The 288,358-nt window shown below is 37.2% G+C and overlaps 8 protein-coding genes across 10 annotated transcripts; 5 read left to right on the top strand and 3 right to left on the bottom strand.

Moving 5' to 3' along the window:
- Positions 1-52,052: 52,052 nt before the first annotated feature.
- Positions 52,053-110,002, top strand: sorcs3b (sortilin related VPS10 domain containing receptor 3b). The gene is made up of 27 exons (XM_030155532.1): positions 52,053-53,233; positions 72,111-72,178; positions 78,970-79,069; positions 79,243-79,401; positions 80,188-80,261; positions 81,105-81,169; positions 85,781-85,899; positions 87,563-87,652; positions 87,937-88,116; positions 89,584-89,730; positions 90,620-90,722; positions 91,079-91,155; positions 91,273-91,364; positions 92,148-92,255; positions 93,720-93,837; positions 94,015-94,148; positions 94,700-94,813; positions 95,363-95,534; positions 98,634-98,820; positions 99,124-99,257; positions 99,603-99,726; positions 100,032-100,144; positions 101,153-101,287; positions 101,490-101,589; positions 102,473-102,578; positions 102,695-102,855; positions 108,500-110,002. Exons 1-27 carry the CDS (start codon positions 52,559-52,561, stop codon positions 108,562-108,564), a joined length of 3,720 nt encoding a protein of 1,239 aa, XP_030011392.1. The 5' UTR covers positions 52,053-52,558; the 3' UTR covers positions 108,565-110,002.
- Positions 110,003-111,345: 1,343 nt separating this feature from the next.
- On the bottom strand, positions 111,346-176,093 carry LOC115433943 (VPS10 domain-containing receptor SorCS1-like). The gene is made up of 27 exons (XM_030155531.1): positions 175,149-176,093; positions 148,010-148,077; positions 147,295-147,394; positions 146,816-146,974; positions 145,370-145,443; positions 141,386-141,450; positions 140,643-140,761; positions 140,216-140,305; positions 139,121-139,300; positions 136,859-137,005; positions 136,157-136,259; positions 135,836-135,912; positions 135,031-135,122; positions 134,770-134,877; positions 130,184-130,301; positions 129,887-130,020; positions 129,298-129,411; positions 128,821-128,992; positions 128,342-128,528; positions 126,795-126,928; positions 126,567-126,690; positions 124,333-124,445; positions 123,312-123,446; positions 118,608-118,707; positions 118,210-118,318; positions 114,861-115,015; positions 111,346-113,416 (listed from the first exon to the last, which is right to left on the bottom strand). The coding sequence occupies exons 1-27, from the start codon at positions 175,863-175,865 to the stop codon at positions 113,358-113,360; spliced, it is 3,753 nt and encodes a 1,250-aa protein (XP_030011391.1). The 5' UTR covers positions 175,866-176,093; the 3' UTR covers positions 111,346-113,357.
- A 23,820-nt stretch (positions 176,094-199,913) lies between these two features.
- On the top strand, positions 199,914-233,648 carry LOC115434693 (gamma-adducin-like). Of its 3 annotated transcripts, XM_030156775.1 has the most exons (16): positions 199,914-200,093; positions 210,991-211,062; positions 211,829-212,069; positions 213,735-213,879; positions 214,528-214,679; positions 215,413-215,493; positions 219,374-219,523; positions 219,825-219,968; positions 221,773-221,871; positions 223,645-223,818; positions 225,690-225,950; positions 226,145-226,261; positions 227,922-228,011; positions 228,651-228,774; positions 231,669-231,764; positions 231,935-233,648. In XM_030156775.1, exons 3-16 carry the CDS (start codon positions 211,869-211,871, stop codon positions 232,201-232,203), a joined length of 2,103 nt encoding a protein of 700 aa, XP_030012635.1. In that variant the 5' UTR covers positions 199,914-200,093; positions 210,991-211,062; positions 211,829-211,868; the 3' UTR covers positions 232,204-233,648. The 3 variants fall into 3 exon arrangements, with proteins under 3 accessions (XP_030012635.1, XP_030012634.1, XP_030012633.1); XM_030156774.1 differs by lacking the exon at positions 210,991-211,062; XM_030156773.1 differs by lacking the exon at positions 199,914-200,093 and having other exon boundaries at positions 210,820-211,062.
- Positions 233,649-238,791: 5,143 nt separating this feature from the next.
- Positions 238,792-247,150, top strand: LOC115433864 (max-interacting protein 1-like). Its single transcript, XM_030155419.1, has 6 exons — positions 238,792-239,154; positions 240,278-240,380; positions 240,646-240,675; positions 242,084-242,198; positions 244,873-245,044; positions 245,217-247,150. The coding sequence occupies exons 1-6, from the start codon at positions 238,926-238,928 to the stop codon at positions 245,378-245,380; spliced, it is 813 nt and encodes a 270-aa protein (XP_030011279.1). The 5' UTR covers positions 238,792-238,925; the 3' UTR covers positions 245,381-247,150.
- Positions 247,151-247,286: 136 nt separating this feature from the next.
- smndc1 (survival motor neuron domain containing 1) lies at positions 247,287-251,613 on the bottom strand. The gene is made up of 6 exons (XM_030155420.1): positions 251,477-251,613; positions 250,982-251,101; positions 249,560-249,702; positions 248,971-249,129; positions 248,252-248,405; positions 247,287-248,057 (listed from the first exon to the last, which is right to left on the bottom strand). Exons 2-6 carry the CDS (start codon positions 251,099-251,101, stop codon positions 247,920-247,922), a joined length of 714 nt encoding a protein of 237 aa, XP_030011280.1. The 5' UTR covers positions 251,477-251,613; the 3' UTR covers positions 247,287-247,919.
- Positions 251,614-252,799: 1,186 nt separating this feature from the next.
- Positions 252,800-255,971, top strand: LOC115434254 (alpha-2A adrenergic receptor-like). The gene has a single exon (XM_030156098.1). It carries the CDS (start codon positions 253,242-253,244, stop codon positions 254,418-254,420), a length of 1,179 nt encoding a protein of 392 aa, XP_030011958.1. The 5' UTR covers positions 252,800-253,241; the 3' UTR covers positions 254,421-255,971.
- A 13,746-nt stretch (positions 255,972-269,717) lies between these two features.
- On the top strand, positions 269,718-273,137 carry bnip4 (BCL2 interacting protein 4). Its single transcript, XM_030155293.1, has 6 exons — positions 269,718-269,883; positions 270,222-270,393; positions 270,505-270,565; positions 271,238-271,344; positions 271,690-271,839; positions 272,531-273,137. The coding sequence occupies exons 1-6, from the start codon at positions 269,841-269,843 to the stop codon at positions 272,571-272,573; spliced, it is 576 nt and encodes a 191-aa protein (XP_030011153.1). The 5' UTR covers positions 269,718-269,840; the 3' UTR covers positions 272,574-273,137.
- Positions 273,138-273,195: 58 nt separating this feature from the next.
- LOC115433788 (protein phosphatase 2, regulatory subunit B, delta) lies at positions 273,196-278,151 on the bottom strand. Its single transcript, XM_030155292.1, has 10 exons — positions 277,974-278,151; positions 277,705-277,779; positions 277,111-277,208; positions 276,808-276,973; positions 276,591-276,703; positions 276,303-276,480; positions 275,996-276,160; positions 275,522-275,691; positions 275,190-275,281; positions 273,196-274,865 (listed from the first exon to the last, which is right to left on the bottom strand). Exons 1-10 carry the CDS (start codon positions 277,978-277,980, stop codon positions 274,586-274,588), a joined length of 1,344 nt encoding a protein of 447 aa, XP_030011152.1. The 5' UTR covers positions 277,981-278,151; the 3' UTR covers positions 273,196-274,585.
- Between the last annotated feature and the right edge of the window lie 10,207 nt (positions 278,152-288,358).

Genomic DNA, 288,358 nt, shown 5'->3' with positions numbered 1-288,358 from the left:
GGTCCCAAGGCTAATTTTATGTTTCAGGAAAAATCATTTGATCCCTAGATTTATGTTTATCTCTTGAAAGCAGCCTTAAAGACGTAAAGTTGGTAGAAATAACAGAGCAGAATGAAACCTGAAAGACCTGCTCAGTCTGTCACCACATAGACTTAGACTAACTTTGAGACACTATATTCCCTCGAGGCTGTACAAGTTTTGACAATGTTGGATCCTGTTTTCTTTTTATCACATAAAGGAAATAACCCTTGGATAAGGTCACGCAGGAGGGCAGATCTTGATCTCAAACTTGAATCTCAAGTACAGATGGAGACAAAAACATTTTCCTCCTCTCTTATGGTAAATCTAAAGTAAATAAAAGCTCTATCTACATAATGTTGCCACACAATACAGATTTATTTCTTAAGAAAACACGTTGTCATTAGTTTAACACAGTGGATAGTAAAGTCACCACCTGTGTTTGTATACCTGTGTTGGAGATTTTCATAGTGTGCATCTTCATGGGAAAAAGACTGAACAAGACTTTAACCTTCTTTTCAACACAAAAATCCTGAAACTAAAGGTATTTACATTTGCACTTGTATAATTAGTAGAGAAATCATCTGCATATAATGAAATTTTACGCTCTCTCTCTAATAAGATTTGATGGAGCATCAGTGCTCTGGGTGCACAGCGATGTAATTAGTACCAATTTCCTTGGTAGATAGAAAATTTGTTATTATATCACCTCAGAATTATATCAAAGCCCATGTTTAAGCAAGAAACAAACATAACAAGAAGAAACAGAAGAAAAATGAAACAAATAAATTAGCTGTTGTAGTGTTAGAGAAATGTTACTGCACCATTTAGTTATGGGGTATTTAATTACTATCCTGCTGTCAGTAACTTAAATTTACAGGGAAAAAAACTTGTCACAAATGTAAGAATTAGATTTTTTAAGGACTTCATTTTCAGCCTATGCAGGGCAGGTTGCACCCAAGGTGTCAAAAAATTTGCAATAATGATTTCATAAGTGTGTAAAGTGTTTTTAAAGGTCCAGTGTGTTATGTTTACTGACATCCAATGTTGAAGTTGCAGCCAACTAAATCCTTCTTTTTAAAAGCAAAGATGATATTAACTGTGGTCCAAACACAGTAGATGATAGTAATGCACTTAAAAGCAGCTGTATGTAGTATTTATACTTTGAAATAATCAAATATACCCTGAAAGTACCCAGAGGTGTCAAGTAATGAAGTATAAATACTTACCTTACCTTACTTAAGTATAAATTTGGGTCATCTATACATTACTGGAGTAATTAATAAATTTGGGTCATCTATACATTACTGGAGTAATTATTTTTCAGACAGCTTTTTACTTCTACTCTTTACATTTTGAAAAAATAGCCTCGTTACTCCTATTTCATTTCGGCTTGTTTTCCTTCTGACTTGTCATCATTCAAAAAAAAAAAAACTATCCAGATAAATCACTCCATCCAGATAGAGTGAATTTGTTTGTGATTGGATAAGGACAAACTTATACCATTCTGACACCCTATTGGTTTGTACACGAGCCATCGCGCCTGACTTTTTGCATCATTCCAATATTTATATTCAACCAGTCGTCATATCTTTGGCTCCATGAAACACATGTTAATGCTCGGTAGTGCACATATATGGGTCTTTAATACATCATTTTCAATGGGTATATATGTGGCTGAAACAGGTCGACTAGTGCATCCCAAATTTTTCTACATTAACATATTAATATAACATTATAGTCATTATGACCTTTAGAAAAATGTTTTTTGGGGAGGTGGGGTAGTGCACTATAGGCCCATCTGCCTAAACTTTTATCCTAATGGCATTTTTTTCTCCTTACATTTAATTTTGTACTTTAAGTCAGGGACGTCAAACTCATTTTAGTTCAGGGGCCACATACGGCCTAATATGATATGAAGTGGGCCGGACCAATAAAATAATATAAATAATAGGATAAGAACTTATAAATAATGTCAACTCCATGTTTTTGAGTGGAAAAAAAAAAAGTCAAATTCCGTAATGTAATGTAATTGTACTTGAACATAACATGAACAAATATGAACAACCCGAAAATTCTTAAGAAAAATAAACACAATTTTAACAATATTACGCCTTAGTTTATCATTTATACATGTTCATTACAAGTTACAGATCACAGTGTATCTACAAATACAAAAAACATTTTGTAACAGGCAAGAATATTGTTAAAATTCCACATACTTCTCTTTCAGGTTCATATTTGTTCAGGTTATTCACATTTTTTGTAAAAGGCTGTAGTCTGTAAATGTGAAAATTTTTGTGTAATTTAACTTTTTTACACTAAAACAAAGAGGAAAATTTGCATTTTCCTTATTCATAGGTTATTATGATGGTATTTTACTGGTCTGATCCACTTTAGATTGAATTGACCTAAAATGATTTTAACATCCTTGATTGTTAATATCTTCTGTGTAATTTTTGCATTTCACAAATTTATCCCACGGGCCAGATTGGAGTCTTTGGCAGGCCGGTTTTGGCCTCCGGGCTGTATGTTTGACACCTGTGCTTTAAGTAGTTTTGAAACTAGTACTTTTATACTTTTACTGGAGAAAAAAGCTTGAGCTGATACTTCAACTTCTAAAGAAGTCTTTTTAAACCCTAGTATCTATACTTCTACCTGAGTAATGAATGTAAACACTTTTGACACCTCTGAAAGTGTCATTACAGTGATCAGATTAAAGAGTCCTGAAGTTATGCCAAAGATGCAAATGTATAGGATTGTAGATATATGAACTCTACAAACAAAATATTCATAATGACAGACCATCACATTCACATTCGTGTTCAGTGTTGTTGTTTGGACCACTGGACACAGCTCTTAATGAAAAGAATGGAGTATGATGATGAAATCACAGCTTTTCTTCTACGTGTGAGTTTCATTATGAGGCTTATGAAGGTATATATACTGTAGGTTATTATGTGATGTTCTTATTTTTGCATTCCACACATACCTTTAGTGCAGCTATTGACAACACACACTATATGGAACACTGAGGGGATTTGAGTTCAATTAACAGAACTATAATGTAAACTATCAGCCAATGCAGTAACCTACCTGAAAATCATATGACACAGTCTTATAATGACTGATTATCAAAATAACTAGTTTATGAGTTTTTGTTTGAAGAGGAAAACTTGATACTATATTACAGATGTGTGTAAACAATGAGCTTTATACTTAATTCAGTGAGTGACACAGTCTGTGGATGCTTGGTGGTTATTTGTTAGTGGTTTTAGTCGTCAGAAGTGTGTTCTGATATGTGACTTCACCCTGATGTTGACAATTGAGAACAGGGGTGTCAAACTCATTTTAGTTCAGGGGCCACATTCAGCCCAATTTAATCTCAAGTGGGCCGGACCAGTAAAATAATAATAGTGAAAAAAGTAAAATTATATTATGATCAGGTTAAAATCTAAATAACATGAACAACTTGAATTGTCATAAGAAAAACAAGTGAAATTTTAACATTTTAACAATATTCTGCCTCGGTTTATCAGTTTGTCATTTACACATGTGCGTTATGATCGCACAAAACATTTAGTAACAGGCAGAATATTGGTAAAATTGCATTTACTTCTCTTAAGACATTTCTGTTTGTTCATATTTGTTCAGATTATTCACATTTTTTGTAAAAGTATAGTTTGGTAATGTAAACATTTTCATGTTATTTGACTTTTTTTACATCAAAAAATCAAAGAAAATTTGGGGTTGTCATTATTTATAGGTTATTATGATAATATTTTACTGGTCTGACCCACTTGAAATCTAATTGGACTGTATTTGTCTGTATGTACAACCTGAATTAAAATGATTTTAACATCATTGATTGTTAATATCTTCAGTGCAATTTTTACATTTCACAAATTCATCCCGCGGGTCGGATTGGACCCTTTGGCGGGCCAGATTTGGCCCCCGGGCCGCATGTTTGACACCTGTGATTTAGAATATCAATGCTACTATCAAAACGTTTAATTCTGGATGTCACCTACAAGTAAAAAGCCAGAAACAGAAGAGCTGACACTGCAGTTAGATCATCCTAAATTCCCCCCCAAACTTTTTTATTCAACGTTGCACATTGTCTATCAATGCATTAAATGTACACTATATAGTTCACCTAATGTTATTGTATAGTTTCCACCTGATACCATTGAATGATTTAGAAAATTCTACACTGTGTTCACCATAACAATATCCCCAGTGGAATCTGAAAGCAAATTACAGTCTGTATTTTAATTTGCGCGTAGCTGTAAAGTGCTTATAAAGTGATGGATCCAATGCAATATAGTTTAAGTCTTAACAATTACCATCTGAAAAAGGATAAAAAAATTTATAGAGTGCAAGTTGAAATAAGTGTCTTTTGCATCTTTGTGTGTGGGCAGGCTTTAGCAGGGTTACAAATGTCACACACACACTGTTTTCGATCATTTACTCCACAAACATGTACAGTACATTGTGCAACGACGTAATGCACTCTTAACATTAATGCATAATATAAATTAGTCTATACCGAAGCCATAACTAACCTTTACCCACATAGTATTTTAAAGCGTGGGTATTAGTGACTTATTTTACTGACAGCTTAAATAGTTTCAGTACTCAGATGACATATGCAGAGGACACAAATTGCAACACTGCAATCTTTCCACTCCGGCATAAATCACAGTAGAGACAGAGCGAGGGGAGGGAGCCATGAAGGAGAGGCTAATGGAGCAAGTAGCACAACCATGTCATTCCCCAGACAGGTTTACAAAGAATTTAGTATACAAACTTTAGACTTTTTTCCACACACTTTCTGGAACTTGCTGGCAACAAACCTGGACAATGAACTGGAAAGTAACTTTATGAGTTCAGAACATTTATTGCTGTCATCGAGGATATACACTGAAAATGGAAACGCATTTGCCGTTCTGGTCTAGAAAATACATCAACATCCCACTGGTGTGTCCTCAAATGTATCCCTCTTAAAAGTGAAGAGGGCATTCTAAAGGATGATATCACACATTAATGTACAAGATCATTAACTGCTAACACTTGCATGTCAGAGGAATGTTATTGTTTTTTTTTTTTTTTGTTTTTTTTTTTTTTAAATCTCTGAGGTCTTGAACAGATTACAACATGTAACTCATACTGAACTAAACAGCCAAAATCAGAAACCCCTCATTATGAGCAGCAACAAAAGTTATAAAACGAAACGCCATTAACACCCACAAATTAAATAACACCACTGACTGTTTACCACTAAGATATAAGAAAGACGAATGCTTTGTATAACTCAGAATTATTACTCTTTTCCTCACGTTCATGCTTTTCTTTTCAAAGTCAGTGTGTAAGATAAATGATGCTTCACTCCAGAGTATTGATTCCTCCGTGTCGCAAACAGATGCTCTGTCACTGGCTGCGACTCACAATCATATTAGGCTGACAACAAGGTGAAGGCCATGTTATAACTGAGTGTCAGCTCTGATCTCCTAGATACAAATGAGTTTACATTTCTTTAGCCCACCCCACCCCCCCCATTCCTTTAGCTCACGTCTCATTAATACATACCCTCACTCGCCTTGGAGCTTCATGTTAATATCGGCTGTTTCAAATCATTTCAGTGTTGCTTAATATTATAAGATGTATTAAGGAAGCTTATTTATATTGCATGATATGTTGATTTTAATTCTATAAGTCTTGTGTTTGCATAAACATAATTTTCCACTGCTGTGTCTATTATTGGTTATTATTTCGGGCTGCATGACAATGTGCAGACTGTCTGGTCCAGATTTCCACTCTTGTTCCGCCTGTTGTTTCTGTTCTCTCCAAACAGATGCTCCATCAAATCTCTTTATACTTGGCTGAGCAATGGGAGTTACGCACTGTCACTCCATGGCCCCCATTCAAAGACACCCAATGTATAAGCTGTCATTCAACATGATAGCTTTCATGGGTGTGTGTAGCGTGCATGTGTTTCTGTCTGCTTGCTTTTTGACATATGCAATGTGCTTTCTTTTGTATGTCCATGGTGCAAATCTCTCTTTGGAAATTCATTGTAAATTTGCTGTAGCTTAGCCTGCCAGTAAACCTGAAATGTTTATTCATGTCTGGTCATTGTCCAAAAATGACGGTACTGCAAAACATTAACAACATAGGAAGCCTCATGAGACCCTAGTACCATTTTTCACATTTCTATCTTATCTAGTTAGTGTTATACTGCTTCACTTCAGCTGCTCATTAAGGTTTTGGGTGGGCTTTGAAGATCAATGCACGCCTCTATGACAAAAAACTGGGTGGAATATGAACTTGTGTGCGTTGGTTGACTTCGGATTTAACTAATAGAGCTTTTAAATATTACAACGCAGATGAAAGTCATTCTCAACATTGTAATAACATGATGGGTTCAAACAAACATAAAAATGAATGAACTGCTGTCGTGGGAAGGTCATGACCTGACTAAACCTGAAATCTGTACTTGCGTAAAATAGAGTTAAAGGACCAAATGTTACTCTGAATTTCAGAGTAATAGCTACCAATGTTAGTGTGTAAGCATCAGTCAAGTCATCAGAGTAAAATAATTTAATTACATATTTCTGCAAACCACCAATATACTGTATATAAACCCATGATTTGTCAATGAAGAATCATTACATCTGTCCTAATAGGAGGCAGTAGATAGAGGATACACATGCAACATTCAGGACACTAGAGTAGAATTCACATCCTGAACACAATCACTGAGGTTACAAAGATGGTGGTTTGATTTTGAGTCGATTTGTCACATCTTTGACTTTTTCTGTATTAAATCAAGTCTTGATACCGTGCACCAAGTCGAATCAACTGCTGCTAGAGCTCAAAACCTAACTGGAGAAGACACACTCAATCTAGTACCTAAAAAACTTTAAAACACAGCAGTTGAAATAAAAAATAGAGAATACTGACATGAAATGTATTTTGCTTCAGAAATGCTAGGATTTGCTTTCTGCAATAAATATACTGTTGCTCACATAGTTAGAATAATTTTGTTTTCATACATATTCTTCTGTTTATTCCTATTTCTACACATCAGTAAACACCTTTGATCAGGTGCAATGATTACATACTGAGACCCAGTTGTACTTTATTTATCAAGAATAAAACATTGTCGCAATCATTTCATGAGAAGAGGTAAAGATATTTCATTCCCACTTTATGGTCAACACTGTATTTATTCTGGTGAATTTTTTGTATTACATTAACACTGAACACATTTTTTTAATTTTATTTTATTTTTTCTATTCTTTATTTGGGAAGCAGATCATACAAAACTTGCCTTTTGGGTACAATTCAATGTCCACGCCTTAAATGTGAACGAAGATACTAATTCAAGTTTTTTAGTAGAAAACAGAACAAATAAAACAAGTGGGAGGGAGGAGAGGGCTTGTTCCACTTCTTCATCACCAAGATAAGACACATTAAGGTGTGTATGTTTACATTAACCTAAACAGAAATGTATATCATGTAAATGATTTCACATAACCGATTTATTCAATATTCAATTCACATCAATAACAGGTTTGACATAGTTTGTCCATTTTGACTAAACAGTGAAAAAAGGATTAACACATTTTAACATTTTTATTGCTGCAAATAACTATACATCGGACTTTATTTGTAAATTATCTGAATTCACATGGTACATTATAACCTGAAGCAGAAATACAGATGCAACATATGCATTTGTAAGAACATTATGGATGTTGACTTTCAGTATTTTAACATGATGTATTTTTTGAAGCTGCTTCAGTTTAGCTGTTAAGTAGTTCATATAAGAGGTACATTTTGCCTGAAATGCACAGGAGTGGAAGTACATATTCAGTGTCATAAAATGGAAATGTGAAGTGACACATAGCACTTATACAGTATTATACTCATGTAAAGGTAACAGCTCTACTGGGATAGACTCCTTTTTTAGCAACAGCATTTGGTTAAATGTACAAGTTCTAATGTAAACATAAAGCTGCAGAATAAGAACTGCAGATGTTCTGGGTTTTGAAGACAATAGTGCTGTGACTCATAGAACAATGTCTTGAAAAAATTGCTGAAATATCCAAAATTCAAATATATTTCACAATAAAAAAAAAATCAAATCAGACTGAATATGTTTTTGTGCAGAGGAGAATGTTTCCCTTGACTACGTCCGTATTCATGACCGTGGCTGTCTTCAGCACATCTGTCTTCACTCACAGTGTAATGCTGACATCATCTCCACACATGCAAACTGAGCACACACCCCCCTCCCCCCAGCACAGGCCCTCCAGACACTTCAAGAGCATACTGGTGGAGGAGGGGGGTAAATAAATCAAAATCAACAACAGGCATCTGTTTGAAACAACTGACAGGATCCAGGATGCAGCCCCAAAGCAGGAATACTGTCCAGTGAAGGTCATAGTAAAATAGGAAACATGATATTGTCTCTGTCTTTTAGCTGCAAGAAAGAAGGGCCAGTTTATCTGTGTTTTTATCTTGTGCCACATAAATCACACTCATAAGAGTAAGGCTTAATCACCAAGGATACAGATAAGGAAGTGGCTGAGGTGTCCTACTCTGTTGTCAAGGAAACTGCTCAGAATTGGTCTGGTGGCCTTGGAAACTCTCAGTAAACTGCTGACCATAACCATCACACTCACACACACACTCACTATGTGAGAACCCTTCAGAAAAGAAAAATCCCCTCTTTAGTTTGTTTCCTGGTTTTAAATTTGTTTGTATACTCCATATTAGTGATTTCAAGGCTACAGGTAGTTCACGATGAACCAGCCCACATCAGATATACTTCTTTTAAATGTATTAAAACACTGCCAAGATGCATGACAGATCTATTTCATATAAAGGCATTATCTTTCTTTAAAACATAAACAAGTTTGTCGACATATAGTAATCCCAAACCAAGAATAAATGATTTTGCAGCATCAGTAACAGATTTACCTGAATATTGGATGATTATCAGACAACTGGATATGCCATAAACTGCAATCCTGCAGCAGTGAAACTAAAAATTATGTCCATGTGTACTTGCATTAAAGTATTGACTCAAGGATAAATATTTTTTATAGGACTGAAACTGCCACGGTCATGATAGTGCTCACATTAAACAGTCACTTTAGTGATAATATATTACGCTGCAGCTATAGAATAATTCATGATTTGTGCGTGAGGACCCACACATGTGAGACACTATGACACATAATGATATGGAATTATTCAATTTCTCAAGATTGCATTATAATTCCTAAAATCAGAAAATAATGTGAAAGAGTTAAAGCTTTTAGGTGGATTTTAATATGAAAATTTGTTCTGCCAATTAATGAATCACCACTCCCTATGGAAGACAATTAAACAATGGACCCTGTGTTCCCTGCCTTGCCAATATTCTGACAGTTCTGCTCTATCAACACACAACTATCTAATACCAATTAGTTTCTGTCTTTTCAAATACATGCAAATTAAAGTTGCCGCAAATTAACTGGCTTTCCAGCTTATCCCAGGCACTGAAGTGTGGACCCACTGCGGTATATCTTTTAGTTTGTCATTATTTCATTCTGCAGTCAAAGTCAATTCAATCTCAAGGGGAATATGATGGGGAAGGGGATTAACCTGACACAACTGCTAATATCTGATTTTACAGGTAACACTGATGTAGCTGTTTTTTCTATTATGTGTGAGTCATAAAAATTACACATCTTGGGAGGAGGAGAGAATAAGCAGCTCTAGATATATAGTCAAAGTCATGAAGCAGATCTAAGGTGTACTCAAGTGTATATGACCAGCTTTCCTAATAATATTCTGGCTGCATTTAACTTGCTCCCAATGATCTAGCCCCCTCTAGTGTGTAAAGAAATGATCATATTCCTACCTCAGAGGTCCTCTTAAGACATAGCCCTCATGCATCATACATGTAACACAGTGTTGCTGTGTATTATTCAAATATTGCAGCATTTTTAAAGACTGCAGAGAGTTGCTCGTCGTCTGAATGAAATCATATTTGAATGTCAGGTTGTATCTCAGTAGCATGTTTTCCTCACACCCCCCTATGTGTTTCATCTGTTTTTTTCTTTTTCTTTTTTTTTTTTAGCTCTCAGTAGGAACCTGAATGGTGGTTTTTGTTCTCTTGTTGCATAAATTTCCTCTTCTGATCAGCACACGTTTATAACATCACAGGGACAAACTTGTTTGAACCACTAGGGGGCACTATGAAACAACCCAGCCATTAGCAAATTAGCAGGGGTCTCATAAGGGGTGGTTATTTCTCATGGAATAGCTGTTTGTTGCTGTGTTACTGCAAATGATATTCAAAACAAACAGGTCTGTTTGGTACATTTTCCCCTCCTTCTCCCCTGTTATTCCTCTAATTCACCCCCGTACCACTTTTTTTCTCCCTCTTCCTCGCTCTCCTTTCCAACCAACTGGTGGTTATGTTGTCTGGAATATGCTAATCTTCAATGCACCGGCAACTCCCTGGGTGAAGATCACTTATTAAAAGCATAGTTGGGAGGGTTTATGCAAATTGAGTCAAATCAAAGCAAGCTTTCCCTTGGTTGGTTACCCCTTTTGCATACATTGTGAATTTGAGACCAATATTTTATTCCTGATACTCCTTTTTTTGTGCATGTTGTGCCACTTTCCCATCATCTCTGAGTCCTCTGTTTTGCGTATTCATTGTCGAAGTCATGTTGTTCTGCTTTTGCATTTTTTTTTCCATCTGTGTGGTGCTGCAGACAAACAGTTTGCCTGTCTGCAAAAAGAGAAGTTTCATTTCCCGTAGAGTGGATTGACAGATTTGTTAGAAGGAAAAGATGGATAATATCCGCTGTGGCCAAAGGCTGCCGTGAAGTAGTCTGACACCGACACTGATTAAGCCTCTTGAGATCTGAAGGGATTGTGGGTCTTAGTTGAGAGAGAAAAGAGAAACAAAAAAAAAAAAAAATGAGGACTGAGCAGGCTAAAGAACAAAACTGCAAATTGGATCGAATGAGATGCAAGTGTCCTGTGGGTGTGCTGGCTTTTGTGTTAGACGCTGTTCAGGTTAGACCAACAATCAGTTGTGCTTTCTTAACTCCAGACCATTACGTGTAGGAGAGAAGGGATAAGCAGGTCTCAGATCACCAAGGGAAAACACAATTTGGCATAATGTGGTTCATTGTTTGTCAGCATTGTTGACTTCAGATTGCTGGGTGTTACTTAGGAAAAAAAAAAAAAACTTCCTCAATCAGTTGTCCCCATTTTACATACAGCTGCCTATTGTAATGAAGTATTTAATTGGACCTCTTGACATGCGTGTGGGTTTATGTTTATACCACCGTAATGCAAACATATCTGACTTCTAAAATCACCCCTGCCCTTAAACTCACCTCTGGCTGCGGTAATTTAGAGTGTAAGGGTGAGACATCTATGTTCCATATTTATATTTTGACAGTAAATTAAGTAAAAAAGAGCAGAGGTCAATGCCTGCTCTTCAGGCAGATTGCAGACTCTGCAGTCTTGTGTTGGGTACTAAGTATCTCCAAGTTGTCCCTGTTCCCTGTTGCAGCAAAGTAGGAATTTTCAGCCTTAAGCGGCAAACAAAAGGTTATTAACTCTTTAAAACCTGGTGTGTCATCGCTGAGACACCTTGCGAATATGCAGTTTGGATGGCTTTAAGTCTTTCACTGTTTGTGCAATTAGAAAAATTCCAACAGTTTCTGAAACCTGAGATGTTGCTCTTTAAAGGCTTTATTTGGACATTACAGTAACTTCACTCATGCCTGTACTAGAAGCTGAGAAAAGAAGCTGTTTTAGCAGAATTATAACATGCAGTAAATTGTAAATGATAGCTAGATTTTGAAAGATCTGGAAAGAAAAAAAGTGTTCTGGAAAAATCAGCTAACAGACTCATTCACAGCATATTTTCTAACCTTTTTATAGTCTAAATGAGAAAAAAAAAAGTCCAGGCAGATCAATTTAGGGTCAGGGTTTAAAGGGTTAAGAACAGCAACATCAATGATTACTCAACCATTCACTTCAGCCAAACATACTGATTAAAGAGATTAAATTGTTCATGCTATAAGAGGCAGAACAGCTCACCTATAGCTATGCTTTCTGAATGGCTTCAGGCCAAGATACCAAACAGTTGGTGGGAAAACATTCGCCTACTTTGTCCTGTCAACATGAATATACAACTTATGAATACCAAACACATAAAAGCTATAAATCTCTGGAGAGTTTTGTTGTCCTGTATATGTGTGGATATGTGATCATGACTACAATGAACTGCAAAAGATGAAACATACTCCCAGGAGAACTGCTGATATATAGACATGGAAATCAGCTTACAATGCAGCAGAAATCAGAAATACAGCAACGGAACACTTGCAGTTCCATTGTACTATAGAAGTAAATACCTCTTTAATCGGTTTGGTGGCTGCTGTCACTACACAAACACAGTATAGACAGCTTTACTGCATGTGTGTGATGTCTTCACAAGTAGCCTTTGTCTAGACATATTCATTTAGACAGTTGCCTCTCTCTGTGTCTTTGTGGGTCAATTCAGTAAGGTTTGGACTATAAGGGAATCACTTGAGCACATTGCAGCGTTTAACCCGAGCATAAACCCCATCAGCACAGCAGAGGCAGCTGTGGATGATTCCTTAATCCAACCAGACACTGAGAGGGGGATTCATAAAAGCAGAAAGGCTTCCAGCAGCAACCTTCCTACTGCAGACCAGCAGGGATAAAACTTCCTAATGTGAATGCAGAAGCGTTTTCCGATTGCAAAGCCTAATTGCAATATTAATCAATTACGGAGAATAAAAAGCTCATTTTTATGCCTACCAAGGGTGGATGGCGTGCTGGTTTCTTGTAGTCTTTATTCTGTGGATCGTATGAGGTTCGTGCTCTGTTGTAAGAAAATGTTATTAACCTATTTAACTTATTTGTATTTTTGTTAAAAAAACAATGAGGTTCTTTTGCAGTAATAAAGTAGCTAATTCATACTACTATACCATATTGAATGTTGGCTGTACTCCTCTTGATATAGTTACACAGAATCAGCCTTGCATTAATGGTGAACGCAGTTCAATAATGTCTCAGCCTGGATGAAAGCAGCCCCCCATAAAAACCATCAGAGGGCAATCGATGTGCTTTCATCCCCAGGACGGAAATTGCACTCATATGGCTCAGACTCTATGAAGGTCCCCCATCCAAAGCCAAATCATTAACATCAAACTTGCAGGAAAGAAATCAAAATGTCAGTCTGTGCTGCAATCTCTGAGCAGATGAGCATTGCATCTATTTTTTATACAATTTCATTCTCCTCATCTTTCAAGTGTAGCCTACTGTAGGCCTGTCTCCTCCAAGTTGATTGACAGTACTGAATATAGATAGTTAAAAAATATTGCGCATGTTGGAGAACTTTCTGAAGGTTTAGAAACACACAAAAAAGAAATCTTTTCATAGGCATGGACAAAAAGAAAGTTAAATCTATTAATTAGAAATGTAACCTTAATTCTGTATCCATGTCCTAAATGGAATAAAATCATGATAAAATGCAGCAATATGATTATTAAAAGTTTCTATCATTTAAAACATTTTTTTTAATCTATAAAAATAATTCACACTGGAAAAACATGTCCCTGTGAAATAACCAGAATAAGAGCGACGGCAGTGTGGAAATAGAATCTAATTTTTGTAATACAAATAACAAATGAAAGTGCAGCACTAGTGTGGAGGCAGAAATCACGCCGAAAAATGTTCAGAAGCTTGTCAAATATACCCACAAACTCAGCCTGTTTAAAGAGGCAAAAAAAACCCAAAACAAATGATAGTCATGGATCAAACATCCTGCCTGGCTTACCTCAAATCCAGTGTTATTATCACAAGAGTTACTTGCATCTCTAGTGCATGAAAATGTTGGACAATCTGAGCAAAGTTTATCTGTATCAAATGCATCACAATATGTTGTCAACACAAATATTTAATGTGGGCTGGATGATGCTTTCTCAGTGTAAAATATGACTTGAGGGTTGAGTTTGATGTTTTATTTTGGGTAAATTAAACCTAAAGTACAGAGGGAGAAGCAGCATTACACAAAGCTACCAGCTGTATCTGTCTCATAATGTTGTGGACAGAGCAACCCACAAGATGTTTCCTCACATGTTGAGTCTGAATCTTTGTCATAGTTACGATAAAACATCATATCCCATTTGTGTGTTCAGTCTCTGCTCATGTAAACCGTGGGGCTAACACACAGGATGTTAATTATGAGAAAAGCTGTAAATGTTCAAACGGTGTGTTAAACCTCAGTATCATTCACTTGAAGATTCATCCTTTTGATCATCTGGCACCATGTTAAGTTCAATGTATGCCAAGGCCTCCTGCAATTCATCCAAACACAAAAATAAACAAAAAACAAACCCTCTCTCCCACTCTACTCCTTTCTTTCTGTCCTTCTCGTTCTCTCATTTCGCAGACATCAGGATGGCTTCAAACCCCTGACGCCTCTTTCATTTGGTTCTTGTGGATTGAAAAGCTCCTTGTGTGTGAAAGACAGCTGGAGTTATGTTACAAAAGCAATTAGCAAGCTCAAAATAACCCTACAAACTGCAAAATATAAAAAATCCCCTCCAAAAAACCATACATCCATGTATAATTGTTATAATTACACTAGAATGACAACCAGTGTAATCACAGTATAACTATCTTACAGTCTGATATAACCAAGTGTTTGTGTCTCCAGTCTGAGTTTTTTCTCAACATGCCAAACTCGAAGCTTATTCTTGAGCCACTTCCCTTTACATAGAGTGTAAGACATCTTCATCCTCTGTGATGCGTCTCCAGTTGTTTCACATTTCTTGTTTGAATATTTAACTTTCTCTGTTTGTTTGGATGTTTGAAAACCGTCATTCGTATTGATTCAAACACATTACAGTGAAATCTTATCATCCCCTCTCAAACATGGCTTTGTCACAGTTTCAATTGTTGTGCCATCTCAGTTTTGAGAAGTGTAATTCTTAGAAATTCAATTTCCTCAGTTTAAATTTAGCCCACACACTTCCATCCGGACTGACGTAATCTGTTCCTGACTACTGGAAATCACTTCAGGAAAAGAAATGTAGTGTGTTTTACTCAAACAAACATAATTTTAAATTGGGGAAAAGGCTCATTTTAACTTTTCACTTTTTCATCTCATGTTCAGCACCATCTCACACATAAAAAAAAAGTTCTCCAAGGGGTTTTGATTGAAATACATTTAATATCATACACACCATTGCCAATAAAGTTGGATTTTTTTTTTTTTACCTCTTTTCATGAAATGGTTTTAACAATGTGATTTATTCTTCATAGATAAAGTGTAACTAGGACTCAGTGTGTTATCGTTATACCTGGTCAAAGTTGATTACTGATGTGTATAAATAGGAATAAAAAGAGGAATGTGTCTGAAAACTAAATTATTCTAACTTTATGGGCAACAGTGTGGATCAGTGTTTTTCAACCTTGGGATCGAGACCCCACCTGGGCTCACCTAGAATTCAAATGGGGTCACCTGAAATGTCTAGTAATTGATAAAAAATAAATAAATAGAAATGATTAATAAAAAACATATGGTGAGTTGACAGAGACAATCATAATACATAAAAGACATGACAAACTGTGGAGCTGAAACTGCAGCACTGTGGTACTGTTTATCTTTCAAATATTCATTGTGGTCGGTTTAAGATGCTGCAGCTCTTTCATAATTCATAGTTTGAGTTATTGTTTGTTCAGTATTAATTGTCAGCCTAATAAATCCAAGCTGGACTGACTGTACATATCCTGACCAAGGAAAATAAAATTCTCACTTTGTGCAGTAATCTACACCTGGCTTTTCTGCCTCCATCCATATGTACGTTATATAGACTAAATGTCATCTAAAATTAACATTTATTTGCAACATAGTGTAGCAAACTATTACATGATCAAAAACAAATTAATGTTAGCAAAAAAAAAAAAAAAAGTCTCTTTTGAATGTCTGGGGCCGCCAGAAATGTGTGATGTTAAAATGGGACCATGAGCCAAAAAAGGCTGTGAACCACTGGTGTAGATCACTGCATTGTATCTATTACATTATAAAGTAGAAGGTAAAATTTTAGGGATTGAGCTGATGTTAAATATACAGCTTCTGATGATGATATTTATACAAATAAGTGTGACATTATAAAATGTACTGAAACAAACTTTGGTCCAAAAGATGGGATTGGTGGTTTTTGTAGTGTTAAACCAGTGGTTAAGAGACAATTGAACATAGCTCACTGTTTTAACACACACATACACACTCATAATGGGACTGGGATACAATCATTCTTTGACATAAATCGATGTTGACATGTTCTTATTTCCAGAGATGAAGGTTATTTTTTTTTCTTTCCCAAACTCTGAGATGAACAGAATGGAAACTCTGTGTCATCGGCTGCAGCGAGCGACACAGCTGCCTCGGTCAATAGGCCAGAGCTGCTCATGGACTCTGCGGCAAAAGCACAGGAGCAGACGGCAGAGCCAACAGAGCCGGATCAAACAGCTTGATCTGTAAAGGCCCTGACTCAAGACACAAATTGACTGGGGGTGCAAGCGAGCGCACCTCTTCCCCAGTCAGATAACTTTCACAGTTCATAGACAGAGAGAGGGACACGTTTTGGGATCCAAGCCAGAGTCATTAAATCCAGGCTATTTCTGTATTCTGCGCACACATAGGCTCAAGATCTGTCACCGTGGTTCTGATAACATGGGGGGCAGAATCACCTTTGCCACCCTTCCCCCCACCACCATCGCCATCCCACTGCCTCTCTCCCATGTCAGAGATGGAAGAAGTTATGCTATTAGACACCACAGGAAAGGATTTCACTCTTGTTACACTCCTGACTGCTGATTGAACACCCTAGCACTATCTGTTACCATGAGAGTGGTCTGCTGCCAGAGGCGCTTCTTGTAGTCGTAGATTATTTTCTTCCACTCAGATGGATGTACTTTACATGACATTAAACAGAAGCAATATGGGATCTGCCTGGTACTATCCCATCTCTGCTCCTCCTCTCCTTTGAAGAGTGTGGGAGAGTTTCACGCCCGATTAATCTCGTAAATCTAACATCTTATAATCAGTGGTTTTTATTTTAGGGGGATATGATGTGGAATTAATAGTCATATGCACTTAAAAAACAAACAAACATAATGTTGTTTACACATGTATCCTCAAATTGGCAATCACATAATTTGAAATGAAAATTGGACCTTGTTAGGCAGGCACTCTGGACCGCAAAGTGTTTCTAATGTCTTGAGAGCAAGTAAATAAAGAGCTAAATGTGGTCTAGTGCATACATCTAAATAAGAGTTGTCGAGAGAACATAATCTTCTCTTCACATGATGTCTTGTATATTGTGGTGCCTTATCTTGTTTGTTTTGTGTTCAAGGGGCTGCTTTGAAAGCTAAATGATAGTGATATTTTCTCGTCAAACGTAATGATGTACCATTTGGAAATCTTAAAAGTCTGCAACTGAGGGATAGTGTGCATGCAGATAAGTTTCAGGCCTGGAGAGAAATAGATTAAAAAATATATATATATGCTCATTACATCAGCTTTTTATACACCATCAACGATAAAGAAAAGATTATTGATAACTTCACCCATTGTTTATAATATATGAGGTAAATTAGAAGATACAGCACATATCCATTATGCTGTCATTTAATAATTAAAGCGCAATTTATCATATTTAGGCTAAACTGCTTAAGGTGCAGCATACTTTGTTTTCACAGATGACTTTACTAATTACAGGTGCAACTATTCTATCTGAGTTTGTGGAAGCAGCTCAGGAGGTTTGTCAAGTCTGTGTAGAACAGGGGTCTCAAAGTCAACTTACCTGGGGGCCGCTGGAGGAAGAGTCTGGGTCAGGCTGGGCCACATTAAGTATTCCACAAAAAAAAGGTTCCTTTACTTTACTCGCAGCTAGTAACATGCACTTTTTAATGAACTCACCTTCTTTGAATGGCTTTCCGGCCCTACCAGTCATCTCACTCACCACGTAGCTAGCTTCGACTACTGCTTCATTCTCTTTGCTTTCTTGAATAAATCTTGTTGCCTCAATAGACACTTGGCGACCCGGTTCTTTGTCTCATCTCCCTGGTATTTTGTATACTCCTCAGCATGTCTAGTCTTTCTCGGTGCTTATGAGACACATAGGGGTGCCCCTGTGCTCGACAAAAAAAATATGCCGTCTCCCACTTTTCCTGAAATTGCCTGTGCTCATTGACAACCTTTCTCTTCATGGCACGTTTTGAGAGAGACATGACTGGAACTGGGTGATGGCATATATTTTCTGTCCACTTGGTATCACTCCGAAATATGTTTCAACTAAGCGACTAACGTTCATACTTCCCCAGGTACTTTGCGGTTGGCTAGCTTGATGACTGTTGACAACAAATGCCACCAGAAGCTGCCACTAGACTATCTATGGTAGCCCATAAGTGATAAGAAAAAAAACTAAATAAATTAAAGCGTGGCAAGACTCAGTAAAAAGGTGCGTTTAAGGACTATGCGGGCTAACACTAAACTTTGATGTCAAGAAGGGGGTCACAAAATATCATCCTGCGGGCCTCAATTGGCCCCCGGGCCACGAGTTTGAGACCCCTGGTGTAGAATATGTGGTACTGTACTGAGCCTAGCAGCTGAATATTTGCAAGGAGACCATCTTGAGATGACTACAACCTTATCTACAGACACTGCAAAATTTTTTATCGTGGATGGCATTATTGTCAGCTTCACCCCATTTGCATTTTTGTGTTTTCTACAAGTTTATCCCAAAACACTTTTGGGCATCATTATGCAGGTAAAGGAATCTCTGTGTCATATGAAATACAGTTGAGGAGTATATTGCATCTGCATTTCACACTACAAGTTTAATACTGTATTTACAGTGCTGCTACACCTTGTAAATGTTAGTGTTATGTACTGCCAGCAGCAAAACAAATAAGCACAATGGCAAGACTGTTAAATCAACATAACAGTAAAACACTTCTTTGTTTGCTCAGAGTTCAATAAAATTAATGAAATAAAGTAGTTATTTTTTAGTGGTAGTGCATTTTCTTACACATTTGAATCAATAGAAATCCAATTATTCCAGGTTTAAAGGATCAGAATATAAGCAGACCTTACAAATTATGACCATGGAACAATTCTTTTTCCATTTTCTATTTTCTAAACAATGAATAGCCCTCATGATGTTGGTCTCAACCATCATCTATTGTAAGGTCAGTGCGTAGCGGAGTAAGAAAAATCATCCCAGAGCTCTCAGTGAAGCTGTAATGCAGACAGTTATAAATGATGGTAAACACTGTCTAAAAGGTTTGTGTTGAAAACAGTGCAGTTTGTAAGTCTCCCACATAATTAAAAGTCGGCAACAGCGGTCAGCACCATGGGGGGAATATTTTTATAAAAGCTAGTGTCGGTTAGTTATGATAATTATTATGTTCACTGGTCATGTTCTTTCTCAGACCGCCTTGGCATGTGAATGAAACCAGGTTTGGCACAGCTATTTGGATCAAAGAAAGAATTCATTAATTTAATTGGTAAAGCAATTATGAAATATGTATGTGGAACACATTGCATCAGTGTGATGAAAGTCTGTCATTGTCCTGACTGCTGGTTTTAGCATTGACATTTTAATTGGTGATTTTCAGCTCTCATTCTGCACCAAAATACACTGACGGCAGAGAAAGTTTCTAGGACATTTCAGAAAGAATGTTAGCTTCTAAGCTGGTCACATACACAATCATACACACACGCAAACACACTCTCACACACAGTAGAGTCATTGAAATTGAGTAGTCTGACTGAGCCTTGTGTGGGCTCAGTGACAGCGTTGATTAAACATTAAGGAAGAGATATAATGCCATTTTACCATTGTGAGTTATCCAACCCCTTTGTACTATCATTTCATCTTTGCCCTTGAACTCAAACACATTGCCAAGTGACAGGATAGAAAGAATAATGATAATGAATTATGCATAAATGAGAACTTGAATTCATCTTTATCCAACTTCGGAAAGTTGGTGCGTTTGAGGACCCCTGAGTGTTATTTGTCATGCAGCTGACAGGAAACACTGCGGTTGGTACTTGTAAAAATGGGCTGGGTGCCTGTGCAAACTAGAACAATTTCACCATGCATTGTGTACCGTCATACAGATCGACTTCTTATAATAGAAAAAATAAATACACTCTTACCTCAATTATCCTCCTTTTATGTGATGTTGAGATAGATTTGCAAGAAAGCCCCACTGTCTCTATGAAATAATTATACCCTATGTATTACAAAGTGTCTGGTCTGTTGATATTTTCACGCACTGTAAGAAAGATAAACTAGAAATTCAAGAAATACAAAAGAAAATGTGTCTTTTTTATATTACAGTCTGGGTGTCAATAGCCAGCTATCTGATCCTCTTATATGGAGTCTTGGTTATATTGTCATTCCTGCAGAACAATAAAGTCTGTGATACTAGATGAAGTGTCTACAGAGATCCAGGCATTAACAGAAAGGATGGGATTGCCCTTCCACTCCTATGAAGTCTCCGTTTTATCATCTGATTGTTTGACCGATCACATGTATACCTTATGCAGCAGAAGAGGTCAGAAATGTCTTTCTCTGTCCACACCAATAATGCCTAAACCATAGCTTTGCAACCACCTGGACAATCAGAAAAAATGCACCCTAACACACTGATATATTCATAGCTTTATTTCCACCCAGGTTACACACTTATCACTTTCATTTTGGTCAAGATATTGCTGTTGGGATATGTGTAATTTTCTCTGCAGGCCTTCGAATTTCCTGGATGTCTTATCATCAGCCAGTGCCCTTTGATATTATGAACTTTTGAGCATGATATGAAAGGTGGTTTTGTGTACTTCCACCAGAGGTATGCAGCGTAATTCACAGAGTTTTGTGTATTATTTTCTGGGGATGTGTCATTCCAAATTGTTTCAAGAAATTATTTGTGCAACTTTTTCTACTAGATGCATGCATGTAGAACACACAAATGAACTATTTACTCTATTCAGTTGCTATTTCATCCTCTTCGTGCTGCGGTGTAAAAGATTACCTCAGGCAGCAGTGGAGTGATCTGCCAAACTCTATAATTTACCAGAGACATTACAGTTTGGCTGCAAAAATTTAGATCTGGAACAACATGAATCATCATGCCATAAACCAAACAGTCCTTTTGCCCTGCCCACCAAAGGGGAGGGATTGTTTTTTGTTCAATTTGTTTGTTTGTTTACACTCTAGCAGCAAAGTTATTGGTTGAATTCATACCAAATTGGGTTTATAGATTGCCAGTGACCCAGAATAGATCTCTTTACATTTTTGGAAAAGTAGGTCAAAGTCTGAATTTTTTATAAATTTTTAAAATGTTATTTTCCTCATTTACTTATAATGGGTGAAATTTCAAATGTCTGAAGCAGCAAAAATATTGGTTGAATTCATACCAAATTTGATTTCTAGATTGCCAGTGACCTAGTAAGTAAGTAAGTAAGTAAATTTTATTTATAGTGCACTTTTCACAGACAGGGTTGCAAAGTGCTTTATCAAATCAAATCAAGTTTACAGAAAACCAACAGAATCCTCTAGGAGCAAACACTTGTGATTGGTGACAGTGGCGAGGAAAAACTTCCATTTAACAGCAGAAACCTCGAGCAGACCCAGACTCCTGAAGGATGGCCATCTGCCTTGACCAGTTGGGGTTAAAGAGCGAGAATAAAGGTGGAGAAAAGAGAGAGCGATAGAGATAGAGAGAGACTGGGGGAGAGGGGGGAGGTAGGGGGAGACACATGGAGTACATGTGACACTGTAAAGTAGCAACTTTACATTGCGAAAAACCAATAAAACAGTATAAGTAGAATACAATAAGAATACTCCTAAAACCCAATAAAGTACCATTAAGACAGTTTAAAATATGATGAATACATAAAGTGTAATCAGTTTGTGGTGGCCCTGAGTCAGGTGGGAAACTAAAAAGCCTGTTTGAACAGGAGGGTTTTGAGGTGTTTTTTAAAACTCTACAGAGTCCATGGACCGTAGGTGTAGAGGCAGGTCACTCCATAGACGTGGTGCCACAGCTTTAAAGGACCTGTCACCGCGTGTGCTAAAACAGGTGTGTGGAACCATGAGCAGGTGCTGTTCTGAAGACTTTCAGGCTACGAGTCGAGCTGTAGGGCTGAATCAGGGAAGCAATATATGCAGGGGCCTGGCCATGTAGAGCCCGGAAAGTTAGCACCAGAATTTTGAAATGAAAACGATATAAAACAGGGAGCCAGTGGAGTGATTTAAGAATGGGAGTGATGTGGACTCTCCTGTTTGTGCGGTTCAGAAGCCTTGCAGCAGAGTTCTGGACAAATTGTAGACGGGCCAGCAGACCTGGAATAGATGTGCGTACATTTCAGGAAAAGTAGGTCAAAGTTCAGATTTTTAATGAATTTTTAAAAGCTTTTTTCATCTCCTATGTACTTATCATGGGCAAAATGTTAAATTTTGTTTCAATTTACTTCAAACTTGGCACATATCAGTGGTGTACTGGTCCCTGGAGAAGTGGGTATAATCTAAATTTTTGTCTTTTTTTTTTTTTTTTTAAGTAGTCCATAAAAATGTGGTTTTAGAAACAGTGACATGTCAGACTACTGTATTTAGTTTACCCAAAAAGCCATCAGTAGTATTTGCTCACTATTATAAGATTATCATGACTTGATCTGGAGCAGTTTGTAGGTATTACTGGTCACACAAGCAGCTGCATGAATGAAAATGTATTCACCATGAGGCAAAGATAGGATAACGTTAGCTGTTCATAACGTTAGCCTTTCATGACGTTAGCCTACTCACACACTTTAACTATTGGGACAAAATCTCTTCTCCTCTAAATGTTTAGTCATATGGCCAGTAGTTTAAAACAGTGATTCATTTGGAAACCACCTTAAAACTCACCACAGAATTATGTATTCCATGAAAGTAGGTTCTCTCAATACGTGCCCCTCACTTGGAATATGTATATTCCGCCTTGCTTGTTTGCATTTCCAGTAATCACACATCTTTCAACAAGACGTGCAGTGACCTGTCAATCAACTGGGGTGGCACTGGCACCTGAGGTGTCCAATCAGGTTCCAGAGGTGGCCAGCGCTAGTTAGCAATACTTTCTTCGGCATGATCCGCCCTACTCTGCTTCTGATTGGCTCATCAGTCCTCATGCCTAAAGTTAACCAATCTAATCAGTGAAGGCACCAAGTACTAGCCAATTAGAGGCAGAGTAGGATGGGTGATGGCTTCACTATCCTAGGGGGAAAAAAATGGGCAATTTGGCACAGATACTACTGAATGGTGCACGAGGGGATTTAGAAGTGGGTGTACCCAATGCTGACTAAAAAATAAGTGGGTATACTCTGTATACTGCCGTATACCCTGGACTACACTACTGGCACATATATAGAAGCAATTGATATACTGACATCAGCACATGCATAGACATGATGACATCAGCTGGATCGATCCAAAATAAGGTACAATACATGCAAGGGGTGGGGTTTGTTGGGCCTGGTACCACTTGTTGTTGGATGCAAATGATACGATGATGATCTACATTTATATGTGTACGTGCATGTTGCCTTTTTACCTTATATCTTGTACTATATGTATATACCATTTAGAGCTGCTGGAGCCTGAATCAGTTTAAAAAAAAAAACACACAAGAAATTAAGAACACAAACCTCTTTTTCTGCAGCTCTCTCCATTCTGTCCAAACCAGAAGACTACATACGAATGATTTCCATGGTTCCATATTGTGCCACAGAGTACAGCAGTTAAATTCTGGCTGACTGGAGCCACTCAGTGATTAGTAATTACAACTCTCTACTTTGTATTTAACCCTCCTACCTGCCTGAAAACACTTGTAATCATCCAAAATCCTCGAAAGCAGCTAGAATTCTTGTTCCTTGTCTTTTTTTATTTACAAAACGCTGAAAGGTAATTATGAAATTTTTGCTCAAGTTACTATCAAGCAATGCAGCTTTTAGAGGAAAATACGATTGTTAACAGGTTGTATTTTTACAAAGAAAACAGAAACAGCTTCTCAAATCCGCCAGAGTATACAAATGAATCTGAAATGAAAAGAAAAGCTGTGTATTCTTTAATAGCAATATAATTATTTCTGTTGATGAGAGCTTTCACTTTGACCTTCATAAAGTGCAAATATGCAGAAATTCCTGCCATTTGTTTTTTGCAGGGCAGCACTGTTGTTACGATACTTGACCTTCCTCTACTGTTTAACATTTACAGTTGGAAAGGCTACACAGCCATTAAGGCAAACGTCCTGTGAAATTTACTTGTTTTTTCTAATAGTTAGAGAACCACCTGATGTATAAAGTTTGGTAGAATTTAATAAAAATGCCCCCTCCTAACCTTGGGAGTGATTATTCTCAGGCATAAGGCTGCAGTGCATGACAACTTTGCATATACAGGTTTTTTAATTTATTTGTGCAAAGGGAGGTCCTCCGAAGGAAGGCTGTGTTTGATGAAGGTGCTATCACCCTCAATGAGAGGAATAATTATCACAACAACACATACATAAGGCCTCTATTAGATTAAGGCCCACTTTAATAGACTCCCAGCAAGAGTGGGAGTGGTGGCTTAATGTAATTGGTTACAAGACGACACGCAGAGGAAAGCTTTACAAAAAATGAAGCAGATTTACAAGACTTGCGTTATCTCGTTCCCCCCCTCTCTCTCTTGCCCCTCCCCTGCTGAAGCTTTATTTGACCGTTCTAATCGCTGCTGTCCTGTGATCTCACAAGTGTGTCATATAAATGGCTGGCGCATTCTGTTTATTTTTCCCATCCATAATACATAGGGTATCTAAATCCTGCTGGCGTGTGCAGGAAACAGAGAGGGTGAGAAAAAAAAAAAGGCAGTGAGAGAGGTGGCTCGGTAATGGTGTGAGGCATAAAGGCTCAGAACAAAGTGGCAGAAATACATACACATAAGCCAACAAGAGCTGGAGAGGCCACGCACTGTGGTCTACTGGTTGAGGAGGGGGTGATTTGAGAGTTTGAAGCTTAGAAAGGCTTTAGGCAGAGTTTGATCTGCCCCTGCTCAACAGTATTTAAAATCAGCTGCCTAAGTATTGCCTCACACTCACCTGACTGCAAGGTCACCGAAACCACATTTTAATTCAGTTCTCTGGAAAGCACAAACTGCTCTCCAGTGTAACCTTTATCTTATTTCATCCAGCTGCATCAGAACAGTCTTTGTCCTGAGGAATTCTACAGAAAGCACTGTCTTTGAATTTAAGATTCATTTGTACTGCAGTTTCTTGTCCTGGAAACAAGTTGTCGTGTTGCTAATGCGGCACTCACGATAAGAATATACAAGCGATTGAATATGTTTCTCCTCTGGTTAAACAATATTGAAAGCTCCTGTTATCTGTATTAAAGGTTCAGTGTGTGAGATTAAGAGGGATTTAGGAGGATGTAATTGGAGAAATTGAATGTAATATTTATGATTATGTTTTCATTGGTGTATAATCAAATAAAAATGAAAAATTAGTACTTTGTTTTTATTATTTACCTAAGAATGAGCTGTTTATATTTACTACAGGACCTGCTCAGGGTATGTGTGCCATGTTTTGTGTAGAAGCTCCAAACACACTCTACATTTTTTATAATTTGAGACATCCAGTGTTAAACATTTCATAATATATTTCATTGAGCATAGAGCATAGAGCAGACTGAATATCCCCTTAACAAAAAAAACAAAACTACATTTTTTACAGCCACTGTAAGAGTGTGGAGGTTATTCATTTGACCACTGAACCTTTAACAGAGATATTTTGATGTGACTCATTCTTCTATGCATTATGTGATTCATAACAATAAAAAAAAAATCCTGCGCTGCCGTGTTCACTGATCTCTGAAAATCATTTGAGACAGTCGATCATGAAAACCTACAAACTACTGTCAATAGGTTGAGATGGAGCCATGGTTAATTGGTTCCACTCTAACCTCATAGAGGAGCCTTTTTGTGAATGAATTCCTCAGTATTATTGGAATCTTGGTTCAATTAAATACAGCAGCCCACATTCCTTCCATTTTTGAGCAGAAACACTCTAACCAAGGATGTGTTCTCAGTGGAGGGCATTGCAGAATATACAGTAAATCAAAAGTTGTTAATATAGTCATACAATACCCATGCATTTTTATGAATTCCAGTAATTCTTCTTGAGTTTTTTTTTTTTTTTTTTTTTTTTTTTAAAGCTTGTATATGATTTGCTCTTGTGTTTGAGTGAAATCTTGAAATCTTGGCCAACTTTTTGACATGGTCAGCATATAACATACAGCTTACTTGTACCCTTTCTTCCTAACTTTTCTCAAAACTCAGTAGACAACACATTCTTTTTTCCACCAGTTTCTCAGACATAATCATTATTGTTGCCTTCTCCACCCTCTCTACAATGTGATACAGCCACAACAGTTTGATCCTAAGGTCAAATAAAAACCTACTATATTTTCAGTCAAGCTGAAAACCAGCTTTCTAGGCACTGAACCAATGAATTTTTGGTTGAAATACTCCAAACGTTTGTGAAACTCAATGGAATGTTGGTAGAAAAAGTTATATGAGACTATTGTTGGTGATATGAAGCCTAACCATCCAGAATGTGGTGCCTCATGGGTCTGTCCTTGGTCCAGTGCTGTTTGTATTCTACATAAATAACATAACTCTCTCTCCTCCCCAATGTCTAGTTTTTCTTACTGATTCCTTTTTACTATTTTAAATATTCCGTGCAGGTTTCACATCAGCCTAAGCCTTGGCTCATCATTTAGTCTGCCTCTGCTCAAGCTAACCTACTAGAAAAGCCCAACATTCTCCACTTCCACCTGTGACTTAGAGAATATCTGCATCAAAGACTATATCTCACAGCCACTTTGAATCATATACAGCTCTGGAAAAAGTTAAGAGACCACTGCAATTTCCTGTGAAATCAGCATGTCTGCATGTATCAAGGCCATTCCATTCCTGTGTCTGTTGAATTCCAACGCAAGCACACCTTATTCTACTTAATAAGCACCTGATCCATGTCTTATTTAAGGTTTAAGTTTATTCAGTCATCTTCCATAATTCAGAACATAAAATCAATTAGGTTGATTTTAAGTCAACCAACTGTGAATTCTGTGGAGACTGAACGGGCTTAGGCAGAAGCTAAATGCTTATATACACCTCACCTACATTCAAATCAATATCAGTTTTAGGATACCACTCAATATGTAAGCAATCAATAGATCAAAAATCTTTCTTTGTTATATCCCTCTAAAATATCTTTACAAACCAATGTTTTGAAAAACATTAATGAATTACACATCTATATATACATACATATATACAGGGTGGGGAAGCAAAATTTACAATACAATATTTTGAGGCAGGGATTGAAAGACAGTGTATGACCAATTAGTTTATTGAAAGTCATGAGAATTTATTTGCCACAAGAAAATTTACATAATAGAAAATGTTTTTATTCTATGTGTCCTCCTTCTTTCTCAATAACTGCCTTCACACGCTTCCTGAAACTTGCACTAGTGTTCCTCAAATATTCGGGTGACAACTTCTCCCATTCTTCTTTAATAGTATCTTCCAGACTTTCTCGTAATAGTTTTGCTCATAGTCATTCTCTTCTTTCCATTATAAACAGTCTTTATGGACACTCCAACTATTTTTGAAATCTCCTTTGGTGTGACGAGTGCATTCAGCAAATCACACACTCTTTGACGTTTGCTTTCCTGATTACTCATATGGGCAAAAGTTTTTGAAAAGGTATGGATAATAGTGTTAGGTATGATTATGACATCAACATATGTTTGGTTTCAAAACAATTGACGTAGTGCCTGCTGAGAAAAAACAACTAAATGTTCATTGTAAATTTTGCTTCCCCACCCTGTATATTTCATAATTTAACTCCAATAACAGAAATACATCTTGTTTTTAAACATTTAACAGCTTTTTTGTACCATAAACATACAAACATCTCTGAAATCATACCTGCTTTCCCGTATCAAAAAGAATTTTCTTTAAGAAGAAGTATAAACACCACTACTGTGTCCATCACTATATTTTTTGCAATAGGACTAGCTAGGTGGGAAAAACAGTGCTATTTGTACCACAAAAGTAATTGGAATCCAAAAATAACTACTGAAAGCTACTGGACTTCTGCTCTGACGATGTTCCCAAACTCTGAGGACTGGTTTTTCTATCAGGACAATGCTCCTGGCTTCAGCTAGGTCAATAAAGGTGTGGATGACGGACCACCAGATGAAGACCCTGTCATAGCCAGCCCAATCTCCAGACCTCATTTTGAAAACTTCTGGAGGAAGATGGATGGTCACAAGACATGGAAGTCATCCAACAGCAATGGTAGAGAGCCAAGAAAACGTGAAAGCTGTCGTCATTGAAAATCAGGGTTATTCCACCAAATACTGATGTCTGAACTTTTCCCAAGTTAAAACATTAGTATTGTGTTGTTTAGAAATGAATATGAACTGGTTTTCTTTGCATTATTTGAGGTCTGAAAACACCTGCATTTTTTTGTGATTTTTACCATGTGTCGTGCTCTGCAAATACATGCTCTAAATAACAATGTTTTTTATTTGGAATTTGGGAGAAATGTTGTCCGTAGTTTAGAGAATAAAACAAAAATGTTCATTTTGCTCAAACACATACCTATAAATGGTAAAATCAGAAAAAGTGATAATTTTGCAGTGGTCTGTTATGTTTTTTTCCAGAGCTGTAAATACAAAGCCATAAAGCTTGATAGTTGACATTTCAGCTAAAATTAATATTCAACATTTGGCTGAAAAATAAAAAATCAAGCTGGGCTCCTTGTGTAGAATTAAACATTAAAACTTAACCTTGAAAACACTCTTTAGTACTCTACATGTGCTCTGTATCCCACAGTTGGACAGAGTTCCTTACTGTTCTGTCCTTACAAATCCTAGCACTAAATGATCTTGGACCAAAATATACACAGGATTTATTAGTTCCCCTAAAGCATCCAGGCCCCTCAGGTCACCTGGGACATGTCTGTGTGTTCCCAGATATAGAACCAAACAAAGTGAAGCAGCATTCACTTCCTACACTCACCTGTGGAACAACCTTCCTGAATATCTGACACTGTCTCAGACGGTCAGCTCATTGAAATCAGGACTGAAAGCACTACTGTTTATTGCAGCGTTGTCATAAATTCTCATAAAGTCATCCTTGTTTTCTTAATGCACTTTTATTCATTGCATACTTTGTTCTGTTTCTATGATTTTAACCCATAAAAACCCAGGGCTACTTTTGTTGAAGTTGCCAAATTAATTTTTCTCTAGATTTAACCTTTCTTAAGTGATTTATCACCAATAATTATTATATTATCTTCTGTATTTTGTGTTTGTTTTATTTTTTCCAGTAAAAATTATGTATTTTCCTATATTTAATTCACTGACCATGTAGATGTTCGTAAAAATTCAAATTAAAGTTGAGGTTTATTTTATCAGAGACAAACAAAACTGAAGAAAAAGTGACTTTTTCAGCAAAGATATTATTAACTAAACATAAAAACAAGTGTCTCCATCCACTGTCTTTGATCCAACTCTATGGGTTTTACTGGTGAATCAATGTTGTAGAAGATGACAGTGTTTCCACAGTAACACCGGAGCCTCTGAACTTCCAAATGGGTCATATCTGATGACCATGAAAAGACGACAAACTGCATTTTACACCAATTATTTTCATGTATTGATAGGATTAGTGGATCAACAGGTAATTAACAGTTTAGATCAGTAGATGATTTTGGTCTGTGGTGGATGTTTGGGTCTTTATGGGTTAATGTAATTTTTCTTGACTTAACTGTATTTCTATGCCTTTGAGCTGCCTTGTGTATGAATGGTGCTATACAAATAAACTTCCGTTGCCTTACAATTATGAAATATCCATCTAATGTTATTCATCTGTAATGGTCTTGTGTTGATGCTTCGAAACTCCTTGACATCTCTTCTTTTATTTAAATTTAGTAACTGCAGTGCATGATTCAGTAATTACATAACCTTAGGTGTCCCCCATGTACACACTGATGCTGGTAGATCTGATTTTAGGTACCAAACTACCTCTGTAAACTGCTGTTAAATGAGAACTCTATATCCCTTTTGAGATATTAGAGCTTTATCATCTGAGGATTTATTTATTTATTTTTTAATACTCTTAACTGTTTTATTAATTGCTTGTTATTTATGCAGTGTTGTTTGTTGTTTCTGAAGCCACTTGTTCTTAGGGCTGACTTTCAAATCTCAGTGTAACTGACTAAATAAAGATTAAAATAAAAAAAATCTTTTTGTGTTCCTTGTTTTTTTGCTGTTGAATCTCATCATTTTCTAAGTATTTTGTGGTCCAAGTGCAGGCTGGTTTGAAACCAGCCTGCACTCATTCCACACACTGGCTTCAAGCCTTCCTGGTGAACTACCCCGTGGTTGACTATTTAGCTCTTTTCACTCATCTGCACTCATATATATGCAACACCCTATGAATATTTCAGCCTTTTTACCCTGAGCTAGACAATATCAGTGGAACATGAATGTCATCTGTTTCAGTGAGATTATTAAAAGAAATAATAAAAAAAAATGCCTTGTGTCTTCAAAATGTCTCATTGCAAACACAAAATCCTATTCTTTTGTTTGTTGGATGTTTTGGGGGAAAGGAAATTCTAATTTTTGGTTATAAATTTGTGACTAGCAGCACAGCTTTATGCATAAGCTGCTGTTTAGAGAAAGTTTTTCTCCTCCTGGTATTGCACAGCAAAGCCAGGATAAACAGGTGCCCGTTTCAAGATTATTCACTGCAAGTGAACCATTTGGAACCAAACTGCAGACTCTCTCAGTTCATGGAAAGTATAAAATCTGTGTGTTTGTCAAGCGTATCGAGTTAAATGCTGTTCAATGGTACAAACCAAAAGAAAACAAAAACACAGTGGTTTTGTTTTGCCTTTCATATCTCCAGCTGATCCTAGATTTGTCTAAAGGCATTAACTTTGGTTTGATGAAGCTGTCAAAAATCACATGAAAGCATGTTTAGAGATGATGCTTGATCAAAGCAGCCTTTCTAATATATGTCAGTAAGAACGAGCATTCAGGAGCTTTTTGATACACCAGGAAGTTTTCTTTAAAGAATTGAGCAATTATATCTCCCATGTGTTACTTAAAAGACGTAATGATTCTCACCACATTCAGCACCTAAAACCCCCCAATCTAGGCTGCTTGAATGACAGCACTGCAAAAACTGTGGAAAAAGGAAAAATGAGAGTGACTGAACTGGAATAGAAGTGTCGTAGAAAGAAGATGGATTCCTGTGCTCTCAGTGGAAAGCTGTCATAACAGTCCTCAGCAGCTGTTCTGGGAGCAGCTAGGAGTCGCTGGAAATATGTCACACATACCTCCACTCCTCTGTACAGGCCCAGGCAGGAGTCCCACCTAACTGTGTCACATTTCCATCTCATTGTGGTGAAAGCCATCCAACAGAGAGGTGGAGGAGCACAGAGGAGTCGGGGCACAGGAGGAAGATCCTTTAATTTAGTCTCACAGGAAAGCGTTAAGCCTCGATCCTACCAGAGAGGGAGAGCACAGCATGAAGCTCTGCAGCCTTACATTGCCCTCTCACATCATTCACTCCCATCACAGCACTTCAATCATGTCTGCTGCGATGAGAAATGGTGTGTAATGGCTATGAACATATACCCTTTTTGTGGTATCCATGTTCTGTAACTATTGTACGGCTTAACTGGTGCCTTTTCCTCTGAATAGAGAGTAAAAATTGTACAGCATTAGAGCTAACAACAGTGAGTTGTCAGGGAATCCACAGAGTAAAAGTCGTGTCATCCCTGATAAGAGTCAGCCTCTGGCCCTACAGGAGGCAGTTTAAACTTTGGAAATTATAAATGCCCACCAGACTTTTACACCATGTTTGTATCCTCAGCCTGAAAATCTTCACTAAGAATTCTTTTTGCTCTAGTAGCTCGCAGTGACAGCGTTGGCACTTTGGTAAAACACCAAATTGAATACGACCCTTTTATTTATTCAGAAGCCCTTTTTTCTATCTCCATGCTTGAGACATGTTTTAAATTCAACACAAGCATGTAAAAGATGTGCATCCGAGTAGATTTCTAATTAAACTGTCTTGGAAACTTCAGGCAAATAAACCGCGGGCAAAAAGTGTGTAAGATGTGATTGTCTCAGATATGTACGTGTATAATGAGATATGAATTATTTAAAGGCATAACACTAGTAAGAATTGTGACTTGTGCATGGTGTAAATACAGAATGACAGCCTTCTCTTCTCTCTAACAGTGCCTTCTTAGCAATAGCGAGCAGGGCATCATAAAGTGGGCTGTCACTAATCTAGTCTTGTTGTGACTATATGTTTCTTTGACATGCTCTCTGGGAAGCTACAGTGCACAATCTGAACGCTGTATGCACAAATACATTATGGACAATTATATTTACATACAAGTACTTGATTTTTTTTGCATGTAGTATGCTGACAACTGGATTTTATTGTTGATATAATTCAGCCGTATGAAGGTTCATTTTGTGTAATGTGAAGACCTGGAACTATGTGGTTCCTTTATGTTTAACATTTTCTTTGCCAATTACTGCATTTTTCAGTACAAAGCAGGCATTTTCCTATATTTAATTTATCGATCGTGTATGTGTTCATAAAAAAGGTTATATCAGAACAGAAAAAAATGAAAAAAAGAAGTGATATCATTTACCTGGATCCACTGACATTCATTTAATTACTACTGCTGCAGAAGACAACGATGTTCCCAGATTCAGTACAGAGCCTCTGAACGTCCAAATTAGACATATCCGATAGTTCAAAAGCTATTAAACATTTTAGATCGGTACATGTTTTTGGTCACTGGAAACTGTTGAGGTGTTTGAGGGTTAAAATGTATTTGTACATATTGTAAGAGTTGTGTCGTCCTTACACTGAGCTGGTTCAAAGTTAACAGATTTTTGCAGACAGAAGAGAGCACAGAGTAAGGACTTAATAGGGCACATTCACCCTGGTCTGAACCGTACTCCACCCACTGCGTGATTTGGAAAAATGATAAAAACTTGCCAAGGGGCTGATGTGGGGTGAGGGTGAGGAGGCAATAGATGTGTGGGACAGGAATTATTCAGACAATGGAGACTCAGATGGGACCACAACCATCATACGAGCATCTGAAAAGGTTACTGTTATTTGTACTGCTATGAATAGAGCAGTACTAAATTGCAACCACCTAATAAAAATAAATCTCATTTTGAATCTATCTTCTATTTACTCTACGTTGCTTAGAGTCCTGAGTTCTTTCTGACAGGGAACTGAATCCTTGAAGAAGTATTTTTAATACACTAGATTCCCCTCATAAAATGGAAGTTTTACCTCACAGAACTACTGCCTCGATTAATTTGTATAATTTTGTTTGTGTGCTATGTGATTTAGTACTTTGAATCCAAACTAACTAACTGAGCAGTTGTTCAATGAGGTAAAAATCCCATTTTCATCATGAGAGTCTGGCTTTGGAGGGAGGCATATAATAGCTTGGTTTGTTTTCATAGTCTTCCACTGAGGGGCAGTTGGGCCACACATGATATTTACCAACCATTACTATTCATCTTCTTAATATCTTCTGTAAACTCTGTAAATTCACATTTTTACAATCTCCAAGCTAATTGTAAATCAAGCAAACTATTTCAGACTTATATGGGGAACTACCAAAGAGTCCTTTATTCATGTATCTAGGATGTATAGCACTGTGCAAAATAGAGTGATAAAATATCGATATGGTGAACAATCGTGATATTTAATTTTACAATGGATTATCGATGCGCTCTCGCCATGTATAATTTTTTTAAAATTATTACCTCTGCCAAGGAGGTTATGTTTTTGCCAGCATTGGTTTGTCTGTCTGTCTGTCTGTCTGGCTGTGTGCAAGATAACTCAAAAAGTTGTGGACGGATTTGGATGAAAATTTCAGGAAATGTTGATACTGGCACAAGGAAGAAATGATTAAATTTTGGTGGTGATCGGGGGTGGGGGGATGGGGGGGCCACAGGGGCCCACTGATCTGCCTTGGCGGAGGTCTGCGCTCTCTTTTCTAGAAAAGCAGTCGGAGAGCGCAGACCTCCGCCAAGGCAGATCAGTGGGCCCCCATGCTCCCCCCCCAATGACCACCAAAATTTAATCATTTGTTCCTTGTGCCAGTATCAGCATTTCCTGAAATGTTCATCCAAATCCGTCCATAACTTTTTGAGTTATCTTGCACACGGATAGACAGACAGACAAACAAACAGACAGACAAACATTGTGGGGGGGGGCATAATAACTAGTGCTTCTACTTATTATTAAAATATAGCTGCTATAAATGTCTTTCACTGTTCCTCCTTAGTGAGTCAAGTTACCGTTGTACATGTCATCCAGGGGGCGCTCCTCATGTGAGTGGCTGAAAATAGGGCCGAACTCACAGAAGAAGAAAAAACAAACAAACGCACTAATATGGTTGACTCGAGTGGTGAAGTTAAACTGAAACATGCACTAGCATCGTTTAAATCCAAAGTGTGGACTCACTTTGGCTTTTATAGTGTGGATGGCACAAAGCTGGATAAGGACTTTGCAGAATGTACAAACTGTCTTACAAAAATATGATACACGAGCAGCACGACAAACATACACCACTTGAGAGACATAAGATGTCATGTTTTCTGAATGGGTTTAAAATGAGACTGATCTCATGAAACGGTGTTGTATGTCACGCCAGTTCTTATGGCATTTGTCGTGCTATTTGTACACATTCTAGACCTTTTGTGTGTTATTCAACACCATTTCACAGCGTGTCAATGTACACCAAGATCTCCAGTTCACATAAACCTAACCCCGAACCCTGCATGGTATTCGACGCAGCGATTCAGGTTGGACAGGGATAATAACAGTGTGAACATACACACAGAAAGCTTATAATGTGTAAAAATACACGCCACTTTTAACTGGCCTGTTATCTGTACATAACATAATATCACGTTGTTTAAAGTAGTGTCACTGTTTGTCAGACACCTAAAAAAAATCCTGTTTACAGTTATATTGCACCGAAACAGTGTCATTGTTTTTGCACTATTGCTGTTTGTACTCTGGTTAAATTATGCTGCAAAATACCCCTATAAACACACAGATAAATCACAGGTTATTAAAAGCAATATATCGATAATCACAGTATCGCCATATCAAGATATTATTGTTATAGTGAGCATGTATCGCGTATCATATCATATTGTATCGTATAATATCATATCGTGAAGTACCCTGAGATTCCCAGCCCTGGTGCAAAAGTATAGTCTTATTTCAGTCTTATCAGTCTTGCCTTAAAAGACACACAAAATGGGTTCTAAAGGTCAAAGTGACTATTGTGTGACCCCTGACCTTATGACAAGAAACAACACAAACATCTAACATGTTGAATGAAAGCTGGTATAAAACATCAGAAAATTAATGCAGTAAATTATCTGAACAAAGAGTGTAAGAGCCAAAATATGATGATAAGCAAGAATTAATATTTACAAGTTTGTTTTGAATAGCAATAGGAATGCGTTATTTGCGTCAAGTTTAACTTTATGCTAGACAGTAAATTTGAAGTGGATTTGTGTATACTTACAATTTGTAAGTTTATTGAGTAACAATATAGAAAATCCGGCTTTTGTAAGTTACAAAAGCCTGATTTTCTGTATTGTTACTGAATGCACGTTCATAGAGAATGTGGCATGTGACTGCTCAGCACAGCACAGAGGGGAGAGATTACTGAGCTTGTGAGCATATTGTTTTTCTAATGTGTGACTTGATGTAAATTAAGTTTTTGTTTTATTAAAAGTTTTGAACTGGATTACATCTCCTGTCATTTGCATCAGAGTTTCCATGCCCACAGCTCAAACATGCTTTTTAGATACATAGAAGGAAGACCATTACAAAAGGGTTAAAGATGAATTAAATGCAAAAGGCAGTCACACTAAAAATAATCACTTTGGTTTATAGAAGCTGTTTGCTTCTCTGAAACTTTTATTTTTTAAAGCTGTACATATTTCTCATATATCACGATTGTATCTTAATGCAGAGACTGAGATATGCATATGTGTGGTCATCACAACTTTACTATAGTAACAAATGTAATGTTGACCTAAGATGTATGAACAGTACTGTATATAAACAGCATCTAGTATAGAGGAATAAAATAAAATCAGTGAGGAAAAAAGATAATTGAGTTTGGTGATGTATGGATGAGAACACATTGGTATCCAGTCAGTACACTGAATGGGTAATTGTCATTTGTATAATAATTAAAATCATGTATTTGAATAATAAGCAGGATAAATTATGCTTAGATTAATTTAGTCCATTAACCCTGTAAAGCCTGAACCATTAAATCACTGACAGAAAATTCCAGTTCTTTAAAACTGGAGCCTGTATTTGTCCTTCTGAACAACCAAACAATTTTTTTTTTCAAATATCAATTTCCATGTATGAGTTTCAATTTTGTATCATATTTGATACATCAGGTCTCAATGCTCAATTATTATTATTTTTAAACAAACAAAACATAATGTAACAAACATGTCTAACAAATTGGTAATTCCTTTTCAAAACTGGCAAAGTTCTGCCTCCTTCATTAATGACAACCTTGTAGCATCACTGGAAAGGCCTCTGGTGAACAAATTCCTCCCCCCCGGTTGATCATCTGTGTATTGCATGTATCTAATTGTATGCATCAGGTTTTGCAAGAGAAAAAATATCACACTGATCATGCAGAGGGCTTCAAAACTCATGTATCAAATATGATGTGTTTGGCATTATAGGGGTAAAGTCAGCTGTCAGTTCTACAAATTATAGGTAACTAATTCATGTCAGATAGATTACTTAAGTCAGCGTACTGGAAATTTGTCTCGTAAAAAATATCTAACCTTCCACACAGATGGCTCTGAACTGAAAGTCTCACACCCAAACACAAGTTTTTCGGTTAAAATGAACCTCACCTGCAGTGATGCTGTGAAAAGAATCCGTCTCTTATGGCATCCGAATTCAGGGGCTTGCTTCTTTTGAAGGACATGGCCCACTAAGCTATGTCCTTCAAAAGACCCGAAGGCTAGACTGAAGCAGCAAACTCCTTCCCAAATTAGACGGTTTTACTGCACAGAGACTGAAACTAATGGTGCATTTGGATACTCCTCATCAAAATGATCAAATCAGAAGTATACTGAAAGCAAGCTGCCCTTGAATGACTGAAAAACTGAAAATAAGACTAGTAGTGAACTTGAAGAAGTCCTGTAAGGTCTGCTTCTAATACTATTTGTGACCTTCAACATCAGCAATGATGGACAACTGGCAAATAATACTCAGGTTAATGGGAAATGTAACAATATAACAGATTTATTTGTAATGCTTTGTAGTCAACAACATGTGAGGGTTTCTAGTGGCTTTTTCACGAAGATAAACTGAACACAAACACACAGTCGTGATAATGGAGAAGCCAAACACCACCTGATCACACTGTACAATTGTATGTCAGTGTGATATGAGGTACTAGTGATGGTCAAAGCTGCTCTGTCTGTTAACTGAGCATCTATGGCATTTGTCTGTCAACAAATCTACCCTTAAATTGTATGTCAGAATCAAAATGCGTTTGATTAAGATTAAAACAACTGGATTAACCATTTTACAGCATGCATTTTTATTTATTTAAAGTAAAAAATAACATTTGAAGCTACATCTTGTCATTTTTAATTGGTTTGTTCACGAATTATGCAAAAAGCAAGATTAAGCAACATAAATATCTATCTATCTATCTATCTATCTATCTATCTATCTATCTATCTATCTATCTGTCTGTCTGTCTGTCTGTCTGTCTGTCTGTCTGTCTGTCTGTCTGTCTGTCTGTCTGTCTGTCTGTCTGTCTGTCTGTCTGTCTGTCTGTCTGTCTGTCTGTCTGTCTGTCTGTCTGTCTGTCTGTCTATATTAGTCTGATATTTGTAGATTCTTGCTTGGGAAAGATCCACAACATTTGGCTCCGTTTTTTTTTTTTTTAGTTCTAAGTACTAAAATAATGTAATATATTCTATATTTGGTATAATTATGTGTATTTACTAGATGCACTTTGTAACTATCTATCACTCTCTCCAAAGCAAAGTAAACTGAATATTTAATAAATACATTTCTTTCCAACAAAAAAAGGGACATCTGTTCCTTTAATATAGTACATTAAGCATGCTAAGATGCATTAAATCCATACATAATCCCCTAATAATTAAATGTTTTGTGACATAAAGAACATTTACCAAAGAAAAGCTACTTATTTCTCAGTGTCTTACATAAAATCTGTATTTATGTGCGGTAATATCTTGGCGTTGGAAAAAAAAAATGTGTAACAGATTTTGATAAACCAGAATGTTACTGTCTGTGAAATTGCACGCATGCTTATCCATCTGCAGCATGACTCATTCTATCCACAGCAAACTTCCAGGCTTTTACATCCTCTTGTCCTTTTATTTGTCTCTAAATTAACCCTTTTTTTTTTCTTTTCTTTTTTTTTTTCACAATTATTGGCTTGATCCATTCTGGTCTGTTATATCTTGTACGCACTTGCAGCATGGAAAATGCAGTCAGAATCCAACCGTAACACAGCCATCTTAGTCATCTATATCTGCATGTTTTATGTGTTTTTGTGAGATTTACTGTGGAGATGTAAAATGTGACAGCTTGGTTTTCCAACAGAAAAAAAACTCAGTGACTGTTATGTGAGTCTCATAACAAGTAATTCAATGACACCGATGTAGTCATCTGCATGATTATGAAAAGTACAGTAGAGGCAGTTGATGGGATAATGATGAAGATTCAACAGGTAGAAATGATGCCTATATGAATACTGACACTATGAATTATATAGCATTCATTTTCCACACTGTCCACACACTGAGCAGTGGAATGAAGTAACAATCTCTAGACTGATAATGATGATGCATACATCTTATTATTATTCATCATTTTCGTTTGTACAACAAATTTGAACAGATTATATAAAAGCATACATTGTGATTAAATACTGCTTGGTGAGTAATGCAACATTCTTTGTACAGGATAGTAATTTATTACAGTACTTCAACTCTCATTTCCTTCACTGGAAGTGACCATTTATGGCCATGTCAAAAAATAGTGAAGAGGAAAAGAGAGTCACAGTTCTGTACTTTCCAGTTGTGTCCTGGTTCTTACTTCTGAATAAAGAGTACAGGGTGTCCACAAAGTCTCTTTACAATTTAAAAAATGTAGTACAAAAGCAATTGATGAGATGTGTTAATCAGATTTGTTCTATGTACTCAGTAGTTCAAAGTTGTGGGATCATGTGCAATCGAATCATTGATCCATTTTTCTTCAATAAGAGGTCAATTACTACAAATGTTTACCCTGACCTTTGCACTGAATATGTGGTACCACAACTTGACCTTCAACCAACCATCATTTTCCAGGTGGTGCACCACCACACTGGGGACTGCATGTTGGTGGGTTCCTAAGTCAAACATTTCCAGACCATTGACACCATTGATGAGGCTATGCTACAGCCAATATGGCAAGAAATCCAGTACCATCTTGATGTGCTTCATGTAACTAATGGTACCCATATGGTAGAGGTGTATTAACCCTTTCATGCATGACTTATGAGAACCTTAGTCAAGATTTTTTTTTTTTCATGAGTGTTTTTATTCCTCTTTAGGCATGAAAAAAATAATGTGAATGAAATGTTTTTAATAAACCTGTTTTTCATAGAGTTACAAAAATGACCTCAGCTGGATGCCATGTGTTTAATTTTTGAGGCAAATAAACATGTATTAAAACACAATATCAAAAAGTGATATACTGTGTGAAAACTATGAAATAAAAACTTTTTTATACAGCTCATCTGACGTTTTCTATCATTTTATCATACTCTAATACTAGTTATTACTCACTTCATGGAGATAATATGAGGGAAAAAAAAAAACAAACACGTTAGTGCAGATCAGGTTTATCAAGAACATAAACTTACAGTAATGGTATGAATTACAGTGTATGGGATGGTACATAAGCGTCCACTGTGTTGACTGATATGCAACTAAAACAACAAAACCCATGAATATACAAGAGAACAGCTGTAGAATAGCTGCATAGTGGTCAACTGTAGTGACCACTACGCATGAGAGGGTTAATTGAGGCAAAAAAAAACCCTTCAATATCTACTTTTCATTTTGTGATAATTTCCACACATTTGTCCATTAATTTGCTTTAATAATAAATTTGTTAAATTGTAATGAGACTGGGTGGTGCAGTGGATAGCACTGTCGCCTCACAGCAAGAAGGTCCTGGGTTCAATTCCAACCAGGGACCGTTCTGTGTGGAGTTTGCATGTTCTCCTCATGTTTGTGTGGGTTCCCTCCAGGTACTCCCACCATCCAAAGACATGCACTGATAGGTTAATTGGTCAACCTAAAATTGCCCATAGGTGTTGGTGATTGGTGGTTTGTCTCTATATGTCAGCCCTGTGATGAACTGGCGACTCGTCCAGGGTGTACCCCGCCTTCGCCCATAAGCTCCAGCACCCCCCCTCGACCCTAGTGAGCATAAAGTGGGTTCAGAAGATGAATGAATGAATGTAAAGAGACTTTATTTGTATTTGCTTGTATTTCAATCACTGATGAAAGACAAGTTTGTTTGTTTTTTAACCTGTTTGGTTATGCCATTATGCCTCATATGAGGCTTATCAACATAAAAGGTAATTTTAGAAGTCAAGAAAATTAATGAATAATGAAGATTAACACCTCTAAGTCAAAGGCCATGGGTCTGAGTTGGAAAAGGCTTTAGTGCCCCCTTCGTGTTGGAGAATGAGCTGCTACCCCACGTGGAAGAATTTAAGTATCTTAGAGTCTTGTTCATGAGTGAGAGAAAGGCGGAGCACAAGACTGACGAGCTGATCAGGTCAGGGTCAGCAGGGGTGCAGTCACTGTTCAAGGTTGTTGTGGTGAAAAGCAAGCTGAAACAAAAAGTAAAGTTCTCAATTTAGCTGTCGATTTGTGTTCCTACTGACACCTGTGGTCACAAACTGTGGGGAATGACCGGAAGAATGAGATCATGGATACAAGTGGTGGAAATGAATTTCCTCTGCTGGGTGGGTCTCCCTTAGAGGTAGAGTGAGGGGTTTGGCCCCTGGGAGAGGGTCAGAGCAGAGCCACTGCTCCTCCACACTAAGAGGAGCCAGTTGAAGTGGTTTGAGCATCTGCATCCTTGACTCGTTTCAGGCACATCCAACCTGGAGGACACCTTGGGACAGACCCAGGACACACTGGAAAGATTATATCTTTTGGCTGGCCGGTGAAATGCCTCTATGTCCACCTGGAGAAGTTTATCAAAGGTGGCTGGGGAGGCAGAAGTCTGGGCTTATTCACTTTGGCTGCTGCCTCTGCCACCTAGACCTGGATAAGTGGAAGAAGATGGATAAATGGATAGAAAATCCCAAAAACAGTTTGTGGTGAAACTGTTGACATAACAGGCTGTGAAAATACATAACCACAAAGTGTGCACAACCAAAAGTTGTGGAGGTGACGTCGTTGTATCTCTGAGTCTCTTTCCACAATCTGTTCAGAATCAGTGAAGATGCCTCTGCAGCTTCAACATGACCAGACTCTAGTTATTTTCACCTCTTTTAATACTTTTTTCATCTTGTTCTCAACAACAAGAAATGTCTGTCACGAACTGTGGTTTTCTTGGCTCATAAAATTATCCACAAATATCAAATGTCTAAATGGTAGCACAAGTCCAACAGGATCAAAACATTATTTGTCTCTCATTGTTGACCACGCTCATATTTTTTCCTATTTTTATATTATTAATTGTTATTTTTTTGTGTATCTTTTTGTACTATTATGGCTCACATGGTTAGAAAATAAGGATGCATCTACAAAAATCTAAGATGTGAATAGACACTGCTCTGTCTGCTTCAGATAAAATGTTCCAAATCATACATGCTTGGGTGTGAAGAACTCAAAAACAGTTGGCAAAAGCACTGGCTGGCCAATGTTTAAAGAGTATATGATGAGGTGTTATTGTATATAAATACATAGTTTTATGTACATTTGTATAACAGATTTATACACCAGAAGGAATCTGTAAAGTGAATTAGTTCTAGTCTACAGACAGCGTTCTGAAATAGAACATTCTGTTTAAGCAGAACCCATTGTCTCATTAATTCAGAGAATTTCACATTTTGACCCAAAACTGTACACATCTTAAAAACTACAGAAAACTAGCACTTCTGACTTAATTTCTCTTCATTAGTGACCCAAATTTGGTAAAGTTTCTCCACTTTTATTCTGGAAGCATTTTGTTTGCAGACCAGTGCAACCAGTGGGAATTAGAAATGAAGACATGTTTAAAAATAGTGAAGCTGTTTGAGAAGGTGAGGCAAATAAAGGTGAAATATTTGAGAATCTACACTAGTTCTTCATATGTCAAGGAATCATTAAGTGTGACAGTGATGGGTGGATGTGTGGAGGGATGGGACTTGTATAAATGTGTGTTATTTGACAGTAAAATATAATTTCAACTCTTCAATTCAAGCTACAGAAGTTTCACAGCGAAATTCCTTGCAGCCTACAATATACCCAGTTTAAAATACAAATACACAGTTTAAATACTGTCCATTTATTTCTACCCAATAATAAAGTGTAAACCAGTAAAGCATTTTTTTAATATTGCCTGATTACAGGAACATAATCCTCCACTTTTTCTACTTTTTCCAAGAAACAAAAAAAGTCTCTAGGTTTTGATAACTTATGGGAATACTATCCCTACATATAAACCTACAGTGGCTTTAAAAATGAAATGCTGGGAGTGAACGCTGCAAAACCGTCCTATTGAACATAATCCAGGGTTTGCTGAATCATATTACCGTATATCTGTGAAGCAGTGAGTTGCACTGAGCCAGTGAAGATACACTAGCTTGAGCACGGGTATTTATGTTCGCAGTTTCATTTGTCCCCTCTTGCATATTTTTTTTCGACTGTATATCTTGTATAGTCCCAGTGACTTTCCATTTTTTTTCTAATTCTTCCCACTATGTACATCTACCATATATCTTCATATCTGCCCGTGCATGTAGCGTATTGTATCTTTGACAGATTGAAACCAAAATCATTTCTCACATCACGCCATGTTGGGTAGTGTAGATTTTTGATTAACAGCTGTAATCGAACTTGAGCCCCTCTTTCTGAGCCATTTCCCCATGGCTGTCCAAAAAAAAAAAAAAAAAAAAAAAACATGCAGGATTTTGAGCTGTCTCTGACTTCAAAAGAGGCAAGATGGGAAAGAAGTGAGGAAGTGCAAGTGCAGACACATAGACACAGAGAGGGTGGGGTGGTGTTTGGGGGTGGGGGGTGGGAATGTACTTGAAAGGGAGACAGAAAGACCAAGAAAGAGCAGGAGACAAAAAGGAGTTGGTGCGTGTATGTGTGTCTGGCTGTGGGAGGAAAACGGCTGTTGGTGGTAAGCAATTGCCTGCCAATACACCCAGAGAGTGAGGGAGCACAGTGAACACATCACCTCTGGCCGACTCCTAAAGTGCTCATTTAAAAAATCTCAGAAAAGTTGCCGAGGGTTTTAAGCAGTATTGACTTTCCTTTCGGTCTGAGAGGAAAGCCTAAAGGAAACCCGCTGAAGGTCCGAGTTTGCACACAGCGTATGTGTAAATGTGGGACAAAATCCATAATGGGGAAGACATTTCTTTCCTCTGGCTTCTCTCCTGTCAGCATAAAATATAACACGACAGTAAACTGATACAACCATTACTTGTTTATGATGTTGAGGCTGGGAGATGGAAGAGATGGGCTTTTTTTCTTCTTCTTTTTTTTTTAATCAGTTATCATTCCCAACACGTACTGGTTCCTTTTAATTTGCCATGTTATACTGCTATAAATCTGCCCCAACATCATACTAATTCTAACAAGGAGAGAAGGGATTTGGATGAACTTGGTGTCATGCGGGTTTTATCATTTCTCTGATCTAATCTATTCCTGTTGTTGTCTGCCATCTGATCCTACTAGAACTAACTTGAATATCAATAACACTGCGTTTTTAAAGCTGTACATGCATATGTACCCCCAACAATATGGTCTGACATTCTATACGGTATATTTTCAATTAACTATATCCTCACAGTATAGGTCATGTAATCCCGTTTTATCAGCTGTACTTTAGTAGAAAACCAGCAAATAAGGTTGATTGTGCAAAAAGATAATTATGCTTCAAATGTACAACAGTCACTGGAAGTAAATGTTTCCTTTGTTTATCAATAACATCAACATTTCATTTAATTTCAGTGTGGTGGTCTTATGTTTACATATGACTATTTTACAGTTTTTTGATGTTCTTTTTTTATTTTATATGCATTGATCAATGGGCATGGACCTCAGCTCCAAAATGAAGCCACTGCAGAAGTATTCTAAGGTTGTAAGATCAACACAGCTGCTGGGATTTTCATTGAATTTCTCTCTAAAAATATTAATTCTACAAGAGTTCCTGTTTATTTAATAACAATTTTTTTTCTCCCAGCAGCTTTTCTGTAATTGTGGTTAATAGGATCCACTGACCATAGACTGACTTCATTACTTAAGCTAGCATTTAACATTAGCTCATTCAGCCTTTATTGTCCAAATATGGTCACTTCCAGCTCCAGAAAACATGGCAACACCCACATAACAAACTAGTGGCTTCTAAGTAGCAGTTAAGCAACAAATATCCTGATCATGGTCCCTTCATCACACATTATATACAGTCTGTGGAATAGACACGTGGTTACCTTTAGTTACAATGAACATGGACTGTAGAATGTTTATTTTAGTAGCTACAGTACATCTGCAGTACCTGAACCATGTGAAGTTGAGTTGCGGATACTACAAGATGTCTTTTTGAATAAGTTATCACCCATATGGTAGAACAAAGAAATAAATGGCAGCAAGGTTATCAAGAGTTAGAGAGATGGAGTCAGAGTAAACGGTTCTTGAGTAAGCTCATCTTTCATTTTTACCATTTGTTTTATCCATTCTGTTGTTTCAGCCTATATTGTCATGAAACGCACAGTAACTAAGATACACTGGCAGTAAGCTAACCATTGTTAGTACAGTGGGTAAGGAAAGTATTCAGACCGCCTTAAATTTTGTACTCTTTGTTATATTGCAGCCATTTGCTAAAATCATTTAAATTCATTTTTTCCTGATTAATGAACACCCGGCACCCTATTTTGACAGAAAAAAACAAAATTGTAGACATTTTTGCAGATTTATTAAGAAAGAAAAACTGAAATATCACATGGCCACAAGTATTGAGACCCTTTCCTGTGACACTCGTATATTTCACTCAGGTGCTATCCATATCCTCTGATCATCCTTCAGATGGCTCTACACCTTCAATGGAGTCCAGCTGTGTTTAATTAAATTGATAGGACTTGATTATGAAAGGCACACACCTGTCTATAGAAGACCTTACAGCTCCCAGTGCATGTCAGAGCAAATGAGAATCATGAGGTCAAAGGAACTGCCCCAAGAGCTCAGAGGCAGAATTGTGACAAAACACAGATCTGGCCAAGGTTACAAAAGAATTTCTGCTGCACTTAAGGTTCCTAAGAGCACAGTGACCTCCATAATCCTTAACTGAATGATGTCTGGGATGACCAGAACTTTTCCTAGAGCTGGCCGTCCGGCCAAACTGAGCAATCAGGGGAGAAGAGCCTTGGTTAGAGAGGTAAAGAAGAACCCAAAGATCACTGTGACTGAGCTTTAGAGATGCAGTGGGAAGATGGGAGGAAGTGGTAGAAAGTCAACCATCACTGCAGCCTTCCACCAAATGGATCTTTATGGCAGAGTGGCCTGACAGAAGCCTCTTCTCAGTGCAAGACACATGAAAGCCTGCGTAGAGTTGGACCAAAAACATATGAAGGACAGGACGACTGGTTGCAATCAAAGGAAAGATGAATGCAGCGAAGTACAGAGATATCCTGGACAAAAACCTTTTGCAGAGTGCTCTGAACCTCAGACTGGGCTGAAGGTTCATCTTCCAACAAGGTAATGACCCTAAGCACACAACTAAAATAACCAAGGAGTGGCTTCGGTACAACTCTGACTCTTGCTGAATGGTCCAGCCAGAGCCTTGGCTTAAACCCAATTGAGCATCCCTGGAGAGACCTGAAAATGACTGTCCACCAACATTCACCATCCTACCTGACAGAACTGGAGCTTGGACCTGCAAGGAGGAATGGAAGAGGATCCCCAAATCCAGGTGCAAAAAACTTGTTGCATCATTCCCAAGAAGAGTCATGGCTGCATTAGCTTAAACAATTTCCTCTGCTCAATACTGAACAAAGGGTCTGAAAACTTGTGACCATGTGATATTTCAGTTTTTCTTTTTTAATAAATCTGCAAAAATATCTATAATTCAGTTTTTTTCTGTCAAAATGGGGGTACTGTGTGTCCATTAATGAGGAAAAATGAACTTAAATGATTTTAGCAAATGGCTGCAATATAACAGAGTGAAAAATTTAAGGGTCTGAATACTTCCGTACCCACTGTGTATTGGTAGCATTTTATGACCCATTTCATTGTTAATTTTTATACACCTCATAAATAAAATATACATAAATAGAACACTAGTCTGTTTAGATTTTGCATTATAACAGAGAGCACAACTTCCACACTGTTTCCACACCTGGTGTAGACTTTCTGGCTTATTGTAATGTAATGAAATCTGGTTGTTGTTTTACATGTTATGTGGTCAATGACGCCTGGGGAATTTGGGCTATGGAACAACAACAGAGTTTGGTTTAATACAGAAAGAGTCGGCAGTGATGTGATAAAGTGCCTCACAATCATTTATCAACATTCAAATCAACCTGAAGTCTTTTCCTTTCTATCAAACAAGCTATTATTAGCCAAAAATCTTACAGGAGTCTGCATATGAGCTCTACGGTGACGACACAGTAAATGTGGTTGAGTGTTTGAAGTGTTTATTCTTGATGACAGGCTTTGTAATCTGAGAAATGTAGGCTACTTATTTTAGTATTTTAGTGATGTTAAAAATTTTGTGCAACCAAATTTTACTTACTTTTAATTTGATCTCCTGATAATGGTATCATATCCCCTTAAATGATATATCCATTTCACTAACTGTGGTTAGTTCATTGTAATGGAATAAGATAATGTGAATATATGTCACTAAATGTTTTATGAATAAACGGTACAATTTACAACATGCAATGACAGATTTTAATCTGCTGAGGTAGTGAAAACAACATCTCCCACTATTCCACTCAACTTCACAGCATTACCGACTGGTATGTCTTTTATCATCACTTTGCCTGATTAACCTATATTGGCAGAAATGACATATTAAGTGTTGAATTAAGTCTCTTCCCAGTAAAACAGAGCTCCCTTATACTTTTTTGTATTCATTTACTTAGCTTTATTTCATTTTGTCATAGTATATACTTATACAATATTAGACCTATATAGACAGTACTAACTGTTGAAGAGAATACTGAAAGAGTTGTGCACCACAAGTACTCTGTAAGTAAAAAATGATCCTGAGCAAATGTGCTCTAACTGAGAATCATGTCTAGTAGTCCGGATGAAAATGTGTAAAATGGCAAACATTTGTCAGACATTCCACCTTTGTAAGTCTCCAGCACCTATTCACTGCAACCGGAACTGTCACTGATCAACCGAGACCAGGTCAACCGGTCAGTCTGAGGTATGGGAAGCCATGCCTCAGATCCACACTTACACAGAGTATATATTAAAGTAGTGCTTTACCTGCTTTTTGTATAATCAAAGGAAATTTTTTTTTTTTTAAATACGGCTTCATTTTCTTACACCCTCTCTTTATAATCTATTAACACAATGTATTTTCCTCCATGGTTTCCCAGCTTTCTGTCCAATGACTATTCAAAATACAATAGGTAAATTCCCACAGTGTAGTAACATGCAGAGTGTGGGATTACACATCTGAACTGCAGATGAGTTCATTTTGCCTCTTTTTCTAACAGGAGAGAGTGAAAATAAGTTACATAAGTGAATCCATTGCATGTGTGTTTGTAAATGCCAATCTTGTATATCTCCAGTGGAGAGGAAAAATTGTTACCCTGTTGCCCTGCAGTCTATAATAATAGTACGAAAGTTGAATATTATCAGTGATGTTCTTCAGTGCAAGTCAAACTGCCCCAGTGCATCAAATTACTGGATCCTCCCTTTAAGAGACAGATTTGGTATTTTCAAAGTGGGTCAAATAATTCCTGTCTGATAACAGATGGCTTTCACTCTCCGGTGGCAATAAACAAACATACTCTTGATGACTGAACGTGCCAGCTTTATAATTGTGGTTCTATTTCTAATAGTAGTGATTACTAGTGTGTAGTTGCACAATCACACAAAAAAAAAAATATTCAAGGGTATTATTTGGAGCCACAAAAGTTCACACACATTTTCTCTCAGAAGTAGTTTACTAGTGGAAGCAAGTCATTCATTAGTTTTTTTATTTATTTTTTTTTTTACCTCTTATTAACCTTATACAGGAACTCCGAGTACTGTTGCCTTTCCAGGATAGATTTGGCTCAAGACAAAACAGCCTGTGAAAGTTGCCAGTCCTTCACATGGCTGACAGTCACACACGTCACAGATATGCCAATTTTAAGTCTACATTTCACTCAACTGGCATTAGGAAGGAGCACTGAAAGAACATGCAAACTCAGCTACTGTAAAGAAATACATACAATCCAGCAGCAAATGCATCACGACTATGTAAAACTCCATCCCTGTATTAAAGGGTAATTCAATAAGCAAAAAATATTTTTCAGTGTTGGACATATATTTGCAATAACGTTATTGCACTCACAAAGTTCATGGCTTAGAGAGGAGATTCAAAAAGTGACAGAAAAAATCTAACAAGGCAGGATTCACAAGTAGTCGGGTGGTTCGTAGGTTTTATTCACACTCACAGATTGAAATTTGACCTGATGCACTTGTAAGAAACAAAGAGTTTTCTGATGCACTGCGAGAGCAAGACATCAGAACACATTTATGTTTTTCCTCAAAATAAATTGGATTAAATATCGAGAAAGTGGTTCATTTGTTTGGGTTGTTAGCCTCCTCGTGACTGATGATACAAAGCTGCAAAAACAAGTTGCTATTTAAGAAACGATCATTTCAGCTCTAAGGAGTATTAATGAATATAGGCGCAGAAAGTGAATGATCCAGCACACCATGGGAACAAATACATTACAGCTGAGGGAAATCAAGTACGTTTTATGGACATTTTGACAGCTGTATTCCTCTGTTCATCCAAGTACCGGAAATACTAGAGAACAAAGACTTCAAAGACATAATGGTAATACAGTGATTCACCAATGAGGACAGTTGTATTTTGTGTGACAAGGCCAGTTTATTGCAGTGGCAAACTGTCCTAAACTACTCCTCCCACTGTGATTTTAAAATGCCTTCTCTTTCATCTAGACGACGAAGGAGGTACAAAATAAGTGTTTTGCCATCTGCAATAAAAGAAAGTTTCTCTTTTTAATGGCATGGGTATAGCCGAGTGGGGAGTGCACCTTGCTGTTCATCTCCTGCATGTGAGTGTGAGCTGTCTGGGTGATGGCCATTATAGTTCCTGCTACTGCCTGTGCGTCCTCTCCGCCGGGATCACTGAAGTGTTGGAACTAACAAGCTTGGGATGCAGACAGCGGATGCACAAATGGGATTTTGTCCTGAAAGCTTTAGAGTTTGCTCCCTGTCTTCAGTAGAAGTAGGCGAGAGTATATGGCGGTGTTTGTGGGGACCGTCTGAGCTATATGCCACCAAAATGAGATGATTACATCTGATAATCTTGCTAATGATCTACACTAGGGAGGAGAGCACATAAAATTGAATGAGCTACACCGATGTATACAGTTTTCTGTCTCTTTCTTTCATCTCTCGTTTTCTCTTATTCTCTTTCAATGGGACTCAGATTTATGCAGAATCTGAGATGTTCTCCACCCAGGAAGATATGCAATATTCCTTGTCATAATTTAAGCTAATACAAAATGTGGGACACCAACGCACACATAGGCAGGAAAACGCACACAGACACATTAAGTCTCTTGCTTACAGCTATCCAAAAATCCCTTTCTGATATATTGTCCCACATTAAACAGACATCTCTTTCTCCTTCTGTCTTGTTTTCTGTGTCTCACCCACGCTTATATACATACGTGTGGTGGCACAAAAGCACAAGCACAGAATGTGCACCGTGCTCTCCCAGCCCAAGGTTAGTACAGATTAAAAGATGTGTCATTGATGGAGGAGGCTCTTGCTTTCTCCGTGGCCTGTCAGAGTGTGTTTGGGAGCTACCCACTTCATTTTAGCAGCATAATGGGTAAACAGAGTGTGATCAGTCCAATTACCCCCTCATTGCAGAGGCGTTCTTGTGGGAATGGCCTGTAGAGAGAGGGAGCTGTCTGGCGTGCGGCGAAGTCGCAACTGTAGCACCTGCTGCCCTGAGCTCTCACTTGTATGAATCTCCATTTGTTTGTACAGCCGTGCCAGAAAACAGTGACCAAAAAGTAAACCCTCTGAGGAGGAATCACCAGTTAGTCATCATCTGTTTTCATACAGATATATGCAAGATCAGTCTGTGATCCTCTTAGCAATGATATCACAGCACTTCATTTAATACCCCCTAAATTTTGTGAATTGCTTTATGCTTGTTTCTTGCTGTTCTTGCTGTTACACAATGTTAACAACTCAAGAGACGTTCAATTTTCCAGTTGACACTACATCTAAGCTACAGTAAAAAGCCCAAGTCCTAAATGTGTATTCATTTCATTTCACCTCCTGAAAATCGGTTATAGTGTCCGCTATCAAATGAGGAGTAAGAAGAAGATGGCACTGTTGGCAGCAAAGTAATATTCTTCCCTCACTTTTACAGTTTTGCTCATAACTAAATGCCAGAGCTGTTTGACATGTTCAGGAAGTGTGGAAAGTAGAGCTGAGTGTCTGCAGTACCTGGATTGTTCTGACTTTGAATATATTTATATATTTTGTCTTAGACTATGTTACAGTTACATATCACAAGAAAATATCGGGTAAAATTCTTTGGCTTCTTGTCCTTGAAATAAATGAAAATGCTTGTGTTTGTAACTCCCCCTTGGGCAGCTGTCTGACTTCTGATGCAAATGCTGCTATTGTGCTTAGTTTTTTATCATCACGCATCATAATCACCTTCCCTGGTCCAAAAAATAATTCTTTTTTTTTTAAACAAGACTGACATACAATTTCTGCAGCAACTGACAGAGAGCTCTGTCAGCAGGAAATAGGAATTGCCTTTCAGGATTCATTTGGCTCCACTAATTGAAACTAATACCTTTCAAATAGCATATTGATTTGGGAAAGGCTCGATTTTTCAAATGCACACTGTAAAAATGAATGAACAGTGTGAAAATACTGAGATTAAAACAGAGCTGGTGGGGGTTTGTTCCCTGTGTGGTATCAGAAGTCATTAAAATGACAGCACACATGCCAAACTATGACTTCAAACCCCCTTTTATTTACCAGGGTTGTTATGTTCTACAAGGCCTTAGGCTGATTGTATGTGTGACATGATTAAAAAAAAAAAAAGTCACCAGTGTTACCAGACCTACTGGAAGAAATTCTGGTCTTCTGCTCGACAGATCTGCACATGAAAACGACAGCAGTATCAGATCTGTATCAGGAAGTCCAGCAAAATTCACAGAGATGCATCCCTTCACGAGCGCACGCACACGCACATCTGACAGGTGAATCCGATGTTGATGGATGCGAGCAAATGATGTTCTTTTCTGTCGTTTCAGGGGGAGAATTGTTGTCACAGCGTGAACACAGCACTGTTCAGCAAATAATAAATTACTTTTGCTGTCACCACCGAGTCAATCAAGGAAAGGTTTGTGTAAGTTTCAGAGGTTTGCATAACTGAGAAGTCTGTCATAAAAGAAAGGCAAATGTTACCATACGCGACAAACAAAAATCGTGGAGAAATTCCATCACGATTTCGAGTGAATCCCCCGGTTTAAAGCTGTTTTTTCCAAACAGACGTTTGAACAATGAGCTCTAACCTGCAGTCACTCTCCGTCGGCGCGTTTGGCTGATGCGCAGCGCCTCCCCAACTGGTCTCTCACTTTGACAAATTCCTGGACGTGAGCGGATCTGCTGAATGGGTTCTAGCTCTCTTAAAGATGACACCTTGAATATTTTAGAAGTTGAACTCAACTGCAAAACTGTTTTTCCACGGTTAGACTATTTATTCCAAAGGGCACAATGTTGGGACTGTGGTCATTCTGCGCTTTTTCTCCTCTGGTTTTCGTGTTGCTGAACCCCTTTCACTCCAAGTTTGTGGCACAAGCGGAAATAACTACTTCTAGATCCAACCACAGGTTTAATCGTCTGGATGTATCACCGCTGGAAAATCGCTCAAAATTAACGGGTGTTAAAGTCTCAGTAAAAGTCGACAACAGCACAAAAGTTTTCAGTGAAACAGAATCTCCTGATTTTGGTAACAATGGGAATCAAATGGGGAATGGCACAGTGAGTGGACTGAATGACGCACCGACCGACATCAAACCGGCTCCAAACTATAACAATGATCTTAAAATAGCGCGTAAAAACTATAAAAACACCGATCTGCGACCTACAGATATAATACTGGAGGACGCAGATCCGCAACAAAAACCGAGGAAATCACGGAGCGTGGCTTCTGCGCACACGGACAATTTGGAAAGGAGTACAACTGGAGAAGCGCAGTCAAGAGACAGGTTTGTGGAGGCTGTCCAGGGTGGCTCCAGCTCCAGAGCTGAGCACCGGCGCACTGGAGAGGACGCCAGAGGGTCTAACCCCAGGCAAAGTGAGCCGCACCTGGACACTTCTACTTTTGCTCTGTCGGGAGACTCGGCACACAACCAGGCGATGGTGCATTGGTCCGGACACAACAGCAGCGTAAGTTTCAGTTTTGCACAAACATTATTCATAAAAGAATAAAGATGTTATCCATGCCACGTAGAATTCATGACATAAATTGATTTTTTTTTTTTTTTTTTTTGGTCAGATATGCCAGCATTTTTTTTTTAAAGGAACCATCAATGTGATATTACGCACAAATCTTTCAATGCGCGCACAGAGATTCCGTTACTGAACAATGTTCCATTCCACATATATATCAATGTATCATAGGCGCACATCTGACATATCCTGTCGCTGCATAATGTGTGTATTCTTTTTCATTATTTATTTATTGATTTATTTATTTATTTATTTATTTTATTAATTTAGTTGTCTTTTTTGTTTGGCCATAGAGTAAAGCTGCCTGTATGCGCATTGTGCGCCTGTGTGTGTGTGTGTGTGTGTGTGTGTGTGTGTGTGTGTGTGTGTGCCTGATGGATATGACAGTGCACCTGCAGGATTCCCTCTCGCATTAAATCTTAAGGAGACTAATTCATTTCAGCTAACTGTGTGCTATTTCAACTTTAAAAGTTAACCCCACAAGTTCATTTAGGCTATGTGACACTGAGCCACGGGAAGGTGTGGCAGCAATCAAAACACATCAATTATGTAGGGAATAATCAAGTAACATCCTTCATCTAAGTGCAGTAGCTGTAGTTAAAGAGGACTGTATCCAGACTAAGCCTTAATGTGACACAGATACAACACTGGCAGAAGTATGCATCTGTCATTAACACCTGACCCCCACTGTCAAGACTTGCACTTCATATTAAGTCACTGGGTTCGTGGGTTGGCTGTTTATAACTTAAATAATGATAAGACTGTGCAGTATCTACAAATGCACCCCCACTCACACATACACATTCACACAACACGCTGTTTGCGCATGCACGATGCGATTATACACAATTTTACCATGAGACACAAAACCATGTTGATTTTATCTCTACCTTTACATATGCAGCGTGCAAAACTATGTTTATCAGACACTAAGATCTTAAAAGTACAAACAGCCTCAGACACAAGAGAGGAGCTGCTCTCCTTTTTTATTCACTTCAGGTAATTCAGATCACTTCAGATTTCTGGCCACAAGGATGCTTTCACTAACATGGAGAAAAAAACTCAAGTTTTTGTGCTAATTGCCTTTTTTTTTTTTTAATTAATGAGTGTATCCTTCAACCAGATTTTTCCTTCTGTTTTCTTTGTGGAATCACTGGTTGAAATGTTTGTGTCACCTAGGATCATTGCTTCATTGTGGCTATAGTGTCGACCATAAATAAACCAGAAATTCACCTGTGAATTTATTGTATGTGTTGTGAATTATATTTTAAGATGTCTTTTTCAAAGATGGCCTTTTGTGCTGTATGACACTGTTCAGTGGATCATCACTGATGGGGTTGTCACTGTGGCCCGCCAGTCAACAGATTGGAGATTTATATAGTCTGAACCCTCTTCTCTGCGGTCCCAAATGTACGACTGAAACTGCAGAGTTTAAATTGATGGCATTTTATGGCTAGATGTTAGAGCTCAGGCTATATTAGATGTAAATGACTGATAATAAATCCAATCTAAAAGGGACATTTGAAGGAAAATTACTTCATTCCTGTGGTCTAGGGTAGTTTTATCAAATATTCACTTCAAGACTTAGCGTGTGATCTGAGCAAGATGTAAAATCCCATAGGGAATGGAATGAGAAAGATGTAGAAGGTGATGGTGAAAATGCTGGCAGGGATCTTCAGAGTTCAGATACGATCAAGAATGGTATCGTATATAACCCCAAATCTGTCCACAAATCAGTCTCTGCTATTATTTGATTTCTGTGATTGTCTGAGACATCAAAGCCTCGAGTCATAGCTTTCTGGACTCAGACTTTAAGGCAGATAACAATGATTGAACTCAACCTTGGGAATAAAACATAAACCCGATTAAAAAATATGCCTTTTAACCACATGTAGTATTGATTGGCTTCACCTTTTCTACCGATTAAATGTGCCTTAAATGTGGATAGGGATGGAACTGTGGATTCATGATGTATAATGATGTGTACCATCGTAGATAAAATAGAAATTAAAATAAATCCAACAAATATAAATAAATGGCAGCTGGCTTTGGATGTCCTGTATGGCTTATCAATATTTCAGTTTTTTTTCTCTCACATGGGTATTCAAGCTGTGATATGAGTATGTTGGTTATCTTTTTAAACTCTACATGCAGCACATCTTTCACTCAAGGGATGCAGATCCCCCCCACCCCTCAAAGGCAAAAGACTTTTAGTGTGTAAGCCAGCTGACTGTTTGGAAATTAGGGACTTTCTGGCAGCCAAATGATTTTAGGCTTGTGATTGACCATTTTTGCAAGTGCCTCACTGATGGCTGACCAAACTAGGACACTGTTTTGAATCTGAGCACAGCTAATGAGAGTCTTTATTGATATTACATCCCATGAGCTCCTGCTGCAGAAATGATATGATGTTTGTTAGTGAAAATATTGTCCACACACCTCAGGGATAAGGGTCTTGTTATCCCCAGACCAGATTCTTCTTCTTCTTCTTCTTTTTTTTTTTTTTTTTTTTTTAAGTAACTGCTCTAGGTCACAAATGTGGGAGGGTTTGAACATTGGATGAGGCCAGCTGCTCTTCTTGGCTGTGGAGTCAATGTTTTTGGTATTTGTCATGCTTCTTCTGAGGTGGAGAGAGTCAAACCAATCTGTCAGCTCTGTAACATTGTCTTTTTTTTCGGCGCGGCTGATTGGGAATCAGACAGGCCTCCTGGGCCGCATTGTCCGCATACTTAATCAGAATGAGGCAGTTATTGTTGCACATAATCTCATTGGTATAAATAGACAATAAAAAAAAGAGGAAATGACACAGCCCTGGGGGACACCTGTGTTTAAAACCGGTTCATTAGATAGACAGCTATTCCATTTAACGTGCCAGAGCTGGTTGCATAGAAACTCCTTGATCCATAAAATCAAATGGAATGGGTTCCCAATTCACAGAAGCGTTTGACCAGAGTTTGTGGGTGTTACAGGATGATGAAAAGTGTATTAAAAATGTGGATAAACCTCCATGCATCAGAGGTGTGAGTCTCGATGTCTTTTGGTGTTTTGGATTTTCCATATTCCTCTTTTATCCTTCACACAAAGAGCTGCGTTTGCTTCATTTTGCTGTAATTAATTGGGGTAAAATCTCCTTGATACTTTAAAAGTCATAGGATGTTGACTGATATGTGACCTTGTAAAAAATCTTTTATTCGAGCACTTTTCATCATCCCTTTCCTCCCCCCTGGTTGCTACGCAGTTTTGATCCAAACAACATGTGATCAATCCTGGTTTGTATTTATTATTTTAGTACAAATGGTTTCCCTCCAGTGGTGCAGATTTTGGACTATTTGTAACCAGATAATGATGTAGCTCTCAGCATTTAAAACAAACGTCCACATCAGCCTTTTCCAGAGTTGTGTGAATATTATTATTTAATCATCTAAACTATCTGCCATTATCAAATGCTTAAAATGTTATTTTTAAAACCTTAACAGATTCGATTTTAAGTTACAGTAATTGCTGAAACAGAATGGATTTTTCTCTCACTTCACCAGCCATTTTTGTCCTCCACCTGCCTGTCCTTCAGGGTGTCAACACCATACGTCTGTTCATTAATCCAGCCCGTCTCCAGTCTTTAGGTGTGCATGTCCACTGATGTGATTCTAAGATGCTGAAAGAAACTGTAGCAATGCTGCGTATGCTGTGTGAGAGGTGGACTGATTGTTGGTGAGCACGGACAGGCAGTTCTTAAATATCTGCTCAGAAAATGCAGTGCTTCCATCGTTTTTTTGTCTCAGTTTTATTTCACAGCGCACATAAATTTCACCCTCTCTGAAGTAATAATTCAGTGAAATCCCAGTTTTTACTCCTCAAATGACATTCATGTGTGCCCTTTTTTCATGAATCATTTGTGCTTGGGGACGATAATGCATCACATCAACATGAGCTTTCAGCACTTCCTCAGCACTTAGACTGTAGTTTTGCCTCCAACACTGTCTTTTAGGCACCAAATAAAAGCCTGCCATCAGTTGCATTCAAGTACTCTTATTTTTTAACTTTCTGCCTCTCCATCTACCTATCTACCCATCCTTATTCTCTTTGTCTGTCTTTCTTTTGCCAACAGCATACACACACTTTAGTATTTCAATTTTAATCAAAGTGACAAAGCGGGTGCAGGATCATATTTGACAGGTTTGCATGTGATTAATTAGTTTAATAACTGTTGCAGAGTGGCAGACACATATTATATTCGTGATGAGGTTATGAAAACAAATTTATGCATTTTCTGATTGAGAAAATCACCAAATTGAAATTCAAATAGGGAGACAACTTCTTTACTAATTATCAGGGAGACAGTGTTACAACAAACAATGCCACTTTGTGCTAGAGGTTTCTACTAGTTCTACTCAAATGTCAGGACAGATTTTTTTTCTCTTTAATTTTAATACTGTAAACATGAGGTAAAGTGAGTACCCAGGTATGGGGACATTATACACTGAGACTGCCTGGGCCTTGAAGAAGCATATTGCCTCAAGCAACACAGCAGCTACTATCATGTTTAAAGATGACTGGTGTTGCTCAGGTGGCAGTCAGCCTAAATAATGGTTTAAGTTGGCAGTTTACAGTGACAGGAATGTATTAGTGGCAGAAGAAATGGCTTTTTCTCATCTAGTGAGACACAAAAGACCCAACCTAAAGCACCACACACTGTGCAATCAATGGAGATGATGAGAACCTTCCAAATACAAATGGCACATTTAGGAAATGGAAAACTCACTCAATGGGTATCCTGGAACAATTCCTTTAAAAATGACTTTGTCTAAAAATAAGACAGTTGGGTCTTTTCACTTGACAGAAACTGCACATGATCTACATGAATTATAGAGCAACTGTTAACTGACAATAATAGCAACTTGTATGACTATACATAATTTTAATAGCGAAAGCATCAAATGCGAAATGACACAAAATGGTGCTACAGCTGCTTGACGGTTCCATCAAATAGTCTTTAAAGGAAAATTGTGTTCCTGCTGAAAAGCAAAGAGTTTTCATTATAATGAATTATGAATCTGGATAGGGCAGATGGTGAACTTGTCTAAAAGACCAGAAAGAGGCAAAACTGCTAGTCTAACTCTGGCAAAAGTTGAATATTTTATTCCTCTGTGAACATGTACAAGTCATGTATATGTATATGTATATGTATATGTATATGTATATGTATATGTATATGTATATATACAGGGTGGGGAAGCAAAATTTACAATATTTTGAGGCAGGGATTGAAAGACAGTGTATGACCAATTAGTTTATTGAAAGTCATGAGAATTTATTTGCCACAAGAAAATGTACATAATAGAAAATGTTTTTATTCTATGTGTCCTCCTTCTTTCTCAATAACTGCCTTCACACGCTTCCTGAAACTTGCGCAAGTGTTCCTCAAATATTCGGGTGACAACTTCTCCCATTCTTCTTTAATAGTATCTTCCAGACTTTCTCGTAATAGTTTTGCTCATAGTCATTCTCTTCTTTACATTATAAACAGTCTTTATGGACACTCCAACTATTTTTGAAATCTCCTTTGGTGTGACGAGTGCATTCAGCAAATCACACACTCTTTGACGTTTGCTTTCCTGATTACTCATATGGGCAAAAGTTTCTGAAAAGGTATGGATAATAGTGTTAGGTATGATTATGACATCAATATATGTTTGGTTTCAAAACAACTGACGTAGTGCCTGCGGAGAAAAAACAACTAAATGTTCATTGTAAATTTTGCTTCCCCACCCTGTATGTGTATATGTATGTGTGTATGTATATGTATATGTATATGTGTATCATATATCAGGCCTGACCACGGCCGCAGCATGTGGTATCAGCCATAGACAGTCTTAAATCTCTTAGTCTCTCTATAACTTACAAAATCCAACTAAATTTATGTTACAAATATAATATGACCCATGGGGATTCATGGGTCAAATTAATACAGATATCCAGGGACTGAAGTTAGTAAATGCGTGGTTCCTGTTTTTAACTTTATTTCCCATCATGCACCGTGGTAGCCTACTGTGCTTTCCGTCAACCGTCATGGATGTAGCAATGTGATTGTAAGGCCATTGTATTCCAAAATTATTAATATCTCCCAAAATATTGGTCCTGTCAACTTGCTGAGATATTTAATGTGGAGATGGGACTATTCTTCAACTGTAGGTACCAAATTGGCCAGTGAAAAATGACTCAGTTTCTCAGAACTGTGCAGATACACACACACACACACACACACACAGATGCTCTGAGACCTTCCAGTATTATGATACCATCTGAATCTTCAATACGCAGGTTGGGTCGGAACTATAGATGAGTGATCTGACCAAAAGATACAGTATGACAGTCATCTGAAGTTAAATCATGATCTGTAATCTGAATCCTGATTTTCTCGTCTCTTATAAAACGTCCAGTGAAACTATAACCAAAGACCTCTAGTTTTTTCTGCTTTCTAGAGTCTTAGAAACTCTCAATTTTCGCATAATTTTGGACCAATGTTATTACAGTAGAAAATTAATAGATGAAATCAGCTGTAGTTGATATTTTCCTATACATACAGGTACAGTGTTTCCATTAATTCCCTACGTTGTTGACAATTCGACCTGCATGACTTTTATAATGAACCAAAAACATGTATCCATTCTAACACAACTGTTAAGTATTTGTGTAAGACAGACTGACTACATGTCAGAGTTCAGAAGCCTGACCTGCAGCTCATGGGCAATTCTGTTTCAGTAGCAACTAAACAACACATTACACACTCTGCATGTTAATACGGACAAAATCTGAACACTTTACTGCAAACAGATGCTAAAGCATTGCTAAAAATGGACTTAAAGAGTCTCATTACCATAGTGACCTGTACCAGTGACAATAATGTCAGTGGCAACACTGTCTGTAAAATGTTGTAATTATACATGAACTGAATTGAAAAGTTTTAACAGTGCTTTTTTTTTTTTAATCTATTTTTAATGACACAACCTGGATGATCCCTCTGGAAAGTAAATCATATGACAAATTAACATCGATCAAGATTTTAAATGAGATTTCTTAGAATTACAGACCTTTATAATCAAGAGCAGAGTAGGTTTTAATAAACAAAAAACACTTTGTTTATAAATAGGTTGGTTTTAGCATAAAGCATTACTTGATTTTTTTTCTTTCTTCGTATCTGGACCAGACTTTTCTGCATAAACCAGACTTCAAGTTCTGCCAGCGCCTGAAGCTAACCATAAAAAGTTTAATAATACTGTCATAAAAACAGCAGCTATAAAAGTTGGTGAATATTTTGTCAGAAAGCAAACAAAATCCATGGTGAACAAATTACTTTTGTATTTATGATACATTTTTTAGTCACTCGGAAAAAAAAAAACATTAATGAATAATAAATATTTTGTTGAAACTTTCATTTCATTTCATTTACAGACTCAACATCATGTTCATGACAGTCACTGGATATACATTTTTAATACATATGAATGTTATTTCCAAGAGGCATGAATTGTGTAAAGGAATAAAATAAATAACAGTGATCTTTAGAGGCGCTGTTAGGGTGAGTTTGTTCCTTTTTGGACATAGGTTAGCTGTTTGGAGTGTTGATGCTAATATTTGTGTTAGGCTGTGATCCTCCTCTTGGCTTTGGCAGGTAGTAGCACCTCAGAGCCACTCTGTCGGCACCTGAAAGACGCCTTATCAACCAGGGCAGGACCACATTTTGTGGTTTACTTTTGTAACAGGTCAGCAACCTTGAGCATGTTTTAGGGGCATCTGAACATCTTTGCTTAACTTTCTTTCTTTGTTTCTTTTTTTTTTTTTTTTTTTTTTTTTTTTTGCTTTTTTCATGTACTTACTTCTGCCAAGGATGTTATAATTGCACAATTTGAAATAAAGCTAAGCAAAAATACACTCTTCACTAATGATCTGTGTTATTTTTGCATAGGGGAAATTCTGCTGTTAAATAAAACTATCCTTTATTATCATAGGAGGAGCAGTGGGGAGGTCACAGTTAAGATCTAAGCCAGTGCCTTGCTCAAGGGCACTTGACAGGATGATTAACAAAACCTTTATGATTTTCACAGTGAAGGAAAATTATACAAGGTGGAGAACAAACGGCTGATAGGGTCATTGAGCACATATAGGTTTAGCAGTACAGAAGTTATTACCTCCGCCAACGAGGTTATGTTTTTGCTGGCATTGGTATGTTTGTCTGTCTGTCTGTCTGTCTGTGTGTTTGTCTGTCTGTCCATGTGCAAGATAACTCAAAAAGTTGTGGACGGATTTGGATGAAAATTTCAGGAAATGTTGATACTGGCACAAGGAAAAAATGATAAACAATTTTGGTGGCGATCGGGGGGGGGGGGGGGGCGGGGGGGGACACTGATCTGCCTTGGCGGAGGTCTGCGCTCTCCGAGTGCTTTTCTAGTTTATTTATTTATTTATTTATCTAACTTTGTTGGTTTTACTGTGTATCTTTCCATCTTTGTTTCCCACACCTTTATGAGCACCAGCAGAGTGATAATGAACACAGACATAGTTAATTTAATTTGTGTACTGGATAAGATTACCTTATATTTTATTGACTATATTTAGACTTAACTTTTTCCTATTTACTTTTAATTCCGTTGCTGTTACATGTCAATGCCACTAGGAGGACCCCTGTCTCCTCGGTAGGGTATAAGCTAATATCTCGTGACCGTGTGCTAGCTTCAAAATTTAACTATGGATGATTTATTAGAGCTATTTTAACATGTCACAAACTGACACATCAGCAGGAAATGTAATTAACAAGTGTTTAATTCTGATGATGATTTCATGCTATAGAGCTCTTACAGTTTACCCAAAGTGCAAAGCATATATCTGAGTTAGCTTTGGTCATATCTAGCCATGCATTTAGTTTTATTTGTCCAGAGTTTGAGATATCCATCACTTTAGATTTCTGCTGCCAGCCCAGTACAATGATGATAAATGGAACTTTGCCTGTGGTGCTCACAGGATTGAAAAATGACATTTAAAAAATCAACAGCAATGTGTCCTTCTAGAAACTGTGCCCCCTTCCATCTATTGATAGCCCACAGAACTCATTATTTCTTCAATGCAAACTACTGAGGGTCCATAGTAACTGAGGTAGATGAAGAGTTCACTGTTGAAGCCCCTTGAGGAACTTTTCAAAGCGTAGAGCTGCACAAACATGTCACTTCCATGGTGGGACTGCAGCTGTCATGATGCTATGATACAAATAGGGATAAAATGATGATGTGTGGCGGCTGTGGATGTGAAATGATGCTTTTCAGAGTTAAGGTCAGTGGTTTTCCAGGACTAACAGGAGTCAAAGCACACATACTATTAACCTGAGCATGCTAAATGTGAATCTGAGAACAAAATGACTGTTTAGCTTCACATTTTAAACGAAAACCACATATATAAAGCTGTATGAAAATGCTAGTACTTGTGTCCCCCAGATTCTTTTATTTTGACTCATTTCCACAATATAAAAACACAAGAAATTGATGCACAGTGTTATTTAGTTGCTTTAAAGTTGTAAAAACTTTCTTACAGTGTGTAAACTTGATCTTCTTCCTGGGGAATATAATAATATAATATTAATATTATAATCTGTATCTGTAGATGCCTAATGCCATTGTCATTTTACAAGAAATTTTTATAATCTTTTATAATTTGATAATCTATAAATTAATGTAAAATTACACTACACGGTCATTTGATTTCCACTTCAACCGATATCATCTGTCATTACTCACCAAATTAATATAAATGGTACAAATAGAAGAGTTTCACAGAAGTATTTTTTTAATCAACAGGTATCATTAAAGTTTATCTACTTAGCAGATTTGACTTTAAAATGAGTTCTAATTCCACCTTCCATTATGTTTGATTTATTCACATTTGTTGATTTGTTTTCTTAAGAAAAGCCAGAAGTTACTATATTCACTGCCTAAAATGGTCAAATGGGTCAAATGTACCCCCACACACCCATCATTTAAACAAAGTGTCCTTTCTTATTTTGTTATAAGCCTTTTCATTAAAGAACATCTCAGTTCATAATATGAGTTTGTGTTTTGGTGTAGTTTCATAGTTAAAGTATCTTAAAATCTATGAATCACTTTGCACAGACATCAGTACAAACCAGAAAATATTTTTGCATATGGTTTGGTTCATAAATCTTTGTCTCTTTTCTATTGTAAACTCTCACAAATGACTTGTCTCACAGACAAATGCTAAAATACTTAATAACAAGTGATGCCAGGCCCAACAAACCCCGCTCCTTGCCCGTATTGTAGCTTATTTTGGCATCAATCCAGCTGATGTCATCCTGTCTATGCGTGTGTTGATGTCAGTATATCAGTTTCCTCTATATATGTGCCAAGTTTGAAGTACATTGAAACAAAATTGATGTTTTTATAGACATTTGAAATTTCACCCATTAAAAATAAATGGGAGACTTGGAAAAAAAAAAAATCATAAAAAAATTTGAAATTTAACCTACTGTTCCCAAAATGTAATCAGATCTACTTTGGGTCAGTGGCAATCTATAAACCAAATTTGGTGTGAATTCAACCAATGCTTTTGCTGCTACAGATATGTGAAATTTCATCCATTATAAGAAAATGAAGAGAAAAAAAAAGATTTCAAAAAATTCATTAAAAAAATTTGAACTTTGACCTACTTTCCTCAAAACGTAATGACATCTATTCTGGGTCACTGACAATCTAAAAACCAAATTTGGTATGAATTGAGCCAATAGTTTTGCTGCTACAGATGTTTGAAATTTCGCCTGTTATATGTAAGTGGGAAAAAAAAGCTTTTAAAAATTCATAAAAAATGTGAACTTTGACCTATTTTTCCCAAAATGTAATCAGATTTATTCTGGGTCACTGGCAGTCTATAAGCCCAATTTGGTATGAATTCATCCAACAGGTTTGCTGTTAGAGTGTTAACAAACAAACAAACAAACCGAACCAAAAACAATACCCCTTGCCTCCCCTTGGGGGGTGGGGTAAAATAATTGTGTGAAAATCTATACGCTTCTCTAAGGGTAAATTTGACCCAGTGGCTGTTATAGGTTTAAATGTTCATATTTTTAATCGAGATTTATCTTGAATGGGAATATAACAAGACGGTTTTAGGAAATGAATAAAGTGTCAACATTTTATTGAAACAGATGTGTGTGCCATTAAAAATCAGCTGGTGGTAAATTTAATCCATTATTAGTGTGAAATGTTAAGCAAAAAACATTTATTTATCTATTGACTCACTGATTCACTCTAAATGCACTTTTTTCTGTTTATGTAAAAAAAAAAAAAAAAACTGAAAGACTGAATGTATCTGCAAAACACATGAAATTAAAAACATACAGGACAAGGATTTATAAATTTAAGTCTGATATTTCTGGCTAAATGATCAATTTAGATTAAACAAAATCTGAATTTCTGTTGGTCCAAGCTTTGACCTCAGCTCAGATTTGAAGAGGTTTAGTTATTAAAGGTCCAAATTGTAACAAAAAAAAAAAAAAAAAAGAAAGAAAAACAGAGACAGGAACAAACAACAGAAGCCATGAAAATGTCATGAAAATCTCTGTATGTGGTCCATTAAGCAAAACACAAAGACTTTCTTCCTTATGTTTTCTTTAAATAGATAAAGTAGACTTACACAAACCAATCACAATCTTTTTTATGTCAAATGGGAGAGAAAATATATGGTGTATTGTTATTAGCAGCAGAGAGATACAACATGCCCACGATATCTTCCCACAATAGAGCCGTGTTTGAAGTGAGGCCCTTTTACGTTTAGTCCATTTCATTAATTTACCCCCATAATGGACTGAATTGATTGCCGTACCCTCTCAAGCTTAAAGCATCAGCGCTATGTGACCAAAGCTCAGGAGTCCAGAGGATAAGCAAACATACTGAAAGCAGACTAATGCACAAGGGACATTTCACTGGGGTTTACTTGATGAAAGCACCATCCCCAGAGTATGTTTTCACCCACAAAAGTACAAACAATCAATTTAGCCCACAGATAAGATGAGGACAGAGTAAGGCCATTCTTCGACCGCAGCATTTTCTCCTAAAAGACGTTTGTCGTTTCTGCAAAACTCTATACTTTAGAGACGTCCTCTTAGAGCCACAATCAAGATGTTGTGTTTTTATCCCTCCACCCACTTGCTGTGCAACTCGATTTTCCTCTCAAGCCTTAGAGACATTTATTCAAATTTTCATCCAATACTGTACGTATTTCTTTTCTCCGCAGGTGTTTGCATCAGATAATTTCTAATAGATGCATGAATATATTAATCATTAATCACATGAGTTTAAAAAAACATAAGAATTAATGTCTTCAGATCTGGATTCCCTGTGACACTTCAGTTTTAATAAATGAGCTGCTTTTATCAATCTGACTACTATTATATTTGCTCCATCTGAGCTGATTTTTTATGAAACCTTATCTGAGACCATGCAAAACTAACATAGTCCTTGTTGTTGCTTTGCCGGCGACCTTTTTCCTTCAAATAAAATTAAAACTGGCTCTTTCTCCATACCTGAGCTATTTTCTGTGCTGCAGATCTGGGACATTAATTGGCTAGTTGACTAAAAGAAAACCATATTTGTCAAATTAATCAGTTGACTCCTTCTTGCCCTTGGCTTCTCCCTGCTTCTCTTAATGAAGTTGAGATTGTAATGAGCTCAAAAACAAATTAAATGTTTTTTTTTTTTTTTTTTTTTTTTATGTTTTTTTTAGCTTTATATTTGTTTTCCTCAGGATTGTATCTGCATGAGCAGACCAGTGTGATTCAGTGCAGTGAGATGAACAATGGAGTCCCCACCTCCCCTCACACCGATGTGCCAGCTTTTGGCGTGTGATAATAGCCAGTGATCCATTAAAGGCCTCCGTGGATGCATTATTTGGCAGACTTTCTCTTTTCTCTGTGTTTTATGTTTGTCACTCTGCTTCACCTTCCAGAGCGTGTCCTTTGCATCTTGTTCAAAGCAGTAATAATGTAGAGGCAATTCTGAGCACTACACCCTTTGACGTGTGAAAATGAAGTTAATCCTGTTTGTCACCCATGATCTTAAGTGGGAATACACAGCTACTAAATTAATCAAGTGAGATTCTTAAGTCATAAACTACTTTGATCAGTTACAGCTATGATATTAACATTTCAGCCTTAAGATCCTAGCTACTACATCATATATTTTGATAATTATGGCCTTTCAATAGATTTATGCATCAATGGTCAAATATGTAATTTTATTCAATGACTAGAAATATGACCACATTTTTTCTCCACGCTGATCAATATATATAACAATATATTATGTGATTATACTGCCAACAGGAAGCATTAACTGATAATGCCTGAAGACTGAAGAGAGAAGTTTCCCAAGGAAGTATTTTCGTACCGTCAGTAGCCAGTAATCTTACTGGTTTTAAACAAAGCTCATGGCCTTGTCTAAAGTAAAGAGTGTCTTGCTTTACAAAGTGAACTTGAATGTAACATTATTTCTATTTATAGTTGGTGCTCATTCTTTTTGTCGTTTAAATGGACATTTCAGGTTCAAGTAATACACCATGTGTCGTCTGTTCCTGTGTGCGGGTCAAATTTGGGCAAAAACATCAGCAGAAACAAAAACAAAACATATGTATATGAGATTAAAACACAGAGCAGACGTTGCAGACTGCATGACTACTTTGGTACAAACATCAGTGGTTAGCTCTGTCACCTCACATGAGGAAAAAGACTTGGGTTTGGTGGGGTCTTTCTGTGTGGAGTTTGTATCCCTGTATATGTATCCCTTGTATATGTTCCCTTGTATCTGCATGGGTTCTCTCCAGGTAAATCCTCCCACCGTCCAAAGACATGCACCTTAACCCTTTCATGCATGAATTATGAGAACCTTAGTCAATTTTTTTTTTTTTCTTGAGTGTTTTTATTCCTTGTTAGGCATGAAAAAAACAATGCAACTGAAATTTTTTATGACCCTATTTTTCATTTCGCAAAAATGTCCACTCAGCTGGACACCATGCATTTGATTTTTGAAGCAAAGAAACATGTATTTAAAACGCATCATCAGAAAGTGATAAACTGTGTGAAAACCATGAAATAAAAACATTTTTAAAGCCACTAATGTAATTTTATCACACTCTAATAATAGTTGTCACTCAATTCATGGAGATAATATGCAAAAAAAAAAAAAACTTTTTGATTAAGAAAACTGTTAATTACAGTCTAATAACAATTAGCAATTGATTTACACTAAAACATATTACCGCAGATCAGGTTTATCAAGAACAGCAAAGTTATTTTTTTCCATTTTATTTATTTATTTAGACAAGGACAATGCACAATATACATTAACCTTAAAAAGGAGAGATGTAGTGTACCAGGTTGTAGCACTAGTGCTAATTTCCACCTGTAGTTCCTGAACAGGCTGATGTTCTCATTAAAAAAACAGACAATAAAAACTAAAACATTAAAAAACAGTAAAAAATGCATTTCTATAACTCCATCTATATAAAATATTCATTCACATCCAACCATTCACTCTTATTTGTCCCACTGCAGTCCGTCACACACATTAATGGTATGAATTACAGTGGATGGGATGGTACATAAGCGTCCACTGTGTTGGCTGATATGGAACTAAAACAACAAAACCCATGAATATACAAGAAAACAGATGTAAAATAACTGTCCACTGTAGTTACCAGTATGCATGAAAGGGTTAATAGTTGAATTGGTTGATCTAAATCATCTGTAGGTGTGAATGTGAGAGTTAATGGTTGTAAGTCTGCATATGTTACCCTTGTTGGGAGTCAGGATAGACTCCAGCACCCCCCCCTGAGGATTAAGTGAGTGAGAAAATGAAATCAATTGTATGGTTGTAGACCACACAAGACATATGAAGATGTCATCTTGGATTTTGGGTAACACTCATCAGCATTACTCACCATTTTAGGACACTTCCCATAACAAACGTCTAATCACTTAATTGAGAGAATAATTAACAGAACAATTGCCAAACAAACTGTTAGTTGCAGCTGTACAACTATAATATAGAGCATCCTCACAGATTGATTCTCTTATTCTAATATAAAACTCAGAAATATTTGCACTTCAAAAATGCATAAATGAATAAAGACTGACACATGAATCTGTCCTTGTTCAAGGGCCAGTATAAATGAATAAACATCTGCACTCAAGGCTTTTTGGATTATCTCTAATTCAATCACTTGGTGGATTTAAAGCAACACCTCACAGGTCAGGAAAACTAACCTCCAGTCAGCTGACAGTGATATGGAGAATTTTTTACTGCAGAGATTATGATAAGCGTAAGTTAAAATAAAAAAAAAGACCATTGTGAAAGGGATATTCCAGTGCAGTGTAAAGCATGGAAAATGTTATTATTTTTATTGAAATGATGCTCTGTGTGGATTTGTTTACAGTACAATTCAAAAGCTTATGTGTATTCATGAGAATGGAAATGCGTGTGATTTTAGAGGTGAACTTTCCCCAGGATGTTAAAGGTAAATAAAATAAAGCTGCATGTCGGAGCGTTCCTGAACATGTGAGCCGTTTGCCATGTTATTTCAAAACCCTGACATCATTCACTGTTATCAACTTGGGGGTCCCTTGGAAATTAATTTAGATCCTTCAGTTGTCCCCTCCGGTTAGGTTCAAAAACACAGGCAGATCTACATGAAATGGCTGCTTTTCTTACATTTCTCCCGACTGTTCTCGTGGTGTGTAATTCCTGAGCAGAAAAGAAAGAAGAAACATCTGGAGGTGTGCTGTTTAGTGTAAGGGGCCCCTGTTCTTTTTTTTCCCTTAAGACTGCCCAATTAGGCAGAAAGAATATTTGATGGTTAGAATCTTAATGATGCTTTACTTAGAGCTGAATTGGCAACAAGCAGTAAGAACATCTACTCAATTTGATTAATAGTGAATATGAGTAATGTGAGGTTCGACACAGAAAATGATTCATTCCAAAATCAAGAGCTGTGTCGAAAAACTTCTGCCCACTATGATGGCGTTGCAATGCCTCTCACGTCCCACTGAAGTACTCAAAAATGCAAGCGTTTATTCTTAAAATAAAAAAAATAGATTGATAGGGAATTGGAAAATATGTCCGTCGGCCTTTGTGTCTGTGTAGGTACGCTGCATGTATGAACACTTGTGTAAATTGACTGTGTAGGCTTGGGTGTGGAGGAGATATTTTTGTTGAGCTGATACAATGGTATTATGCTTGTATCACCTTTGTTGCCATGGAGGCTGTCTATGCAGCCATCCGAAAGCATCGAAATCTTTGCATGGCCAAACAGCAGCTGACTGTGATGTGCATTTAATGGTTTTTTATCATCTTATATGTGCTGGGGTCCTCATGAAATAAACTGGATGCAGAAAGAAAGAAAGAAAGAAAGAAAGAAAGACAGAAAGAAAGAAAGACAGAAAGAAAGAAAGAAAGAAAGAAAGAAAGAAAGAAAGAAAGAAAGAAAGAAAGAAAGAGGGACATCGACAAGAATAGCATGTTAGGATATAAGGATGACTAAACCCAAGTCCTTGGAGGGTGAGAGCCAATCTGAAAAATGATTGGTTGACTTTCCCGGGGCAAAGCTCTCTTTGCTCACATCAATAAAACATAAACATGAATAAATGCACTGCTTTTGGCCTTCCAGGGTCCTTACTTAATTTCATGTATGCAAGTGAGCAATGATATGCATGGAAAATTGTATTTACCTTGAAGGCTCAAAATACTTCTTAGACCCATTTTTGTTTGTTTCCATTATTTACATAAATGCAAGGCTGCACCACAAAACCCTGAGATTTTTGCGTTACAGTTCCAGCAGCTTCATTTCTTCTCATTCATGCGGTGTAAGTCACACATCTGGTGTGCAAGCCGTGTGCTCTCCCCATCGGCCTGGGCATTTGCATGTATAGCAGTTGCTCCCTATTGACTGGAGCCACAGATGCACAGCTTATCAATAATGTTGAAGACGTGGGAACACAACGTCTTCGGTGATGTACTCTTGATGTATCCACTTAGGGACAAATCATCTAAATAGTCATCTGCTTCAGTAGTCTGCTGGTCCCTGAGGTAGATCTTTCACTGACCCAACTCATTGGGTCAGCTTTTGTTAATGAGCCGATGGCACAAACACACTAGCAGTTAAGGCACAACTCCTAATGGCAATTATTGCATGAGTACCGAGAGGCTCTTGGTTATCATGTTTTGTCATCTCAGGCTATTTTTAGAGGTTGTTTTACATCCTCAACTAAATTCACGAACATTTGATTAAATTGGATCCTCGTATCTAATTGTGCAAGTGATTGAAACCCATAAAACTGAACATTCACATGTTGTTCACTCAATTAATTTGCAGCACTGGATATTTCAATCCCTTTGGTTTGGAGTTAACCGCTCTAGTCTGACACTGATAAAATCAATTCTGGATTTAATTTACCTCATAGTATTTATAATGTCCCATGACACTGAGTCATTGTTGTGAGCAAAGGAGAATTGACGATCAACAGTTTGGCTGAGTTTTTCCCTCCTATCTATTTTTCAAAGCAGGCAATTAGGCCTAACATCACAGCCATTTAACTAAGTCTGTACTCCAAATTGATTCAGACTCTAGCGTTGGACCTTGCAGACATGGTGCATTTAGTTATGCAAATGCTTATCTCACTGTGTGATTGGTTAATTAACCTGTAATGCAGATAGTCCCAGTCATGCACAGTGGCCGTTTGATGGCTAAATTGTGGGTCAATTGGGTTTTTAACATTTTCAAAGCAGACTTAGAGGCATGTCTTTGTTCCTCTGAGTCTTGTGTGGCTTTTTTCCGTTTAATGACTCGTTCCATGGGTCCCATAAGGTTAATGTGTTTAAACTCACTGTAATTGAGCTTTTGACCTATCTTTCAGGATGAAAAAATTTTGTCATATTAAGCCATGTTTCTGCACCCTGATTGTTATTATCCACTATTCCCGCTCCTTCCCCTCTATCCCCAGCCCCAAAGTGTCCACACTACCCCCCTTCTTTCTATTCTGAATTATGAGCATCCCCATGGGAAGTCATTTATAATGCCATTGGAGTGACAATAATGTGTTTGCACACCATTTCACTCTGCCCTCTGCGCCTTTCCAGGCTTTTATGGGCCACATTTTTGTTTCCCCCAGAAACACATTGTCCAACCATCCTCAGAGAATGCACAAAAGCTGCAAAAAAAAAACCCTGGATGCCATCCAATAAGTAAAATGAGTGACATAACATAGCATAACTTTGATGATGAGGACGTCTGTTGTGTGTGTTTTATTTTTTTTTACCTAAATTACCGCACTATTTTGAAGGTAAAAGCAAGACAGATGTAAAAAAAAAAAAAAAAAAAAAAAGCAAAGTGAGAGGGTAGTGCGGTGCAGCCAGTCTCTGCATTTCCTTTCATTGTTCACTGAACAATTATGCTCAGATTTTGCTGTCATGTAGTTATCATTCCACATGAGATACAGACACAACTCTTGACAACTCATGCATTTTTTTTTTCTGATCCTGCCACCAGCTGACTGACATCTTTTGACAATGTGAGGATCACTTGTCATTGTGATAACATGTATCTGATATTTATTAGTGCAAAAGTGTAGCAGACATGTTGTATTCATTCCACACCATTACATGTTGACAGGTAATGTATGCTAGTGAGGCACTTATGCAAAAGCTTTTAAATTTGTAGCACTTACATTGTCATGTAATTAAAGGTGTCTGTTCGTTTTATGTTTTAGGTAATCCTGATCTTGACTAAGCTGTATGACTTTAATCTCGGGGCTGTTACTGAGAGTTCTCTCTGGAGGTAAGCTTTTTTGTCTCATGTAATATCTTTTCCATCTAAATTGTAAGGTTATGCCTTTGTAAAAATGTTATAAAAATGCAAAAGCACACCCCTAAAAACAATAAGAATAATATATGCATAGGGGATGCATCATACAGTAAAGTATGATTTATGGCATTCTCCTCTGCTCGGATATGAACAATCAACTTATACTGGAAGCCAATATGAAGTATATTTTAATAAAGCGATCCGAAATAGTTCACAATGAAGCATCTTTCTCTTTACTTCCTGCACTATTATAAACACAACTGCTGAGACCCCACCTATTTTGTGTCCATCATCTGCAAAGAAACTTTTATGATGAAGATAAACCTGAAGATTTTTTTTTGTTTGGATCTGTCTCTCCATTTCCCCTGACCTAGAAACTTCCTGATGGGCTTTTTGATTGATTGCCATTCCTAACCTTTTGTTTCAGAGGCAATTGACATGCAATTGCCACTGTATAGCCATAGTAATTCCATTCAGTATGTATTGAGGGGTGAGTTACAGTGCCCTGTCAGGTCATAAATAAGAATGGAATTCATTAAGGATTATACCATAGAGCCCAATCTACCCTCTGATATGCCTTTTTTTTTCTCCACCTCTTCCATAGCCTGCAGAGAACTCATTTCATTTTGAAATACACGTGAAAAAGAGACCATCAGCTCACCAAGCATAGAGTTTCAAATTAATATCTGTTTCACCAGAGGCGCCACTAAGATTTACACCCGACTTGACACGTTTTGAAATCCCATATTGTGTACAGGAGGTCTTCCATCTTCAAGGTGTCTGCTTAACAATGGCACCACAAGTAAATTAGAGTGTACCTCAGGGGGTGCATGAAGGCTCTTAGTACGGGTATTAGAAGTGCTCAGATTTGAATGTTATGAAAAGAAACAGGAGTAAATGATTTCTCTGATAACACAATAAATGATTTATGACTACAGCTTCAGGCCACTGTTGGTGGCAAAATACAATGTGAGATCAATGGGTAAGTTACTGAAGCTATCTAAACATCAACTTCCTTTGTGTTTGGGAAAGCCTTTTGTGCCAAGGAAACTTCACAATGTAATAATATCATTTTAGAGGCTTTCTTCCAGAGATGTAATCAACGACAGATCTGTCAACTGAAAAGAGAACTTAAGCACAAATACAAACGTGTTTAGGGGTAAGTCTTTGAAAACAATGTCAACAGTAAATGGAACGATTCAGATTAAAACCCAGACAATGATAGCAACCACTGGGTATCTATCCAATTATGCACTGAAATTACATTTGGAGCCACTCAGGTAGAACTGAGACTGCGGATTGGCTGTTTGTAGCGAGGAAAAATATGAAGATCGGGATGGCAAACACATGCAACCTTGTCATAGGATGCATGGACTTTTAAGGGACAAGGAGTTATGTGAAGAGAAAATACAGAAATATGTTCACACTGGCCATGAGGTTTCATTTTCTTACATATAGTGGCATTTTAATGGATCGGGATCAGGATCTGGTGCTTATTCATGTTTTGTCTGGATGTAGCTCATTTCACCTTCAACCTATAGGTGGCATTTCCTTTTTCACTTCTATTTTTAATGTATCGCGCTATAGCAACAGGCAGCTGCACTTATGATTGCTCAAAAGAAAACAGAACGGGCCTCTTTTGCGTGATATTACATGCATAGACGTTCTCTCTGAAATGGAATTGGCATCTTTACTGACTTTGCAACAACACTACAAAAACACTTGTAAGAGCATCTACTAAAATGAATGGAGGGCAATTATAGCTTGCAATGTGCTCATCTGAAGAGCATTCTTTGTGGAATGTTTGACTCCTTAAAGAAGAAATTGCCTGTTTTTTACACTAACGCTACTGCTGACCATTCTGAGCAGCCGTTTATGTCAGAATAGCAGCTTGCAGAGATATCCAGAAACCTGCTTGACATGGTAAAAAAAAAATGATGCTTTTGTGGCATAATGTGTTTGTCACAATGTTGTAGTTGCAAGCAGTGCTTAAAGGAAGCTGCCAATCTAAACCAACCTCTTTAGTGTGAGCGGATTTTAAAGCACAGCATGCCATATCTGCTACTATAAAGTCCCGCACTCAAAAGAATATTAAAAGACACATTAGTAGATGTTTTTGAAGTAGGGTATGATCATGGGAGGTAATGTTTTCACCACCACTGTCGATGAAAATCTGACATGACAGAAAAAAAAAAAAAAATCTTGAATTTTTATTCACAATAAGTTTGGTGACATTTATTAATGTTATGTCATTTCATTCTAATGACAAAGCAGCAAGTAATTATAATAATGATATAGTGGAACTGACAGGAATGCAAACAAAAAGGGCTGTTACATCAAAAAGAAAAATAGATTTCTTTGAATTTGAGCAGTGATGTAAAGCATTTGCTATAACTTAAGTAAATAAGACAGCAAAAACTTTAATTTGTCCTTTAAGATACGTATTTAAAGGTTCAGTGTGTAAGATTTAAGAGGGTCAGGGGGATCTAATATCTAATATATGTTGTATATTATAAAGATGGACCAAGTATGCAGTTTGGCAGCATATCCATCCATCCATTACATAGATTTTTTTTTTACAGTTTGATGTTCAGCAATCCAGATGTAAGTATTTATTAGGTTGAGTTATAGTCTGGTGCACTGCAAAGTCAGAGATAATTAATTTCATCACTGAGGAGAATATCAGCCAGTCAGCAGTCATCATTTCAGCATATCACCTGAAAATAAGAGCTTGTATTTTTGATAACTTACAATCAGGTGTAATAGCTACAGAAGGAGCCAAACTACTCCATGGGGTTTGTCATGTCGCCGTGCCATTTTCTATTACGTTGCTTCAATAGGCTCCTCTCAATTCTCTGCTTTTCACGTCAATGTCTCCTTGACTCCTCAAGAGCCACTTTTTCACAGAGATCTCGGGGAAAAATGGTGAGATGGTGATCCCACCTTTTTTCCACCATTGACTGATTTCCATAGCCAAGCCAAAGGAGGAACAGAAGTGAGACAGGCTGGACTTTTACACAACGGACCTGCATTCCGGAATCAAAGGGGCGGTGACGCAGCATATAATGTGACGTATCACTTCTGCGTTGGAAATACCCCAAGCATAGCAGTGTTGCTAACCTCTCCAGAGTCTTTCACTGTTCCACAAATGTTAGCATGGATAGAGTCCTCCACCCAAAGTGACAACAGCTCATGGATCTCAGTGTCTCCCCAGTTTGACATCTTTCTGGTCATGTTGATATGTTTGTTTACTGTACACGGCCCACGTTCATTTTTAAATCCCCCCAGCGCGGGGTCATCAAAACGTCACACCTTGGTTGCGGAACAACAGGTGTTCCTTTTACATAGCATTCCAGAATCATGATTCCACCTTTATCATGGCTCTGTTACTACCTCCATAGGCATCACAAAGCCGTGATAAACGTCGGACCAAACGATCTTACCATTTCATTTACACAGACGTCGTTCAAATAAAGGTGAAATATTCCCTTAACAGAAGTGCTGTTTAAAAAGGAGCTAATGTTTGATTATGATCTGGAAATCAGTCTTGGTGTGTCATCTTAAAAGATGTCTCAATGTACTAAAATGTACACTGAGGACTGGAGATGATAGCTCGAAGACAGAGGATTGGATAAGTCTTTTTGGCAATTGGACTCTGTGTCACAGACAAGACGCAAGACACATCTAGACTATTCAACCCACACCAGGAGCAAGACTAAAAATTAAACTTTTCTTCAGTATAATGTGATATCAGTTACAGTTCTTTAAAAATATCAAATGTATGATTAAACTTGCATGTGTTATATTTTAAAAATATGTGACATCCCCCACATTACCTACCGACACATTAAGCCATAAGTTAATGACAGGTTCATATAAGCACCTTTTTGTCATAAAATAAAGCAGTACATTGTTACTAAATGACAGACTGTTACACATGTGCACATGCATATTTAACAGACATCCATTTAGCGTGATGGCTCTGAGATGAAGATGTTTCATTTTAAATGTTTCTTAATTTGGTTCCTCTCCCTTGGGTCGAGAGAATCAAGGAACTACAATTTGAGAATGAAGAAAAGGGGTATATTTCTTCTTCTTCATTACTGTCACCTAGTATTAGGGATGTACCAATACCACTTTTTTCCAGACCGAATACGAGTACGAGTACTTACATTTGTGTTCTTGCTGATACCGAGTACCGAAATGAGTACTTAGTAATCCCATTCCAGTTCGTAGTTCCTTTTGTAAATGAGCTTTATTGTCGTTGTCATTAGTCTGACTGGAACAGGTGCTGCTACTGACATTTAATGTATTGGAATGAGCGTTTCTCAATTAATCCACCAGGGGGCGCTGCTCTTAATTAACCATACTGGACAAATACCACGAAGAAGAGTAACGTTTTTTTTTGAGAAGAAGAAAGTAATAACAAACATGGAGACGACAGAGGCAACACTAATGTGGATACTAATGTTGCAGCGTTTTTGCTGGTAAGGTTTAAAAGTGAATCTTCAGCAGGTAGAGAAAAGAGAAATGAGTGATAAGTTTCATTTTCACTTCCGCTGGCGGCGGTCTGCACCACTCTGTACCCCTGGCCCAGCCCTGGGTAGCTGTCATAAATCTGTCAGTAGTTTTTCTGTAACTCACACAGTGGCTCTTTGAACAGATCCTCTACCTCCACAGTTCCGCTGGTATTCTCCCTCTGGGTACACATCTGCCAGCACCTGGAAAACAGATGGAATGTACGCAGAGGACAGACAGAACGCTGTGTCCGTATCTGTCTGTGTCTTTAACGTTACTTGCAGTCAGCGTTACTTTTATCACCGTCATTCATTTAGAAAAATCTCCCCACTCTTCACACTCCCCACACATTATTCCACCGCCGCGTACCTGCTGCACTGAACTGTGAATGTCACACAGCCGTAAGTGGTATCGGTGCATCTGTATCGGATTACTTTTATGAGTACGAATACGAGTACACACACTGAGTATCGGAGCCGATGCCCGATACTGGTATCGGTGCATCCCTACCTAGTATGTTTGAGTGTGCACCAGACCTTGGGCCGGATCTACTAAAGGTCTATGTGTTTAAAAACATGTGCAAAGTCATTGCACATGCAAAAAAATGCACAGACTGATTTACTAACAGTGTGCACTAAGGGCTGCGTCTTTCAAAGGTGCAAAATAGTGCGTCTGCATCCAGTTAGTACATTTGCCACAATGAATATGCAATATGGGGCGTTTACAGGCAATCGTGCGTGTGCTGGAAGGACAAAATGTAAATATATTAATTTAGCACACGCAAAGTGATTCATCAAACCTGAAAGCAATTTTACTCTTAGAAACTGCGTCTGTATTTAACACATCTCAAAGGGAGGTGCAAACAGTTTGCGTGATTGCGCACACATGGCTGCGGTTGTTGTTGTAAAGAAGGAGACATCAAAACGATGAAACGAGGCAGACAATGCATTTTTCACCCTCGTGTGAACATTTTTGGAATGAATGAAGAAACACTCATTCAAACATATGGCCTATCCAGCCTTGTCATTTTGGAGCTGTTGGAGGAAGTCAAAGCAGATTTGGAGCCAAACATGAGAAGGAGTCACACAAAACCTGCAATGACAAAACTCCTGGCAAGTTAACATTTTTTTGCACCTGGGTCCTTCCAGCATACAATAGCTGTTACAACTGGGATCTGCCAATCCTGTTTTTCAGATGTGCTGTCTTAAGTCCTAAATGCCATGTCGCACCACATGGCCAGGTTTATTAGGTTTCCACACACTTGGGACTCCTTGAATGAGACCAAACAAGACTTCTTTGCTGTAGCTCATTTAAGTGTTTATTTGCTTCATCTATCAACACCTCTAATTCTATAAGGTCAAATTGAGCTTTGCGCTTTTGTCTCCCCAAACTCACCATGCTGCAAACCAACAAAAAACACACAAAATCCTTAAATAGACATGTCTCCAACACATTTGCACCTGTTGACATTTACGCAGTCACTCTTAGTAAATCATTCGCAAACTATAGTTCAACCCCATATTCAAAATTCTAGATTGTGCATGCAAATTTGTACACGCAAATTGGTATTTTAGTAGATCCGGCCCCAAATATTGCACTAAAACCCCCAGAATGACCAAACCAAATATGGATTTCAGTGAGGTCTTTTCACATTCTATTGTTTTTTTTTTTCCTTTCAATTTTTCCTTTTTTTTTAGGGGCCACCATTAGGGAGGGTGAACTGGTTCCAATTTATAACCCCACCACTATTTATTACACAGTGAACTTTTTATGCAGAAACATTACATATTGTACTTCCAATATTCATATCACCCTCCATGTCTTGACTTCAATGTCATTGTTATTTTCCCACATTTTTCTTCTTTATTATTATATGACCATCTATTTCAGTTTCCATCTGTGTATATACAGGAGTAGCAGAGCCCATACTACACACAATGGAGGGATTTGCCCATTAAATCATCAAGATATCAATGCAGAAGCTCCAAAGAAACCTTGAACAGTGATAGGTTTAATCAATGACTTTGTGTATTTACATTTCAGTCCACTGATGCTATGTACACGGCTACTGAATGGGGGAAAAAATCAATAATAAAGATATATGAAGGGGTTTAGAAATACAGTTGGGTATTGAATTATTGATTTGCAGTTAATGGGTTAAAGCCTACTGAATGGCTGTCATGAGATCAAAAATAATCATCATTTGCAGTTTTTTTGATTTGTACTTTGTGCTTGTTTTTGTCCAGATCCACTGATTATGGAAGCACCTACACAAAACTCAATGACAAAGTGGGTTCAAGGACAGTTTTAAGTTACCTGTATGTGTGCCCCACCAACAAACAGAAGGTCAGCAATTTCCTATTTTCACATTTTGTTCTGTTTCTGACCTCTTACAAGCCTCTCAAACCTTGACATCAAATTATAGTTTTTTCTTTTAGAAATCTGTGCCAAATGACAGTAACTGTGGCACTCTCTCCATCTGTAACACTGTATCCCTTGTTTGGCCCTCTGTACTTTAGATAATGATGCTTAGCGACCCAGAGGTAGAGAGCGCTGTACTCATCAGTTCAGATGAAGGGGCAAGCTTTGAGAAATACCCCATTAACTTCAACATCCTGAGCCTGCTCTTCCACCCTGCACAGGAGAACTGGATCCTGGCTTACAGTCATGACAGCAAGGTAGAGTCAAAATCAAGCCAGAATCAAGTGTTAACATGTGACTAATGATGTATATCTTGTTATTTTGCTTTTATTAGTTGTACCGTGGGCATGATAGTGGTTCTTATTAATACTATCTGCCTGTCAGAGTCACTGTAACTGCCACAGTTTCATTATTTCTTGTCATATTATAGTTTGAAGCTTAATTACTAGAATTTACTGTATGACATTAAATATACAGTGCTGCCTATAAAGTTGGAATAATTCCATTTTCACACACATTCCTCTTTTTATTCCTATTTATGCACATCAATAATCACCTTCGACCTGATGCAATGACTACACCCTGCGTCCTAGTAACAGTTTATGTATAAAGAATAAATCAAATTGTCACAATACTTTCATGAGAAGAGGTAAAAATATTAATTCCAACTTTATGGGCAACAGTGTAGTTTACAAAACCAAGGTTCCATATTAAATACGTTTTACTTGAGTTATTTTCAAAATTCATGCTATTTAGTGGTATTTTAGCTGCAATTGCTTTCTATTTTAGTTTGTGATGCAATGATAATGTGATATTTTATTTTATTTCACTTTAAATATTATCACTTCACTGGTATTTTTAGGTTTGGTATTGTTTTTAACACCAAATATGTGATACAATAATGCTGGTTATTAATATGAATGCTGAAATTCACTATATCTGATTTCATTTGACTTGTTTTTATTGCTTCAATATTGGATGTGATTGTGGTTCTCATTAATAATATCTACTGTAGTGCAGACTGGCCTGATTTTATCTTGCAGCTGTACAGCTCAATGGACTTCGGGAAGAGATGGCAGCTCGTTCATGAAAACGTGATGCCGGGACGATTCTACTGGTACGATTGTGTGGATTCTATATCTGAGAGTGATTGATAGTAATTTGCATAATCATAGTATTCATGACCTTATGCTGTCAGAAGGATCCAGTGACCTTTTGTCAAAAACAAATCGCCCCCATGGCAGTGAACCATAAAACACCCGAGACTTATTACATCCTTGTCACGTAGGCCCCGGATGAATACTGTGCTTCTTTTTCTACAGCACAAACATGACATGCTGTTTTTGTTGTCACTGTCATTTAGTAATCTCAACTGCATGGGCAGAAGGCAGTGAATATTGATGTGAGCCAGTTTATCCATGTTCGTCATGGTATGTGTCAAAGCCAAGTGTATTTTTTAAATGGTAAGGAAAGGACGTTGTTTGGAGGACACACTTTCCACATGCATGAACAAGGAGACGTTTGATAAATAAGAACTTTGTAGCTGGTATAGCGGCACCTGAAACAATGCATTATTTGCGCTCTTCAGAACCAATTCTTCACTCACATTTCATCAAACAGGTATTTTTCAAAATGCTATTGCAGCCACCTGCAATTTCATAACATCATTTTGCTATGGTAGATATTTATGGGAATTGCTGATGCTGTTAGCCCTCCCCTTGTTTATTTCCTGTGCTTTGGTGAATTGAGATTAATTGCCGCAGGTGGAGCAGATCCTTCACTCACAGGAGATCAAAACATATTGTTATGGGTTTAACAGAATTGAGTTGTCCATCTGCAGCTGTGATGCTCAACCTAACTTCAACCTTTCTTGCTTTTCTCATTTTCCCTCTTCTTCTTTCCTCCTCCTCTATGTTTTTTCTGCTTTTCTCTATCTTCAACCACCTCCCACTCTTTCAAGGGCGGTAATGGGGCTGGACAGAGAATCAGATGTGGTCCACATCGAGACGCGCATCGCAAAAAGCCGTGAGTGCTGCACTTCAGTTTGCTGCGAGTAGCAAGACCCACAGGACCCCTTGGCTCTCATTTAGAGCGAGGTCACTACCAAGATGAGACCTGTTCTGGTCTTCAGATTGGTCCCTGAAGTCTAGTAAAACAGAATAGGTGTCTCCTGACAAAAATGGAGAGTTTTAGTGGGGTGATGGATGTTTCTTCTTCTTAATCTATCCCTTGTGCCTCATAGACAAACCTCAACTCCCCCTTCTAAACAGGATAGTAATTCTGTCAGCCCAATTACAGGGTTTTCCTCCTTAAAAAAAAAAAAAAAAACCTCATATTCCTCTTGTGCTGAGAAAATCTGAATTAGCATACAAATTCATCTTTTCTAACAAAACAACATCCTGATCTATGCCTTTTTCGCAGTGCAACAAATATTTTACCTCATCTTCAAAAACACACTGCAAAAAAGATCTGTCTAGAATTAGATGTTCTTTATAGCATTAGAACAGGCGCCCAATCGCACATGTATCAAAGCAGTGAACCTTAAAGATTCAGTGATACTTCAGGGTCTGGAAGTACTGAAAATGATCAGTGAGTCTGCTTTAACAGCAGGTGTTATGAGCAGCAGCAGACATCTGTCTGTGCAGTAAGTCTGGATCCTAGAAGGGACACTGTCTAGGGAGTCCCACTTTATGTAAACACAAGCTATGGACATTAGTGAACCTGTTGCATGCGTTTTATCATCTGAAGTTCTATGTTCTGTCCTCTGTGTTAATCAATTAAAGCTGCAAGAGCTGGAATCATTGGGGGAAACATGCCAGGATTTCAAAATACACCTCCCGTGCAGCTCTCTCCTCTTGGTCCAAATCACAAAACTAAATGGGTGCTGGTCCCTAAAAACAGAACATGGGGGCTGAAAATTCAAACCAGACACAGACTAATGTCATGAAGCAAGTCTGGAAGCGCTTTGGGTCTATTTTAAAAATAAATACTTACTCAGATAAAAGAGAAACTATTTCTCAGATAAAACTCATTTTAATATTATTTTACGTCATATTTAATACAAAAATCTGTATGTAACATGGTCAAAAGGACACAAAAATTACACGCTACTATTTTTTTGAATATCTCGTTATTCTCTCACAGGTACATTTTGGGAATTGAACTAATTATGCAAGGCAGAGTGTTTCACAAAAATGACTGCTGGTGCAAAATAATTCACGATTTATTTGCGTTTAACTGTGCAGGTTCTGCATGTAACGCAAGTGGACATGATGGGTTACATACAAAACCTAGAATGAGACTGAGGTTCATAAAAAACCCACGTGTCTGGATTAGAAAAACCACAAGGATCATCAAATTTAACACACTGTCTTTATTTATAGTGGTATATAAGGCCATTTCCAGCCATGTTATCCAGATCAAATGCACACCTAGGTAGCTTTTCATGTCCCAGTTCTGGTCCTATATTTGGCCCCAATATTTTACTAAAAATTCATTAATTTGGAGATGGTGCAGAGCAAGAGTATAATTTTTTGTATTTATCTGAGGTCATCATTAGGTACATCCTGGGGGGAAATCCTACTATAGTGGACATTCTGTGTCCAGCGTGTGTCCAGTCGATGTCCTGATGTTGCAGCACGGGAGGGTGTACAGGTGCAATGTTGCTGTTGCACCACGGGGAGGGTGCTGTTGTACAATGGCACCACGGGTACAATGCCGCTAGTATGTCTAAATTTACCTTTTTATTATTGGGTCTAAAAAGCTGGCAAAGTGCCAGGTACCAAAATGTACCCAGTTTCATAGAAGCACTCAAATGTAACTGTAGATGATCTGGTGTCATTTCATGTCATCATGAAAAAGTGATGAAAAAGTCAGTCTTCCAAGCTTCTGTGTTAAAACATAGAAAAGAGCTGTGAAGTCCAGTTCACACTTGACTGAATCTGATCAGAAATCCCCACTTAGCTGTCTGAAAACATCTGTGAATAGACAAAATATCATTAATCGCAGTCATTTTCAACACGGGCTACATTTTCTACAGCCTCTAAACACAGGCGTGGAGCAGATGCAGAAGTCTCATTTCAGTTCAGACCACTTGAATCTCAATATCCTGAGAGGTAATTATAGAACTTTTGCCCAGCGATACAAAAAACAATCAACCTTTAAGTGTTATTTACCTATATGTTGAATTAGCAAGACTGTGACTGCGGTGACTACAGTGCTCCTGGGTTGAAAACTCCTTCACAAATGATCAAAGATATGGTGTGAATAGATGCTCTACATATGAATTAAAGCTGTGTAGAAAGGCATGAGAGCTGTTTTGATTTGTTCTGTGAAAGGTAAGTCATTTCCTGATTCACTTTATCATGAAACTATAGTGGGTACAAAAGTAAAAGTACTAAATGTTATTTGCTAAATATCCTGTAACTTAAATGTCACACAGAAATACCTTAACTTAACCCAATATTTTAAAAATGGAGTAAGTTAAGATCAACAAATATCTGGCTCCCAAACACAAACTTCACTGTAAGCCCGGATGTCAAATACTTAAGAAAATTAATTAGAATGCACTTAAAATATAAGTTTGATGACATTACTAGAAAATATTAAGTAGCTATAGTTAACTCATTTGTAGATATACAAAGACCGGATAGTTGAATTTACTCAAAAAATCTCAGGTAACTCATTGCCTTAAAAAATTTAAGTAATGAGTAACGAAAACTTGAGTGTATTTAAACTTAAATGCTTGATTTGAATGGAATTGCTATTTTAAGTACAACACACTAAATGCCAAGTTAATTTAACTTAAAATTTGTTGCAATGTAAATTACTTTATATAATCATTAGAGTTAATATCAGTTCATTGTACTCAATTCCATGTTGATTTAAATTAAAATCTTTTGCAATTTAAAGTGCTTTATTTGATTATTCAACTTAAGATATTGTAGTGTGGATTGAAGTTATTGAAGTTAACACAATATCATTTGTCAGTACAGGAAGTGCTTTTAATTTGGCATAGCTTTAAGATTTTCTTTGACCAAGGCTTATGGTATATGAACAGTAAATCCATAGTTCTTCCTATGTCTCTGACTAATGGTGCAGCTCTACAAAAAATACAAAAACAAACACAAAAAGGCCAGTAAACACTGATATAACACATTAAGTCAAAATTAACACTAACACCACAACCCCACTGAACCCCTGCACATAAAAATACCACATTTTCGACAACATGCCCAATACCCACAGTGCAATGCTCAGATAAAAAGGTGTGGTCATGACTAAAACTTAGTGATTTAAATCCATTCTGCTTAAACTTTTTCGTACTTTCGACTATGTCTACAAATTAGTAGAATATACTGAACATTTTATAGTAATATCATTAAACCTCAATAATTTACATTGTAATTGAAGCATTTTAGTAAATACAACCTCCGGGCTTACAGTGTAGTCGAATGTGTGAATAAATTTAAGTTAAATGGATTTAAATTATTAAGTTTTAGTTATGACCACACCTCTTTTTCTTTTGTCTGGACATGCCAGTCTCAGTGCTTTTGGTCAAAGAGTAGCTGTTGTAGGAATTTTGATGCTAATACAAGATACAAATCAAAAAGTTTTAAGCATCTGTTGGCTATCGACGATTGTTTGTTTTAACCGTGAGACGAGTGTTTTATTGTATTGTCCAAAATGTTGATTTGTGTTATTATCAACCTGTTCCAAGGACATTTTGTCTTAGCTAGGTGTCCACTAGCTGACTTGCTACTTTTCTCAGTGGGGGAGACTGTAAGCCCGGATAAGTTGCGTTTACTTAAAATTGTGAAAAGTCATCATAACTTAAAATCCTACTTAAATGTAAGTTAAATGTACTTAAAAAGTTCATCAATCATTAATTAATTTTGTAACCCTTTCATGCATAGTGGTCACTACAGTGGACAACTATTCAAAGCTGTTCTCTTGTATATTCATGGTTTGTATTGTTTTAGTTCCATATTGGCCAACAAGGTGCATCATCCCATTCACTGACATTCAGACCATTACTGTAACTTTGCTGTTCTTGATAAACCTGAACTGCTCCAACATGTTTGAGTGTGAATCAGTTGCTTGTTATTGTGATTAGACTGTAATTAACAGTTTTTTCTTAAACAAAAAGTTTTTTATTTTATTTTTTTGCATATTATCTCCAGTATATTAAAATGTGTCATAACTTTAGATTAGCAGCATTAAAAAAAAAAAAATCATAGTTTTCACCTGGTACTTCAGTAAATACATGTTTTTTTGCTTTAAAGATTAAACCCATGGTGTCCAGCTGAGTGGACATTTTTACAACTCCATGAAAAATAGGTTCATAAAAATTTTTTCAACCGCATTGTTTTTTTCATGCCTAAAGAGGAATAAAAATACTTAAAAAAAAAAAAAAAAATCTTGATTAAGGTTCTCACAGTTCATGCATGAACAGGTTAAAGGCAACCACTTTTCACAATTTTTTTTAAAGTAAACTCAGCTTATCCGGGCTTACAGTGTTTTACACGAGTCTTATATACCGCATCTTTAATAATATTAAGCCATTTAAATAACGCAGGTTCATCTCAAAGTTGCTTGTCATTTACTGCTAACTGGTTTACTTTTGCTTCTTTGCAGGTGCCCAGTATGTGAAGTGCAGAGCCCAGAGATGCTCAGAGGTCAACAGACAATATCTGTTCAATGGACATGTAGACACCAACTCACTGGTTGTGCAGGATGAATATGTCTTTACACAGGTTTGCATATAGTGCATTACTTTATTGAATCAGATCTCTTGTCTTCATTCCCTTAGAAAAAAGGCTGCTGTCTTGGTTAACTTAGTTGTTCTTTTTTCCTCCTTTCTTCTGTACCTTTTTTTTTGTACATCCCGTTTGTGCTTTTCCATCAAAACCCACATAATGATTCTCTCCAACACACCTGTTCCCCACTGGCCCAATGTGTTTTTTGATTATGTTTTGCTTCATGCTCACGTCAGAGCACACTCCTAGTTTCTGTGCAGACATAGTTCATGGTTGAATAATGTGTTTGCTAGCCGAGAGCAGACGACAAAGGAAGCGGCCGGTGTCCTTATTACCATTCACACTGACTTTGACTCCCATTAGACAGAGTCACTCAGGGTCATTATTAGAAATTTAATTTTCAAATGCCCTCCGCTGTCATTGATTTCCATCTACAGCTGAGTAATTTTTTCACTGCTGGTCAGCCTTGACACATTTGGTCATTTCTGCTAAACCCCCCCCCCCCCCCCTAATTTTTAATCAAACGATAGTAGTTTCTGTGGCTCAGAGTTGGTCGTGAATAATACTGTGCTCCTTTATTTTGCAGAGATGCCCCCAAATGTTTGCTGTTTGTTTTTAATGTATTTATCCACAGATTTAATCATTTGATATGATGTTGCAGCAGCAATACTTTACTGACCCAGTTTCATAGACACACACTTAATCCAGAGACTTGATTGGAATGGCTGCGATGTAAGAATGAAAATATGGGGAGGGGGGGGTGTTCACAGCGTGAGACCAAAGTTGTGAATAAAAAGCCAAATTGCATCTCGATGACATTGACCGTCAAAGCAGAAGCAGACATGAGGAGGATGCCGGTGAAAATAACTGGACACGAGGTGTCTGCAGAACACCGTGGTGGCACAGATGACTTTCTTGTGACTTTCATTGCTTGGGGCAGTTGGATTTAACTTGACAAAGAGTAATGAGGTTATCGATTGGGTTACAACGAAATAAGCAGTCTTCAACACCTCCAAAGTCTCTTGGGAAAGAAGGAACAGCCAAGTGCAACATCCTCAAAAATGTGGCCTGGGAAAATGCAGGCCATTGATTTTCGATAGATTATTCCATTAGAGCCCTAATGTAGTGCGTTGGGGGACAAACACCATCCTTCTAGTTGATTAGAAAATAAGCAATCAAGCTGTGTTGCCCTGCCTGTAAGTGGATAGGAAAGTGTTAGTGCATTAAGATCTTCAAGAGACACTGTAGATAAAGGCAGCACAATTTTCAGACCCTCTCAGCTTTGGACTAATTGAGATAATGATAATTTTTGTTGTGGTTGTAATTTTAGGTTGCTTTCTACACTTTGGAAAGCAGGGAGATATTACAAGCATTTTCAATCAATCAGTCAGATTTCCTCCAGGAGACATATTTCCCCCATCTTTTTAATTTTACAGCATTTTTGTTTGTTGCCGAATTCAAAAATATGTCTTATTTTAAAACCTTCCATCTCATTATTTTTCCTCATTTTGTAGAATCAAATAAATAAATACAAAGGGGTCTGTTCGATTAAGGAAAATCAAGTTGTTTTTCTTGTTCTGTATTACGCCATGAAGCTCTAAAGTGGAGTGCAGTACAATTGAGTGACATGTTTTTTCCTTCTTTTTTTTTTAATGAAAAGGTAACCAAGTCTGGTCGAGCTAGCTACTTTGTGTCCTACATGAGAGAGTCCTTCAAGAGAATGAAATTACCTAAATATTGTCTACCAAAGGTAAGCATCAAAGAGACAAAATAGCTGTCAAATTATGATAGATGCATTATCATAGAGGTACTTGATTCTCCTCTTCTTTTTCTGAATCACTTTTGTTTCCTTTTTGTTGAAGTCTTGTGGTACAACACAGTTTCTTTGTGCAGAAATGTCACAATTTCTTATCTAGCGCCTCTGCAATAAATGGCCTCTCTTTTAAGTCTCCCTCTGTCTCTTTTGTGTTTGCTTGCTTGCACCTGTCATTCTCTCTTTTTCTTCCTCCATCTCTCACCAACACTTCCCAACAGGACATGCATATTATCAGCACAGATGAGAAGCAAGTATTTGCTGCAGTCCAGGAGTGGAATCAGAACAACACTTACAGCCTCTATATCTCCGACTCCCCTGGGGTCTACTTTACCCTTTCATTAGAGAATCTGAGAACCAGCAGAGGACCCGCCGGTAACCTGCTGGTCGACTTTTATAAGGTGCACATTTAGTGTTCTTCGTTGGCTTGTGCTGTCACTGAACCATTAATTTCCCTCCCACTTAACATAACACGAAATAGCCACTATCCTAAGCTGTATAAATACACAGTCCTTTGGAAAAGAGGTACTTAAAAAAGGGTTTTGTAGCTTTTTAAATATGCATGATTTGCAAAACCAATCGTGGTATATGGGGAAAAAACAGGCCCTAATTATTAATTCATGAATCATTAATAATTAGTTATCATTAAGTCTGAATGGAGGGCTATAAAGACAATTAAAAGTTAACTGAAAACACAATTTCCAATGTGGTTGAAACATTATGTAACAATTAGGTCTTAAATACCTGTGAGTCAACATACCGAACGCCTCATAAATTAGTCATTTATGATTAACTTTCTCGGAGTCGTTGACTGGCATACTGATACCTTCTCATTTATTTTTAATCATTAATAATTACTTCTTACGTTTGTGTCTTCTTAATTAAACCAGTCTGTCACAGAAAACTTATCTTTCATCACTACTTCATTTTCTCACCCTTGTCTTTTCATGTAAAGTAAAACACCCTCCCACCAAAAATAAGAGCTAACAGCTAACGTTGTAATCGGAATTTAGCAGCTCAAATATGGTCTTAGAAGATAACAGTCTTAAGTTTTTTCTTAACCCGTAAAGACCCAAACAGCCACTGGCGACCAAAAGCATTGACTGATCTAAACTGTTTAATAACTGTTGATCCACTAATCCTATCAATACATGTAAAGAATTGGTGTAAAATGCAGTTTGTTGTCTTTTCATGGTCATTAGATATGACCCTTTTGGATGTTCAGAAGATCTGTAGTGAATGTGGAAACACCGTCATCTTCTACAACATTGATTCACCAGTAAATGATCAATGTCAATGATCAATGACAGTGGATGGACAGACTTGGTTTATGTTCAGCTGATGGTAGATTTGACTGAAAAAGTGACGTTTTCTTGAATTTTCTCTGTTTCTAATATTATGACAATCAGTTTTAATCCGAGCTTTTATGAACATCTACATGATCAATGAATTAAGTATGGGAAAATACAGGATTTTCATTGAAAAAATGCAAAATGCAGAGGATAATATTGCAATAAATGGTGATAAATAACTTAAGAGAGGTTAAATAGAGAGAAAAATTTATTTGGGAACGCCGCAAAAGTAACAATGGGTCTTTATGGGTTAAGCGCTACATGCATACAAAGTATCTTACGAAAATATTACATTCAGAGCAGGATTCTGTTGTTAGTTATAATATTCTGAGCACATATACACCCACTGTGAAGCAAGCAATCATTGTCTACCTCTATCAATCAGTGTTCATCAGAGGCTTGTTACTAGCAATTATTCAGGTATCATTAGTTGTTAAAATCTTAAAATATAATATTGAGTGTTCCTTATGGTGGAGTGGTACTGATTTATGCATTTATGTGTGTTTTCCTCTGTAGGTTGAAGGGATAAATGGCATGTATCTAGCCAACAAATTGGTAGATAATCAAGTGAAGACGTTTCTAACCTACAATAAGGGACAAACATGGGCCCTGCTTCCAGCGCCCGCCACTGATGTCGCCGGCAATAACCTTCACTGCATCCTGGTAAGTTGGACCTTTGGGCAGGAATGAATCTTCTTATTCAGGGGAAATGAAGCGGATGACATGTATCATTCATCAATTATTTCAACCTCATCAACTGTGCTTTGGATATTTTTTGATTTAGAGCCATATTTGCACAAGGCCATGTGCCAGCTTCAGCATCAGTGTTCCTTTTTAGCTTCCTAAGTGGCTGAGGAGATGCTTGGCTGGAATTTTCTTCTTATCTGTGTGCAGCGCAGAGTGTGATCACGGTTAGTTTCAGGGGTCCAGACTTTCCATTAACCCCAGTGATTTCAATTTACTACCTGTAGTCACACTGGACTAATGAATGTTAGATTACACTGAATTACATTATGTGGGCCGTGTTGTTATTCATCAGGTATGATATTCACCTAATCCAGAGAGTATGTTCTTAAGAGTGTTTGAAATAATTTACATTGTTCACTTAATAGCAGGTTACGAGTCGCAGTGTCTACAAATGCCCGTCATGCTCTTTTCTGCTTTCTGACCCTGCTCCAACCTCGGCTGGTTGAAAAGCTGTATTGATGTTTTTCACTGTGCTTTAGTCTGAGAGATGAGTCAAAATGATTTGAATCAATTTCGCCAGTTTTATCAGTGCATCTTGGGGAATTTTAATTACATGCCTTGTTTGCTTTAGAATGAAACAATTCAAATGCCCTCTGTGTCCTCTCAGCCATTTTCATTTTTCTGGCAGAGGAGATGAGAAGAACAAAGTATCTTTGTTTTATAAATGGTCTCTGAAAATGTTAGCAGTTCTCACTCAAGGAGTGAAAAGTCTGAAGGCAAAGCCAATTATAACTGCCTCTGTTAAGATGGATCTGATACATATTGTCTCAACCTATGCTATATTGGATTCTGCTTTTTTTGACAGCCATTTTGTTCCCTTCATCTTCATCTGGAGATGTCAGAGAACCCCTACACATCTGGACCCATCACCAGCAAAAAGTCTGTACCAGGAATCATTGTGGCTACAGGTACAATCACCTAAAGGATACGCATTTTAGTTTTACATTAAAATGATCAGATTGGACCTGACAGAGGTGGTTTGCTTCACTTTTCAACATAACTTGAAGTTTGTCAGATAAAGTTAATCACACAGTGGCCGCTTTCTGTCATTGAAATTAGATATGTAGCTGAAACTTCCAAATCTTGTATTTTGGGTGAGTTGATTACATTGGAGTAAGTCATATAAACGTGTCCTCCAGTGGAAATTGAGGACACACTCACATTCATAAATTAAGTCTGACGATTTTATCAGTTTATATAGGCGTGTTATGGCTTTGCTATGTAAATACACACTGAATGGAATTATTCACGTTTTTGTACTCAGGGAATATCGGAACAGAGTTGTCCTCCACCAACCTTGGAATGTTTATAACATCAGATGCAGGAAATAGCTGGAGACAGGTGAGAGCATTTACACCAAGTATTGGGTTTCTTTCAACTTAAAGCTGTCACTTGTATTCATAAAGAAAGTGCAATTTCATTAATTGAGCAAATATGTGTAAATGTAAATCGATGCAGATTTTTGACGAAGAGCACAACATCTGGTTTCTTGACAACGGAGGGGCTCTTCTGGCGGTCCTGCACGCAGCCCAGCCGATCCGACACTTATGGTGGGTGTAGCCGCTGTGCCGCACTGGCTTCATAATTACTGTAGATGCAGAGCGTTGGAGTTGCAGTGGGAAATCACCTGGGTGCAATTCCATTTGATGCAGCATATGATTACATTTAATGTTTTGAAATGCTGATAGGCTGAGTTTGCATGAGTACTGTATCTACACTACAGCTTGAAAACTGTCAGAATCATTTTGAACAGAAAAGAGGTCTGTTACAGCTTTGTACTCTTAGTTGGATTTGATGGTTTGAGTGCTTTTATGTAAATGAGAAGCAGAACAGGGTAGAAATATGAGACTGAGAATGCCCTCATAAGTCCCTCATATTGTGGGAGTCGTAACACCATCTGCTTTGATGTCCCTGTTCACTGTAGCCCTGTCAGAGTGATTATGTCCAGCGAGAGGTGATTTGAAACCCCCCAAATCTATTTCCGATGGTACAACCTGAGTCATATCTTTCTTTTTCTGCTGTTTTTGTCACCTTCAAAAATTTATTCCATTGTTTAGCGTTCTGTCTGGATAATTTTTCACATTGAGCAGAATACAAGCTACTTCATTTTTCAAGCGTGACAAAGGCTGACTGACCTGAAATTTTTAGTGTGTTTCTTTGTACTTTGTTTTTCATTGCTTAACTTTTGAGCTTGTGATGTTTGGAGTTGCACAGAGTCACCACAGAGAGATAAACATAGAGGGGTAGATATGTAGATGGACAGACAGGGTGATAGATGTTGATGCATTGACAGCTGCTGTTTTTTTTTTTTTTTGTTTTTTTGTTTTGTCCAGGATCAGTGTAGACGAAGGAAAGAAATGGGACCGTCACAGTTTCTCCTTGGCACCTCTGTATGTGGATGGAGTTTTAATGGAGCCAGAATCTGAAAACCACATTATCACGTAAGCAGAGGAACAAAGAACAGTCCAGGAGGAATAGCAACAAATATCAAGCTTTGGAAATTATCTCTTTTGCTGGTGTAAACAAAGAGGCTTTACTTCTTTGTCTGTACTGGTAGTCATGAAACCTTTTTTCAAGATAGTTTATAATATTAGAGTAGAATTTCGCAGGCCCTCAAACGCTGTGCAGTACATGTAATAATGCAATAAAACATCCAAATAAGTGTAATTATGATCTGTTACACCTACTGAGAAAAAAATATGTTCTTAAATGACAGTTACCAGTCGAAATTGTGATGATTACTGAGAGACTGCAATTTGGTAAAAAGCTTTGTATACAAAAGGGAAATGCTCAAAACTAAAGAAACACATGTAAGTTAATGTAGCTGCAACCATTTTGCTTAAAATCTGCATCACAATTTTTACGTAAGTGTCAGTTATTCTGAAAAACTGTGATGAATTCAGATAATACATTTACCTACATTAAAACTTTTGGCTGAAACTTAAAAAAATTAACATTGTTTACTATTATTTGACTGGTGCTTTCTAATGACATTATAACCTTGCATCTCATTTTTCTTCTGCTATGAGTTCAATGGAGAAATAGCACCACAGTCATTTATTTGGATATTATACCTTGGTTGAATATTTCAGTAATGGTCTTTGTCTGTTCAATTACTCTCATACCTGCCATGACTGATTTTTATTAATAAAAGGTAAACAGAAATATGACTGGTTTAATACACGTGTTTTGTGCGCTGAAATTCTTCATAAGGTTATATATGTATAATTAAACTATACTTAGATTTATACTACAGCATAAAGGTAAAAAAACAAATGATTATGTCAGTAATCACAAGTATTTGTGTGACAATTAATCATCAGCTGAAGTTTCAATATTGCGACAGCTCTATCTGCATCCAGTAGGCAATTTATTTAATCTTCTTTTATGATACACTAAGGAATACCCTTACTGCAGAGTTTGATGTTTGCAATCTATAAACTGTGATTTAATTTGGTGATTGTGCTTTAAAATCTAAATATTGCAGATCTAATTTAAGTTTAACAGTACTCAGTTTTACCATCTTCTTTAACAGCAAAAATCTTAATCTTAATTTTTTTTTGCTTAATTCAAGATTTTTTGCTTAATTCTAACAAAAAAAATCTGCCAATGGAACAAGTAAAAATTATCTTGGTAAGATTTTTTGAAATAAGATTTTCAAGATCTATTGTCTAAAAATAAGTTCTTATATCTCACTGAAAAGTTACTCTGGAGATGATTATGTCTTATTTTATGGGATGAGATATTTTGACTAGAAATGAGAAAAATACACTTGGTAAGATTTGGATTTTAGGTCTTTTTCAGCTGTATTGTGTATGTTAAAACATTTCCTAGAAAAGTAAAAAGCAATCAAAGTGTGATAATTGGTGTTAAGTGATGATCGTATCTTCTTTCATGTCCTGTAGGTTCTTCGGACACTTTAGCTATCGATCAGAATGGCAGCTGATCAAGATTGACTACAAGGGCATCTTCAGTCGGAGATGTATGGATGGAGATTATCAGACATGGCACCTGCACAACAAGGTGAGAGGAATATTGAACATTATTGATTTATTGTCAACATAAAGAGACGCATGTTGTCACTGTAAACACCTGACGTTCATATAATACAGAAACAGGGTTCAACAGAATTCTGCCTTTTTTTTTCTAAATGTCCTTTTCAGTTATGTGAAAAAAAAAAAATTTCTCCTTGTTCGATAGGGAGAAATGTGTGTGATGGGCGAGAAACAGGTCTATATGAAGCGCAGACCAGGCAACCGTTGCATGCTGGCCCAGGACTATTCCAGGATCTATTCCTCTGAGCCATGTGTCTGTACAGCCTATGACTTTGAATGGTAATGTCTTATCCGAGCTCTCCAGTAGAAAAAACAACTCAAACTTTTATCTGCAGTGATACTTAATTTTCCTCCATTACATCTTTTTCAAACAGCGTGTCTTCTATGAACATCTAATTCGATTGTATTGCTTGTGGACGCTTGCAATTAACAACATAAGTATTACCTTGCAGAATTCATATGCCTTAATATTCATTTTAAATTGCATCTTACTAGATAACCACTGGATCTAATTATAGTTTGGAAATTGTAGACGAGACTTGGGAACTTTTCATCCTGATGCTGTAATTTGCATAATGTTAAGTGACTTTTTAGAATTCAATTAATAATGAATCCCTAAATTAATTTTAAATATCTTTTATCCATCTGTCTAAAATTCTGTTTGATGTTGGTTGTCTGACAATCATTTCTCTAGTTACGATCTTAAAATATGCCGTAAAGCTTCTACTGTGAAATATTTGCCCCCCCCCCCCTCTTCTGCAAGAGCATGTAGAGCTAGATTATCTGAGCAGCAGTGTTTATAATTTTATGAAGTGTCGTGTTTTTGGCAGTGATTATGGGTGGGAACGCCAGACGGATGGAAAGTGCTCCCCTGCTTTTTGGTTTAATCCAAATGGCGCTGCTAAAAGCTGTAGCAACAGCCAAAGCTTCCTTAACAGCACTGGGTAAGTGGCCCCCAATGCTCAATCCATCATGAAACAATATTATTTAATTTTAGCTTGTTTGTCATCTCGCTAGAACATAAACACAATATTTGTTGCCCAGGTTTAAGTACAGCTGAACAAAGTAACTCAGACAGTGTTTCATTTTTTGTCACACATGATAAAAAATTCAGCGTGGGGTCTTGAGTGCATGTGGTCATGTTGGAAAAGTAAAGAAGAAAAAATACATCTAAAAAAATTAGACTTGTGACTGTGGAACGTTATGGTGGTTGACCCTAAAAATGTAGAAGATGCTTCCGGTTTGGAAAAAAAACTAAATAATGCAAGGTGGTTACATTATAGAAGGCCGGTTCTAACCAAGAAATAAATAAATGCATGAAAACTTAGCGTAGTAGAAAATTGGAGCGCTCATGGAAAGACAAATTTTTGACTCACTAAATTCAGATGAGATTCCAGGAGTTAATAGTCTCTTTGTTGTTCTCTATCTGCAACAGCTGTGTGTTATGAAAATTATCATCCTGAAATGAAATTGTTCCGGCTTGTGCTTTAAAGGTATCGCAAAGTTTTATCAAATAACTGTAAGGAGGGAGGGAGGAATGTGTACTCGCCCAGGAGGCAGGCATGTCGTCCCAGACCTCCTCGCGGCCTGCGACTGTCCACCAGCCAAGGAGAGCTGAGCGCTGCCGTTGGAAGCAATGTTACCTTCATGGTCTACCTTGAAGATGTGAGTCCCCTCACTTTGTCACTGTAGTCTTAACAGAAGAAGTAGCTGTAATTCATAGCTTTCACAAGACATCAAATCCTTATCAGAGAACCCACCTGGAGGGTAAAACAAGCCAAAATGCCACACAGCTCATGTTCAGTCCTTTGCCGGCCGTATATTCACATGCACGATAATTCTCAATACATCTGACTGTTTCGGTATTACTGCACATGGCTGCTTTTACAGTTAATGCACGCAGACAGGTAAAACGAACTCCTTTTTACTTGTAAAGTCTTTTATAAAATCAGACTACAGCAGTACCAGTATCTGTGTGTGACCCACCTCAGTATGTATACATTACAAGAACAAAACCACCTAATCCTCTGCAGTACATTATAAATAGAGGTGTGAATCATCACTGGCTTCATGGTTCAATTATGATGTCTGATTCGCAGAAATTTCCACACCTCTAACATTATACACAAAGACATTTCTCCTAAATCTGGATATATAAGTGCAGCGAACAAGTCACAACAATTCCTCGTCCACATCAACCCAGGCTGTCAGTGGTGGTTTTTTTTTTTTTTTTTTTTTTTTAAGTGTATGAATAGTTTACTTGATGGAAAAAAGGCTAGATGGGATGTTTTGTCTAAGGGTTATATGTGGCATTGACATTCCAAACTCGCAACAGCAGGGGGAAGTTGCGTACAAGAATACATTTAGAAGTACCAAAACCACCAACAAATCACCCACTGCATAAAGTATAAAGCTCATCGTTAACCCACATCTGTATTATGGTATCATCAAGTTTTCTCCTTCAAAGAAAAACTCGCAGCTGGTTAATTTGACCGTTATAGTCAAAATAACACTGTGTCTGGTGATCTTCAGATAAGTCACTGGTTTGGCCGATATTATATTATAGCTCTGTTAGCTTAGCTCTGTTTTCAGACAGAAAACAGCCACAGAAAAACTATGAATCACCTCTGTTTTCTGTATAGTTTGTGTTGTCTGTAGCGGCACTCGAGATCTGTATTGTCAAAACAAGGTCAAAACTGTCACATTTTAGTCTGAACCGTGGTAACCAAGCAAAGATACTAACATCACATGGTAACTTTATACCAGCATCAAAGTCAAACACACCTATGTAGGAGACACTCTGAGATTTTAGCATCAAATTTCTTTTAATTTATAGCTGTGTCCAATGTTAACAACAAAACAAAAAACAACAACAGTGCTTCTAATTTTTTATCACTTTGTTTCTTTATTTGATTTTAACCCTTTCATGCATAGTGGTCACTCCAGTGGACAGTTATTCTCCAGCTGTTCTCGTGTATGTTCATGGGTTTTGTTGTTTTAGTTCCATATCAGCCAACACAGTGGACACTTATGCACCATCCCATACACTGTAATTCATACTATTACTGTAACTTTCCTGTTCTTTATAAACCTGATCTGCAGTACTATATTTGAGTATAAATCAATTGCTAATTATTAGACTGTAATTAACAGTTTTTTTTTTTTGTTTTTTTTTTAAACAAAAACATGTTTTTTTTGCATATTATCTGAGTGTGTAATAGCTAGTATTATAGTATGTTAAAATGCGAGAAAATATCAGACTAGCAGCATTAAAAATGTTTTTATTTCATAGTTTTCACACAGTATGTTGCTTTAAAAATGAAACACATGGTGTCCAGCTGAGTGGACATTTTTGTAACTTCATGAAAAATAAGTTCATAAAAAAATTAACATCATATTGTTTTGGTTTTTTTTTTTTCATGCCTAAAGAGGAATAAAAATAATCAGAAAAAAATCTCATAATTCATGCATGAAAGGGTTAAATACATTTATCTTTCCTTCAAAAATTAAATGCATGGTGTCCAGCTGAGTGGACATTTCACTCCATGAAAAACAGGGTCGTAAAAAAAAAAATCAGCTGAATTGTTTTTTTTTTTCATGCCTAGAGAGGGGGAAAAAAATCACTCAAGAGTAAAATATTGACTAAGGTTCTCATAATTGATGCATGAAAGGGTTAAAAGTTGTTTCTTAGCTGTTCTTATCTCATCTGGTCACTTTCAGATGCTTTAGCTAAAGACCTCCTGTTGCTAGTTTTCTCAACATAAAAAACCAGCAGAGGGACTCACTACCCCCTCTAGTGGTCGCATAAACCTGACAGTCAGTTTGGATAAATATATTCATTTCATATCTGAGCGATCCAATATATTGGCATCTTTTTCAGAAATTCAGAGCTCTTTATTCTAAACGCTTTTTAATATTTGAAAGTAGAAATACTACATACATCTCCATTAATGCTACTTTAGCTTTTATTGCCTTGAATGCTGCACCACTAAGGCCACTACCGCCCAAGTAGCTCATTAGTTTTAGCCTGAAGGGAACAAACCGTGGACCAACGTTTGTTATGTAGCTAATGTTAGTGGTCACTTATTGATTTGTCCTTCACCACTGCGATGGCAGAATTACTGACCAATCCAGGTCCAAAGTACGTGTAACTGTCTCTGTTTTTGTACACTTCAATCCTGGCAGCTGTATAAGAGAAGGATTCTCCAAGAGATGCACTGTATGTAAACATCGCCAAAGTGGAGCTCTGGCAGTGATGAAGCTGCTTTTAGTTACTGAAATACTGCAGCAGATGCTCTATATGAATTGCAGATTCCTAAGACTTGCAGTTTGTTCACAACATATCTTTGTTTTTCTGCTTTTGAGAGATGATCTAAATATTCGGGGCTCAAAACAGATAAAAAATTGACAGGTTTGTGCTACAGTTCTATGTGTTTGCCATAGCTCTGGAACTATGTTTTACCCTCTAGGGCCGCATGCCAGTCACATGACTGAAAACTATGAATATTAGAAATGATAGTGCCAGACAAACTTCTCCATCTTAGCTCAGGATGTGTATTTCTTTGACAAATGCAGCTGTCCATTTACTTTTCTCAGAAGAGTTTCTGTCTGCTTCTGCTCATGTACACCTAAAAACTATTTGTGACATGGTTTACAAGGACAACTCAGCCCAAGCATTTTAGTGGACTTGGTTTGTGTACATGGTGTTAGAGAAGCCTCTATACCTAAGCTGTCATGACAGATGCCATGTCTTACTGTCTGCAGGGAGACTCACTCAGGACCAGTATCCAGCTAGACTTCGGGGACGGCATCAGGATCACATACTCTAACCTGAGCAGGACTAATGACGGCATCAAACACATCTATAGAACAACTGGGATTTACCGAGTGACAGCTTATGCTGAAAACAGCCAGGGATCTGACAGCAGCACACTGTTTTTACACATCACCAGTATGTGAATAAGAAACATCATTACTTGTGCTGTGGAACTGCACATCTCATGAAGCTCTTCTCTTTCATGGATAGTCACGTTCCCACTCTGCTGAATATCATTTTGGTCATGGTTTCATTACTTTTATGTGTTTTAGCCTCTGAAAAAATGCAAAAGCACATATATAGAGCCAAAGGTGCATCAACTGTGATCTTGATGATATTCAGTGTTTGCTGTATTTCATCTCTGTTCCTTGGATGTTTTTTTTTTTTTCCCGCATATGTGTTGATGCCTATCTGCTGGTGTCCATACTTCTGCCTTAGGTCCAGTGGAGCGTATATATCTCTCCGCTCCTATTGTAACCACCAAGGGGAAGGAGGCTAATCTGACAGTCGTGGTTTGGCCGAGCCATACAAGAACATTGACCTTCTTTTGGTGGTTCGACAACAGTTCAGAGGTGAGATACTTCTCCTCCCCCTCCTCTTGTCATTTTCTTTCCCAGTATTATTTACACACTTCTATTTACTGCTTTACTGCGCTTGTGACATTGTTTACAGTCTCAAAGCGTACAGAATTCTCACACAAATCGTGCAAAGTGTGACAATATGTGACCGCCCTCTGTCTATTTTGTTGGATGCAGCGAGGATGGCTAGCCGCATTTATTTATCACGTTGATTGTGTTCAATGCGGCACATTCTCATTATACAGCATGTCAAGGGCTGCTTGCGTGTAGTAGTCTATATTTGGCTGAGAGGAATGCGGCTTCTCTGAGAAATTCTTGTGTTTTTCCTTTTGAATCCAGCCCATTATAACCTTGGAGGGAAGCATCTCATACACGTTCCAGAAGGAGGGAAAAAACAAGGTCACGGTCCAGGTTGCCTCTGGGAACACTGTAATGCAGGACTCAAAAGTTATAACTGTTAAAGGTGAGTGGGAGAGACTGTCTTCAAAGCACTTTAATTGGTAAGATGCAAAAACATGAATATGCAATATGCTATCTCTGGGAAAGTACATTGCCTCCTGGTCCACTCTTCACATGGTGCCATGTTGTCAGTGTGGACTTATTTAATGAATAAAATGTCACGGTACACGAACACGAAATCTTGAGCAGCAATTAACTTCAAGGTTCATGTAACCAAATGAAAAAAGACAAAACTGCACATCAGATTAATCAAGAACAAAACTGGAAGTAGCATTCATATTCTAACACACGTCACTTCACCTTCCTCAGAGTTCTTCAGGTCGCTGCTGTTATCGTTTTCACCAGCGCTTGATGAGCACAATCCTGACATCCCTGAATGGAGGGAGGACATAGGCCGTGTGGTGCGGACAGCTCTGTCACAGGTACATCAAGTCTCTATCAGTCTGAGCCCTTTCCTGGAGCTTACATGAGCCACCAGTGGCTTTCAGGGCCATTACTATTTTATACCATGGCCTGTCTGCAGCATTAATGCAAAATTTATGACGTTTTATGGTTCATATGCCAAACCTTTAGCTTTTTTTAGTTTACCTATGGTGACAGTAAATGGACACAGTGGAATATAGTAAATTTAAGTGGAACCTGAGGCGTACATATTTCCCAGGGGATGGAGACACATTAGAAATTTGGACCTTTTTTTAAATAAACTTCAACCTTTAAATACATAGTACTTAATTTCTGCTGCTTATTCATAATTAACATGATATCTTATGCTACAAAATGTACAAGAAGCTAATTATATGTTTCTATGATCAACATACTTATACACTGTTGCCCCATAAAGTTGGAATAATTTTGTTTTCAGACACATTCCTGTTTCTGTTCCTCAGTAATCACCTCTGACCAGATGCAGTGATGACATATTAAGTTCCATTTACACTTTATCTACACTTTTTTATGCAGGAATGGCTTATTTTATGATCACTGCATATTTTCACGCACTACCTGTTTACATGCATGTGTGTAGTGTGGGTGTGTTGTATGAATGGAATATAATTTATTCTTTAGTATTCATTGTTCTTATACTTTTCATGGGTCCTGTTTTTACCTTGTGCTTTAAAATTTTGTGTATTTATTTACAATGACAATAAATGGCATCTAACATCAATAATAAATCACATTGCCACAATCATGTCATGAGAATTGGTACAAATATTTTATTCCAACTTTATGGGCCACAGTAGGTTGTATTAGGATAACAGGTGAACAAATGATATTTACAATGAAATGCTGACATAATAAGAACCACGCACATCACTAAGTAATTCATATAATATACGCCTGGTCATTTTTAAATATATAATTATAGCTTCAACCATTGTGGAATAACAAAATTACAGAGGTGTGTTCTCTTGTTTTGGGTGCATTTTAAGGTGTCTGGAGTTCCTGGAGATCAGCTTCTTGTCTCACTGTATCCTGGTCTACCTACGACAGCAGAGCTTTTCATCCTGCCCGATGAGCATATACCAGCTGAGCACAAGAGAAGAAATGACGAGGCGCTAGAAACGGTAAAATCCATCCAGTTTAGAAACACTTGATTGACTATTATGTAACCAAATACCAGTTTCATCTCCACTGATATCATAGAAGATGAATTGACTCCTGTCCTGCATTGAGTACATTTGTAATATAAGCTGCTACTGTGTTCATTTGTAGAGAAATGCACCCTAATATTCTTTCCTTTTTAAAAATATTTTTGTGAAAAACCAGATATCACATATTTTTGTCACTGCCCTGAACCAAGGCTTAATCCAGTTTGAACTGAAAGCTGATATCCGCATCATTGTTTACATCACTCAGCAAACTCTGGGTAAGTTTTCTTACTCTATCATTACCCTAATATCTTTTTTTTCATTACTACAGTGTAACTGATACATGTAAGAATCTAAATAAATCTATTTGTCACATCCCACATGCATTTTGCTATGTATTAGCTTGCATTTTTGATGTAAGATAAGGCACCTATCTTCCTTGAGATGGAAAATTAAGTTTTATCAGAGAGTTAAAAAATAAAACAGGGACTGCAGTAATCCCCAATAAGGACTTTTGATGCTATAAGATATCACACTATACTGTATATCTTCCAGCGTGCATACATTTTGAAGGCTGTAACCTCCGACTGTGAGACTGTACATGTCTTTTAAATTGGCCAATCAATGACATGATTGACAAAGGAGGTATTTGGTATGCACTGAGGAAATCGGCAGGGTCACCGGGTTATTAGCATATCGCAAAAACGTGTCGATCATCCCTGCGTGGCTTTACCCTTTTCATCCACTAACTGATCTGTCTTCATTTGTGTCTGCATACAAAGGTCTGGGTTGCCTTTAAAATGATCCGGAAAGGTCATATGCTTCATAGGCTTCTATCTGAAAGAGAGAAAGCCAGGCAGTGAAGGGGAAATACTTTGAATATTGCATCTCAGCATTTAAAAAGCCATGACTATGCATAAGCTACCTGTGTGAAGATCCCCACGGAGAGACATGGACCTCCTAAAGGTTCCTTTTAATACCCTGAGGGGATAACAGACAGGGAGCGGCTCTTCAAAATATACCTACCATTGTTACCTGATATGGGGTAATGAAAGTGATTTCTTTGTTTTGTTTAAATCAGACATGGCTGAGGGAGCGAAAGGCTTTAAAATATTTGATCTAAGATATTTGCTTATTTTGTGTGTCTGTCTTACCTGTCAGCACCCCTTGTGGATTCCAACTCCATCCACAGTGGCTCGGCCATGTTGATGCTGCTCAGTGTGGTGATTGTTGGTTTAGCAGCGTTCTTCATCTACAAATTCAAAAGGTGTGTTCAGTAAAATTACACCACCATTTTTTTTTTTTTTTTTTGCACTTATAAATTTGTTTTCTCTTAATCCTTTTCAGTTGAATACTTTCTCATGCCTTTCTCTGTGACATTAGGAAAATCCCTTGGATCCACGTCCAGACTGAAGACAGCCACGAGAAGGAACCAGAGGTGATCAGTACAGTCAGTCCCAATGACAACATGTCCAAGGTCAAGCTCAGTGAGTTTCCCACTCAGAAGGAACTGATGGAAAAGGAGCTGGAGGCCAGAAGCAGAGGTACATTCACTACACATTTTACTATTTAATACCCTTCACAATTCTTACATAGCTTTTACTATGCAGCCGAAGAATTCCAGGGGTAGTTCATATCAGGTCAAAAAAATAAAATACAAATGGGACTGTTTTGTTTGACAAGAGTACATGGGATACAGATTATTTATAACTGTGTGCTACACGAAGACATTAATACAGGATTTAAAGCTTGACTGTCGCTGAAAGAAACTGATACTGATTAACATTTTATTGCCCTAAAAACACATCACTGAGCAACTGTTCTGAATAGCGTCCTTACTATCTTGGTGAGAGTGGAGTCGTTCCAGTTTGAGTTGTGCATAACATTGACCTTGTCCAGTATTATGGAAATTAGTTAAACTCTGTATTAAGGTCCACACATTCACATTCATTCATTAGTTGCTTATAGGGGTATATATAAGTATTCTATTGAGTGTTTTTTTTTAAATTTGTTATTAAGTACAAATATTATTCTAAATGATCAACTGCTCCATCATCAAAGTTGCCATGCTTGAGGATTTTTTTTTGCATCGTTAAGTAAAAATTCCACAATTACATTTTACCGTATTATGATGTGATCTTGCAGGAAACAAGATTTCTATCCCTTTATCAGGTGGCTGTTTTCAGGATTTGGCCAATCATAGGTGTTTGGACAGAGGCAGGGCTGAGTGACAGTTGACCAACGCAGTCACTGTTAACACAAGGCTCTGCTGCTGTAGTCTGCGGGTCGACACAGACACGTGGAAAAGCTGTTTGTCTTTGCTATAGTGATGTGAAATGGTGTCAGGTCATCTATATTTATATTTAGTCTTTTGATTCAGGTCGAGCGTTTTTTTTTGTTTGTTTGTTTGTTTTTTACGAAATTCTGGCATTTTTCAGTTCCTACAGCTTTTACAAACAGTTTCATTGCTTATTGATAGTGTGCTAAGAGGTTGCATATAAACTGTGATGGTCTGGTGTTACAACCTTCTAAAGCCCACACTGAAAAAAAAAAAAATTAACCCATAAAGACCCAGGGCTATTTTTTTTGCCAGTTCCCAAGTGCTTTTTTCACTGTTTTGAAATGATCACCATTTATTCAAATATTATGCTCATTATTTTGCATTCTGAACTGCAAATCAGGTATTTTCCTATATTTAATTCACTGATCATGTAGATGTTTATAAAAGCTCAGATTAAAGTTGAGAGTTATTACATCAAAAACAGAGAAAATGGAAGAAAAAATGACTTTTTCAGTAAAATATATTATTAACTGAACACAAACTAGGTGTGTCCATCCACTGTCATTGATCCAACTCCATTGGTTTTACTGGTGAAGCAATGTTGTAGAAGATGACGGTGTTTCCATGGGAACTGCGGAGTCTCTGAACGTCCAAATGGGTCATATCTAATGACCATGAAAAGATGACAAACTGTATTTTACACTAATTATTTACATGTATTGATAGGATTAGTGGCTCTAAAGTTATTATACATTTTAGATTAGCAGATGCTTTTGGTCACTGGTGTATATTTGGGTCTTTATGAGTTAAGATTGAAAAGTACATTTTCTTTACTTTTTTTGTTATCATTAAAGGGGCTACATGTGGTATTTATTCTTGGCCTAAAATTATAAAGTAGAGAATAAAGTGCTTAGAGTAAAGATAGGAAAATGTGGACTAAATTTATTCACACCATTGGGGAGGGATTTATGTGTCTCTGCCAGTCTCCCAGGGTGTTGAAAAGTAACCCCAAGAGGTCTTTGACAAAACTCTAAGAATATGATGAGTTCAGATGAGAATTAGTTGAAACAAGTTTTAGAGTAAAACGAGTGCCAAAGTGATTAAAAAAAAAAAAAAAAAAGCACCACTATTGTTGTTTGGACCCAGCTCTGGAGAAAAAGGATGACGTTTGATGCTGTTATCCTGGCATTTCTTCTTCATTGGTGAGAATTAATTATGAAGCTCCTGGAGGTATAATGTTACGTTATTATATTTGCTAAGTTCACCATTTGTTGATTCACGATTCAGACTAAACTGTGACAGTTCTAATTTTGTTTGGACAATTCCATACAGATCTTTAGTGCAGCTATTGACAACATAAACTGTACAGAAAATAAAGGTGATTTGTGGTTTTACTTTAGATGTTTCTGCCTAAAAATGGAGGTAAGCTAACAGAGCTGTAATGTAAACTATCAGCTGATGTAGCACATGAAGATAAGATAAGATAAGATAAGATGAGATGAGATGAGATGAACAAACAAGTGCCCCTCACATGTATTGTATCTTATTTTAACATCAATCCAGCTGATGTCATCATGTCAGTGTGTGTGCTGATGTCAGCATATCAATTACCTCTATATATGTGCCAAGTTTGAAGTAAATTGAAACAAAATTGGTGTTTTATAGACATTTGAAATTTTTCCCATTAGAAGTAAATGGAAAAAAAAAAAAATTAAATTCATAAGAAATTTGAACTTTGACCTACTGTTCCCACAATGTAATGACATCTATTCTGGGTCACCTGCAATCCATAAACCCAACCTGGTATGAATTCAACCAATAGTTTTGCTGCTAGAGTGTTAACAACCAAAAACTAGAACTAGCTCAGTCCTCCGCTAAGGCAGATCACAACCCCCACCCCGCCACCCCCGATCACCACCAAAATTGAGTCATCTTGCTAAAAGACAAACAAACAAACCCTGATGAAAACATAACCTCCTTGGCGAAGGTAACGGTACCCCTTGCCTCCCCTTCAGGGGGTGGGTTAATAAAGAGTCCCCACCTGGATTTAACTCATCAAATAGCACAAATCCTTCCACTGGATAATTACTGCAGATATTAATACATTTCATGTTCTTTAAACCTAACTGATGCAGTGAGTAGCTTCTTATTTCTGAAACAACTATCAGTTTAATAGAGAGCATAAGGATTGTACTGTGTTTCAGTGGAAAAAAGGTCATGTGGTCTAATGAGTCCAGACTGACCCTGTTTCAGGATAATAGGTGCGCCAAGGTAAGAAAAGAGGCAGATGAAGTATTTACCCATCATGCCTAGTGCCTCCAGTATAAGCCTGTGGGGTTAGGGTTGCTTCAGTTGGTCAGGACTGGGTTCAGCAATGTTGTTTGTCCGAAATATGATGGGAATAAATACTGTGACAGTGCATAAGGTTATTGAAACAATGCCATAACATAGCATGTGTGTTATAATCAAAGTTAAGGGTAGGCCAACAAAATATTAGCAATACTAGACTGAGGGAGTTTTATTTGCTCATCCTCTATGGGATAGATTCTTAGGTGTTTCTGGGAGCTGAGTGTGTTGTAGAATGCAACGTCTACTTGCTGGTAATAGTTAAGAATATCAATACTCTACATAACCCCTATAAGCAGTAGTAATGAGCTCTTTGTTAATGTCCTTGAATACGGTCATTATTAGGTGCTTTATAATCACTCATTAAGTTGCTGCTGTATATGGTGATGAGCATCTGGTTGATGGTGAATATGTGGACCTTGGACCTTAAGCACCACGACAATAACGCAGTTCTTCTTTACCTACTCTCAATAAACTAAAAGAAATTAAACTGTTATTGTTTGTGCTTATTGTTGCAGAATGAGACATTCATATGTTAATTTGAATGAATAATAAAGAGCAAATATGATACTGATATTTATACTAAGCAGCCAGTTCATGGTGAATGTGTGGACCTTAATATAAAGTGTTAATAATAAAAATAAAAAATAAAAAAAACGCTATCAGTGAAATGGCCAAATTCACCCGGCACTACTCTTTTCATTTTGGCTAAGATAGTGAGAATGTTATTCAGACCGGTGGTTCAGTGATATTTTTAGGGAAATAAAATGTTGATCAGCAGTGATAAATACGTGTACTGTAATATAAAGTGTTACTGAGGATCTTTTATGGCTGAGATTACTATATGCTAGTCAGCCACAGACTGAGCAGAGCGGGTATATCACTGCAATGTGTCCGATTTTTGCAAATTACATTCCAGAAGCACAACTGCAGCATCTGCACCTTAGCCAGATATCAGGATGACAAGTTAACTTTTTGATTGCTGTGGCTGACATCCACTGTGATGCGTTTTAGATGAAAACTATTCGGTCCCCGGGAGAAAGTAGACCGTTTGACAAAAGTAGCATTGCAGTGCTCCTGACACAGACATGTGGGCTGCAGACCCTTTTTCTGGACACTCAGCACTTTGGCTATTCTTCATTTCTCAGCTCTTTCCACCTTTCCGAGTCCTTGCTGATCTGAAACAAATTAACGGCTTTTAGGTTGCTTTCAAAGGTGTTTATTTACAAAGGGCAGAGCAGCATGAGACCTTTGATTTGGGCCCCGCTAGATTAAATGAATTTACAACCTGCTGTTTAAAGATTCCATTAATACTCTGAGGCGTGGTGTGATTGTAGTGTAGCCTAAGGCAGGGATTCAAATGCTCCATCAAAGCACATTATCCAACTTCAATCCCTTTTACAAGTATTTTACTTGTAAAAAATATTGTATAAATATTTCAAGATCTCTGTCTGCTAACATCTACTATCATCTGCTATGGAGTGTTTCAGTTACTGTTTAACTTGACAGATTATTGCTGATGATTCATCTGTTTTACATCCTAAGTAATCAGAAATGTTTTTAATACAGACTTTATTTATGTGATAAAAAGGAATATGCTGATCAAACATGTTTTCAGAAATCTAATATTTCTAGCTTTTATTCTACCAAATAAAAGCGCTCACATCATAACGTCTGCTATTTTGTACATTCTCATTATGGTCTAATTGGTTTTGCAGAAAGACTCCACTATGTATTGATTTGAACAGTGCTGCCAGACAAAGTAAAATTAGCTAAATATCTGTAAATAAATAAGATCTGAAAAAATCTTTTGCCAAACTATTAAAATCAAGATGTGAATGTCGGGTAAACTGAAATACTTAGATAAAGATGTTAATATGATAGATGTTTTTACCAACTGGTTCCAAATGATTAGCACGAGGACTCTCATGGGCTCATGTTTCATAATCGGAAGAAATTTACAGTTCAGTAGAAATATGAATTAATTAAGTTGTAAAACAGATTCAGAATTCTTCTTTATAAAACTGTAAATCACACGCTGCTCTGGTCTTTAAAATTCATTAGCCTGGTAATCAACTCCACGTTTCGACAAGATGAATGCCACAGTTCTCTGATTAGCATGATGAGTGTCTTACCAAACCATCCTCCACGTACATGCACGAAGACGGTGAACTTGAACAGAGGAAGGTGTTACATTAGGTTATTTCTTCTAGGAGATGGCTTTTTCTCTCCTTGTCACACTTTTCTTCAGGTCCATCCTGTTCTGACCAGCTTAGTGTGATAATGATGAAGCTTTAACTTTGACTTGGTGTGGTTTGTGACACCAGATTGTACACTTAAAAGAATACACATTTCTATCTCACAAATCCTGTACTTTTTTGACACATGTTGAGTTTTTTTCCTAATAAATGTGAATAAAATGAATCTGAATTAAACTGCAGAAGAACAATATTACACTAAAGATGTGCTAAATTGAACTTATGCATGCAAATGAAGTGATGACAGTTAAATATATATTATGTGTATTGAGTTCATTTTATTGTTTCTTTGCACGTTTTCAGGAGGAATTGGAAGAAATGTGGAAAGAATTGTAACGAGGGAGTTTCCAAACTGTACCAATGTCTAAGGCATTCACGCTGTTACTGAGTAAAGATTGTTGTGTTTTACTTGTGAATGACTTTGTTTGCTTTGTTGGCATTACTTTTTATCCTCCACGCTGCTATTGTTCAGTCAAGTTTTTAACTCACATGAATAGACTATATATAAATATATATATAAATAATTTATAATATTGTGCGAAGGCTGAGAGTTGGGCTCTTTGACCTCTAGTCTGAGGCTTGTGATTTGTAGAAAACTGGCTTAATTATAAAGTTTAAAGGCAGATTTTCCACACAGGTGATAACAATATTTCTCATTAGCTTCTAGAGTTACAAGAATTGTTATGTTTCTATTTTTATTGCATTGCTATTGGTGTTTATTAATACTTACGGCGCTGACCATGTGCATTTTTTTTTTTATTAATATCTATTCTGCCTGTAACATCAGCCAGTGAAGGTGCAATACCTTATAAGCTACAGTCTAATGCACAAATCGTACAGACAAACATTTAATGGAAAATGTAATATAAATGATAATTCCCTCTTTTCTTTGTATCCTGAATATGAAATATAGCAGAAAATAGATTGCTGTTAAAGCTACTAAAGGTTAATAAGAGTGAACATTACTCATGCTGAACACATTCTGCATCTCATCCTACCTTAATAAAAAAGAAATGTAATTAATAAGAAATTTTAGGGTTAATTATCATTTTATATGCTGAAGGAAATGGGATTTGTTAAATAGACCACTTTAACTTTTGAACCAACAGTTAGCCCTGCTGATAAACATTCACGTTCACTGCCCCACAACTAGAGGCCATTGCAGCAGAAATACAATGAATAAACGGTGTTAATATCTCCAGATGTGACTGCTGATAATGAAGAAATACATCATTGGTTTCACCGTAAGATAACATGGTGCTTTCAACCACTGTTTCTCAGATGATGGTACAAAGGGAAAATGGGACTTTGGACGACATATGGACACAAAGTTGTGGAAACATGGAAACCTTGTACATAGAATAACATGGAATGTACATCTATACAGTAGCTTCATCCTATTTTATTGTAAAGTAAACCCACTGAACAGGCAGTAGTATGTTTCCATGACTTACTGTCTCACAATACAACTTGTATGTCCTCTTCTTTCACTCATTTGTTTAGTTTTCTACACTGGCATGCCCTAATTATCTGTGATGAAGGATTTTAGTCTCTATTAGGGTGAGCAGGACCTGTATATATCATGGTGATTTCAAAGTTTACAAAACACATTGAACAAATTATTAAATTAACACCTTGTCTAATAGTCTAGTTGTGCAATTGCCAAAAGTTGTGCATGATCTATGATATTGTTCTTTTTTTTTTTTGTTGATGATATAAACATCTTCTTGTTCTGAATCATGTTTCTTACTGTGAAGAAATTGCCATTTTGAAATTGTTCAAAATAAATGTATTTTTATATGGAAATATGCTTTCTTTTTATGCATGTATGTACAATCAATGACTGGAGGGAATGCAATGTGTTTATGCCATTTCCAGTTTTTGTTAATAGAAGAATACCAGCCAGGAACAGCTTTTGGCTTGTAGTACTGGCTGTCAGTGAATGGGAACGGGAAGACAAAAAACTGGAAACAAATTGGTTGAAGTAGCTTTGTTTTTACAACACTGACAATAGTCACATGAGAGTGGGATGGTTATCTTTTTGCACCCAGCGTAACTAGCTAGGTATACTACCTTTAATGATCCCACAGTAGCTCTGAAGTCAAATTTAATAGGTAGAGGTGTGATAACACTCGTGAAGACTCCCACCTGACATTTACACTGGGCCTCATTTTACCTCTGTCGCTGTATCACTTGCCAGTTACAGGTGGGTTTAATGGGAACAATTACTGAGGCTACTACAGGATGAGCAGAAACAGACAATTTTGCAAAATACTAGCACCAGTATGTATTTTTCCTTTGTTGTTAGATCCTTAAAGAAAGTAAAATGGCGAAGAGAGAACGAGGTTCAAGGGCTGAACTGTGCAGCTGATTGGCTGAAATAACTATTCAGCCACAACATTGCATCAACAAGACTACTGTTCCTCTGTTTTGCATTTTGTTTGCCACTTCAACAGCTTCATATCACACACCAATCTTCATCACTCCAACAGCCATCAACACCCCGAGAGTCTTATTCTCGCTCCTGCTCTCAGTCTGAATTAACACCAAGGCCTTTCTCTAACTGCCCTGGGATGTTCTGCAGCGCACAATCAAATTGAACGGTGACAATCACTAATGGATGATTCGCTGCAGCCAGACACTATAATGTAGCACTCAATGAAAGGAAACATGCTCATCAATTTCACAGTGTGGCTAACACAATATTGCTGTGGGTTATTGTTGTGGGATATTTTTCATTCAAGGTGCTATACCCACTCTGGGAAAATCTTCCTTGATTGTGTGAGTGTGTGTGTATGTGTGTCGATTTCCTGGAGAGGGGATAATTAATTTGTTGCACAGTGGGAGAGCCAAGGAACTAGCCCATTAGAATCACTCCAGGCTACTTGGTGCTTTTCATTGTCCCCCCCGATCGGTCCCATTGTACCATGAAAATGGCTGCAGTGAAACTTCGGGCATGCTAAGCAAGACTTGTTAGAGACTGAGCAGAAAAAGTAACCAATTTAACAGAATGAAAGCGCCTGTCACTCAAAACTCCTGATTTCTCTGGGACTACAGTAACTGGCAGTCAGATGAGGTGACTTCTATATTTTATACGTTATGTGTTGATTGACTGCTTTAAAGGTCAAACACAACTAAAAGCTTTAGTCAACTTGGTAGATTTTAATTCATCAAAGACTGCAGAAATAAGTTGCTTTCAGAAATGCCTGTTGAACAACCAGACGTAGAGCATAATGTCGTGTTTTTGCTTTATTCTGCAATCATGGTTACTTATGCGAGATAAAACAAAAAACACACTAACAACCCACTGAATAATCACATCACTTGTAATGAATGAGCTGTCTAGCCTCTGAGAAACAGAAAATACAGCAGTTCACATTTCTACATATTTCATTATCTCCTAATTAAGACTTACTTTAAGTTTCTTGAAAGGAAAAAGAAACACCATGCAGATATGTTCACAGTCTTTTTCACAGGTCGATTATTGGGACTTTCCAAAAATTCTTATATAAATAACAAGCACAAAATAAAAATCTCCCGATATTGATGTTGAGAAAGTGTTCATCTGATGAAGAGAACCAGTTTATTTATGCTTCAGGCTCAATCGGTGGATTGGAGGAAAGAAGTATGGAGCAGCCTCTAGTCAATTTATCTTACTGACACATGATGCTGACAACACTTAAAAAGAAAAGTTTGATGAAGAAAAACTCCAGTACTTATCCCAAAGAGACAGCAGCTGACCAAAGCTCTGTGCGTAGGCTGAGCCTTGTTGACAGCAGATATGTCTTCTCTATCTCTGTGTCCCTTGCAGCAAAGGAGATGAACAAATCCACAGCCTTTTGTCCGTTGAGTCCTTGGGGGCAAAACTAGAACAGACCGTAGGCTCCTGTGCATTACTGTAAACTGAGGAAATGCCTTGTTTAGATGCTGGTATCGTTGCGGTACATAAACAGAGAACAAAGACTGGTATTTGGACTCAATTATAGTTGAGTTGGCCACTGTAGATTTTTAGGAACCTTCACAGTGAGATCAATCATGGAAAACCAATAAAAACATGAGCAGTAACTGTCTCTTTACCTTAGTGTTGAAATGCTAAATGAAATCACTGCGCAAGACAAATGGCCAACTATTCTTTACATAACTAATATAAATGAACCTCTATGGAGTTTTCCACTGCAGCTGCAACTGTAGCGTCTTTGTTGTACAGCCAGTAATTAAATTCAGAAAATTTACATTTGGTTCGTTTTACACAAACCCGAATGTACAATGAATGCTCCTGGCAACAAGAAGAGTTAAAAAGTCAGATCAACTCTTAGACAGAGACTTCTGCTACAAAATTATTCCGATATGTTATTTACTTCAGACCGAAAAAATGTCTTTTTTTGGCTCAACATTAATCATGTTTGAATTCATTCCAGCACCACAAAGGGACTAATTTGGATGCAGGTATTGCTTAGATGCTCATGTACTACTGTATACTTATTGAGTATATCTTCTATCATCTTCATCTACTTCACTCATCTGTTCTTATTTTTGTTATGACACATATAACATTTTGAGCTGCGAGAGACGGGCCTGATGGAATACACAGATCTGGGACTACGAGCCCTCCTTCATCTCCTGGATATTGCAAGCTTTCATTTGATGAGAATCTCATGATAAGATTTACTGATTGTACAAAGCTTAATGAATCTGGTTCCCTCACTGTCTTACTCAGATAAGCTATTTCCACATAGTTAAACAAAGTAAACTTCACAAACACAAGCCCAAAGAACAGAAACAGAAGCATATTTTGAGATATTACTATACATCACCGCTGTTCCACTGTTTGATATTTTCATATTTGAGGAGACACAGCTGTAACCAGCTGAGACAAATAACTTTGAGTTCTTCCATTATGGATGTACATTATTTACATAAAAAGATCAATGTCCTTGCAAAAATACAAGTATTTTCAGTCAAAAAGTGTCCCTTTTCAAGAAGCGAGTATAAATCTGTACAGTCTCCTCAGAGGGATTAGGCAGCACAGTGTGAACTGGTCCATCCATGCATGGGTAGCAAAACACTCGAGACCATTCATTGTGACCGTGGTTTCATAGCTTGCTGGAAGTAACTGCCAAAGAAGATGTATTGCTTTCGAGTCGGTCATAGACTCTCAACATTAAAACACATGGGGCGCTTCATCAGAGAGCTTGATGTCTGTGTGAGATGGCAGGTAGCCTGGCAAGGGAGAAGAAAAGAGAGAGAGAGAGAAGAGGAATTTTATGTAGCTATTTGCATAAGGGTGTATTTTTGCAAGCAAACACATTTATCTTAGATGGGTCGATTGTTTAGCTGCCGGTGGAGGTAAATCAACTGGAACTCCATAGATATTTCCTGATGAAAATGCTTTCACCACACTGCTTCTTTCCTGATGCACTAATTATTTTATTGGGTCAAATAATTCACCAAGACATTCCCCTTGCCTTGCATTTGATTGCACCTCACTTACCGTTGAATACTAATACCATGTTATCACAGACTCAGGCTGACAAGTATTGAAATATACAGAGTGCAACAGCATCACAGTGACGTATATAACAATACACAGCACAGATAAAGGCATAAACCCCTGGATGAATGATGTGAAGTATCCTTTCTCTTCCAGTGACCTTTTTCAACATCCTGTCATGACTTGTGTGGTAAATTTCTCTGCCACATTAAGTGGTTCGTCCCAATTAAAAAAAAAAAAAGGACTGTCTTACCTCCAATCACACATAATTGTTCACATAGTTTTGGTTTTATGTGCAGAGGTTTTGAGCTGTTGGTCTAACACTTCTGCCTCATTGTGAACAGATTTAATTGGAACTACTTTCTGCACATGAAATAGTCCCTATGAAAATGTCTGACAGTGTGTCAGCATGTGAAGCATTCAGAATAACATGAACACTGTTTCTGGGAAGAGACACCATTGTTTTACAGAAGTCTCATTCACCTCCATCGTTACTGGATACAGATATAATCAGTCCTGGGCAAATAAAACTAAACTTATCCACTACCTTTTCTGTTCTCTAACACGTCTAGCAATTAGCTTGTATTCAGTCTAGTGGATCTGGAAACCTGATGAACGTAATTTAACACTCCTCTAGTTGTGTTGTGTTGCTGCTCCCGAGGATAGTGTTTTACCTACCCTGAGCTGCTAAACGCTTTTAACAGACCAGTTCTTTATGTTTTCTCAGGGACTTGGGGGGCTTTTTCCCTTTAAACAATCTGCCTCTGGAAACAAGACCGATAAGAGGAGAGGTGGAACTGAACTACAAAATGAAGCCGTGTACTTCAAAAACAACAACAATTGCCGTCTCTGTAGAGTTAGATGGGTGATAATTCTCTTTTGGTTTGTCACTTGAAGCGACCACTTTTCTGTTACATGTTGTCATTGCTTGTTATAATTGAAAAATGGACTCTGTTTTTGTTTGAAAATCTCCCACATATCTTCTGGCAGTTAGATCTCTTTTGATACAGGCAAAAAAAAAAAAAAAAAGACTGAACAACATATCAGAATACAACACTGCATGGTTTTTATGAAATTAAATTTAATTGTACATGAGCTGAAAACACATGAGAACACCATGTGGAATTCTGGGGGATTTATCCAGCCTTGAGGAAAAAATAGACTTCGGAGTACCTCTGCTTTTTGCGTCTAACTGTACATCGACATGGTCCAGCGAGGTCAGGTTGTCCCCCTCAGGGTTTGGGACTGCTATGGAGGTCACAGTTGGGATGACCTCTTGTTCTTTGTCAGGCTGTTCCACTGTGTATGTGTTGATGCCTGGGATCTTCCTATAGGGCATACAGAGGAAAAAAACAGTTTGAAAAAGCCAAGCAAATGGAGACCTGCCATCAGGTCTGTTTCACTAATGCTCTCACTAAACATAATGTGCAACTCACTATTTTTAACTGTTAAAGATGGCCAAGGAGCACTTTAAAACTGGAAAGTAGGGCATTTTGTATTCCACTGGGCATTGCACTCTCCCTTTCATATTGTTCACCTCACTTTTCAATCAATTTTTCATCCCCTCAGATGCACCCTCAATTCTACTTAAAACTAACATCTTGCATTTCTAATTTCAGATTCACCCCAGTGGTTTAGTTCTGCAGCTGCTTCTGTGACATTTGAGACAGATTTTCAATTGCTAAATGTGGTTAATTCAAAATTAAAAAATATGCTACGAGTAAAAGTTAGGTTGTACTTCATAATGAGTCAAACGTTATAAACTAACGTGGGAGAACGCCAATTCCCAGTGATTGGCGTGGGATTAACTGCAGCAGAGGATGCTATTTACTGTATGTCCCTCACTGTATAATATATGTTGTCTCAGGACTTATCTCCTCAACCTTTCCTGCCATTCTGCAGTGTATGCCTCACCTTGAATGGCTGTGTTTAGCATTTCCGAAAGGTCAACCCTCACATTGTCAGTTAGATGAATATTGATAACTGCAGGACTCTGACACCCATTCAGCTCTCTGGGAGAATTGATTAGACTGTCATACCCTGTAATATTCTGCAGATTGAGACAGAGGGGAATTGTCTTATTCCTCCAGCTATTATTGTGTCGCCCATGTCCATAACTCATATATATATGAAGTCTAAATACTTGTGGAAAGTTTTAGCTTCAGCAGTGGGGTACTTACTTGCAGGTAATGAGGCCGACTCTGAGTAAAGCCATTATGCAAACACAAAAAAACAATAAGAAAATAAAGCAATAACTATCTTTAGCTATTTGTAATGGTGCAACTATGGAAATAGGGAAGTCAGTTGTGCACTTACTGGTCTTCCATATGTGTGTATATGTGTTACACGTGACACTAACTATCAGTTCATAAATATTCTATATCATAATATGATTATTTTAATTATCAAATCACTGCAGTTGTAGTCAGTATTTGTGTTAACCCATAAAGACTCAAACAACCACTGGTGACCAAAGTCATCTACCAATACAAAATATTTAATAACTTCTAATCCACTATTCCTGTTAATCCATGTAAATAATTGGTGAAAAATGTAGGTTGTCATCGTTTCATGGTCATCAGATATGACCCATATGGACATTCAGAGGCTTCGTAGTTACCGTGGAAACACCATCATCTTCTACAACATTGATTCACCAGTAAAACCCATGGAGTCTGATCAATGACAGTGGATGAAAACACTGGGTTTATGTTCAGTTAATGATAGATTTTGTTGAAAAAGTCACATTTTCTTAATTTTTCTCTGTTTCTGATATTATGACAATTAACTTTAATCTGATCTTTTATGAACATCTACATCAGAGGTGTCAAACTCATTTTAGCTCAGGGGTCACATTAAGCCCAAATGGATTTCCAGTGGGCTGAACCAGTGAAATAACAGCAAAACTTGTAAATAATGACGACTCCAAATTTTTCTCTTTGTTTTAGTGCAATCAAAATTAAATTATGAAAATATGTACATTTACAAACTATCCAAACAAAAATGATGTGCATAACCTGAAAAAACTGAGATTTGTTGAGAAAAATAAGTGCAATTTTAACAATATTACACCTCAACTTACCATTTATACATGCATATTATGGATTGGATCTGCAAAGGCACAACATATTTAATAACAGGAAGTATAATGTTAAAATTGTACTAACAAAGTTTCAGGTTTTTCACATTTTATTGTTAAAGGATAGTTTGTAAATGTTAATATTTTCATAATTTAATGCAAGGTTTTACACTAAAACAAAGAGAAAAATATGGAGTTGTCATTATTTATACAGGGTGGGGAAGCAAAATTTACAATGAACATTTAGTTATTTTTTCTCAGCAGGCACTACGTCAATTGTTTTGAAACCAAACATATATTGATGTCATAATCATACCTAACACTATTATCCATACCTTTTCAGAAACTTTTGCCCATATGAGTAATCAGGAAAGCAAACGTCAAAGAATGTGTGATTTGCTGAATGCACTCGTCACACCAAAGGAGATTTCAAAAATAGTTGGAGTGTCCATAAAGACTGTTTATAATGTAAAGAAGAGAATGACTATGAGCAAAACTATTACGAGAAAGTCTGGAAGATACTATTAAAGAAGAATGGGAGAAGTTGTCACCCGAATATTTGAGGAACACTTGCGCAAGTTTCAGGAAGCGTGTGAAGGCAGTTATTGAAAAAGAAGGAGGACACATAGAATAAAAACATTTTCTATTATGTCAATTTTCTTGTGGCAAATAAATTCTCATGACTTTCAATAAACTAATTGGTCATACACTGTCTTTCAATCCCTGCCTCAAAATATTGTAAATTTTGCTTCCCCACCCTGTAGGTGTAATGTAATATTATGTTTTTCACATTAAACTAAGAAAATCTGGAGTCATTATTTATAGGTTATTATGCCACTATTTTAGTTGAGATCACATTGTCCTGTATGTGGAACCCGAACTAAAATGAGTTCGACTTGATTCTTAACATCTGAAGCAAAATTTTTGCAAATTCATCCCACGGGCTGGACTGGAACGTTTGGTGGGCCGGATTAGGCCCCCGGGCCACATGTTTGACACCTGTGATCTACATGATCCGTCAAATAAATTAGGGAAAATACCTTATTTTTATTGAAGAAACACAAAATACAAAGGATAATATTATAATGAATGGTGATAAATTGCTTAAAAAAGGTTAAATTTAGAGAAAAAAATCATTTGGGAACTGCCGGAAAAGTAACACTGGGTCTTTATGGGTTAAAGAACCATTGTGAGTTAACGAGCACTTTTTTTTGCACATTAGCATAAATGTTGTGAAACTGGCACCACAATGCAACAAATAAATGTATACTTTTTCTCTTTTATGAGTGTTTTTTTCCTTCTCACTTACACAAACATCAAAATGCATCATGTCAATAATCATCTTGCATATATCAAATGTTGCAGAATAATTGTGTCGTCTGAGATGTTCTGACTCCCACCCATAATATGGATGTACATGATTATATACCCACAGTACTGTACCTTTTAAATTTATATATTACAAAGATGGCCAAGCCCATCAGTACGACAGACACCAGCATGATGATGGCGGTGCCACTGTGGCCAGTGTCGCTGCTGTCCACCAGAGGAGCTATGACAGAGCAAATATCAGACAAAACTCATTTTTTATATAATACATAGTCAAAATACTGCATATCAGACTCCCACCACTGGGGCATTAAAGCTGTTTTATTTTGGAGACATGACACAAGAATATATCTGGAGAGTGTTCATGGAAAATACAAAGTGGAAGAACTGCACATTATCTGGGTCTAATATGAAGCAGAACAAAGGAACACACCCAAAATGTAGCCTATTTCCAAAAATGGACAGGACGACCATCTGCTCAGGTAGGTGTAAAGCAGAGGCAGCCGACTCACCTGGAGACAGGCGCGTGGCGTAGACGTTCACCTGCACCCCCGGTTTGAGTGTGAACTGGATGAGGTCCTGGTTCAGAGCACTTAGCAAAACTTGAGAAAGCTATGAGGGAGAGTGACAGAGCAAAGAAGGCTCAGTTAGTGGCGACTGCTCAGCAATATTCCACCGTCATCAATATTTCAGACACAGTCATTTTACCCAACAGCTTGAATTATGAATTGGAATTTTGCTTCCATCTAAAGAGGAGCAAATGTTGATGCTGACACGTAAAGCCAAACCTGCTGCACTCAAAACCCAACAGGTTTTAAAGACGATGGGGGGACACTAGCAGGTAAAAAGGCCCAGCTGATGCAGCATTGCATTTAAAAAAAAAAAAAAAAAATCTGCTTTTTCTAGTCCACTGGCGACTTTGAATCCTGGAATTTAACCCCCTTCTCTCCCAAAAAAAAAAAAAAAAAAAAAAAAAAAAAATTCAGTGAGGCAAGACTACTGGAAATCAAAGTATGTTCTAATATCATAAAATTGCTGTTTTAATTTTTCTCCCCAAAGTACTTCAAGTTCTGTTTTTCACACCTAGATGAAGCAGTCATTTAACATGAGACCAAAATGCCTTCCCAGAGCCCATTTGAGTCCTTAGCCATGCCTCACTAATTCCATCTCGCTCTTTTAAAATCTTTCCACTGGTTAAAATTAGACTGCTCTACACAGTATGAATAATTACTTTTTGTTCTAGTGGCATATCAGGGTCAGTAAATCTATTACACATTTTAATAAGCTGCTCTACACATACACTTGTATTCATGCACATGTGTGTCAGTGTGTATGTGTGTGTCTATATGTGTGTGTGAGGGAGGGAGGGGGGGTGGTGGGGGGGGGGTGCACACGCTCATTCAATGCATCCACATTGCACACCAACTCATTCACTGGAGATGAGAACAGTGAACTGAAGATTTATTGCCCTATTATCTGTGTGATTCTGCCAGGTAATCAGACAGGCTTTAGATAAATACATCTCTTTAATTCCCAATCCAGGCCGCCTGCCCCAGTTTGTCTCCTTTCTTCGTGGTGCCAATTATATGATGCATCAATGTAATTAAATACCTATTAACTTATTTCAAGACTGACTGTGAGCCAGCAAAATTATGTTTACATCTGAGACATTGTGGTCCTTTCTGTTATGATGAATAAATTAGCTTTTTTTTTGCATTTTTAAAGCACCGATTATTATTTTGTTTGCATATTTTTAAAACATTGAAATGTGACGTGTGACCGCATACCACATACTGGAATATGTGTAAAGATAACAAAGATAAATCATAATTATAAGCATTATGTCACTGATTTTCTTTTCCTAAAGGTGAAAGTGGTTTTCGATATGCTTCAAAAACTATTTCAGACCCAGACATTTGATGGACGCTGGTTCAATGCAATTACACAGGTAGAGAGTGCCCTCTAGTGTTTGTATGATTTATTGCATCTTAAAAACCATCCAAATTCTAGTGTAGCTGCAGGAGCATTAAATCTGAGAACTTAAGCAATAAAAGTACTACTGTGGTCCAGTAAGAGTAATTACAGTAAAAATGTTTTTTCTCTGGATGTCAAATACAAAGCTAAATTATTAACTTATATTAAAATCAAAGGATTTAAACATCATAATCCACTAAACACACTAAAATTCCACCCTGACAATGGATCAATCTGAAAACTAAATGAGGAGAAATAATGAAAGTGTAAGTGAGTTAACAACTATGCGACACCATAATTGGATTCCTCTGGGTCTGTCTCAGTTAACACCAGACTTTCCCCATATTTTAGCCCAATTACCACAAAACATCCACACCCTCCATCACAGCTGACCTTTTCAAAGACATACCACAGTTTTCTCCTCCCTAGAATGCAGCCAGTAGTTTCCATTTATTTCACTATGCAATAAAAGTACATTTTCTGAGACCTTAAAACCCCCCTGACTTCGGTAATCCATCACAATGAGCATCATGTCCGCATTCATTTTTGTCAAAGGGAGCCCTATTGTTACATGGCGATGGAGTGCAAGACTTCTCACGTCGAGCTGCACTTAAAATTGTGTTTGCATGCAACAATAACTGAACTTTGACTGAGATAAATGCTGACGTGATGCTTCATTGTGATGCATTACTTTAGCGAAGGAAGCTATTATTAATATTATACTGGAATGACTAGCTGCCATATGACTCCCAACAAGTACACTGAAATTCTTCCATATCCATAGACTCATAGGATAATTGCCTAAGTCATGGGTCGGCAACCTTTGCTATCTAAAGAGCCATTTTAGGACAGAATTAGATTTAAAAAAAAAAAAAAAAAAACGTCTGGAGGCAGAAAATATCCTTCTATGTTTTACCTCAAAGTGGTGCCTGTTTAAGAAGCTCTTAAGCAGTACTTTGTACGCAAGATGTTGGGAGTAAATGCAGTTTCTGTGCATTTATAGAACTACAAAGAAATGACAGAACTACACTGAACACTAAACAAAAGGCTGACACTTGTCATTATTGTGTTGTGAGCAAAAACTGACTGGAATGTGAAGGCTTTCCAAGCAATGGAGAACACAGACCTTCAGTGTCATCAAATAAAAAGTAGACTACTTTTAATACTACTACTACTACTACTACTACTACTACTACTACTGCTTTTACTACTATTACTACTACTACTACTGCTGCTGCTTTTACTACTATGACTACTACTACTACTGCTTCTACTTCTACCACTTTTACTACTACTACTACTACTACTACTACTACTACTACTATTACTGCTACTATTACTACTAATTTTACTACTACTACTACTTCTACTTCTACTTCTACCTGCTTTTACTACTACTCTTATACTATTACTACTACTACTACTACTACTACTACTACTTTTACTACTTTTACTACTACTATTAGTACTACTACTCCTGCTGCTACTATTACTACTACTTCTACTACTACTACTACTACTACTACTACTACTACTATTACTGCTACTATTACTACTAATTTTACTATTACAACTACTACTACTACTACTCCTACTGCTATTACTGGTACTATTACTACTACTACTACTACTACTACTACTACTTCTACCTACTTTTACTACTACTCTTATACTACTACTACTACTCCTACTACTACTGCTACTAATACTACTACTTCTACTATTACTACTGCTACTACTACTTCTACTTCTACTTCTACTACTTTTACTACTACTGCTACTACTGCTACTATTACTACTACTTCTTCTACTACTACTACTACTACTACTACTACTACTACTACTGCTATTACTGGTACTATTACTACTACTACTACTACTACTTCTACCTACTTTTACTACTACTCTTATACTACTACTACTACTCCTACTACTACTTTTACTACTCCTACTACTACTGCTACTATTACTACTACTTCTACTACTACTACTGCTACTACTACTTCTACTACTTTTACTACTACTGCTACTACTGCTACTATTACTACTACTTCTACTACTACTACTACTACTACTACTACTACTACTTTTACTACTACTATTAGTACTACTACTACTGCTGCTGCTACTATTACTACTACTTCTACTACTACTACTACTACGACTACTACTACTACTACTACTCCTACTACTATTACTGGTACTATTACTACTACTCCTACTACTTTTACTACTACTCTTATACTACTACTACTACTACTCCTACTACTACTGCTACTACTGCTACTATTACTACTACTTCTACTACTACTACTGCTACTTCTACTTCTACTACTTTTACTACTACTCTTATTACTACTACTACTACTACTACTATTACCACTACTACTGCTATTACTACTACTACTACTACTACTACTATTTTAAGATACATTTAAAGTGTAGTCTAAGTTTTTACAAATGCATAACATCAGAAAGACTTTATGGTTACAACAATAATAGCAAAATGTGTAAAAAAAAAAAAAAAAAGTGTTATTCATTTGCATAGATTTTTTGACAAACCCACGTTGAACCACTTGAAAAGGGCCCCCAATAGCTAATTGCGGCCCCAGAGCCACAGGTTGCCTACCCCTGGCCTAAGTCATACTTTTGGCCTAAATGTGATACCTGCATCACTTTACTCTAACAGCGCTGCTTCATTTTATGCAGATATCACAATTTGGCCAAAAACATAACTGAGGCAATTACACTATAGATGACGATGAACCATATGATGCAAATGTTTGATCCCATATAAAGACAGCTGTTTGGTATTTTGGGGATGCAAGGTAGGTTAAGTAAAAGAACTTCATCCTGCCGCTTTTCAAATGTGTTTTTTTTTTTTTTTTTTTTTTCTGTTTTTCCTTGTTGTTTTTGGTTTTTAACATTGATATTCGAAATAAAAACAAACATGATAGTGAGACAGTGGAATAAGCTGCAATGGAGCGACATGTATGATATTATAACAGATGTAACCTTCCAGTCAAACAAATGTCCACGAGTGTGTTTTGTTTTAATACAATAAGAACCATTAACTGACAATGAAACCATGTGGGATAACACACTTGAAAAAGGACAGAAAATGCTCTCCAGGGATGTTTTCTCCAGAGATTCTTCACACTTCATCTTATGTCTGTGCAGCTTTAATTATTACAACGCACCACATAGCAGTGAGTATCTGCTTGGACTTGACAATGCGGTACCTGATCTAAGTTCGCCCACTTTTCTTCCACTGCTGCACCTCTTGACCTCTTCTCAGGCACAATGAAAATCTCTGCCGTAGTTGGCAAACCTGCAGGCACCGTGACCAGAAGCTGATCCTCGCTGATTCCTGTGACCTTTAATTAAAACCACAAAACATCTCTGAAATTTTAATTGACAGTGTTTGGAATAGTGTTCAAGGCTTTTGTCCTGAAATGAAATTCTTGCCGTGTGAATAAATTAAAGACTAAATGGTGTTGGCTTTGTGCTTCATATATCATTTGCTTAAGCACCAGTCACTGTCGAGATATAATGCACGGATCAGCTGGAATATACAAGTTTAGTTTGACAGACTGTGGTAAAGGCCAGGGCTTTTAGTGCATTTCTTCTATAACCAGAGGTCTCTTGTCAGTTTTCTGGTGTAAACTATGGTAATATCTGACAAGACAGAAGGTCAAAGTGAATGTTTCATACTGAGGGCTACTGTAGGATATATATAGAGCTGGGTATCCAGGTCTTTTACATAACCTGCTGCTTTTTTGACATCTCCACAGCCCCAGAAAGGAAAAACCAGACACTTAACCACAGTTCAACTCCTTTTTACTTGAGGTTTTGGTGTTCTCTGGAGGTTTCTCGTTCAGTTTCACAATTATTTTCTTTACAGAGCAAACGGCAACTGTCACAGCAGTGATTTTACCCCCTTTGAGTGTTTTGACGAGTTTAATTAAAAGCATGTAGTTTTTTGCGTAAGTATGCGCGGGTTAACAACAAACTCTACAGCAACAGAGGTTAAAGGCATTGAAAACAGTGTAGAGCGATGCTTGACACAAGACCGCACACCTTCATTACCAATGCAGTACAAACAGACTAGAAATATTAACTCACTTGAGCCTTGAATATTTCACTCGAGGCAAAGGGGAAGGCTGTTAATTGCCAAGTTTGAGTGAGGTCTTCTGAACTTGACTTCATCCTTTTCCATTAGACTTTCTTTATATAATATTAGCTAGGAGCTGCAGAACTGACCTGGACCATGGAGTTTTTCACCACTCTGCTGATATCCTCTCTCCACTCTGACACCCCAGGGTTCAGCTCATCCAAATTAGAGGAGAAGGCTAAAACATGTGACCGAAAGTAGTCTGAAATACACACAAATATCATTCAGATCAGATGTTCTTTGTTTTCTTTCAGTGTCAAAGTTGTACAGTGATTCTTCATGGTACGGTCATTTTGGCAGGCATTGAAAACACATCACACTAATTTTCATGGACGTTTTGTGATGTATATTGCATTCGGCTGTATTCATTAAGTCTGGACACAATAGTCGGAGTTGTCAAACCAGTGTATTTCACCCTTCAATGATTCTGTGGTTATGAAAAGTAAAAAGCATGGGTTAGAAATTCAGAACTGGGTAACTCTCACAGAAACAGATTAGTCTGTGGATGATAGGCAGCATCAAATAGGGGTCGGTGTCAAAATTTAGTTGTATTTTTTCTCCAAAAGATTTAATTCATTCCAAATAACCTATTACTGCTCATGTCTTTGGACAATGGGAGGACCCACAAAGACACAGGAAGGACACCCATCCTGCAAATAAAAAGGACCTTCTTGTGAGGAGATAGTACAAACCACTGCCCTTGAAAAAAATAAATATATTTTCAAATCTTCAGGTTGATGCATTTTCATTGACTGAAACAGGTTTACATCAGCGACACTTATAACTTAGAAATTTTGTTGTATATTCGAAATAAACAGAACTGAACTAAATAAGACAAATCAAATTAACTATATGAGATGCATCTGTTTAACTGAGATATTTTAATGAGTGCCTGAGCAGAACGGACCAAAATAATTCATCCGCAATAATTGTAAAGCAGCACCTTAACCGTGTATTTGAATAAATGATGTATAACATTCATTTCCAAGGTCTAGTTATTCTTTGGGATGATTTCCTGGTGATCTGGTCAGTCATATGTGACAGTAGACCCAATACCTTTGGGATTTTTAAAAGGCTACTCTACCTTCAGCTCAAGGACATTTTGCTTTGCTGTTTTTCAGCTTCATATAACATCTAATGTGACTCATTACTGTCGTCATTCAAATGCATTTGAAGGCTAACGGATAAAGAAGACAAATAAATGTACGGCTTTAACATGATTCACTCTTGAACATGTTTTGCTACATTTACAACATTAGAATTAGTGATTCCAGTTAAAAAACACCGCAGTGAATGATTTAAATGTATGTTTTACATGTTTTATTATTTTTTCATTTGTTTTGTTTAATGGATGTGATAATGTTATGTTATGTACATTTATTGTAGATGCAGTGATGTTCAAAAATGTCTTGTCTTATTGATATAATGTAAAGAGTCTAGTCTAGTACTTTCTTTTGTGTGTATCATATTTTATTCATATTCAACATGATATCTGGTGTATGAGTGTGTGTGTAAATGCGTGACTGTGAGGCTTTGTAAAGTGCTTTGGGCACCATGAAGGTGTAGAAAATGTGCTATATAAGTGGAGTCCATTTACCATTTATAAAATGTCCAAGAAGCCAATAATATATATTTGACTATGACCCACATACACTGTTGTCCATAAAGTTGGAGTAATTTTGTTTTCAGACACATTTCTCTTTTCATTCCTATTTATACACATCATTAATCACCTCTGACCAGATGCAATAACCAGTTACACTTTATCTATCAAGAATAAATCACAGTGTCACAATAATTTCATGAAAAGAGGTAAAAAATAAATAAATAAATAATTTTATTCTAGAGTAATGGGCAACAGTGTAATACTTACCCACATTCTGATTCATGGCTTTAAAAGTATATACATGCATAAGCTTAAAATGTCTAACAAAATAATTTATAACATTATAGAAGTTCAGCTCTTTATTCGTGTTGATTTTTATAATCATGTCTTCAGTCGTGCGTGAGAGTAAAACTTTAATTAATGTGATGCTACTTTGAGTTTCAACTATTTTGTTAGATTTTATAGATGAAAAACTTTTTTATCCTAATAATTGATGGTTGCAGCTCTGTTCAACTGCACTGATCATACTCTTTTAATTTTAGTTAAACGGCACTTTAAATGCAAGACTTTTACTTATAATACAATCATTTTACTGACTGTACTATGAAGTGTGTATCTTTTCCTGCACTGGACACTGAAATGACCATATTACTCCACTGTATGGTATGAACATGTATGATATGAAATAATAATAGTAAAACTCCATATATAATTCACCGTAGACTGCCACAGTCATCTGATCTTGAAGGACGGTGTTGCCAACCGAAGCCTGCACTGTGACGGTGTAACTTCCCTCTTTAGAGAACGTAAAGGACATCCCTCCATCTAAGGTGACCACCGGCTAAAAGGCAAAGACAGGTACAGACAAAGAGATGCTGACTGTAAATCTATCATGTCACCCTGTAAATGGAGCACAGCAGCAATAGATGAGAAAGGGAGGATTACCTCGGTTTTATTATCAAACCACCAGTAATAGGTGACTGTTCCCACGTTGCTGGGTCGTAGCAGCGTCATGAGGTTTACAGCTTTGTGCTTGACAACCACAGACGGAGCGAGGAGTTGGACCTGTTCAAGTTGACCTTTTGAACAAGGGAAAGACAAAATACATGTCATAGTTCATCACAGTCTCAGCAGAGGGATTCGTTTGGGCGTACTGCGGTTATACAGAGTGTATGTGCTAATAGTACAGAAGTTAAATTAGACTGAAGGAGGAGTTCAGAGAGTCAGATGACACAGTTTATCATGAAAATGAAGTGAGTGCACTGACTGAAGCTGCTCCTTTATGTACATGACATGATAACAAACAGCCCCTGTTATATTAGAGCATAGACATTACAAGTACAGAACTCTTTTTTTATTGTTAGTTTATATATAGTTGTGATCAAATTCAGAAATAAAGCTTTAAATGCTGTCAAGTGGTGAAGATTATTCCCTAAAACTATGTACATTACATATTATATAGTAATATGTTATACTGGTTTAATAGTTCATAGTGTTGGAGTAATGTCATTGTAATTACTAAAGCACTAACCAGCTGTTGTGTTATTAAGAATAGAGAAATATGAGTAACTTTAGACTTAAGTGTATGTAATGGGGTAATAATGAGGCAAAAACAAAGGGTATTAATGGTGAAATAAGTTTTTAGATACTAAATGTAAAATGCATCTGTTTAGCATTTAATACTATCTTCACTGCTAACAATAAAATGCTTACATCAGTGAAATGTTTGGATTAAATATGGTAATATGGTGAATGCGGTGTAAGAGCCTGAAAATAATGAGGCGATGAGGTAAGTGTTTTCCCATTTTCACCTTTTCATACGCTATTATTAGTGCAACATCCTCAAATTACATGCAAAGTCAAAATTGGTTATTACCATAAATTCCTGAAATAAAAAGTACCAAGTCAGAATGTGAATATATGAATTAAATAAATAAGTACATTGATAAATTAACCATAAGCATTGTTGTAAATGTCTGTTACTTTAAAATTTTGCTCCCAGTCATCCCTATTGATAAGAAAAGTCTGGCTTTGTACAAGTTTTTCTCCATTTATACACAGTAATAATAACTACAGAAGTATTTGTAAACGTATTTTTCTGGAGCATACTTTATAAAATGGCAAATCATCCCAAGTCAATTCCCAAGGGGCTTCATTTATTTATAATGAAGAGAACAGCCAAATTATAAATGAACTTTTTTTTTTGGTCATTTCTGTATCACCATATATACAATAAGTTCATCTACAAATGAGTGTTATCTTTATTATCTTGATCAAAACACTTTATGAACCCTCATAAATGCATATCGGAGGAGGTAATATGCTGCTTGTCTTATCCTGACTTTTGTTGAAAGCTTTGTGAAATTCTTGAAATTGTAATTTACTTCATGACCCAAACAAAACCCCCTGTGCATGATGAGCCAGCCTTGGGGATGAATGAACTGCAGTATGAGCTCATCAAACAGGAGCTGTACTTTCATATTTAGACTCACAGGACACATGGAGGTAGAGCACTGCCCTGTCAAATCCCAGAGCGTTGCTCGCTGTGGCGGAAACTTGGTAGATGCCAACTTTATAGTAGATGTGCTTGACCCCGTCATCAATGGAGCTGATATTAACATATGATATAGAAGTCCCATCGCCGAAGTCCACTGTAATGCTTGTTGTGGAGCTGAGACCCTTCAGAGAGAAAAAAAAGCACTGTCACTCAGACTGCGCCCTCAGTGTCCTCAATGACACCTCACAAAGTGGCTTTTCCATGATATCAACCAGAATGAGGTCAAGTGGTAAATCTTGTCACTGCATATTTATTTTATATTCTACTGCTTTGGCCTCTGCGCCGCTTTTCTGACAGCATTTCAATACACAGGTAACCCACTAAGCAGAAATGAAAATGAAAAAAACAAAAAAAACACTGCTTGTAGCCTGTAATACACACTAACTGTTGCTTTGTTGAAATAAAACTCAGCACCTCTTCCAGGAAAACCAAGAAGGTGACATTCTTCTCCAGAGTTGCCACTAGTGTTCCCTCACTGGTGAAAAGCTGGAGGCCTCTGGGGGCCTGGCTGGGACACTTCTGCCGCCTGGGGCTATACTTCAACAGAGTTACTTCAGTGCAGTTGTTAGATAAAGCCTTGCGATACCTGAAATTAAAAAAAAAAAAAAAAAAAAAGACAGGGATGAGCTCTGCAGGTGTGTAAAAGCTGGCTTGCACACGATCATGGTTAAAAAAAAGCAACAGTGTATTTTTTCAGACAGTAAAACAGTACATCTCTATTATCATAGTTACACCATTAAACTCTAGGCATTCATAGTGATTTAAAACTCAACAGAATTGTGTTTGTTTAGCAGGGGCCAACCTGGATGTTTACTGTCTTTTTTTTCATCATATATATATATATATATATATATATTTTTTTTTTTTTTTTTTTTTTTTTTTTTTTTGTACCCTGTTGTGTTGAGGAAGCTATCTCCAGTGATGCAGTCTCTAGATGTGGCTGAAGGAATGAACCAGAACGATGGAGTGCAGCTCCCATCAAGCTGTCTCTCAAAACCGTAGTCACTGTTTCAGTTTGCACACAAATACAGCAAAGATACACAGCGTTAAACAAGCCATCATATACTAAAAAAAGAATGTTTTCACTCCCTGCCAAAGTAACATCTAATGAAGTGATTTGTGTCATTACTGTCATTAATTAAATTCATTTGTGTTCTGCTTGAATGTTAGAAGATGAAGACATGCACTGAATAACCAAAATTTTATACACATTAATTCTGCTCCTAATCATCTTCTTTTAATCATCTTTATTTCACACTTTAACAATGAGTTCAAACAGCTCAAACATACATGCAAAGTGACCTACTTAGATTACACGAATGAAAAAAAACAATAAAAACAAGAATTTTCTCTGATTTTGGACTTAAAACTTCTTTCTGTGCCTTAGGTTTTCTTCTAAACTTTGCCTCCGGAGATTGATAAAGTGTTGTGCATTGGATTTAATGAAGTGAAAAGAGTAGCTGCAGAGCAGGAAACTCACCACTCAAAATCTGCCTCTGTGCATGGGCAAGAGTCTGATATCTGGGAAATGTACTGATCTCTGGCCTTGACACATCGGGCGTTTGCTTTCAGTTTTTGGAAGATTCTTTTCATTCCCATGATGCACACTTCCCCCTGTAATGAATAATCGATCACAAACATTTCAAAGGTTCCCTTTCTTCTTTACTATCTTTACCATTTTTTATTGTGTAAATGAATCTGAGAGGCTTACTTGAGGTTAATCAGCCTTTCAGTATTCATGCTTTAAAAAAGTCATAGAGCAGAAAGACCTCCTTACTTCATTGTGCAACTGCCAGGTCAGATAATCTTCAGAAGTGCACCGATGTTGGAAGATGGACCGAAAATCAATTTTGACAAGCTGCCACTCAGACCGATGACTGAAATGACCGAAGATTCTGCACAAACAAGGGAAAAACAACAGAGAAATATGCAGCACTGGGGTAGAAAAAAGCTATTGTGTGAACATCATAGTGTGTGTTACTACACATCTGGTAGTTTTTTTGCATGAACTTTAATCAATTGGCTCTGTAGGCTGAGAAAATCCTTCATATCTTCAGCTCATTAACTCCTCTAATACCCAAATTGCATAAACTCAAAAGAACCTTTTTATTAATTTATATTAAGCTAGGCAAATACTTCTTAAAGGCTGATTTTTTTTTCTTAACATGCAACAACAACCTTATAAAACCCTTTTTTAAAATTTCTTCATGAAAGCTTATTTCAAATAATTGTGTGCATTAATAACCTGCTAAAACTAACTATAAAACAGTGACTTGCATTTACCTTTACTGTTAAGCCTCAGATCCATTTAGTTTTATTTATGTATTTATTTATTTCATTTATACATACTACACCAATAGTACCATTTAAACTCCATCAATATATGCTAACACATTCATTCATTTGATTTTAAATGAACCCTTTCATGCATGAATTATGAGAGCCTTAATCAAGATTTTTTTCCTGAGTGTTTTTATTCCTCTTTAGGCATGAAAAAAACGATGTGATTGAAATTTTTTTTAATGAACCTATTCTTCACGGAGTTACAAAAATGTCCACTTAGCTGGATACCATGTGTTTAATTTTTGAAGCAAAGAAACATGCATTTACTGTCATACTGTGTGAAAACTATGAAATAAATGTTTTTTTATGTTGCTAATCTGATGTTTTCTCACATTTTAACATACTATAATAGTAGTTATTACTCACTCAAATAATATGCAAAAAACAACAAAACACAACAACTTCTTGTTTAAAAAAAAAAAACACCAAAATGTTAATTACAGTCTAATAACAATTAGCAATTGATTTACACTCAAATATGTTGCTACAGATCAGGCTTCTCAAGAACTGCAAAGTTACAGTAACGGTATGAATTGCAGTGTATTATGGGATGGTGCATATGTATCCACTGTGTTGGTTGATATGCAACTAAAACAACAAAATCCATGAATATACAAGAGAACAGCTGTAGAATAACTGTCCTCTGCAGCGACTGCTATGCATGAAAGGGTTAATAAGTGTATGAAAACATATCATTCAGTTCTGTGTAAGTGGAGTAACTGAATAATAGACTAGTATTTTCTTCCTGAATCTCCAGTGATTTTTGTGTTTGCTGGACCGTATGCTTCCCTGATAATGAGAGCACATCGTTTAAGTTATTTCATAAAGAGGAAAGCTTGTACCAATTAGCATAGCGGCACTTAATGCACTGGCTAAAATAAGCTTAATTGAGCCTTCAGCCAAAAATACTTGGTGTCATCTATGATAAAGACCTATGTTTCGATTCAAAGCTGGACAGTCACGTTTTTATTAGTTACTGAACTGAGCCAAAGTCAAGTCTTGTATTCTAGCAGCAGACCTGGAGAAACATGTTCATGCCTTAATTTCATCTTGTCTTGACTAACTCCCTTTGGACTTTTCTAAGGCAAAAGTCAATTCACCCCCTACAGTCAGTATAAAAAAGTCTGGTTCATAACTCAAACCAGAAAATATGCTGTGATCACCCCGATTCCCAGAATCCTAACACTTATCTGTTCATGTCAGAGTTTATTTTAACATTCTTTTACTCTTACAGTCAGGGTTGGACTGGTCCCTCCTTATATTTATTAACTTTTACACTTGCACTATCAGTTCTCTGTTTCATTTCTCCTCTGAAGTCACCTTTTTTTGATGAATTCTTTATTGTGTTCATCTTCATTTTAGTGTCTGTTGTAAATTTTTACTGTATATTGTATGTTTTTCAACACTACTGCCCATAAAGGTGGAATAATTTTGTTTTTAAACATATTCCTCTTTTCATTCCTATTTCTACACATCAGTAATCACCTTTGAGCAGGTGCAATGATTACAGTCCCAGTCCCAGAGTCTCAGTTCCACTTTATCTATCAAAAATAAATCACATTGTCACAATCATTTCATGAGAAGAGATACAAATATTTTATTCCAACTTTATGGGCAACAGTATATATTATTCACATGGTCTGTTGGGAAGCAGTTACACGCTATACCAGGCTAAACTTAACCAATAAACATTGTACTTGCATTATTATTATGATTTGATATGATATTATAATTATCTTAGTTTTTTTATAAATTGAAATTCTCTGATGCTGCTAAATTGGAATGATTTTTCATGCATTGTCAACTCATGGATCTCAGACAGTATTTAGTGCTAAGAGAGTATTTAACATAATATGGATATTTAGCGCATCATACTGAGTTAGATGAGTGATGTGGTCATTTGTGCTAGCGAGAGTGCTTTATAACTCTAATCTAAACATATGAGCTCTACTCTCATATATCATGAAGACTGCTTTATGGATGTTTGTACTGATGTCACATGCATCTGTTGGTATCTAAAGTGTAAGACGTTAGCTCATGAATAAACAGTGACAGAGGCCTAGTTTACACTTTACATTTTCCCTTTTGCAAATCATAATAGTATTAGTAAAAACCAAAAAGCCAATAGGGAAAGAGGAATCAATTCTTTAGCAACCATCTCATTTAGGACAACTTAAAATATAAGCTAAGCAAGTGGCAACATGTGAGAGGAAACAGTCTGAATCAATGTATGTAAACTGTTAGAATTTCTTTATAATTGTTCATAAACCAATAAAGACCCAAAACATCCACTGGTGAACAAAATTATCTACTGATCTAAACTGTTTAATACCTGTTGATCCACTAATCCTATCAATACATGTAAATAATTGGTATAAAATACAGTTTGTCATCTTTTCATGGTCATCAGATATGACCCATTTGGACATTCAGAGGCTCCGTGGTGAACATGGAAACACCGTCATCTTCTACAGCATTGATTCGAAAGTAAAACCCATGCAGTTGGATAAATGACAGTCGTTGGAAATGCTTGTTTTTGCATTCAGTTAATGATATATTTGCTAAAAGAATTAACATTTCTTCAGTTTTCTGTTTTGACATAACCTTTTAATTTTAATGATTTTTTTTTTTTTAACATCTAAATTAACCCATAAAGACCCAGTGCTACTTTAGTGGCAGTTCCCAAATTAATTTTTCTCTCTATATAACCCTTCTTAAGTGATTTATCACCATTTATTCTAACATTATCCTCTTTATTTTGTGTTCTTTCAGTAAAAATCTGGTATTTTCCTCTATTTAACTTAATGATCATGTACAGGGTGGGGAAGCAAAATTTACAATGAACATTTAGTTGTTTTTTCTCAGCAGGCACTATGTCAATTGTTTTGAGACCAAACATACATTGATGTCATAATCATACCTAACACTATTATCCATACATTTTCAGAAACTTTTGCCCATATGAGTAATCAGGAAAGCAAACGTCAAAGAGTGTGTGATTTGCTGAATGCACTCGTCACACCAAAGGAGATTTCAAAAATAGTTGGAGTGTCCATAAAGACTGTTTATAATGTAAAGAAGAGAATGACTATGAGCAAAACTATTACGAGAAAGTCTGAAAGATACTATTAAAGAAGAATGGGAGAAGTTGTCACCCAAATATTTGAGGAACACTAGCGCAAGTTTCAGGAAGCGTGTGAAGGCAGTTATTGAGAAAGAAGGAGGACACATAGAATAAAAACATTTTCTATTATGTAAATTTTCTTGTGGCAAATAAATTCTCATGACTTTCAATAAACTAATTGGTCATACACTGTCTTTCAATCCCTGCCTCAAAATACCATGATTGTAAATTTTGCTTCCCCACCCTGTAGATGTTCATAAAAGCTAAAATTACGGTTGAGAGTTATTATATCAGAAACAAAGAGAACTGAAGAAAAAGTGACTTTTTCAGCAACAATATCAATAACTGAACATAAAAACAAGTGTCTTCATCCACTGTCATTGATCCAACTCCATGGATTTTACTAGTGAATAATAGTGAATGTTGTAGAAGACGACTGTGTTTCCACGTTTACTACGAAGCCTCTGAACGTCCAAATGGGTCATATCTGATGACCATGAAAAAATGACAAACTCTATTTTACAACAATTATTTACATGTATTGATAGGATTAGGGGATCAGCAGGTATTAAACAGTCTAGATCAGTAGATAATTTTGGTCGATGGTGGATGTTTGAGTCTTTATGGGTTAGGTAAAAAATTAAATATAGGGAAATAAATAATTTACAGTGGAAAATACAAAACACATAGGGTAACATTATAATAAATGATGATAAATCTCTTAAGCGAGGGTTAAATAGAAAGAAAAAGTACTTTGGGAACTGCCACAAAAGTAGCTCTGGGTCTTTATGGGTTAATTATTTATTTATTGTTTACATCTTAACTAATAACCTTTAATAAGGGTGTCACTGCTCAATAATAACTCATTGACTAAAAATCCTTTCTTCATATCTTACGTCATTATCAGGGTGTCCTCTCCAGGCTCCCCCAGCACCCCATCAACATAGAGCGGAGAGGAGGTGAAGCTATATTTGTCCCAGTTTCTGCCCTCATCAAAACTCAGCCTGAGGGAGAGAACAATAGTTGGATCACACAAAAACCTGCCACAAATAGAGTCGAGTTCAGTAAGAGGAGCCTCAGCAGAAAAGCAAGTCTGACTTTTTGTTCCGAAGATTGAATATCTTGCAAAAATGTAGCGCCTCCTTGGAGAGTCTTACCAAATGTGTCTAATTGGCAGAGGTGTGTGTCGGATTGCCACCAGAGATCCTCCTTGATTCAGGAAAAACACACTGTATTCTTCCTGAAAAACCTGCAGACACAAGTTTATTTTGTCACACGCTAACATCAATACACGCAGAGCACGCATAAAATATTCACAGGTTATAAATTAAAGACAAATCCACTCATTCTCTTATGCACATTATGAGTATAACCTTCACCCAATACTTGATTTACAGATTTATTTTTCATACACAACTGCCTCAGCTGTGTACACAAGGTAAAGTGTCAAGCACAGTTTTAACGCATCCATCCTCCGAGTCTTGCTTTTCTTGTTGATTTCTGGAATCTAAAGCCGATGGCAAAAATCTCTGCCTCCTTTGTTTGATTTTTACCTATGAGGATGCACGTGTCTCGCACATAGCTCAGTGTCAGTACTTTTTTTTTTTTTTTTAACACCAGCCACAGTGTGCTCGCAGCAGCAAGAAACCTGAGAAACACAAATTGGCGCTGAATGCTGGGTTATATTTTTACTCTTACAGCTCTTCATATTGATTTATGAATTTACAGCATCGTTGTCTGTGGAAAAGAAACAGTAATCAGAGCAATTATCAGTCAAGTTGTATAAAAAAAAAAAAAAAAAAAAATCCTTTAAAATCAATTGTCCAACGATAAAGCAGGTTCAGATAACGAATGAACGAATGAATTAATTATCCAAAAACTAGACAACTATTTTGCTCCACATGCTAAAAACACATATGCAGTGTACGGCATCACAACAGGCCATTATATGTTGTACTGTACCTCTCTCCAGCTGTTTCCAGCGTCTGATGTGATGAAAATGCTGACATTTGTGCTGGTTAACTCGGGTCCGACCACACCTGAGTACAAAAATAGAACTGCTGTTTTTAGCCATAACTATTTCAAGCATCTCTAATATCAGTTTCCTTTTCACCTGCAGATAATGTTAACTGAGAAAAACATTGTTTGATTTGTGCAGACAACAAAACCAATGTAGGGATTTGCCTGGGAGAGCTGAGGGATAGAATCGAGACTCTTCGGTAACCGGCATTAACACAGAGAGTAAACAACAGTATTGATGTGCAAATCAAATAATCTTTTCACCTGATGCTATTATAATTCCTGGAGCTGAATCTTTGCTGACAATGTTTCCCGAGGTGTAAGGATTCTCCGACACGTGAAGGTGCAGATGTAAGGAACAGTACGGCTGAGAATCAATGACACAGGAGAGATTAGGACGTGTGAATGAAATGTCTGCACAGACCTGGTTCACATGAATACAGTGTGGGTGTATTGTTATGTATTTGATGCTATTCGTCATTAGATAAAACATCTTTGAGCTGTCTCAAGGTTTTCAGAGGGGTTAAGAAATACCACAAATATGTTTGTGAAAAAGAATCAGATGCTTATTGTTATTTCTATGTAGCGTTTGGGTTCTTTTCTTCAATATTAAACAAACTACAGTGCTGCAAGAAAAGCACAGTCATCATCAACAATACACACACAATACAAGTACAATGTCACATTTTATGTTTTATTATGAGAACGTTCATTATTCCTTAATTTTGTACTAAATCACTAAAATATCAATCATACTTACCGCTCATCCAGCCTCATTATAAGACAATTTGCTTGTACCAGGAGATTTAGACCAAAGCGATTATAACAATACTGATGAGATGAGGCTCTCCAATCTGATACTTAAGATTCACTGTGTCAATTGTTTGCACTCCTTGCATTTGGCATTGTGATCAGATAAAGCAGCTCCAAATAACCAATAGTTTCCTCTGTCAGTGGCCCACTTACCTGTTCACAATAGATCTTGTTTCCCTGGAGATCGGTTGTTGGAGCCTGAAGAAGGCGCCAGTCTCTCCCCTTGTTGTATGTGATATAAGTTTTTACTTGGTTCTCAACAACTTTATTTGACAGGAACACCCCTTTAATCCCTGCTACCTGCAAACATGAGACACACAGAGCGGTATGGGGGAAAAACAACAAAAAGAGTGGGAAAAAAAATAACCCTAAATTATTCAAACTTAAGTAAAGCTGAAGGCCTAGTTCGGAGAGAAGAGATGTCTGAAAGTGATAGTTTTTTTGACAGGGAGCACTATTTTGGACCATCTGTAGGACTCTGCAGAATCAAAACAACATATGGTGCAGCCCTGAGACATTTCTATTTCTTTGTATTTATGTGCACTGAGATGGAGACGCTCACGTGCAGTGCAGCCATCAGTTGAGTTCACATTGCTTTTTCCTTTTACAGAGTACAAGCGTTCGTAAAAGGCAGAATATAATTATTTCATCTTGAGCTGGTCAGCTGTCACAGAAGAATATTTCAGTGTATAAAATGAGAGTGCGGGCCGGTCAGAGTGCAGTAAAAGAAACCACCACTGATGGCTATCTGCGGTGTACGTTTGCAACAATTGAAGCTTTTACTTCTGGCTGCGGATGAAGATAATCCAGAGTGATGCATACATGTGCAGTCACTGCTACCTCATAGCACATCTGTCAACACGCATATAACATGTTTAGGCTGCTGTTTTGTCCGCCGTGTGACCAGGTGCACCAAGTGACAAAATAGTGTTTCCTAATGTTGTGTACAGATGGCAGAATGCATCAGGACTATCCATATTGAATGTCACACCATGAAAAGCTTAATAAGGACAGACAGGAAGGGGAGAACAGAGACTCCCAGAAGCTGCAGAATAAAATGCAGTGTCCCAACATCTGTTCCTTTATCGTGAGGACATTACAACAGTGCACCATTAGAGAGGAACTTTTTTTTTTCTTGCGTTGGAGTCTGTTTTAGTGGCCAAACATGCTGCAAAAGAGGGAGTGTAACAGTGCATGGTGCTCGCAGATAACCACAGCATGTGTTAGCACAAGAAGGTCCAAAACCTGAACCAGAAGCTCAGTCCTTCTTTGTGATTTGTATCTGTTTCAGGCATTTGCCCAAGAGTGTGCTTCAGTTTGCTCTGGTTTGACAAAAGTATGCATTTTTGATTGGTGACACATAACAGTATGTGAGATTGACAAATTTAATTTCATTTATAGACTTTTTACCCAGCAATTCACCTTAAGTGTTCCATTTATATTGAGTAGTGTTAGGAAGGCCACTTTTCAAGTGCAATGAATTACATATTACAAGTTTCTAAAGAAAAAGTCAAGTATTAGTTACTGAAAACTATATGCAAACATTATCAGAAGCTCTGACATTGATTATTACTTTTTGATTGCTTTTCTGAACTGAGGAATACAGCTCACAAGTCTCTAAAAATATAACTGTATTATTTTCTAAATGTGCTTTTTTCCATAAGTGAACAAATATGTTAGAGCCATTTTCTGATTTCATATGCTCTTATCCACTCTCTTGGCGTGACTGGCTGGTTGCCAGCAGTAACTGGTTTGATTGGCACGCAAGAGGTGGTCGAAAATTGACCACATATGTCTAATAAATGGAGCCTGTCTGGACATAGACAGGTCTTTGTCTCTATGTCTTCCCTTGATGGTGTTGCTCTAAAAGTCCCCTCAGTGGGTTTGCTGACCCACATTTAATGGAATACTCCATGAGACATTAGAAGGAATGTTATGAATGAATGTTACACTTTGCATGTAAGAGAATAGATTGGGATGCAACCCCTTTTTAACACATTTTAGCAAGAAACTGTAATTTAACTCCTGTTTTTGTCAGTAAAACTACAAAGACTACAATGGCATTTATTTATTGTTGCATATAATTACTTCTAAAGAGCAAATCTTCACATTTTGAAACCAGGGAAAAGCAAATTGAGCACTGAACAATAACGAGTGTATAGATAAAAATAAACATACAATACTGCATTGTAGAAAATATTTTGCAGTAATTGCATAGATGTGTTACTGGTACTTGAGTAATACTAGAAAGAATTCTGATCATATTCTCTTCATAACATGACACACGGTTCCTCAAATGCAGCTTTTTCAAAAACCAGGTCAGTGATTTGATTTGGTCAAGCTCAGCATGCATAACTAACGTGATAACATGCAAAAAAAACAATATGACAGCCGCAGACCCACAGCACTGCCTACCTCATAGAGGTCTATCATTATGTTGCCCTCTGGTCCTCCACTGCTCACAACGTTTTCCAGCATCAGAGTGAAGAACAGCCCCCTGGACTCAGACATGTACAGGTTGTACGAGTCATTCTGGTGCCAGTCCTGAATCGCCGCCACCACCTGATTATCATCTGTGCTGATTATCTGCAAGTCCTAAACATATGACATTTGTAGACATTTGCATTGTAGCTTTTCCAAGAACAAATTCAGTAAAAGTAAAGCAGTCAGTTGTCAAATATTTATTTGAAGTGCTATCAACAAAGTGTAAATTTAAGCATGGACACAGAAGCCAGAGCAAGTGCAGCATCTAGTGATTTGTCACTTCTTGACATTATTCAGTCAGGATCAGCAGCAATTAGACCGCAGGCGTTTCATGCCTTGCACTAAAAATAAAGACTCAATTTAATTTTACTGAATCTCTCATCCAGCATGACAGGAGGATGTGTGTCCTTCACAAGGAAATTCTGACAGTATACATGGATGGATGGTTGAACGGATGGATGCAGAAAATTGATCGACTCAACACTGCAGGCTCTAAATCTCTCTTGTTGTTATGACATGGACTCTGAGACCACTAAGACACCCTGCTGTGCTTTTAGCAGATGGGGTTCACTGTTTAGAGTGAATGCAAATGCACTTTTCTGCTACATAAAATTTCTCTGTGAGTTGTGAGGTATACTGACTTTACAGAACTCAGTGCACAGATGGGAGAGGAGCTGATTAAAAACTTTGCTTAGGTCTTAAATGAACATGAAATCATTAGATATCATTTTGCATATCTAAATCGCTTTTCAGGAGGATAATAATGTGGCGAAAACAATTTAATGGGTTTGCCTACAAACATTATGACTAATAGATGACTAAGAAACTAGTGCTGGGAACAACCCCACTTAAAATCCTTTGTAAAATCATCGACAGTAAGTCATCATGACACCAGAATATCCTGAAGGAATGAATTATAAAACAGTATTTCACTGGAAAGTTAATGCTGCACTTCAGTTCAGTTCGTACATGTTCGTCTGCATGTGCTCAACCCACCATGTGCTGTATCCTCTCCAGCTATTTTACCTTTGGCAGCGTGTACTTGGGAAGCTTCATCGGGTAGAAAGCATTTCTTTTATAGGACACGTAATGGACAGACTGGACCCCTACTGGCACCTAGAAAAGCAATAAAGTGTAATTTGTGGTTTATCACTTCACAGATAAACATTTATAAACTTGACCGTGTACTCGGATTGCTAGATTGCTTGCCATAAGTATCAAAGGGTTTAAGCCACTATCAAAACTCTGTGTTTGCAACTAATTAGGATTTTGTGCTTTGTGGGAAAGTGAAGTTGTCGTAATACACGATGCTGTAATTTCAATTTTATGTCATCCCTTCCAAAGATAATGGACCCTTTTAGTTAATGAAAAACATGACTGTACATTAAGATGCAGTGGTTTTACAGCTTTTAATTGTCTTTTAATGAAGCCAGACCTTGCAATAAAAACCCACCTGGATGAAAACGTATTCATCCTGAACCACCAGAGAATTGGGGATGATAAATCCAGGGAAGGGTTTGCCCTTGTTTCCATCAGAGCAATTCTGAAGTTTACAAGTTATGTATTGTGACCCTGTGGGTAAGCAAGAAATGAGTGCTAAAAATACAGTGAAGAGAGAAAACAAACAACCATCTGCAATCTACAATCAAGGTTTAGCATTGCTTTATGCTGATGGTATTAAGGGAGCCATAGAGGCAAATTTTTGGAGGCCAATTCTGATTCTCACTAATAGAAAAAGTAAGGAGAGCTGTCCCAGTGTGTTAACGTCAGCCAAATGAGCCAGTCCCCAAGGGAAAGGGCATTAACACAGGAGGCCTGGAAGAGCCCCTCTCTCTTTGCACTGAGGCCAAGAAAAGAGCCAAGTCGCAGACTGGCCCTTGAAAAATGAATTAGCTTAATCGTATGAAAAGTCTCTGTGCAGCCAGTTCAGAAGGGGATTAAAGGTTCTGTAAGTACAGCAAAAAAACTGCAACCTTTCACTCATTTGTTAAGATTAAAGTCTAGGAATTACAACAAAGTTTGGCAAAAGCAAACAAATGTCATTTGATGTGATGTCTGCAAAGTGATTTGATTTTCTGTTCAGTAGAAAATCACATTATACAACAAATTACACCAAAGGATTCTGACATTATACGATAAATAATATGGAACATCTGTTTTTTGGTGTCATCGTGGAAATGTTATTTCATTACTTACGTCCATCTGAGACACTGATCTCCAGGTGAATCATTCCTTGCTCCTTATCTAAACCTAGTCTGGACCTGCAACATCAACACATACATCTGAGCAATGTTAGATTTTGACTTAAAGCCATACTGCACGCCTCTCTGTGCATTATTGATGACATTCTACACCTACATTAAGGTTATAAAACATGCAGCATGCAGAGGTGTCAGCTGAGGAGCATTTTTCTTGTAATGTTGTATAATTTAAATGTTCTTGGTTACAGTGAATATCAGGTGGCTTAATGAGGCATTAATGCAGCAGGTTTTTTTTTTTTTTTTTTATCAAATTGCCCCTGCTTTTCCAAGGCATATTTGATAAAATGATGCTGTGTCATTAATTATAAAAAAAAAAATTAAAGAAAACTGAAAAAAAAAAGTCTCAACCATGAGTGCATCTAGCTCAAAGTGCCTCTATGTTCAACTATTTGCAAAGTATTAAAAGCATAGGAAATTGCATCACTAATTTTAAATTACATTCAGAGACCATGGGAAATAAGCAGTGGAGCTGTGATCTCTTAATAGTCCTCCAAGGAGCAATAATACAACAACCTTTCCCATAAACACTGCCTGTTGGACATTTGACCTGGACTGCACCTCACAGCTAACGTGTACTCAGCCATTTCATTCACTTTCAATAGAGATTCTTCATGATAGTGGTTAAGTGCAGAGCGACAGGAGTGACCACTTGTTGTATTAATATCTTCTGTTGTGACAGAAGATGGGTTTCTTCTCATTTTCCATCCCGTGTCTGAACTATAATATAAAAAGCCCCCATCCTGCTTCCCTCAGCACTCTGTAATTGCCTCACAGCTCCATCTCTTTTAATGGACTTTCTGTCAAATACTTCATCCAATTCTATCAGTGAACAGCAGCCCTTGCTCTTAAATAAACCCCTGCAACGTTACACAATGTTCTCCTATAAGTAACACATATCACCAGGGCTGCTTATGGAGGCTGCCTGTTAACACGGTTGGGTAAATCGCGTTTATTTTAGAAGACAAGCAAAGCAACATCTTGGCTTCTGATTGATTAAAATCTGTTAACAAATTGAATGAATATGTTTTCTAAAAGATAGTGGTATTGTAAAACTACAGAATCACAAAGACCAGTTAATGAGGGTTTACGTCTGGACGATGTTTTCATTTTAATGAGGTTGAACAGCTCGAGCCTTTCTTTTTTTTATTTATGCTGCAGATGTAAAAACCTGACAGCAAACTGCGGTGCAGTTAACATAAGGTTTACCACAGTTGAATAACTTCAGAAAAATAAATTAGCCACCAATGGAACAAATTGTAGTTTAACCTAGACACAAGAAATGACTTTCATACAGCACTGCTCACCTTTCTATTGAGGATAAAAATATCGGCCTCATTAAACAGGAGTTCAACACTGATCTAATATCGAGTTAGTCATCATATCTTATCTCCGCCACGGTGATTGTTATTTACTGCAATACTGTGGAGTTTTGCAAGACTAATGCAAAAGGCTCATCAGAAACATTTTCATCATTATGGATCAGTCCAGCCCTCTCGATTAATACGTGTTTTTTTCCTCTTATAGAAAAAGTGTGAAAGGATTTTGAAGCCAACTGCTATAAAAACCATTATAAATTAAACATTTATCTTCTGCCATATTCCCAGTATCCTCAGTAGACATCTAATATCGCTAAAACACTTGAAAAGACACCCAAGAGCTTTCCACCAAACTGACACCACATCACCAGGCCTGATCCTTCAAGCAGGTATCGTAACACATAAAGTAAAGACTGGATGAATTGCATTTGGATATGATTAGATTTGTATTAAACTGTGGTTTCTAGACAGTAACCCAACAATACCTCATGAGTAGAACGCATTCCACAAATCAAATATTAATCAGTATCTGTAAACTAGACGCTTAGAACGGTAGGTTAAAAAAAAAGAAAAAAAAAACATAAATTATTTATCGACACAAGATCTGCCTCGCCAGTAAACTAGCAATGAACTTAAAATAGATCTTTTCAGTTGGATTGAGTGATGACCCTTTTATCTAGGTTTCATGATTAATTAAAGTAAACTTGAAAGATTTCATTAAATTGACAAACCCTCATCACACCAACAAAAAAAAAAACAGAAAATGTTTAACTTCTTTCTTCTACAAAAATATGATTTATCTAATAGATAGAATCTGAAAGAACATAATTATTTTATGAAGTTACAGTTGATTTACATATGGTGTAAACGTGAGGAAATCTTCATCTTCTGCTTCTGTGTCATCCAAATGTCTGACGAATGATGGTGTGTGATTCTTAAAATTACAACTGATGAATATAATCTCTGTAAATATTTCCATCTATTGAGACATAGGGAGATTCTGGTGCTTGTGATTGGCATTTTTAACCCATTAAGACCCAAACATCCCCCAGCGACCAAAATCCTCTACTAGTCCAAAATGTTTAAAACCTGTTGATCCACTAATTCTATCAATACATGTAAAAAAAAAAATTCTTTTTTTTTTGGAAAATACAGTTTCTCCTTTTTTCACGGTCATCAGATATGACCCATTTGGACATTCAGAGGCTTCATAGTTACCATGGAAACACCAGCCTCTTCTGCAACATTGATTCACCAGTAAAACCCATAGAGTTTGATAAATGATAGTGGATGGAGACGCTTATTTTATGTGCAGTTAATGATATATTTTACTGAAAGAGTCACTTTTTCTTCAGTTTAATCTGTTTTTGATACAATTACCCTCAACTTTAATCTGAATTTTTATGAACATCTATATGATCAGTACATTAAATATTGAAAAATACCTGATTTTCACTGGAAAAATGCAAATTATTACCTCCGCCAAGGAGGTTATGTTTTTGCCAGGGTTTGTCTGTCTGTTTGTCTGTCCGTTAGTGTGCAACATAACTCAAAAAGTTATGGACAGATTTTGATGAAATTTTCAGGGTTTGTTGGAAATGGGATAAGGAAGAAATGATTAAATTTTGGTGGTGATCGGGGGTGGGGGGGCCCACGGGGGGGGCGCAGACCAGAAAACTTCATCAAAATCTGTCCATAACTTTTTGAGTTATGTTGCACACTAACGGACAGACAAACAGACAGACAGACAAACCCTGGCAAAAACATAACCTCCTTGGCGTGGGGGGGCCCATGGGGGGGGCCACTGATCAGCCTTGGCGGAGGTCTGCGCTCTCCAAGTGCTTCTAATTTTATAATAAATGGTATTAAAGCACAAATGAAGACAGAAGGAGAAAACAGTGATATGAGGACATTAGAAAAAAAAAGATTAAAAAAGTATTGAAATTATGCAAGATATGACAGAGTTATACCTTGGAGGTCTCCAAGTTGGTGCAATTAGGGTTAATATAATCTTTAAAAAGTTATTGTTTTGCCAACCTGTTCATTAGTGGAAAAGCTGTTCATCCAAAAACTTATTACAGCATGATCCATAAAATTTGAGGAAACAAATTACCTCCCGTGTTCTTCATCAAGCCACCCTGACTATGAAGGTCAAAACAATGTTGTTGCATTTCTGAAAAGTTGCATCACTAGTTTGCAAACTTCTGCTTTTTTCCCTTTGTCTGCTGCTTTTATTCTGCACCTGCACACGATGCGCCTTCTATGCTACGAATGTATTCATCAGAGACATGTAAATAAGCTGCGAACTTTCGAGCAAAGGCAACATGACTGTAGGATCAGTTTCATGTTTGTCCCATATTAGCATGCAGAATCTACAATCCTGTCAGCGTACCCAGCAGAAATAAACAGAAACAGTAAAAAATAAAATAAAATCCTTTGTGCTACTGGAGCACCCTACATGTTAAAAAAAAATGGAACTTCATTTATTAATGTGTAATTGTTCTGTGCTTTTCAATTATTCACAATATTTTCAGGCCATGTCCAAATACTGCAGCTTTTTTTGCAAATAAAAATATCTGCAGATGATTGATCGTTGACCTCACCAGTAGAATCTGTTGGGGACCACGTTGTCATGCACAAGCTGCCATCTTCTCCCAAATTCTACGGAGACATAGAGCTGAAAAATGAGAGGTGGAGCACATTAACCAAATGATTTGCAGCAGAAAAAAATCATTTGCCAAAAAGCACATCCAAGCGAAGTACTTCCTGATTTATAGCCAAGTATCTGATCAAAAAAACTGTAGTCAATATGCGGATGTTGTTTTGCACACGTATTTCATGTAAATATGCTTCCCTAATGAGAGAATGCATCAGATGCTGTATACGTACAGCGACACTTTGACACTGAGGACTTTTTTATATAAAAAAAATAGAGATGAAAAATGCACAAAAAAAAATCCTTTCTGATGTCTTAGAAGAGAAAAGAGGAGCATAACGCAGCATGAATCCGCCCTAATTGACATTATAAAATCACTCCCTTAACAGTAATTGTAATCTTCTTTCATAAAGCTGTTAGAAAGCTTTTTATTGTTAACTTGGACTTTCATCAAAACATTCTCAAGGCCTGTCATCTTCCCATAATGATCGAGGACTGCGCATCTTAAACTCTGAGCTTTACACGGATTAGCAGTATCAATTTGACTTATCTAAGAGCTTATAACTTTTAGGAGACATGACAGACAATCAATAGGTGGAAAATGAAAATAAACTATGAATTTAATTAAATAAAGCAGCGATAACCAGGGGAAAAAAAAAGAACACTGATGAAATTTTGTTTTATAGAAGGACCTGAATAGAAACATCCCTGGAGCATCTTCATTTTTGACCCATTGATGGCTCTCAACTGCTTTCATCTTCCTCCCTGAACCATTTATCTCACTTCTGAGACCTTGACTGTTTTTCTCTCTGAAAATCAAGTCTTCCAATAGCAGACTGAGGAGGCCGAGTTTGATGTCTTGGGTGTTGAGTAAAACAGACAGCAGGGTTACCACTGCAAGTAATGAAGGCTGTGCGCTACACTCACAATCGTGCATCTGTGTATAGGTGTGTGTGTGGGCTGGTGAAACGTCGGGGTGTGTCTCATTTGTTAACTTTCTCCTGCTCTGTCTAGGACACATCTATTCAAACTCAGAGTTTGCAGCCAGATCTTATGACTTATTTAGGGGAGCAGGTGATTGGCTGCCTATGTCCCTGCAAATGCAACCTTATTTTAAGTGGCAGATGTGTTTGCCTGTGACGATGCCATAAAGCTAGCAGCTGGCATTACCAAAATAGATGCTTCGGTGACAACAACCTATGTTTTGTATCATTTTATATGGCGGTTCACGTCGCTGTCCTTGACTCGGCTGGTGATTTACAGTCAGACAAAACAACAACCTGGAAAAACATTGCTAACAAGAGCATGATAAGCAACAAGTAAACATTTTCAGTTTTTATTTTTTGTTATTTTTATTTTTTTTGCTTCATTCCGTCTGACAACCGCACATTACCTTTTGGTCATGACTGTAAGCCAGGATCCAGTCCTCCTGCTCGGGGTGAAAAAGCAGGCTGAGGATATCAAAGGCTAAGCTGTGTTTCTGATAGGACGCCCCCTCGTCGAGGCTAATGAGCAGGCTGCTCTCCACCTCCGGGTCGGTCAGTAACATGATCTGAGACAAGGCAAGAAAAGAGACGGGGGAATCAGCGGCCCACCTTGACAGCATCCATTCCACAGGGCTTAAGTGTGCTCGTGCAATGTACTGCTGAGGAATCAACGCACAGAATTGGCTCCTGCAGGGATGCTGTAGTGAAAACAAGTGCCTTTGCTACAGCTATAGAACTGACATGCAAGAAATTGTGCCAGCTACTGAAACGCTTTGACATTGAAATTTTTCATAGCTCTTCACGACACCCATTCCACATGTTCTTGCAGCACTACTTGCAGATAATTTCTGTAACACTCACAGCAAACACGCAACATGAAACCTACCTTTCTCTTGTTATTAGGGCTCACATACAAGTAGCTCAGTATGGTTTTCAGCCCAACTTTTTCATTAAGTTTCTCATATGTGGTCCCATAATCAGTTGACCTAAAATTCAATTAAAGGATAGAGTAAATAGGTTGTGGTGGAGAAACAACAGGAGAAGGAGAACAACACCTACTAGTTAAGATGCTGATGGTATCATTAAGCATAGCAGGCAAGCATAAAATTGCAACAGCAGAAGTCATGAAGTAATTTGCTAGATGAATGGAGATTTTTTTAATTATCAGAATAAACAGGTATATTGTGCATGGGGATGTTTGGTGTGATGGATATTATTAGTATTATTCTTTGGGGTGAATATGTGTAATGTTTGTGAATTTCAAGTTTTGTAACTTCAGTAGAGGAACAAAAATAACAAGACACCGAGAAATGGATAATTGTCCTCTCATTAATTGTCATTAAAAAGATGGTGGTTTGTTTTGCATGTCAGAGATAGGGCTGTTTCCTTCACAAATCACTTTACAATGTTTGTATTTGAAACCCCTGATATTTATCACGGCGTATTTTGCTTGCAATTTGCTAAAGAACATTTGGGGAATATGTTGTCACTTGTCATTATTTCAGCCATTACTTTACCTATTTGTTCTTCTTTGACTCTCACATCACCGTACACATGAAATAATAGCAGCCATTCTCCATCAGAGCGGCACAGGATCTTACCTCCATAAAGAACTCTCTGTTACTCTGGCAGAGTTGAAGTCGTAGTATTTTGTCAACATGAGGATCACCTATGAAAAACAGATCAAACAGGTTTGGCTTAGTGCATCTTCAGTTTAACACAGAGCAGCAATAAAGCGTCACATGGTGGAACAAACAGAACCACCATCTGCGTTGATGTCTTTTAAACTCCCAGACAGATACTGATTTATTAAAAACCCCACAAAACTCTGATGACACGTCAAAACAGCGGCCTGTTTGTTTGTTGTAAAGCTAAGCCTTGTGCATATTTTTTTTTGGGTTGGAGTGAAGCTGAGCACTATGTACAACAGGCTTCAAAGCCTATAACGCCAGCAAATGCTACGCGGCAAAACAAATAAACAAGTCAACCGTCTATCATTCATTCCAAGCACAGAAAGGCTGGCATCATAAATATCATGGACATCCTTTTTGAAGAGGTTCATAAAAAACCCATATGTGCCTCACAGAATAAAGTACTTCACTTAATACGTGCAAAGCTATAGATTCCAGCGTGTCTTGTAAATTATTCCAGATATTAATGAATGTTTCACTAAAGACATATCTCTTTCCCCCTGTTAAATTTGAAGAGAAACGATTTTCCTTTTGCAAACATCTGAGCCTAAATCAAAGCCTCGGTGCTTGCATATAGATGCACAGTAATCATTAATTCATAGACTCATGTTTACATGCGTTTAACTTGTACTTTATATACTCAATGAGAAAATGCTACAATTTTTACTTTCCTAATTTAACTTTTTTCATTTACATAATGATACTGAAACTCTTTAAAACATTCGTCTGTCTGCATGAGTCACAACGATAAATTGTCAACATCATGCCCTTCACCCTTTGCACAAATTAATTGTTGAGGCAATGCCCTGCCAGCGCTCTGCAATCATAAAATTTGCAGCTCAAATATCTCTCCTGGGAAGCTTCTCAAAGCATCATGTTCAGCTTTTCACGCCTGTCTTCTAATTATCAAGTGTTATTGGTGTTTGGGGTAAAATTCTCTGTAACAAGAGCTCAGTCATGTAAACAAGAAGACTTTCTAAGACTTATTTTGGACAGTGAATAGAAAATCTAAACTCTGATCAACTTCCAGGCTTTTGATCAAAATCACCTACTTTTTTCTTCCGGTAACTTAAAGCTTGCTCCTTTTTTAATTACTTCTTGTAGAGCAGAACCATGACATACATACTAAATGTACAAAGGCACAGTGCACACAAGGTAAATACAAATCATCTAAGAGTGCTTCCTTGTACAAACGGCATTAAATACATTCAAACTCACACATTAGCTCTGAAAACAAATTAGCAGGTTCCAACTGTTGATAGCTGACAATAGTGAAGGCTGGTACGAGTAAATGTGACCTGAATTCTACAATAAAAAGCCTTGGACTTTCTTTGTCTGACTGCACATAGAGGCACTTATTGAAAAGCCAGTCTACTGAATAGCATTGGTATAACTAGTGGAACAAGGCCATAAGTACTGTTATCTCTTCATGTCTCTGAATATGATTATAGCATGAATATAATTTCCACAGGTCGTAATCCCTGTGAGGACAAAGGGATCCAGACCCTCCTCCACCCTGGGAGGTATCGCCCTCAATATGTCACTGTATACATAGGTATATAATTTTAAATAAGAACTGCAGCCGTATCTCTGAAAGCACGTACGTCTGTGGAGGCAGGAGGTAAATCATCATAACCCACTGGATTTTGACCTGCATGTAAAATATCCTCTAATTTTGGAAATTGAGGAACTATGTTGAAATATTAAATAAGCCTCTGGGATGCTTCATATTATTCTGAACACCTACACATTAACAGGAAAACATGAGAGAGATACTTCTTCGGGAAAGCCGCATCTAATTAGGCATATATTACCTCGAGTTAACGTCAGTTAATGGGTGTTACTTCTTTCCCGTGTATGTGTGTGTGACTATTTATCAGCCTGTCAGGTCAGATAACATGGCGGAGAAAAGAAAAAACAGGCATCTGATCATTTTTCAGTGCAAGACCCAAGAAATATCAAAGCCAATTTGACAGAATCTTCATAGAAAGGAAAGAAGCGCTTATGGAAATGTTTCCTAATGGTGTCATCAGGCAGATGCAACATGGAGAACAGCACTGAGAACAGAGAGGCAGGGACAGTCAGACGGAGGCTTCCAGTCTCCAGAGCTTTTGTGTTTTCAGCTTTTTACTGTGTACACTTCTAAAACGTTACAACAATAGCCTCCCTATTGTGTTAAATTGCATTTGGGTGGTTAGGATTATGGGGAAAAAAAATGCATTTCTATTCTAAGAAACAGAAAATTCATATTAGGTGGGAGACGGTGAAGGGTGATTAGAGGAGCCCGAGGGGAGAAAAGTACAGCAGATCTTGAGGACCCTTCATTTATTCGCCAATCAGTGATACAACGGTACTTTGGGTGGCAACTTTAGTGCTCTCTCCATGAATTGCTCTTGAGAAAGTATTATGTTTAATGTTGAAAGTGAAATTAAATACCTGTCAGCATTAGGACCAAGTAAACAAACCTGTTAAGCCATCAGGATTCAGGTGAACAATTATTATTCAGAAAGAAAATCATAACATGGGCTGAAGAAAATAAAAATCAATGATGCCCATCAAGTAAACACGTCACTTCCAAAATATGCAGCAGTCTGTCCACTTTACTGTCAATATGAGATCAATTGTGTCCTTTAAGTGTACTTCAGGCTTAAAACATCTTGGCTCCGAAAGAGGAAAATGACAGAGACAGTGTATTTAGTACCTCACTACCCAAAAGGGTCAACAAGGGCAGCACATGTGTGGTCCTCTGTTTTCAGGCATGTCTGTATCGTGGCATGGGTCAAATCACAGCTTCAATGCAGACAAATAAATAAGGGGTGAGATTGCTGTCAAAATATTTGTGTGCATGAGACAGGAATGCGTGCATATTAGTTTATAGTTGTCCAAAAATAAATATTTGTAAACTCTTGAGTGAGTTCAGTCATACGTAAAATGTATTGTGTGTATTTTATCCATCAGAATACGAATGAATAAGTTTTGACAACAAGAATTACAAACACAAAATGCAACTTTATGATTGTGCTTTCTCCATTATGAATACAAATTCACCAACGTGACTCTACTGTCAAAAATACGACACCACTTCACAGGCATTATTTATTGAGCAGAAAAGACATATCAATTCCACAGATAGAGCCTGCATTCAGATTCCTTCTCCATGGTCAGAACAACGTACAAATGGTTTAATTTGACCTGATTTCGTTCTCTGACTTCATCAGCCATCTTGCACAATGATCTTGCCTCGATGTATCTTCTGTTGGATAAATAACGCCTGTGAAGTGGTGACGTATTTTTGACAGAAGAGTCACGTTGGTGAATTCGTATTTGTGATGGAGAAAGTGTCATGGTGATAATGTTCTCATCTTATGGTTAAAAGAAATAATGATTCATGGAAAGAATTGATTAAAAAGATAATTCATGATTTTCATGTGTCAGGATGACAATTCGTTAGGAAGTGATTAAAAGAGGATAATAGTTCATTTGTCCTAGGTTAAGAATGTTAAAATGAGGACTTGTCATTCACTCTGTGTTGATTGCTTTTGCCTGTAGGTATGGAAACAATACAAACAGTAACAGTTTTAATCTCTACTACTTTTTATTTAAAACCTTTCACTTACTTATTATGAAAATGCACTTAGAAAAGTTATTTTTAAAATCTCTTTTTTTTTTTTTTTTTTGGTCAGTCCGTGGCGGATGTGCTGCACAGCAATTGATTGTTCATGCCTATTTTCATGTGAGAGGGAAGCAGGTGGCTAACTGAAAATACACTGGATGAAGGTTAATGTATCGTGTACGTGTAGTTTTTCCACTTTTCTTTTATCATTTTTCCCCATTATCGAGGCGTAACAAAAGTGCAATCGTAAAGTTGCATTTTGTGTTTGTGATTCTTGATGTCAAATTTTTTTTATTCATATTCTATCAAATAAAATACATACAAAACATTTTATGTATGATTGAACTCATTCAAGAGTTTACAAATATTTATTTTTTGCACAACTATATTTATTTTTGCACAATTTTAGGCTAATACACACACATATTTGTCTTTTACACACAAATATTTTGACAGCTTCCTTACCCCATAGGTAAATCTCAACAACTATTAGATCAATTACACACAGAGCCAGACATTGTACTGAATTTAGAGAGAAATATGTTTTCTGTTGGATGCACTGACAACAAATTACTTTCACACATCCAGACTTATCAACATCACAGTGGAGCTATTGGTGGTTTTGGCAATTCGAGTATTGTGATAACATTTTGGGGCAGTCCTTCCACTACCCTCAGGATATGTTGTAATAACCTGTGGAAAACCATCTGTACATCAAAATCAGTATGTGTTGAATACCTTAGTGATCAGAAGATTACAGACTCCTGACATTCCTCTATCAGTCTCAGGCTTTGTCTGCTGTGGTTCAGTGCTTAAAATGGTGAAAAATGTTAATTTTCCACTAGAGGCCGACTGATAGTGGATTTTTGAAGGCTAATATAATAATGATGGTTTGGAGCAAGGAAAAGCTGATTAAGTGGCTGGGCTTTGTAAAAACACATTATGTATGTTTGACACGAACTATCTTTCACTTTATTAGAAACAAGATAACTGTTGACCTGAACATCTAAGTCAAAGTAATATAACACACCTCAGCCTAATAAATCTGAATCACAGAAAATCAAATTGAAAGTAATTAATCAATAAAAGTGAACATCAATCTGTCCATTAAAAATTTAGCTGGGAGTTGGGTGATGTGGCCAAAAGATTATATGATGATATTTGGAGGTAGAATCATAATTCGCGATCTGAATCACAATTTTGTCACGTCCTCCAAAATATTGATGAGTTACAACTGAACAATATGTTTTCCTCTAATTTTCTCTGATATCTCAAGGCTTAGGCTAACGTGTGATGGGATTTTGCTGTTATATCTGACTAGAAACAATTTTGGCTTCAGTTTGGACCAAAAGTATACAGTATTGACAATATTTAGATGAAGTAAACACTCGGACATATATTCATGTAGATAGAGCGGCACTAGCCCCTTTTACAAAGCACTTCTGTTGCTGGAATATTTCGCCTTTACTCTGGAACTACGTCTGTCTAAACGAAATGGTGGAATAATTTGGTCCCACCTTTGTCGTGGCTTTAGAGGTAGTAACAGAGCCGTGATAAAGATGGGATCACTTTGCAAAAGGAACAACTCTCATTCCGAAACCAAAGTGTGACGTTTTGATGACGGCGACCCCCAGCGTGGGAGAGACAGCGGGCGCATATGGAGGCACTGGCATGATTCTGCGGCTACATGCCAACCACGGTGGGCACAAAGGCAGCCGGGGTGGGCTGCAGAATCCATGCCAGTGCCTCCATATGTGCTCGCTGTCTCTCCTGCGCTGAGGGGATTTAAAAACGAGGGCTGCGTCTCCGCCCCTTTGATTCCGGAACACAGGTCCGCTGTGGAAAAGTCCAGCCTGTCTCACCTCTGTTACATCTTTGTCTTGGCTGTGGAAATCAATTAATGTAGGTAAAAAAAGAGGGATAACCATCTTGCCTTTTTTTTTAATGGGATCTCTGTGTAAAAGTGGCTAATGTGTCCATTAATTAATTACCTAGAATGCAGCCTAATTTGTCCCACTGGAGTATTATAATGAGACAAAAATGTTTTCACATTAGCATAACTCTAAACTATTTTTGTAAAATAGAATTATTGCATGTCAGAGTTCAGAAGGCGTACCTGCAAACTTAGACAGTAATTTTTCATCATTATTTTTTCTCAGTAGCATCAAAATAACACATTAGACAAACACTGTGAGTTAATGCAGAATAAAACTAAACACTTTGTTGCGGACAGATGCTAAAATATCGCTGTAAAAGGACTAAAATAAACTTGCTAGCCTAACAACATTGATGCTATAATTCAGGATAGTGCAACACTCTCTGTAAAATACCGTAATGGGTTATTTGGTTATTTGTACCAATGTGATTCTGATGGCATGTGAGATTCAAAGGGAGGAGAAACTGCAGAATGGAGGAGAAACAGGAAACTGTGGGCTGTGCTAATTTAGATCATATGACAAGTGCGAACATAAAATCACAGAACATGTTAGACCCTCATGTTACGGAGAGGAGCTGAAAGTTTTTTCTGCTAATGAGGCAGTAGAAGCAACGACTACTATTACTTCTGTTACAACTTCCAGTATTACTCCACATGACAAATGACAGCTGGATGTTAACATTATGGTTGTTAACTTACCATTTCTGGATTAACGAGTCTCAGGGGATTGGTGAAGTGTCACTAAAGACGTGGATCAGTGTGGGTAGGTTACAGAACTGTGTATATTAATCAAAAAGTCTGGGACAGAATCATTAATGTTCATTTGCCTGTTCATATTCAGATTACACTAATCAGTCCACACTTAAGGCTCATTTTAGTTGTTTTCACACCTGAGGCTGCTGTTGTTAATAATTTTCTGTTATGAAAAAAAATAGGCTACAATAAATTTATTCTCATGGTCCACAACTGCTGCTCTTATGAAGTAAATTGATGCTCCATGAGGATTCCAAGGGGTGAAAAGTAACAGGAGGGAGTTTTCAGTTTCCACAGGTTTCTTTGTTAGTGATTTCGAAACAAAGAGAACACTGTGTACATTAGGGCTGCACGATATTGGAAAAAACTGATGTTGTGATTTTTTTTTTAACCCTGCGATATATATTACGATATGAAAAATCCTCCGGAGGATATAATAGCTGTGTGGTGCTTATGTAAATTGTGAAACAAATCAGTTGCATTAAGCTACCTCTAGGGATATAATGATTACCGGTATAACGATAAACCATGGTAAAATTGCAGGCGGTTAGTATTACCGTTTAAATTCTAATTATCATGATAACCATGTTTGATTACCGCATTTTTCCAGAAAAAACGCCTATGTAAAGATCTGCTTTTATGTCAAATATTTGAGTATAGTTTTAATTTATTACAATTTTAATTGTATATTCCTAATATTTGGAACCAATATTCACTTTTAAAGTCTTTGAAAAGGTTTGTTAAGCATCAGTGTGTTATTTATACAATAAAGTATATATATTTCTCAAATCAGATTTTATACATTGTTTTGTTTTCTTGCCTTTTATGTTTTTATAGTAGGTTAAAGTGAAAAAATAATAGGCAGATGATATAAATGAAGTTGTGCTGAAAAAAAAGATCCCAAACATGGGTATAGTAAACATTTGTTTATATAGTATATAAAGGCAAAATCAAAAGGACTGAAAAACGGCCAAAATAGGCTCAGACCACTAAGGGTTAATATTTGAATGTTTCTGCAACAGAAGGTATTATTTTATTCGTTTTTTTTGTTGTTGTTTTTTTCAAAATACAAATTGGTTAAATTATTTCAGTGTGTGTATTAGTACTTTTTGAACATTTTGAGCACAATTTCAACAATACCGCAATAATAATGATAACCGTGATAATTTTGGTCACAATAACCGTGATATGAAATTTTCATATCATTACATCCCTAGCTACCTCTCGTTGTGGCAACAGGTGCAAGGAACTATCGACACAGAACATGTGTTTCAGTATCATCCTTCTTGTAGCTGAAATAATTCCAGATAACTGACATTGCTTTTCTTTTTGGCTCCAAGTCTTCGTTTTTGGTGATTTTCTCTTGTTTGTTGCTCGTTTTTCATTGTTGTTACCAGCGACTCACTCACATGTGCAGGGGCGTGGTCTGCTTCGGCAAACTGATTAAGAACGAATGTGATTGGTGGATCGCTCTGCATAGTGTGTGTCAGGTACCTAGGTTGAAATTAGATGAGAACATGTTGAGTTAATTTGCCTCCTAGATTGCAGGACCTGTGATGTGACTATTGTGCACACATACATTGCGAGGATGATGCTCAAATGATATATTGTGCAGCTCTAGTGCACATGTGAGTCTGCTAAACTGGGCAATCAGGCCTTGAATATGAGTAAAAAAAAAAAACATCTCAGTTTTAATTCAAAATCGGAGATGTTGCAAATTTCTTCGTAGACCATTGCACCAAAACGTCTCTAAAAAAATACACCACTTGATCAGTTAAAGTCATGAAACCTGATTATCACAGATTGAGGTCAAATTTAATAGTTCAGTCATAATTATTATCCACTGATGGCGATAAGTGTGGACAAACTGATCAACAAAAGCAGTTTCTACTCTATTTGTGTCTTTTGTGAGGCCGTACACCTGATTTCTAAGTGATACTCATGTTGGTTTTAGCTGCTGAAGTCTATAAAATGCAGGTGAAACAAAGACTCCAAGGCTGTTTTTTCCGCTGTTGAATTTCTCGCATTTTCCTTCTCATTAACAGCAACTCCTGTTACTTACTAAAATCACACTGTAGTTCCCTGAATCGATTTACTAGAGCGACAATAAATGACACAAACTGGAGGCATTTTGATACTTATTTTCCTTCTTATTCCAGTTTAATCAGTAAATCATCTTTCGAAGACTTTTATCCATCCACCACTATCAGCAGCACATTTCTAATACAAATGTAAAACTGTACTTTTAACCCATAAAGACCCAAAGAGCCACAGACGACCTAAACCATCTACTGGTATAAAATGTTTAATACCTGTTGATCCACTAAACCTATCAAACACAGTTATTCATCTTTTCAAGGTCATCAGATGTGACCCAATTGGATGCTCAGAGGCTCCATCGTTACCGTGGAAACACCATCATCTTCTACAATATTGATTCACGAGTAAAATCCATGGAGTTGAATCAATCAGCATACTTATTTTTATGTTTAGTTCATGATATTTTTGCTGTAAAAGCTGTGGTTTTTATCCATTTTTCTCTATTTTGATGTAATAACTTTTGAATTTACTCTGAGCTTTAATGAACATATACATTATCAGTGAATTAGATATAGGAAAACGCATGTTTTACGCTGAAAAAAACTTTAAATAAAGAGGAAATATTACAATAAATGGTGATAAGTTACTTAAGAAAAGTTGAAGATAGAGAAAAATTCATTTGGGAACTGCCACAAAAGTACCACTGGGTCTTTATGGGTTAAACCTGTTGACAAATCAGTGTATTTCTATTTTCTATCTACATCCTCTGGTTGCATTGTTGTGCTTATGTTAGTACAGCCTCATCAAACCACTAGCAGAACCTCTATTGAATGTGAGTCTAGATTTCTGAAAGTATACCACAATTGTGTCGGTATATTTAACCTTGTGTACAATTCAATTTCCCCCCAAAAATGAGATGTAATAAAGGTAAAGTTCATTTGTTGTCCGGTTCGGTTTCCTATAAAGCAGTAACCTTGCAATTGATCCATTTTACATCATGCATTTATTTACTAATTATTTTCCTTTGTGGAGAATAGGCTGACTAAGGCTACTGTAACTCTGCTTATAATTTCTGCTGAATGTATGAAAATCTTTATGTGTGGGCTTAATCTAAAAATAACCCCCCCACACACACTTGTTAACAGTGGTACCAAGTGTCCGAACTGGGCTTCAGAGATTTATAGTCTTCCAATAAAATGGCCTTTATACCTTCCAAATGTCATACCCTCATGGACACCGTCATAGACAATAAAACAACCCACAGCAGTCTGAAAATTAGGACAAATTATATCCCTCCTTCTGTATGGCAATTAACTTTATGCATTTACTTGGTAAGGATCCAGGATTACAGTCAGATATAATTTGCATCCACTAAATTGCTGGCTGGAAAAGTTTTCTATGTTATGAGAGATGTAAGTGTAAGGTGAAGCTCTGCGGCTGCAGTTAACACATCAATACAGTGATACAATATTCACTTTGTAGATTTTTTTTCAGCATGAAATGGGTGTTTGAAGTTCAGCATGTCACATAGGCCATTAAATTGCTATTTGAAATCACCGGACAAAGGCTGTTCTTGTAAAGACACCTTGCACCCGATCATGGCATAACCTCCCTGGCGTGTTCAATGATAATGATATGTGTATTAGAATATCTTTCCTTTTGAAACTCAAGGAAGGGTCACACATGACGTTAGCCACCGTGTAGAGTTTAACGCACTAGGTAGCAGTAGCACCAGTGTATCTACAAAGTGGATTATTTGACATCCAAGAGCAAGCAAATTGATTTTTCAACCTCTAATCCTTCGTAAATCTTAAACCTTGGAGGTAAATGGACTGGGATGAATTTGATCATTATGTAAGGAGGAATGAGGGCTTAATGGTGACTTAAAGAGCTTAGGTTGAAGAGATTACTGGTGTGAAATGAAGGTGTTGAGGGTATGAAGAAAGCACAGGGGCATTCTGCAAAGTGAAGGATGAACACCTGAGACAAATGAAAAGGAGAGACGCCGTGCAGTTCTCTCTCGCTCTCACCACCCCGTTGATCCGGCCTTATCAGCTGTTGGAATTAAGTTGCCTCATCAATAAAACTGTCGTCACATTTAGCCAGAGCAATTAAACAGATGGATGATTCTGTAAAAGCAATTGTTACAGAAGTTACTGACTGGAATATTAATAATAAAGACACATTTGACATATGAAAACACTGGTGATTTGTCCAGCCTGCGTCTGTGACATTTGCTAAGTGCTCCTTTGCAGCCATAAATAAGACAAACAAGCATCACAAATGGGAAAAAGTACACCTAACCCTTTTTATTACTTTAGTTTTTGATGACACTCTTTTACTGTCATCTGAAGTGACATTTTTTTTTAAATTCCTGAAATTATGCAAAACTGAATGCTGGGTTTGTTTAACGTTGCTATTTCACTAAATGACAGTACTGTGACATTAATTATCTTAATTAAAGCAAAATCATCCAGGAAGCACCACCCATGAAGACAATGCAACTCCTGCTGACTAGATTTTAACACTGAAGACATGTTAGCAATGTGGAAGTGAGTGCCTTTCAGAAATAAAAACACATTTAAGCCAACAAGTGAAAAAGACCCCTGGGGACCAAAGGGGAAAAAGTACGAAAACTCCCTTAATAAAATTATCACATTAAACAGCATTGTTTAACACCTTTAATAAAGACAGGATTGTCCATTTCTATTACACTGTTTATAAGCCAGCAACTCAGGTCGAAGCAACAAAAGCCTGCAGGTAAGCACATCCCACAGTACTTCAATACCACTGCAGTGAGACATATAATGTACAGAGGCTTTTGTCTGCCACATCAATTTATATCACTTCATTAACAAAGGCAACATTTCCTCATAGGCCAGATGTTGAGCTGAGGCTAGGTTGTTTGAAGTCAGAGCTGTTGGCTCCCCTATGGATAACAGGTCACTGCAATCATAAATTATAAAGTAACTTCACAATACCACTTTGCAGAAAATAAAGTATTGTCCTGATGCAGCCTGATATTTATATCCAAACCAGGGGTGTAAAGCATGAAAACAGTATTGGGGAAACAGTATCTTCAGTTGTTGCTTTTAGCACTTTGGTGTATTAAATGATTCAGCGAGACATGTAATCCTTAAAGAGAAAAATCCTTAAGAGAACTCAGCTATAATGTGACTGATGGCAACATCTGTTACCTCAGCACACTCCAACTCCATTGATCTGTGAACATCAAATAGCCAGAATTTGAAATGGGTAGTGAGCACATACTCCGTGATTCTGCGACTGCTTTCAAGCAGAACAGCAAAGTGTGGATACTCATGTCGAGACAACGGCCCTGGGTGGGAATAATAGTTTGGTTGAGAAGTCATCTGAAACAGCTTCCTCCCTTTTGGGCTTATATTGTTGCATCGTTTGCTTCTTCACCATAAATAAGAGCCAGGCAACTTCGGCAGCCGGGCTACGATGGCCTGCTGAGCTTAGAAGCTTCAGTGTGCACGAGGAGGGGGTCTGATCAATGCAGACAAGATTAGACTGCAAGTGGGTAGATTTTTCAGCCTAACCTAAAACTTATCTTCACTTCAGAATAATGTTTTTTTTATCTGAACTACTTTTAACTCTTCAGACTGCATGTTGACAAACCAAAAGCACGATGGACTCTTTAATGAAGCACATTTCCTTTTGCATAAAAAAGTAAAACAGTTGATACGATAAATATGCTGCAGAAGGATTTTTTCACCCATAGGCTTTCAAGTCTTGTATTCGAAGTGTTATGTTTGCCAACAAGCCTCACTATAAATCTAAAAGGAGATTTTTCAGCCCATGAATCAAAGTTATGGTTTTCAATGGGAGACTTTTCCTAAAGCAGCCAGATGGTGTAACTCAGTCGAATAATGCAGGTGGCTACTGTTAAAGTGTTCCCTAACACAAAATATGGTAGCAAATGAGCAATGACCAAAAAAAAAAAAAAAGAATCCTGACAACACATCAAAGAGCATCAGCAGCCAACTGGAGGACTATTTCAGATTAGATGGTACACTCAATGTACTGAGTTTCTAGACGCCAAAGCTATTTTTGATTTACCAACTGTAATCAGAAGAGGTTAACAACACCCAACAACAAAAAAATCTATAAAAATAACCAACATGCGTTTTGTGTACCAGCTACTATTACAATTAATTGTGCATTGCAGCTCTGAAGAACAGTGACAACAGATAGAATACAAATAATAAAAGAAAATATGGAAATAGGCAACAAAACACAGTAGACAAAAAAACACACATAAAAAAAAAAAAAAAAAAAACCTGAGAAGACACAAAGGCATGTCTGCTGCACATAGAAATATGATCTCATTATGTGTTGCCGCAGCCAAATTAACTTTATCCTGGAAATAACATCTTCGGCTGATTTTTGTGGGATTCCAGAATATGGTGGAGAAGAAAGGAAACCCAGGAGGGACCAGCAGCTTGCCGATAAAAAAAACTGGCTCTGCAGGATCTCAAGGCGTTAAGAGAACCTCACCACAGGAAGGCTTGGTGGCTTGGCAGAGCTGAACTCAGAATGCCAGTAGTTTCTGAAAAAGTGCTGAGCTTTCAGAGCAGCCCTTCTGTTTACCCTTATAATGTAGGCAATGCCACATCCACACATTTGTCGAAGAAAGAACAATCTTTGTCTTTGGTTTTGTCATGGTGTTACACTTCTTATCCTTATGTATTTCATGAATTTATTTATATTTCTTTAGCAGAATGTGTAATATTTGCTGTAAGAGACAAAACAGCAGCACCCTCCTTCTCCAAAGCCTGCCCATCACAAACACCCAGGAAGGGGGGGGGGCGGTGGTGGAGGGCTTCACATTCCTGACAGCTCCAGCCACAAACCATGTGCAACAGACTATTACATGCTCAGAAGCAAGAGGCATGCCAGATGACCGACATTTTTTTAAAGGGTTTCAGCATTTAATGAATGTGGCTAGGCTTTTCTCTGTAAGAATTATCAATCTCAAGCACAAGAATGCATGTGGAAAAAAACATAATAATAACACGCCATTCATTCTGAATATGCCTAGTAGAAAAATAAGAAATCTCCAGGACACAGCTAGAAGTCAGATTTCTCTAACACTGTTGAACAGACTGGCTAATTGCAAAAATGTGGTCATTCAATGATAAGGAACTCAAAGGTCATAGTATGTAAGATTTTCCTCATAATGATGTATCAGCTAGAATCTCTCTAAATCGTCTCATTATTTGTGACCTATTGGAGGTATGTGGTGGTATTTACCTACATAGACATTGCCCTCTGCCTGTATTTTAAATCTTCCTCTTGTTTTTCTGTGTTTGGGTCATTTCTGGCCATGGACCTTTTAGTCAGTGTGTGTGTAGCCTCCAGCAAATAACTGCAAATAACAGTGGAGCACAGAATGTAAGGGACGGACAAGATATATTAACAGCTACTCCTATTACATGTTTAAGTGGGGTTAAATACTGTTGTTTTTATTTTTATTACCCCGCCCACAGAAGGGGAGGCAAGGGGTACTGTTTTTGGTTCGGTTTGTTTCTTTCTTTGTTTCTTTATTAACACTCTAGCAGCAAAACCATTGGTTGAATTCATACCAAATTGGGTTTATAGATTGCCAGTGACCCAGAATAGATCTCATTACATTTTGGGGACAGTAGGTCAAAGTTTCAATTTTCTATGAATTTTTAAAATCTTTTTCATTTCCCATTTATTTATAGTGGGCAAAATTTCATATGTCTGTAGCAGCAAAACTACAGGGTGAATTCATACCAAATTGGGTTTATAGATTGCCAGTGACACAGAATAGATGTCATTACATTTTGGGAAAAGTAGGTCAAAGTTTCAATTTTTGATGAATTTGTAAAATCTTTTTTTTCTCCCATTTACTTATAATGGGCGAAATTTCACACACCGGTAGCAGCAAAATTATTGGTTAAATTGATACCAAATTTGGTTTATAGACTGCCAGGGACCCAGAATGGATCTCATTACATTTTGGGAACAGTAGGTCAAAGTTCAAATTTTTTCAGAATTTTTTAATCTTCCCACTTACTTATAAAGGGCAAAATATGTGCGAGGGGCGGCGTTTGTTGTGCCTGGCACTGCTTGTTTCATTTTCAATTTGTGCATAAAAAAAAAAAAACTGTCTGAAAACTTGGACTTAAAAAAAGATTTCAGTGTATGACAGAAATGGAAAAGTTAGTGTATTGATGAAAGGTGTATGTGAGTAAATCCAATGGAAATATAATTAGTAACAAATTATAGTGTTTGTGCGTGTGTGGAGCAGCAAGGAAACTGGAGCAGATGTTTGAATTAATATAGGAAAATGAAACGCCATATTAGACGGAGCAGTCAAACACCACCATGTAGGATGAGCTGCAGAAACAAATATTAGACAAAGGCTTTGACAAACTGGCAAACTTTGAAGCAACAACAATGCCATCTGATCCAGACCAGCGGTTTGGTTCAGCTCGGTTCAGGGGCAACAGCTGTCAGCTGCCTGAAAGTACACAAACCTCCACCAACAGCTCAGACAGGCTGAGTTATTGTACGAAATACTGCTTCCAACAGGAAAACTTTAAAACTGTGATGATGATACTGATGCTGATTATGATGCTGCGGCTACTGCTGCACTTAAATTTTGCATAATAGTACTAAATGAACACTCAAATTTAGATTTTCTTTGGTCAAATTGTGGATAGGTCAAATTCAGGTAAAATTTGCATAACCTGCATAATGGCTACGTTTTTACAGACCAAAGGTAGAGTTACCCCGCACAGCAGAAACCCATAGTGAACTCTAAACCATCCTGCATGGTTGTGGAGACATATTTACAGGGTATTTACAGGTTAAAGGAAGCCAATTTATGATTTTTTAAGACATTTGTCAAGTTGTTTCAAATGTATGATCTCACATTCACAAAAATAACAGAACAGGCCTCATAGTTACTGCCATGAACCATTCTTAATCATTGTGCAGTCCAGCTCATATTACATTACATTTACATTACTCCATGACTAGGGGTGTGTATTGGCAAGAATCTGGTGATACAATACAAATCACAAAACTAGGATCAAGATACAAGGTATGGCAATACATCACAATACTGTTAACAAGGTGATTCTTTTTTTGGTTGTTTTGATTCTTTTTTTAAACAAGATTATTTCCCAGAAAACTAATGTCTGCCTCTTTCAGACAATAAAGTTTGCTGTCTGTCATGCTGCTGCTGCACTACAATTTCCTAGTTTTGGGGTGGGTCAGTCAGTCTGTCTGTCTGTCTGTCTGTCTGTCTGTCTGTCTATCTATCTATCTATCTATCTATCTATCTATCTATCTATCTATCTATCTATCTATCTATCTATCTATCTATCTATCTAAAAAGTGCTTTTAGGATGCTTGAAATAACCATTATTTAACAAAACAGTGCTGTTAATTTAAAAAAAACTACATGCAGGACCTGCAATATCACAATATTACTTTTGTCGTATACAGACAGCAGAGCAAAATACACATGTGAATATAGAAATAAAAGAGCCCGCAGGATTCCCAAAAAATATTAACAAAAAAACAAAAATAAACCTCTGCCATGTCTCCATTTTAATAAATGCCTAAAAATATCGATACAGTACTTTTTAATATCGATACAGTATTGTGAAATAAAATATCACGATAAATCGTTGAACCAATGTTTTCTCACACCCCTATCCACGACTTAATGTTTCTACGAGTGAACCTGAATGATTTTTGGTGGCTCCACTCTGTGGCTCCACTATGTTAAGCTAAAACATTAATTAAAATGTGAGTCTTCCAAAGCAAATATAGTAATATCAAGTATTATTTAACAAACATTTTAAGACCTTTGAGCACCAGATTTAAGGATTAATTATTCATTCGACTTAATTTATTACTTAATTAATTAAGACTTTTCAAGGATCTCCTGATACCCTGAATTTATGTGCAATTTGCAACATAACCACAGTGAATCAATGAGAAAATGTTTAATTTCTTCGTCCCCACTCTCCAGGTTCATTCAGTGAGTGGGGATGGAAGTGAGAAGTATGGCTTTAAGCTGTTCAGTCATTTGGACCTGAATGTCTCCAGACTGAACTGAGTTAGTTCTGCTTGAGGTACAGAGTAAAATAAATGCAGTTGTTAGGATACATATAACTTAGAGTGATTGTTTCATTATATTTTATTATTTTTAAAAAAAGTACTCTATATGCTTTTCTTTAGCCCTCTGGCATTTGTAATTCTTCTGAACTTATAGATAAAGTCAATAGTGAAGTACAAATCTATGACTTTGACTCATTTGTTTTCACTTTCTTGGGAGTTTGGGAGTTTAAGGAGTGGTGTTGTTCTACAGTATACATTTACATCTTTAGTTTGACTTCTGTTCTACATGTATGGTAATTTTTTTCACACATTTCTTGAAACACATTGCGAATAACTGTGTTTTTTTTTTTTTTGTTTCTTTGAGCTAAGGCAGATTTATATTAAAATGCATAACTTGGGTGAGTTTTCACCGTGCTGCACTGCTGGTATATGTAGTATCCCTACTGTGACTATAATGTGACAGAATCTTTTTGTTCAGTGGTATCTCTGGGAGAAAAAGGAACCTACAAGTCAGTGGGTGCAGACGTGACTGAAATTTTTTCACTCCACCAAATTCATTTTATTTCTTTTGTTACACACCCTATTAATGGTATATACTGCATATATATATTGCATATATACTGCATCAGTGACCTTCAGGATCAGGACGAATATATTTGACTTTTCCTTGGCTAACACTTGCAAGCTAGTGAAGCTACACATTTTTTTAATGACTATGACACTGACGGGGTGTTTGCTTTGGATTAGAAACGCACCCTGTGCGATCTTATGCCTCAGTAGTATCCACCAAACAGATGTTATTGGACTATATACTGTGTTACAGGTCTAACTAAATAGCCAACATATAGTCGGATACTGCAGAAAATCCAGCTGTAAATTTCTGATATGTGACAGCTTCTCAGATGTGTTGGATTCCCTGAAGACCTTGAGGAAAATAAAAAGTGAACACCGAGGAGTACAGCTATGCACTGTACAGTCAGTGAGTCACATAGGCAACTCTGCATAGGATGGATGGATGGATGCATACACTGACTGCATACATGGCTTGGCTCCAGTTCGCAGAGACTGAAGCACAATATCTACCAACAAGCTCAGTGGAGTGAGGAGGAGTCGCTATAAGCCTGCGCTTTACACCTAGGGCTGTAAAAGGGAGTGTTTGGGAGAAGTGAAAACACTCTACTCTGAGACGTAGATGTGAGCAACAGGAGCAGGCCCTAAACAATTAAGGCCTGAGAGAGTGAGAGCGAGTTATGATGTTACGCAGCTGAAAATGATCCTCAGGCTTGTTAAGACAGAGAAGAAAGACCTTCCTGAAACAAGCGCTTCAGGACAGTGGAATACAACAAAATCTCTGAACACCAGACAACTTACATAAAGATGGCAAACACAAAAAGGTACTAGTGTGAACCTTAAAATGTATGTGTGCAGTAGTTGTTGAAGGCGTAAAAGTCAGAATTAGCCATGAGTGTCTTTTCCTCCGATTGTTTACAAAAACCTGTCCCACCCATATATGAGTCAGATTCATTGATTCACCCTTTGCTGCATCATACACTTAGCCCTTCTCATCGGCCTACACATCTGTGAAAAAATCATTTGGTATTCATCTCTATGCCATTTACTGGGCTTTGTATCATTAATACTTTGAAGATTCTCACATTGTTGCTGCTCTATTACTATCCTCCTGTAGCCTATTTCTTGCATCATCCACTGGGGAGATAAATGGTCCAGCAACCAAATTTTTGGACTTTGTGCTAGTAAAGCATATATCATGGTGTTCCTCACTCTGTTTCATTAACAAATTAACGGATAAATCAAACTTTTTCACTTAATATTTTTCCTTTGTGTCATCTAATGGTGTCTATAGGAGATGTTTGTCTGGTTGCTTCCAGTTTGCTGTTGTACATGCACATGAATCCAACAGAAAAGTTTACCATATAAAGTCGAGAAGGTCATGCATGTTTGTGTTAACACATAGTCTACATGGCCTCATATAGAATCATTTTCTTTGGCTCCAGTCATTACTCAGTGTCTTGCCAGATGCTTGTTAACATTCAGACTGCTGTTGATATTCTTGTATCTAAGAGAAGGTCATGTATCTTTGCTTGACCTCAAGGGGAACAGGACATGCTTGTCACTACACATAGTCTCATATATCGTATAATATGTTATATATATTCTCAGGTTTCATAGCAGGTTACTGCTCATCCGCTCCCTTTGGAAGCACAGGTTTGGAGGTTTGTGATCTCAGTGTCTGTGTCATGCTTACACAGATGTTCCACAGCATCACTAGCAGAGTCACTGATGAATACTAATGTGACATTCCAAGTCCAGTATCCTACCTGAGCTATTTTTGCCAATAAATGTTATCAAATTATTTATCTCTCTTTTGTTCAACACAATTAACCCTTAAAGACCCAGTGCTACATTGTGACAGTTCTCAAATTAATTTTTCTCTGTACTTAACCTTTCTTAAGTGGATTATCATCATTTATTGTAATATTTTTCCTCTGTAATTTAAGGTTTTTCAGTGTAAATCATATACTTTCCTATATTTAATTCACTGATCATGTAGATTTTCATAAAAGTTCAGATTAAAGTTGAGGGTTATTGTATCAAAAACAGAAAAAACTGGAGAAAAAGTGACTTTTTCAGTAAAATCTATAATTAACTGAACATAAACACAGTGTCTCCATCCACTGTCATTGATCCAACTCCATGGGTTTTACTGGTGAATCAATGTTGAATGTTGAAGAGGATGTCAGTGTTTTTTTTCATGTTCACTATGGAGCCTTTGAATGTCCAAATGGGTCATATCTGATGAGCATGAAAAAATGACAAACTGTATTTTACATCACTTATTTACATGTATTGATAGGATTAGTGGATCAACAGATAATAAACATTTTAGATCAGTAGATGGTTTTGGTCACCAGTGTATGTTTGGGTCTTTATGGGTTAAATTAAAGTACTAAGAATGCCTTTGCTATTTTCTCACAGTTTAAACATTTGTATTCACATTTATTGATACAATGTCTTGTCAAACAAATGTTAGCAAATCAATATCCAATTTGTAACTTTTCAAAAAAAACATTTCTTTCTAAACTCAGATAAAAGCTACAATCTGTAATTTGTTAAAGTTGCTTGTAAATTCATTTTAGTGACAAAAGTAAAAGGAGATGATTTCTGTATATTCGCTGGTCAACTTGTAAACATATGGCAAAATTTGGATTTTGATGTTTACAACACACCACACTAAAAAATGGATAGAAACAATATTACAGTGAGAGGTTAATCGAATATTAGTAACACTGCTTTGTCAGAATCCAAAAATTGCTGGTGAATCGGTTATGTGTGGATTGTGAGTGGGCATAAAGACAGCATTCACCAAAAGCTTGGTCTTTGTAAGGATGCATCATGGCTATGTTGTGGCAAACTTTGCAAAAGACCTCTACGTACACTTGCGGAAAACAAATATTAGATCACCCTTGTTTTCTTCAATTTCTTGTTCATTTTAATGCCTGGTACAACTAAAGGTACATTTGTTTGGACAAATATAATGATAACAACAAAAATAGCTCAAAAGAGTTTAATTTAAGAGCTACTATCTATCCATTTTCCATGGTTTTCTTGATAATAACCAAAATCACTTAAGTTCTTACATCAATAGCTATGGCATTGTACTGCCAAAAACACTGCTTCTAGGCTTCCATGTGTTCTTTTCTGTCTGTTTTAGTCGCATGATACACACAGGAGTTAGTACTTGATTGATTGGTTGATGTGTGAGGAAATGAATGAATGGATGTTGATATGTGAGTGATGCATATTTTGTTTTTATTATTTATTTTTATAGTTATTATCACTATTTATTACTACTAGTGGCATTGTACCCGTGTTGCCATTGTGTGATAGTGCCCTTCTATGGTGCACCAGCGGCATTGCACCCGTACGCCCTCCTGTGCTGCAACATCGGGACATCGATCGGATATACACGTGTCGGACAAACACGTGGCTAAATTTCATTGTACATTTTGTATAAATGACAATAAAGTATCTTATCTTGAATGCATAACCATTGTTTTTGATGACTTTTGATGGTCTAATAATTTTTTCCGCAAGTGTATGTGCAAAAGTTAAAACATGAATTGAGGTCTCTTCCCATCTACAGTATGTTAAACTGTATAAAGGTTTGTGGAGTCCAGGGAAATTTCCGTGTGCAAAGGCCAAGGACGTAACCACTGTTGAATGTGTGTTACCTTTGAGGCCTCTGGCTGTATTGCATAAGAAACTGTCATGTTGCTGTGATAGATTCATGAGGACTTGGGAAAACTGCTAACACAGTCCACCGCTCTATCAGAAAAAGCATCCTGAGACCTTACAACATCGCTCTGGGCACAAGCTCATCTCAGATGGACTGAAAGATAGTGGAAACGCAGTGGTCAGACAGGCCCACCTTTCAACCTGCTTTGGGGAAAATAAATGAAGGGTTCTATGTATTGGAGATGAAAAAGACTAAGCAGGCTGATGCCAAGTGTGTGAGGGTACCGTCGCTGCAAAGGCATATATTCAGCTCGACTTAAGTACTCCACAGTCGACAGGAATTTAATAGAGACATATAGTATCTCACCATCAAGTTGACATGTTTTCCCTGAAGTCTGTGGTTTTCAGCAGGACAATGCTAGGTCTCATTCTAGATGAGATTCAACAGCGTGGCTTCATAGTTGCAGAGTGTGTATCAGGTGGACTATCCTGCCCACAGTCCACATCTGTGTCCCATATATAAATTCAGACTAAGGCCATCATGGACTATTGAGGTGCCAGTGTCTTGCAATAAGCAACAATGGGTGAAAGTTCCACTGGCAAACAAAGAAGAATTAGTGTCTTCAGTTCCCAAATGATTAACCCTTTACTGGGCAAGTGACTATTTTTGGTAATTTCCACAAACATTAAATATGGAGCTAATTCCGTGTCTCAGTGAGGTCAAGAAGAATGTTGGTTTTTTAACTTTATACAGTGATTCTGAGATATTTTATTGAAATTTTGAGGTTGTAAATGGTGAATATGAGTGATTTTTGTCAGTTTACGACCTCATAACAGTTGTTTTATTGCATGCGTTTACTTTTTAGCAAGTGCTGCTCAATTGTTTTATGGCAAGAGGAGGGAGACTGTTGTCATGCCAACTGACGAGGAGGTAGATGACGATTTCCAATAATACTCTAAGGTTGAAATATAGAATTTCAGAATATTTCAAAGAGTACCCTATGAGGGATTAATAAGCGAAAGACATTTAATGCCTCTATCCCAACTGCAAACATCAAAATCTAACTTTGTTTCCAAAATGTAATTAAGTTGATCTGTGAAACTACTGAAACTCTATGTACTTTTGTTAACTAAAAAAAGTTTCAGTAAAATTTATCAAAAGAGCAGATTTTAATTTTATTGTATTATAGAAAACATTCCATTTGTTTCTGGAAATGGGTTCATATTTTAGACCAGAGATACTGACAATGTAAACAACCAAAATGAATAATCACTACCATTAATAATTCAAGCCGTCATCACAGGGCTATGTCAAACAAAGACAGGTACAAGCTTTTGAACACTGGATGTTGTTTTCTTCACTAAAACATCCACAATCTGAAATATTAAACATCACCACATGTTGCTTATACTCTTCTGCCACGGAAGGTCTGAAATTTCAACATTGTTCAAATTGCAATTTTACTGCTGGCTACAATACAGCAGATGCATTCAAGGTCATGAGGGGCTGATGCCTATGCTGCGTATATTTGGTGACAGGCAGGGGAATAGTTCAACAGTCTCTCATGACTACATATACTGACAACGGCATTCACAGCTCCAGGCAATTTTTATGCATTTCTTTGGACTCAGGAAATAAAGTGGAGCACCTGGATGAAGCCCTGCGCAGGAAGACAGAAAGTCTAATAATTTATATCTGGCATTTTTGTCAGGTCTGCAACTGAACATTTGTTATGAATTGATTTGTCTGGGGTTTTTTTTATAATTTGATATGTAATTCATCCTCTTTTTTTTCAGATAGCTCTTCTTGAGTTTCAAAAAAAGTATCACTGCAATTTTGTAAAATGTAAGGTGATGTCTTTAAATGACTGATTTGTCTGTTCAACCAGCAGCAAACTCACAGACATCCAATTTCTAAGATGTGTACCTCAGACACACAGAAAACCTCACACTGTAGAGGGTGGAACTGAAAACTAATGTGTGGTATTTTTACGTGATCAACAAATTACATTTTCATCTAAACTGAAATTCATTAAGAAGTATTGTATATTACTTTCCCTTTTAAAATTCAATGCATCACTGATTTGTACTGAGGTAAACTGCTCACAGTGCTGCTATATTACAATTTTAAGACTGCAATTTCTGTTTGCACATTTAACATCCTCAAAATGCATATTGTACATTTATGTTTCTTGTATTTCAATCATATTCTTCAGACTTGCGGTGCAGATTCATTACTGGAGTTCAAAGCAGCTGAATGCAGTAAGAGGAGACTTATTATTTAACAGGTGTAGGTGAAGGCCAAATAAAATGAATCAGCGCTCGAACAGCAGATTGATGGCGCAATCTTTTGCATTCTTCATGATTGAGTGCTGGTATGACAATGCAGCCCGGTTCTAAAGCCAGGATAATTAACAAATTATATTAAAACGTTACATCTACCAACTGGGCTTCTCAAATCACTTGGGAGGATGAATGGCAGTATGACTCAATACGAAGCAGAGACAGGCTGTACAAATCGGAGGGAGTCGTGTAGGCTATGAATGTAAAGTATCACAGAAACAATCACGGCTAATTAGCAGCTTATTTACAGGTTTTGACCAGTCCTTACAGAGTTCATGTATGATACCATGTGTTGAGCGGCGCTTTCCCACACAAACAGAGTGAGTCACTGTAACAAGTCCGCCAGCACGATACACTCACTCCTTCTGACGTTATTTGAGGAGCAATTCATCAAACATTGTACAAATTGTCTCTAGCTCATGATTCAGTCTATCAATGTAAGACAAAGTTACCTAATGACGTGTGACTGTCTGACACCTCCTGCAAATCTCCTCCAAATAAGGGTAAGGCGTTGCACATTTATTTTGATCAAAAAAGATAATTACAACCTGATGAAATAGCCAATTTTTTAAATGTATTCTTATTTAGAGTGCATTTAGAGAAAACAGACCAGCTGAAAAAAAAAAAAAAAACAAAAAACTACAGGCTTCTGTAACAACCACCTGGTATGCACCTACACAGACAGAGATAAGGCATGGCAGGAGGCAGAAGTAGGAACATAAATACATTATTTTCTGGTTTGGTAGGTTGAGACTCTGTGCCATCAGAAGGGGATTTTTGCAAAGCAAGGTTTACAAAGTGTGACATTTAACTGAAAAAGATTAGAGCAAATCAAAGATATGAAATTTCACATCTGTAAAAAAGCTAACGTCTGGAAAATGATTCAGTAGTGTGTGTGATTTGATCATTCTAGTTTGTATTCAGCATACATTTAACAACCCAAACACTAGCTTATCCTTACAGAGAACATACCAGAAATATATCTCTGCCCATTTATTATACTAAACATTGATTATCAAATTAATACCATCAAGCTGAGCATTATGATTTGATTCTTCTGCAGACTAAGCAGGTCTAATTGGTGTTTTTATTTTTGTTTCTTGTATTGGGCCTGTTTTGTTTTAGGATTATGATCACCTAATAATGAAACGATTCAGAGATCCAGTCGAGCATTACAGAAGGAACGTGGATTTAAATACAATGCATGCATTTAATGTGTTAGTTTTATATGAATTTGCAATCAGTGTTATTATATAACTGTATACTGTAGGTCATAGAAGCACTTTAAAAAACAAGCTATTTTCTTGGCTGTCCATTCTCCGTGTACTGAGGAGTTCAAGTTTCTAACTCTCACTTGGGTATGTTCCACATGAACTGGTGTTTGGACACACAAGCGTCTATACAAACATCTTCGACTAAGACTTTATACAAGCACAAAGAATCATTCCCCTTTCGGCAGATGAATGTGCAAAAAGCCTGTCAAACTCACAAATGTCATTGTGCACAGTGAAGGTCAAACGTTCAAGTGAAAACAACAAGTACAACATTTTTTAGTCGTGTCATAGATGTATGATTAAGACTTCTCTAAAAGATGGTAAAATGCGGCAGAAATTCTTTAGACTGGCCAAAAGCCCAAAAGGAAAGCACGGATCAGGGGTCAGATTAGATGTTTCAAGCTCGGCTATTATACTATACCTCACTTCACACACATCACAAATTCAAAACAACCTTTTCGTCTTTGCAAAATGTGTAATTGCTCCAATACAATTAAGATGCCACAAAGCCTGTTTTCATTTTACCATAATGCACCTTTTCACTCGTCTGACTGACAAGTCTGTTATAGGGCCTCAAATTATGTGAAATTCTGCTGCTAGACGCTGTAACAAACAAAAAAGACAGCCATCTCAGTATGGGGCTGGCGGAGCAAGGTTGAGTTTTTCTGATTGATTTTTTAGTCCTCCTGTTTGAACTCAAACTCTAAATGGCTTCAGACCAACTTATGCTACAGATGCCCTATGGTTAAAGCTGTCTCCATGTTACATGCTCCACTGAGGGTTTGTTAGAAATCAAAAGGGTTAGTAGAAAACTGCAGATGATTCTGATCAGGATATTCGCTCAGACTGGTAGATAATAGGGTGGAAACTGCTTGTACTTCTTTGCAAGAACTTAAAAATCATCAGTTTTAGTGGGCTTTTAATCTGAAAGACTGTCCCTTGCCTTTAAAGCTGCAGTGCTTGATAGTTTTTCAGCATCACTCGGCAAAAATCCATAATTAGCTTTCAGCATATTGTAAGTGGCCTAAGAGGACAGAAGACCTCTGCATCCATCCCTTGTCTGTGTTTTCAGGCTGTAGTTATCTCCCCTGTGATGAGCTGATTTAGTCTAATCACAGGCGTTTTCAGAGAGATATGGAGGTTAAATACTGTACATGATTGACAGCTCTAATAACTAATCACTGATTAGATTCCTTCAAACTTGGCCTGGACATGAGTCTACTATTTCACTCCATTCCTTATCACCTAAACTTGTAAAAGTGGCATAACAACATCAGTCTATGTATCTTTATATTTAGGCTTTTGATTTGGACCAATAGGAGAGAGCAGCAGAAGTAAAGTATTTCTACATCTTGGCATTTTTCCCCTTCTTTCAGCTCTCTCAGCCTTAATAAACCCCTACCTGCACTAAATACAAAACCTATTTAGGTTTGATGAGTGCTGAGAGTGCAAAGACCCTGCTCTCTGTTTTATTAAAACCTGAAATTCCTTGGTATTTTTTCAGTCAATATTATTACAAATGATTAAATCCTAGCTTTACATCATTATCAACACATTACAGCTTCAGCATTTAATGACAGCAGTTTCTTTATTCTAAGCTTCAATTTTGCAGACAATGTGCAGTCCTTGTATCTAACCTTTAGAGCAGAACCTGTCCTCAGGTTTTTAAACAAAGTGCTTCCTGTATGAATGCCAACAGAAAGAAAGAAAGAAAGAAAGAAAGATAGTAGATAGAAAAACAGACCGACAGACAGAACGAACAATAGATAGAACAATAGATAGAATGATCTAGCAATCAATAGATAGACAGACAGACAGATAGATAGATAGATAGACAGATAGATAGATAGATAGATAGATAGATAGATAGATATAGATAGATAGATAGATAGATAGATAGATAGATAGATAGATAGATAGATAGATAGATAGATAGATAGATAGATAGAAGGAATAGATTACAATTATGATGGGGTTTGTGATGGTTAAGATTGAGTAAAAGACGACAGCCGTCCTTGAAAGGAAACATATCATTATGTGAGTGGCCCCAGTAATTTTATAATATGAAGATGGAATTTAGATTGTGTTTTCACTGTCATTTGTGAGGAATTGGCTCCCTTACGTGCATAAAATGCAGGTCACTATAATGGAAATATGTGAATCTGACATTTAAGAGTTGTTTTAAATGGGTTGGGTCAGGGGTAGGAGTAGGGATAGAGATAGAGATAGAGATAGAGATAGAGATAGAGATAGAGATAGGGGTAGGGGTGAGGCGTTTTGGGGTTTGGTACAAGTCAATGTAATGTTTGTGCTCGGAGTATTTAAGAGTTGTGTGAATAACAGAAATAATTTCAATACAATAGAGAGACAGAGAGAGAGAGAGAGAGAGACAGAGAGAGAGAGACAGAGTGAGAGAGAGAGAGAGAGAGAGAGAGAGAGAGACAGAGAGGATGAGGCAAACCAAGACAACAGAGATCCACAACAGCTGCATCTCTTCCACTCTGCAACCTCTCAGCATTCACTCATTTTATCTTTATCGGGCATTATAATTATGTGCAGACAATCTTCAGTGATGATTAAATCTTAGCTTGTCACATATTTCAATCTAAAACATTTTGGAATGCTCACAGACCACACTGCGTCAAAAGAAGTCCGTGCGTAAATCCGGACCCCACAGACTCTAAGTGTAAATTGTCAGTAACTTACGCTGCTGTTTTGTCCAGACCAATGCACCATTGCCTGATTATGAGCCGTGTCCCCAGTGAGAGCAAATGTCGTATGTGTCAGCTGAAATTCCTCCGGGTCCACAAACGCAGCATCCTCCCCACCTTCAGGTCTGAATTCGGACCAAGTCTCTGCGCTCTCGGTACTTCGCGTTCGTCTCTGGTTCCAAGTGGCCATAACCTTGTCCTCATTTTCTGTCATATTAACCTGCGTCCCATTTTCAGCATAAAACCTGTTAGTTTTCCCATCATTGTTGCTATTTTCGGTTAAGTTACTGTCAATGCGAGAAGGGACGGATGCGCTTGAATGACTTGGTGAAACCACTTCAGGTTGGGAAAGTTTTTCCTGACCGTTGGACACGTCCTTCCGGAGACATTTATTCCCCCCCAGAGGTCCCTGTACTTTACATGAACTTTCTTCATTTAAATCCGCAGTGTTGCGCGTCTCGCCCTCTTCGCCGGTGCGCTTGGTGTCCGGTACCCCTTCGATATATCCAACCAATTCGTCAGTTTGTGAGTCGCCAAAACTAGACGCATCCAGCGCCGAGAGTTCCCGGGGAAAGGCAGAGATGAGCGGCGGCTGGCATGAGGGAAGGCACCTCACCTCCGCTTTTGTTCCGCCCTGGATGGAAGTTAGGATGAAGAGCCAAATCCACTCCGAAAAAACCACAAAAAGACAGTGACCGACGCGCGTCTCCATTCTCCGTTAATTCCGACTTCAGACGTGATAAAAACGCATCATTTTACACTTGAGCGTGTATCTGTCATCACCTGTGAAAGTGGAGTCCGTGAATGCGCTGTGGGGAGGTGCGGCAACGCGCGGACAACTGTTCCCAAGTACTGATGCAAACGATGCATCAGAGGAGGAGCTGGAGGCTGAATCCTGCATGATAAGGGAGACAGGGGCCCTGTACCCCTGCATCCTCATCTCAACCTGGAATAAAAGACGACTGGGCATGTACTTAATTAAGTTCTGCTTATATTTCTGCACTGACACGTGGTCCCTTATGGGCTTTTATTCTGTTTTCTGATCACTCGTTTCAGGCATATGTCTCTTAAAAAGATTCAAATCCATCATCATTTTGCATATAATCATGTATTGGATTAAAGCAGTCATCAGTAGAAGCCCCCAGGAGACAAGTCTAGAAACATTAAAGGTGTTGGCTCTGGTAGTCTTTGTGTGGAAATGTTCCTGACAGGGGTTTTATGGAAGTACAATGAGGCTTTGCATTTTCCATTAACAGAGGGCTTGGTAATCAATTAACAGGCCTGCCTGTGTTCACTGTCAATTATGCCATGCAGGTAATGGCTTTGTTGTGGCCCTGCTGCACAATGGCTTGGAAATTGTTTCACTTAGGCTACTCTCCTGTGTTATCCATTCAGTACAGATGAATGGAGAAAACACATATTCCTCAACTTTTGGCTGATGTTTTATGTGCCCCTTCCTCGTTTTAGTAAATGGAGTGATTTAACATAGAAATAATGAGATGCATTTAAAGCCGAGCTAAGCACTCTATTTATCAAATGATTCAGAACTCTCACACAACAGCAGTCTGCAGGTGTCTGCATTGCATTTCAAACAAAAAAACTGAGAGCCCAATATTACCATGCACCCTGGAGTATATTGTTATATTTCACTACACTTTGGGCTTTGTTCCAGTCAGTTAATGGTAAACCATTAGGAGAACTAGAGCCTGTCCAAACCCTGTGATTAGATTCTATTTCTGGACAACATTTAGTCAATAGGGTGAGGATGCTGTTGAATGGTGACTGATGCCGAAGAGACTCCCTATATTGAGCTGTGTTCTTCCCATCGCTCTGAGCTGCGACGTGCTCCTGTTCCACATACGGGTCAACGGCACAGAGACGTCTTTCATCGGCAGCCATTAGTGATGCAGTGAGCAAGAGCTGTCTCAATCTGTTTCAGTTAGCCCCCACCAGACAAGGGGAAACCAGTCTATAATGCAGATTGATGGCTGACTGAGAATTTCAATCATGGAGAACATTGGCTAAAAAGCTCAAGTCTTGACTGTAATGCAAAGCTAAAGCGCAGTTGCCTCATTAGAATGAAAAGCACTTCTGAAACAAAGTAGTGTCTGTGTTTGGCACCTGCATGACTTTTACAAGTTTTGTTAACTTGCATATTTTAATTGCTGTGATCCTATCATAGGTTTTATCTGCAGTAGTATTTTGGAGAATAACATTTCTTATCCTTGCCTGTCATCTGTATTCATGTATGTACTTTAATATTTCTATTATAAATGTTTATTTCTACATTTTAAAGTACATGTTTGTATATTGTTCTTTACAGCACTTCTTCTTTGTGGCACTTTTGTTACTTTTTAATGTCTAAAACTAGTTTTACACCACACCACCAAGACAAAATCGTTCAATGTGAAAACTCTTGGCAATAAACCAATTTCTGATCTACTTCTGATTCTGTTTATCTCAGACACGGATGGTTGTTCACAGGCTTCCAGTGTTCTTATAATAAAATCAAATTCTCAAACGTAGATAAAAGTATTTCTTCCTGTTCTTATTGAACAGTCAAGTTACGTATGTATACTTGAAGCTGTAGTGGGTGAAGCAAGTGCTGTGTACATTCTCATGTTGAAAAATCAATGTCAAAAGAATAATTGATTTTTCTTGGGTTAAAAAAAGTCACATGTAAAAATAAATATCGCCCATAGGAGAGACGCAGCAAAAGAAATGTACAAATAGACTTTATGATGAGTTAAGAGTGGGTTAAATTTTTTATTCCTATGGAGGACTGTCTTGACTTGTTCTCACATTTTAAATTTCACTTTGCAAGGTGACAGACTTCAGGGCTGATATGGTATAGCACATTTGTGTGCACAACATGGCAGCTGAGTGGAATCATTGTCTTTCGACAGACAAGATTGCTGTCTTGCTGGCTGTCACACAGACTGAATACAAACTGTGTTATGCTCCCTGAGCTCATACTTCTATGATGGAAACTTGCGAGCAGAGAGTGTGAAAGGCACACAAAAGGATGAGACGACAGCACCCCATGTAGTTGAATTGTTCCGTGTTTTTTTAATTAAATAGAATTCAGTGGAAGAAGAAAGGAGCACTGCAGCCTATCTCAGAAATTAGACCTCCTCCATTCTCATGTCTTCTTCACTTTTGCAACTGCCCTGATTACTGTAGCATTCGAAACAGTAACAAAAAAAGGGACCAAAGACTCTCAGGACATTAGTAATGCACAGTACATTGTCTCACCCTTCTGCTCCAGCTGAAAATCAAACATCTGCCTTTAGTGCTGTGACTTAGCATTGAAAATAAGCAGGCGTAACCAAACCACACACTCACACACACCACAGAAAGATGATGTCTCTTTTCAGGGTCTAGTGAATATGTATGCCTCCGTTTCTAAACGAAAAAAAAACAAAACATGCAACATGTTTCATTGGCATCATGCAGATGAATCACCGATGATGTTACCAATATAACTGACATTTTTTAGGGTGTCATTGATCAATTTAATGATGGACACTTGAGACATCCACTTCAATTAATGCAGAACACATCTCAGGGGCACCATGACAGAAAATCACCTTTTCAAATAATGATTTCAATTACATTATTGAGAGGAAACACTGAGATGCAATGCAGGCAGAAGGTTAAGTGTTCTGACTCTATGAAATGCTGCATGATGTCTCTATTTGGTTCCACAAAACCTTCAGTGACTCTTGTTCATATTTAATACAGGTAAGTGCACAAGTCGGATACTTTATAACTGAACTTATTAGCTGAACTGAACAAAGACTCAATCACAATTTCACTTTCTCCTTGTTGATGTCATTATTCAGTGGATGAGACTTAAATTCATCGACCTTCAGTTCTTATACAAACGATATCATTCAAAAGCAATTTATTCCACTCATATTCAATAATGAGCAAAGTGGATTTTCTTGCTGAAGAGCCTTCCAGTGATTATACATTAAAGTTAATCTTCAGCCTTGCAAAACACTGTTAACCTGAAGAGTTCACTATATCCTAAAACAAATAAGTCTTAGTGAATCTAAGGTCAGCAACAGCAGCTTAATATGATCATATATTCATTTATTTTCACTGAATAACAAGAAATTAAAAGAAGTTACTGTTTTTTCGCTATGGGGCAGTAATGAATTTTCCTTCGCACTACTTCTTCACTGAAGGCAAAGTCATGCTTGACCTTAAGTAAACAACAAATTGTGTAATAGGTCTAAGCCCATTAATAGTCTGACCTGCTTGTAAGATTATTAAATAACTGAAACAGAGCCTACAGCATCAAGTGTGATCGGAAAAGAAGACAGAAGACTCCAAAACATATTTTAGGCCATATTTAGAAGGACTGAAATTAAATTAGTTTTAAAACTTTAGAAATACAAACAAGTTACTATGGCTTTACAATGAAATGAAAAAAAGTTAACATTTTATAATCATGCCCTACTTTGTTACTGCACTGCATGTTCGGCTAAGACTCTGAATAGTTACATTAATAATATTTATATTTATAAGACTTGCAAAGTTTCCCATATTATGCATCCAACCAAGAGTGAAGAACAACATTGTTTGGTTTGAATAACCACTAAGAGTTAAAGGCGCTGCAGTCCCAAATAAGCACTTAGCACAGACATAAAGAGCAGAATGCTGATTCCATATTGCAGACATTTATTCCTCACAGCAACAGTGCTTAGGTACAGAGACAGAAAATGTGTTTACATTCACATCTGCCAGTATCACCAGCTAACTCATTCAGATCCACTTAAGCATGAAGAATATTTTTAGCTAGCGTAGAAACCACCCACTAGGTTTATTTGTAATTATCGTACATATTTGACCCCAGAGATGGCGTCATCAACACATTGCTCAAAGGAAAATACATCTGTTACAAAAGATGGTTCTGTTGAACGTAAGAGATCACTGCAGTTTGTTTTGTCTGATTATATGCATTTGAGTGTATTTGACATATTGGTTTCTACTATGCAACCACTGTATATGTGAACAAATGAAACATCACATGTGAGCCCAAATGCAACTTTCCAAATGCAATATTCCTGACACATTTGAATCAATCTTTCGTTGCATTATTTCGCACCGCAGCTATCCTGTTTCAATAGAGGATAAATCTAACTTTACAAAGAGGGTGTTCTTGAAAGGATGTTATTGTAAAACTCCCCATCGGAGTTAGATGCTTTTCACTTTATCTGCAGCTACAAGATTGTAGTCACCTAACAAAGATGGTCCACATAATAACTCAAATGTAATAAAGAAAAAAAATAAGAAAAACACCAGTAAAAGCTTCACATAAGATAACCAATTCAGACATCATTTTTCACTTATAAAAACTGACTCTGTTGGATTTCCTGAGTGGCGGTTTTCAGTAAGGGGAGAAATTGAATGTAGAGAAAAGGGAAAAAAAGGAACCTGTAGTTGAAGACACCCTGGTGGTAAACATTAATATCTGAGCAGATTATTGAATTGTTGGTATAAGGGGGCAAAAAGTCTGTGGAAGTAATTAAAACTTTTCCTTTAACAGCAATAGTCGGATAGCAAAGCAATGGCATCTATACATTCCCATAAGGAAACCAAGTCCCCACAAATGACTGTGAAAACACATCTATCTATCTATCTATCTATCTATCTATCTATCTATCTATCTATCTATCTATCTATCTATCTATCTATCTATCTATCTATCTATCTGCCTGCCTGCCTGCCTGCCTGCCTGCCTGCCTGCCTGCCTGCCTGCCTGCCTGCCTGCCTGCCTACCTGTCTGTCTGATGCCTTCTACGTCATAACTAAAGAGGAGCTACAGAAAACAGAAATTAACTTCCTTGTAATACATTCCTGTGGTGCAGCTGATAGCTTTGGCAGCAACATGCTGTTCTCATGTCTCACCTTCCAAAGCAGCTGTATTATAGTCTCCCTTTTTTTCTCTAACTTAATTAGTTATGGAGAGGCACATATGAGAAATGCAGAAGGTCATTTTTGTTGTTTAGCATACAGATAGAAACTTCAGGACACAGATCACTAGCTTCATAAGCTAGCCAGTGAGCGCTAATGAGGTCAGCGCAGCCTTTTCCTACTACTCTAAAGGCCACAGCGAACTTAAAAACACTGAACTTTGCACAATAACAAGGGAGGCAGGAGGGGGTGGGAACTCCCACACAGTGCATCAGTAATTCACAAAGTGAAATATTTCATCCTGCAGAAGACCCCTCTTATTTTCAGGAATGTCATTTTTGAGTCCTGTGAAGGAGTGGGGAGAGACATCCTTCCAGACATCAATTATTAACCAAAGCTTATATCACAACCTCATAGATCAAAACAGCAAGCTTGTAACATACTAGAGGGCATCTCATATATTTAGCGCTGCCAGAGAAACACAAACCTAAGACAGAGAGGTTATGCGTTTGAAATCTGATGCGAACTCACGAGTCTTTGTAATTTCCCTGACAGGTACACGTTATGGCAGAGGAACACTGTAGGGTATGTGAGTCTATCTTTGTACTTCTCCATCAGAGGCAGAGGATTTTGCACCACCACAGAATAAGGTTCCTGTGAAAATGAATATTTTATGATATTGCTACCAGGCTATGATTGGTAGCATAAAAGTACATTTGCATTCCAAACTGCCTGATATGCAGAAATTTCATCATTACCAACTTTAGATAATTCTTAATGTACCCAGCAGTCCAAAAACATGTGGTGTGGTGTTTTCTATTGTCTCCCCTGGGGTTAAAAACCACAAGCAGGTAAAAAAAATATTTACCCTAGGTTAAAAGCCCACAATTCTCTGACTCATTAGCGCCATATTTAGCACAGGAAGGGTTGTTTTCATTCTGCAGCTACAAGTTATGACAAAAAGATTTTCCCATCCTTCTGGGTGCTTCGAGTAATGATAACACACAGTTACCGTTGCAGTTTTAGTACATTTTTCCACGGGAAGAAAAGCTATTTTTGGATGTTTTAATGCACTGAGAGAACTTTATATTATCATTTTCAGCATCTTCCCATTGGAAGTTAAGCATTTTAGATTTAAAGTTGTGGTCCTGTTCTGCTTAAAGCATGATTGCAAAACAAAGACATTAGAGGTGAAATGAATAATGTAGAGTCATTTCTCAGTAAAAAGTCTGGACACTTGCCTCAAGGGTGGCTGCGTCACTCTCTAAGCCCCTGTAACCTATATTTGTTTGAGTCCGTTTTAACAGCCCATCGGGGATTTTGGAAGGCTTTCCGCCACAACGAGTTTGAAATGTTAAAACAAAGAATTCATCTCTGTCCTTGTGATGTGAAGCACAAATGCAATACAGTGAGTCCACAAATATTCCTGAAGTTATTTAAAACACTGTTTTTGCATCTTTTTGGTTACTGTCACCAATACTTGGCAGCAAATTTGAAATAAAACACCCAAGTAACAAATCCTATGAATTTGTGTCTGCTAGCATACAGAACTCGAAAGCAAAAATAGCCTCGCTGCCTCTGCACTTCTGAGTCTACTCCATCCTGATCCAAAGAACCTGTCACTCTCCACCTTGTGACACAAACAAACTGGAACCACCTCAGGTACTCGATGCTGATTTGCATTTTGTATCAAGTTCCTTGGTCCGGTGCCAGCACAAGCATAAAAAGCTCTCTCCCCAGATATGGAGACCCTGATTGAAACTGTAAGCGGAGTGGAGGCTCTCTCTGCGTGCTCTCTATATAGAGAGCTCATTAGTTGGAGAGACCTGTGTGCATTGTTCCAAGTCTGCAGAGTCAGCGAGGGAGCCACTCATCACTCCACACAATCCAGACTCCTGCACATCTGGTCTGGCAGCTTCAGGGTGACCTGCACACACACATAGACACACTCATGTGCATGCAAATGTTGGCACAGAAGCAAACATAAACATTCACCAATGCACAAAGAGGACCCTGATACCCTTAAGCACATAAGCTCCTATTTGATCATGCGTGCATTGTGAAGCTCTAAGAAAGAGACACAGTGAAATGTAAAAGATTTTAGACACATTCCACCTCACACAAAGCCATTGTCCCATATCATCTGTGATTTACAGGCCATTTTATATCCAGCTGAGGTGGCCACCTCCGGCGCTGACCCTGCACTGCAGCTCAGGGACAAGGGTAGAGCATTTGGCAGCACTTCTCTGAGAATCCCTAAGCACAGAAGGCAAGCGTCCTGTCACTCTTCTCTTATGAAGGTTTTAATACAATGCTCCGAGGGTCTCCTCAATACTATTTCCAGTTCTCAAATATAAAGAGAGCTGGCCTGTACTGCAGCATGTTCCACCGAAACCTAGCTGCATTTAGGTGTCCTTGTATTTACAATCCTTTGGCATCCAGAATGTGTCGCCTACCTATTTTAGTCATCGGGAGCAGGCAGGTAGCTGACGTGAACGGTATATGAAGAAAGACAAAATGAAATCAATCTCTTCCACACTGAGGGAGAGGGCGTGCCTCTATCTGGATATGTCAGTGTAGATTCTATTGACAGGTGCACTGTATCTGGCTATGTCACAGTCAAGACACAACAGAGGAAAAAGTTAGAGCATAAAACTGAGAACAATAGAACAGAAAGCCACATATTGACATCGTTCTATATCCGTATAAAAGAAGTATGCTTAGAGGACCTAGGCTGCCATTTCAAAAGACAAAATTAATCAATGGAGTTATTTGAGCGGCTTTCACATAATGGCGCTCACTGAGAGCTGTCATTTAAGATTAAAGCCACCGTTAGAAATCAATACTTTTGAATTGTTTGACTTCCGGTCCTGCTGGCTCAGTGTGATGCTTACTGTTTCACAGTACGGTGCATGAGGTTTGAGATCAGTTTCATACTGTATTTGCCGTCAATGTGGTCAGCGGGTCTGCTTGGAAAAAACAATCATCCTCACAACACTGTTTTCTTTCAGTGACCAAATCTGAAATATCAACTAAAAGCATAAAAACATATTTCAGAGACGACATGGTAAGTTTGTGAGATCTGTGAAATTACTGGGCTCTGTATTCAATTTTTCATCTACAATTTGCTCATTGTCTCCTGCCTGACAATAATAAATGGCGAACTAAAGCAGTTCTAGGAAGCATGCAGCACCAATCTCATAATTCTTTTTTTCCCCACTGTAAACCAACTTCTGCCTATTGCTAATCTTCAAAGGTCTCCCTCCATCTTACAATAATCAGGTGTGATGTGAGACTGGTCTACGGTATCTGGCAACAGACAGCAATTTCAGAAGGAGGTATTTAAGCGGCTTGAACAGATGTGCTGTAAGGATTAGATCACCTTTGGTCTGTAAATGTCCAATCAATCATCACAATTCTTTACTTCACATGGTTCCTGGATTATTATCAAACTTAATATTATCCTTGTTAGATGCTGACAGTGGGTTCAGATAAGCTTTAATAACTGTAAATTGTATTCCCTGGCTGTCACAACACCTCTTCAGAAAACTGCTAATTGGGAAGGCGCTGCCTATTCACAGTAGCCGAGGAATGAAAAAAGAAAGATAAAGAAAAGAAGAAGAGTGCGAGACTTCAACGTCCCAGGCTCGACTGTCATAGCACAACGTACTGCGGCTCCTCTGAGATTTGCCTCTGTGAAAAGCACACACAAAGGCTTGCAGACTCCTCTGTTGAGTTTTTATCGGAGGTGTAAGAAAAGAAGAGAGTTGTCAAGGCCATCAGGAATATATTCACAAACCTTATGTTGGTTCAAATTAATCTATGTGAGGAGTCATAGTATGACGTCAATAGGCTCTATTTATGGAAGCCTTGAATGTTAGCGTGATAACACTATTAGCTTATTTGATGACATGACCTCATCATTATCCAGCGATGCTGCTGCTTCTCCTTTGTTGTGAACAAGTGAAATAAGAAACATGTCACAAATGAGGTACAAGCATCTCACATGGGACACTATCAGAGTGCAGTGGCTTCTCAGAACATTTTTGATGTGACAGCATTGGAAATATTGCTGGCATCAAAGGTGCAAATTTTGGGGCAAACTTCCTAATGATGAATTTCAGCATTATTATGTTTTTCTCAAAGTCCATATACCCATATGGCGATGAAACCTGTGCTAGAGCCCATGTTTGCTGCCCAGATTTTATCTTTTTCATCCCAGTTCACATTTTATAAACATGAAAATGTTTTTATTTCCATTTTAAAGAGGTCTGCAGATAATTGTGAATAATTATGACAACTGTGAAGAAATAAGTTGTATTAAAATTCCATGAACATGTAATACACACAATTCTGTTGACCTGAAAAAAGTTCAAGAATAGGTTCATGGTTCAGGTTAGGTTCATTTTGTCCTCTTTTAGTGCTATTGAACTGTTTCTTTTTTCAGATGAAGCATAAGGTAAGAGTTTTGTTTTACCTCTATATATTTTGGCTGTCATCTGCAATCCTTGAGGCTTTGTTTTGAAATGAATTATTTCTTTAGCAGCTAAACTCAGATCAACCCTTTGTAATAAAAAGCCTATTATGAGGACATAGGCTCCCCTGAAAACATTGTTTAATTAAACTGGAGAGGTCACGAATATACTGACATTATAATATTTTTTTAAAAACTATTTTCTGTATCTTAACGTATGTATGATGTGTGAGTGTCCAATTGGACATGTAGCTGGTGTCATATTAGGACTACAAACTTAGGACTAATGCATTTGTCTACCTTTAGAGTTAAACAAAGTTGTTCTATAAAAGAAGCACTGCTGGAGTCTTTGATGTGTAGCTCATGCATGACTCTTACCAAAAATAATGATACACAAAAGCCAAATCATCTACTTCATAAATGTATCTTTTACACCACATTTTCAGAAATAGAAATTAAAAGAATGATGAAAGAAAATTCGAATTTAATGTAAAAATGGATAAACCAAAGACATTTTCCTGATCAGAAACAGCAAACAGAACATTTCAAGGTACTGATTTCCCCCTGTGCCTTTGTAAAACACAAATTAAAATCTTTGTATTGAACATGTGTTTCAGCAATGAAATGTAGACTAGTGCTATTATTAGTGAAATTAAAGGCATCTCGCTTTCTGTCTCTCTATGTTGCACAGCAGGAAGCACTGGCTACATTTCTATGTTGTATTGTTAATTTTATTACTAATAGGAATAATTAGAAATAAAAGCTGAATCAAGTGCTTTGTATATGTTATTCATAATCATGAAAAAAAAACAAAAAACAATGTGTAGAGCTTCCAAAAAACCAATGCTATTATTCATACGTGAACTAAAAATGCTGATAAAATGCAGATTGAATTGAGGGAGAAAAAAACAAGTTAACCTTCAACCTCTTAAATACACACACGATTCACTGTAAAAGAGAATAGACTTGGAAAAAAACATTCCAGGAACCAAAAATGTACAAAGTTAATTTCACTTAGAAAAAGAAAGCCTTATATTCTGGCATGAAAACGAAAAAAACTGCACTATCTGAGCTTACATCTGGTATGAATCACAACGGAATGAAAGTCATCCAGATGGTTTTCGGTGCTTTGCCAATCTTTCTTGTTTTCTATGTTTTATGAATGAATATGTAGAAGTCCAGAAGGGGTTACCCTTACTCAGAATGCACCGAGAAATATTCCCATTTTAGAATATAAAGTGAATGTTTTCAAACTTTTAATGTGAAATGAAATAATTAAAGGCAACATGTCTGAACTCTCCATTCTGAAAGGAACTGAAACTTTTATGAGTACCATCCAGTTTTTGATGCTTGACGTAGGAAGCCTAGCCTTCTCTGTGGCACACTTTTCAGACTTTATAAATAAAATATGACACTCACATGGGTGTGCTTAAGCAACAAAAAGAAATTCTGTCTAGCTTGTTCTACAATGATTTAAAAGAGATCCTTTGTGAAGAAAAAGGAAAATACACAAAGTCATTGTCACTTTCAGAGTCAGGAGCTTATTAGATAATCAAAGCATCCAAGAGAATATTGCTCTGACATAAAGAGATCCATCAAAAGTGAAGTTTCTTAAGGTTCTGATCTCATTATTTTTGCAAATTAAAGTCCTAACGATGGTTTAATTGCATTGTGGTGCAGTCAAAATTGATTCATTTGTTTGTTAGATTCCAAGCCTGTGGTGGTTTTGATAAAGTCATTTAAAGGTGGCTAAGCCATTAATTCTGCTCATAAACCTATCAGTCACAGCAGCTGTCACATACTGTAAGTCATGACTGCCAATAACAAGACTAACAGAATGCAAATGTGGCTCTTCATAAAGACCAAATTGCAAACTGAGGTAAGTTTGTTTCCTCCTATGTGCAAGTAGACAATTATTATGTATTATGCCAGTGAATGCATGAGACTCTGAACCCCCCTTGTTTAATATTCTCTTCATAATTAACTTCATTTAACTCATATGTGATAAGAATTAGTTTGCTTAATTAAAATACCAGTAACCACTGTTGCTCATCTTGTGTCATCTGCTCTGTATGTGGGGCCTCTGATGTACAGTAAAAAAAAAAAAAAAAAGAGCTTCATTTATACAGTTCCTTTCCAGACACATGTTATAGGCCTACAAAGAAATGTAGCTGATCCTTTGAAATTGATTTAGAAATTAATTTAGCACTGAGATCATGAAGCCTGTGTATAGTAAAAATAAAATGCTGTGTTGTTTTGACAACACAAATGCTGGTATAAGGCTTGATTTGACCAAATGTTGGGTTAAAATAATGACCCCGCACATTCTGTTGGAGATGTGACCTAAAGCAGGAGCTCAGGATTCTTCAAATTTGTAAACAGACAGATTAACTGGGCCTGAATTTCATGGGTATTTGCGTGAAAGTCTATCAGGAAACATAATATTACAGCGACTAAATATCACCAGAAAATTCCTTTTTACTTAGCTCACTCCAGCATCCGTGGTCTATATTACATATGATATAGTGAATGCCAACACTATTGTATTCTGTGCTCTAGGAAAACTGGCAGGCAGGCTAGCTGTCTTAATTAAAATTTACAGCTAGCTAGTTGTTTCACAACAAGTACAGCAAGATGATTCTCTGGTGACTGATTGTCATTTGGGTTTCATTTCAGCCCCTTTTGGAGACAAGACACACATCCTGTCCATTAATTCCAATACGAATTGTGAACATGATTTACAGGTTTTGACAATTTCTTTCCCTCCAGTGACATCCAAGTAAATATTGGACCCAGTTTTCATAAGGCAGATATCTACCGAATGTTCTGACCGAGAGGAAAAGACTTTGGCTCTAAAATGCAGAGGTATCTTAGCTGTAATACCACTGACGGCTTCTGGGGTTGGCTCCAAAAAGCCCTGGCTGCCAGAGACTTACATTCAACTTCTTTCTAAAAATACTAAGATAATAATTTTTTTCCGTAGAATTCATTCTGGTCTCATCCATATTATTTGGAGCCTCTAATAAGTGATCTAGTGGGTGATCTTTAAATGTTTCCTCTGTTAAAAATGTCTCAGGTTGAACAGAAGAGTTGGATATCTACCGTGTCACGTTTTGTTTGACAGGTTGGTGTAACAGCTTGCCAAGTCAGACTATCAAAGTTTCAGTTTATTTAATAAAGTACTCTTTTATCTGACTCACAGCTTGACTGTAATTGTGGTTAATGCATTCCACTAACAAGACTATACAATGACTTTGTTACACATTGCTTGATGAATTTGACTGTTTTGTTAAGTCAGTACATTAGCATTTAGCATTAGTTCACCTCTGACCTCTCAGGCTGCTGTTGTTCCACCCCTTTTGTCTAAATATGGTCACTTCTGGCTCCAGAATGCCTGACTGCAAACTACAGTCTATAAAACAGCAGTTCATAAATTTCCTCAGTCTATTTTATGTTTTATGGTTCTGTCAGTAAAATGACATTGCTTTCAAGATCAGGACAATATTTGCTTTATTTGAGACCTGTCCCAGCAAAAAAGATTTCTCAACATAAATCTTGTCTGATGGAGTTAAAAATAAGTGAGAAAAAAAAGTTTATGATAAAATAATGAGTAGTTTTAAAACATGATACTAGTGTATTACGTTTACTTTTACCGTATCTTTGACAAAGCATGTGGTGCAACATCTTTGTAAATGTAAAAGAGGATGTTTTACAGACCATAGTAACATAGCTGCCATTTCCCTTTGACCTCCAACTCTAGGTGGTTAGTTCAATATATTGCTAGAAAACGTTTAATGTCCCACCTCTGTGTTCTAGTCATAAAAATGTAAGTAATGCAAATTGTGATCATTCCAACATGTCCCTATTGATTAGAACAGTGTTTTTCAACCTTGGGGTCGCGACTCCACGTGGGGTCACCTGGAATTCAAATGGGGTCACCTGAAATTTCTAGTAATCGATAAAAATAAAAATAAATTACTAATAAAAATATTTTTTAATGTTTCAATATATATTTCATTATAATTAAAACACCATGCTTCCTACTAAAAATCAAGTTTAAATAAAATGCAGGATATAATATCTGAGAGGGCATATCTTGATCATGTGACCGCATGCTCATAGTTTGAGTTATTGTTTTTTCAGTATTAATTTGCAGCCTTGTAAATACAAGCTGGACTGACTGTACATACCCTGACCAAGGAAAATAAAATCCTCACTTTTTGCAGTAATCTCAACCTGGTGTTTCTGCCTCCATCCATAATAATATACATTATATAGCCTAAATGTCATCTAAAATTAACGTTTATTTGCGACATAGTATAGCAAACTATTACATGATCAAAGACAAATTGATTTAAGCAAAAAATGTCTCAGTTTTGAATGTCTGGGGTCGCCCAAAATTTGTGAGGTTAAAATGGGGTCACGAGCCAAAAAAGGTTGGAAACCACTGGATTAGAAACTGACATGACAATAGAGACTCAAAATGTGGATGGCTAGCAGAGCATATTTCAAAAATAAAATGACATTTGAAGCAGTCAGACAACAGCAAATGTTTGTATTATCGTAGTTATGATTATTTGAAAATTAGGTAAAACTCAACCCTGAAAAGCATGTGCACTTGGTCAGAGGAAAAAAACAAGATAAAGCTTTCAAATTAATTCACATATTATCACATAACAGAAAGTATTAGTCAGTAATGTTAGCTAAGAAGTGGTTGAATATTCATGCTAGCTGTCATTTTAATTTGGAATATGGTCTGATGCCCCTTTAGATTTCAGTATCCAGTGAAGCAGTGGTAATTCATCAGATTTTCTATGTTTCTAAACAACAGAATAATATTATCTTTTTGAGAACATCATTTTAACTTTCCACCATGAATATAATATTAATGGACAAAGGCAGCAGTGTGAATATGGTCTACTGACTCTGTGAGTTGCTATAGTTTTGGTTAAAAAAAGAAAAGCCAGCGCAGAGGTGCAAATACTTTTTTAGGTACAAAACATAACACATCATGTAGGCTTATAACAACCCGAGGATTGGTAGATCGACCCAGCACAGGGTTACAGACATAAACCAAATTGAGTTATTTTTAACCCAACAGTTTGGTTTTTAGAGAGTGCGAGAAGCTGTCACAGCTTGTTCAGCATACAATATGATGTGTTTTTCCCTAGGAGCAGAGCTTTGTTTTGGTGATACTTGAGTGCACTGAGAACAGCACATGGTTTGCTTTTGGCCTATTTTGAGGGATTTTCTGCACCTTTAACCTATGAAGTGCACCATGAGGTGTCCACCGGGGATCCTACAGAGTATGTGTCATTTTTTGAGTGTCACTGAGGAGCAGGGAGGAGACTCGCCTCATTAAAATAAATGTATCAAAGGATAAAAAAATCAATGGTTACAACAATGGAATATATTTAGTGTGGACCCTGCAGTGTCATCAGGGACATCTCAGTCAGCAGCAATACGATGAACTCATTAAAATGATTGAAGTTGGTCTTCAAAGAGCTACAGTTCAAATCCCAGGACAGCAGTCGAACATGAATCAGAGCCGAGATACTGAAGTCACGACCTTAATTCTTTCATTTAACCATATTCCACTGTGATAATGACAATGACAACTAAAGGTACCAGGTATGGCACCCAACCCTGGGCTATATTTTATGAGCCAAAAAGGCTTTTATTTCTATATCTGTTATATTCATTACTATGAGTTATAGGTCAGGATCACCCCAGGTTAGACTCACTCAGAGATTTTTATTTTATTTTTTTTTTATAGAAGAGCGATATTAAGGTGCAGAAAACACAGAAGTCTGTACAAAGGAAAAGTAAACATACGGTTTATTTCATTTCTATAGCAGCTTTCTAGGGCGAGCTTTATTAAGTGTCTTTAGAGCGAAGAAAAAGACATAGACCAGCAAAATACAGCCTCAGTCTGCAAAAACACCTTTCCTATGAATATGATGACGAACAGATGACCTCGCCGCTTTGAAATCATATCGAATTGATTCTTTTCAGTTCATTGTTCTGAAAATTGTCAAAATGCTCTGCACAAATACATCAACTTTTAAGACACCCTGCTCAAAAGAAATAAAAAAGTCATGATAGGTGAAATATCCAACCTTGATAAATGTATATATCCAGACTTCCCCAGAAAGGTTTAGAGGAAACAATGCAATCTGCAATTTTGCTTGAAACTGAACCTTGCAAACAACAGTAAAATCAGTTGCAAAGATCACTTGATATGTTGGACTCTTGATGACTAAAGTGAGATATTTTTGTCAAGTGGTAGAATGATTTGATTCCACATATATTATACTGAGACAGACAAAGATCCTTTTACACAAATACTCTAAAATGTTTACTTGGAGGTTGAGTTCAGTACATACTGCGGATACCAATAGGAGAGTTGTATGAGTGACAAGTTTTCACTCTTTGCAGACTTCCTTAGCTCACTCCCAAACAATGGAAAACCATAAATATTTGTGGAGATTTTGTCAAAACTCTCATCTGACTCTGCAAGCCATGCAGACAGTCCACACAGAGTTTTATTATGTTAATATTCAGAAAAACTTCACATCAAAAAACTGTTTGCATCCAGCTGTTGTTGTCTTATAGCTCTCTGAAAAACTGATGAATACAAATAGTGTGTTAACATCCCAGAAGGTAGACTGAATGTCTGAGCATTGTCTGATAATGGATCTGCAACGTCTTCTTTTAATAAGATGTTGCAGATACATAATCAGATAATTTACTTAGTGTGTTTGGTGAAATATACCTTAGAATATAAGCTGTTGCTGTTATTATAACCTCATGCCCATTCATTTTACTTGCATTAAAATGCTGATTTGTTACGTTATGAACAATTTAGCTTCACCAACAACTGCCTCATGAATAATGAAACCCTCCAGATATTGATACTGAATGGTTTCACACTTGGTTTAACAATCCTTTTAACATTAAAAAAAAAAATCATTAAACAGTTTCTCTCATTTCCTCTCAAGTGTCTGCAACTGTGTGCTGCCAGAAATGAATTGTAACTGGGACTTTAAATTGTCAGCTGTGGCCAAAGTTAAGTGAAGTTTAAACTCAAGAGACGATGTTTGCTGCATTGTTCATTGATGTTCCTATTGTCTACCCTAAAAAGTACGTGACTCCGTCTCTTCTTTCATCTTTAAAGTTCCATAGGCAACATCGGTACACAAGTGAGACTGAATAACATTATAGAGGCCTGCTAGCGCTTCTTCTCTGCTGATGTAGCTTGCTGGTGAGAGCTTACGAACACAGCTGGAGGATTAACTCTTTCCTAGACTGAAATTTACTTCTACTTTTGAAATAAACAGAGGTGGAAAGGAACATGCAGTCTTCTTCACCCAAGAGCAGATACTCGCGTGAAAATGTGTAAACTTCTTCAGTCAAGTACAAGTAGAAAAGCAAAGGCTCTGAAATGTACCATCAAAGTAAAAAATAGGGCTTTGAAGGATGTTTGTACCAGCTGTTTCAGTGAAGACTATCAAACCATTCTATACTCAACATACTGAAAATGAGATCATTAACTTCTTTATAACATACAAATCAGGTCTAGTGTCAGCATCAGAACATTATAGTGACTTTACTCTGCATCCTTTACATCATTTTCATCCCTCTTGACTGACAGATAATTGGCTGTTTATGCTGAAATCAGTTTTGACATTGGCACCATAGACTGAATATAATTAGAGGACGGAGAAACTGGCGACATCAGTCATCAGTGTCTGAAGTACAGTTCTGATGCCAGTAGCTTGGGATTTTGCCATTTCCATGATGGTTATTCGGTGCCCATATTTGGGTAAAGGGGTGGAGCTGTGGAAGTTCGAGGGGTCAGAGGTGAGCTAATGCTAAGGGCTAGCCCATGGTCAGTGTAGAAAAAAGGTAGTTAAAATTCCTCAAGCATTGCATAACAAAATATTTTTACAGTCTTAGTCTTTTTGTTACCAGTTAGTGACAACTACAGCCACATTGTCTGTCTGCAAAAAGTGCATTTTATTAAAAAATATGAAACTCCAAAAGTCAGAGTCAGCAGATGAGGGAGCTCTGAGGCCTGAGAAGAAGGATCACAAGATCATTTATGAGACATTCCAAATATAACAGATAAAAATCACTCCCGGAAAAAAAAATATCGATAGGGAGATTTCCACTGTAAGTTATTAAAGCAGTGGTTCCCAACCTTTTTTGGCTCGTGACCCCATTTTAACATCACAATTTTCTGGACCCCAGACATTCAAAATGGAGACTTTTTTTTTGCTAAAATTAATTTGTTTTTGATCATGTAATAGTTTGCTATGCTATGTTGCAAATCAACGTTAATTTTAGACGACATTTAGTCTATATAATGTATATTATTAGGGACGGAGGCAGAAAAGCCAGGTGTAGATTACTGCACAAAGTGAGAATTTTATTTTCCTTGGTCAGGATATGTACAGTCAGTCCAGCTTGGAGTTACAAGGCTGCAAAGTAATAGTGACCAAACAATAACTCAAACTATGAATTATGAAAGAGCTGCAGCATCTTACACCAACCACAATGAACATTTGAAAGATCAACAGTACCACAGTGCCTCAGTTTCAGCTTCACAGTTTGTCATGTCTTTTATGGATTGTGATTGTCTCTTTCAACTCACCATATATTTTTTATTAGTAAAGTTGTTTTGGTTTTTTTGTTTTTGTTCATCAATTACTAGAAATTTCAGGCGACCCCATTTGAATTCCAGGTAACCCCACATGGGGGCCTGACCCCAAGGTTGAAAAACACAGCTTTAAAGATAGAGTTTTTAGAGTCGCCCCTAGTGGCTGTTATTGGTATTACACTTTAACATACTGTACTTGGCTTCAGTTTGGAGCTGAGGTCATTGCTCCTTGGTTAGGAATAAAAATAATCAAATTCCCCTAAAATGCATTAAACTAAAAGTCGTACTCTTGTTTTCAAATGTGGGGAGTAAAGATAAGAAAAATAAAGACTGAAGTACAGTACAGTAACAGTAGACTAACAAAATGCTCATCTCTGATTCTTTCCTATCTCTGGAAGTAAATTACACATAATTAACGCTCACATTTTAAGTGAGATGGAATCAGGAACAAGTAATCACATCTCATCACCACAGAGTGAAAACAGCACTGAATCCAACAGACTTAATAATTTCTCAATTTGTTGCCGCTGCATTTACAATCATGCAATACCTTGCCATAATCTTTGCGAAACAGCCTGATGAAGAAAAGACAAAAAGCAGCATTAAATTGAGGTTACAGAAGCCATCCGCACCCCTTCACTTAATGCAAACCAGAGCTGAATGGTTCGTCTACAGTGACATTATTTCTTCCTACGCAGTGAAAAGTCTGAAGTATTCAATGATAATCACATCAAGGACCAACCAGGGATCAGGCCATGTGCTTGCAGATGGGCACGTGTACCTGCTGTACCCCTCAACAATCACAGAGGGACAGTAACCACAGAACAATGCACTGATATTTTTTAGTAATTGCCACTTCAGGAAAAAAGTCTGGGAAGAGAAGATGAGTTTATTCTAATCTTGGGAGTTGAGAGGACACAAACAACTCTAAAATATATTTTCCCTTAACTGAAACACGAAAACAGTTTTTGATCTTTTCAATACGAATTCAAATGACCAAGCGAGTTATATGAATAACACAGCATGGTGTTTCAGAGCACAAAATACTTTTGTTCCTTTGAAAAAAAGAAAACCCTGGAAGATCAAACAAATAATTGAGCACTCTGGGGACAATAAGAAGGTAACAATTTCACTGCATCTGAGAAAACCTGCATAGCACATCTTAACATTAAATTCCTTTTAAACACTGTTACAATAGAGAAGTTCTTCTATCACCCTTACAACCAACTTATACTGCATTTCAAAGTATCACATCTCTCAAGGGAGCAATCGTCAAGAAAAAACGATTCCAGTCATTAAAAGTCACAGAATTCAAGTTTTAATGGCATGTTCCCTTATTATTCAACTACAAAAAAAAGGAAACTAATTGTTACTTAGAGCTCAGTGTTTTAAACCATTTACTGACCTAGAAAAAGAATAATTTTCTCAGCATGTGTGAAATATTTATCTGAGATCAACTTTTATATTACATTAACAAGGTTGCATTTCTGCTTCTTGGTACTTTTGTTTATCTATTAGCTATCTCTCTTGAAAATGTACAAATGGATTTACATGATATTAGCTGGACGGGCAGGCCTTTAGCCAAAGAACAATTGATTAGATTCTGGTAGTGATCCAGATTTGAGATTTCGACCATTAGACAGTTATTGTTTTTAATCTATAACTATGAATTTAAGGAAGGTAGAGGCTTGATTCCAAAGATGTTTGCAGGGTCAAGGAATTAATTTAACATATAAATGACGTGCTAGGAATGATGTGTTTGAGTATTATTGCTGGCGGGCAGGTTTGGCGCAGCTCTGCAGTCCCAAAGTCCTTCTCAGTTTGATACCAAGTCTGCATCTTTGAGTCTGGGCTTTAGCCAGGTTTTGAGAACTGTGGGACAAGAAAATGATGATCACAGGAGGGGATATGCTTTTAATGCTTTTCATTTTAATGAAGTTTGCTTTCCTTTCCTTGCTCCTGCCTCCTGATTCTTTGCAGAAGTTGTAATTGCCTTACAGGGATTCTGAGGCAGTGCAGCACTCACTGAGACACTGTCTTAGATATCCATCTCTGCTTCTGTTCCTGGGGTAATTAAGGTTTAGAGTCACCTCAGGAGATATTGTGGCTCGTCCAACTTGCTAGGTTCGGCAATCTGTGACGCAGCGTGGGGTAATATATGTACAAGGCTGTGTTTGTGTGTTTGCATCGAAAAGGCAGGGTCTACTTTTAAATAAGGGCCGTTCGAGGCCAGATCCTGACGTGAAGTGGATGATGAAATGAAGAGCTTTTAGAGAGTTCAACAACGGGCTACACTGGAGTGCTGGAGTTAGTAAAAGTGCCGCATGTCCTCCTGAGTGAACCTGTCTGAGTCTATTGGTAGTGCTCAAAATGACATAAGCATAATTGTTGAAAGAAAGAAGGGCTATTTTTGTCTTCATTATGGTGCTGCAAAAAGAGAATTATACCACAGCTATTAGGCTACCACAGGTCATTTTAGAAGTGCGTCCTCAACTATTCAAATATTAATAGAGCCATCTGTTGTCAAGCAAATTACCTGAAATAGGCAGGTAATGAATCTCAGTACATACCAAATTCCATTAGATTATGTTTCCTTTTTTCTGACGTTGTAAGAGACTAAAAATGATATACACAACAGCATTTAGAGAATGAAAAGGAGTACTATGCTATCAGTTATGATAATATCAATAAAGAATAAAATCTATCTATAATTGAGGAAGCAGCACATCCCATTTGAGTTCATCACAACCACAACAACAGTTAATTGCTCTGCGCCTGAGACAGTCTCTTCGACTACATGGAAATATGGTCTGACAGCACCGTGTCCTTCTTCTAACATAAAGTGAAACCCCATTTGGGCTTCGCTTTTTACATCAGAGCCATTCTTCTTTCATTCCATGGTGAACACAGGGCAGGGACTGAGTTTCTGGTTAAAAAGTGTTGGGAGCCAAGATTAGTGCGGCCAGTCAGTGAGCTGAGCCTGAGGCTGATTAACAATTTCACCCTCTCTGTGTGCCTCAGTAGCTGCTGTCGACGGAGTGAGCGGTCTAAATGACCAAAGCAAATGTTCTGGCAAGTGGTTGAATGACAAGAGCACAACACAAGAATGGCATGCTGCAAAGACTCTTGAATACAAAGACCGTAGCCTTGTAGCCCTCGGGGAAGGGCTTTGATTTATTTACAAACTGCTGGGCTCTGTGCTAAGTAACAAGAGCAGAGTCAAACACTAGTCGTGCATGCTTGTGTTGGTGGCAAAGGAAAAGCAGTTCAAGAAAGAAGCAGAAGAAGATTCTCCTCCTGAGTTTCTCTGACAAGTGGCAGCTCATTTGTCCCAGACTAACTTTGCCACTGCTATCAAAAATCAAATGATCACACTTCTGCTTCCAGATGATGGTGATGCGGTAACATATCAGCTTTTCAAAGGTGTGTGTGATAGGTTACATGTTTTGAAGCACTCTTCAAGTTTCACTCCAGTGATCTGACAAGTCACAGTCACTGTTATAAATCTTTCCTCTGTAAAAATTTCTTCTAAAATACGTCTTGACTTGAAGTGCACTTCTTGACTCTTCTTCACTTTGAAATCTTGTGAAAACTGTTACATCTTGCCTTCAGAGATGATTATCCCATTTAAATGTTCATATTCCAGCTTCCGAGTAATTTTTTTAAGGAAACCCGGCAAAGACTGCTAGACCGACATCCTTCGTGGAAAATGATTTGCTTCAACCTTTTTCATCATCCATGAAAACTTTATCTCATTGACATTTCTTTATGGCATATGAAATACAGCTTCTGCAACAGCCTGTGTTAACTGAGTTATTGTTGTTATTTCTGTCGTATCTGTTACATCAACACACCTGACATGTCGTTTCATGTGATGCATGATGTCTTGTTGATGCCAATTTCTGTGATCATGTCACCAGGTTTCTATGTGACCTAAAAAGGATCCTTTATATAGTGAGGTTAGTCACTCATGAATCTGATATCCTCTTAAAGGTTACTGCTGGAAAATTAATTTGTGATGTTAGACTTGATAAGCAAACATTACACGAAGCATTACACCTGTTGTTCATCTGAGAACTATCTTTTTGAAGTAACGGTGTTTGATATTGATGAAAGTCTACATCATGACAGACCAAAATAAATGAATGCTCTGTATATCAGTGGCAGAGTCCCTGATTAACATGCCTCAGTGAGACAAAATGAAACATGTTTTTCTGAATCCTGAGAACTCACTGCTACCAGCCACATTGTGACGCTGCCTTCTTCCCCTGCCCGGAGCTTCTTATTTTCTTGATTTCCTCCACAGCGAACGCAGCCTGTCCAACAGAACAGAGTGGTTGTGACAGAAGGCGACTCCGGAGGAGAGGTGACATCTTTTACTGTCATCATGTTTGCTAGTCCTCACTAGATGGCAGTGTAGTGTAGGAATATTGTTTGATGAGTTTTAACAGTCATGATGTCATTTTCTAAACTTTCTCAGTCCTTGTTCTCATCCTCTCTACCAAACTTCCTCTCTTTTTCTTTCTGAATCTGTATGTGTGTAGGTGTGTGAGTGTGTGTGTGTGTCTGTGTGTGTGGAAGGGGGGTGCTGCATGAAGAAATGCAATAAATGCTTCAGGTTTCTGGAGAAGTTTCAAAAACTCACCACTGGGATGTTTATTTTAATAACAGCTCCTCGGTACACTGTGACCTCTGACCTCACTGGGGGTGCTTTTTGACCAGGGTTGTCATATGGGTGTGGTCCTGTGTTTGCAGAAAAGTCAGGAAATGAATGTTTTATCAGCCTGTGCAAAGACAACAACAACAGCAGAGTGGGTGGGAAAAGAGAAATATCTAAATTTAACTCATCAGCTGCTGCCAACTCAAATAACATCATCGCATGTGAGTTTCCTGTTGGTTTTCCATCCTAACCAGATGGTGATTTTTCATTTAAATGGATAACATCTCTGTATATAATAGATATCATATTATAGTTGTCAAAGAAATCACAGCAGGATGTTACTGACATGCGCTTAGAAGCCTAAATGTTTTTATTTGCTCACATCATCTCAGATCTATTTTATGCAATCTTGCTTTGCGCCCCCACATACACACTAAACGGTTTTAGCATATGGATTATCCCTTATCCTCGTTCTGATTTTGTTAGCAATCCCAAATGGCAACCTTTTACAGTGACTGTAACATGTAATTATCATCTTTGCAACAACAGCATTGATACTTTTCAGATGCCGATGTATTCAGGTGGTGCAGTAAAATGGGAGAGCAGCATATCCTACTCGTTCAGTCAGAGTGAATATGTGGGAGGAGGTGATAGTGGGCAAGCATTCACTGTGTGCTATGTCCTCTTCAACAGCAAAATTTAGAACATGAGCAACACTCCATATGCAGAGGGAAAAATATGCCTCACAAAGATACAGGCAGGAGATTTTTGCACTTTTTATGGTTAGATACAAATATTGCAAATCATTCCTGCTTAATAAAGTCATACGTACTAGTGAAAATGTGCTTCACCTCACAGTTGAAATAGGAAAATTAACATTACAGGCGGAAGGATAATGACTTTATATATAGATGTTGTGGGTGGAAGCTTCTCCCTCCCATTTTTCAGCCCAGTCCAGTCCCATCTGCTAGCGTGGTCTCCAGAACCTCCTCTGACAAGTTTCCTTGCTTTCCTGTGAGACTAGGCAGCCGCTGTCACAGAGGAGCTGAGGGAGTTTAGGAGATCAGAGGCAAAGCAGCAGTTGCCTCTCTTCTGGGAAACCAGATGACCCTCTTCAAAGTGATAATGTAAACAGCTATCTGGAAACTGGTGGAACCGTGGGAGTTTGAAGCAAAACGAAGAAATCTCCAGCAGGAAAAGTGCAAAATCCACCAACACTGTAAGTTGTATTCTTCTACCTTTTCTATCCACTGAAGCTGGCATTTACTGCAGTAAAAATCAAAGCAAATAACTTAACCAGCATGGTGCAGTTTTTAATGGGTTGTCTGGGAAAGTTTAGTGGTGTTAAGTGTGAGTTTAACATGCTGTTAGTAGATGAATGAGAGTTTCAGGCCCACAAAAATGTTATTTTCTTGAAGGTTTTTATACATTTTTGTGAAAGTATGACAAACTAATTAGGTATACTGCTGCTGAATGAACATGTCCTGCATTATCTTTTACTATCAGACTTCACTGTGCCCATTATTTACAATGCTTTCTAGATATTAGAACATCGATCTTCACTGCTCTACTGGCCTGTCTGCAGCTGTGTCGTCAACTCCAGCTGCAGAGGCTTCGAGCAGCTGCTTTCACTTAATGTCAGACCTCCAGAAACATTACTCTGAACAAGCATTTGTTGATTTAAGATGTGGGACTGGGGCAGCACTGGATTTCATAATATGTGTGCCTGGTGATGTGAATTATAGACATCCGTAAAACTAAAAAAGGCAGGTCGTGACCCACTCGTGCAATATTAAGTTCCCTGTTTAGTTTGCAATTTTCACAGTGTTGCTTTTAAGAACTTTACATATGATTAAGTTTTATTATGTCAAATTTCATTTAAAATACTCTTCTTTTACTGCACACTAAGGTGAATTTGGATTTGTTTTCTGTCAGCACTGAGCATAAATGAGTGGTCTTGGTTTGAATGTGATAATTCATAAATCTTTTAGCCAAACCACAACCTCAGCCCTCAGTCTGAGTGAACCACAAACTAACCACTAGATCTCCAACATGGAGGCCATCCAAAGACAACCACAGCAGAGACAACAGCCAACTCCTCCCCTTACGTAAACAGAGTCTGTCTCTTTCCACACCAGCCCAATGTGTTTGTGTGTGATTATGTGCATGTGTGCACCGACGCCGTTCTACAACTAAATGCTATGAAGGCACTGATCCAACTGTAACAATGTAAATTGTTTCAGGTTCAAAGTGGCCTCTGTTGTTGCCACCCACCCTGCTGTGGGAGTGTAGGAGAACCATTTTTAGCAGGCTGTGGAGTGTTATATTCTGTGTAAAGTTCTCAGAAACAATTGCGTTGCTTTGTAGCAAAAATAAAACTTGGTGGTACAAGCTGTGTTTTCTCTCCAGCCTTCTCCTCAAGGTTGACGCAAGTGTGTGTGTATGTCGCTTAATGCAAATGTGCTTTTAAATATACAGCATTCCAGGAAACCTGAAGAAAGAACATCTTGTTTTTTCTCTTACAGTGTGGAATGACACTTGTCTGGATGTCTGATAGCAGGTATATTATATTAATGTAATGGAATTTATTGAAAGAGGCATCAAGTTAAAGAGTACCTTTTTGACAGAACAGTCAAAATGTAATTAATTTCATTTATTTCTGTCAAGTGCCAGTGAAAATGAGCTGTTAATAGAACACATTTTCCTGGTACGACAAGCGGATTATCAACAAATTGTGCCTGATTTTCTGTGTCTGTTTCAGCAGTGGTGCATTGGTTATTCCTGTGACTTCACAGCAAGAAGGTCCTGGGTTCAACCCCAGGCATTCTGTGTGGAGTTTGTATGTTCTCTGGCCATCAGTACACAATCCAATAGCTTAAGTGGCCAAATCAAACTCTGCAACAATGTGAACATAAGTGAATGGTTGTTAGTCTGTATATGTCAGCCCTGCAGTGAACTCACCACAAAATCCAGGGTGTACCCCGCCTTTGCTTGATGGTAGTTGGGACAAGCTCCAGAAAAGACTTCTCATTCCTACTGAAATGTAATCAGTAAGAAAATACACATAATTAAATGGGTTTTTATGGCATTCAACAGAATTACAAAGATTGTTCCCCACAGTGTAGTGCTAGGATCTGACTTTAAACAGTAAGTGTTAAGTCTGCTCTCAGTCAGGGCTCAGTGAGTTGAAACAAAAGCTGCTCACCACTTACCAGAGTACAGAGATAAGCATCTGGGAGGGGCTGAAAAAACCCTAAAATCAGTATGCTAATATTTCATATGCTGCTATAGTTGAGGTAATGTAGGGGAAACTGTTGTGATTTCAACCCCAAGGGAAATCTTTAGATGATTGTTGTGACTCATGCAGAATGAACTATTGCTTTGTACTCTAATTACAAGGGAGTGCAATCATTCAAGGGGGTGGTGCAACCTTTGGCATCTGCTTATGCTCTCCTCACTAAAAGGGCACATACTGGTGGATCTGGAGATCTTCGTGCTCATGCTCGGTGCAGATAACATCCTCCTGTCTGCAAAACTGGACATAGCTCTGACAGATACAGCAAAGCTCTTCAGTTACCATAGTAACTGAGCTGGTCCAGACAGGAGACAAAGTTGTTATTTACCCCAAAAACTCATCATAAAAAAATGCAAATCTTAATAAAAAATGTTCTTTCACATCTTGATAAATGTATTAAAAAGTCCCATTAACAATGACTCTCTAAGAACAGGGTCTGCCGGATTCTTTTTTGTTCTGCAGTACTTTGTGGTGACAGTTTTGATATGTTTCCAGGGAATACAGACTGAATTTAGACCATCACCATTCTTTAGTCAGTTTAAATTTCAGCAAAGATCACAATGGAAGGCAGAAGTTTCTTTTCATTCCACACCATTTCAGTCCTAAGCGAGTCTGTCTTTGAGTGGGAATCATTAACTATAATAGTATCCAGTGAAAAAAAGCATGGCCATCTAATGCAGATTTTTTTCCCCTTCTATATGCAGATCATTTTCTGTTTTGTACCATTCTTTGCAGATGCACTGATGTAAAAGAGTTGCGTAAAAAAGCAAAGATGAGTTTTAAAAAATATGTATGAGATGTGACTAAGACAATTCAGCTACCAGATCCGTTTTATTTCACTGTGACATTTAAGAATCAGTTTAGAATAACCCCAAATAAACTGCAGTACATTCAACGTACTGATGACACCACTCTCACAGGCTTCACTGTGGATCTGCACTGCCCTCTAGTCCCTCCACTGACAGTGAAATGATAACAACTGCGTCTTCCGTTTCAGACCTGTCCAGTGGAAAGTCAGCTCATATTACATTTCTACTCTTTGCCACCATCAGCATCACCTTCCCTTAAATACCTCACATGTATAGGCTGCATTGCTGTGTCAGCTGTCGACTGTGTGCTCGACTATCCATGAGAAATTTACATCATCTACTAACTTTCATCACTATTTGAATCTAATGACAATCTACTTTGTGTCAAGGATGCTTGTTGGAAAAAATGGAGATTTCCCAGCATGCAGTAGAACTGAAAGCAGACACTTCCTAAAGCAAGAAAAAAGGATTTAAGTTTGCACAAAAACTATGAAACACGAATTTCAATTTATGGATCAATATTTTGTTCTTTCTAAAATGGGATTCTTTGTGATTCTCCTTATAAAGAATGATATGCTTGCTCTTATCCTATTGAACATTTTCACTGCATATGTTCTTTTTCATTGATGTATCTGGACAGTATTTGCGTGTCTACATTTCTGGGTTGTTTCCAGTGGATAGCTGGTCTGTGATAAGACAAAGGTGTGCTTTTATCTGCAGACATCAATATCCTCAGCAGTAATCGGTATGAATGAGACATCGACTAATAACATCTGACATTTGGTCAATGGTTTCAAGATAGGCTGCCCTCACTGAAAAGTTCAAATTGTCAGCAAGAATGCGGGGGTTGTTAGGTAGGAGGATGTTGTGGGTCTGTGTGTGTGCAGACATTTAAGCCAGTAGTTTCAGTGGGAACTCTGCCAGAGACAGGGAGGCTGGGTTTCAGGGTTTGAGGGGTCACACTGCTCTGGAGTGAGAAAGTTCTGCTTTTCATTACATCAACCCATATGTCTACATATCTGCTCCGCCTCCCAGACTCCACTGTTTCCTGGAATTGTTATGTCAGTCAGAGATCAAATCCTTCTCTTTCTATCACTCCCAACCTCCCCACCATCTCCCAACCCCCAAAATCAAATTTTTGTGTGCGATTGTGTAGTTATATAAGTAATAGCACAGTTATTACTAATAACTGTGTAGCCTCGGTTATTACTAATAGCTGCGTGGGCTGAGAGAATATGACAGAATAGAAAGAACCAGCAATGCAGAGGAGAGCTGAGAAGTGGTGGGAGGATAGAAGGGATCCCTGAACCTTGCTGGACAAATCTGCACAGCTTCACATTCACTTTTTCTTGATTTCATTTCTAGTCTACAGAAAGAGAGCCAATTTAATTCATTGAAGGAAAGCTGTGTGGTTGTTAAAACAACCCCACATGACACCCCATTAGCTGGTGTTACTGTATCATGAGTTGAGTTCGTGTCCCATTTAGAGAGCAAAGCAAAATAATTCAGTGGTCATTCTTACTGTGAAAAGTAACAAGTGGTGGATAAATAATTCATAGAATCTCATTAAGTTCAGTTTGTACTGTAGTGTTGATGTACCGTATATACATTTGTGTAATTAAATTCTATGGCATATATAGAAGAGTAGCCTATGTATACGGTTGCACATGAAGTTGGAATAAAATATTTTATCTCTTCTCATGAAATGATTGTGACAATGTGATTTTTTCTTGATAGATAAAGTGTAACTCAGAATGTAATCGTTGCACCTGGTCAAAGGTGATTACTAATGTGTATAAAAAAATAAATAAAAAGATGAATATGTCTGGAAACTAATTTTTTCTAACTTTATGGGCAACAGTGTATTAACTGCAACTGAGTTTTGTTGATGTAAAGGTAATAAATATACCAGAACCAACATTCTTTTTTATTTTTTAATAAGAGGATGCAAAATACACTGAGCCATGCGGAATGTGGAGTATGCTATATTGTAGTATATAGTTGTATGTATGTTGTTGTGTTTGTGCAGTGCATATACATCTATTGACATACATTTTATCCCGTAAAGACCTAGAACTATTTTTGTGGTGACTTCCGAATAAACTTTACTCTTTATTTAACCTTTCCTAAGTGATTCATCTCCATTTATCATATTGTCTTCTGTATTTTACATTTCTCAGTGGAAATCAGGTAATCTGGTATTTTCCAACATTTAATTTACTGATTATGTAGGTGTTCACAACAACTCAACTCAAAGGTTATATCAAAACTGAGAACATAATGTGCTGTGCACTTTTAATACCCCTCGGCCAAATATAGTGAAGATTCTGTTGAAAGTTACTGCACTATAATTTAGATTAGATTGTCTTTGTGTAAAATTTATTATATTTCTATTTGAAAGTTCTCAGATATTATAACCAGAGGTGGGTAATCCCAGCTCCATAGAGTAAAAGTCCTGCCATGTATTTGTTCCAACCATTCACTGAACCAGCCCAGTTTGATGAGCACAACTCCTCATCCAGGTAGATGGATAATTAGTGGAATCACCTGTGTAAAGTGAACAGGTAGAACCAATTCATAGCAGGACTTTTACTCTATGGAGCTGGGATTACCCACCTCTAATTATAACTGCACAAGGCACAAGGCTATTTGACCTTGAAAAAGTAGGTCAAGGTCACTGATTTTCAATAGGCTTCTGCTCCATGCCAAGATGCATCCACAGGATAAATTTGGTGCAGATATCTCAATGCATTCTTCAGATAATGTGATTATGTTGTTGAATGGACAGACAGACGGACAGACGACAAAACGTTTACAATACCCTTCCGCCGAGGGGTAATAAAAACTGAAGAAAAAGAGACTTTTAAAACAAAATATATAATTGATTGTACAAAAAACATCCCCAGTCACTATCATTTGTCAAATTACATGGGTTTTACTGATGTATCAGTATTGCAGAAGATGACGGAAATTACATGTTCCCTACAGAGCCTCTGAATGTCCAAATGAATCATATCTGAAGAAGAACTGTATTTTAACTGAATTTTAAGAAAGTCAGTATAAGTAGAGGGTTAAATATCTGTCTCTCTGGCAACTGATGATCTTTGTTTGATTGATATGCTTTAAATGTGTGTGAATGTTCAGTGATGTACCACAAATTGCTTGTTGGAGGACATTAAAGTTTCCTACGTCTAAATAACTTATAGGGGCATCTGTGTTACATTGCTTTCTGTCTGCAAACATCCTAATATTTTCTGAAAACTTCTACAGCAGGCACTCACTTTTTGAGAAAAGCTCTTGCTCTGGCTTTGAAGTGCTCTGTTTTGGTATAGCTGGGCTATATAGCTTTGATGAAAACCTCCACTCGGGGGCTGTGGGAACACAGGAGTCTCAGTTATTTATGAAATGAAGTGGCAGGAGTTAATGAATCACACACAGGCAGAGAATAAGAGAAAAAGGGAGGAATGGAGTGAAGAGGCTTAATCATAAAATCACACAAACCTCTGCTTCCCATACTTACAAAGAGCAGCAGCAGTACTATAACAACTTCCATCAGGGATGTTATGGATAGCCTACCGCATCTGTTTAAAACAGCACTACAGTAATAAGGTTGATGTAAGCTAAGGGTGTCAAACATGTGGCCCGCGGGCCAAAACCAATCCACCAAAGGTTCAAATCTGGCCCATGAGATAGATTTGCAAAGATCATTTTAGTTAAGGTGCCAAATACAGCCCAATTTTATCTCAAGTGGATTGGTCATGTAAAATAATAGCACAACTAGCGTGTTGACCCGTGGGAATTCACTAGTTCTAGATGTGGTAGTTTTTATGCTGTAGTGTAATTCATGCATGCTGTACTGCATTTGTCCAGCAGTCACCACCAAAGCGCTCTGGGTATAGCAATGTGATTGTAAGGCTACTGTATTCCAAAATTACTCGTATCTCCCAAAATATTGGTTCTATCAACTTGCCGTTTCACTAGTCTATTCTTTGACCAAAAATACATAAATATGCCAAACTGCAGCAGTCAGCTCTTTCTGGATTTTGCGTGAATCCCAGGACACACACACACACACACACAGAGGCCACTTGGCTTTTATAATATAGATAGGCTAACATATAAATGATGACAACTCCAAATTATAATAATTATAAATCAATGTTATAGTGTGAAAAAAGCAAAATTATATGATGAAAATGTGAATCTAAAAAAAAAAAAAAAAACAGGAACAACTTGAAATTTCTAAAGAAAAATAAGTGAAATTTTAACAATATTTTGCCTGTTACTAAATATTTTGTGCCTTTGTCGATCCTTTGCGATCTTGTAATGCACATGTGAAGATGAGAAGCTGAGACATAATATAAAAGACATAATTAACCTTTTCATGCATAGTGGTCACTACAGTGGACAGTTATTCTACAGCTGTTCTCTTGTATATTCATGGGTTTTTGTTGTTTTAGTTTCATATCAGCCAACACAGTGGACGCTTATGCATCATCCCACACACTTCAATTTATACCATTATTGTAACTTTCCTGTTCTTGATAAACCTGATCTGCAGTAACGTTTGAGTGTAAATCAATTAACTGTTAGACTGTAATTAACAGGGTTTTTGTTTTGTTTTTGCAGTGAGTAATAACTAGTTATATAATATGTTAAAATGTGAGAAAACATTAGATTAGGAGCATTGAAAATGTTTTTATTTAATTGTTTTCATATCACTTTCTGATATTGGGTTTAAAATACATGTTTTTTTGCTTCAAAAATTAAATGCATGGTGTAGCTGAATGGACATTTTTGTAACTACATGAAAAAAAAAAAAAAAACTCGATCACATTGGGGGTTTTTTCATGCCTAAGGAGGAATAAAAACACTTCACTGAGGTTCTCATAATTCATATAGGAAAGGGTTAAAATTGCACTTTTTTTGCACTAAAACAGAGAAATTTTGATGCTATTATTTGACCTGTCCGGCCCACTTGAGATCAAATGGGGCTGTATGTGGTCCCTGAACTAATATGAGTTTGACACCCTTAATATAAGCCACAGGTGTCAAACATGCGGCCTGGGGGCCAAAACCGGCCCACCAAAGGGTCCAATCCGGCCCGCGGGATGAATTTGCAAAGTGCAAGTAAGGGCATCAAAGTCAAAAATAATATCATAACAACCTATAAATAATGACAACACCATTTTTTTGTGTTTGATTTAGTGCAAAAAACATTAAATTATGAAAAATTTTACATGAACAAACTATCCTTTAATAATAAAATGTGAATAACCTGAACAAATATGAGCAACCTGAAATGTCTAAAGAAAATTAAGTGAAATTTCAACAATATTCTGCCTGTTACTAAATGTTTTGTCTCTTTGTAGATCGGATCTGTAATGCATATGTATAAATGATAAGTCAAGGCATACTATTGATAAAATTTTACATATATTTCTTAACAAATTCCATTTTTTTCAGGTTATTCACATCCTTTTTGTTTGGATAGTTTGTAAATGTAAATATTGGCATAATTGAATGTTATTTTTTGCACTGCAACAATTTGGAGTTGTCATTATTTATTGGCTATCATGCTTTTATTGTACTGGTCCGGCCCACTGCAGATCAAATGGGGCTGTATGTGGTCCCTGAACTAATATGAGTTTGACATCCTTAATGTAAGCCACAGGCGTCAAACATGAGGCCCGGGAGCCAAACCAAAGGGTCCAATCCAGCCCGCGGGATGAATTTACGAAGTGCAAGTAAGGGCATCAAAGTCACAAATAATATCATAACAACCTATAAATAATGACAACACCATTTTTAGTGTTTGAGTTAGTGCAAAAAACATTAAATTATGAAAAATTTTACATGAACAAACTATCCTTTAATAATAAAATGGGAATAACCTGAACAAATATGAACAACCTGAAATGTCTAAAGAAAATTAAGTGGAATTTCAACAATATTCTGCCTGTTACTAAATGTTTTGTCTCTTTGTAGATGGGATCTGTAGTGCATATGTATAAATGATAAGTCGAGGCATACTACTGATAAAATTTTACTTATATTTCTTAACAAATTCCATTTTTTTCAGGTTATTCACATCCTTTTTGTTTGGATAGTTTGTAAATGTAAATATTGGCATAATTGAATGTTATTTTTTGCACTAAAACAATTTGGAGTTGTCATTATTTATTGGCTATCATGCTTTTATTGTACTGGTCCAGCCCACTTCTTATTAAATTGGGCTGAATGTGGCCCGCGAAAGAAAATGAGTTTGACACCCCTGCTGTAGAGTAATTCATGCATGCTGTACTGCATTTGTCCAGCAGTCACCACCAAAGCGTTCTGGGTATAGCAATGTGATTATAAGGCTACTGCATTCCAAAATTACTAGTATCTCCCTAAATATTGGTTCTACCAACTTGCCGTTTCACTAGTCTATTCCTTGACCAAAAATACATAAATATGCCAAACTGCACCAGTCAGCTCTTTCTGGATTTTGTGTGAATCCCAGGACACACGCACACAGAGGCCACTTGGCTTTTATAATACACAGGACGTCCCATAAGTCTCCATACATACAGGGTGGGGAAGCAAAATTTACAATATTTTGAGGCAGGGATTGAAAGACAGTGTATGACCAATTAGTTTAGTGAAAGTCATGAGAATTTATTTGCCACAAGAAAATTTACATAATAGAAAATGTTTTTATTCTATGTGTCCTCCTTCTTTCTCAATAACTGCCTTCACACGCTTCCTGAAACTTGCGCAAGTGTTTATCAAATATTCGGGTGACAACTTCTCCCATTCTTCTTTAATAGCATCTTCCAGACTTTCTTGTAATAGTTTTGCTCATAGTCATTCTCTTCTTTACATTATAAACAGTCTTTATGGACACTCCAACTATTTTTGAAATCTCCTTTGGTGTGACCAGTGCATTCAGCAAATCACACACTCTTTGACGTTTGCTTTCCTGATTACTCATATGGGCAAAAGTTTCTGAAAAGGTATGGATAATAGTGTTAGGTATGATTATGACATCAATATATGTTTGGTTTCAAAACAATTGATGTAGTGCCTGCTGAGAAAAAAACAACTAAATGTTCATTGTAAATTTTGCTTCCCCACCCTGTAGGAAAAATAAACGTTTCTTGACATAAACCATTTTTATTTATATAATATGCTCTATATGACAGCCATTTTGTCGGGAACACATTTCAATGCGTGTCCTCCACTGCTGAAGACCTATAAAGAAGAAATATAAAGAAATACATGTTAGAACCATATATGTATGGAATGTATTATGTCTCCTATGTATGGAGACTTATGGGACACCCTGTAGATAGGCTAACATATAAATGATGATAGCTCCATATTATAATAATTATAAGTCAGTGTTATAGTGTGAAAAAAGCAAAATTACATGATGAAAATGTGAATAATCTAAAAAAAAAATAAAATTCACGGTGTAGCTGAGTGGACGTTTTTGTAACTCCATGAAAAACAGGTTGATTAAAAAAATAATAATAATAATAATTCAATCACATTGGGGGTTTTTTCATGCCTAAAGAGGAATAAAAACACTCAGGAAAGAAAAATCTTGATTAAGGTTCTCATAATTCATGCATGAAAGGGTTAATGTAAGCTAACAATCCATACAGGAATATTAGGAGGGAACCTTCATTTGCAGTGAATCTGAGCAGCTAAGCCCGAGTGGCCATTCCTTTTGTCCCGCTGAATACATAAGGCCTGGTGGGTGGATAAGTGTAGTCACATGGTCACTTTTCCTTTTTCCCACACAAACACACCCACATCCTCCTCTAAGCAGCCACTCTTCACTCTTCTTCAACTCAATACTTACACAGCGGGCAGTCTGCTCTGTCTGAATACTGGAGCAGCACAAGTTGAACTGAATCCATAGGCTGCATTTATTTTCTTTTTGCTAACGATGTAACTCTTAACATCCGCTTGGCTTGTTTTTTTTTTTTTTTTTTCTACTCTCGCGCACGTTGTTTCTGGAGCCTCTGTCTGAGAAAACCGACATCCCATCGTCCGAAGGTTATTCATTCTCTACCCAGCACTTTTTTTTAAAGGTAATTTTATAGCATTAGTTTTGCCTGGTGTGTTAAAATTTTCGTCTCTTTTTCAAAACTTAAACTTAAATCTCGTAAAGTTCAGAAGTAACGCGCCTATTCTCGCGATGTATAAATAGTTTAAAGGTGTAATTTGACGCCATGCGCTGAGTTGCTTAATTATCAACCGGCATGACTATATTTTCTTTTGTTTCATCGTGTTAAAAGTATTTTATTTCTTGGCCTTAAACTACTTTTATGTACCCCCACCCCACCCCCACATCCAGGTAACACTCCAGCGCTAAAGGTGCTAACTGTTATGCAAATAGGATGATTTGCATGAGGCTTAGCTTTGTTTACTGCTGACAAAGCTAACAGGTTTTTGCTGGTGCTGTTTTTCATCCTGCTTGTTTTAAAGTGTACTGTAGAAATAGAACAATGTGTTGACTTTTCTGCTAACTTAACCTTCACATGAAAAGGTTCCTGTGTGAGCTGGTGGCCTTGTAAAGTGTCTGCTGTTAGGATTAAAAAGAGCATATGCCTGCTGTTATGTTATTAAAGTGCTTTTAAATGTATTTTTCTCGCAGCATCCATGACTAACACATCCATCCATTTGCAAATCAATAGCTATGTGCAGAACAGGATCCATCATATAACAATGTTCTGCTCCCTTTTGTCTCCATTCCTGTAATTACATGAGTCACCATATCTTTGCTGTTGAAACAACACCCGTTGCCTTGACAGCCTGAATGTGAAATCAGCTTTCATGTTTTGTTCTCTCTTACAGATTCCAGAAGAAGAGTGAGAGGCCGTGCAGTGAAGGCACCATGAGTCTGGTGGAGGTGAGGCAGACGGCGGGCTCTCTAACCCTGGCCTTGTCCAGCAACGACTCCAAGGAGCGTTACTTTGACCGCATGGACGAGAACGACCCTGAGTATCTTCGCAGCAAGAATATGTCCCCAGACCTGAGGCAGGACTTCAACATGATGGAGCAGAAGAAAAGGGTCACCCAGATCCTCCAGAGCCCAGTATGTTGCCTGCAGCTCCATCTAAGAGGCCTCCTACACACAAGCTTTCACTGTCTATGAGTAATAGCTATGCTTTTAAAGCGAGGGCAGACTCAGAATTGACTGAAATACATTTGGATGGTTTTTTGTCTTATGTGAAGGCCATTTTGCACCGCAGCACTGTAGCAGATAAATGTGTCTCCACTGAGTTTAATCATTCCAAAGCTTATGAACAGAAATGGATAAAATAAGCGAAAGGCTGCGGCTAAAATGAGATCAACCTACTGTAGTTCCACTTACATGTCAACTAGAGATGGGATATAAGCCCAGGTTGTAATTACAATGTATCAGAATTACATGCCTCTAAGTTCAGTTCTATCTGTCAATGCCAGCTTGTTTTCTGATAGTTGCATGTTCAAAAGCAATGACATCAAAATTATGCACCTCTGCATTCAATATTAAGCATCGGTTAAACTGTTGAGTCATTGCAGACCTGAGCCAAGTTCATGTCCAATTTATGCTCTGTTTCTACAGTGCAAAACAGTTGTGTCGATGCTAAAAAACCTATGCATGTCTACTTTCTCCATAAACAAAAGTAATCAGGAATTGATAAAGAATCAGACCACTAAGAAAAGCTTATCATGTTTACATCTTGCCATTGTTCGTGATTTTTTCCAGTGTTACAGAATATCTATTTACATAAACCAGCTATATGTAAAGGTTTTATAGAGGACATAGCTGAAGCAGATTCATCAGATTGTATAATTGCAAGGCATGAAAGAAAGAAAACTAATTATCATTGCTATTATTTTGATTTTTCAGATGCTTTCTCAATGAGATTCATTTGTAAATTAAATATAAAAAATACTCCAAAATACCAATCGCAATTAGTCCAGTTAGTCTGTGCTAATGATCTCAGATGGCTTGTTTTGTCTAAATATTCCAAACGCTGTTAATGATGATTTATTACAAAGAGTAGCAGCACGTTCTTATAAGGACAAGCTGATATTTGGCATTTTTGCATTGAAAATGAAAGTATAAAATAATGTATAAAACAGTTGTAGATGGCTTATTTTGTTTTAATTCATAGACTATTCGAGTCAGCCCTTTACATTGTATCTGTATGCCACTCTGCGTACAGTATACATCATCTGATATTATCCCTGTATAATATAAACCACAGCAGCGCTGTCTGATTAGATGAAGAATAAGGAGGTGCTATAAACACATGCCAATGAAGTGCATGGAAATAAGACGAGCCCACACTCATCCGTGATTGCATAACAGGCCCAACAAGTGGAACTTCACTCATCTCCATGGGAACCGTGGTAGGATGAAGCAGAATGCTGGCACTGAGCTGCAGCACACAGAAAAAAATAGTGCTGTTTCACTAGAAACCATACTCACAATTCACAGGCTAATCTCAAAGGCATAAATTGATTGTCAGGTTTTAATTCAGCCCCCACGCCTTGCTTCTAGTGAACCCCTTTCACACACTTACAAAGAGGTTTTTAGTAGTCTGTTCCTGATTTGTGTGTACTTGTAATAAGCAGCGTCTGAGAGCATACTGTGCTCCTTGACAGACTCAGAAGAGGTGTTGTGGTTTTTGTGTTGCTAGGATGAACTGGCTTTACAACATTTGTCTCCTCTCCTCTCCTCTCCTTATTCCACTCCATTTATTTTCAGGTGTTTAAAGATGAGTTGGAAGGCCTCATACAGGATCAGATGACAAAGGGCAACACCCCCACAGGTCTCCTGGCTTTGAGACAGATTGCTGACCTGGTCATGGCCAGCACAGTGGGAGGGGCTGGCCCCTTGACTTCACCCATCAGTGAGTATCAGTGTGTGCGTGTGAACGTCTCCATCTTATCTCCCTTTGGGTCTGATTGTTATTCACCATGTAGACTCTGCCTGTTTTCATTATGCAGGCTGAATATCTTCATTGTCACAGGCTGAATTCTCAGACTCTTGTGACGCTGAACAGCCCTGAAACAGCAGAAAAAGCAGAAACTTGTTGACAGTATTCTTCATTGTCAATATTTCCATTAAGTTACCCTCATGACCATTCCCGGTAATGAATTACATGTCTGCCATGCCAATTATGCTGCTCTGTGCTTATGTCTAAGTGGAGGTCACAGAGCACTCTTGAGCTGAAACAATCAATTTTTTAAAAAGTCAGACTGTTAAAACTGTAACTGTTTAGAAATTCTCTTTTATAAAAATGAAGAAGCTGTAAAATACTGGGTTCGATATAGTTAAAAGGCCTTGTATGGAATAACAGTCCAAAAATACCCCTCACTATCTTGTTGGGGGAAAAAAAAAGGACAGAAGACATTTTTAAACCCCAGCTGTAGGCCTCAAGCTCCCTTGGATTTTAATGTCATATCATCTGTTATGGAAGCAAACGATATAAACATCCTTGCTCTTTGAATGAAAATGAGTTGAATATTGTCTGTGTATGGTTATGTCTCCGTTCTAGGCTTGGGGATGGTGACCCCAGTCAATGACTTGTACGGTATTGAGTCTCCATCCTTTGCCAAAGGAGAGAAACAGAGTCGCTGCAAGCTGGCCAGCCTTTACAGGCTTGTTGACCTCTTCAGCTGGGCTCGTTTTACAAGCTCCTACATTACTGTGAGTACAACATCATCACCACGCTCTAGTGCACATCTGTTTGTGCATGCAAAGGCTTTGTGTATCTTTATGAGAGCCTCCTGTTCTGTAACTCCTGGAAGGCTGAAAGGGGAAAGCCTCTCAAAAAAATCCATATTTTATTTATGGTTTTGAACTGACAGATTTTGAATATGAACAGTTCTCCCACAGCAACAATTCGCAGCACTGAAATATGTGATGAACACCTGAGATGTCAAGATGTAAAATGTGGATTTTCCCTGTAGACATAGCCTAGAAAGTCAGTTTTATCAACCCACATGCTGATTTTGGGGTTATTCACAGGGAAGTTTTCCTCTGTGGTTCAAAGTTTCTTGTACCCTTCAGCGGGTGAAGGGTGTCTCCCTCCTTTAAGAAACTGTAAAGCCCCCTTTAAGAATTTTTTGAGAAGGAACATTTTTTTCATGTCCTATGGCCTCACTACTTTTTAGTTTTGTGACCTTGAAAAGTAGTGGTTTATGAGAAAGCACACAGCTAAAGAGGAATAAGACACTGGCTATGGCTGAGTATATGTTGTATATCCTTAATATGTTTGGATTGCTTCTATTACACAATCCTGTTTTGATAAATCTTTGTCGCGGAACAAGGATATATAAGGAGCTGTCAGTCATTGAGTCTACTTGTGTTACTATCATTTCTGAATATTGAATTTCATTCTCATGAATCTTGTTGAAAATATGTTGGGGTTTTTTCTCAGGTTCGCGTCAGTAAAGAGCAGGACCATCTTCTTATTTGTCCTCGAGGTCTGTCTTTTTCTGAGGTTACAGCAGGGATTTTGGTAAGTACAATGTCCATTTTTAATTACTTTCATTTCTGATTCTAGATGAACTGTCAAGTATTGTCTTTCTGCATGCACAGCCCTTTTTTTGTTTTGATAATATCTTAAAAATGTCATAATTATTCATATCAATACAAAAAGTACATAAATGCAGACTATATACATGTAATAGGTATCAGTATCTTTATTTGTTTGGAAATGAACACGCAACAAACATGAAGTCTGCCAAATCTGTTCTTTTTTCATCTCATTATTCAAGAAATCATTTAACAGACTAATAATACCTTTGATTTCTGTGCCAGGAGCTGACATTTCTTCTTCTAGTGATAATAAATGCCAGCGTATCCCACAGTACACATATCTGATGTTTTGAAAGACACATTAATTGGTAACCTCTCAACTCCTTATTAGAGTCTTCAGAGCTGCTTTTCTTTTCATTCTTTACAATGAACAAATTCTGTGTGCATGTTAAAACGACCATAACGACACTGAAATCAACTGGTGACAAGCGCTTTATTAGATTCATCACAGTTTAACCCATTCGAGCCTGGTTCAAGGCAGTTTACATCCATAAAGAAAGGCATATTTCTTTTTTTAATTCTTAGATATATTGCAATAACATTATCAGTATCATTGCAGATACAAAATACAGGCTGTTTACATTTTCATTTGCTGTGTGAAATATCAGTGTTGTCAGTAATTGCATCTGTAGATGGGCCTGGCCAAGCGAAAGTGAACATCTGGGTCAGTTTATTTTTTTCTATAAAGCAATACTTTTGATTACTCAGCATGAAAGACGTATATCTCTAGTTTCGAAAACTGTGTTTATTTAAATTGTACCTGAATTTTAAATGGATATATTAGAAAATATATGAGAATACACTGTAACTTAAGAACAGTAAAGGTTGTAAATGAATGTATACAGAATAAATTAAGAAAACAGCAATGTGTAAATAAATATGTTCAAAATATATGCCAGTGTCTAATCTTATATTTCATAATAATCAAATACTATAATGATTTTGAATGTTATTTATTAAAAGAACAGCAGAAAGATGTGTATTATTGTAATTAAAAATATGTGGCCAAAGACTGATAATTTTATCAGTATCTTAATAAAATCTTTCATTATTATTATGGTGCATCACACTGAACAAACACCTCACTCCGTTACTTTTTTGAATTCTCACTCCGTTACCATGAATTAATGTCTTTTAAAACTAAAATAAAAATTATATCAGTTTAATTTTTGGATATAATGTACTCTCATATATAAAGAAAAGTGTGGTATGCTAAATATTTGCACTTTCCTTGAGGAACAGCACTTTTGGGGATTTTTACTTTGTCTGTGATGATAAATTCATGTTTTTATTAAATAATTGGTTATTATTCCTTAATGGCGTGTTAAAGTACTTGCTTAGACCTACAGTTTGAGCTATTATGGTTACTGCTAAATTAATTTTTTAAAACAGATATGGAATGATTAGTATTGCTGCACAGTGCTTTGTCACTCCATTACTCACTTGACAAGGCCCAGATATGTAGTTATTATGTACAGAATCATAATGAAGTAGGATTGTCAGTTGTGTACACATATATGGTTTTCCATATATTGTGATAGTTTATGTTTTAATTGTTGAAAATTAATTACCTTAATCCGTTCCCAAACCTTTTTTCAGTTCATGGCCAAAAAGAGACATTTATTTTCTCTCCAGGATCCAAATGTATGAAAAAAATGTAATGGAGTTTCCTCACATGCACATTTTTCCTGCAAAACACTACACAGAACAGCTGAGATGAAAAGAAAACCCTTCCTCTGTTTGGATTTAAAGTACAAGTATGCAGATCTTTCAAAGTACTAGTACTATAGTGTACAAATACTTTATAAGCAAGAGTCACTAACAGTACATAAGTATTTTCAGCCAAAGTTAATTTAAAGTATCTAAAGTAAAAGGTGGGCCTACTCATTATGCAGAAAGACTGTTATCATTGTGTTATATTGTAATAGGAAGTTATATTATTGTTTTTGTCCCAAATATATGGGATTCTGATGTAATAGTTTGTCAATGTGGAGTTAGTTGTAGATAATTTGTATATACAGTCGTGGAAAAAATTATTAGACCACCCTTGTTTTTAAAATTTCTTGTCCATTTTAATGCTTTGTACAACTGAAGGTACATTTGTTTGGACAAATATAATAATAACATCAGAAATAGCTCTTTAATTTAAGAGTTGATATTTAGCCATTTTCCATGGTTGATTCCTTGATAACTAAAATCACTTCAGTTCTTACATCAATAGCTATGACATTGTACTGCCAAAAACAGTGCTTTTGGGCATTCCATATTTTCTTTTCTGTCTGTTTTAGTCACATGATACACACAGGAGTTAGTACATTGCATTATTATTATTGTTGTTATTGTTATTGCATAACCATTGTTTTTGATGACTTTTGATGGGCTAATCATTTTTTCTGCAACTGTAATACTGACTAACTCTTAGCTTAGAACACCATCAAATCATACAATGGTCGTCTATTATGTACAATGCTACAAATGACTAAGTGTCAAACATAATTAATTTAAAATATTTCCCTCTTAAATATGATAGAGTAGAAGTTTAAAGTGGCTTAAAATGGTGAAGTACATTATGTCACATTTGTAGTGTCATGGAATTAAATTGGCAGGAATGTAAACTCCCCACATTTTGGAGATTCCCACAGTTTCCATTTAACCTGATGAAAAAAAATTCTATATTTTAAGCAAATATTTCATTAGTATTCATTAGGCTGAATGACTCGTATCATTGTCTTGTAATATTATAGAATATGATGTCATTGTTTTGTTTTTTTTATCACTAACATAAGAGCATTTTGCTGTAAAGTTGTACTTTCTCAATGTGGAGATCATATATATATATTCTACTGGTTCCTTGTGTAGAATATATATCATCTTTTTAATGCTAAATCTTGTAAGTAATGAAGGCTGTTTTCACAATGCAGGAATAATTGCCGAAATTTGCGACACAGATCTGGTTATTTCATTATAATGTGAACAGCACAAATCACATGGAGTCTGATCTTTTCACGTCTGATCCAGTTCACTTCCATATGCGGTCCTGTAACAGATACAGATCTGATCCCTCAGTCTGAACAGTCGCATCAAAATTCATTCATTCTTTCTTTGCCACTTGAAATGTAAATATGTCACAACTCTGCACTGAGTGGAGTTACTCACTTCCTGTAAAGTGGTTCAAATGTGACATGTGCATGAATGTGGCACTAAAATTAATCTCAAACATACTATATAATAATGAGGCACTGAAAGGGACCTTTGTACTGCTAGTAGTTTTTTTTTTTTTTTATAGCTTTAAAGTATAATTTTGCACAACTTTCACTTGTAGTGGAATATTTTCACTGTGTATTAATTTTTTATATTGGGGAGTTAATGTTAAGACCTCAAACTCCACTGCCTTTGTTCATGTGCTGTGATCAGTTCACCATAGAATCTGGTATTAGCCACATATAAAAGAATAACAATAAGGAGAACAACCAACAAAAATATCAGACAGAGGCAGCAAATCAGAATTAAGTTTTAAGGATGTCTGTGTGAACACAGCCAAGCAGATATACAAATATAGAAAAATGTCATATTTGTACTGAAGTAGCGTACTTAAGTTGTATGCTAAGCATAATCCACCACTGGAATTAGGAAAATGGATTCACATGTCATAGCATTTTTTATACATTTTACTGTCAGTTGACTATAGTAAGTTTGGGAAAGACTACTTTAATTCTCTCTCAAAATCCTATTACTTGTACTGCAGTGACACGCATGTCCCTAAACACATCACCGTTTGTTTCTTTTCTTCCTATCTGTAGGTTAAGGTAAACATTATCGGCGACGTGGTGGACCAGGGTTGCACCGATCTCTCTATCGACCATTTTGGCTTCGGTCCTCATGCCGCCATTTACTCCATGCGCCCTGATGTGAGATGCATTATCCACATCCATACCCCCGCTACAGCTGCTGTGAGTATGCCCCAGGCCGACATTAAACAAACCCCATCTTTATCAAAACATAAAAACTGCTGCTAAATGTTGATTTTACACCAAAGTAGAGAACAGCCAAATTAAAAGCAATTCCCTGCATACTTACTTTATAGGCAGACACCCTGTATAATGCATTTCACATTTGCCTTGGAAGTACGGTTGTAAATGCACCTTAATGAACATCGCTGTGTAAAGTTTTATGTGTGACCGATAGCGAAAAAATGTGCCTCCCTTTAGACGCTGGTTCACAGTCTGAGTTGTTTTTATCCCGTGCTAACAGGTGTCCTCGATGAAATGTGGAATCCTGCCCATTTCCCAGGAGGCTTTGCTTCTGGGAGACGTGAGTTGCTTTGGTTACCATGGCAGCCTGGATAATAAAGAGGAGAAGGTGGAGTTTCAGAAAAACCTGGGCCCGACTGCCAAGGTACTGTCACAGCAAGGGACCCCCTCAATGCAGCTGTCACATGGGATAATGAAGACAGAGCATAAGATGATATTTGTACATGCTGGTCAGTAACTGTAAATAAATAAGTAGAATAAAAGTAGAGTACATAATTTATACAGTATGTAGTCCAGTTAACCCTCAAAGACTAAAAGTATCTACTGATATAAAATATGAATAACCCTTGAATCATTAATCATGTCAATACAGTGAAATAATTCAGGTAAAATGCAGTTTCTCAGCTTTTAATTGTCATTAGAAATGACCCATTTGGATTTTCTGAGGCTGTATAGTGAACATGGAAACACCATCATCTGCTGTTACATTGATTCACCAATAAAACCCATGTCATTTCACAAATGACAGTGGATGTAGATATGTTCAGTTAATGATACATTTTACTTCCTGTTTTGATATAATAACCTTTTAATTCACCCTGAGCTTTTATGAACATTTATGTGATTGGTAAATTAAATACAGAAGAATACCAAATTTTGACTGAAAAATGCAGAAGATAAAACAATGAGTGGTCATAAATTACTTAAGGAAAGGTTAGATGTAGAGTAAAATTCATGTGGAAGCCCCCACAGAAACAGTTATACATCATTAAGGGTCAAGTCATCTTTAACATATTTCCACAGTCTCTTAACACTGATGTTCTTGTTTAGATATATATATATATATATATATATATATATATATATATATATATATATATATATATATATATAGTGGTTAAAACATAGTACAGACATCTTTCAGTCCAGTGAACAACACTGAAAATGATAGATTTCACAAAAATGTAATTTATAGATGCCGACCCAAAAGAGCTCTCTCTGCAGGATACCAACAGTTCAACTCTTAGAACTTGTTGAAAGGTTGTTTTTTTGGGGGTTTTTTTTCATAGATGTTTTTTAGGGTTTTTCAGTGGAAAAAAACCCTGCAATATCACTGTAGACATTTGAGGGTGGACTGTTTACTTTAAGATGCAAAAGTTGTATTATCACCAGGGTTACCACGCTCATGAACAGTTTGGAAATTAAGCTAAATCATAAAAAACTTTAGAAATGTCATGATATTTAATTTATAATGATGTAAACTCCTAACCTTTTTGCTGAAATCTGCAGTTTTCAGGTTAAAATAAGTCCTAAGTTTTCCCTTTACCCTGATCTGCATTTTAAAGTTGATTATTCTAAAAATACTTCTCATGAGGGAGCATGACCCCGGATACCTCTAGAGAGTTCACCTTTTTCATCCGTGATGAGCTTACATCCTTGAATTTTTCGTCTAAATTAAAATCACAGAGCAAGTAAAATTATTAAATTGGCAAGACGACACTGAAAAAAAGGTGCTGTAAAAGGTTTTGTTGTTTTGGATAGTTTGTGATCTGTATTATCACAATCCTTAAAAAAAAAATAGCTCATTAGCTGAATAGTTGTGTGTATTTGAAGGCTGTATAAAATAACAATTAGAAAGTGAAAAAGGTCCATTTTTAATTTTAATTTAATAATCACTAAAGTCCACTTTTATGTGTGTACTTAAAGGTTGTTAATGGTCATGGAAATTCTAAGATTGAATCATTAAAATGTTGCACAATGTTCTCTACAAAATGTGTATAAACATTGGAATTCTAGAGGGTTTGCATAAGTCAGAAAATATGTTGTCATGTATTTGTTGTTGATACACATAGTAGTCAACTAGTGCACATTCTGTAGGTGAATATGACAGCGTCTCACATAAATATGTTGATTTATGGAGTCTAACATGTCCCCTGTGGTTTTTTTAGGTGATGATCCTGAGGAATCATGGGCTTCTTGCGCTGGGAGAAACAGTGGAAGAAGCTTTTCACTATGTCTATCACTCACAGCAAGCCTGTGAAATCCAGGTATAAAAAGTAAACCTTCACTGTGGAGAGTGGAATATACCACTGTGCTCAAAGTGTATTTGGAAATTTCAGTGTAGTTTTAGAATTAATTATGAGTGTACCACATGTCATTTTTAGTCCAACGGCCTGAAGGGTCTGATGGACTTATTGGTATCAGTTGTCTGTCGTCTGTCCATAAACATTTTTTTTAAGAATCTTCTTCTCCATCAGTCAGAAGGACTTGATATTTGTTGTGGAACATCTTTTGGGTAAGGTCTACCAAGTTTGTTCAAAGAATCGAGAAATACTGATTTTTACATTTTTTTATGAATTTTTGAAATTTTCAAAATCCCCATTGGTTTATAATGGGACACATTTCAAAGTGCTTTAACTTGAAAACAAATCAAATCAAAGTTTATTTATATAGCACTTTACAACAACATAAAAAGGCCCAAAGTGCTTTCCATCTAAAAGCATGATTCAATTATAAGATAGAAAGAGGTTAGTTGAGTACCATAAATATGCATAAAGTAATAGGACACAACACACATTGAGAAAAGAGACCACAGATTAAAACTTAATAGTGTCTCAGTGCTAAGGGTTAAAAGCGAGTCTAAACAGGGGAGGCATTAACCTGGACTTGAACAGGGGCAGGTCAGTAATGACTCACAAGTCAGGAGGCAGCAAAGTTGAAGATATTAGTCACTTTTCCATCAACCCTCAAACTATGTGACTATAACTTGCACATTAAAGTTTGCCTAGTGGTAAAATGACAATTTCGCCAAAATTCTCGTTTTTCGATGAAAAGTTTTTGTGCTGGCAAGAGGTGTTTTTTCAGGCGTAGCGAAATTGGTATATCATGCAAAACTGCAATGGAAAAACCTTTTTCCGCAGCCAGTCACATAAATTAAAAAAAAAAAACAGTTGTTGATGGATGTTACAACAAAGTGAAGAAGAAGAGTTTTAAAAGAAAAACTGCGTGGTATGTGTGGACACACCAGGAAACCAAATAATTTTTTAATTTAATATGGGATAGAGGGGTAATACATAATAATAATGAATATATCTGTAAGTCAACATGATCTTTATGTTCGTCGCCATGTTTATGGAATGACTTGTCATGTCATCGGTAATAAATAAACAAATCATCGCATTTGTGATTTAATGGAAAAGCCAGATATGCACTTCTGTTTTTCCAAAATTTAGTAAATATCAGTAAAGTTTTGCACACGTGTCCAATGGAAAAGCCACTATTATAATGACTATTGGCAATTAATGTCTTTGAATATGCCATTGGACTACAGGACCTATTTTTCTTTTGTGTTGCAAATGAATCAATCTTTTTGGTTGTGAAGAACATATTCATTTAAGAGTCCTTGAAAGAAAAGAAAGGCTGATGTTTGACAAGAGAAAGTTAAAAAAAAAAAGAAAAGTAAAATACACAGAGGATTTTTCCAGACAGAAGCAGGTGGAACCCTGCGGTGCTACTTAGACACTCATGTTGCTTTGTGTCAGCAAGATGGTTCAGATGAATTTTAGTTTCCAGCTGTGTCTGGACAGTATTTGATCCTCCTGTTTTTGACAGATAACCTGAATCACCAGCAGATAATTATAAATCCTTGCATTATTATAGAAAGAGTATTTGTTCATTCCAGCACTGGCTGTCGCACTGTACATGGACAATGGAGGCACGAGGGAAAGTGTTGATTGCAAAGAATGAGAATTTGTCTAATAAAGTCTAAAGTTTTAAATTGCACTAAATTAATAATTTTGTTGACCGATGGCCTTGTTTAGGTGAGTGCGATGTCATGCTCCGGCGGCGTGGACAACCTTGTACTTCTGGACAGAATGAAGTTTAAACCCCTGACCCAGGGAGTGGCCGCTGCCGGTGTGGTGATGGACAATGAGGTCAAGTGGAAAGTGGGTGAGGCCGAGTTCGAGTCCCTAATGAGGATGCTAGACAACCTGGTGAGTGAACCTTGACCTGTGCCCTATGATGCTTTGAGTTTCCTGTCTTAGGCGTTTCCTCAGGAAGTGGCTGATTAGAGAACACAATGAGACTTTTTTAATCACAAAATAATTGTAGAAATGAATCATATTGTTTAACACACACTTCCTTACTGTGGTTTTATTTCAGTCCAATACCAGATGACATGTTTTCTTGTTAGTGGTGTGTGCATGGAGGTGTTGTACCCTGAAGAGTTCATTGCTTTGCTGCGTTCCTGTCAGTGTGCGCCTCGCTGTCCTAACCACACTGCTAATGACCACGGTCTGACATGTAGTATGGATACACAAGATGTCAGAACGAGTCTGTTGGAGTGTGCTACTATCTAACAACTGTGGCTGAAGTGGGCTGCAGCTGTGTTAGCTCTCTGTGATCGTAGCTCCTCCACCCCCCCTTCAATCATAGCTTCCAGATGGTAACGCCTGCTGTGGGCAGCGCAGACCACACAGTTGCTTAGTGTGAGGGCTCTGGTATACCGAACTTTGAAATTGGATTTGGCGTGTTCATAATGACCGTAGAACGCTGGTGCCGAGTGCAAATGCCAGTACTGTCATTGCGACCGGAGGTCCGTCCTTTCATGCCAAAAGGTGGAGTTTGTGGTGAGACAGACACGGTGCAGTCCAACACAAAGAAAACACAGACTCTGAATGTATTAAAAGTTACAGTGAATTATACAAGATCAAGAAGATTTATAAACAGCCTAGGGCAATTTTTAAGCAACACAAACAGAAATGTAGATGAAATAAAGATTAGTCATTCCCAGCAACAGAACAGGCAGTCTGATGCTCTCCAACATAAATGTCTTTATCTATTTAGTATATCCGAAAAGCAATCCATCACAAAATAGTGATAACTTTGTTGTGTCAGTGAAAAATGTATCTTAACTCTCCAATTGAACTCTGATCTGTAACAAATCCCACAACATAAGGACATTTGTGCTGTAGATAAAAAATATGAATACAAGAATATATCACAATGTTTGTAGAAGCTGACTGAAATCTTAAAATCTTGGACCCTACTCTAAATATATATGCAGTAAATGTATAATGTCTCTTTTATTCTGCACTGTTTTCTGCTGTTTCATAGCTGTGTTGTACCTGATACCTACCTGCATGACAAAAAGAATCTACATAAAAATAGCTGTAATGAACTGACATTAAGCCTCTACCCGTAATGGTCATTAGCAACTTTGATGTGTGTAAAATGAGGTTTTAATATGCTCTTGCTCTAAATGGTAGTGAACCAGACCATATGGAAATGAAAAAAATATATATTAAAAAACTCACACAGCCGTGTAAAGCACTGTGTACTCAGCGACACTTCTGAAAAGATATGGGAAGGACTTACAGTGAGACGATGGAAAACCCAAATATGGGATTTTTTTTTTCTTTTGTTTTTCTGGTTATACATAGTATATTGCCTGTCAGAACATACCAGATTCAGTTTTGATTGCCCTGTTGTACTGCTGACTTCACTGCACATATAGAGCTCCCATCTGTAGTTTTCTCGTTGTCTTTCCCTGTGTTTGATGTATTGTTAACAGTACTCCCCTTTAAATCAAAGTTTTCTCTTCTCCCTCTGAAACTGGGCCCGTCTGCAAAAAAAAAAATCCTCCTTGTACATACAGAGTTGTTTAAATATTTACAAGTATTGTGTAAGTGTATCCTGGGTGGCCTGTGCATCTTTTCAATTCAGTGTCTTTTACAATGAATTTTATTTGTTATTTTTGATGAATAGATTGTCCGGAAACACCATAAAAACATCCACTGTTGGGAAACAGATCCTTATTGGGAATGAAAGCTACAATATTTTTCCTCTCCGTGTGTTTTTCTAGGGATACAGGACCGGCTACTCTTACAGGAACCCAATTGTCCGTGAAAAGCCTCGCTCCAAGAACGACGTGGAGATTCCTGCCACTGTGTCTGTTGTGCCGCCAGAGGACAGCGACCTGGGTCTGCGGAGTCCATTCAAGTTTATGGTGCAGAAACAGCAGCGAGAACGGACCCGGTGGCTTAACTCGCCCAACAGCTACTTAAGGGTCAATGTTCCTGAACATTCACCAAGTGGGGATGTCAGTCCCAGAACTAAGACCATGGTAAGTTCATTTTCTAAGACATTGTACAAAAGAAAGTTGCTCATTATAATCCAAACCGTTCTGGCCTCAGATAGAACCCGTTTGAGTGCCAGTGTTCCTTTATATTAGTCTGCCCTCTTGTGGCAACTGTGACAAATGCACCTCAATGCTTTTCCTTTTTCAGTCACCTTTTCTTACACGTCTTGTACTTCCAGTGGATGAAGTCTTCGGACCCAGGAAACGCCGTCGGAACCCCAATAAAGATCGAAGACCCCAACCAGTTTGTCCCACTCAATACCGATCCAGCTGAGGCTTTGGACAAGAGGAACCGGGTCAGTTGCATCATGGCATTTTTAATAAAACACTAGTATTCTATATAATAATCCTAAACCTTTGTTTCTCATTATCATAATAGTTACATTTGGAAATGAAAAGAACAAAAGTCAAGCCGTAATTATTGTTTTTTCTTCTGATTTGTATTCATAACCTCATCAGTCAGTAACCAGCCAGTGACATTCCTCTATAATTCATGAGGTTTGGTCCATTTCTTTTCATTTTCCATTTACCCCTGCACTTAATATGCATGGTTGTCATGCTCATGAAAAAAAAAACTTCAAAAAAGTTTTAAAATCTTGCCGTGGAAGGTTATGGAGTCTCTTCCCCATTAGGCTAAAAAATTTCTTTAATAAAACTTTATGAAATTCAGATGACATAAATTCATAAAGTGGTAGAGCAATAAAATGAATTACTTCCAATATGAGTTTTTCTCCATGCTGACTCAAAAATCGACTGTATAGCCACATTTTAAAACTCTATTATATATACACAGTTGCCCTTAAAGTTGGAATCATTTGGTTTTAGACACCTTCCTCTTTTTATTCCAATTCATACACATCAGTAATCACCTTTGACCAGGTACAACGATTACATACTGAGTCCCAATTACACTTTATTTAGCAAAAATAAGTCACATTGTCACAATCAGTTCATGAGAAGAGGTCAAGTATCGTATTCCTGCTTTCTAGACAACAGTGTAGTATTAAATTTATATTATATATTATGTCAAATTATGTATTACAGTGTTACTATTACATCAGAAAATCTTCTTTGTGGGGGAGAATAACCCAAGACTCTCTAGAAGATTCACATCTTTGTCCTCCTTTTAAACCTGAATTTTATCAGTGTTGAAATTAATAATACTATAGATTGAAATGAAAACACTGACGAGACCTTTTAAGAATGGAGTACATTTCATTGTATTTCTGGAGTTTTGTTGTTGTTGTTGTTACTTGACATAAAACAGCATTTTTGCATAATCAAGAAAACACCATATTAGCCTAATAGTTGTATTATGCCCCGTTTCCACTGCATGGTATCAGCTCGACTCGACTCGGCTCAGCCTTTTTGCGTTTCCATTACCAAAAAGGACCTGGAATCTGGTACCCGGTAGTAGTTTTTTGGTATCACCTCTGCCGAGGTTCCAAGCGATACTAAACCGTGACGTGTAAACACTGCAGACCACTGACTGGCCAGACAGTTTTCTCTGTGACCCGCCGTTTTACAAAAAAACAGATGCAGAAGTTGACAGTAAATATAGTGGTACATTAATCCACATGATAACAGCCCAAAACTACACCAGGGTCGGTCGAGGAGATTCAGTCTTTGGTGGCCGATGCAAAAATTCAAATGAGACAACACACAACGAGCGAGTTTTATCAGCAACTCTCTTAACAGACGACATGGAAGTAACGCGCTGCATCGCTATAACGTTCAGGTACTGTAAAGTCGGTAGTATCTTGTAATGGAAACGTTCTCCAGGAATACCGAGTCGAGCCGAGTCCAGCTGGTTCCACGTAATGGAAACGCAGCATTAGTAAATACCTGCTCATGTACTTCTTTTTATGTCTTAATTTCTGTGAAATATATGGGAACCCTGAATATGTGTATTGAGAATCATATGGAAGGAGTAAACTACTGTATTTTCTTTATTAGATACGAGACCAGCACAGAGGGGACCAGATGACTCCAGGACCAAAGTCTCAGTTACTGGCAGGCATTGTTGTGGACACTGTACCAGGACCAGTGAGTATATTTAGTACCATTAACAGTCTTAAAGCTCATGGTATATTAGTCTATTGCGAGTGCTCTGTAAATAGATAGGGATGTAAATACATGGTTCCCGTGGTGTCTTAAAAATTCGTAAAACTCTTGAATTTACAAATCTGCATTTAATACCTTAAAAACTCTTTAAAAGGTATCAAATTTCATATGGTAGGTCTTAAGTTATGTTGCTATAAATGTGTTTAAATGTGTCTAAGCTGCAAAGAAAGTAACGTTAGTCTACTCAGTTTCACCTGTTCCAACCTGACAATTTATTTTGAAATTAGGAACCAATTATTGCAAACTTTGCAGCCCGTTGGGAAAAATGACTCGGCACTCTGGGAATTGAGGCATTGGAATAAATAAATACATTTTCTTAAAGTCTAAGAGTCACAAATTTTTGCCAGTATGGCTGTGAAATAGGCTTTAAATTCTGTTCTAAGTAGTCTTAAAAAGTCGTAAATTTAACTTGTAGGAACCCTGAAATAGACATTTTAACTGTGTCTTCATATTTTCTCAGATATTTGGATTTATCTTATGCAGAGAGAAAAATGAAGTTGCCGTTAAAAAATGCAGTACATGAGATAATCCTAATGTTCCCTGTGCTTTCCTTTTTATCAGGCTTTCATTATTGAAGATGAAGAGCACTTACGCTCTCTTCCCCCCAACCCTTTCAATGAGCTAACCGAGAAGGCGCTGGAGGATTACAAGAACATGGTGGAACGAAAACAGCAAGGCCAAGAAGGTAGTCACTGCTATTTTTTCTAAGAGATGTAGAAAACCTCTAATCATTTCAGTGTACATGTGGTTTAAGTGGGTTCACATTTAACACAGTGGGTCCATATTTACAGTCGTCACACACATTCTTTTTGGTCATAGAAGTCACAGAAGAAAGTAGGATATCAAGATGAATACAGAATCGTACACTATTAAAAACTGTTAAAACTGCAACGAAAAATATAGATTTATAATGTAAAAAAAATGAACAAACAAATTGGATCCCATCTGACTCTCAGTATTTTACTCACATTTCCCTGTGCTCACATAATAACTGTGTTATTAGCCTATAGCCCAGTTTAATAAGTCAAGTAAGAATTCTTTGTCTCTGCCTGGAGAAAGTGCTGGACCCGTGTTCACTGAAACGAAAATATTCCTGCAAAAACGCCATGAGGAAAACATCGTCCGTCTGTGGGTTCACTCTTCTCCTGAGCTGTGAAGTCAGCTCACATTGATGCTGAGAGAAGAGCAGAAAAGACGATGGTCTTGTCAATCTACTCATGCCTTGAAGAGGACTGTAGACGAGGCAGAAATGTGTGGGAAACATTTCAAACATTTCTACAGATGTGTACTGAGAGCAACAACCATTATTTTTCACAGTGGCAGCAACTCTGTGTTGGAATCCGTCTGATACTTAAGAGCAACAGAATTAGTTTGTGAAGCTGTGCTATTGAAAAACCATAAAATAACACAACAATATTAATATTACTAGAAGAACAGTACCTGATTTTACCTAGATCATGCACGCTGTTTCCAAATCTGAAACCAGAATATATTCAGCATGTCCGGATTTTGAATTATGCACAAATCAGTAAATATTCATTAGCAGTATATTACAAACATATCAAATTCAGATGGCTTTCAATGCCTGAAAGAGACATTCAGTGCAGTCCAAAGTGACATAGAGCTGAAACCTGGAGTTATTACTCTTAGCGAACTATTTATTATTATTCTTATCTATATTATAAAAGCCAAGTGACCTCTGTGCGTGCGTGTATGTGTATCAGCTTTATAACTGAAAAACTGGACAGAGCTAGCCTGTGCCTTTTGGAGTACTTATGTAATTTGGGTCAAGGATCAGACAGACAAAAACTGCATATTGATACAACCAATACTTTTGGAGTTATTAGTTTTTAAAATTACAATGGGTTTACAGGCGGCCTGGGTTCACAGCCGCAAATGGGGGGCTGGTTCCACTCTGCCAGTCAGAGCCAGCCTGTTAATGTCCCCTCTGGACCCCACCACCACCACCGTAACATGGTGACAGACCTGCACTGACTCCAATCAGATGGACCTGACTTCAGCAGATCTGCATCCGGACACCACACACACTAAGAAGTTCACTGTAGCCCAGTTCCACTGCCCTGGTCCCCAGGTCACACATGGCCCGTTAACACTCCCCCACCACCCACCATAACACGGTGACACACCATTCTGCAGACTAATCGGACGAACCTGAGTTAGGATCTACACACAGGACCAAGAGTGAGTCACAATAAACCGTCATCTTCAGTCCTGTATAAAAGTCTCTGGTCCACATCCATGTCAATACTAAACTGAATGAGGGCACTTCTGTTTCTTCCTTATCTGTGTGTTACACCAGTAAACTTAGTCAAGTCATCAAGTAAAGTGAATGTAAAAAAGTCATACAGTAACATTACTATAAATCCCTTTCAAGTAAATATTTATAGTCACTATGAATGCATTCTTTTAGGTTACTTGGGATTTCAATACATAAAAAAATGAGGGCCATTCTGTTTCTTCCTAATCTGCGTGTTACACCACTAAGCTTATACAAACTTTGCATAACTTAGGACCAACTTCTACAAAAACTCTGCTCCCCATTTTATCAACTCTACTGCTTCTAGAACCCGTGGATTCTCACAGGTCAACACGCTCATTCTTATTATTAGTGTTATTATTATTATAGAACTCATTAGTGACCCTGTATTCCCCTCAAAGTTCAGGTGTCTAGAATTTACAGCCTGGGTTTTTATTTGGGCAAGTGGTGCAGCATTTTTTGGGAAATGATAAAGCCCCAAAATATGATCAGCTAGGTGAGGATATGATAAAAAAAAACGTGTCTGGGGATCAGTCGCAGAATGTCACTCACATTAATTTCCTCTGCTCAGCATGACCATGGTGAATGACTTTGAAAATGAAAGTATTCCTGAAATAAAAACCAGGTACCAAGGGGCTTCAACCCAAACATGATGGTGATTACTGTTGGTTTTACACCAGGAAACTGTCACGATCCACAAGAACAAGCGTCAGAAACATTTTGGAAGCTGAGCTGTTGGGCTCTACTACTTATTTTTATTCTTAATTGGTTGTAACTGTCATTTCTATCTGCAAATCTGTCCAAATTAACACAAAAGATAAGATTTGCTAAGATAAGATATGACTTTAGTGATTCCACTGTGGGGAAATTGCAGTGTTTGCAGCAGCAAAATACAGAAAACAGTGATGAAGACTCTTCTGTACATACATGCTTATTATTAGTTACATATTTGCATTATAGTTGCACATGATGTTGATATTGATATATGATATGATATGAAGGATATTGATATGATAATGGGGGGGGTTACAGTGAACTGTTGTATCGTCAATATATCATCTTCAGACACACAGTGAAGGGTGTTTGCAAAACATTAGATCATTAATGTGTTTTTTGCTCTCAGAACCCTGATGGATAAAATATTTTTTCACATTTGGAATCAGCATACATGATTTAGTCAGATTAGGTGTTTTTCCCTCAGTAACAGATGAAACATTTTTTGTTTAGTAGTCCAGTGTAACTTCAAGATTCACAGTATTGCTAATTTTGAGGAAAAAATACTGAAGGCCTGTGTTTTGCAGAAGAGGATGATGCCACAGATGCAGATGAGATGACCACATTCGACGGCTCCACTATCTCCCTCTCACTGTCTCCAATAATGACACCAGCTAAGCAAGGTAGGCCAATGCAGAGTAGGTTTGATGAAGAAAATGAAATGGTTCATCATTGTAGAAGAACTAAAAACCGCCTGAAGTAGAATGGATAGTATTTATTCGACTGTCTTTTAAGCGTAACTGCTTTTTGATCTACATCACTCCTCGCTGACTTGGTTTTCATCCGTTGACAGACTCAGTGCCTAATGGGAAAGACCACCTGACAGAGACAGAGGAGGATCTGAGCATCGAGGTATCCAAAATGAGCATGAGCACATCTGAGAGCATGGAAATCTCCATAACAACAAAGGAGAAGACCGGGGAACCTCAGACCCCCGAGAGCCAAACGAAGTCCCCCAAGAAAAAGAAAAAGAAGTTCCGCACTCCTTCGTTCCTGAAAAAGAGCAAGAAAGAAAAAAAGGATAAAGAGAAAGAAAAGGAAAAGGAAATAGCTGAAGCTTGAACATGTGGACTGACTGAAGAAAAATCAAGTTACTGTTGAAAGTGGTTGAAGGGAAGTGAAATAGAAGAAACAACTATCCTTCAGTCAGACAACTTCCTTCATTCGCAGCTTTTATTTCACATAAAAGGAACCCGGTATGTGGCAGCAGATGGTAAAATGGATGTTTTAAACCACTCCTTTATGATTCCATAAAACAAAACCAAATGAAAGATGATCATAAAACTGCATATTAGTAGATGTTACAGGTTTACCCATATTTTCAGTGGGCTTTCAAAAAACACACATCATAAGAAACACAGGCTTTGAGGTTCGTGAATATGTTTGATTTGGACCTGTTAAGTATTTCAGATTTTTTTTTTTCTTTTTGCACATGTTCAATATGAATGTAAACTGAAAGCTAAAGAAAATTGTTAAACAATTTTAAGACTGAACCATTTGCCAGTAGTGTGGACTGAGCATATAACAATAAGACATTTTGCCTTATAAGAAGTACGAGTTGTATCCAGACTTATTCATAGTTACACTATTATGTAATAATATATGTGGGTTTATGAAAATATAGTGTTTAATAGTTATAATGAATTTGATAGTCTTTAATTACTTATACTTTACATACTAACTGTACTAAACATGCTGTGACTGATAAATAATACTTTATGGTATGTTTTTTCATTTTTGTCAGCGGTATTGTTCCCATGGTTGCTGCTCAGTTGTATTTGTGACATGGAGTCGACTGATGTTCAGAAAGAGCCAAGCAGTGAAATGTTCCGTAGTGAAGGCTGTAAGTGAGAAGGTTCGACTTTTACAGAATTGACGGATAATCGCTCCTCGTACAGATTTGACACGACGCTGAAAGTGCCAAACTTGAATCGCAGAAAGTCGTGGTGGATGTTTTTGTCTTCATATAGCCGACGGCAATACACAGTGGAAAGCTTTTCTCTGTTAGAGTGTGATATAAAACTATTTTAGAGGACCATATATTTACATCCCAGTCTATAATGTGAACGACTTTGTTTTTCTTTTTTTTTTTTTTTTTTCATTTTATTTTATTTTATTTTGACCCAAAGGGAGTGAAATGCTTGTAAATAGTTTGTTTTTGTGAAGTTCTTTTGTTACACTAAACCAAAATTAAGATGTTAAATGAAACAAATGTGACAGTACAATCTGATATCATTATTTTAGCTTTTTTTTTTTTTTCTTATACAGTTTTTACTCATTAAACTCCTTATTTACTGAACACATACAGCACATTTTGTTTACATAATGTTATGACTTACGTAAGTTTAGTGCCTAGTGCTTGGATATTCTCTGTTTACATTGTTATACGTATGGCCTGTTTTTTCTTTATTTTTTTTCTCTCTTTGGTTTTCCTTTATATACAGCCACCTTACAGTCCTTTGCCTTCCAGCTAATGTAATAATAAACTTGGGATAATGTTTCCGTAACTGCTTTATTGCTCTCTTACTCAAAGATACATCTGTCTTTGTTCGTGTTTTCTTCTTTTTTTGATGACGTGGGGTAGATATGAACTCCTTTCATACACTTCATTTTGTTATGAAAGTCTAGCCTGTCATCCCTTCTTCTTACAGTCTTTAAACGTCCACACAGCATGGACTAAAGCTTCCTACAGTTCTGTTTACACAGCTTTAGTTTAAAAGAAAAACGCAGCGTCCCATAAAACAATGGACCCTGTTTAGTGATAATTGACCGTGTGAATGTGTATAATCAGGCTTCTGCCATGATATGAATGGGCGTTGTCATGGTAATCCACTGAGAGGGGCTGCGGAGACAAAGAGGAGATTTGGTGTCTCCAACAGGTGTTCACGTTGGGGGAGTGACAGGATGTATACCTACACCACCCCCCATTCGACAAACACACCTCAAACGAGACATATGGGAAAAAAAACCACATCAAAAGTGTAGGATAAAACATCATTAAGACACGACTAAACCGTCCAAATATGGCAGTTATTAAAACCAAACCCTGTTTAACCATTTATAGGGCTCTTATAGAAATACTCTGATATTCAAAATTTTAATAATTCACTGGAGGACATAAAACTTCATTACTTTTGTGAATTTTTTCAACATTTTTTATTGTCATCTAGAAAATAAAAGTCAATGAAGTTACCATATTTGGTTCCTTACGCACAAATGCCACAAAAAAAAAAACCCAAAAAATCCAAGAAGTACAGGGTGGGGAAGCAAAATTTACAATATTTTGAGGCAGGGATTGAAAGACAGTGTATGACCAATTAGTTTATTGAAAGTCATGAGAATTTATTTGCCACAAGAAAATTTACATAATAGAAAATGTTTTTATTCTGTGTCCTCCTTTCTCAATAACTGCCTTCACACGCTTCCTGAAACTTGCACAAGTGTTCCTCAAATATTCAGGTGACAACTTCTCCCATTCTTCTTTAATAGTATCTTCCAGACTTTCTCGTAATAGTTTTGCTCATAGTCATTCTCTTCTTTCCATTATAAACAGTCTTTATGGACACTCCGACTATTTTTGAAATTTCCTTTGGTGTGACCAGTGCATTCAGCAAATCACACACTCTTTGACGTTTGCTTTCCTGATTACTCATATGGGCAAAAGTTTCTGAAAAGGTATGGATAATAGTGTTAGGTATGATTATGACATCAATATATGTTTGGTCTCAAAACAATTGACGTAGTGCCTGCTGAAAAAAACAACTAAATGTTCATTGTAAATTTTGCTTCCCCACCCTGTATATATTAAAAAAAAAAAAAAAAAAAATACAAGAAAAACATATGTAGGGTGAAAGGAACATATATTTTAGAACATTACAACATAAGTGCTGATCCAGACGCCTATCAACATACACATTACTCATTACATTAGTACCATTACTTCATAATACCTAACAAAGCAGGTACTCTCACCATTCTTGCAGACCTGAGATAATTACCTCACTGTCCTCACTATAACTGTCGCTGTCACTGTCTTCTAACGTGTGCAAAAAAAAAAAAAAATAATAATAATGTGTGCAAAAATAAAAAAAAATAGTCACTTGCCCAGTTAAGTATTAATAAGCATTTCCCTGGACGTACATACACATAAATACTTTCTATTAACGTTATTTTATTTCCTTATCGTCAGGGTCAGGCTCATGACTTGTTACGTGAAAAATCCTTTAGAATGTGTGGATGACAAAGCTTAGTGCTGAGCTCTTCCACGCCCTGACAGCGCTAAGGAGACGACAAAGCAGGTGACACACACTGGCCCGCTGGAGTGTCCTTCTGTTGTGACCTCAGGGCAAAGTGCACCCATTGTTTTAATACAACAGAACAGGCGCTGGGGAAGAGAGACAGAGATAGAGACAGACAGACTAGTAAGTAAGTACATTTTATTTATAGAGCAATTTTCACAGACAGAGTCGCAAAGTGCTTTACAGTGCGAAGTACAAATAAACAGCACAAATAAAAACACCATTAAAACACGGTAAAATACAATTAGAATATAATAAATACATAAAGTGCAATCAGTTTGTAGCAGCCCTGAGACTAGATAGATAGATAGATAGATAGATAGATAGATAGATAGATAGATAGATAGATAGATAGATAGATAGATAGATAGATAGATAGATAGATAGATAGATAGATAGATAGATAGATAGATAGATAGATAGATAGATAGATGTTTTTCTTGTAGTGTGGAATGGTTACCACATGCTCCATACAGACACACAGCAGCACCAAGTGACTCTGCCTCCTCTGTGACAGCCGAGCCACTGGTGTAATCCTCAGGCTTTTCAGATTACTCCAGTTGGGGTCACATTCTACACCAACCTACAGCGGGTCAGCTTTCCACACTGTTGCTATCAGCACATTAGTCTCTGCACAAGCCCGTCAGCACAGATATGAGCCTTTTCCCGGTGAAAAGTTATCAGGATGAATGCTGCGCGACTCCGACTGCGTGTATATGTACGCAAAAGCAGAAGGTGAAGGGTTTTATATTTGATGCATTTTATTACAGAAAACTGCCACAAACACCAGGCTAGTTCAAAACAACAACATTTTTCAATACTCCTTTGCATTTGTTCATTAGTGCAGGCTTTATTTTTTAGCGTTGTGTTCTTTAGTGTCCAGATCGGGACCGTCTATAAGACTTAGGCCTTGCCAGACAGCTGAAATAGACTCCATGGGAGGGTGTTCTCTCTCACAGGCGTCCGTTACAGGCCTGGCCACATCTGCAGCAGGCCAGCCATCTGCACCCATTGTCTCTGAGGCACAACACAGCCCTGCACGCATGGCTGCTCACGTAAAGGCCAGCCCTTTCCCCTCTGCCCTCCTCCATACCTAACAGTCTGGGGAAAGCTGACTTCTTAATTTGTTAAAGGGGGAGGGGGGGGGGTGTTAGAAGAAGCTGACCATCAGGCTCTGAGTTTATGCATTTTCAAGGTGATTTGTTTAGTGTTAAAATAGTGCGTGGAGAAGCAGAATACAGTGGTATTATCATGTAAATGTCAAGGATCCACTGGGTTTGAAGTGTTCATTTGCATTTCCCTTTATTTAACCAGTTGAAAGCCTCACTGAGATAAAAAAAAAAAAAAAAAATGTTTTCAATGAGATATCTGGTCAGTGTTGTGGAATGACTTTGCAACTTTTTATTGTAAAAAAAGAATTAAAATGGCCTTAAAGCTGTAATACTTTATTTAAATGGCAAATTATTAAGAAAAAAACATGACGATAATGAGGAAAAGTCTGATAAACTGAGTAAATTTGGCTTAAATACTGTATGATGCTTAAACAATAATAGTGAAGAAACAGAAAATACAGTGATATTTATATGAGTAGTGGCCCTTCAGCAACTCAAAAGGCTGGTATGATGTTATAACTGAATCTAGTAGGTAAAAAAAAAGACTTGAAATGACCTTGAAACTGTATTAGTTTATCTAAGTAGTAAATTATTAAGAAAAGGCATGAGGAAAAGCATAGCAGACTGACCAAATATGGTTTAAATAGGATGTTTTAGTGAAGAAATTGAGGAAATACTGAGTAGTATTTTTTTGAGTAGTGGCATTTCAGCAACCCAGAAGGCTGGTATAATGTTATACGTGAGTCTAGCAGGTAAAAAAGGGACTTAAATGGCCTTGAAACTGTATTAGTTTACCCAAATAGTGAATTATTAAGAAACACCATGAAGAAAATGAGGAAAAGCATAGCAGACTGACCAAATGTGGCTTAAATATGATGTTTCAGTGAAAAAATTGAGAAAATACTGAGTAGTATTTTTTTGAGTAGTGGCCTTTCAGCAACTCAGAAGGCTGGTATGATCTTATAGCTGAATCTACTGGATAAAAAAAGACTTAAAATGGCCTTGACACTGTATCATTTCATCTAAATAGTAAATTATTAAGAAAAGGCATGAAGAGAATAAGGGAAAGCATAGCAGACTGACCAAATATGGCTTCAATATGATGTTTTAGTGGGAAAAATTAGAAAATACTGAGTTGTATTTTTTGAGTAGTGGCCTTTCAGCAACTCAGACTGCTGGTATGATCTTATAGCTGAGTGTAGTAGGTAAAAAAAAACAAAACACTTAAAATGGCCTTGACACTGTATCATTTCATCTAAATAGTAAATTATTAAGAAAAGGGATGAAGAGAACAAGGGAAAGCATAGCAGACTGACCAAATATGGCTTCAATATGATGTTTTAGTGAAAAATTGAGAAAATACTGAGTTGTATTTTTTGAGTAGTGGCCATTCAGCAACCCAGAAGGCTGGTATGATCTTACAGCTGAGTGTAGTAGGTAAAAAAAAAGACTTAAAATGGCCTTGAAACTGGATCAGTTCATCTAAATAGTAAATTATTAAGAAAAGGCATGACGAGAATAAGGGAAAGCATAGCACACTGACCAAATATGGCTTCAATATGATGTTTTAGTGAAAAAATTGAGAAAATACTGAGTAGTATTATTTGAGCAGTGGCCTTTCAGCAACTCAGAAGACTGGTATAATGTTATAGCTGAGTTTAGCAGGTAAAAAAAAAAAAAAAAAAAGACTTAAAATGGCCTTGAAACTGTATCAGTTCATCTGAATTAAGAATAAAATGTGGAGAATCAGGGTAAGCATGGCCAGCTGTCTAAATTTGACTTCAATATGATTTTTAAGCAACAATAGTGAATAAACTGACAAAATGTGGAGTGATATTTTTATGACTATAGTGGCCCCTTAGTAATTCCGAAGGTTTGTGTAATGTTATAGCTGAGTCAAGGATGTGGCTTTGCAATGCAGGGAATTCACACTTAATATTATTTATAAGGTCTAATATGCTTTTATTTCTAAAAATGCACCACATCCATTTAAATAAACAAGGCTTGCACATGTAAAGTAGCTCTTATCTGATACCACAGGGTGACTTTTAATTAAATGGAAGTAAATTCATGCAGCACTGTTACAAAATAAAAGAGGTCATCGTTTCAGTGTATCATTTATTACTCTCCTGCAGTATTGATAATGAGGATTTATTATGGCACGGATGACAATAAATGCAATGTGCATGCGTTAGTGGGAGGGATTATCCACCAAGTAGGGCAAGTGGCTGAGGCTAAGGACTGCAATTCCATCCAGCCTAGTTCATTTCAGTCATCCGCTCAGTGCACAGACGGGACAAGGAGAGCAAATTCAGCGCTGTTTATTAGTCAAAGCCCCCCCTTTCCCCATACTAAACGAAACCTACAAAGAAAAATGGTCAAGTACATGCGACAGAACAGCGATCTGAAACCCGAAGAGGTCCTCTCGGAGTCTGATGCATCTATGGACCAGCAGGATTTCGGAGAGATGTCCGACTATTCTTTCAACGACGTTTTATACAGCAAATGTTCCGCAATGGACCAAATCGGCACTTTTATGAAGAACGTGCAAGTGCTGCTCGATGCGGCAAATTACATAGAAAATATCGAGAAGAGCAACGGAAGTAAGTAAAAAAAAAAAAAAAAAAAAAAAGAAAAGAAAAAAAAAAAGAGCAGAGCTGTTTGGGGATATTAACACGTAATGCGCCGAGCAGACAACAATAGAGGCGAAGGCGACAAAAGACGCGCAGCGGACAGATGAAGTGGTCCGACAGCAAACACAGATATCACACCTGCTCCTGAAAAACAACAGGCAAAAAAGTCAGATTAGCACATTTTCAAAGAACTACAGAAAAATGCCTTAATTTGGAAATCAGGAAGCAAATGCAGTTGGGATATTTGGCAACAATAGCCTGCAACAAATGATCTGTTTCAATATAAATGCATCTATTAGAACCCATGTTTGCGATTTAGGCTTTTTTTTTTTTTAGTATATATATATAGATTCTTTATTTGGCGTCCCTGTGTGCATATTTTGATCGAAGCCTGTGTGGCAAAAAAAAAAAAGTGTTCTATTTTAAGACTCTGAATTTGACTTTCATTTCCTGCTGCAGTTCCTTTGAAGAGTAAAGAGTAAACGATTGCATGTAGTCAAAAACGTTCCTTTCGCTGTAACTTTTGCATACATGAGAGCGATATACTTCATTTAAATCAAAAAATTTCCAAGTCAAAGCTCTTAGTATCATTTGTAGAAGCAATCTGCGCTTCCTTGTATGTGTTGTTCACATGGTTTCCACATGGAACAAATTGTAAAGTTTTCATTGGTCCGGACATATGTTCCCAGCGCGAGAGTCACCGCTGACAGCCAATCAGAGCCAGGTTCATGCCTGACGTCATATGTTACTAGGAAGCGGGGTTCATGGGATTTGTAGGCATTTTCTCTAAGTTTGAGAAGATTTTTGTAGGATATACAGGCCACTCGTCATATCTGCGTTCATGACACGAATTCAAGTACAGTTGTTGGTCCGAATTATGTTTTAAGTGTTTTATTTGATAAACTATACTGCTAAACACGTACATTATCTAAAAAAAGTTTACATAAAAGGTTAAATTCCATTCGTCCATAGAATATGGGCCACATGTGGGCACATTCATGGTGCAAATCCGAGTCTTCATGGAGCATGTGAATGTTGCACATATGTAAAAATAGGACAGTGTATTTAATCCTCTTCATGTTTTCATCACCAGAGTGTGAGCATGGATATGCTTCGACATACCCCGCAAGCCCCAGTGCCCATCAGCAGAAACAACGTAAATTCAAAAGCAGGAAAATGGACAATATTCACAATAGGTATGTTAATATCATGAAAAAGGCAGAGAAGAAATAAGATAAAGTAAAAATGACACTGTCTATTCATGCATTAACTTTGTGCCATATTTGGTCTACATATCAGCATGTGGATGAATGCATAAAATTGTGTAAACATTGTGCATTGCATGTTCTTCCTACCACCATCATTAGCTCTTTGATATTAGCAACTTCATTTTCACTTTCAGACTGTATAATCTGTTACATGAGCGTAACTGTTATGTTTATATATTTATGATTTCAACAGGTCAGCACACAATGAACTGGAAAAGAATAGGTGAGTGAAACAAAACTCAAAAGGTCACATGCAGTATTTTTGTCCCAAACATGACTGACAGGAAGAGGTAGAGGGGACACACAAAGACAGTATGAGGCATAAAAACACAGCTAGATAAAAGTTGTGGAATGCAGTGAAATGTTGCCGATTTGGTTGGTTGTTTCAGTGTTTTTCAGTTACTTGTAGAATATTAAGTTGAAACCAGTGTTTGTGTGGACAAAAAAGCCATTTGACTTCGAAAGAGAAACTATTTCTACAGGCTATATCAAACAAGCTTCACATGAGCTTTATCTTGAGAACCAGCTGTCTCAAACCTGCTGATAAACAAATAGCATTCCTCTTTTCCGTGTTTGCATATCTTAGTGCTGTGCTTAATATGTTAACCAGACCATTCTAAAAAAGGGTGCAGCCCTTAAGAAAAGCTTATTTGAACCACAGGATTTCAAAATATTTTATCAACAACTTTGAAATTCTCTCATTATCCAGAACAGCCGTGTGCATTTTGCAAGGCAAATGAAAGAGAGGTGTAATGCAGCCTGTGTAGCAGCAGTGTTCCTGGAGGACATGCAGACATTTCCCCAGTCAGCAAACGGGAACCGTCTGTTTCCAGACAACAGGACTCCTTCCTGAGAGATCCTCAGCTGCAAATATCTAACAGCAGCTTGCTTATACTGCTCCAGGATGCAGGAGGCTGTGCTGTGAGCAGGAAACAAATGTCAGGACACATTTATCCTAAAATTAAATGCCTGTTTAATCTTAAAAAAAAAAAAAAAAGATGTGTGACAGACTCACGATTTGGGAGAAATAAGAGGTAAAAGATGCAGGCTTCTTATTATTCCCACTGAATGCAAGATGGTGGCCAATGCAGAGAAAAGAGATGACATCACAACTTGACCTACATTTTACTCCATTATTTGAAAGGATAGTGAGTGTCCTTTGCCAGCTTCTGCATTCATTTAGATCACAGGGCCTGAAGCCTTGGTGGATCACAAACACAGTTCTAAGGCTGACCTCAGCAGCTTATAAATCTGGGATCAGACGATCCATATGTAATTGCAAAGGAGTCAGATAGTGCAGCTAATAAGCAAAATGGATACACATAAATCAAGTGGCTGGGTATCTGGGCTGTTGCATTGCTCATCAAACATGGATTACTCCGGTTATACTGCAGTTTAAATTGATTAGGATGGATCAGAGAGACAATTACAACCCTAATTGGATTGAAAACGCAGGAAATATTTTAATCTGAATTGATCAGCATCAGTGCACAAGAATACATTAGTCTGAAAAGTTATCATGTACAAATGCAGTCAATAAAACTGTGCCACACACGCACAAAACAATAATGTATAATTGCGATTACATCATGTTTGCTGTCTCTGAAGAGAAATTACCTCTCCTCCCACAGACGAGCACACCTCCGCCTGTGTTTGGAGAGGTTGAAGTCCCTCATCCCTCTGGGACCAGACTGCAGTCGGCACACCACACTGGGACTGCTCAACAAGGCCAAAGCACATATCAAGGTGTGGTATTCCAAAGTAGTCACTAGGGAATGGCCTGTGTCTAGGACAATGGATCAAAATCCAAGTAATAAATGTGTAAGATACAGCATGTAAACAGAGTACTTCATTCTTTCTGCTGCTTTTCTGGTAGTAGTTACACCTTAATGGTCGGTCAAACTGGAAATCTACTGCAAGGCAAGGCAATGCAAGGCTATTTATTAAGTGCATTTTATACACAAAGGCTGTTCAGTTTGTTAAATAATTGGAATAGAAGAAATTGAAAATAAAGTACTTTAACAATAAAATATATGTATATAAAAATAGTTATGTGTAAACATTTTGTATTAGTCTTTTTGTACATAGTTGTGTTTCCAGTTAATACACTTGCTTAGTGTTAACATACATTATAACTAACAGCTAACTGTTTTTTAGATACACTTATAGTCCTGTGTCCATCAATTATAGATCAATAGCACTGCAGATTAAATAATCAGGTGCCTCTATATATTCAGTTCTGTCAGTTATGGCCTAATGTGAATAGACTGAGTGTGTTCTTACTTTTACATTAAAACTTAAACTCTCCCACATCTCAGTGTTGGTGGCCTACAGGCTGCAGGTTTCCCTACAGTGCTGTTTACTGTCCATGATCATAATACAGCTGTGTTTTGTATATGGAGATCAGGTATCATCAGCAATTATTTGAGCGTATTGGTAGGTCTTGATCTTTTTATACAAGAGCTTAGAGTGATATATTTCTTTTTTAAAAAAAATGGAATTATGCATTTTAAAACATTTCCCTGTGGTCTACACAAACTGTAAATGCTATGCTTGGGTCTGAATTCTTCATTAATTCAACTCCACAGGCCCATCTTCAACCCTATTTCTGAGTAATGACACCAGAAAGGTCATTTTGAGCACTGGCCCTTTAAATGCACATGAGCTACTTCAAGCCCCACCCCCTCCAGGTTGTTGGCTGTGCTGCTCTGTCCTGTTCAGCCACTTGTGTTCTTTAATACAACCAACAACTGAACATTTTAGGTAATCGGCTCGAAGTTTGGACATATTTTCAGTATGGACTACAACCGCTGCTGCTGACAAACAATTATGACGTACTCGGAGAACTGTTCATCAGAAGTCTTGACCTTATATGTCCAAATGCCGTGACGTAAGTAGTTATAGATGTAACAAATTAAGCAGAAATTAAAATGGGTAGTAGAAATCCACTCGATTTTAGCTAAAATGAATATAAAGATAGCTTTGCAGCACCTGGAGGGTTCAAATTCAAACTTTTTGAACTATTAGGGCCCAGATACACAAATAAATGTACCAAAGACTAATAAAAGTGGGTTTAGCAAAATATGACCCCTTTAATCTAATTTATATCCTGCTCAGTCCCAGTACATACATATAAATGAGTGTTTGCATTGTAAAAAGAAGTCAACAAGTCTATAGTCATGGTTAGAGTTATGGCCTGTGAACCATGAAGGTTAGATGATTCTTTTTTTATGCTCTTTGGCTTTTGTCAGGATTGTTATTGCTGGGTTTTATGGCTTTTATACCACAGGAAAAGTCAGCATAATACACTGGCCATTGGTGTTGAAGGCAACAGCTCTTCCCTAGCCCATCTAGGCTTACTCTGATGCTCAGTCTCCCCAGAAGGATTCCTGACTCAGAAGCCAAAAACTATCCTGTAGCGTCAGAGTGTCCAAAGCAACAATAGCTTCTTTTGATGACTGCGGTCGTTGCCAGATAAAATTCGATGTGAATTTTTTTCGATTCTGTTGAGCCCAGTTGGTGCGCCAGTGGGAATCAGTTGTTGGATCGTTAAAGCTACAATATGAAAGCAATTCTGGATGCAGTCTGTGGGAGTTTAACTCAGTGGGGGATATAATGGATAAGGTATCTGTGATGTCAGCTGTTGACTTTGGACTGGTCTGCTTGAAGTCCAGGAAGAGTGGTCCCTGAATGCCTCTCTGTTGTAATTTGGAAAAAAAAGGGGTTGTATGGTAGAATAAAAAGGATGGAGCAGGTGTAGCAACAATGAAGCACAAGGCTGCAGGAAGAAACACGATGCTATAACGTTCAGCAGAAACGGCTTGATTAAATGCACCACTTAAATTGTTCACAATATTTGATCAGTGCCAATAAAACTGTCTAAAAATACTCAATTTAATGTAAAAGCCAGACAAAGTCCTACTTCAATTGTAGCTACAAAATGTACTGGATGTTCTTTCATTTTTCTCTATGATTTGAACATGTATTGAACTGAAGCCATGAGAACTTTAGAAGGTGAAGTGACTATTTGTTGGTGCAGTTAACTCAGACATCTGAAATGTCAGCCCTTTCCACCACTGTTTGTTTTGAAGAAGCATCATTTTAAACCACATTCATACCTAAAACTACCACTTCAATACATCTTTTACCATTCATTACAATTACTGAACCCTACATTGCAGATAGATTATTAGGAGGGACCCTCATAGTACCTACAGATCATACCCTATAAGATAAGTTCATCATCTTATCATGTCAAACAGTGCTAGAATCATGATTACATAAAATGTTTAGTCATAACTGGGTGAAAATAATTGATGTAAACAGTACGTGTTCCACATTAGAAGCCAACATCTATTTTGTATATCTTCACCTGTCTACATAACATAGGCATTAACATTTATGCCTGTCCATATTTCAGAAACTTGAAGAGACAGACCGAAGGAGTCAGCACCAGCTGGAAACCCTAGAAAGGGAGCAGAGGCACCTGCAGAGGCAGCTAGCCCAGCTGCAGACTGTTGGGGAGAGGGAGAGGGTTCGGATGGACTCCCTGGGCTCCCGTACAGACTCTGATCGCTCAGAGTCTGACAGAGGTTAGTGTCTGAATCAGGCCTTCATCCTCGACTCAGTGGAAACTTTTGTTATTGTATTAATGTTTTAATATAAAAAAAACAAACATGAAATACTCATTAGCAGAGTTGACTGCAAATATTTAAGTTGGCACAGTTCAGATGAGTGACCGTGTTTGTTTTTGTGTTTGAGCAGAGGAGATTGAAGTTGATGTGGAAAGCACTGAGTTCTCCCATGGAGAAATGGACAGTGTTAGCACCAGTGGTGCAAGTGACCTGGATGACCACAGCAGCCGACAGAGCTCCGCCAGCGATGAGGGCTACTCCACCTGCAGTCTAAAACTGGCCTTCTCTGCTTAAAGCACCAGCCTATACTCTTCAGCTGCAGTCTTTTATGGCTTTCCACCAGTCAAAGTACCAGCCTACAGCTCCATCCTCTCGTGCAGTTCAACTGTCCTCAGAAGAACAACCAGCCTAATCCAGACTTTACCCTCCATCTGAACACCAGCCTTAAGTTCAGCTCAGTCACATTTTAAAAGGGTCTCTTTTCAAGAGCCATGTGACTCGTCAACAATCTAAAACACTTTCCACAACGGACTCCAGTTTAGCTTCCAGGCAATATACAATTCCTCCATTTTCAAAGCTGAAGTTCCCACTTTACCAATCACCTGAATGTCCTTATTCCCATTACCAGCTTAAATCAACTTTTAATAACAGCATCTTATTCAGAGCCTGTAAAGGAAATAGAATAACAGCAATGTCCAAATCTGGACGGACAACTCTACTTTTAGTCAAATCAATCCTCTGAAACCAGCAAAAAGAAAAAAAGTCCCAATACCAGCTAGAAGCTCACCATTGGGAACGATTGCTCCATTGCCTTGTAAAAACATTGCCCTTTTTCTTTGGATAATCCTTATATATCCAAACAGCACTTCTTGTCAGTGTACAAGCCAGTGGCAAGGGCTACAATGTCTGCATTCCAAAATGTTTATTACACTTTTACAAATTCTTCTGCTTTAGGACTCACAACCATTACTGATTAATGTGGTGTCCTTCTTCCGGACTGAAATCCAGTCATATCCAAACAGGTGGTCTGCTCCACCCTTGTTATTCTAATTTATTTTGCATATTATAGTATTTATTTTTGGTATATTTAATTGTACTATAGCTAGGTCTTGATTATGCTTGAATGAAAAAAAAACTCACTGGTGTTATAATTACTTTTTTTCCACATTATTTTAACCAAAATGACTTGGCAAATGATCCCCGTTGAGGCGTATGCAGTGCTACAGGTCCGATGTACTGAACAACATATCTCAAACTTAAGCTAATTTTCTTTTAGACTGTAATAAGCTATCCTGCACTTGTCCAAGCACAAGGTTCAAGCAATACCAAGTCTTTGATAACGACTCGTCAGATCTCTAGTGTTGGCTGTTTGGTGCACTATTGTCCATCCAACACCAAATAAATTTCCACTTGCAACAGTAGCTGTGTCACTTAATCATAATGAGCAGAAAATATGATTGTAATTGAGTTTTGTTTTAAAGCTACGATGCATGTGTATTGAATGTAGCCTTTCCAATCATGTTGTCATGTGCTTTGAATTGACATATCTTAAACCTGTCTAGCATGAAAAACACTAAACACTACAGAGTAATGATCTTCATTTGTATTTCGGTGTTAAATACTGTATGTTTGTACTGTAGCAGAAAATGTATAAGTTGAAATTCTTTCAATTTGGAAATTTCCCATTAGCAAAGTCCATTCGATACACAGAATTGCACTGCAAACCTTTTCCAATTCATGAAACCAAATAAGACATTTCAATGACCATCTGCCTACTCGTCGTACTAGATCTCCACCAATTTGTGTCTTAACATGGGTAAATAGACTCGCACAAAACTCCTTGTTACAGTCCCAACCCCCAAATGTTTGGGAACCTGAAAATGCACTATAAAATACTTTTGTTGGGCAAGTATGTCGAAGCACACACCAGAATGTTTTCCCTTGTGCTTAATCAGTCATCCAAGGTGACTTTTGCAAATCATGTGCTGCTGGTCCCCTGCTGATACTTTGTTATAATTCCTGATTATTGTCCCTAAATAATAAACCTCAACTACCCGGATATAACATCAGTGTTGTGTTGTTGTTTTTTTTTTTATATAAACCTATCAATAATGCACCTTTTGCATTATTCATGTTCATAGAAAAGCTGCTTCACTCATCGTTTACATTTAATAAAATAACACAAATTAACCAACTGAAACATAGGAAAAAAACTCAACTTTAATGTGTGAAGGGTTATGTTAACAGCTGCAGCATACAACATAGCTTTATTATTAAAGATAAAGTCTACACTGCCATCTACAGGAACTGACAAGCACAATGAAAATACTGTATTTTATAAAACCATTCAAAATAAGATGGAAACTATTTTAAAAATGGGAAACAAAACAATGTTTATTTCACTGGTGTATATACAGAAATTAAAATTCAGCGATCACAAATCATCATTATTATTGGTTTACTGGCTGCTTAAGACCTGCTCAGTACAAATCAGGCCGTAAATTTACAAACCAAATCTACACGAGTACATTGCCAGTATTTGGCCTCTGTGGAACCTGGACGTCAACAGCAACCCCTACAGCTTTTCTACACATTACTTCCTGTTGTTACAGAACAGGTGGCCTTGTTCCAGGTCAGGGTAAGTCCCTTTTCCCTGGAATATTTGTTCTTAATACATAATATATAAGAAAACTACATCAATATTTCAAAGAATGGTGTGCAAGCCAGTCAATTCAAAGCTTTCTGTACTAGACAACTTAAATCATGTATAACACAATGGAAATCACCGGTGTAGCTGGTATACAGTGTATCATTATATACAGAATAGAATAGGTCATTGTGGCATTAAATGTCTGACGTTATATTTTGACGTATCATTATACTGGGTCATAGGTTTGTCTGCAATACCACATGTGCCCACTCCCACCTTCCCGTTTACACTCTCTGGAGATGCAAATATGCTCCTTTTTACCTGCAAGAAACAGAACAATAATAAAGTCATTAATAATCAAAAATATATCAACTAATAATTTTTTCATTCTTTCTTTTATATTACCAGCACAAGTGTGATGCACTGCACCTTTGATATATCTACATGCTTCTGTGGTGCAGTGTTTCCACTTGCCAAGAATAAACGTAAGCATCAATAAAAACAAAACTCGGTACCTGTCCTTTCTTGTTCTTTGAGTAAGCTTTGTTGTTGAACTGTTGCCACTTTGACTTCTGTTCTTCCCTCTCTTGCTCCAACTCCTTCATTCTCTGTACCTTCTTCTGGGCTTTCTTCTTCTTGTACTCCCTCTGCTCTGCTATTTGCTCTTTCCTTAAAAGACAAAATATAAAAAGGAACAAATGTTAGATCCTGGCAATGATGAAACATGAATCAAAAAGAGCCCAACATTTAAGTGATCTTAATGACTAAGGATGTTCTATTGACCGAAATGATGGTAGTGTCTGTATAGCTGTGACTATTTAAAGAATCAAGCAGATATGAACAATATGGTATTATATACACTCTTTGTGTAAGTAAGAGACTTAAACCAAAACGTCACTAGGTTATTGCAGTGGTGTTGTGTTTAATCATGATCTATGACTCAAAAGCAATGATGGGATTTATGTTTTAAGTGTATGCATTATTACACAAGTAAATAACAGTGACTTTTGTCAATTGTTTCAGAGAAACGGAACATTTCCTTCTCTTCTGGAGCACTAGAAATAGCAGTATTCTAATGAGTGATAGAAAGAGGGACAAGAACTAGTCATCCAATAAACAATTTCTTACTGAGCCTCATAAAAATAACAATTTGTTAACTCTTACGTCTTCCAGAAAAAAATGAATGAGAACAGTATAAGAACTAGTTAATGCAGTCAAACAGACAGACACATACTTTGATTTGGGCTTTATGCTTCCATCTTCATCACGTTTCCCCTCCTCCGCTGCTTTGAGGTTCACCAGAGGGATCACTTCAGCATTCCCATAGCCAGAGAAGGTAACGGCGGCAGTACCATTCTCCCGGTCTATCTCCTCAATCTCAGCATCATAAACCCTGCCAAAGAATCACGTCTGTAAGCAGGTGAGTATGAGCAAAGGACTCAAGCTCTGCTTTAAAGCTAAAAGTTAAAATACAAAATTTATGAAACTAAAGTGAGTTCTTAGTGTTTGTATAATGATTACAGTTGTCATCAAAATGATTTATTAATAGTTTTTATTTTTATTTTTACAAAAGCTAACCAGCACTGTTAGGTAAAAATATGTTTCTAACAACTTACTAGGGGTATATCTGCCTAAATTTATGAATCAGTAACTTGATACAAATCTATTGTATCTACATCTTGTGTTTAACCTAAAACTTAAGTAGACAGAATCAAAATCTTAAAATGACTGTACCAACTGAGATAATGACCATGTGAAGTGTAATGCTGTAAATCATGCTACTGTCTTAATCTTTTTTGTGAAAAGAGGCTTGTGACACTCACTGTCCATCCTGACTCCACACAGCCATGCATCTGTCTCCTACTTTCCAGCCATGCTTAAGGGGAACTGGCTCTGACCCATTAGCTGTTGAAGCACCATCAGCTGGTTGTGAAGACAGGAGGTCTTTTGTCAAATCAATGACTTCCTGTAGATGAGAAGTGTCAAAGAAGAAAGTCAAATGTTCTTTGGGGATGTAGCCAAATCTACTTAGCCAAGATGATAGTATAACAGAGGGAGAGCAATTATTATTCTTATAAAATCATTAATAACAATACTGCAACTGTTCATTCAATTTGAGTCTTTTTTGTTTATTACATGAAAAATGCTGATCTTACACATTTAAAATGTCAATGGTACAAACTCAAACTTGTAAAATATAACCTTAAAAAAACAAACAAAACTCTGTGCTCAATGTCACTACATACAAAATAGCACAAGTCAGCACAAGTTGTGTTCACTATACTTCAATTTCATTAATTAGAGCTTGGCAATATATCAAATTATTTCTACTAATCAAGGTTTTGCTTTATGAAAATTGTGGAAAAATGCCTAAAACCTCTTGCGCTTCTCCGGTCATATCCACCTGAGACCCAGCAATGCAATTATGTCCTCAATTTCACAGCTTTACTTAAAAACTGTTCCATGCAAAGGACATTCCATGACAAAAAATATATCTGAAATATATCTTTAAAAAATGGTTGCATCATCCTGTTTCCAGTCAAGCCAATTATTTTATGTAAAAAGCCTATACATTTTTACTTTCCTGGGTCTCAGGAGGTTAAATGACACACATTTAATAAAGCACGAGTATTTTTAAATCATGTTCTGTCTTCAGGGCATGCAACCAGATAACAGTCTGTAGAAAACAGAAATCATCCAGCACACTGAGGAAAAACTTTTTTTTTTTTTTTTTTTAATTTCTACTTGCCCATTTCACCCAGCTTTAAAATCCAACCTTTGCTATTGACGCTGCATAATGAGATCTAATGAGAGGTAAATAAAGCAATTACGACTGTGATCGTATTTATTATGCATCTGAAAACCTCATCCCCTTCATCACTTCAACACTTTTTTTTTATATTTAACCACAGGCCCAATCCTTCCACGGGCACAATCCTTGTTCAAACCTTAAAGGAATATTTTGTGGAAAGTTTTTTTTCTTTTTTTTTTTTTTTTTAACAGTCAGAAGCTATGTCTCACTTCTGACCTGAACTTGGTGCGGTTGATGTAATCATGCCGCAGCATGATTACAATCTCAATTTAAATCTAGCATATATTAAATCATATTTTAAATGTATAAAACATGTTGAATAGTGGCCAAAAACTACAACACTACAACAAAAACACAAAGCATGCACATTTGGAAGCAAGTCCATCGCTGCGATCTCGTAAAATGAGTGATGTTTTCTTATATTCACACTCACCTGTAAGTCTTTCTGGAGTTTAAGGAGGTCTTCATTGTCTGGGTCAGTTGATAAAGCAACTTCTACTTGCTGTAGCTGGGCTTTATAACTGCTTAACTGTTTCACCAAGTCTTCCGACATCTGTGAAGTAAAATACAACAGGTCGCGAGCAGTGTTAGCACATTTTTAGGTAGGCTAATGCTAAAGGCAAGCGCCTCAAAATACGTAGTTGAATAGGAGGATAATTGATAGTCATACATATTACTGCTGTTTTAGTACTTAAAAGCATATTGTATCAAACAGAGGCAATCCAAAATCAAAAACAAGAATTTTTTTAACGAGGATAAGATTAGATTTAGCCTTAGCTTGAATCGGTTAGCATGACCGTTCGCTCCATGGCCGTCGACGTAAATATAACGTGAACGTACGATCCTGAACGCTAGCACAGTACGGCCATCATATAAACAAAACAGTTACAGCTAGCATAGATAATCTACGGCTCATGTATGCTCTTACCTCTGTGTAGAAATTCTGGACCAATAAATACTGTACGCATTCAAGTAACAGCTCTGTTAATTGTCAAAATGACTGCCTAAATGTAACAACCGTACGCTCTTCTTCTTCCCGTACACAAACAACCGACCGGAAGTCTGTGAAATGTTCTCGCGATAACAAATGAGACGCTCCAAGTGGCCATGTGTAGTATATCCTCACATTATTATTAGGTGTATTCTAAGTATTGACAAAGATGGTTAAACTAAGGCTAGTCCTTTAAAGTCAGTTTTTCTTTATAAGTTCTGCTGAGGATAGACATTTTTACTGTATTATCCTCAAAAGACAGGTTTGATTTTCCAAATAATCATTTAAGTAACCCACAGAAAACATTTTTCTTTGCTACATCTACATCAGTTAAAACACTAGTAAAACAGTTTCATTTTTACATAAAAGTCTCAGGCTTTTCATTTGGTTGTTACCAAAACAACTCAAGTCTATTAAAAAAAAAAAAAAAAAAAAAGAATAAATTATAGGCTACATTTTCTTAAATGGTAGGATAAATGTTGCCTGTTTGTGTGGCAGTAGCTAGAAGAAGCTTAGTTAGCCAAATTTTTGGTTAGTAAACTAAAAATGAAAACTTACAATTCCAGCTTCCTTGAGTTATCATTCATTTGTCTAATCTATATGTGCAAGACTTTCAGTACCTATATATAATCTGCACTAATGTATTTAGATACAAAACCCCTTGACTGTGAGGTCCATTGATGTGAATTTGTGATTTATGATATTGGGCTATTTAAATGAAACTGAAGTAATCTTATCCTTTAAAAAACAAAACAAACAAACAAACAAACAAACAAACAAAAAAACAACCTATTATCAAAGTAGCAAGCAATAATCTAAATGTATGTTTTTTTCCCCCCTTACAGATTCACTGCTTTTGCTTTAGCTCTGCACTAAATGTGATTGAGCTCTTCAGTTAGTGTCTATGATTATCTCTATAGATTTAGATATTATTTCAAGACATTTGCCCTTATATCTTTACGGTGTTCATAAAGTAGAACTCCAAAACCACAGATTGCACCTTTTATCTATTGTAATTTAATAGCTCACAGATATTACTTCTGTAAATCAAAAATATTGTTGATGTCATATTCAGCCAATGCTTTCAGGGCATGAGAAACAACCAAACTGCTTCTCAATCTCCAGCAGCGGAAGAACCCCGCCCATTCCCATTCTCACATTCTCACTGAAGTGCAGCGAGCATCACAGATCCTCAGCAACAGAGGAAGCCCATATAAAAGACGTGCTCTCTACTTCAGCTCAACAGATACAAAGGTCTGTCTGAGCCAACATTTTAATTTCTTTTTCTATTTATTTATGCATTTTTTTTTACTGTTCATAGATACACTCTTCCCAGATTTTTTGGCAAAGGATTGAACTGCAAGTTTTTTTTTGTTTGTTTTTTCATTCTAGAACCATTGATGGATAAATACATATTTTTGAGGAATTAATTTTTCTCTATATTTAACAGGGGAAAGAAGGAATGAATGAAGTTCCCTTTCATTTCAATCCAGTGAGCTATTTCTTGTGATTGTTTCCTTTTTTCTGACTGATATCGAGGCAAGCTGCAGAGATTTCCTACATTATCTTCCAATGCATAAATTAAAGAAGAGACCTCATTTTCTGATGCTGTGTTTTTAAATGAATGCAATTACCAGACAGCTTCCAGGCCTCCTAAAAGAGCAGTGTTCAGACAAGATCAACCACACCACAGCTCATCCTGATGGATTGTTTTAACATCACCAGTGGAAATAAAGTTGATTATACTGTGCCTCTAACGATCCTGGTGGGTATCCTCATTTTGATAATTGTTTTTGGCAATGTCCTGGTTGTAATCGCTGTGATCACGAGTCGGGCCCTGAGAGCTCCGCAGAATTTGTTTTTAGTGTCCCTGGCGTGTGCAGACATCCTGGTCGCCACTCTTGTGATGCCATTCTCTCTAGCAAATGAATTGATGGGATACTGGTACTTTGGGAAAGTATGGTGTGAAATCTACTTGGCTTTGGATGTGCTCTTCTGCACCTCATCTATTGTTCACCTTTGTGCAATAAGTCTGGACAGGTACTGGTCTGTTACTCAAGCGATTAAGCACAACTTGAGAAGGACACCATGCAGAATCAAATGCACAATCTTCATAGTTTGGATTCTCGCAGCCATAATTTCATTCCCCCCACTTATCACAATGAAGAAGGATGAGGGTAAAGTGGACTGTCCGGTGTGTAAAATTAATGAGGAGAAATGGTACATAATATTCTCCAGTATCGCCTCTTTCTTTGCTCCCTGTGTCATTATGATTATGGTATATGCTAGAATCTATCAGGTTGCCAAGAAGAGAACACGAACCCTGCCAGGAGAAAGGCACAGAGAAAATGGCAACATGCAGGACATAAAATATGACTTGGACCCCCTGGAAAGAAAAGAGGCAGAAAAAGGAGACGAAGATCAAGGAAAGGATGGGGAGGTTAACGGGGTAGATGTGGAGGATGAAGCCTCCTCGTCTGATGGCAATGAAACCGCTCTCTGCTCCCTGAAGAGGAAGAGAGGTCTGAGAATGAACAAAGTGACTGAAGTGAAGCCTGGAGAAACCTCCCCAAAGCCAGAGGTGCAGCCCTGTATGAGAGCCAGCAAGTGGAAAGGAAAGCAGTACAGAGAGAGACGCTTTACATTTGTACTGGCTGTGGTCATGGGAGTGTTTGTTCTCTGCTGGTTTCCCTTTTTTTTCACATACACGCTCACTGCTTTATGCGACAAGTGCAAGGTCCCAGAGACATTGTTCAAAATGTTTTTCTGGTTTGGTTACTGTAATAGTTCACTTAACCCTGTTATATACACTATATTCAATAATGACTTCAGACGGTCTTTTCAGAAGATCCTTTGTAAACAGCAAAGAAGAGGATTGTAACAAGGAAGGTGGAAATATCATGTTCTATATATAAGAAGATATCTCAATAATACTTACAATATGTGAATATGTTAACATTTGTATACATCCCTATCAGTATAGTGTTGTTTTATGATATCATATCAGCTACTGTTACCCAATATGTTACTTATATGAGTCTCAGTTTAAGATTTTACAACTGTGAAAACATGCATGGTACATTTACTGTATGTGATAATATCTAAACTCACTAAACTTTTCACATTTCATTTGATGCTTGATGTTAATTTCATCGTAAAGGTGAGGGTCTGACAGCCTGATTTACATAAAGAAAAGCGTTAATGTTACAATTCCTTCCATAAAAATAAATAGGCAGCTTCATTTTTCTGAATGCAATGATGTATTTTGATATTTGGAGTGTGAACTAAACTAAAGGTTCACATATACTATTGTGACAGCATTTAGGTCTAATTGTGCTTCTATGGACACAATTTCAGTGTTTACCAGTGTACCATCAGACTGTATTATATGTAAATATCGTATAACCAGTGTAAGGTCAGACATTTTATAAACCAAATCATTTAACTGACTAAGTTTCACTATCATTCAAAATGTAATTATGTGTTCAAGCAGGAATCATTTTCTAAAGGTAATGAAATGCCAAATGAAGCCTCTCCTTGTTTAATTGCCCCCAGAATCAAAGCAAAAATTATAAACAAGGAGGAGATAATTGCAAATCCTGCAGATACAAAAAAGAAAAGCTTGCAACCTTTTACTTTTGCCATTATTGTACCACTGTAGGGGAATTTACAAATAATATAATATATGTTATCCCCATACCACCCACTTTCTCCTTTCCTCATAATAGCAGCAACTGAACAAGACAATTATTTGAAAAGAAAATTACACCCAGGAGGTAGGGATGGCACAACAATATTGAATGCAGTTTATCATGAATTATAGCCCTTCATATCAGGATATTATTAAATTGTTCCCTAGAGTCAAACAGAAATCGTGGAGAGATAGAAATATGAGTGGCTGCTGCAAATTACACGCTGAAGTTAATATCCACATAAGATTGTCAATGTGTTGTTCTGGACTGTTCACAGTATTCCCTCTATTCTCCTTTCTGGCTTACAATTTATACAGCTGTTTTACTTCATATATATGAAATAAATGAAAGACAAAAGGATTTATTGTGACTGGTATTAATCTGTGACAGTGATTTGACACTAACTGTACCAGACTCTCAACTTTTCCTCCCATCACCTCTTATGTTACAGCAAATAACAAAATGATTCCCATGACTTCCTTTCTGGGACCTCTGGTGTTTTGAAATTCCTGTGGTACACATGTTTGGTCTCAACCATGTCTCTGGGTCTTAAAATACAACATGTACAGTAGTACTTACCACAAATGGTAACAACAACTAATGATGATAAAGTTCCCACAATGAATCTTAGATGAGAAATGTGGGGAAACATAGATATTTGAGGGTTTGTGGTAATGAGATAAATCCATTTCTGTAAATTTGCTTTGTGAGGTTGTGAACACTGAAACTGACACAATAAATCTGTACACGTATTTAGTTTTAAATCTCATGTCCTTCATCCCCCATCAGTGTAAATTATGGCTTGTTATATAACCCTCTGGTTACTACTGCTAGTGTGTACACAGACGACCATGTCTGCTGAGACAATGATTTATTTCGGCCTCTAAAGGTCGTTGTAGTGAATTACAATTTACGACTGTGTGACACCACAGCTTATAAAACAATGCTTTATAAGCTGCTTCTGGCACAAATTCCCACAACTTTCACACAGCTGCCCTGTCAGTCTTTTCCGTTTCCTTCTAATTCCTCCCGCCTACGACTCACTAAGTGCTTTCTGATGCCACGAGTCATGTATCTCAAATAGACTATGCACTAGAATCCTGAGGAAACATGGCAGGATCTCACAGAGGCAGACAGAGACATTAAGGCCATACTAACTAGTTTAAATAATGGCCAGTGATGAATAGAGTGTTTTTAATTGAATGTTGGGTCATTCATTATAGAATGAATACAATGCATCATGCACACTTTGCGCTCATAATACTTCCTCCCTCTTGAATTGAAAAGGATGCAAGATAATCACATTACTTTCTGGAGTATGTGCAGGAGGGAGATTCAGTTTAATTTACCTTGTGCAATGTCACTGTTATTACACTAGATCTTTTTCTAATAATTTTCAGGCAGTTTTGAATGTTTGCCAAATGTTATACTTTATTTAATTTTTCATGTTCAAGTAAAAATACTTCAGATACTAGCATTTGTAATCAAAAACATTTCAAAAAATCTGGAATGACCAACAATATCAACATGAGAGTTAAAAGTCAGTGTCTTTCCTGGCCTTATCTTTTCAAGATCAGACCTAAAACATGGCCTCCTGCCCTTGTGAAACTGGTTAATTTAATTAGAGAAAAATACATTCTTATATTTTCTTAGCTCATCAAAAAACATACCAAAATGAGAAAAGGCTGAAGCCCCAGGGAAATGAGGAGCTCTTTAGGGATTAAGAATATCATAACACATGAGGATGTGGACTGTTCGTTTTCTGGGTCAGACTGTGTTGTCTATACTCTTAATACTCTCTCTTTATTCCAAACTTATTTGGTTTTCGGAGAAATAGCTGTAATAGTTGCATTTCACAGAGAATATATATTACGTCTCAACATCCCTTCAGACGTTGAGAACTTCTATGAGCTTCATCAGAAATCCAGACATGTTTCCTGTCTCTGTCAAACTTACACAGCGGTTCAAAAGTTCAGTAATGCTTTCTTTGGTCCACAGAAATCCTCATTTATAACAAATTAAGCTCTGGCAAATATCCTGCTCCAGATGCAATAATTCTTGCATAGTCTTGTCCCATATGTGCTATCAATCATATCCAGTTCCAACACAGACTGTGCGCCTCCTAAGGCTTCTTCACAGAACTCCTAGCCCATCCCCCGTACACTGTATGGGTTGTACTTTTCTCCACACCATGACAACCTTGACACCTTGCACACACCCATGTTAACACCACAGGTACGCCTGATCAAACTCAGTATCATTGTACTTTTATCTGTACTTACCAGCCAGCTGTTGCAGACAGCAATTCATCCCTCATTGCGCTGTCAGTTAACACACTCCTACACAGATACACACAGAGCAAGCTGTACCAAACTGTGACCTTTCCGTAATCCTTTGCTCCTCTTGTTCATCCTGTTAACTGCTGCCATGGTGTCGAAATCATCCGTTTTACCCTGTGACATAGCCTTAAGCATCAGAATAAATACGAAGTTTACAAAAACTGCCAATATAAGTCTCAGTATCGCAGAATTATAATAGCTAAAATGAATATAATATTAATTTTGTTTAGCTGTGGTTAAAAATGGGTTTGCATGGAAGGATATACTAATTTATAGGGTTGCTATACTAAATATGTGTGTGTGTATAAGTATAGTTGTTTTATTTTTTATTTTTTCATCCTTTTCAACCTGGGATTTATTATTCATGTTGACTGACAACTTTTCATTGCATATTAGTGTCTGGGTGCTAAAAAAAAACATTTAAAGGATTTTCACATGCCTATTGTAGTGGCAAAATTATGTCCCTTATGTAACTGTCAAACCCAGGTCACTTACCCATATCTAACATTTGTGTTCTTTACTGACATATTTTTCCACCACACTATAAACCAAAAACAAAAGTATACTATTTATTTTAGACACAGATCTGACAGAGAACTTTTTTTTTTTCACTTCAAAGCAGACATTATAATGATTATTGTACACTAAGCGTTTTAAAAAGTAATCAGTGTAATGCACTCGATGTGTATCCTAATAAATGTGATATCTTACTTAAAAAAGATTTGGAAGACTGTATTTTCAGATGCAGACAGTGGTGTATTCTGTTTGTTTACAGCTGTGTGATATTGTTCATACATCAAAAGGTAAATGGTGGCTTTTAGTAAAGGGGTAAAATATTGTTAACCTTGCATATCATCTTAAGATACTTCATCAACAGAACAAAAATAGTCAGATAAAATCTTTTGAAATGACCTACATAAAAAGTCAAATATACTAGTTAACCCCTGTAACCACAGTAAGTCATAGAGTACCTCTTTCTAAACACAGTTGTTCTACATTTCACATAAATTTATTAGACCTACAACACTGAAGCAAAGCTGCTTCTTACATTTATGACTCATCAGAGTTGTAATGTTTCATCCTCAGTATGAAAATGTCTCTTTAATTTTTACAGGCAGAAAAATGCCTTCAGTCCACATCATTTGCCATGGTACTATTTGTAATTTACCTAAGAAAACAAGGATGTAATGCCACTAAAAAGTAATATCACCGAACCTTTTATTCATTCTGTTCTGCAGATTTTAGTCAACATGTGTGAAATTTGTCAATTAAAAACCTGTTTGGCCCTAAGTACATTTCTCAGCTTGTCATGTGAAAATGACATTCCCAAAATGAATGAATGAATGAACAACAGTGGCTTTCTCAATAAACTGGGGTTCAGCAGAAAGGTAACACCTGTGAGAATGACGCAGGATGGCTAAATCTTGGTCAAATGTATTGTTTCAAAGTAAATGCAGGTAGAATACAAAGAAAGAAAGTGAGAGAAATATTTATAGATACAGATATATTTCAGTTCTGCCTAAAGCCAAATACAGTACTCAGGATGAAAACCACCTGGAAATCATGGGTTACTAACCTGTTCATGGCCGGCCTAGGTAATGATGGTTCTCATCAATATCTGTGTGCACCCAGTTTCAGGCATCTTACAGCTTTTTCTGTTTCATATTTAGTGTTTTACAGCCTGGGTGGATTAGAGTGTATGGAAACATTCAGGAGATGCTGGAGAACGCTCCTTACTTAGATCTACAGGAAACACCCCACAAACCCTTATGTAGCCTAGCAAAAAACACTGATAATCTGCATATCCTGTACATATCCAGGCACAGGGTTCATGACATACCAGTTTTGTAATTTTATTTCATTACATATTAACCCTTTAACCCCTGACATGTCTGTGGTAATCGTTCTGAATGTATGATTTATTTTACATATTCACAAAAATTCAACCATTTGCTCAATAGCTAAAATTTCCAGTTGTGCTGATAGAATAGACCTTGTTTGTTCCATAGACATCTAAGCATGCTCAGGTTACCCCCTGCCGCCTGTGGAATGGGGGATAAAACAGATCAGTGAGTGAGACCGACTCACTATAAAAATAGACAGTTTGGGCTTTTTTTTTTTTTTTTACATCGTTTTCCGTGTTTTTTGTTTGTTTGTTTGTTTGTTTTTACTGTTGTTTCCAGTGTTGTGATGATATCCCTTTATTTATTTACTTATTTTTTTGTGTGTGTTTTTACTGAGTTTTGACCATGTAATTGCTTTATGGAGTTCAACCAGGTGTCAAAAAGCAGGTGGACTAATTAAAAAAAAAGAAAAAAACAAAAAAAAAAAAGAGCCAAAAGCAAAAACTACTGGACCCAAATTCAAATCCTTGTTGTTGTTCAGTGTGTTCCAGTTCACAGTTCATGTTCAACATTCTAAATCTCTTGGTAATGTACATTCTGAGTGCCTCATTTAGTACAAACCTGTCAAACTTCAATTCCTCTCTTTGTCTTTTTCTGTTATTCCACTCTGTTTTGACCCTAAAACACACAGTAAAACAAAACCACTGAAGAATAGAATAGAATAGAATAGAATAGAATAGAATAGAATAGAATAGAATAGAATAGAATAGAATCGACTTTATTTGCACAGATACATTGCAGTACAGGTACATTGAATTCTTGTGCGGTTCCCTGAGTCACGGAGTTAGAAAAAGACATGAATAAAAACAGAAACAAAACATAAACAGAGCTAAAACATATGAAAACAGTTATTGCACAGACAAACACAAATACACATTTGTAAAATAGAGTACTGATCAGAAAAAAAAGTAAGAATAATAATAATAAGAGTACTGGAAGGTAAAAACAAGTATTGCACATTTTAATTAAAAGTACTGGGATGTGGAGTAGGTTATTGCACATTCAATTAAAATACTGGGAGATAGAGCAGGTTAAAAAAAAGGAACAAAAGCACATTCTCACGGCAGAAATAATGTCTCAGGGGTTAATGGGGTTAAGCCATCCTTCCATCTGTGGTCTGGTCCATCACGTGACTAAACAATATCATATATAATGGTTTGATATTGAAGAATAATGACTAGATCGCTGATTTTTTTTTCCAATTACTTCATAATATTCTTTATTTTTCAAAGGTAGACTTTATTGTAGTCATGGTTTGCTTGTCTATGTGGATGACACACCACAGGATGTGACTCCTCTGCCTGACAGGTGATATCTCTGATAATGGTTGATGATGTGCAGTGATCACCAATGGTTTTCCAGACACTAATTAATTTCTGGACTGATTTAATGGCCTGGAAGAGGGGACTTCCTTCCTCGGGGTTTCAGGCAGTGTTTTGTAATTTGTTTAATTTTTGGATTATTTGGCATTCTGTACTGATACCCATCACCTGAACTCAAACCAAGGTAATGTCTTATGGTAACCAGTAAATGAACCAGTAAATAAAGAAATAAAGCAGTAAATTGTTACATTTGAGATAAGACAGAACTAAAAAATGGCTAAAAATTATTTAAGTCACTCATGAAAAAACACAATAAATGGTAAATAATTTTATAACCTTAACATTTAGTCAATCATCAGTGTAAATTCAATGCTTTACTTCTCGAGTGAACTCATACATGGTGTAAAAAAAAAAAGTCTGTATAGTGTTTTGGCAGGTTATTCGATAATTGTGTATGATATCTTTCATTATCATCTGTGTTGAACTGTAAATAAGGCTTTTGGTGAACGCCATGTGGCATGCATAAAAAGGCAGATACCTCAATGATTGGTGCAGGGATATTATAACATTATACAAAGCATTCATTGTGGTACATGTGCCATCTGGTGAGAACACTTTTGTAATAAGTGAAGGGATGTGGAGCAGAACACAACATTCATAACACTTAACGAAATTACTGTCGCAGCCTCTGTCATAAATTCTGACGGCACTCTGAAAATACATGGAAATCAAAATATCTTACAGCTACAAGAAGCAGTAACATTTTGTACTCCTGTATTATTTGAGATATTACTTGGGATAAACTCTTGTTTCGCTTGTGTTTTCATAAATGTTTATCCAATTGTCTTTGAGCACCATATGCATTGAACTGACTCAAAATCACTGGCATATTTGATCATACACAACACTATATTAAACAATGCTGAAAAAATATCAAGGGACCTGATAATAGGAATAAAGAAATCGTTTGAGAATATAAAACAAACATGATGACTAATACAAGACGGCATGTTTTTTATATTATTGATGTCTGACTGCACTGACTTAAATACTGTGAGATATTTTGGTAATTACAAGCCCTCATGGTTCGTTCTGTATTGTGTTCATTTAGAGATTTCTCAGTTGATTTGTGACAAGGTAGATGAACTAAAAAATAAAAAGAAGAGGATCTGACACAGATCTACAATATCAAGTGTTTTATAGCTAAATGAGGAGGGAAAAAAAGGATATTTTCATCCAAAAAATATGATAGAGAATTAAACAGCAATAAACTAATATTACTCATTTATTCAGAATTGTTTGTGGCCAGAGGGAAGATTCAGAAAGAGCAGTTTTCTAATGAATTCTTAACATTCAAGTAATAAATTCCTGTTGATCACTTAAGACTTTTACTTAAAATACAACACTTTTAACCGCTGCTGTATCTAATTATGCCATCTTGTGTTTCTTAAAACATTTCTTCAACATTTCGCAGATTTTCATGTCAAAGTGGGAATGATTTTGCAGTTAAAAGAGTGTTCTGTTTAATAAGTGATAGCTCTAACTAAAAGAACCATCAACTATTGACTATTAACACTGACTTTTAACATTATAAAAAAAAAAACATTGAAATTATCTGCTTCAGAGACAAAACATACAAAATCTGACAAACTTTAAAATGATGGATTGGAACACAAATAATAAAAGTGCTGTCCAATGTTTTCATGATATATATATATATATATAAAGTCTCATCAGATAAATATACACATTTATATAATACATTCAAAAGTCTACTAGAAGGAATCTGAAAAATCAATCTATTCTGATGTGCAGACAATGTTTTGTAGTGGAACTGGCAGCTCAGAGACAAGCATTTCTTTGAAGTAAAACCCATTCTCTTATTAAGTCCAAATACTGTATTTTGAAAATTATAGCCAACTAGCACTTTTGACTAGTGATCCAAATTTGATAAAGTTTCACTGCTATTATGGGTGGGGAAGCAAAATTTACAATATTTTGAGGCAGGGATTGAAAGACAGTGTATGACCAATTAGTTTATTGAAAGTCATGAGAATTTATTTGCCACAAGAAAATTTACATAATAGAAAATGTTTTTATTCTATGTGTCCTCCTTCTTTCTCAATAACTGCCTTCACACGCTTCCTGAAACTTGCACAAGTGTTCCTCAAATATTCGGGTGACAACTTCTCCCATTCTTCTTTAATAGTATCTTCCAGACTTTCTCGTAATAGTTTTGCTCATAGTCATTCTCTTCTTTACATTATAAACAGTCTTTATGGACACTCCAACTATTTTTGAAATCTCCTTTGGTGTGACGAGTGCATTCAGCAAATCACACACTCTTTGACGTTTGCTTTCCTAATTACTCATATGGGCAAAAGTTTCTGAAAAGGTATGGATAATAGTGTTAGGTATGATTATGACATCAATATATGTTTGGTTTCAAAACAATTGACGTAGTGCCTGCTGAGAAAAAACAACTAAATGTTCATTGTAAATTTTGCTTCCCCACCCTGTATATTTTTTTTAATCTTATCTAACTTTGCACGCAAATTGAATATCTTGTCTCCTATAAAACACATTATTTGAAAGGGAATTTGATAGACATGACCAGAGTCATATGAAGTGAAGTGGTAATAATATTGATTAATTCCTTACAATGGTACCTTTCACTGTGTTGTATATATTAGACAACAAGTAAACATTTAGTCCTCAAAGTTCATGTGTTGGAAGCAGCAAAATGAGCAAGGAAAGGAGGAGTGACTTTGACCAGGTCCATATTGTAACAGTGATCTCCATAAGTGCAGATCTTGTTGGGTGTTCCTGGTCTGCAGTGGTTAGTACCGACCAAAAATGGACTAAGTAAGGAGATCCTAATGTCGGGACAATTGATCATCTGTGGGAGGTGTTGGACAAATAAATCTGATCCATGGAGGTCCACCTCTTTACCTCCAGGACTTCAGAGATCTGCGGCTATTGTCATTTACTGTTAATCACTCACTGTACATAAGACATTATTATTCTAGGTTCTGTCATCAAGTTTGGGATGGGTAGATACGCACTCTATGTTTATTTTTCTTATATTTTTTTTGCTCTACTTATCTTAAATATTTTTCATCCTGGAACTCTTTTCCACTGATGCTCTTGTACTCTGCTGTTGTAATTCTGCAATTTTCCCATTTTGGGACAAATAACGGTTTTCTTTTCTTTTCTTATTTTTGCAGAAAAAAAATGATAAGCACTTTTGACTAGCGATCAAATTTTGGTAAAAGTTTCACTGCTATTATTATTATTATTATTTTTTATCTTATCTTACTTTGCATGCCAATTGAATATCTTGTCTCCTATAAAACACATTATTTGAACGGGAACTTGATAGACATGACCAGTCATATGGAGTGAAGTGGTAATAATATTGAATAACATTGATTATTTCATTACAATGGCACCTTTCACTGTGTTGTATATACGTCTTATCTTATCTTATCTTATCTTATCTTATCTTATCTTATCTTATCTTATCTTATCTTATCTTATGGTCCAGATACCACGGCACACCTTCAGAGGTCTGGTGGAGTCTAGGCCAGGAGTGTCAAACATACAGTCCGTGGGCCAAAACTGGCCTGCCAAAGGGTCCAGTCTGGTCCACAAGATGAATTTGCAAAGTGCAAAAATGACATAGAAGGCTCAAGGTTACTTTATCTATACCCGGGGGTAGATTTGTTTTGCAGAAAAAAATGATTGCATTTGGCATTCCATTACAAAGCACACATTGAATCTGACAGGCAGGTACTTGATCGTGTGTCAAGACAAAAAAGTGCTCAGTGTTCCACCATTCACCAATATAGCAGCAAGGATGGGTAAAAAAAGAAAAAAGCAGAGGAAGAAGACATAAACAGTCAAGTGCGTAACTGAGTCTTGACAACTTGTTTTTGTCACATAGTTAAATACTATATTTTTCAGTCCCAGATGCCTGTTACTAAATGTTTTGTGCCCATGTAGATCCACTGCGATCTGTAAGTTGTGATGCACATGTGTAAATGATAAGCTGAGGCACAATAATGTTAAAATTGCGCTTAAGCTTCTCCTAAATACACACAACAGCCACTTTAATCGAATGTGCAATAACTTGTTCTACCTCCCCGTACTTTTATTCTTATTATTTCTTTGATACAGCTCTCTATTTTACAGTGTGTATTTGTGTCTGTCTGTGCAATAACTGTTTTTATATGTTTTAGCTGTGCTTATGTATTGTTTTTGTTTATGTCTTTTTTAACTCTGTGACTCAGGGAAACGCACAAGAATTCCAATGGGCCTATACTGCGATGTATCTGTGCACATGGCAAAATAAATTCTAGTCTATTCTATTTTATTCTATTCTATTCTAATTTTCTTTACAAATGTCAGGTTCTTCATGATTGTTCAGGTTATTCCCTTTTTTTTTTTTTGTGAATGGATAGTTTGTAAGCATAAACATTTTCATAATGTATTTTAAGTTGTTTGCACTGAAGGGAGTTGTCATTATTTATAAATTACTACATTATTATTTCATCATAACTAAACTAAAATGACTTTGACGCCCCTGGTCTAGGCCTAGGTCAGATCAATTTTTATGGGACCTACACAATATTAGACAGGTAGTGATAATGTTCTGCTTTTGAGCTTTATCTAACTTGTTTAGTCTCTTACTTTATTTATTTCATTTTTACTGCATGCTTCTTACTTAATCCATGTTCTATGTATGCAGCAAACCACTGAAGCAAATTCCTAGCAATGTGAACCCTGCTGACTTATATGGCAATAAACACAATTCTGATTCTGAGCAGGTGAGATCTGACTGTTCATCAAACCAGTTTTGGTAGGTACTAACCACTTTACATTGAGAATGAACAAGATCTGGAGATGCTCTGACCCAGTGATTAGGCCATTAAAATCTTTCCTCTCCTTTCCTTGTCAAACTTGCTCAGATCTCTACTTTTACAATTTTACTGTTTCTAACACATCAACTTTGTGGGTTAAATGTTTCGTTGCTGCCTAATATATCCCACCCACTGACAGGTCCTGTTTTAATCAGATAATTATTATTACTTTGCATGTCAGCGGTCATAATGTTATGGCTGATCACTGTATATCCTCAGACTAATATGAGAAATTAGTCTGATTGAAAACTCTATAAAAAAACCCCTCCTTCTTTTAATATATTTGAAAAGCGTTTTAAGCAAAAATTGTTGCTGCTTTATGCTTAGTGTAACCCCATATGACCTAATGAACCAAAAGAAAATATGTAAACATAAGTAAACAAAGCTCCTTTAAAAATATGCCTGACCCTAAACCCTGCATGGCTCATTTACAAATCATATAATGTCTTTTTTATGCGGATAAAGCCATGTCTGACTATTAGATTATCTGAGAATATTGGAATATGCTGACTACAATAGGACTCAGGAAAAAGAAATGAATCACCTCTAAGTAGATAAGCAAATATTTTAACCCTTTCATGCATGAATTGTTAGAACTTTAATCAAGATTTTTTCCCTGAGTGTTTTCATTCGTCTTTAGGCGAGGCAAAAACAACATGATTGAATTTTTTTTATGAACCTATTTCTCATGGAGTTACAAAAATGTTCACTCAGCTGCACACCATGCATTTAATATTTGAAGCAAAGAAGCATGTATTTACCGACATACTGTGTGAAAACTAGGAAATAAAAGACATTTTTAATCCTGCTAATCTGATGTTTTCTCACATTTTCACATACTTATTTCTCACTCAGATAATATGAAAAAACCTGTTAATTATAGTCTAATAACAATTAACTACTGATTTACACTCAAATATGTTAATGCAGATCAAGAACAGGAAAGTTACAGTAATGGTCTGAATGTCAGTGTATGGGATGGTGTATAAGCTTCCACTGTGTTGGCTCATATGGAACTAAAGCAACAAAACCCATCAATATACAAGAGAACAGCTGTAGAATAGCTGTCCACTGCAGAAACCACTATGCATGAAAGGGTTAAAATCTATCTGTGGTTATTTAGAGCATTTGAATTTATTAAAGATTATTATGTAAATTGTCTTATCACATGTTTAAGGGCCCTCATTTCTAAGCTTCTGATGTGTCCTGTTACAAAATGTATCTTGTAAATGAATTGTTGCCCCGATAGCAAAATCATTATGGCTTACATCTGGCCCAAAACTGGCATGCCATTTTGGCAAAGTTGTGGGTGGATGTACGGGCCCTAAATGGCCCAAAACAGGCAAGCCAAAATCAAACCAGAAGGAAACCAAAATTCACCCAAAATTAACTGTGGACTTCCAAAATATAGCCATAATTGTCCCAGAAAAGCCCCAAATCCCCATAATCCAGCCAAAAAGTAGCCAAAACTGACCCAAAGAGAGGCCAGAAGGAGGCCAAATGGTGGCCAAAATTCACCCAAAATTTGTGTTGATCATGCTTTTAAAATGAAGTGGGGTTTTCTTCTGGGTAGAAATTCCTGCTCTTTGCGCAGTGTTTTGGCTTTACAGAAATATGCCAAAACACAACCAAAACGCATCCATATATGGAATAAGATGTTACCGCTCTTTGGTCAATCTTCTGGCTTGCCATAAACATGCCATACCATCCCTATACTTGATCCCGCTCTTTGCCCAGTCTTTTGGTTAACCACACATATGCCAGCCATATATTGCTGGTGCTTCCATATATATTATGGGTAACCTTAATCACATCATAGTTAAGCCAAAAGGTTTTCATAATGCCAAAAGAAAGCCAAATGTGTGCCATAATACTGCCAAAATATCTGCTATCTGAGAAGTTTGCCACCAGTTAGCTTGTTTGTTAGCCACCACACAGTTAGCCTACAGCTATAGTTTAACAACAGTAACCTCGAGGAAAACATCAACCTTATCAGATGTTTTAAAGAGACAATGACAGAAAATCTGATTTTACAATTAACCTTTACTAAGTATACATTTATTATATTTTAATATGTACAAACCTCAGTGTTGATCATGCTTTTAAAATGAAGTGGGGTTTTCTTCTGGGTAGAAATTCCTGCTCTTTGCGCAGTGTTTTGGCTTTACAGAAATATGCCAAAACACAACCAAAACGCATCCATATATGGAATAAGATGTTACCGCTCTTTGGTCAATCTTCTGGCTTGCCATAAACATGCCATACCATCCCTATACTTGATCCCGCTCTTTGCCCAGTCTTTTGGTTAACCACACATATGCCATAACTCAGCCATATATAGAGGGAATGCAGATACGTCACTTCCCCCCTAGGCCACGCCCCTCTAAGTCAGACTGAGTGGCAAAAACAAACCGGCTCAACATGACGGAGCATAGCAGTAACTACAGCGAGACCTGGAAAAATGTGGAATATAACATGAAATTAAAGACAATTGGACTGGACATGGATCCATACAAGCTACCAAACAACAAGTGGTCTACGAACATTGATATGTGGCCGGAAATCACGTATCCTGACATTTATATGAACCTGATTTCAACGCTGGGAAAATCCACAATGCAAAGGCTGAAAGCATACAAAAGCCAAAGAGTTGTTGACATCCTGGTCATCGTTAATTAGAGGATTACAGCTGGTGAGTGCTTTCAATTCAACATACTATTGTTTTTGAGGTTTTATGTCAGTGCAGACGTATTTTCTTGGAGGTGATTGCCAAGGTAAAGGCCCAGCAGTAGTGCTCACAGTTCACTACTGATTTACTGGAGTTGAACCCTTAGTATTGACCCAAGTGAGTGTATGATCTACTGGTACTGTGGAGATTTAAGTAGAGTTAACATCAAATACTTGATACAACACAGCTACAACAGCTTTGTGCTAGAGTACCCCCTTATTTGGAAAACTAGGTTAGCCTCAGTTTAAGCTAGTTTACAAATTATGTAGAGCACAAGGTTCATAATCACACAACTGAAGACAAAAACATTTCAGTTAGGAAATATAGAACTAAATGACAGATGCTAACATTAAGAGCTTTACTAAGAAGTAACGTTAGCCAAAATGATATGTAATTTAAGGTATGATTTTACACAAGAATACAGCATAAATTAACGTTTCCTGACACAAATCCAGGTTTTGTTGTCTGGATTCCAGTTATTTCTATGAATTGCAGTGATCCATCTGCTTCTTCTGTCTTTGGCTTTAGGTAGCCGCTAAAACCATAGTTCCGAGTGCTTTTTAAACCTATTTGTGCAATCAGTGGCACAACAGCTCTTCCCCATTTTTTTTAGATTGTTCTAAAGTTTTCACATTATTCAAGCCAAAGCCGCTACTCATCTCCCTCTTTCTGCCACTCAGTGGACGGAACCGCAGTGACTTCCACTAGCGGTGACGTCACGTGCATACCCTCTATTGCTGGTGCCTCCATATCTATTATGGATAACATTAATCATACCACAGTAAAGCCAAAAGACTTTCATAATGCCAAAATAAAGCCACAAATGACAAATGTATACTGCCAAAAATATTTACAATCTGGGATATTTGTAGCTATTTAGAAAATTTGAATTTATTAAAGATTATAATGTAAATTGTCTTATCACATGTTTAAGGGCCCTCATTTATTAGCTTCTGATGTGTCCTGTTACAAAATGTATCTGGAAAATGAATTGTTGATCTTAAAAAATATATGGTTCCAACTGAGAGATAAAGTCCATGAGCTGTTACTGCCATCTGCAGACAGGTGTGTTACACTGTTTTATTAAATAAAATAATTAAAGGTGTAATAGACTGTAATGATCCACAGCTTTGTCTTGGGTGTGTATCCCACTGTTTTTAAGCCTATCGCAGACATTTGTACCTATTTTTACTGATATGTTGCAACGTGTGCATCCCTCCCCGCGTGCCCTCGTTTTCACAGCCAATCACATTTCAGATAAACATTACGTTGCGTCATTGTTATTGTCGCACTCGGAGGTGCAGCTGCTAACACAGATTTCGCCACCACTGAGCTTATTTTTAAGGCCTTTAACAAGTCCGTAAAGAATCGACTGGCGACACAGTATCGTTACAATGTCACTTCAGAAGGACGTTCCATCTGATGAGAGTTTGCAAGGTACGTATTTACGACGGAAAAGTGTATATTCGAGAAGCTCGTGCTAGCGTTAGCATTTAGGAAAACACAACGGCCTGATTATACAGTAACGATGCAGCTAGCAGTGTAAACAACGTGGGGCGATGTTTCAACAGCTAGAATAACGATTGACATAGCCACTGATAGCCCACTGAAGCCTATTGTTTAGTTAAAATCTAATGCCCTACTTAGTTAGTGCTGATTGTTTGAACATGGTTGCAAAATGCCCGTGAGCCAAGGACAGTGTATCTGTTTATTCTACATTCACCCTGCGTCGCAGCCAGTAAATGCGTCAATAACAATGCGCATTGTCATTTAAGGTTCCTGGGTTGAGCTGCACTTCAGCGGCACTGGGTCTCAAGCTACTAGTCATCACGGAAGCCAGGAGCAAATCCCCACTTACAGCCAGGAAGGTGACGTGGAGAAAATGCTGCTAGAAGCACAGCATGAGTCAGGGAGGAACAGCTCCAGAGGAAGCTCCCAGTGTAACAGGTTTGTAGGGCGAAGGGAACCAGGGTTTCTGATGATTGTGCAACGCCTACTGCCAGTATATGCACTGTGTTGCGATGCATAATTAATGTTTTTCTTTGTGTTCTTCAACAGTCCACTTAGATCTCTGACTCCTCTTCTTCTCTGGAGAGGCTCAGAAGGGAACAGCTCACAGGTAGAGGCTGGAAATACCTGTATCGAATTATATGATTGTTACATAACACTGGTAAAATACCTCCAGAATAAAAGTAGTGAATCTTAACCAAGTTTGTGTCACTAACAAATAAAATATAATCCCTTATTAGTCCCTCAGTGGGTAAATTTGCAGTGTAGCAAGGATGTAGTAGTACAAGTTGTTATTTACACTGGTCTCTTCCAGACTAAAAGCAGGCTAAAAGTGTAACTTTTACCAAATTGGGGTCACAAGTCAAAAGTGCTAGTTGGGTATAGTTTTCAAAATACAGTACAGTCGTGGGTCAAAATTTGAAATTCTGGGAATTAAGGAATGTTTGTGTCAGAGCTACCAGATCTACTACAAAACATTGTCTGCACATTACAATGCATTCACTTCACAGGTTCTTTCTAGTGAAACATTTGTACATCTCTCATATAAATGTACATAAACCGATATATATGCGTAATAGCACTTAATCATATATATTGAAAATGGATAACCCGCACCTTTGTCATGTGTTTTCCAGTTCTGAAAAAATTCAGATTAAGATCTAGCACATTTAATCTCTGAGGCATCTGTAAAACTGAAAACAAAACTGTAGACTGGTGTAATGTTTGAGGCCTTTTTGACACAGTGTGAGTTCTGATGTGTGTCTTCATCTGCTACTTTTAGTCAGATGAAGACTTCCAAGAAAGAAGACGGGAAGTCGAGAACCTGATGAAGAAAAATGCTGACTGGATTTGGGACTGGTCGAGTCGACCTGAGAACAATCCACCCAAGTATGTAGACACCACTGTTTGGTTTTATCTGGTTTTTAATTAGGCTTAATTTACATGTACTATTGACAGTAATAAAGATAATTACTAAGCATTAATATATAAAGATACTATCACATTACACATTAATTTATTGGTCCCCATGAATATAATTTTGAGGCAGAGACGGTATTAAATCTTCATTTATTAATCTCTTAACCACATATTATCTTAACATTTTTATTTAGGGCAGAAATTTGTAATTCAAGATGCTATCTGTGTAAGCAGATGTAGTAGTATGACATTAGACAGGCCCCCATTTATTTTAATATATTCACACCAATGAAAAATTAATGTGCTTCTCCATAGGGAGTTCCTGCTGAAGTACCCTAAGCGGGCGACCTCTCTCAGCATCAGAAATACCAGCGTCATGAAGAAGGGAGGCATTCTCTCAGCTGACTTTCTGAAGCTTTTTCTTCCCTCGTTAATCATTTCCCACATACTTGCTGTTGGACTAGGGTAAGCAACATCATTAAACTCTAAATTTTGCAGCATGATTTCAGAAAATAAAAACCCAAAGTTCTAATCTACATTTTCTCCACATTAGAGCAATATGACAGAGGTATTCATGAAGATCCATTTAGATATTATCACATATGTATGTAATTAAATTTAACAGACATTTTGCATATTGTATCTGTATCGTTTATTATACCTGGTGGCAATTTCGTTTAACTGAAATGTAGAGCACAAGGCAACAGTATTTACTGAGTAAAGAAATCAGTCTTAAATTGGTCAAATTAGCAGCTTGCTTCTTTCTGAATATAATTAGTAGTAGCACAATAAAATGTTTAATTTAACTATGCAACAGCTGCTAGCAAAGACAAGACAGTAATACTTTTATCATAAATTTTGAAACTAAAACAGATACAGTGGCATTTCCAACTGTGTCCACTTTAGGGATACTAAAACACCAGATAAGAATGGATGCTATATTTAACACAGGAAAATTTGTGTTTTAAAACAGCAGTTGGCTGACATCATGATTTGTTTTTAGGGAAGACACCTAATGGTAGAGATACTATTTGTAATTTATCTTAATAAGGTTTTGCAGATGCATCGACATTGAGCTTCATAATGTATTTTTTCTTAGAAAACTGTATCTTTTTCTCATCTTCATCACATTTAATGCTTGTATTTCTCTTTCTAGGATATATATCGGGAGGCGCCTAACTTCCCACAACACCTACTGAGTAGGATGGTGGTGTATTGAAACACCTTGTCACATTCCTGTGACCAGCTTAGCATGCCTTAAAAATGGGACATTCTGAAGATCACGGGAGACGTGGACATGTTACACAGTACATTTTAATCAAGTGTGCCACCTCACCCATAGCGGTTTCAAGAGTTATTGTCAGTCATTGCTGTCCCAGTGTCAATACCTGATGACAGCACTGACCAATCCTCTGTTCTTGCTGTAGTCCCCTCCCTGGCCTGGTTATGACTGTTGTGCTGCTTCCTGCTTCTCATATCTGCACAGAACTGATGCGTCAAAGCCTTTTTAAGAGATGAGAAATTACTTGATTTTAAATCACATCGTTGATTATATTTTGTAAGATCAGCAATTGAGGAAACATTTTTGTTTTTACTTTTTCTTGTTGTCAAAGGGATCATTAGCATAGTGTTTTAAGTAATGGCATTTATTACTGATTGCTCAATTTGTGCAAATGTAAAATGTGAGGAGAATCACTACGTTAGTTGATTAAGCACAAGCATGGTCCACTTCTTTGTAAATGAAATAAAGAGTATAAAACGTGTTACAACTGTAGTTGCTTTAAGACTCCCCACCAAAGAAACGGACAACATACAGATGAACACAATTAAAATTTTATTGAACTTTGGTCAAAATAATAAACAAGTGAATACATTGCCACCATGTTAGGAATCAATGGACAAAGACAATGCATTATTATGTGTTTGTTTTAATGTCATCAGTATATGCTTTGTGTAGTCCACCTTCATTTCTGCATTCACAACTACAGAGATAAGATCCACATTTGCAATATGTGGTTCAAATTTGGGTGAAATCCCTAATAAATGAATAAGGGCACATGTATGAGGCCTGTCTGAATTTCCTACTTATTAACATGATCTGGAGGCACTGTCACAAACGGTGTGGTGTGCAATTTTCCTCCTTTGTGTTTTCATAGACAGCCACATATAGCAGCAGTATATGAGGACATAACTCTATAAAATAGGATTTACAAATAATGCACATGAGGTTTGTAAAACGTTTGGGGACATAACTTGTAGCCGTCACTGATAGAAGTAGGTATTAAGGCTGCAGATTCCCTTTGTCCTGGGCGCCAACTTGTGCCATGTAGTTTTCAGCCTGCATCCTAAAACATGGTCAAAAACTAGAAATTAATGTCTTGACACAAACACGTTATTGGTTGTCTCCAGCAGTGGCTCTGAAACTGGTAGCCCCAAAATATGATTTCCGTAAAGTTTTTGAGATCTGCTCAAAAGACAGTGGTGTGACTGGACATTTTCCACCTCTCTACAACATAAAAACATGCAAAGCAATAAACATGTTTTAATACATACTTCTAAATTTAAAAACACATCTGTAGTTTTAGTTTCTTTTATTATGTGGATGACAAGGTGTACTTGAGTAGATACAGTCAGTGAAATTATGTCACCGTATTGACTGGGGTAAAGTAAGAGGAGGGAGGAAAAAAAAAAGTCCACTTTCCAAATTCATGGCCTCTTCCACCGGTAGGTTGGCCTGAATACACGGCCAAGGGGGGAATGTGACAGTTAGGCTTATTGGCCATTAATCCGTGCTTCAGTGGGCCCAAAATCTTTGAAATGGTGTTACAACTTTGACAAGACGTCATTATTAGGGCTTCCAAGAGTTCTGTCGTTAAATCATGAAATGAAGGCTTAAAATGTCAACACAAACACCAACGTTCAAGAGTTTGACCTCTAGGGAGTGCCATTCCATCAATTAGACCCGAATTGGGCTTTCTGGGTCAGGGGGGCATGTTGATTGCCCTGATGCCAAAGGCAAAAACAACCTAAGCTCAGACTCAAAATAAAACAGGCCTATGGATCAACCTCCTGTGGCAAAAAAAGTAGACACGTGCTTTCGAATTCTTCACCAGGAGGACAACGAGGCTGTTTCTTCTTATACAGATAGACAAGTAGTAGGCTTAACTACACAGGTACGGTAAAAGCCCTATCCTCTGGAGCCCCGAATCTTCTAGTTGATTTTGTCCTGGAAAATGTACAAGTTGTTGGTGGCTGCCACAGCTATCACGTTATCTTTGGGGTGCCACGCAGTATGGAGGATCTTCTTGTTGAAGTCCAGGCTGTCCACGCTGATCTCATCCTTCTTCCTCTTTCCCCCAGTGGATACTTTTCGTGGTTTGAGGGTAGCTCGTGGTTTGCTGCTCTCCCGGGATGCCTCCAGTGTGATGTCCCTCCTGGTGTTGCGGTCAAACATTCGGAAGAAGTTGTTGTATGAGCCTGTCATTATGGCACTTTGGAGAAAGAAAAGGAGAAGGTGTTGGTTCATGTCCAATACAGACTTCAATAAACTCCAATGAGCACATCATAATCCAAGTCAAGTTTGCTAAAAAAAAAATAAAAAAGTTTACATCCAGCGCAGAAAAAGATAGGACTTCATTGATCCCATCACTGGGAAAGTAGAATGTTTACAGTAACAAAATGCACAAAACAAAGCGCAGAAACATTCAAGAGTGAAACATGAAATATAGAAGAGCATCTACTACTTATATTACTTGTTCTGTACAAACATACATTTTTACATATAAATAAGGCAAAAAAAAAAAAAAGGTGCATACCTGTCACTACCGTTCCAGCAGCACTCAAACTTGTCAAAGATGCAATCATTTTCATACAACGAGCAGAGTTTACTGCGAAGGTATTCATGGACCTGGAAAACATTTGCCCACACAAATATATTTAGAAGAACCCACTGACACCATGACTGTGTCAATATATAAAGTATAACAAGAAATCATAGAGTACAAGCTTAATGGCACCAGCTACTATTCAACTGTTGACATCAGTAGAGCATGTCAGGACATGAAAGCACACATTTAGGTGTAGCTGGATTTACAAAGTTAATGTCAGTAAAATGTTATGCCAGTAGTTATGAGACATGTTCATGCACCTGATACGTCTCCACTGGCCTGTTCTCCATGTTGAGGTCCCAAACTTTGACGGAGAGGTAGTCACGTGTCATCATGTAGCGTCCGCTGTGACTGAACTTCACGTCCGAGATTGAGGAGATGATCTCAGAAAAAAAGGACCGGCTGCTTGGATCCTCAGGCTCCTCAAAGACTTGTGAATAAAAGTCACAAAATCAGTTGTTGAAAATGACAAGTGCTATACTCTTAGATTAAAACAGATTTATCATAAATCATTCTTTATAATCGTTTTAACGGACCCTTTGTGATTCAATTGAACAAACTTGTAGATATGTAAATAAGCAAATACATTACTAGAATTTCATAAAAGAATAAAATCCATATTCTGTCAGATAACAACAATCTTTGAATCTAGTTCCTTTCTATTAGTTATCTACTGACACACTGACATGACAGATAGTTGAACTCAGCTGCATCACTATGCTGGAGGTACTTACATTTCGAGTGCCTATCACAGAGTGCTGCCGCTCGCATGTCACACAAGCGGATGGTGCCTTTGCTACTGCTGTACACAAATACATTGCATTGGTGTGGATGGCACTCGGCAGCTGTGATTACTTCTGTCAGTTCCTCCATGTTGGCAGGCTTGATGTCTACAATATCTGGGGAACACACGGTTAAGGAACCAACAGTTTTAGATTTAGTTATAGGTAAGACATGACTCTGGTGGTAGCTCTACAAATCATAAATATACATCACGATAGATATACATATCATGTCTGCTCTTCTGCAGAAAAAGGATACTAAAACTTCTGTCTGTGATTTCCAAGTGCCATAGATTTATTCTTAGGTCATCTGCGGAGAGGTACGTTTCATGATCACTATTTACAGAAATGGAATTAATGTGATAGGTGTGCGCATTTGCAAAGATCCTCCGTGGGCTTGCTTCTACCATGAGATCCATTGGCATCAGTACTGGTACCTGAGAGACACAACACGCATGTGGTTTTGAATAAGTCTGAAAACTCTGAAATATTAAATAAATAAATAAATAAAAATAATCAGATGTCTGAAGTGTAACACTAAGCATACCCGTAAAGACGTGATTCTAAAAGGGTCTCTGAGACGTCCATCTTCATCTTTCAGGTTGTAACCTTCTGCTCTTTTATCTCTTTCACTTATTTTCCACAATTTGATAGTTTTATCTGAACAAAAACAGACAAAGTGGAAAAGAAAGGTGTAACTTGCAGGCTAAAAACAAGAACATGGTACATGGAATCGAGTTATGTTGTTTGTACAAATGTCTTACCATTTGTTGAAAGTAGAAAGTGAGCAGCATTTTGTTGTGGTAGCCATCGTATTTTATTAATTTTTTCCTCAATTTCTAAACTTTTCAAATAGTCAAATTCTGGCTCGTGACTCTGAAAAGTGCTATAGACATTGTACTCCCCACGTAGGTGTGGACGATTCTTAGACTGAAAAAAAAAAAAAAAAATTGTAATACATGAGCTGCAAGACATATCCGGTAAGAAACCAACACTGAACATAGACAGCAGATATATTATTACTTCAGTAACAAATATAAACAGCCATCATTCAGTACACATCTTACCTCTTGTTCATGTTGAAATATCACTACTCTGCCACCTTTATCTCCAGTTGCAAGCAATTCTCCAGAATAGTTGAACTCAACTGTTGAGATTATGTCAGCTGAAAGTGCACACAAACCAGAGTGAATCAGTGCATACAACTGAGGCTTGACATATAACACTGTCTTAGGTTAAAGGCTAAAGCTGAAGCTAATCACATGTTTTAAGAGAATGTAATACGTGTGCTGACACACAAACAGACTAAGCATACATATCAATGTATATATGAATGAATGAAAACAAGCATGATGTCACTGGACAATTTATGGACGCAGCACATTGACGTCATGGACACGGTCGCTCCCCTTTAATAGCTTAGCCACAACCTAGCATAAAGCTAGCTAGCGACAGACTGTAATTTAGAGAGGGCTGGGCGTTTACGTTAATAATCCTCAAACAGACTTTCACCACGCACGACTGCTTTCCCATAACAGAATCTCTGCGCACATCTAGCTAACGCGCATCTTATGAGAAACCCATAGAGCATCATCATCAGACCAGCTAACTAGCTACCCACCGTTTTTAGCCTAGCCAACAAGCTAACGTTAGCTACATACCTTCCGCAACATCTTCATCTATCGCTCCTTTCACTTGAGAGAAACACCACTGAAAATCATTTCCGCCTGCAACTCCTGTAGAAAGAAGACAGTGTTAGTTTGTTTCTAGAGGGCGTTTAGCCTGAGCATAAAATGACCCGACAGTGACACAGTTTGACAACTAGCAAGTTAGCTTGCCAGCGCTAACGCAGGCTAGCTAACTTGCAGATTCAGGCCATCACACACACCAAGTGAGGTGGATCCTTTTCCTTCCTTCAAAAGTAGCTTACCCGCCATTGCTTCATTTAGCAGCTCTTGCTGTACACAGCTTCCAATACCTAATCAACCAATGCGGCTTGCTTTGGGAAATAGATAGCATCCAAAATCAGTGTGAAGACTCGGGTCCAGATCTGTCAAGACCACGGAAATTATCCGTGATTTTTTTCTTCCAAAATGGCGCACAGTACATGGAGAAATGACGTCATGCACACATGCCACATCCTGGCTCCATCCATCCTGAGCATCATATTTTTAACTGGCACTTAATCTGTCACTTTTAAGCAGGTAACTGGATTGATTCACATTACAAGTAAGGATTAACTGCTTACTGGGTGGGTTAAAACTAATTTGGTGCTGTGAGGGTAAAAACATCCAGACTACACAGCAGGAGGTATGGATATGAATGTAAATACTGCCAAATTAGATAAAACCTCCAAGAAAAGTCACAGAGATTCTATTTACTGGTAGGTACAGTTTTGGTATTTTCCATATATAAAATTCACAAACTTAAAAAAAAAAAAAAAATTAATAAATCTTGTGGAGATATTGGCAACACAAGTAATCCTCAGTATCCAAAGTGTGGCATTCCCCTTGGATACTGTGTGTTGTGTTTTAAGTGTAAAATGTGACCTTTTTAACTTGTTTAAAGGTAAGGCTCCTTACAGTTGTCTTGTTTGTATTGCATGGTCAGTGGGTGACATCTAGTGGAGAAATTCGGAAACTACAGACAATTTCCTGTGAGAATATGCCGTGTGTTTTAGTATCTGTATCCTAGTAAATTGAATGCATTGAAGTTTACTACTGTTTTGCTGCGCTCACATTTTTCCAGTCCCCATTGTAGGCCTTATGCATTTCAATGAAATATTCATGACTTGGCTCTAATGCTTAACATGCAAAGTGTGTTAAATATAGAATTAGGTGTTTTAGCAATATTTCATTTCATTTGTTACTTTATTTAACAAGGACAATGCACATTCATCAACAGAAATCTAAAGAACTGTAAATGAACCAGCGATAGCCAGTGGGCCTAATTTTTATGTTTCCCTGGTCTGTTGTTAAAAGGAAACACAGGGCAATAAGAATTAGGAATCAGTTGTTGAAAAGCCCATTATTACTTTACTCAGAGCTTGGTCACTAATTGAGTCCTAGAAGTGCATAGAGATGTCATGCATATATCATTAAAATTAAGAGGATGAGCCTTTATCTTAACTTTCAATTTCTACTGGAAGAGATGTGATTTTATTGGCATGACTTTGTTGATCCCACTGTGAGGAAAATGCAGTGTTTGCAGCAGAAAAATACAAAAAACAAAGTGCATAAAGACAGGTGGAACACTCAAAAGTGAAACAGAAGATATAAAAGAGAATCTGATATTCAAATTTTTGGTTATTAGTTCCATATTAATGTTTTTATAAAATGTAGATATATCAGTGTGTTTCCAAAATAATAATTTTTGGCTTTTAAAATCTACCTGCCATTGCTTCCCAGTTAATCCACTCGATTAAATATGTCTTTATGTCACAAAAAAGAAAAAAAAAAAAAAAAAGCAAAGTTAAATACAGCAAACTGTGGCTTGAGGTCACTACATGAAGTGTTGAAACAATCCTGATGATTTTGACCTTGACATTTTTCTCAAATAGATGCAGATTTAATGCAAAATTATTTGTTACATTACATTAATCATCCGTTATTCTGGAAAATATGAAGGTTCTGTTAACCCATTTTTTTCCCTGGGTGTAATTCTTGTTGTCCATAGAGGTATTTGTTTCTTCAAATAGTAGATATTTTATGTGTGGGGCAAGCTTTCAACATTTTCTGCTCAAAATCTGTATGCTGAACGACTGTTTTTGTCAATATGTGCTGAAAATCAGGGTGCAGAAAATATATATTTAAAAAAAAAAGCGTAGATGCTGCTGTGGTAGTTAGTTTTTTAGTTTTATGCTTATTTTCTGTAAACAGCGTTCTCTGAGGGGTGGGAGCTGTCAAGAACTGGGAGGAGAAGGACGGCCCACAGGGGCTGATTGTGCAATAAATAAAGTCACATTCTTTAAAAAAGGAAATGCTGATGTTCAGAGGCAAGATATATGGAATAACTGTGCCACGTTTCTTGACAAAATAAAAATCCCCTTGTTGATTTCTTTTAATATTTTGATACAGACGGAACAGGTAATTAATTCCCAAGAAAAGCAAAAAGGATACAGAAAAAAAAATCTCACAGTCTGAATACTTTAATACCCTTTATTTATGCTTAATCTTAAGTATCATTGTGTCATAATTGCATGTTTTTAACCAAATGTAGCAGGTCACATGTATTGTTGAAGCTAATTATTCACACTGACATTAACTGTGATTATGGGAATATAGCCCTGGATAATGTTGTGCACATTGTGCCTTTGAGCTTTATTTGTTTTCTGCATCTGCAGATTGTCCTGGAGGTGGCGAGTGAATAAATAGGGATGTACCCTGAAAGACCTGGACCAAATCTCACCAAAACCTTCTCCCCGGTTTCTCCCAAGCTCCACATCCCTCTCATCACTCACACAGCATCCCTTGGGAAGAAGCAGAGCAGAGGCCTGGAGGTTAGAAACACAGTATCTATATATAAAGGTGGACCAAGTTGTACCTGCAGTATTGGTACAAGTTAGTTGGTCAAAGAAACAGAAATAAAAATGATAGACTATGCTTTGAAAAATGATTTAAGGAATTGCTATCCCCGAAAACTTCTCACAACCTCAATAGAATAATTAGTATAGGTGAGAATTACATGAAACATCTTTAACTGCATCACTACTTAGTAGATTTAGGCTCCTCAGAGTTTTCTAAAAAATAATTAGATGAACAAAATGGATCTTTTCTGTTTTTTTTTTTTTTTTACAATTAATTGAACACATTTAGTGTCTTTAGGGATAGCGTATCTATTTTTTTGTCTGATAGTACAAATGCTTTTTTTTTTTTTTTTTTTTTACATTTCAAAATATTAAATCTCACCTTATATAGTCCTACCACATTATATCCGTCCAAATACAAAGAGGAATACCACTAAAAAAAAATGTTAAATACAGATTTGGTTCTCTTTGTTTTTTTAATTCAAGCACAATTTATTGAACAAGGAGATTTTGAATATTACATGAATTCTCAGAGGTCCTAGAAAATCAATTTTTAAAAATATGTGCTGTATATTATACCAAAAATTAGAGTGGAGAAAATTGCTGCTGGAGTTCTAGCGCACTATTTAAAACCAAAGAGAAAATAATCATCTCAGTGTGGAGGAGAAACATTTGGATTAGGCCTAATTTGTGATTTAATAAACTGCTTATCTTAATTATTGTGTACATTGGATTTTCCACATTTTTACAACTTCAGTGCAGTGTACATGTGTGTGAATGTGTGTGTGCTTTGCCGTAGCTTCATCAGGTATAAGGAGAGGTGTTGACTTTATTCCGAGCCTCCAGTAACACCACTGACTCTGATAGTTCCCCATCCCTGTGGGAATTCATTATAAGACAGCTAGAGGCTGCTTGTGGATGGTTACTGTGCTGCCCGTATGTTAACTTGTCGCTATCGCGCAAGGCAAACATGTGGTGCAGCTGCTTTCTCTGGCTGTGGGCAACCTGGAGAGATTGATTGGTGAGCCTTCTGTTTTATCCAGGATCAGGGCCACATTCAGTAGACATGGTGCCTCCGGAGAAGCAGCCATTTTCCCCAGAAAATATGGCTCATTACCAGCACAGACAAAATGAAGGTATATTGACTTTCTAACATCTTACAACATACCTATTCTTGAGCCATTTAACAACCAGCTCTTTTTTTGGCCTGAAAATCTTTACTTCATTTTAATCGCCAGTAACTGTGTGCAAAACCATTTATAGTCCAGGGTTTAAAGGGAACTCCTCATAATGTTCAAGTGTGTTTTTCACAAAATCAAACACTGGTCTTGTGCTTTTTTTTTTTTAGTGTGAATTTACAACACAGACATGGACGTAAATACCTATACACATGTTAGCACAAACATACCCTTCCCCCACATTTGGTCCATCAGACAGATTTTAACTCAAACCATTGGCCAGTGGATGTGTCTGCTCTGCTCAGGGGCATGAGCTGTGTCCAGACCCTCAGTCTTAACTCTCTCTCACACACACATACACAGACACACACACAAACAGCAAAGACAAACACAATCAATTATTCAAGACTCTTGTTTTGGCTCATGTGTTTTTTCTTATTATTTCTGTTCTGTTGTTTCTATAGCATCCACTGGCAACCTAACAGCCAGGAGGCCCGATGGGTGAGATATGAGGCCTGATGACTAGAGGTCTGTGTATGTCTTTGTAATTTAGATGGCAGAGTGTAATTTGCATGCACAGCCTTCAACATTGTCTTATTGTCTGACGGAGATTATCCTTGCGGCTCTCTGCAACTGAAGGTTGTCAAAGACTTGGCTTGGAAGACAAACCTTTGTCTCCTTGTTTATTTCCCCCGAGTGGAATTTTTTTTTGTGTGGTCATTCAGTGTATTTATACCACACACTACAGTTCACATAGACAGCCCCTTTAAATGCTGCACTGTCCTTTAGTTTTGTTCTTTAGTATTTTTTTTTTCCCAGCAGGAGCCTCTTTTATAATGGTTTAAATGTGCACGTATAGGTAGTGTACAGTGTCTTTTACTCACAATGTCCCACTTCAGTGTGGCAATTTGTGCACTAGATGGCACTATGGCACTTATTATTCAATGCCAAAGGACAATTTCCATTTTGGAGGATGAGTGCGAGCTGCTGACACAAGTGATGATCATAAAGTGCATGTTTTTCCCAAGCTCAAGCAAAGTTGATAAGTAGCACCGAGAATAGCCCACTTGAACTTATTAATTAACTGTTTGACCTTTAAGTGAAGTTGCTGTGCTTTGTTTTGGATGCCAGCATATTAAAAATTGATGCCATAAATTCCAGCAAAGTATCACCAAATCTACATTCTACTCTGGCTGAGAGCTTTTTTTTTTTCTTCTTTTTTTTTTTTTTGAAGGCTCAGGTGAACTTTAAACAAAATATATTCTCCCAAATCAATGAAAACAAAAAGGAATCATGTTGAGGAGATACTGTATATTAGATGTGAATCCTTGCAGCAATGATGTCCTTGTAACAGATCATATTGTAAATAAGATGGGTTAAATTGCACTTGTAGCTTCCCTTCAAACAGTCAGACTATTCTCTCGAGGGGACAAGAGAGAGTGCTGCAGACTCTTTCTCTAATAACGCTAGACAATGAGATCCTAGCTCATAACATAGGCCTCCACTATATAGAACAAGTATTGGGGGCTTAGCAGCTAATAAAGTGGCAAGTCTTCAAATCCATGTCAGAAGAGCAGAGTGCCACAGGGACCTTTCATAACACTTGTATGTGCAGGTTCAACTGCAGTGTAAAGGTTACACATCCACATTGTACTGATCTAACCTGATGAGTTGCCTTAAGCCCCACAAATTTCAAGGCTGTGTTTCTTATTTAAAGAAGTAGAGCAGCATAATTCTCCCACTCTCCAAAAGATGACAAGTGAAGACAGTGTGAAAATGAATGTTTGAGACTCACTAGTGCACATGCAAAAAAAAAAAAAGAAAAAAAAAGAAAAACTATTCTGTATTTTTCTCTGTAGGTGTAAAGAAAGTACCAACAACATTCATTCTCTTTGTTAAAATGCATTTAATTTAGATTCGGGGTTGATGAGGTTGTTTTGACACATTTCATGAAGGTAATATTATTTTTCAGAATGAGCAAAAAATACACATCAATTTTCTTAATTGAATCATGTTGCCCTTTGAGTTCACTAAACACAGTCTCAGTAATTAGCCTTGATTGCCTGGTCTGTGTTTCATAAATGGTGTCTCCCGCTTTCTCTCCAGTGAACCTGTCCTTCACTTCAGCACAGACACTCCTCCAGCATTTCCACCCACTTTGTTTGTGAGTCTTTGATCAACAGTATTCCAGTTAAAGTTACACCCATGTGCTGCAAGTTGAAACTTTCAGCATTGTTGCTCAGGGGAACCTTATACCCGTGGCGCCTTCTGCTTTTGTCCTTCCCTTTAGCAACAGAACTCTCCTATGGTCCCGGACAAAAGACTACTCACGACACCATTTTATGATCTCTGTGATGATACCGTTTCCTTCCCCTGCTCGCATGTTACCTTGGTCTGCTCGTTTAATCCAAAATGTTAATGTCGAGAAAAAAAAAAAAAAAAGTAAAATCGTTAAGGGCTTGCTCTTTGGTAATTGTTGATTTGGAGCAAAGGACGATGGAGTAAGAAATATGATATCCTTTGTCCTTTAACTGCAAACAAGAAAACTCATTTAAATCATTACTTGTGCAGTCTTTTGACTTTTCTGTTTGATAGGTATAAACATAAAATTGTAAGTTCATAATTGAATCATAAAACCAAAACTATAATTTCTTTTTCCAATTATATTCATGTGCATTATCAGGTGGACGACACTCGTAGCGCTTATTGTGTACTGGGTGATTGTGATTGTGCACAAGGAAATATGATGTGCTCGTGTGCAAGTAAATTTGCTCGTGTGTGTGTGTATGTATGTGTACTATAATTAGACATGCATGTTAGGTCTAATTGGAACAGCATTAAAACCCATTTTCTACAACAACGATATAATCTAGAATATAAAACACTTAAAGGCAAGAACAACAAGCACAGTATATTAAAGTAGGGTGTAAAGTGCTGCAATGTCTTGCCTCTCCAGTCTGTCTAATCACTATGTGAGTGAAACATTCATGGTACACTAGATCAGTTCAATATTTAATTTCTCAACAAAGACTACATGATGGAACAGATGCTCAAACTTTGTATGTTTCTCAGGAGAGCAAAACTCACTTTATGGAAGACATTGAATACAGAGATTCTCTTTGTGTACAAGCTTTCTGTTTACTTTTTTTGGGGCTCTTCACCTATGCACTAAACGTACAGTTGTGGATAAGAAGGTGTTTAAAGTGTGCACGGTGAGTCAGTGCTCAAACCACGGACTGAATACATCAATTGTTTACATCCAGGGGCTCTGATAACTCAAGTAATGGAACCACATTAGAGATGCACCAAGGCTGCCCTTTGCCTTCATGTCACATTTCAAGTGAAAATTTGACTTGGCATGTTTACATAGGATTTCTTCATCTCCCTTTTAAACCCCTATGGGCAAGCTGAAGGTGAGGGGGAACTAAGATTATTATCCCCCGTTTCTCTGAGGAGCTTTTCTTTATGCACACCCTCACAGATGTCGACATTTGGTTAGGCGGTGTTCGTAGAAGCCTCAGATTATCTAGCGCTTCAGGAAGTCTGTTTAGCTAAAGTTAGGAGTGGTTACTTTCCTGCACCTTCCCTGTGTACCCTTGTGCTTTGTAACCCGGAGACCCTCATGTTTAGTCGCGTATCTGTTAAGAAGAGAGCTAGAGGAGAAAATATTTGTAATTGATTATTGCAGTTCATTCAAAACCAGAGGTTTAGATGCAGTGATGTTGACATCAGTAGGCTCCACTCCTGCAGACGTAGACCTGGTAACAGGAAGCGTAACAGATGGTGTACTATATGTCATAATGCTATTAAATCCAACAGGAATTGACAATTGAAATCCCACCCTGGAGTTTGCCTCTTTTAGCTTTGGCATAATCTTCTCAGGATTTCAATTGCAAAGTCAAAGAGAATAGTCGAGCACATGGGGACTAGTTATCTGGGGCAAATGCGGTCTAAGGTTGACAATGCAAAGGCTATGTTTATGTGCATCACACTTGCTATACTGAATGTTTCCCAGAGTGGAAGAACATCCTCCCCTGAATTCTATTCCTCTTCCCACGTCCCAGTGCTGCTGTGGAAAGTAGGCCAAGTGAGCACCAGGGCGTTGCTTTTTTAAGATGATCAGTTTGTCAGTGTGTTTTTGTGTGTGCTCAGGACGGCTATTCATGTGGCTTGACTCTGTAGAACAAAGACCAGCATTATACAATTTGCAGCACTTCCAAAAGCAAGGAAAAGGGAGAGGTTGGAAAATAGGGACAGGACAAGTGTGGATGAAACAAAGACAAAATCTGGCTTGTACTCTAATTCATTTACTTCCTCTTTTCCACCTCTTTGTTGCAGCAAAAAGGTCCCTTGCCAGTAACACTCCTCTGCAGGATCACACTGTACTCTAGCTGGCATGGATTATTTTTAGCTATTGCTGTGCAGCTTTCACCTTGACTTGGTCTCTGTCTTGACATCATAATTAACATTTCTGTTAATAGTAACACAGTTCAATATTAATAAGGATCTCTGTCTAAAATCAAATTGTAGATTCCAATCCACTGCGTTACTGGTATAAGAGGCACCTCGTCAATTATCATCACATCTGTATCATTATGGTGATTTTATTTTATTTTATTTTTTGTAGAGGTGTGCAAGAGGCACCAGTGCAACACGTAGGAAAAAAAATGCTCCGTTTGATGTGAGAGACTTGAGAATTTTTGGGCTCTCGCAGGTGAGGCAGTATCGCTGCAGGTTGGCAGCAGCTCAATCAGAGGGGTCAGCGGTTGAATTAAAGTTCTCCTGAGTGCAGTGGCAAAGCCTGGCGCTTGTTTGGCCATATACAGGCAAGCGCACATGGCTCTAAAAAAGCCAAGGTTAAAACTGATGCCTCCTATTTTAGAGGCCACATTGCCCGATGCAACATGTGCTCATATCATACTTACTGATGAGATTTTTAATAGACCTATAAGTCAGATTTTTGCACCTGTTTTTTCTCCCTGACAGAGCGTTTTTGGCGTAAGGTCACTTATATTAGAAGTAAATATGGTCCGATTCAGAGTGATCAAATTCATTTCCATCACCGCCAGTTGAGAAATGAGTGACGGCGTAATAAGTTAAAAAAAAATATTTCACACAGGCCTACAAAACAGTGATGGACGCAGTTGAAGACGTGGCTGCAAGAGCGATGGTATCCAGGGTATTTGGTCATGTGTATTTTGGTCTAAATTTCCAGGGGATATTTTAGATGTTAATAGCCCTGAAGTGGTCTCGGTTTCTTATTTAATTTCTCTCGCCTTCTTTAAATGTAATTCGCCCACAGACTGCGCCGCGAGGCTCTAAACCGCGCAGAAACTCTCTCATCATTTCCACAGCAGAATGGAAATGCAAATTGTGCGCACGGGCAATGCCCTTGACAGAACTCACCACTGCACACAATTAACATGAGCACTCTGACAGAAGTTAGTGACGAAATGTGAGGTCACACAGCTGTGTCAGAGTGGAGCATTATGTTTATTTCAGACAAATCTGTATTAAAAGTGCACTTTCAGAAAATGTGCGCAAGTGGACCGTGCAGCAACAAACAACAATAATATTACAGCAATAATAATAAACATCACAATAACAATAAAGATTAGAATATTAATGATTATGATAATAAAATAATAATAATACCGCATATTAAATTGCGCATGGAAAACAATCCCGCGCTGTTTTGTTTTGCTTTTCTTTTTCTTCTAAATCAGCTGTGCATTTTTATTTTATTTCATTTTTATTATTAAATTTATGTACGCAGGTCTGCAAATATTTAATATGCAAAATATTGTTGTGTTATCTGGCGTAATTTGGGCTGCAAACAGACATGCACTCTTTGGACATTGCTGCAGATGTAGGTGTTAGATAAACCTATGTTGAGACTTAGCTATCTTGTCACTGAAGAACACAGCTGCCTCATATCGACACAATGATCTCAAGTGTAACCAACGAGGGGCGCTGTCCGTCTATCAGCTCTAACTACTTGACACGAGAAGGCTATATGATTGATCTCATCACTCCTGGCCGTTTGTGTTTTACTCTTCTAATTAAAAATAACGCGCAAACTATATTTTAATATGATCATTTTATTTATGATATCAAATATCCGACGTGCGCTCATTGGGCCTTAAATGATAAATCTGCAGCAAAGTTTTTTTTTTTTTTTTTTGCATGTTTGCATGTGAATGTCATTTAAAGTCGTTTTCATGTGACTTTTAACGCCTTTTTCAGAATTTAATAAATAGTAAAAATAATTATAAAAATAATTTTGCTCGATCGCACGCGTGGCAAAACCTCTATAAAGTTGAAACATATTAGAATAAAGCTACAAGTGATAGAAATCCTAGAAGAATGGTTCATCCTGAGATTAAAAATATAGTCTATTTATCGGGGTTGCTGTTTAAAGCATTTAAAGATATAAATAAATGAATGGATAATTATATAAATAGATGCAAGAGGTTGCCATCTAAACAAAATATTTTAGGTCTTAACAATGGAGCAAACAGTGGGAGCTGTAAACAAGCATGTGGGCTGACAGCCTATTTGTGGCATATGGAATTTGGAATGATGCGTAACTGTAGGCGTATTTGATTAATA

The sequence above is a fragment of the Sphaeramia orbicularis genome, chromosome 15, assembly GCF_902148855.1.
Source record: "Sphaeramia orbicularis chromosome 15, fSphaOr1.1, whole genome shotgun sequence".
Taxonomy (NCBI): Eukaryota; Metazoa; Chordata; class Actinopteri; order Kurtiformes; family Apogonidae; genus Sphaeramia; species Sphaeramia orbicularis.
This window is presented reverse-complemented; position numbering and strand designations above follow the sequence as displayed.

Excerpts from the sequence above, each read along its gene's own strand:
- sorcs3b (XM_030155532.1), top strand. The coding sequence starts at position 52,559 with ATGTTGGGACTGTGGTCATTCTGCGCTTTTTCTCCTCTGGTTTTCGTG. Across the intron at positions 94,149-94,699 it reads ACAGCCTATGACTTTGAATG|TGATTATGGGTGGGAACGCC; the intron begins GTAATGTCTTAT and ends TGTTTTTGGCAG. Across the intron at positions 101,288-101,489 it reads ATGACGAGGCGCTAGAAACG|ATATCACATATTTTTGTCAC; the intron begins GTAAAATCCATC and ends GTGAAAAACCAG.
- LOC115433864 (XM_030155419.1), top strand. The coding sequence starts at position 238,926 with ATGGTCAAGTACATGCGACAGAACAGCGATCTGAAACCCGAAGAGGTC. Across the intron at positions 240,381-240,645 it reads ATGGACAATATTCACAATAG|GTCAGCACACAATGAACTGG; the intron begins GTATGTTAATAT and ends TGATTTCAACAG. Across the intron at positions 242,199-244,872 it reads AGGCCAAAGCACATATCAAG|AAACTTGAAGAGACAGACCG; the intron begins GTGTGGTATTCC and ends TCCATATTTCAG.
- bnip4 (XM_030155293.1), top strand. The coding sequence starts at position 269,841 with ATGTCACTTCAGAAGGACGTTCCATCTGATGAGAGTTTGCAAG. Across the intron at positions 269,884-270,221 it reads ATCTGATGAGAGTTTGCAAG|GTTCCTGGGTTGAGCTGCAC; the intron begins GTACGTATTTAC and ends TTGTCATTTAAG. Across the intron at positions 271,840-272,530 it reads ATACTTGCTGTTGGACTAGG|GATATATATCGGGAGGCGCC; the intron begins GTAAGCAACATC and ends TTCTCTTTCTAG.
- smndc1 (XM_030155420.1), bottom strand. The coding sequence starts at position 251,101 with ATGTCGGAAGACTTGGTGAAACAGTTAAGCAGTTATAAAGCCCAGCTA. Across the intron at positions 249,130-249,559 it reads GTGTGGAGTCAGGATGGACA|GGTTTATGATGCTGAGATTG; the intron begins GTGAGTGTCACA and ends ATTCTTTGGCAG. Across the intron at positions 248,058-248,251 it reads CAAAGAACAAGAAAGGACAG|GTAAAAAGGAGCATATTTGC; the intron begins GTACCGAGTTTT and ends TGTTTCTTGCAG.
- LOC115434254 (XM_030156098.1), top strand. The coding sequence starts at position 253,242 with ATGGATTGTTTTAACATCACCAGTGGAAATAAAGTTGATTATACTGTG.
- LOC115433943 (XM_030155531.1), bottom strand. The coding sequence starts at position 175,865 with ATGGAGACGCGCGTCGGTCACTGTCTTTTTGTGGTTTTTTCGGAGTGG. Across the intron at positions 137,006-139,120 it reads TAATGATAGACCTCTATGAG|GTAGCAGGGATTAAAGGGGT; the intron begins GTAGGCAGTGCT and ends TCATGTTTGCAG. Across the intron at positions 128,529-128,820 it reads TCTTGGTTTTCCTGGAAGAG|GGTCTCAGCTCCACAACAAG; the intron begins GTGCTGAGTTTT and ends TTCTCTCTGAAG.
- LOC115433788 (XM_030155292.1), bottom strand. Across the intron at positions 276,974-277,110 it reads TATTTCAACATGAACAAGAG|TCTAAGAATCGTCCACACCT; the intron begins GTAAGATGTGTA and ends TTTTTTTTTCAG. Across the intron at positions 275,692-275,995 it reads CTGTGATAGGCACTCGAAAT|TCTTTGAGGAGCCTGAGGAT; the intron begins GTAAGTACCTCC and ends TTTATTCACAAG.
- LOC115434693 (XM_030156774.1), top strand. The coding sequence starts at position 211,869 with ATGAGTCTGGTGGAGGTGAGGCAGACGGCGGGCTCTCTAACCCTGGCC. Across the intron at positions 212,070-213,734 it reads CCCAGATCCTCCAGAGCCCA|GTGTTTAAAGATGAGTTGGA; the intron begins GTATGTTGCCTG and ends ATTTATTTTCAG. Across the intron at positions 226,262-227,921 it reads CTTTGGACAAGAGGAACCGG|ATACGAGACCAGCACAGAGG; the intron begins GTCAGTTGCATC and ends TTTCTTTATTAG.